This window comes from Callithrix jacchus, chromosome 4, assembly GCF_049354715.1.
Source record: "Callithrix jacchus isolate 240 chromosome 4, calJac240_pri, whole genome shotgun sequence".
Taxonomy (NCBI): domain Eukaryota; kingdom Metazoa; phylum Chordata; class Mammalia; order Primates; family Cebidae; genus Callithrix; species Callithrix jacchus.
In genome coordinates, this window is record NC_133505.1 from 166,428,914 (window position 1) to 166,713,015 (window position 284,102).

General features: G+C 43.8%; 6 protein-coding genes, 3 long non-coding RNA genes, 3 other non-coding genes and 3 pseudogenes across 21 annotated transcripts; 6 read left to right on the plus strand and 9 right to left on the minus strand.

Annotated features, from left to right (window-relative positions):
- Positions 1-29,850: 29,850 nt before the first annotated feature.
- Positions 29,851-33,279, plus strand: LOC100388437 (uncharacterized; annotated as a pseudogene).
- Positions 33,280-53,020: 19,741 nt separating this feature from the next.
- On the minus strand, positions 53,021-64,100 carry SOD2 (superoxide dismutase 2; the record flags this gene model as incomplete). Its single annotated transcript, NM_001267746.1, is given in 4 exon segments — positions 53,021-53,166; positions 56,066-56,245; positions 59,016-59,132; positions 63,946-64,100. Coding segments are annotated over 4 exon segments (598 nt in total), but the record flags the coding sequence as incomplete, so codon positions are not given.
- Positions 64,101-64,894: 794 nt separating this feature from the next.
- On the plus strand, positions 64,895-74,586 carry LOC144582233 (uncharacterized). 2 transcript variants are annotated; one of them, XR_013534658.1, is made up of 3 exons: positions 64,895-65,285; positions 71,271-71,505; positions 73,094-74,586. It is a non-coding gene; the product is annotated as an uncharacterized LOC144582233 (long non-coding RNA). The 2 variants fall into 2 exon arrangements; XR_013534659.1 differs by having other exon boundaries at positions 64,895-65,081.
- On the minus strand, positions 70,674-95,996 carry LOC144582232 (uncharacterized). Its single transcript, XR_013534657.1, has 3 exons — positions 95,436-95,996; positions 75,334-75,456; positions 70,674-74,129 (listed from the first exon to the last, which is right to left on the minus strand). It is a non-coding gene; the product is annotated as an uncharacterized LOC144582232 (long non-coding RNA).
- On the minus strand, positions 79,299-80,859 carry LOC100411870 (heterogeneous nuclear ribonucleoprotein H2-like; annotated as a pseudogene).
- On the minus strand, positions 89,073-89,198 carry LOC118153379 (U4atac minor spliceosomal RNA). Its single transcript, XR_004742618.1, has one exon. It is a non-coding gene; the product is annotated as a U4atac minor spliceosomal RNA (small nuclear RNA).
- On the plus strand, positions 95,728-126,962 carry WTAP (WT1 associated protein). 5 transcript variants are annotated; one of them, XM_008995328.4, is made up of 9 exons: positions 95,728-95,932; positions 98,341-98,454; positions 104,313-104,350; positions 107,838-107,893; positions 111,314-111,372; positions 112,856-112,983; positions 118,190-118,368; positions 123,475-123,629; positions 125,685-126,962. In XM_008995328.4, exons 3-9 carry the CDS (start codon positions 104,321-104,323, stop codon positions 126,263-126,265), a joined length of 1,188 nt encoding a protein of 395 aa, XP_008993576.1. In that variant the 5' UTR covers positions 95,728-95,932; positions 98,341-98,454; positions 104,313-104,320; the 3' UTR covers positions 126,266-126,962. The 5 variants fall into 5 exon arrangements, with proteins under 5 accessions (XP_008993576.1, XP_035152984.1, XP_035152986.1 ...); XM_035297093.3 differs by lacking the exon at positions 98,341-98,454; XM_008995327.4 differs by lacking the exons at positions 95,728-95,932; positions 98,341-98,454 and adding an exon at positions 96,110-96,263.
- Positions 126,963-130,122: 3,160 nt separating this feature from the next.
- On the minus strand, positions 130,123-131,852 carry LOC144582234 (uncharacterized). The gene is made up of 2 exons (XR_013534660.1): positions 131,529-131,852; positions 130,123-130,453 (listed from the first exon to the last, which is right to left on the minus strand). It is a non-coding gene; the product is annotated as an uncharacterized LOC144582234 (long non-coding RNA).
- A 382-nt stretch (positions 131,853-132,234) lies between these two features.
- On the plus strand, positions 132,235-151,821 carry ACAT2 (acetyl-CoA acetyltransferase 2). The gene is made up of 9 exons (XM_002747162.7): positions 132,235-132,341; positions 133,069-133,203; positions 139,969-140,150; positions 141,465-141,582; positions 147,522-147,665; positions 148,795-148,917; positions 150,070-150,224; positions 150,977-151,087; positions 151,440-151,821. The coding sequence occupies exons 1-9, from the start codon at positions 132,287-132,289 to the stop codon at positions 151,608-151,610; spliced, it is 1,194 nt and encodes a 397-aa protein (XP_002747208.1). The 5' UTR covers positions 132,235-132,286; the 3' UTR covers positions 151,611-151,821.
- Positions 135,630-137,141, minus strand: LOC100411162 (centrosomal protein of 55 kDa pseudogene; annotated as a pseudogene).
- On the minus strand, positions 151,733-161,818 carry TCP1 (t-complex 1). 2 transcript variants are annotated; one of them, XM_002747158.6, is made up of 12 exons: positions 161,554-161,818; positions 160,376-160,461; positions 160,077-160,205; positions 158,270-158,367; positions 157,773-157,883; positions 157,090-157,271; positions 156,686-156,812; positions 154,005-154,180; positions 153,509-153,632; positions 152,958-153,150; positions 152,692-152,855; positions 151,733-152,031 (listed from the first exon to the last, which is right to left on the minus strand). In XM_002747158.6, exons 1-12 carry the CDS (start codon positions 161,615-161,617, stop codon positions 151,815-151,817), a joined length of 1,671 nt encoding a protein of 556 aa, XP_002747204.1. In that variant the 5' UTR covers positions 161,618-161,818; the 3' UTR covers positions 151,733-151,814. The 2 variants fall into 2 exon arrangements, with proteins under 2 accessions (XP_002747204.1, XP_035152987.1); XM_035297096.3 differs by lacking the exon at positions 161,554-161,818 and adding an exon at positions 161,066-161,169.
- On the minus strand, positions 153,316-153,447 carry LOC118153366 (small nucleolar RNA SNORA20). Its single transcript, XR_004742605.1, has one exon. It is a non-coding gene; the product is annotated as a small nucleolar RNA SNORA20 (small nucleolar RNA).
- On the minus strand, positions 157,972-158,111 carry LOC118153371 (small nucleolar RNA SNORA29). Its single transcript, XR_004742610.1, has one exon. It is a non-coding gene; the product is annotated as a small nucleolar RNA SNORA29 (small nucleolar RNA).
- Positions 161,387-169,543, plus strand: MRPL18 (mitochondrial ribosomal protein L18). 3 transcript variants are annotated; one of them, XM_035297098.3, is made up of 4 exons: positions 161,387-161,754; positions 163,352-163,538; positions 168,408-168,639; positions 169,175-169,543. In XM_035297098.3, the coding sequence occupies exons 1-4, from the start codon at positions 161,736-161,738 to the stop codon at positions 169,244-169,246; spliced, it is 510 nt and encodes a 169-aa protein (XP_035152989.1). In that variant the 5' UTR covers positions 161,387-161,735; the 3' UTR covers positions 169,247-169,543. The 3 variants fall into 3 exon arrangements, with proteins under 3 accessions (XP_035152989.1, XP_002747209.1, XP_017827015.1); XM_002747163.6 differs by lacking the exon at positions 161,387-161,754 and adding an exon at positions 162,914-163,042; XM_017971526.3 differs by lacking the exon at positions 161,387-161,754 and adding an exon at positions 162,914-163,042 and having other exon boundaries at positions 168,408-168,490; positions 169,175-169,537.
- Positions 169,544-171,362: 1,819 nt separating this feature from the next.
- Positions 171,363-193,021, plus strand: PNLDC1 (PARN like ribonuclease domain containing exonuclease 1). 2 transcript variants are annotated; one of them, XM_035297099.3, is made up of 19 exons: positions 171,363-171,475; positions 171,899-171,953; positions 172,228-172,301; positions 174,640-174,679; positions 175,350-175,473; positions 175,970-176,058; positions 177,338-177,438; positions 180,334-180,410; positions 180,601-180,744; positions 181,573-181,642; positions 183,246-183,331; positions 185,006-185,061; positions 188,079-188,143; positions 188,563-188,616; positions 189,093-189,135; positions 190,864-190,963; positions 191,250-191,425; positions 191,555-191,653; positions 192,772-193,021. In XM_035297099.3, exons 1-19 carry the CDS (start codon positions 171,400-171,402, stop codon positions 192,833-192,835), a joined length of 1,593 nt encoding a protein of 530 aa, XP_035152990.2. In that variant the 5' UTR covers positions 171,363-171,399; the 3' UTR covers positions 192,836-193,021. The 2 variants fall into 2 exon arrangements, with proteins under 2 accessions (XP_035152990.2, XP_035152992.2); XM_035297101.3 differs by lacking the exon at positions 171,899-171,953.
- Positions 193,022-284,102: the final 91,081 nt, after the last annotated feature.

Below are 284,102 nucleotides of genomic sequence, written 5' to 3' on the forward strand. Positions count from 1 at the left end.
GTGGTCACATGGACATAGAGTGTGGAATAATTTACATTGGAAACTCAGAAGGGTAGAAGGAGGTGAAGGATGAGAAATTTCTTAATGCATAAAATGTATATAATTCAGGTGATGATTTTACTAAAAGCCCAGACTTCACCTCTACACAATATAACCATGAAACAAAGTTGTACTTACACCTGTTAATTTTTTTTTTTAAGATAGAGTCTTGCTTTTGTCCCTAGGCTGGTGTGAAATGGCAAGATTTCGGCTCACTGCAACCTCTGCCTCCTGGGTTCAAGCAATTCTCCTGTCTCAGTCTCCCAAGCAGCTGGGATTACAGCTGCCTGCCACCAGGTCCAGCTAATATTTGTATTTTAGTAGAGATGGGGATTCACCTTGTTGGCCAGGCTGGTCTCGAACTCCTGACCGCAGGTGATCCACTTGCCTGGGCCTCCCAAACTTCCTTAAATTTATACAAATAAAAAAAATGTTCATTATGTCTCTATAAATATTAGCATGTTTATACTTTATTGTTTATAAATTCATGTTATAATTAATATCACATTTATTGATCAATAAATGTGATATAATTATAATTATTCAGGACATCTTTATAAATATTGGTATATAAATTTTAAAATAAGAAGGGTAGAGAAATAAAAAATATGACTGAGGGTACATCAGAGGCTTCCCCTATTTCCAGAGGGGAAAAAAATTGGGGAAACAGAAATGAGGAAGAAAGAGAGTGGGTAGCTGGGTGGATAGGAGCAAGCTCCAGGTCGTTTTGCTCTTCTGGCTTCATCTCAGCTGGTGGCAGCAGCCAACTTCTTATTCAATGTCATTCTCTATCTGGTCTAAGCAGGGCCAAGTGCGTTTCCCTTAGAGGAGCATCTTCTCTTGGGAATAGTTCATATTTTAATGCAACAAAAAAAGTGATTGTTTATCCTCTCAAAATATGAACAAAGAAAAACTAAGGGTGGGAACAGATATTTGCAAATGAAAGCCAGATTGCAGCCTCTTAAGAGTTTTCAAAAGATGATATCATCACCGTTCTATGTACTAACGAGCTCTTGACTATCAGTACTATTTCCATTCTTATACTTACAGCAATCTCTTCAAGCTATCAGAGCTGTGAGCCTCTGATCCCAGTGGGGCTGGGAGTTACTTCCTTCCAGCAGAAAATCCCCATGTCTATAGACAAAACAAGTAAATAAAGTGCTATATGTACTAGTTTCAAATGTATGTAAATACTTTGTAAATCATAAAATATAAGGTTATGTAAGGCATTACTAAATCTAATCCATTTTTATCTTTACATTTTTTCTGAGTGATCTGACATAAAAAGTATAACTACTACAAAGCAGATGCACTGAAAATGTCATATTTACTCTCTTTAACTCAGCTTAATTCCAATTCTGAGTTCCCATCCCTCTGGACAGGCAGGAAATTCAAATGGTTTTTCCCTGAGTTCCCGTCTCCCAGATGTGAGGCTAGTGTTCCCTCATCAGTTCTCATGCAATCTCCCCAGAGGCTTCATCAGATTCGGAAATCTTCAGCGAGTCTAGGTAGCAGATGCCTGGGGTCCAGCCCCACTGGGTGCAGCTGATAGCTTCTAAGGGCATGTACCCATTAGGGCCAGCACCACAGAGCTCCGACCTCCTGTCAGTCTCTTGACTTCTCCTTACTCTAGGCTTCACATAAGAAGGAAATAAATCATATATGGGAACACACTCAACATGTCTATCAATTACATACTATTATCTTGAATCTGTAGGGGTCTAATAAGGAGACAAAAGAAACCACACAGGAGTTTTAACCGGGAAAGTTTAATATAAAGAATTTTTGCCGGGCGCAGTGGCTCACGCCTATAATCCCAGCACTTTGGGAGGCCGAGGCGGGTGGATCACGAGGTCAAAAGATCGAGACCATCCTGGTCAACATGGTGAAACCTGTCTTTACTAAAAATACAAAAAAATTAGTTGGGCATGGTGGTGCATGCCTGTAATCCCAGCTACTCAGGAGGCTGAGGCAGGAGAATTGCCTGAACCCAGGAGGCGGAGGTTGCAGTGAGCCGAGATCGTGCCATTGCACTCCAGCCTGGGTAACAAGAGGGAAACTCCATCTCAAAAAAAAAAAAAAAAGAAAAGAATTTTTAATTGTAACAGAGGATTAACTACATCCCAGAGATAAATAGAACATAGGGACAAAAAGGGGGTTTAATAAATATTTCACTGAAAATTTGATTGTCATATATGAATTTTGTAGTTACAGGGGTAAGGAGAACTCTAAAGAATCCCCAAGGGATGAAGGAGAGTACTCAATGAAAAAAACAAAGGTAAAAAGGAGAGGACCCACCTTTCCAAGTCTGGGATTCAGATCTCACGGGAAGAGGTGTGCTTGCAGCTCACAGGCTGGTGGAGAAACTCTCTGGGTATTCCTGAGCCAGAGCCAGTCCACCTGGGCGAGGCAGAGGGTGGCAGGCAGAGTAACATGAGCTGGGACTGGAAGGCTAGAAGCCTCTCACTGGTTGCGGGTAGTCCAAGCTATGGGCAAAGAGCTGCAGCTGCGACTGGCAATCAGGAAACACCCTGCTAAGGTGAAGGAGGCTCAAGGCTGAGCAGCTGACCACTAAGGTGCCTGCTAGACTCACTGAGAATCCGCCTGTGGGAGGGCCCTGAAGCTTAATGGAGGTGAGCACCGCTGGACATCCTCCACTCATGCCACTTACTGCCATAGTAGGATTTAAAAGAAACAGACAAAAGCAGAACACTGGAACCTGGAAGTGATGATGCCCATTCTTCTTTACTGCCCATCTAGCGCCCTCTGTTGACAGAGCTTAACAACATGCCAGCTGCAAAGGGGAGATACTCACAAGGCCCAGCTTATCATAGAGCAGTCAATGAAGGATGGGGTTAGGGCTGAGAGGCCATAAATAGGTAACTGACACATCTATAAAGAGATCTAAAAATGTCTTGTGTTACAAACAAGTCTTCATGTTCAAAGCCTTCATTATAGACTTTCCATCCTGTTGTCTATGTCTGAGCCCAGGGCCCCAGCTCAGGTGGACATCATCTCTATGAACCACCATCTCTTCCCAGAAAGACCTACACCACAGACTCCTATTTTCTTTTCCAGGACCTAGTACTTGTCCCACCCTTCTCCCAGGGACCAGCCTGTTACATGGACCAGATGCCCAAGAATCCAACATATTTAACAAATATGCAACTTGAGGATTAAAAGGCAAAGATTACAAAAGCTCATATATGACACTTAATCAAATTTTCAGTGAAATATTTATTAAATCTGTTCTCTGGTACAGTTGCTCTATAAATATAACTTCCAAGAGTAACTTACATGCTGGAATATATGCCTCTCTGGCAAGAAATAAAATTGAATTACGTTAAACTGCTGCAGCCATCCACAAAGAACATACTTCATCATTACATATTATGCACCCACATAACCAAATGTATCATATTAGTTCTAATGGAAATAAAGTAAATTTTTGGCACTTCTTATAATTTGAATTAAAAGTCTCCACTGGGTTACAAAATGCTTAGAAATTTTATTCAGAGATATAAATATTGCACATAAACAGAAAAATTTGCAAATGATACAGTCCTATGCCACAAAGGGCAGATATGTAGATTTTAAAGTTAGAATTAACAGAAATTTTCAATAAGTGACAAGTAAGAAAAACATTTAAACCACTTTCCCATATACCAGCAAAAATAAAAAAACAATTAAGATCTAATGAAAAAATACATTATTTTATGAAAGTATCAGTAATGGTAAATACTTAAAAAGAACTCTATAACTTTTGCAAGCGTAACTAGTGCCCAAAGGGCATTGGTAAGACGATAATGCTTGAGCCAGTGCCTGATACACAGCAGATCCCCAGAACATTTACTGCAGTTGACTGAAATTGAAAACTTAAGACATTTTGGCAAACTGACTTTGATTTATCCAACCATATTTAAAGATAAGCAGAGCTAACCTTTAGTAAATATGACATCTGCAAAGTTTTGTCCACGAGGATCTATGCTTGACAGTGTTGTTAGGGTCTGGCTCCCTTTGATAAAGGAGAACTGCCTGTGGCGTGTGACTGAAATAGCACGCGTGCCATGTTGGGTGGAATGCCACCTCACCGCCCAAAAAGGCCAGCGCAATTGCCTCGGCGGAATATGTGAGCTGGGATGCAGCGGAGGGCATGCAAGAATCTTTATTAAGCTAGGAAGAAAACCAGACTTGGGGGGCATTGTGAAAGCTGATGGAGAAACCATCGAATCAGAAGCTGTGCGCCTGTGCCTGCAGCAGCGTAAGAGGCAGGGCTACTCACCTGTCAGGACTGTGAAGTGCATCTAGACGCATGGACACGGTGTGCAGTGGGCAGGCTTGTCTAGAGTATGGGTCAAACTCCAGGCTCCTCCAAACTTCGCTCGTCTATGGATGCAAACAAGATCACATTGATTATAAGAATTCCAAGCCGCACTGGGGCTGGCCTACACTTCCCAGCAAGACCCACCCCATTCCCCACCTCCGAATCCCACCAAACCCCCAACTTCGGCCCCCAGCCCTGCCCACCCGCGCAGACTTCCCCCTCACTCCCAGGCTTCCTATTTTCTGGGGTCCCCTAGGGGTCTCTCACATGTGCCATAAAAAGCCCACCACTCCCCTGCACACTGGTTGATGCCCGGAAGCACCTCTCCCCTCCAGTGATGGAGACACGCACGGAATCTTCCCCTCCTGCGGAAGGTGAGCATTCTCCCAGACTCAGCAAACATGCCAGCCTCGCATCTCCCATCATCAGTTCGCCAACATTCCCAGGCTACAGTGGGTCAAGGTTCAGATTCTATCTCAGGGGGTACCTCTTGGGTGGGGACTTCACAAAGGGACTGAAAGGATTGGCTTCCTTCCCCACCGCACCCACAGCCATCAGCAGCTGCCCTCTTCTGCATTCTCTGATCAATAAAAGAAGTTTCATCTGAATCTTGTAGGAAGCCCTACACACACGCAACTGTCGGACATACCTGCCTCCCCACTAAGCCCTTCTAGTTTGGAGGCCATCTTAGCATCCTCCGACTTAAAATTCTGGCATCTCTGCCTCCCAGGATCCCCATCCCAACCCCACCATAAAGGCTTCTATAGGGCCCATCCTATTTGGTGATAGATTTGTAGGGACACATCTCTGCCATAGATTCCAACCAGGACCTTCCAACACCTACAGCATAATGTCCTGCCAGCCACTGCTAGATACTTTCTGAAAGAACAGATAGGCAGGAAAGCAACCACCTCCCAAACTCTTGCTCCTTCCCTAATGGCATTTCTAAGGTGGATCCTATAAGAAAAAGAATGTTATAATAATAACAAGCTGGAAAAGAGACTGAATATTTAAAGGGTAAGAATTTCTCAAGAATTGCTCATACATAAATTTTCATTTGGCATTTCCAGAGACGTGCCCTCTATTTACAGCAGGAAGAATTAGGCAAAAGGGTCGTCTGGATTTGATCCAAAGTCAGGACCTGAGTTATCTGGGCAGGTTTTTTGTTAAATTCAAGTTTTTCGTGTCATTTTTTCATTTTGGGGGATGAGTTGGCTGGTTGGGTGGTTGGCTGATATTTTAAATCGTGGAGACGTTTAGTTTTGACAGTGCAACCATGCTTATGGGTGCTAGCCTTACAAAACGAACAAAAACCTCAGAGACTCAGGACTCAGGGCTCAGAAATACATTTACCCACCCCTCAAACTTCCAGCACAGACATTAAAGAATTATATTCCCTTGAAACATCCTAGAAAACAAAGAAGAAAAGAAAGAAGGGGTGGCTGGAGGGAGAGAGGGAGACAAGGAGAGAAACAGAAAAAAGAGAGAAAGGGAAATAAAAGAAAGACAGAGAGAGTGAGAGTACTGGTTTGTGAGGATTTTTTTTTAGATAGGAGTGGGGAGACTTCTTTTAAAAATCATTAAATATGTATCTATTCCAAAAGCATATACAGATGTTGAAATAGAATTAAGAATTTAACCATTTGCTCTCTTAGAACTTTAGCCCTGTCTATACAAGGCTTCTGGGAGTGGGGAGGGAGGCAGGGAGAGAGAGAGAGAGAATTGGACCTAAATTCAGAATAGGCAGCTGGGTGCCACGGTCAGAACATTAAAATAAAAGTAGGATTTGTTCTAAACACAAGAGAATTATACTCAGCAAAGAAATAAGAGCACAGCTGTTACATATTCATATTTGAAACACATTACCGCTTTGGGACTTACTTTTTACTGGGCTTTAGAAATTGTGAAACCCGGGATTACTTGCCATTCTACCTGACAATGATTTTCTTCTTTTGTTAAGACCCAGGCAGCTTTTGCTCCTAGAGGAGTTCTCAGCAGAGCAGTCAGCTCATGGAAGTTGATCATGGCCTCATCAGCTACAGTACAACACGGTGTATCAAGCATTTAACTAGAGTTTCGTTTCTTTGTCCATAACCCTTCTATGAAGTTAAGTAAAGTGGAGAAATAATAGTACCTACCTCTTAAGGCTGTTGTGAGGACAAAATGGGTTAACAGCTGTGCAGCACATGGCTCTGTGCCTGACACGTAACAGGCACCCAATAAATACTAGTTCTAACCTTACTCCTCCTGTCTGGCTACTCTATTTCAAAATTCTTCAAGATCATTCACAGCATTTTCCAACACTTCCTACAAAAGTGGAAAATCTCAGCAATCAGAAGCCACAAAATCTTTTTAAATTTTTTTAACTTTTTTGAGACAGGATCTTGCTTTGTCACCCAGGCTAGAATGCAGTGGCATGATCTGAACTCACTCCAGCCTCAACTTCCAGGGCTCCAGCCATCCTCTCACCTCACCCTCCTAAGTAGCTGGGACTACAGGTACGTGCCACCATGCCAGGCTTTTGTTTATTTTCAGTAAAAATGAGGTCTCACTACTTTGCCCAGGCTGGTGTCAAACTCCTGACCCCAAATGATTCTCCTACCTTGGCCTCCCAAGGTGCTGGGATTATAGGCATGAGCCACTGCATCTGGCCATCATCCTAAAATGTCACATATCCCATAAGTGAAAAGTCTATTATAAAGGAGAGTTTTAAGCAATGTAGATGCACAAGTATCTGGAAGCAATCATCCAGAAGAAAATATCAAGCAACTGTCAAGTAAGCTGTTTCTAAACCCCGCCATATCCCGTTGGCCACATCAATCGCCAGTTTGGGAAATCAATCATCTCACCACTGTGGCATAACCGGTGATGTACATTCCTGTTAAAATCACTCCAAATGACTTTCTCCATTCATTTAAAAACAGGCACTAGGATCACTTGAGGCCTAAAGGGACAGGAGTTCAAGACCAGCTGGGCCAACATGGTGAAACCCCATCTCTACTAAAAAAAAAAAAAATACAAAATTAACTAGGCATGGTGACACATTCTTGTAATCTCAGCTACAAAGGAGGGTGAGGCACGAGAATTGCTTGAACTAGGGAGGCAGATGTTGCAGTGAGTCAATATGGAGGCATTGCACTCCAGCCTGGGTGACAGAATGAGACTCTGTCAGAAAAAAAGAAAAAAAAAAACAGACATTAATTGGCCACTGTAAAGGGATCAGATTCATTAATACATTGGATGGTTTCCTGTGTATATCAGATCAGATTCATTAATACATTGGATGGTTTCCTGTGTATATCAGACTTTATGGGGCTGTCTGTTGACCCAAGGATTCTGACATATCTCAGTATGGCTTCAGCGCTCCTGGAGAAAGACTTATCCTTAAGGAAAAGGGAATCAGTGTTCAAAACTTGGCCAAAGGAAAACCCCTCAGCCTTAAAGGAAGGTGCAGTTATGAATACAGCCCCTCTCTCTAACTGTTCTCCAAAGAGCTCTCAAGAACAGACTTTCCTGAGACCTAAAGAGAGCAGGATCTTGAATAAAACTGACATCTTTATGAAAATCTGGGAAGATACTGAGACACAGCTGTCTTCAGATCATATAATTGGGCAGGTCCATTGCCCCTCTGAAACAGTGGCTCCAGACGTCCTTGGGTAACGAACAAGAGGAATCACAGAGGCCACTTGGCTGGCGGAAACTTAGGAGAAACATATTATGAGAGTCAAGAAATATTTGAGGGTTTCTTACGTCTTGTGAACTCCAAAATTACTGTAACATCTTCCACCATCTTATAAGTATTTCATCGTCATCTCAGCAAACACTGTGACTGTGACAAGGGACCAAAAGGCAGGGAACAGATCCTTATAGATATCATGAACATATAATTTACCATCCATCCCAGGAAACTTCTGAAGCTGTAAAGGGACACTACAAAGAATGGTACCAGGACAACAGGTATAAGCCAGGACTGACGAAGGGAAGCTGGTACACGTGATCACCCCATGAATCTACAGGCTGTAGAGGGAAAGCTCGAATCTCTAACTTCAGCCTTTTGTTCTCATCAATTTGTTTTTTTCCTGTCTCAGCTCTTGCTCTTGTATGCACATCTTTAGTCAAATAAAATATGCAGGCTGGTCAGGTGTGGTGGCTCACGTCTGGAATCCCAGCACTTTGGGAGGCAGAGGTGGGTGGATCATGAGGTCTGGAGATCGAGACCAGCCTGGCCAACATGGTGAAACTCTGTCTCTACTAAAAATACAAAACTTAGCTGGGCGTGGTGGCACGTGCCTGTAATGCCAGCTACTTGGGTGGCTGAGGCAGGAGAATTGCTTAAACCAGGGAATCAGAGGTTGCAGTGAGCCAAGATCATGCCATTGCACTCCAGCCTGGTGATAGAGCAAGACTCAGTCTCAAAAAAAGAAAAAGAAAATATGTAGGCTTTCCTAGACATCTTAACCTGCCCAAGCTAGAAAATCCCTAAATAATAGTCCTACATACATACATTATTTTTATTTTTTGAGACAGGGTCTTGCTCTGTCACTTAGTTTGGAGTGCAGCGACTCAATCTTGGCTCACTACTGACCTCCCAGGCTCAAGCCATCCTCCTGCTGCAGAACCCCCAAGTAGCTGAGACTACAGGTGCACACCACCATGCCTGGCTACTTGTAGAGATGAGGTTTTGCTATGTTGCCCAGGCTGGTCTCGAACTCAACTCCTGGATTCAAGCAGTCCACCTGCCTCAGCCTCCCAAAGTGCTAGGTTTACAGGTGTGAGCCACCAGGCCCAGTCGGAAGAGCCTACTTTAAAAAGGAAGGTCAGGAAAGACATTTCTGAGAAGGTGATATTTGACAATGGGACATTTGACCTGACTGCAGGACAGCACTAACAAAACCCTTCCACAGTGGCTGCATCAGTGTTGTTTCCAGCCCTACGCCACTTTTTCCTGTTTCTTCCATTGGCTTAGATCTCATGTAGTAAGGGTAGTAAAAGTGACCCCTCAGTGGTTTCCTCATGAGATGGAGTGAATACAGACAAAAACAAAAGAGGTTCCATTGTGGCCTTAGGAAAAACCATGGGGAGCAGCATTGTCACCATCAATGAGCACCGAGCAGCCATGAAGGTGGCTGGAATGAGATGCGCCTGGGTGTGTTTTTAATCATCTACAAAATTATCATGATCATCTAGCAGTCCTTGGCTTCGAGATCAGTAAAGGAAATTTATACTCAGGGAAAGAGGGAGGACAGACTGTCCTGAGCTGAACTTGAGTGATCACAGTATTCTCTCAACTTTGAGTTCATGTTTATGTCTCTGACCCACAAGATTCCCAGCACTATTTCTAGCCTCCATTGGCAGCAAGTCCCACTGATAGATCCGTTCTTGTGTAAGATATTCCTAACAGTCAGTACAATTCCTCCTGCAGGCATATTCCACTGCTGTTTCTTATCCCACTGTTCGTGGCTAATTAGAATAATCGATGTCTCTCTCTTCCAAACATTAGCCACAAGGGGTCAAGTCAGCATCAAGCTAGTTTTGGTGCTTATCATAAACTTTCCATATTCCTCTTTTCTTCCACACACCAGGTCAAGATTGCTACACTCCTCTCAACTTTTTCCAGTATGCGAAATTTGGAAATGTAACAAAAAGAGACTGAATAGACTTTTCAACTGGGGCCCAGCCAGAGCCAAAGAAGTGGAATAAGGAGGCACATTCTGCTATTGAGCGCGGGTCTGTGACCGCGTCCAAAGGAGGCTTTTGCTTTTTATAGGATGCAGATCATATCATTCACTCATGCTCCATAAGACCATAAGATTTATCCATAATATTTGCTTCATAAGATTTATCCATAATGGCCTATTCTACTCCCCGCCTTCTCGCTCACTCTTTCCCCCTTTCTCTCTGTGAAACTTCTGCTCAAAGCCAGGTTTTAAACGGCACATTTATGAGGCTATTGTTCACAGATAATTTACCCAATTGCTCTGTATTAGTTCTCCTTTGATTGTTTTCAGATGTTGTCTCCTGTTTGTTCAGATAGGTAATATGTTTCCAATCCTCATCTACACAGAAAAATATTGTTATTTGCCCTATTATTTGGATCCTCAGTAGATTTTTTCCAGGTATATTTACTACTTGACATCTAGGCGCATCCAGTAGTAATAGTAAACTTTTAAATAGGATTTACTTTCTTCCAGGCACTGTTTTGAGCACTTTGCGTTTACCTGCTCATCAGATCCCCCCCAACAACCTTGTGAAGTAGGCAGTGTTGTAAGAATTTACAGATGAAAAAACTGAAACACGGAGAAATCAAGTTGCCCAATGTAAATCCCATACAGGTCTATTGTATTTGTTCCCTGGCACTCAAGCTTAGTAAAATGGCATAGCATTTTTGTCCATGTTAATGTATCAAATTCCTATTTATCTCTTTTCTGAGACAGGAGAAATAAATCAGTTCAAAATAATTAACGGGAGCCGCGGTGGCTCCGGCCAGTTGTCCTGGCGCTTGAGGAGGCGAGGCTATGAGTTCAAGGCCAACCTGAGTAATATAACAAGCTCTCTTGATTAACAAAATAATCATTAACACGGTCAAAATGGAACCAGACATCTTTTTCTGATTGACTGATTAAACTGGATTTGTTGTAGCTCTGCTCTTCCAGGCGAATGGGTAGCTAGCTCCCTTGTAGGGAAATGACTGATTAGGTTTTCCTGGCCACTGGGCTAACTCATTCACATTTAGAATATTTTTTTCTGTCCAAATTCTACAGCTTGGCAAAGTGAGCCTTTCATGGCCTGCCTCTAGCTTTCTTTTTTCCTTTATTTCTACAAAAATAATTTCAACTTTTATTTTAGATTCAGGGGGTACATGTGCAGGTTTGTTACCTGGGTATATTACATGATGCTGAGGTTTGGGGTACCCTGTTAACCAAGTAGTGAGCATGGTACTTGATAGTTAGTTTTTCAGCTCTTGCCCTCCTCTCCATCTCCCCACTCTAGTAGTTCCAGTGTCTATTGTCTCCATCTTTATGTCCATGAGTATCCAAGGTTTAGGTCCTACTTATAAGTCAGAACATGCTATGTTTGGTTTTCTGTTCCTGCATTAATTCACTTAGGATAATGGCCTCCAGCTGTATCCATGTTGCTGCAAATAACATGATTTCATTCTTTTTATGGCTGCATGATATTCCATGGTGTATCTGTGCCAAATTTTCTTTATCCAATCCACCGTTGATGGGCACCTAAGTTGATTTCCTGTCTTTCTATGGTAAATAGTGCTGTGATGAGCATACTAGTGCATGTGACTTTTTAGTAAAACAATGTATTTTTTTTGCATACATACACTGTATTGGGATTGCTGGGTTGAATGATTGTTTTGATTCCTTTGAGAAATCTCCAAACAGCTTTCCACAGTGGCTGAACTAATTTCCATTCCCACCAACAGCGTGTAAGTGTTTCCTTTCTCCATAGCCTTGACAGAACCTATTGTTTTTTGACTTTTTGACAATCAGCTTCCTTCTTTCTAATCTCATCTCCTGCTCCTCCTACCTCCTCGCCAACCTCCTGTGACCTCCTACTCCAAATTCTCACATCTGTGCTCATGTCACTAGTGCAGAATGTCCTACCCTCTCTCATTTTTCTTTCTTTTTAAACAAATTTTTATTTTTCTCAAAGTTATACAACTCTATAATCACCTGAGGTCAGGATTTCGAGGCCAGCCTGGCCAAACCCCATCTCTACTAAAAAATACAAAAATTAGCCAGGCATGGTGGCACATACCTGTAATCCCAGCTACTCAGGAGGCAGAGGTTGCAGTAAGTGGAGATTGCCCCACCGCACTCCAGCCTGGGAGACAGAGCGAGACTCTGTCTAAAAAAAAAAAAACACAGCAGGCTGGGCATGGTGGCTCATGCCTATAATCCCAGCATTTCTGGAGGCTGAGGTGGGCAGATTGCTTAAGGTCAGGAGTTCAAGACCAGCCTAGCCAACATGGTGAAATCCTGTTTCTACTAAAAAAAAAAAAAAAAAAAAAAATTAGCTGGGCGTGGTGGTAGGCGCCTGTAATCCCAGCTACTCAGGAGGCTGAGACACAAGAATTGCTTGAACCCAGGAGGCAGAGGTTGCTGTGAGCTGAGATCACACCAGTATATTCCAGCCTGGCAACAGAGTAAGACTCTGCCAAAATAAAGAAAGAAACAAAGAAAAGAAAAAGAAAAACAGTAGTCCCCTGTCCCATTTTCCTGTCCCCCAAGTCTTAGCCACTTTCAGCTCTTAACTGTGTCTTCTCCATATTTCTAAACAATATGTTTGTTAAATGAATTAGGATTATGTTCATTTCCAAGTAACAGAAACCCTTCTACAGTGACGTAAACAAGTAAAGAGTATATTTGTCACACACAAAAAGAACCCCAGGCATAAATCTCAACAGGGCCTTCAGAAGTCAAGCTCCTTTCACCTTTCTGTGATGCCGTCCTTGGCTTGTGACATTAATTCGCATGGTCACAAGATGACTGCTGTATCTCCAGGCATTGTGTCCACGTCCCAGGAAAAACAGAATGGGGAAGGACAAGGGCATCTTTTCTAGAAAAGCTCTTTTTTTTGAAAGGAATACCCACTGCAAAAACTTCTGCCTGTGCCCTCCTTAGTCTTTTCAAGATTACAAGTAGGGACTTGCGGGGGAGCTCAGGAGGAGGAGTCTTCCGCTCTTTTGTATAGTGTCTCTATTTCCTCCAAATTCTTTTTTTCTATTCGTTCATGTCTTTGCCATTTGTTTCTTACTGATCTGTCTTTAATGTTCAAAACTTTCCCCAAAGTCATGTGATATTTGCCTCCTCGTTCTTATTTAAGAGTAAATCTCAAAGTGGTTGGAATTCGTACTTGGACAGAACGTGTGGACAGGGATTTTCATTGCAGGGAGAATGAGTGACATACACTGTCGTCAGTATCTGTAGGTATTTCACTTGGGCTGCTCAGTTTCCCAGTGAGAACTCTTCCAGTATCCCGCTGGTGAGCTAGGAGCCTGGTTGCCATCGTCCTAAACAATGAGTGGGGAAGGCTCTAGGGGATCTCGCCATCAGCAGATCTCTCACCTTAACTGTTCCTGGCATCCCTGAGTCCAGAGTTCTTGTGGTCCAGGGTCTTCACAGAGAAGCACACAGTCTTCTGCCAGTAGAAGGAAGGGGTAACAACCTGACCATGCTGGACGAAGGGACCCACTTACTTCTCCTGCAGACTTTCAACCAGTCCCCCCAGCATCAGCCCCACCTGTGTCTTCAGAGGATCTGAGCCTCTGGGTCCTGCTGCACAGGCAGCTTTAGCCTGGGCTTCCCTCCCCTCCTGCTGCTCTGCTCTGCTAGGTCACTGCCCACTCATCCAGAAGTTTTCTGGCTTCCAGAATATCTCAGTGTCCTCTCTATTCCTGTTTTATCATTTGCTATTTAAAACTTTCAAAATCAGTATACGGTTGTTTAAATGGGAATTCCAGAGAAAGGAGAGGTACATCCACTAAGTTTATCCGGAAGTCACTTTTTCCATATCATTAATGCAGTCATCCCTCAAGGACAAGTGCAATGTGTGCTCCTCTGTGAAGCTGCCACCAACTTTCTTTCCATCCTTCTCCACGCTAAAATTAACCCCTTCCTCTCTTACACTTCCACAGCACTCTCATCCTCCCTCTGATCACACCACATCAGGATTGGGGATGCTGGCCCCCAGCCTGAGGACAACCGTGTAAAGGCAAACACATTTTAACAGTCGTCTCTGTATCCCTACCTCTTGCCTGCGTGCTTGACCCAAGCAACTTCTTAACTTTTTGTTTTTTATAAATTAATAAAGGCTGATATAAAAATAAGAGGCTAAGAGGCAAGACCTTCAGGATTTCAATCCCAGCGGCCGTGCTGAGAGTTATCACTTTGCGTGCATTCTCCTGGTTCAAAGCCAGTGCTCAGTAAATGACGTTATTCTATCATCAGTCTCTCTAAATGGTGCAAATGTTCATATCTCACAGTGAGTATAAGAAGACAGACAACGCACTTACCAGGAAGGGGAACTCCAAGATTAGGAAGATATATCAGATCGCTTTGAGCCAATGTCTCAAGAATAGAATAGGAAAAATTCTGGCATCAGCACTGGCTTGAGCACTAAGATGGCCAGTTATTTTTATTTTTCAACAGCTTTCTGTGTTGTAAATTAAAAGCAATGTTCACTTTTAGTCAGTAGTGCTTTTTTAGCCTAAATTACAGTCTTTCAATTAAAAGTATTAGCATGCCTTCCTTAAAATTCTTACTAGCTAGTGACTTCAGTTATAAGAAATTTCATGTAATTATTTCTATGACACCCTAGTCTTGTGGTTGGCCTCATTTTACAAAAGAAATACAAAAGGCAAAAGCAGTGCTTCCGTGGTGAGGATGTACAGAAACAAGAGATGCCAGGCCTCTCGATGCAAATTATTTCCTCTAGGTGGCACTGGGGTACAATTGTGTCCTAGGATCTACATCTCGTATTTTTAGTAGTGGTGTTCATAAGCACTTGCTATTGAACTGAACAATCACACTTCATTTACGAGTGATAAGGACCAGAACTGATATCTGATTAATATTACTCCTAAAAAACATTTCAGGAAAAGGATATGAAGTGACTTGAGACTCACTGGTTCCAGTTTTATATGCCATAATACTCTCAATTCACTTCCACTGTAATTGAGCTCACATATTCAAATAAAGAAGATAGAATCACTGGGCGTGGTGGCTAATGCCTGTAATCCTAGCATTTTGGGAGGATGAGGTGGGCGGATCACCTGAAGTCAGGAGTTTGAGACCAGCCTGGCCAACATGGTGAAACCCTGTCTCTGCTAAAATTACAAAAATTAGCTGGGTGTGGTGGTATGTGCCTGTAATCACAGCTATGCGGGAGGCTGAGGCAGAAGAATCACCTGGACCCAGGAGGTGGAGGTTGCAGTCAGCTGTCACAAAAAAAAAGACACAGAAAGCGCCCTTTCACTGAAGTTTCACTGGATATTACAATGCCACCTGATGCCCTATAGCTTAGCCCAAACTCTCTGAGGATATGTTTGGACTTCAGTGGAGATATCTCATCTACATTCTTCCTTCTTCAAACGCATGGAAATCTGAGTAAAATTAGTTATTCAGCAGTACATACCCAAGCTCAAAAGCAAGAAAGAGAAAGTGCTAGGAGAAAGAGAGAAGGAACCTTGCCTAGTGGGCAGGTAGGAGGAAATCTCCAGCTGGTCTGTAAGGAAGGGAGCAGAGGCACATGGAGAAATGCCCTGGGGCAAGCCACCCAGAGGCAGAGACTAAGGATGAAAGAGCCAAGGAGGGCAAGCTCCTGCAGGGGGCCTGGCCCAGGGTGGGGAATTACTGCTATTACTTCAACAAGAAGAAAATTTAGCCCAGAAGGGAGAAGAGTGCATGAAGCAATGAGCTTAAAACAAACAACAGAAAACTTGGAAACTCTAAATAAACAGCTATCTCAAAAGTAAAAATAACAACTCTTTTTGAGATTACAAACAAATGTGGAGCTAAAATAATAGATAACAGTAACACGGAAGATGATAAGTGGATTCAAAGGGAAGTTACCACATTCTAAGCTCGATGTTCATGAGTAGGATAAAGATATTTATTAACCTTAGACTTTGTTAGAAAAATTAAAATTATACATATATATGTGTGTGTGTGAATAGAAACAGAACTTATATTAATCATCTCAATCCACAGAACAAGAGAAACTTTTTTATAAAAAGAAGGAAAAGAGAAAAAAGTAAAAGAAAAGGCTGTTTTAGTTCAATAGAATGCAGTAAAGAAAAAATAAGAACTTGACTGGCTTGATGGCTCATGAATCTCAGTACTTTGGGAGGCTAAGAGAGGAGGATTGCTTGAACCCAGGAGTTCAAGACCAGCCTGGGCAACATGGAGAAACTCTGTCTCTACAAAAGTTTTTTTTAAAAAGTTAGCTGGGTGTGGTGGTAGTTGCCTGTGGTCCCAGCTACTCAGGAAGCTGAGGCTAGAGGATCACTTGAGCCAGGAGGTTTAGGCTGCAGCGAGCCATGTTTGCACCACCTTTCATCATGAGTAACAAAGCAAAATGCAATCTCAAAAAAAAAAAAAAAAGAAAGAATAAGCATCAAAGAAAAACATAGGCAACACAAAATAAAATGATAGAAAGAAGTCCAAATGCATAGTAATTATAATAAATGTAAATATATTTTGACTCACTAGTTAAAAGACAGAAACTCTCAGATGTTTTCTAGGCTTTTTATTCAAAAAATGGGCATAAAAATTTGAAAATAAGGCCAATTTAATCCTATTAGTTAAACAGAATTAAGGCCAACAATACTAATAAAGAGGGGGTAATAATCAAAGGAAAAGATAACTAATAAGATATAGAAATCATAAATTGGCTTCACCTAATATTTGCTTCACAAAATATCCTTGAAATACATATGCCAAAAATTACCAGAATGTAAAAGTAGAAATTGACAAATTCATAATCATAGTGTTTTTTTTAACACATCTCCATCAGAAACTGTTCCATTAAGCATAAGAGCACAAGTGAGTCAAGCAATACAGTCAATAGCCTGATGTACATCCCAATAAATACAATATGCAATATTCTGTGAAACCTATTCTCAACACAGCCCAAAAATTATATCACATAAACCAGACTATTGTTTGCAATAAAATTACAGACAATAGCAGCTTTGTAACTGAAAACATAAAAATACCTTTAGAAATTAAAAGGCAGATTTCTGAAATAATTTGAAGGTCAAGGAAAAGCTTACATGAAAGTTACAAAATATTTAGTACTAACAACAAAAACATAATATATCAACATTTATTGGATGCCACTAAACCAGGAAGCATATTTTAGGAAAAAGCTAGAGAAGTCACAAACTGAAAAAAGATTGAAAATCACATATATGATCAAGTATTTACATTTAGAAAATATAAAGGACACAACACTCAAAAATAAGAAAACAACCCAATAAAAACACTTAGACAAAGTTTTGAACAGACCCCTTCCAAAGAAGATACACAGATAGAAAATCATCATGTGAAAAGATGTTCAGGCCGGGCGCGGTGGCTCAAGCCTGTAATCCCAGCACTTTGGGAGATCGAGACCATCTTGGTCAACATGGTGAAACCCCGTCTCTACTAAAAATACAAAAAATTAGCTGGGCATGGTGGTGCGTGCCTGTAATCCCAGCTACTCAGGAGGCTGAGGCAGGAGAATTGCCTGAACCCAGGAGGCGGAGGTTGCAGTGAGCCGAGATCGCGCCATTGCACTCCAGCCTGGGTAACAAGAGCGAAACTCCATCTCAGAAAAAAAAAAAAAGATGTTCAACATGAGAGTCTGGGCAAATGGCAAAACCTCATCTCTACAAAAAAATACAAAAAGGAGTTGGGCATGGTGACATATGCTGTCATCCCAGCTACTCAGGAGTCTGAGGTAGGAGGATTGTTTGAGCCTCAGAGGTCAAGGCTGCAGTGAGCAGAGATTGTGCCACTGCACTCTGGCCTTGGGGACAGAGTGAGACCCCATCTCAAAAAGAAAGAGAAAAACCTATAATGAAATGTCACTACATACTAAAAAGAATTGATCCCTGGGGTACAGTGGCTCACGCCTGTAATCCCAGCACTTTGGGAGGCCGAGGTAGGTGGATCAAGATGTCAGGAGTTCGAGACCAGCCTGGCCAATATGGTGAAACCCTGGCTCTACTAAAAAATACAAAAATTAGCCAGGCATGGTGGCAATTCCCCTGAGGCAGGGGAATTGCGGGAACTCGGGAGGCGGAGGTTGCAGTGAGCCGAGATGGTGCCACTGCACTCCAGCCTGGGCAACAGAGCAAGACTCTGACTCAAAAAAAAAAAAAAAAAAAAAGAATTGATCATACCAAGTGTTGGTGATATGTGGACAAGTGTTGGCAGAAAGTTTCTTTGGGAATCATTCCATAACTATTTATTTATTTATCCAAGAGAAATTAAAATATATGTCCAAACAAAACTTGTACACAAATGTTCATATCACCTTCTTTATAATAACTAAAAATGTAGTGAATGAGAAAAAAATATTTTCAGCCCACAAAAGTTTGTTGTTAGTCCGGGCACAGTGGCTCATGCTTATAATCCCCACACTTGGGAGGCCAAGGCAGGCAGAACACTTGAGACCAGGAGTTCAAGACCAGCCAGGCCAACATGGTAAAATCTCATTTCCATTAAAAATACAAAAATTAGCCAGATGTGGTGGCGCATGCCTGTAATCCCAGCTACTCAGGAGGCTAAGGCACAAGAATTGCTTGGATCCAGGAGGCAAGATCATGCCACTGCACTGAAGCCTGGGCCACAGAGCAAGATTCTGTCTCAAAAAAAAAAAAAAAAAAGTTTGCAGTTTAGAGAGACAGATTAACTAACAGAGAGAAACAAATCAATTTACTAATGTATGCAGTGCCTCAATGGAAAGTGACTCAGGTAGTAGTTTAGGAATGTGGTTTATATAATATATCTAACAACAACAACAAAAAATAAAACAATACATTTTACAGAAGCGACAAGACGTAATAAAACAGCCCCAGGCTTCCAAAGATAGGAAACTGTGGGGAGGTAAACATAGAAGACAATCATGGAGTAAAGTCTGTTCACAGGTTTCTCTAGTGCCATCTCTGAGCTAAGAAGAGTTTCTCTAATAGAGGAGAAAGTACACCCTATCTTTTTTATTATTGTTATTATTGTACTTTAGATTCTGGGGTACATGTACAGATCATGCAAGATTGTTGCATAGGTACATTCATGGCAAAGTGGTTTGTTGCTACCATCCCCCCATCACCTATACCTAACATTTCTCCCCATGTTATCCCTCCCCCACCCTCCCTCCCACGATCCCTCCTGTAGTACCCCCCAACGGACCCCAGTGTGTGCTGCTCCCCTCTTTGTGTTCAAGCGTTCTCATTGTTCAACACCCACCTGTGAGTGAGAACATGTGGTGTTTGATTTTCTGGTCTTGTGTCAGTTTGCTGAGAAGGTTCACCCATGTTCCTACAAAGGACACAAACTCATTGTTTTTTATGGCTGCATAGTATTCCCTGGTGTATATGTGCCACATTTTCCCGGTCCAGTCTATCATTGATGGGCATTTGGGTTGGTTCCAGGTCTTTGCTATTGTAAACAGTGCCACAATGAACATGCGTGTGCATGTGTCTTTATGATAGAATGATTTATAATCCTTTGGGTATATACCCAGTAATGGGATTGCTGGGTCAAATGGAATTTCTATATCTAGATCCTTGAGGAATCACCACACTGTCTTCCACAATGGTTGAACTAATTTACACTCCCACCAACAGTGTAAAAGTGATCCTATTTCTCCACATCCTTTCCAGCATCTGCTGTCTCCAGATTTTTTAATGATCGCCATTCTAACTGGCATGAGATGGTATCTCAATGTGGTTTTGATTTGCATTTATCTAATGACCCGTGATGATGAGCATTTTTTCATATGTTTGTTGGCTTCATATATGTTTCCTTTTGAAAAGTGTCCATTCATATCCTTTGCCCACTTTTGGATGGGTTTGCTTTTTTCTTGTAAATCTGTTTCAGTTCTTTGTAGATTCTGGATATTAGCCCTTTGTCAGATGTCAAAAAAGAAGTGCCTACTGTATGATTCCATTGACATGAGTTCTACAAAGTACAACCTGCACAGTGATGGAAAATGCTGGGGCTCAGAGAATGAAATCCAAAGTATGGCATGTAGACATGCTGAGTGCTTTGAACTAAAGAAGCAGCCTCAGAACCAAGGTCTCTCTGACCTTTCTCCACCCCCGCTGTCTCTCTATCCTCTTTCTCTCTCAAAGCATGGGAAGCAACTTTCTCTGGTTTTATTTATCTGGCTAAGGGAAGTTCCTCCAGAAAGAATGCCATTGTCATGAACCCCTTTCCTGAAATCTACATTAACCAGAGAAGTTGAACTTGCATTGCAGGAGAGGAGGCAAAAACTCCATCCAGGTCACCAGGCCCAGAGAGACTCTCACCTATTCTTCCAAAGGCAGCTACCTGAGAGATTGCCTGCATAACAAGACAGCCTTTGTTCGCAGTGCAATTTCTCCCCCAACTCTCCCGCAGCTTGTCACCATCACTCTTCAGGAGCCTCCAAGCCCCATTTCCTTCTCCCATTTCTTTCTGTAGCTCAGAACTCTATTTAAGCTTCTACCATCTGGCCCATTTTTTAGTCTAGTATTTTGTGTGATTCCTGTGCGCATGTGCACATAAGAAACTTGTATGCCTTTTCTCCTGTTTGTCTACTGTCAGTTGATTCCAGAGACTTAAATTATTGATCCATTAGAGGATGGAAAGAAAGGTCCCTCCATCCCTATGAAAGGAAGTCATCAGTTGCCAGGGATCTGGAGTTGGAGAGGCAAAAGAAAAGGATTGCCAAGGGCACGAGGAAACTTTCAAGGGTGTTGACACGGCTGTGACTGTAGGGCTGGCTTCATGGGTATAAAAGTCAAAACTTATAAAACTACAACTATGTGCAACATATTGTCCAATTAACAATTATACAATATGTGCAATGCATAATTAACAAATTATACCTTGATGAAACTTGTTTGAAAAAACAGTTTGGTGTCTGTGCAAGTCTTGATTAAAAAAAAGGTAAGTGAATCAGAACAGTGAGCCCACAATTTGACCTGTATGTGTATAAACATAAGCATATAAAGTATAAATATTAATATGTAATGAATATGTTATATATAAGTAGACATATATGTATATTTGGAAACTTGATATAGGATAAAGATGGTATTACCAACCAGTGGAGAACTGATGATCATTCAATTAGTGGTTTTGGGCAGCTGACTTCTTATTGAAAAGTTAAAGTAGATACACACTTCTGAAATAAATACCAGGTTGATCAAACGCTCAAATGTGGAAAGAAGAAACAAGGTTAAAATTATCAGTAAAGACAAGGAGCAATGACTCATGCCTGTAATCCCAGCGTTTGGGGAGGCCAAGGCAGGAGTATCACTCGAGGCCATGAGTTCAACACCAGCCTGGGAATCAGCAAGATTCTGTCTCTACAAAAAACAAACTAACAAAATTAGCTGGGTGTGATGGTTCATGCCTATAGTCCCAAGCTACTCAGGAGGCTGAGCAGGAAGGATCCCTTGATCCCAGGAGTTCAAGACTGCAGGTAACTATGATCACACCACTGCACTCCAGCCTGGGTAATAGGGCAAGACCCTGTCTTTAAAAGTAAAAATATTCAAACGCATCTCAGCACAAGAAATAAATAAATAATACATGTTCATGACTAATCCTTTTCCCCAGGCCAATACACAGTGAATGTTTTGGGGAAAAACAAGTTGGCAAGTTTCTCACTTTTCTGCAGTTTTTGTTCTCTCTTTAGTTTTCCTTTGGGACTTTCAGGATTAGGTGATCCAGAAGGCAAACGAAAGGATATCCATTGAAGATGCCATAACTGATTCCCAGGAAATAGGACAGAGACATGCATCTGAGTTTCAACTGGCCTTGACTTTCAGCTGAGAGCCTCTTGAGCACCTGCGGTGACAAAAGCACAGGGACCAGCTGGTGCCTCCTCGCTCCCACAGCACTTCCTTCTTTCCTGCAGAAGCATTTTTCTGCACCTGCAGGAGCAGAACCACTAAGTCTCCAGTGATAGAAGGACTCACATGTCCTGAGGTCACATTTCTGATTTATTGCAGTGCCCTCTATGAATCAGATTCCTGCTGGGCTGGCCTGCCCATAATCCAACTCTTATTTTAAAAACTTTAAACTTTTAAAAAACTTACAAATAATAATACAAGGAAAAATGCCCAATAAAAATATGCCAGGCAACGAATAGACCAACTTTTTGATCTTCTTTTAGCCAGAACCTCCCAATACAGCCAAGTGCAAGCAGCGGGGCAGCCAGACCAAGGTGACCAGAAGCACTTCAGTTGCCACGTGCAAACTAAAGGAGGGGTCTTCTCTGGGTGGATAAGACTCAGGGCCGTACTCCACAGCAGCTGCGCTCAGCCCCACTCACCCTCAGTGCCAGGTGCCTTTTGGCCATGCAGAAACTTTATCATTTTCCATTGTATCCCTAGTCAGAATTCCTCTTCCTTGGCTTACAGACCACTCATTAGCCCAGTTTTTCTCAACCTTCTTATCATTGCCACCCTTTTCTCAAGAAGCCTTTTAGACATTTATTTCCTAATTACTCCCTGCCATAAAGTGGTAATGATACAAGAGATAGAAAGAAATTATTTAGGCAGATAGTGAGGGCAAAACAGTCCTCAGAAGAACTTCCCTTCTAACAAAAAGTAGCCTAATAAACCATTTTCTTCTTACAAAAAGCAGCCGGAAAGATTGAGCTGCAAGCACAGCGAAGGAAGCTGAAAGCTTGCACTGGGAATGCCAGCAGCTGCACCAGTAGAAAAAGGCTGCCTGGGGCCAGGCATGTCCACGGTGGAAGCCCCACCTTCCCTTTTTCGTTAGCATGTATACAGTAAGAAATGGGCAACACAGAGAAGCTCAGGCAGAGAACCCACCTGCATAATAAAAGATTGGGGTGGGGGCTGCCAGAGATTCATGCCCTATGCAGATGGCACACCTGGTTCTAACTGGTTTTTCATGTCCTATGTAGATCAGACACCACCTCCCCACTAGCTCATTTATAAAAACCCCCACATCTCACTGTGGATAGGCAATGACCCCTCTCTGTAGCAGAACAATAGTCTTGTTCTTTTACCGATTAAATTTCTACTCTTAACCTCACCCTTTGTATGTCCACATCCTTGATCTCCATGGTCATGAGAAACAAACCTCAGGTGTCACCCCAGACAGTGAGCTGCTTCAGTAATACACAGATCTACTGCATATTGGTCATGGTCTGAAGGACTTTAGAGAACCATAAATCACTGGCATTTCCAAGATTTTTTGCCCCAACTTTTGAATAAACTGTTGCCCCAGGGGTGATGTCACCCTGTTGAGAGTACATGCATTAGCTGTTAGCTGTGGAGCCTGTCCTCCATCACAAGAGGAATCCACCCACTTGCAGTGAAGTCAAACACAGCCTTCAGACTGATGACACTACGACAACCAGCAGATCCGCTCTGAGACCAGGCACCCAGTGACAGTACTACAGTACCACCTGCAGGCAGCAAGAACCTGGCACAAACCCTGCCACCTGCAGTGCCTACTCCCCATGCTCCCTCCACCTCACCGACCTCCACTCTCACCCAGTTTTCTTCTATTCCCACAGGCTGCTTCCTGATTTGCAGGAGAGAGAGATTCCTCTAACAAGGGAATCTCATGATCTTTGAATGCTTGATGAACAAAACCTCATAGTCTCTAAACTGGCCAGCTGATAAAGTAACAAATTCATTTATGTTCTAATTGGATCATTCAATCAATGACAGCAGAAGGAGAGGATCCTGTGCTGGGCTCGAGGCTATGTGTAAGGGAACAGGAAGTTGTCCCGAAGCACAGGACATTGAGGTGTGAGAGATGCAGCATCCATTCCAGAAAAAGCTGATGCTTGAGCACAGTCTTGAGGAACAGACACGACCTGGTTTCCTGGATAATTAGTGACCTTTGCTCACAGACCAGAGAGCAGATGGGCTTGGGAAACTGCATCAGAATGCAGCGACCATGGTGTGGAGTAAGGGTGCGGAAACCGAGGGACTGAGGATGGCGGACAAGGGGCTGGGAGCCACAGGCCATGCCAAGTCGGTTTGTGATGTTAAATGGATAAGAAAAGATGACAAGTGGCACTTGACAAGTGGCGCCTCAGGCTGTGCTCACAGAGAGGGGTAGACTGCAAGAGTCCTGTCCTGGGGCTGTAAGAGTTAAGGAGGACTCTGCTGGAGACTGCAGAGAAAGAGAGATGGCCTGTCAGGCTCAGATGGGACAGGACAGAATAACAGAGAAAGAACTAGACCAGAATCCATCGAGACCCATGGGATGGATGAAGCCTGAGGGTCTAAGCCCAAGGTACTGTCTGATTTTAATAATTTCAGGAAGTCAAATTGAAAGCAGGTTTGAGCTCATCATGATTTAGGAAGAAAAGACACAGATCCCACTGGCCAAAGGCCTAAGCTGATTTTAATATGTCTGGTATTTAAGCAGTGACTGTGCAGGAAATCATGAGTTCAAATGGACAATCCATCTTCAGACCAGAATGGGGCAGCAGTGGGAATAACCAGCAGCCAGAACGAGCTCGTGGGCTTCCAAACAGCAGCTCCTGCAGCCTACTCAAGAGGGAAAGACAATGAATGGAAAGAAATGAAGTGAAAAAGAAAGTCTGGGTCTTCAGTTGGATTTGTGCCTTTTGCTGAAGAGTGGTATTCTATTATCTTCCCTTCTTTCCCTCCCCATGCTGCAGTAAATACAGGGATAGAGGGTTGACCTCCCCGCCCCCACCCACTGTGTTGCAATAGCGTGGTTTGAGGGATTGGTACCAGCTCCACGGACAGACTCTAACTGGTCCACACTAAGCAATTGTAATTTGGTCCTCTAAGTAGAGCTTGGTTCAGGAACCTAGACCTAAGCCCGTTCAGGAATGAATCGGTTCAGAAATGGGCATGTGGCTCACTTCAAACCAAAGCAATGCAAGAAGTTTGGGTTTCTGGGTTTCTCCTCTTCAGAGAACCACAAGACATAAAATTCTTTCCCGCTGGATGTGAACAGAGAAGCACAAAGCCCTGAATCAGCAGCAGCCAAACCACAACTACTCAGAAAACTAGTCTGTGGGTGAAACTGATACCACAGTTGTCAGAACAGACAGACAGAAGCTACCCGGATGCTCGAAGACCAACCACTCTGAGCCGCTGGATCAAACAGCCCCAACGTGCACCAGAGCCCTGGATTTCTGTATGTGAGTCATTCCACTTTCTCTTCAAAGCTGGCTTGAGTGGCATTTCTTTTCCTTTGCAATTAAAACACCCTAGTGGTCCCCCTTGAATTTGGACCAACCCTCAGTCTCATGGGTCAGCATGCTTCTCACTCAGCGTTCACCTGAGTGTGGGTGCTTATCTATTAGCACCCTGAAAAATGCAAAATGTGAATGAAATTTCTAACATGATTTTTTTTAAGTTTGTGCTTATATACTCTACAGTGTTTCAACAAATTACTGTTGTACACAATAAAAATTGTGTAATTGCAAGTACACACACATACACACACTCACATCCATTATTCCCTCCAAAAGGTTGACGTCTTTTCCCCTTGTTAAGCTTATGCTAAGTAGACAGTAGGGCTCTAGTAAAAACAGTGAGCAAAAACTATGGTAGCAGGCATGACACCAAGGATATCACACTGGCCCACATTCTACGTGAGTCAATACGTCTATTTGCTATGCTACTCTGTGGCCAGGTCTATGTAATGCTAAACATCTAATTGAAAACTAAAAATAATCAAGTAATAGTGAGGGTCTCCAAATAGTCATGGCTTTTATAAAATAGAAAATAGAATTTTACATGTTAAAGTTTTCATCCCATGATCTACCTATAATATAGCTTGTTGGAATTAAGTTAAAAACTGAATTTTAGCATTTGTGTACTTTGCTAATTAAGAGCTAATATACTGTATTCCTAAACTACTCCATAGACCAGAACTAGAAAATAAAACATAAAATTGAATTTGAATTCCCTGTATTTTTCCTTAATATGGTCATCTAACTTGAGACTCCTATACATTTCCAGACTTAGATTCCACATTAATTTCAAAATTTAATTTTGAAATATAAATGTATTTCAAATGTTCACAGATGTTAGAGTTAAAATACTCAAATTTAAGACACATATATTCTCTGGCGGTAGTAAATAGATACTGTGTTTTCGAAGAATTCACATAACATTTCAAAAACATTTGTGTAAAGCTGAGGAAAAAAAGGAATGACATTTTAACTGAAGTGTGCCTCATGACAATTATGAAAGAACAAAAACAGATAATTTGCTTGTTTATTGCAATATAAACATCAGTAAGTTTCAAATAAACTATCTAATGAATGGTCTAGAATACAGCAATATGGTAAACACCATCTCAAACAAATTTTTAAATATTTTATTTAAGTGGAAAAAAATAAGCAATAGTACTGGCACTTGCCCAAGACACTCACTTGCAAGTTGTTGTATTTATTTACTAGACCTACGGAGTATCTTTCATCTCAAGAATTCCAATTTAATGTTAAAAATCTTGAAAATAACCAGAGGCTAACACACTGCCTAACTCTCTTCCAAAGACTCCCTACGAGATTATATATCCATCAAAATGTAAGAATCAGCTTAAACAATTATATTTAAAGAATAACTCATGGAGGCCAGGCGCCGTGGGTCATGCTGAGACATGTGGACTGCTTGAACTCAGGAGATTGAGACCAGCCTGGGCAACATGGCGAAACTCTGTCTCTACAAAATATTAACCAGGTGTGGTGGCAGGTGTCATAGTCCTACCTACTCAGGAGGCTGAGATGGGAGGACCACCTGAGCCCGGGAGGTCAAGGCTGCAATGAGCCATGTTCATGTCACTGCAACCCAGCCTGGGTGACATAGTGAGACCCTGTCTCAAAAATAAATAAATAACTTCTCTCGCTCCCTCCTTCTCCTTCTCTTTCTCTCTCTCTTTCTCTCTCTCTCTCTCTCTCTCTCTCCCCCTACATACATGAGTACTTATGTAAAGAAAAAAATACCAAATTTATTATTTGGATCAGAATATACAGGTAGTACTATTTAGCCTAATGTATCTAAGCTACAGCTCTCTGATATATTTTTGGAGACTCTCAAGTTTTCTGCCTAGATTATTAAATTTGTACTTCTTCATTTCAGTGCTAATCTAACATTGTGAATGCAGGCGCGCTCTGGGTGATTTGGGTGTCTGATTTCATTTGTGGTTGTGCTGCTTGATTACATGGTCATCAGGTAATATCACTAATACCACTTGAGGTTTGGTGGGCTATGCAGAAATAGACTTAATAGATCAAGGATTTTTTGTGGGGAGAGTGGGGACAGAGTCTTGCTCTGTCGCTCAGACTGCAGTGGCGCCATCTCAGCTCACTGCAACCTCCGCCACTCAGGTCAAGTGATTCTCCCACCACGGCGTCCCAAGTAGCTGAGACTACAGACGTATGCCACCATACCTGGTTAATTTTATTGTACTTTCAGTACAGACAAGGTTTCACTATGTGGGCCAGGCTGGTCTTGAACTCCTGACCTCAAGTGATCCACCTGCCTCAGCCTCCCAAAGTGCTGGGATTACCCAACTAAGCCACCATGCCCAGCCCAAGGATTTTTTTTTTTTTTTTTTTTTTGAGACAGAGTCCTGCTCTGTCACCTAGGCTGCAGTGCAGTAGAGCGATCTCAGCTCACTGCAACCTCTGCCTCCCAGATTCAAGCGATTCTCCTGCCTCAGCCTCCCGAGTAGCTGGGACTACAGGCACGTGCCACCACACCTGGCTAATTCTTTGTATTTTTAGTAGAGACAGGGTTTCACTGTGTCAGCCAGGATGGTCTCCATCTCTAACCTTGTGATCCGCCCACCTCGGCCTGGGATTACAAGCTTGAGCCACCACACCCAGCCAGATTATTTTTAACCTAGTGAAGGCAAATTTCCTTGCAGACCACAGAAGAAATACGTATTTTGCAATATTCTGAATAAAGAAAAGCATTAGCAGAATTGCATCAACTCCAGAACAGAGGCTGCCAAAGACAACAGAGGAGGGGAGGGGCAGGCAGAAAGATCGTCAAGGTTAGGTGCAGATCTGTTTCACTGACACTGTTAATTTGAATTAGATTGGTTTCACAAATTTGTTTGGATTAAAAGATACATTAATCTTATTTTACAATTGAACAAGATCTATATAAAGAGAGAGTATAGGCTTGTATTTTTACATATTCATATTAAATATAACAAAAAATAATTTAAGGTTAAAAAATAAACAGCTAATTGAATCTCCTGAACTCTTTCATTTACACGCACACACACACACACAAAATGGGTTTCTTATTAAAATTTCCCATTCCTCTGAAATTTCACGTCACATTAGCAGGGTAGGAAATTTCAGACAACTGCTAAATCATGACATCAGCCAGGCTCCATGGTCCGTATCTTGCTAGCATAAAATGTAGTCTTACAACATATTCTTAAACACACAGATTTTCATTCAATAATATATCTGCTTGTGGCTTTCCAAACAGAGGTTTCATAACATAGGTTCTGGCATTGAGGGAATAAAAAAATAAAAATAGTCACTCTGATTCAATTCATTCAACCAATATTTATTAGGTATACAGTACACTGTAGCAGATTCTGGTGATACAATGCTAATTTCCCTCACTTCCCCTCCCCTCCCTTTCCCTTCCCTTTTTTTCCCCCCCCAGAGTCTCGCTCTGTCACCAGGCTGGAGTGCAGTGGCACAATCTTGGCTCACTGCAACCTCCCTCTGCCTCCCCAGGTTCAAGTGATTTTCCTGCCTCAGCCTCCCAAGTAGCTGGGACTACAGGTGTGTACAACCACACCCAGCTAATTTTTTGTATTTTTAGTAGAGACGGGATTTCACCGTGTTAGCCAGGATGGTCTCGATCTCCTGACTTCGTGATCCGCCTGTCTCAGCCTCCCAAAGGGCTGAGATTACAGGTGTGATCTCAGCACCATGCCGGGACTTATTTTCTTTTAGTTTTTTTTCCACTCTGTTTCCCAGGCTAGAGTACAGTGGCACAATCACAGCTCACTTCAGCCCCGAACTCCTGGACTCAAACGTTTTTCCTACCTCAGCCTCCCCAGTAGCTAGGATTACAGGTGAGGCACCACACCCAGTTAACTTTTGTTTTTAGAGACAATGTCTCACTGTCTTGGTTAGGCTGGTCTCAAACTCCTGGCCTCAGGCAGTTCTCTCACTTTGGCCTTCAAAGTGCTGAGATTACAGGCATGAGTTCCCGCACTCAGCCGCAATGCTGATTTTCAAAACAACAGCAAGGCTTGTGCCTTCCTGGATCTTATGACCCAGTGGAGGAAATAGCTATTAACCCACAATCATGTAATCAGAGGGTAATAACTAACTGTGGCAAGTGCTCCAAGGTCAGCTAGCGCTTTGAGAGAGTTATACAGACACCCAAGTCAGGCTTCGTCAACCCAACAGTCTAGACTAGCATTCTGGCTGACAACGCAGTGAACACAGCTTTCGAAATCACACCAGTCACACTTTAAATGATCTTTCCTAATCTTCTCTCTCAGGAACACAGCTGCCCCTTACACTGCAATATGAGGAAAACATTTCCTATTGATCCATTAAAAGGAGAAGGAGAAAGAAAGGAAGAGGAAAATGAAGGGGAAGAGGAAGGAAAAAAGAGAGAGATGAAACGTGGCCAGCATAACCAAACACCATCTCAAACTAAAAATACAAAAAATGAGCTGGGCTGTGGGGGCACACACCTGTCATCCCAGCTACCCCAAAAGCTGAGGCATGAGGTTCGCTGGAATCTGGGAGGCAGAGGCTGCAGAGAGCCGAGATTGTCCTACTACACTCCAGCCTGGGGACAGAGTAAGATCCTGTCTCAAAAAAAAAAGAGAGATGAAAGAAAAGAAAGGATTCCGGACGTCACAGAATGGAGTGGCCAATGGCCTACAGAGCAGCATGCCCAAGTTTTGTCGTGACCACCGCGATCCATACCTCACCCACGACTCTCCATCTGTGGGAAAGACGCACTGCAGTGGCAGGAAACAGGAAGAGAATGTGAAAGACAACTGTCAGAAATGGATGGAAGAGCCAGCTCGGAGCCTGATTGACAAAACAACAGCTGCATTTCAACAAGGAAAGACACCTCCATTCTCTGCTCCTCCTCCTGCACGGGCGATGACACCATCTCTCCCGTCTTCTGGGACCTCCTCGCCCTGGTATGATGCCAGCACCCCCTATGGGGGGCCTTCCCATGATGCCAATGATTGGCCCTCCTCCTCCCAGGATGCCAGTGGGACCTGCTCCTGGAACGAGGCCACCCATGGGAGGCCACATGCCAGTGATGCCTGCGCGCCCAATTGACGAGACCTCCTGCCCGTCCCATGATGGTGCCCACTCAGCTTGGAATGACTGGACCAGACAGGATAGAGGGGAGGTCTCATTATATCAGTTTTATGTTACCTGTTCTGCTTCACAGGAGATCATGCTGCTGTGATGTGGGTTTTCTAAACAGCCTAAGGAAGACTTGCTCCCCGGTCCTATCAGAGAGTAGTTTTGGAGGGGAGAAGTGGACAACAAAGTTTTCATTTGTACTGGGAAGTGTGATAATAAAATCGTCGACTCTTTTAATTAAAAGTATATTCCCTTTTTCCTCCCCTCTGTATTCTCTGTGTATTATAAAAGTAATGGAACATTCCAAACAAAAAAAAAGAAAGAAAGGAATGGAAGAAGGTTAAAAGGAAGGAAAGAAGGAAGGGAGAGAGGTGAGTAAGAGGAGAGAAAGGGAGAGAGGGAAGAAGGATGGAGGAAAGCAAGGACGGTGGGGAAGGAAGACAGCTCTGAGATGCAAGTTGAGTAACTACTCTCAGCTCACACCCTCCAATGGCTCCCATCTCACTCAGAGCAAAAGCCAGGGGCCCTCCAGAGGCCAACAAGGCCTAAGAGAACCACTTCCCTGGACAATCACACCTCAAGGCCTGAGAGGGGATGTTCTTCCCTAGATATCTGCATGTCTCACCCCAGCTTCCTTCAAGCATTCACTCAAATGACACCTTCAGGGAGGCCTACCTTGCACCCTTCTGACAATGCCCCTCCTCTCACTGCCTAGCTCAGCTCTGCTCCGTAGCACCCTCCCCCTCTCCGGTATTCAGTCATTTTCTCATTTATTATGCTTCCTGCCTGCTCACCCAATGTCAACTAGAATGCAAGCTTCTTGAGGGCAGGCGTTATTTAATGTTTTGCTCATTGCTCTATCACCAGCAAGTTAAATTATGCCTGGCATGTTATAGTCGATCAACAAATACTTATTGAATAAATGAATGAATGAACATTTTGGCAACAGCCTTATGATAATACCACAAGGGACCTCTATCTTATGATGTTACCTCCATGCCGGCCAAGGACAGTACACAAATGTGCAGTTAATAACTATGTTAAAATAGTTTTTTTAAATACATTAAATATCTCTCAGCTGGGCGAGATGGCACCTGCCTGTAATTCCAACACTTTGGGAGGCCAAGGCAGGAAGATTGCTTGAGCCCAGGAGTTTGAGAGTAGCCTGGGCAACGTGGCGAGACCCCATCTCACCATACATATATATGTGTGTGGAGAGAGAGGAGAGTACTTACTTAGTGAGTAGGGCCAGGCATTGTGTTAAGTGCGGTCCATGAATTATTTGTTTAATTATTGCCACAAGCCTGTCAAGGGCATCTTTATCCCAAGAACACAGCTTTAGAAATCACACAAGTCACACTTGAAATAATCTTCCTAATCTTATCTCTCAACTCTCAGAACATAGCTGACCCTTTCACTGCAATTTAAGGAAAACATTTCCTGTTGATTCACCAGAAGGGGAAGGAGAAAGCAAGGGAGAGGAAAATGAAGGGGAAGAAGAAGAAAAAAAGGGAGCGAGATGAAGCCTGGCCAACATAGTGAAACCCCATCTTTACTATAAATACGAAAAATTAGCTGGGCTGTGGTGGCACACACCTGTAGTCCCAGCTACCCCAGAGGCTGAGGCATGAGAATCACTGGAACATGTTACAGATGAGGAAACTGAGGCAGAGAGGTCAGGCAATCTGCCAGCGGTTACATGGCTGGCAAGAGGAAGAGCCAGGGTCGGAGCTGGGTTCAAATCAGGCCCGCCGCCCAAGCTCTCAGCTACGTTCTTCTCCCCAGCTTTTCAGTGAACGGAGGTCTGCAAAAGGCCCGCAATGACTCAGTGCTCATGCGAAGCAGTCCAATGGTCTGCCCCATTCAAGAATAATTTCTAGAGCATCTAACAAAATCCAGAGAACAGACAGAATTTATCATCATCCTAACAAAGAGGAGGAAGCCCATGTTGAAGGTGGGAAGAGAGCAAACTCACGGATTACCGTGTGGGGTACTAGGCAGCCATGCTTCAGACAAACTCCTATCACCGTTATCTCCTAATTTACATCAGTATTAGTCAGCGGAGCTTGGGGTTTTACTCTGACAATTATCCAAAGTAAAATTACAGCATATGTTGCAAATTACGGACAGGTCCCCCCTTCTTGTGGATGAACTGGGTTGAGGCAGGGTCTGTAGAACAAATTACAATGTGGCATTCATTCCACAGGAGGTGGCCCGGGATGGCAGCCAGAGGCAGGGCCATCGTTCCCCAGGGCATGGTTCCTCAACACACAAATGGACACTTGAAGTCCAAGCTGTAGGCCACTAGGATACCCACGATGATTCTTAGCAGGCAAGTGTTTTTAAATGAATTTTATGAAATGCTATTTGTAGTTGTTTTTTAATCTTAGTAAAGAGCCAGAAATGTCTTTAAACATTTTAACTTTTCAGAAGCTTAAATACATTGACCCAATCATGCAGCGTGCTTAGCAACGAGTCTGTAGAGTGACAGTTGGGCTTTGGAAGGGGCTACCTTATGTTACACTCCCTGATGATCGTGAGATGTCTGTTTAGACAACGCCTTGTTATTCATAATAAAGCCATCAGCGTATGGGGTAATGCTTTCTAGTCTGTTTTCTTCAACTAAAAATATATGTCACCTTAACTGAGGAAAACAGTGGCTAAAATAAAATGTGAGAAGGAAACACTCAAGGAAAGAGCCATTAGTGTCTAAGTATTCCCCGTCTTAAATAGACATGTGCTGGGTGTCGAGCCTCGCAATGAGCTTTCAGGACACAAAAGTGAAGAAGGGCCCCATTCCCATCCTGAGACACGTGATGCGTGTGGAGAAAGCAGTCCTAGAAGCAGATTAAACCAGTAAGTACCAGAAAAGGGGGGGAGCAGAGGGAGCGATCAATTTGGCCTTGGACTTGAAAAAGAGGCACCGCTACACTGAATCTTGGAGAATAAGGGGATTTTCCCAGACAGAAGGCACAAGTGAGAATTATAACCTACACAAATCGGATTATCTTCTTGTGGGAAGAAACTCCTCGGCAGGAAGTGGAGGAAATAAAACAAATACGCACCATGATGACGGTATTTGCACGGCCAGCACCCTACTGCTCCTTCACATGTCTGAAAACTGACTGTGGCATCCTGGTAACCTAAGTCAGAACAAAGGATTCAGAAACAGAACTTGAAGCGTGAGTTCTTGCCTTAGGAGATGTTTTCTAGGTGGGTCAGAGAAAGGAGAACTATAGCAGTGCATTCAAATTGGCATATGATAACTCAACCCGGGCAGATTGCGGCAGCATGTGCAGGACTGTGTATGTAAGTTACATACTCTACTTAAACGTATCAGGCAAGACACATGGAAAGACTGTTTTTCCATGGTCTCCACTTGCAAAAGGTCATAGCAGCATCTAAGGCAGGTTTCAAGTGGGTTTTAGTCTGGGTTGTTGGAGGCCAGAGCCAAGGCCAGCTTCCTGGATGGTGGAACCTGTGCAGATGCATGGGGACCGTGCCCTGAAGATCCTCGCTTTATCACAAATACTTATTGAATAAATGAACGAATGAACACTTGGCACCATCTGGGAAGCCTTAATAATGTTATCTTTGAACTTGTGTTTTGGACATGAAGTCCAACAGGACACAGAACAAATGAATAAGCAGAGGAGACAGTCACAATGCCCATGTCTGCAGTACTCACATTCGTGGCATTGGCGATGCCCAGGAGCACAGAATTCCCGTGGCCCATGAGGAGTGGCATTCAGTGACACCCAAACCAAGTACACAGGCAAGCAGGTCGCATCTGTGACAGAGTGACAGGGCACTGGCAGCTCCAAGAGCCACACTCTGCTTTTGATCTAGAACCTGTTTCCAAAGTAACGAAAGGAACGCAAAAGACCAAGGAACCCTATCATGTTCGCTATGACTCATGTTATTTTGTATTAACCAACCAGCTATGCAGAAAGTAGTGATGCAGAAGGAAAAGGAAACAGAGGGCTCCACATCATTCCTTGTCCTTTCCGTCCTCCCTTACTCATCAGTAAGCCAAGGTGGAGTGTCATAGAATGTGCATATATCAGGGAGGAATAAAAACAGGTGAATTAGTGCTGTGTGGTGTTTCCACCCTTCTGGTAGAAACAAAATACACCTGTGCAATCTACAAATTATGCATTGTGTCATTATGGGTGAGTCCCATATGAGTTAAATGCTCTTATATTTGCCTTGAAAACTAGCACTGGGGCCAGATGTGGTGGCTCACACCTGTAATCCCAACACTTTGGGAGGCTGAAGCGGATGGATCACCTGAAGTCAGGAGTTCGAGACCAGCCTGGCCAACATGGTGAAATCCCATCTCCACTAAAAATACAAAAGTTAGCTGGGTGTGGTGGCACATGCCTGTAGTCCTAGCTACTCAGGAGGCTGAGGCAAGAGAATTATTTGAACCCAGGAGGCAGAGGTTGCAATGAGACGAGGTTGCGCCACTGCATTCCAACCTGGGTGACAGAGTGAGGCTCCATCTCAAAAAAATAAAAGAAAACTAGCACTGCCCAACATGAAGATGAACGTTAAAATTAATGCCAGCAATTTAAAATTTAAATGATCTTTCCTTAGAATGCCATTAAATAGCAACCAAAAATACTGCGAAAAGCTAAAAGAGGCTGCGAAAATAGGATAAAGGTCTATTTTCGTTACCTTTAATAGCAGTTTTTTCTGCTTTTTGAACAAGGGACAACACATTTTAATTTTGCACTGTGCCTTGCAAATTATGTTCACAGCTCTGGTGTGAATCCATGGTTTTCAATATATATAAACATAGAAATACATATAGCTACATTTGTCTGATATATGTATATCTAGATCTATACATATGTATATCCATATATATATGTTTATATTTTCCTATATGTATACTACACATGCAAATATCTGTAGGTATGGGTATATGTATAATGTATATCTATACACATACATTATATCTATATATCTATATAGAGATTTAGCTCTGCCCATCAAAAAGGCCCGGGAGCAATGATTCTCCAATAGCCATGAGCTCACCCGAAACCACTCCACACTACATAGACCCAGGCTCTGAGGAGAAATGGCTGATTTGGGAACAGGGAAAATACAATCTGAAATTCTAACATGTCGTGCCAGAAATTATTGATGGGCATATCAAAAGGCCGTAAAAGACATCTTGAAGTAGTTCCCACTGACCGAATCTGAAACAATTTGAGGATCAAAATAACCTATTAAAAGAAATAGAAATTCGTCAGTCCATACTTATATAAATAAATTGAAAGTTTGAGAATAAACATAACACATAGTCTCAAAGTACCGCCTCACTAAAGTCCTATTAGTTAGAAAGAGAAAGAGAATATGTTTCCAGTGGGGAAATCTGGCAGATACCAGGAGAATCAAGTGATCGAAGCTAACATCACTGATCATGGACAATTCAACATGGTGTGCCATCTGATCATGGACAATTCAACACGGTGTGCCATCTGATCATGGACAATTCAACACGGTGTGCCATCTGATAGCATGCAATGATATTTCTTCCAAATATGCGTAACTTGAATCTAATATTACAAAATTCAGACAATCACAAATTGAGGGACATGCTACAAAATAAAATAATGCGTGCAGTCTCAAAAGTATCCAGGTAACAGAAGACAAGGAAAGTCTGTGGAGCCAGTCCAGTTTGAAGGGTGGTAGGAGAGATGATAAGTAAATGCACTGCGTGGTTTTGGACTGGGTTTTGCTGTAAAGAGCACTATTGGAACAATTGGTGAAACCTGAATGGTATCTGAGGATTACAAGATGGTAACGTATCAACGGAAATTACCTGATTTTATGGCCATATGGTGGCTATGTAGGAGCATGGCCTTGTTTGCTGGAAATGCACATAAAATATTCAACGGTGAAGAGGCATCACATCAGCAACTTACACCCAAATGACTCTGGAAACACTAAGGTTCTTGTACTATAATTGCAACTTTTATGTAAATTTGAGATTGTCCCAGAATAAAAAGAATTGAAAAGTTTCATAATGAAAATAAAGTAAAAGACAGTTCTCAGTGAGCAAAAAAAAAAGTTCTGGGTAGAGCCCTACTTGGTGGTTCACACCTGTAATCCCAGCTCCTCAGGAAGTTAAAGCAGGGGGATCTCTTGAGCCCAAGAGTTCAAGACCAGCCTGGGCAACATAGTGAGACTCCGCTTTATTTTTTAAAAAGTTCTGGGTAATATGCACCTTAGGAGAACTCCTTTAACACCGTTCCAACACCCTGAACCCACTCTGCTTTTAGGTAAATCCTGCTACATGAAAGGGAGAAAAGTGTAGAAATACTACCACCTACTGGTTATGGAACGAACATATTTAAGTTAACAGAAAAAAGGAATTCCGAGATTTACTTGAACAATGGAACATAGAGCTTTTTAGGGACACTGGCCTTGTGAATTGTTGGAGAGCAAAGGAAACCGAGGTCTTTTAATATTGAGGCGTGCCTAAGAATTAGATCTGAAACTCAGAGCAGATGACAGATGGCTTTTCGATTTTCAGATGAGTCCCAGGGCACACTTTAGAATGGGGAGGTTAAGAGAAGGGGTTCTTCTAGAGGGTATAAGAACAAAACAATTTTTCATTCCCCACCCCAACCTTGGCAGCCCTGGAGAAGATGAATTCCCCAGAAAGAGAAGGAATGGGAGTAGGTACTGGGCCAGGACTCAAGGAGGGAGAATACTGCTGGCAAGGCCTAAGCTAATTCATGGGGCAACTCAGTAAGACCCAGAAGAGGAAGAACATCCTCTTTCTCTGAGCAGGCGCAGCTCTATGGGTGAAGTTTCCAACCTTACCTGGAGCTGAGTTCAGTTAGAGAGCAGAGTGAAATGCAGGGGTAGAAGAAGCAGTGGAAAGGTTCTGGAAGTTCACTGGGTCCCCAAGCAGGCCATTCCTGCCTGGCACTGTAGCAACCGAGAGGGTGGCCAGAGGTGCGGGGTTCAGAGGGAGTGGGCAATGCCGCAGGGAGAAGGAAGTCTCCAGCTGAAATTTGTAAAAATTTGAACTGAGTGAGAAGTCTCCTGGCCAGAACCTGGGGGAGGATGAGAATCTGGTGTGCAGACTCCACAGGCGGGGAAAGAACCAAAGCCCTTTTCTTTACAGCTAGGGGATGGGTACACTGGGGCAAGTTCTGAAGCCCTGCTTGGGCTGTTGGCAGGGGCGTGGTGGGAGTGAAACCGGCCCTTCAGATTGCATGGGAGCTGAGTGAGGCCTGCGACTGCCAGCTTTCCTCGACTTCCTTGACAACCTGCATGGCTCAGTAGAGGCAGTCATAATCCTCCTAGGTACACAGCTCACCTGGGAACCTCACCCCCAACCCCCACAGCAGCTGCAGCAGGACCCACCCAAGGAGAGTCTGAGCCCAGACAGGCCTAGCCCTGCCCCGACCTGATGGGCCTTGCCTACCCACCCTGGTAGCTAAACACAAATGGCGTATACTCTTGGGAGTTCTAGGGTCCCACCCCCTGCCAGTTCCTCTCCGTATACCATAGCTGATGCTCTCCAGAAAGCACCACCTCCCAGCGACCAACCAGCACAAAAATAGAATATTAAACCACCAATGCTAAGAACCCATTTCACCCGCCTGCCACCTCCACCAGAGCAGGTGCTGGTATCCACAGCTGAGAGACCCATAAACGGTTCACATCACAGGAGTCTGTGCAGACAACCTCCAGTACCAGCCAGACCAGGTGGACCTGCTGAGTGGCTAGACCCAGAAGAGAGATAACAATTACTGTAGCTCAGCTCACAGGAAGCCGCATCTATAGATAAAGAGGGAGAGTACTACATTAAGGGAATGCCCCATGGAACAAAAGAATCTGAACAACAGCCTTCAGCCCTAGACCTTCCCTCTGACAGAACCTACCCAAATGAGAAGGAACCATAAAACCAACTCTGGTAATATGACAAAACAAGGCTCTTTAACACCTCCAAAAAATCACACCAGCTCAGCAGCAATGGATCCAAACCAAGAAGAAATCCATGATTTACCTGAAAAATAATTCAGGGGGTTGGTTAGGGACCAGAGAAAGGTGAAGCCTAATGCAAGGAAACCCAAAAAACAATACAAGAAGTGAAGGGAGAAATAGCCAAAGAAATAGACAGAATAAAGAAGAACAATCAAAACTTCCAGAAACATTGGACACACTTACAGAAATGCAAAATGCTCTGGAAAGTCTCAGCGACAGAATTGAACAAGTAGAAGAAAGAAATTCAGAGCTTAAAGACAAGGTCGTTGAATTAACCTAATTCAATAAAGACGAAGCAAAAACAATAAGAAGATATGAACAAATCTTCCACAAAGACTGGGATTATCTTAAATGACCAAACCTAAGAATAGTCGGTGTTCCTGAAGAAGAAGACGATTCTAAACACTTGGAAAACATATTTGTGGGAATAATCAAGGAAAACGTCCCCAGCCTTGCTAGAGACCCAGCCATCCAAAGAACACCTGGGAAATTTACCATAAAAAGATCATCACCTAGGCATTTTGTCAACGGGTTATCTAAAGTTAAGTTGAAGGAAAGAAAAGAGCTGTGAGACAAGAGCACCAGGTAACCTATTAGGGAAAATGTATCAGATTAACAGCAGATTTCTCAGCAGAAATCCTACAAGCTAGAAGGGATTGGGGCCCTATCTTCAGCCTTCTCAAACAAAACAGTTATCAGACAAGAATTTTGAATCCAGTGAAACTAAGCATCATTTTATGAAGGAAAGATACAGTCTTTTGTAGACAAAAGCTGAGAGAATCGCCACTACCAAACCACCACTACAAGAACTGCTTAAAGGCACTCTAAATCTTGAAACAAATTCAGGAAACACATCAAAAGAGAACATCTTTAAAGCATAAATCACACAGAACCTATAAAACAAAAATGCAAGTTAAAAAGCGAAAACAAAAACCAAAAAAATACAAGGTATACAGGCAACAGATAGCATGATGAATGGAATGGCACCTCACGCCTCACTACTAACATTGTAAATGGCCTAAATGCTCCACTTAGAAGATACAGAACTGCAGAATAGACGAATAACTTACCAACCAACTCTCTGCTGCCTTCAGGAGACTCACCTAACACATCAAGATTCACATAAAGTAAAGGGATGGAAAAAAGCGTTTTATGCAAATGGACATCGAAAGTGAGCAAGGGTAGCTATTCTTACATCAGACAAAACAAACTTTAAAGCAACAGCAGTTTTAAAAAAAGTCAAAGAGGGACATTATATAATGGTAAAAGGCCTTGTCCAACAGGAAAATATTACAATTCTAAACATATGTGCATCTAACAGTGGAGCTCTCAAATGTATAAAACAATTACTACTAGACCTAAGAAATGAGATAGACAATATGAACAGACACTTTACAAAAGAAGACATACATGAGGCCAAGAAACATATGAAAAAATGCTCATCATCACTGGTCATTAGAGAAATGCAAATCAAAACCACATTGAGATACCATCTCACGCCAGTTAGAATGGCGATCATTAAAAAGTCTGGAGATAACAGATGCTGGAGGGGATGTGGAGAAATAGGAACACTTTTACATTGTTGGTGGGAGTGTAAATTAGTTCAACAATTGTGGAAGACAGTGTGGCAATTCCTCAAGGACCTAGAAATAGAAATTCCATTTGACCCAGCAATCCCATTACTGGGTATATATCTAAAAGATTATAAATCGTTCTACTATAAGGACACATGCACACGAATGTTCATTGCAGCACTGTTTACAATAGTGAAAACCTGGAAACAACCCAAATGCCCATCGATGATAGACTGGACAAGGAAAATGTGGCACATATACACCATGGAATATTATGCAGCCATCAAAAACGATGAGTTCGTGTCCTTTGTAGGGACATGGATGAACCTGGAGACCATTATTCTCAGCAAACTGACACAAGAACAGAAAATGAAATACCGCATGTTCTCACTCATAGGCAGGGGTTGAACAACGAGAACACATGGACACAGGGAGGGGAGCATCACACACTAGGGTCTGTTGTTGGGAGCCAAGGGAGGGATGACAGGGTGGGGTGGGGAGGTCAGGGAGAGATAACGTGGGGAGAAATGCCAGATAGAGGTGAAGGGGAGGAAGGCAGCAAATCACACTGCCACATGTGTACCAATGCAACTATTTTGCATGTTCTTCACATGTACCCCAAAACCTAAAATGCAATTTAAAAAAAAGAAATGAGATAGACAGCAACACAATAATATTGGGAGACTTGAATACTCCACTGACAGCACTAGACAGGTCGTCAAGACAGAAAGTCAACGAAGAAGCAATGGATTTAAACTATACCTTGGAATAAATGGACTTAACAAATCTATATCAAACATTTCATCCAACAACTGCAGAATATACATTCTATTCAACTGTGCATGGAACTTCCTCCAAGATAGACAATATGATGGGCCATAAAATGAGCCTCAATAAATTTAAGAAAATTGAAATTATATTAAGCACCCTCTCAGACCACAGTGGAATAAAACTGGAAATCAACTCCAAAAAGAACCTTTGAAACCATGCAAATACATGGAAATTAAATAACCTGCTCCTGAATGAGCATTGAGTCAAAAACAAAATCAAGATGAAAATTTAAAAATTCTTTGAACTAAACAACAATCATGACACAACCTATCAAAATCTCCGGGGTACAGCTAAGTGGTGCTGAGAGAAAATTTCCTATCTCTAAATGCCTACATCAAAACACTGAAAGAACACTAACTGACACTAAAGTTACACCTCAAGGAACTAGGGAAACAAGAACCAACCAAACCCAAACCCAGCAGAAGAAAGAAAACGAAATCAGAGCAGAACTAAATGAAATTGAAACAAAAAAAACCCACAAAAGATAAATAAAACCAAAAGCTGGTTCTTTGAAAAGATAAATAAAATTGATAGACCATTAGCAAGATTAACCAGGAAAAGAAGGGAGAAAATCCAAATAACCTCATTAAGAAACAAAATGGGAGATATTACAACTGACACCCCTGAAATACAAAAGATCATTCAAGGCTACTATGAACACCTTTACACACATAACTTAGAAAACTTGAAAGAGATGAATAAATTTCTGAAAAAATACAACCCTTCTAGCTTAAACTAGGAATAATTAGATACCCTGAACAATAGCAAGCAGTAAGATTGAAATAATAAAAACTTACCAACAGCAAAAAAAAAGTCCAGGACCAGACAGATTCACAGCAGAAATCTACCATTCAAAGAAGAAGTGGTACCAATCCTTTTGACACTATTTCACAAGATAGAGAAAGAGGGAACCCTTCCTAATTCATTCTATGAAGCCAGCATCACCCTAATACCAAAACCAGAAAAGGACATAACCAAAAAAAGAAAACTACAGACCAATATTCCTGATGAACACAGATGCTAAAATCCTTAACAAAATATGAGCTGAATCTAACAACATATCAAAAAGATAATCATCCATGATCAAGTGGGTTTTATACCAGGGATGCAGGGGTGGTTTAACACATGCAAGTCAATAAATGCAATACACCACATAAACAGAATTAAAAACAAAAATCACACAATCATCTCAATTAATGCAGAAAAAGCATCTAACAAAATGCAGAATCTTTTTTTTCTTTCTATTTTCTGAGACAGTCTCGCACTGTCGCCCGGGCTGGAGTGCAATGGTGCAATCTCGTCTCACTGAAACCTCTGCCTCCCAAGTTCAAGCTCTATTTTAAGAGCAAAAGAATGACCCTGGACAGTTTCAAGCAGAAGAATGCATAACTGTATGATTCGCTGGGTTGCTATATAAGGAATGAGTTAAAGGGAGGCAGGATTGGGAGCTGGAAGACCATTTAGGGGGCTTTCGGAGAAGTGCAGGTGAGAGAGTATAGGGAGGAGAAGGTTATATTTTGGACATAGACTTGCTGCTAAATTGGATAAAGGAAGGGAGAGAAAGAGATGACTTAAGAGTAACCTAACTTCTGAGTTCAAGCAATTAGGTGCTACCGTTCACTGAGGGGAAAGACGTGGAGATGAGCAGATTTGGGAACTGGCAGAATCCAGAGTTCTTCTGAAGCAACAGAGTTTTGAATAGTGGTTTTTGTTTTGTTTTGTTTTGTTTTTTTGAGATGGAGTCTCGCTCTGTCACCCAGGCTGGAGTGCAGTGGCACGATCTCTGCACTGCAACCTCTGCCTCCCTGGTTCAAGCGATTCTCCTGCCTCAGCCTCCTGAGTAGCTGGGATTACAGGTGTGCACCATCATGCCTGGCTAATTTTTGTATTTTTAGTAGAGACAGGGTCTCACCATGTTGGCCAGGCTGGTCTCAAACTCCTGACCTCATGATCCACCCGCCTCAGCCTCCCAAAGTGCTGGGATTACAGGCGTGAGCTGCACCCAGCTTGAATGCTTCTTAACCACGCCAGTGGAGCAGTCAGATAGGGTGTATGCACTGCTAAGTCCAGAGAGTGGAGGCTGGAGCTGGAATTGTAATGAGGAAGTATTAGGTACTCTTTTGACTGCAAGAAACAAAAAGTCAACTCAAGTAGCTTAAGCAAAATAAGTAACTTAACAAACATCAAATACAATAATATTAGTGAAATTTCCGCTCACATAACCGGTAAACCCAAAGATGGGCTTCAGGTCGGCTAGACCCAGAGACTCATATGATGCCATGGACTGTGGCTCTCTCAGTTGCTTGGCTCCTCCCTCCTTTATGCACTGGATGAGGTGGCACCATCTCATAGGTCCTCTACACAGGAGTCTGGAGAAAGGGGAAAACTCTTTTCTACTGATCATGTGCTGAGGCTTCAGGACAATTCTCATTGGCACAATTTGAGTCATGAGCCCATCTCTGAACTTACCATGCATCCAAAAAATAAAAGAACATGACTAGTCTGGGTTGTGAGCCAACACAATGGGTCAAACTGGGGAGAGGAAGCTGCAGAGCACAGAGATAACCAACCTTACCAAACCCTGATGAAGGGAAAAGAATTTGCTCCCCCAAAGAATAAGCAGAGGACTTTATCAGATGGCAGAATGGCTGCTAGATGATGAGTAATGTTCGTCATTGCAACAAGCAAATCCCAACATTTCTATGTCTGAACACACTAACATGTGACTTCCTGCTCACATAATTTTTCTTTTTTGAGTCAGGGTCTTGCTTTGTCACCCAGGCTGGAGGACAGTGGCATGATCGCAACTCACTGCAGCTTGGATCTTCCAGGCTCAAGACAACCTCCCCCGTCTGCCTCCCAGGAGTTGGAACCACAGGCATGAGCCACCATACCCAACCCCTCACACAATCTGTGTGTTCTTAATCAGGCAGCTTTCTCTGAAGCAGTGATTTGAGGAAACAGGTTTCTTCTCTTCTGTATCTGTGCCAGCTTCAGCAAGTGGCTACTGAATTAGTAACACTAAGCCAGGCATGGTGGCTTATGCCTGTAATCCTAGCACTTTGGGAGGCTAAGGAAGGCAGATTGTTTGAGCTCAGGAGTTCGAGACCAGCCTGGGAAACTTGATAAAAATCCCATCTCTAAGTAAAAAACAAAATAAAAAATAACAATAATAATAATAAAATAAAATAGTAGCACTCATTCCTCTCAAGCCAGCAGAAGTGGGTGAAGAAGGTTAAGAAGACACACCCATTTCTCCACCATCTCTGGTCACATACAGAACTAGCCATAGGGCCCTACCGTACATAGGGAAGTCTTGCAAAAGTCATACCTGGCTGAGCCACCATTCCCAGCAGCCACTCTGAACAATGGGAGGGTAACCCAAGCTGTTGGTGGACAGCAGCCATGTCTCCCACAGGTGTTGAGCAGACAAGGAGCAGATGTCCATCTCCAGCATCCATCCAGCAGTCCCGCGCAGGAGAGAGAGTGATCAACGTGGGCTTACTCCATGCTTTTCTGGGCTGGTCTCTCTCACAATGAAGCTCCATGTTTATGATTCTTGGCCCTAGGTGTGTATTAGAATCACCTGTTGCCAGGCATAATGGCTTATGCCTGTAATCCCAAGATTTTGGAGGCCGAGGCAGGAGGATCGCTTGAGCTGAGTTCAAGACCAGTCTGGGCAACATAGAGAAACCTCGTCTCTACTAACATTTAAAAAAAAAAAAAAAAAATCAGCCAGGTGTGGTGGCACAGCCCTGTAGTCCCAGCAATTCTGGAAGGGCAGGCTGAGATGGGAGGATAACTTGAGGCCAGGGTGTTGAGGCTGCAGTGAGCCCTGATTGTGCCACTGCACTCCAGCCTGGGTGACAGAGCAAGGCCCCATCCTCATGTCCAGATTGACTGAATCAGTCTTTCATGGGTAGAGCTTGGCATCATTATTTGGGCCAAACTCCTTTGACGTGGCTCTAATGTGTACCCAGGAATGAGAACCATTTGGCTTAAATAAAAGAAAGACATTTGACAGTTCTCAGTAATAAAGAGAGGAACCGACTGTCTTTCAAAATTGTAGTCTTAAAAATTAGGGGGAAGAAACTCAGTGAATCCCATCTTGGGACAAATGGCCATCACTAGACAGGGGACCATTGCTGGAGGGATGACTCATGAAAAACGTGTCAGACAAAACTACAAATGTTCAGCATGGTGTTCCAACACACACTGGGCATGGCGTGGGGCAGAACCTGTAACAGTAAGATCAGCGGATGGGAGGTGAGGAAGAAGCAGACTGAGGGCCACACGTTCAAGGAATTTGTCTCAGAAGGAAACTGTAACATAAAGACCCTCCCTGACATGTTAACATTGATGCTGAAAGGGATAGAGAAAGCCCTGAAGGACTGACACTTGGGACAGAAGGTTTGACACATTCAAAGCGAGAAAATCTATCACTCAGTATACACCATGCACAGGCCCGAACCTGGCACAAAATATCTCATTTTGTCTGAAAAAATGAAAATCTCACTTTCAACACCTCACCCCCAACCAAAATCTCAATTTGTTTACAAGAACCACATAAGGATACTTACTCCTTAACCATTTGATGGTTGAGTCCCCCCAGAAAGAAATTAAAGCCACACACCATCTTCCACCTGCCCTCTTTGCAGGGGTACATTCACTCTGGGCTCATCTCAGACATTCTTACCAAAAAGTGTAATCAAATAAAAGTAAGCTTTTTAGGGGGTAAGAAAACTGTTTTGTAAAAATCGATATACTTTGGGACTAAGGAGGAAATGAAAGGATCCATTTAAAACATGTGTACCAAGAAGTAAATAAAAACATCAGTGGAATTACTTTATTAAATCAGAAAATTACAGCAGTTTTATACATGAAAAGCTTGCCCCCCGCCCCCCACCCCCCGACAACTTATTAGTACAAATAAGAGGCATTCTGTCTGAATTATCATGCCCTGTTGTGGAAAGAACAGTAAGGCAGGAAGTGGGTTCCAGAAGGGGCCTGGTGAGTGTTCCACATGCTGATGAAAAGACCGTGTGTTCGGCAGCTATTAGAATGTTCTGTAAATATCTCTCTGTCAAAGTCTATTTGGTGTAAAAGTGCAATTTAAATTCAATGTTTATGTCTAGATAATCTGTCCAATGCTCAGAACAGAGTTAAGTCCTCAACTACTATCGTATTAGAGTCTATTTCCCCTTTTAGATCTAATAACGTTTGCTTTTGTATCTAGCTGCTCCAGTGTAGGGTACACACATATTGACAATTATTATATCCTCTGGCCTGGTACAGCGGCTCATGCCTATAATCCCAGCACTTTGGGAGGCCAAAGCAGAACGACTGCTTTCAGATCCAGAGTTTGAGACTAGCCAGGCAACACAGCATAACCCCATCTCCACAAAAAAAATTTGTTGCCAGGCGTGGTGGCATGCACCCGTAATCCCAGCTACTCGGGAGCCTGAGGAGAAGAATCATTTGAACCTGGAAGATGGAGGTTACAGTGAGCCGAGATCACGCCACTGCACTCCAGCCTGGGTGACAGAGCGAGACCCCATCTCAAAAAAAAAAAAAAAAAACTCTTAATTAAAAAAAACAATTATATCTTGCATGAATTGGTCCTTGTATCATTATATAATAATCCTCTTCCTCTTTTTACAGTTTTCGACTTAAAGTCTCTTTTGTCTGATGTAAGCATAATTATTCCTATTCTTGTTTGGCTTCCGTTTGTATGCAATATCTTTCTCCATCCCTTCACTTTTGGTCTGTCTTTACAGGTGAAGTTTCTTATAGGAAGCATATAGTTAGGTTATGGTTGTGGTTGTTTTTTAATCCAGTCAGTCAATCCATATCTTTTAAGTGGGAGAATTTAATCCATTTACATTATTCAATATTATCATCAATAGAGATGTGGACCTTAAAAAAAAAAATCTCTTCCAGGAAAATCATTTCTGCTTTTTTGAGACAAGGTCTCTTTCATCCAGACTGGAGTGCAGTGTCATCACAGCTCACTGTGGACTCCAACTCATGGCCTCAAGGATGCTCCCGCCTCAGCCTCTCAAATAGCTGGGACTATAGAAGTGTGTCATCATGCCCAGCTAAATTTTAACTTTTTGCAGATGGGGTCTTGCTTTGTTGCCCAGGCTGGTCTCAAACTCCTGGACTCAAGAGATCCTCCTGCCTTGGCATCCCAAAGTGCTGAGATTACAAGCATAGGCTACCATACTCAGCCTTGACAGGTGAAGACTTACATGTGTCAATTTGTTAATTGTTTTCTGGTAAAATGCTAACAGTAACTAGGAGCTAAAAGACTCATTTTGTTTTCTTCCCGGCATCCACTCTGAGCCCCAGTGAAGAATGGTGCCAGCTGTGAGCACTACCTGCAAGTGTACACCACTGGCTGGAGAACTTTGTTTAAAGAATTTAAGTTACATGCCTTCTGTAAATGACATGACTATTAATAATACCGATATCCATTTATCCACTCTAATCATAGTCAATACACAGAGAAACCCATAAAATGCCAGAGTTGGCACTTTAAGATCCTCTTTCATAGGAAAGGAGCAGGACTAAAACCAGGCATCTTGACCAATATCCCACTGGTGCTTTGGTAAAATCACCAAGACCGGGACCTGGGCCTTCCAGTACCTAATTCAATGCTCTTTCCATGCCCCTACAAAGGCAAGCAGCAGAAGGAGGAGCATGCATAAGGCCTTCCCAGTCACCACAGCCATGTGGTCGAACCTCTCTGTGGATATGCTGTATTAACTTCTGAGCCTTGAGGATATTTATCATACAATAAATACAGTAAATCACATTAATATTTGGATGTGAGCCCAGACACACAAATGAACAAGAACCTCATGTCCTGGGACTTCATGGAGCACGTTATTGTGGGCAGAGACAAACATGGAATCACCATGACACCGTGCATTGAGACTACTGGGTGCAACAATGGGACACACTGCAAGATGATAAGCACGTCACAGGAACTTGACAGCATCCGTGCTCCTTCCCTTTCACAGACTGAGACATCTTAATTTTTTTAACGTGTCCCAGAAGCATCTTGACAACAGCAGCACTTTTATTACTGCAAAGCCCACACTGAATCGCCAACTGCAAGACTTCACACTAAACAGGTCATGCCAACTTCACATACCTTTCTAAACAGCATGCCACTCTAGGAAGAGTGGCACCAGGTGGTAAACTCCTATATTCCAGTGACCGGAGTAAAACATCGCCAGAACTTTATGTAAAATACATCTTCTAAAAGTCTGATTATTTTATTTTCCAGAGTTAAGGCAATATTCTGTCTTTGGTTAACATTCTAAGATGTTACAAGAACTTTCACGCTGTCACGCTGTCACCCGGGCCAGAGTGCAGTGGCACAATCATAGCTCACTGCAGCCTCAAACTCCTGGGCCTAAGTGATCCTCCTGCCTTAGCCTCTTGGTAGCTGGGATGACAGGTGTGAGCCACCGCACCTAGCTATTATGAGAAATATATAAAATGCTATTTGTGATATTGTTATTTATAAGAAATAAATATATTGTCTTAATCCTTGGCTTGGTTTCTTGGCTCCTAAACCACTTGAAGTGTCTTTTTGTTTGCTAATGAAATGCTTGGTGGCTGGGACCCCCTAGTAGCTTCAGGATGGGGACTGCTCATGAGAAAGACCAAGGTAAGATTACAGGGTTTGAATTCCCAGCCTCAGCCCCCAACCTCCAGAGAGGGGAGAAGGGCTGAAGGTTGAGTTAATCAATGGCCAATGGTAATCATGCCAACATAATGAAGCTTCCATAAAAACCCAAAGGGTCAGGGTCCAGATGGGCTTCTGGATAGCTGATGGTATAGAGAGGGCATGAAAGTTCCATGCCCCTTTCCATATGCCTTGCCCTGTGCATCTCTTCCATCTGGCTGTTCATCTGTCTCCTTTGAAATATCCTTTACAGGCCAAAGGCAGTGGTTCATGCCTGTAATCCCAGCACTTTGGAAGGCTGAAGTGGGTGGATCACTTGAGGTCAAGAGTTTGAGACCAGCCTGGCTGATACAGTGAAGTCCTGTCTCTAATAAAAACTAAAAAATTAGCCAGGCGTAGTGGTGCACACTTGGGAGGATGAGGCACAAGAATCGCTTGAACTCAGGAGGCAGAGATTGCAGTGAGCTGAGATCAAGCCATTGCACTCCAGCCTCGGTGACAGAGCGAGACTCTGTCTATAAATAAATAAATGAAATAGCCTTTACAATAAAAGGGTATTGTACCCAATATGTAGTTTTAATAAAGTAATGAAATTAAAAATGGGTAAACAGAAGTAGAGTGTTTCCCTGTATTCTGTGAGCTGCTCCAGCAAATAAATCAAACCCATGGAAGGGGTCATGGGATCCCCAATTTATAGCCAGTCGGTCAGAAGTACAGGCCACTACCTGGGACTTGTGGTTGGTATCTGAAGTGGGGCAGACTTGTGGTCTGAGCCCTCCACCTGTGGGATCTGACTCCAATTCCAGGCAGATAGTGTCAGAATTGAATTAAAGGACATCCAGCTGGTGTCCACTGGACATGGTGTACAAGTATTGAGTAGTGTGTGACAACAGCAAAAACACTTTGGTTTTGTCCTATATCCCTAATACTATGATTTTATGTTATTAGATGATGTTATTAGAGGTATGACTGAGATAGAGTTCTTGGTCCTAAGAGTAATAGTTCAACTACCTATCATTTACTATTCCTTTCCCACGGAAACTCCATAAAAACGATAGAACAGACAGGATTTTGAACGTTTTTGATATGCAAGCATAATGCAGACCTCTTTGGTGGTTGATAGATTCGTTTATTAACAATCAAAAACTTCACACAATTGAAAATAAATGTTTCTTCAATGAATAATCAAACGAAAAGTATACAGGACCTTATAGGATTTTGAGTATGTACCAGGCTTGATGCACACCTTAGAAGACAGGACATTATCTTGCTGGGATCATTAGGGCATGACTGAAAATGAGAAATAGTAATTTATCAAACATTTACCTCCTAATAGCCTTCCCAACAGGAAATAACATTTATATTTATATCTGGTTTTAGATATGACTCAATATACATCAATTTTAACTTTAGGGTTTGGTATTACTTTTTAAAAGGCACCCTATAGAAATTCAAATCTCACTTTAAGACCATGAATTTCAAGTTGCAATAAAGTATACAATAAAGTTGTAATTTCTCAACATCAAAGTTTAATTATTTCAAAATAGTTCAAGCAACAGACAGAATTTCAAAAGCAGGACTTGCTTTGCCTTCTTGTTTTGCTCCAACACTAATCATGCTGAAGTATAACTATGACTAGGGCAGGCCCTGCTGAATCAGTCACAAAAACCCTTCTTGGATGAACAACACTTGTTCTTTTCGGAAGAAAAGGCAATTTTACTTTTTCTATTTCTATTATGAAAAACAGGGTTAAAGAATCCGTGTGTGTGTGTGTGTGTGTGTGTGTGTGTGTAGTAGAGACAAGGTTTCACCATGTTGACCAGGCTGATCTTGAACTCCTTCAAGTGATCTGCCCACCTGAGCCTCCCAAAGTGCTGGGATTACAGACATGAGCCACCACGTCCGGCCCTAAACAATCTTAAAGTCTCCTTTTCCACCAGATGATTAAAATCTTAAGTTTGCAAATTCTCTTAGACTCTTAAAGTCAATCTATCTAGAAGGGAAGAAAGACAAACTTAGTGAAGGAAAAGAGTGCTTCCTCATTCTCTCTCCAGAAAGCCAAAGCAAAAATAGAGCTCCATAGAAATTTCAACATTGAATTTTTTTTAATCTTAAAGCTTAGTAGGAATCAAAAAGCTTTATATAAGTCAGTAGATCTGCAAATCTTGTTAGTTCAATACCAATCATGATCTAGCAGATAACTTATATTCAAAAGCTCATTTTTCAAACGGTTCCACTTGCCCATCTATTTAAAGAGTCATGACCTTGTTTAGAGAGGCAAGCAGTAATCACATGACACATGAAAGCCATTTCACTGTGATACATATAAAATGAAAAGCAATCAGTCTCCAAAGTTTCTCCAATCCACAAGCACACACACGCACACACACAGTTCCAATACTCTTGTCTCTAACAATTTTTAAAGGCTACTTTTCCAATTGAATTCTAAAAGTGCCTCGAATTCAAATTATTTTAAAACTTCAGTCTTCAATATTGAAACTGCTAAGTTACCCCATTTTTCCATGAAAAAAAAATAGAAAAATAAAGTTTGGGGAAAAAATAAAAAATAAACTTGGGAAAACATTACTAAAATGGTTTAAGAAAAAAGCCTATATAGGCCAGGTGGAATGGCTCACGCCTATAATTCCACTACTTTGGGAGGCCGAGGCAGACGGATCACTTGAGGTCAGGAGTTCGAGACAAGCCTCGCCAACATGGTAAAACCCTGTCTCTACTAAAAATAAAAAAATTAGTTGGGTGTGGTAGTGCACACCTGTATCCCAGCTACTCGGGAGGCTGAGGTGGGAGAATCGCCTGAACCTGGGAAGTGGAGGTTGCAGTAAACTGAGATCTTACCACTGCACTCCAGCCTGGGCAACACAGCAAGACTCTGTCTCCAAAAACAACTTTCCTCTATAAAGAAAATATTCCAATAGGAGATAAAACCTATGTGCACAGAGTTACTCACCCCAGCATTATCTGTAATGACAATTAAAACTAAATTAGAAATGCCCAACTGGTAAATTATATAGCCACTAAAGATAATTAGGAAGATGATGTAACAACATGGGAGATGCCTGATGATGTTAAGCCAAATACAAAAAAAAGATCCCTGTGAGATGGAACAGGGACACCTCTTTGGGGTGTGCCGGGGGATTCACACAAGCACAGAAATAAAGGAAAATCTTGAGTTCCTTCACAGAAAATTGCAGGCACCTAGCTAGCCCTGAGAAGCAACCGAGCAACCTGCTAAACAAGAAGGTAATAACAGTTTCAAACAATAGCCAGGGAAGTTACAGTCACATAGAGACTTCTTAACATATGTCCCTGAGCTGCTTTTTAGAGACTCAGATCCCCACCAAATGGATTTGCACAGATGTCAGATAAGGGGGAACCAGGGACTATACTCTGACCTCAATTCTTTGTTCTAAGTTTCTTCCTAAGGGGCCTGGCCAGATCTTAATGTTCCTTTCTGCAGACCCCAAGTTTTTAGACAAAGCTTTGCTTCCTTAACCAATCACACATCAGGGTAGGCCTTTGCTTCCTTAACCAATCACACACGCAGTAGGCCCGCCTCCTGCCTAAACCACTTAACCTCTCAGGCCAAACCAATATATAAGCTTCACGTATTGATTTACAGTTTTGGTGTACAGCCATACCACCCTGAATGCACCGATCTCATCTGATTTACAATTTTGCCTTTAGCTTCTGCTTTCCTGAAATGTACCACTGCCCTTAAAAACTCTAGCTTATAAGCCATCAAGGAGATGGGTCATGAGCATAAGCTGCCCAATTCTCCTTACTTGGTGCCCTGCAAATAAACATCCTCCCTTCTCCTGCTACAAAACCCATCTTTTTGCAGTTCTGGTGTTGAAGTTTGGTTTTACTGCGGCAGGTGACACTTGTTCAGTTCAGTAACACCTGCTACACTTAAACAGTGCACAGCTCGATTTGCAAAAACTATACAGGAACATTTGACCATAAACAAAAACCACTGGGTGACATCCACTAGAAGTATCACTGCAGAGGATTATTACTCAACAAAAAGTGCAATTTTCTATAGAAAGCTGAGTGTTTCCCTTGGGAACTGTTACTATTCTATTAAGTAACTGGAGCAAAAGACTAGATTTTCTATAACTAGATTAGAAAGGCATCCCTACAAGCCGCCGAAGTATAGGGATGGAATCTTTTTGATGGTTTTGTAATGGCAATTATAATCTGCTAGCTCTTTCCTCTCTGAAGAAAATGTCCAATCAAGTGATTCAATCACACAAAGCATTTACTATTTTCAATCACTTGCCCAATAACAAAATGTTTAGTAAGAAATTATTCAGAACATTAAGTTGTTTATCAAATATGTGAATAAGCAACATCAAGAAATGCTACAATAGAGCAGCTTACTGTATTCTGCAGTATTTTATACCACTACAAAAAGAGTCATAAAGAGTTTAACATACTCAGTATAATGATCCTGGTTTACTTTTTGCAAGCCATGTATCTTTCAGTTACATTCTCCCAGTTGATTACATTCCAAATAGCTTTTAGGTAATCAGGTCTGACATTTTTATACTGGAGGTAATAAGCATGCTCCCACACATCGATCCCCAGCAGTGGAATAAGGCCTGTTAGAAAGGAGAAAAGAGAACAAACCATCAATTGCAGTCTAAAACACGGCATTTTCTTAACTTCTTTTATTATTCTATACACACAAAATTACCCTTTGTAACAATCTCATTCGTTTTTTATATAAATAGGATATCTAGGTAACAATGAATATTCCTATAAAACATTTTTAATTTACTATTTGCAAAGAAAATGTGACAAATACTAAAAACAAAATAGACTTGGGAAAATTCATTACAGTATTTTAATAGCTATTCTTAAAAATATCAATAAATTCATTCTAGAGCCAATTCCCAGTCTTCCTCATGGTGGTCTTAGGAGCAGCAGGAAGTGTGTGTTACATCTGTGGGAGTGAGGCTCACCGAGAATCTCTTCCAAAGGGTCTGGGCACTCACAGGGTAATTTATGAGAAACCAGCTCTGCTCCCCAAGGCTAATTTTAATCTTTGGGAATACAGAGCAGTTGGGGGACACTAATAGAGTACGTTAACAAGGAAAACCAACAGGGCTAAAGAAAAGACAGTGCTTTCAGAAATTAAGTGAGGCAAATGAAGAATTTATTTCTATCTATAAGACATTCATTTAAAAAAAACTCTCAGACTGGGCATGGTGGCTCACACCTGTAATCCTAGCACTTTGGGAGGCCGAGGCAGGCGGATCACGAGGTCAGGAGTTCAAGATCATCCTGGCCAACATGGTGAAACCCTATCTCTACTAAAAATACAAAAAAATAACAGGGCGAGGTGGCAGGTACCTGTAATCCCAGCTACTCAGGAGGCCGAGGCAGGAGAACTGCTTGAACCCGGGAGGCAAAAGTTGCAGTGAGCCGAGACTGTGCCACTGCACTCCAGCCTGGGCAACAGAGACTCCACCTCAAAAAAAAAAAAAAAACAGCCGGGCGCGGTGGCTCACGCCTGTAATCCCAGCACTTTGGGAGGCCGAGGCGGGTGGATCATGAGGTCAAGGGATCGAGACCATCCTGGTCAACAAGGTGAAACCCCGTCTCTACTAAAAACATACAAATTAGCTGGGCATGGTGGCACGCGCCTGTAGTCCCAGCTACTCGGGAGGCTGAGGCAGGAGAATTGCCTGAACCCAGGAGGCGGAGGTTGCAGTGAGCTGAGATCACGCCATTGCACTCCAGCCTGGGTAACAAGAGCAAAACTCATCTCAAAAACAAAAAAAAAACCTCTCAAACAATTCTTAATATATATATATATAATTTTTCTTTTTTTTTTTTAATTTCTTCTCAAACAATTCTTTTTTTTTTTTTTGAGACGGAGTTTCGCTCATTACCCAGGCTGGAGTGCAATGACCCGATCTCGGCTCACGGCAACCTCCACCTCCTGGGTTCAGGCAATTCTCCTGCCTCAGCCTCCCGAGTAGCTGGGATTACAGGCACGCGCCACCATGCCCAGCTAATTTTTTTTGTATTTTTAGTAGAGACGGGGTTTCACCTTGTTGACCAGGATGGTCTCGATCCCTTGACCTCATGATCCACCCGCCTCGGCCTCCCAAAGTGCTGGGATTACAGGCGTGAGCCACCATGCCCAGCCTTCTCAAACAATTCTTAACCATTGTGTCTTGAATCAGTTGTGAGGGAGATGACTAATAATTTATTAATAATTTCAAGTAGCAAAATTTATGAATGACTTTTGTAAACAAAGAGCCATGATATTCCCTGATTTTCCTTCTAATGGGCTTTCCACAGGGAGAGAAGAGGAAGGAGTGTATCTGGAATTCACTTATAAACACCAGCCTTTCCGATCAGGTGGCTCTATAAATAACCCGACTCTATAGATCAGTGCTCACAAATTTTTTGTGGCTTTTACAAATTGTCATGCCATTTCACTGTCCCAAAAGAGCTGTTCATATTCTGCCAAAATCTGAGTCTATCCTGGGAAGTGAGCCGCACAGCAAGAGTATCCCGACGTCAGGGGTAAAAGAAAGGGCAGAGAATGACTGTTGTTAATATGAAGGTTTCACTTTAAGTTCGGAGTCCCAGCCCACTGCCAGACAACTCATGACTCTATTTCCCATACACTTCAGTGACATGTTTTAAATCCAATTAGCCTCAACAGTAGAAAAGTATTTGTTGAGGCCAGCCTGGCACTTCTAAGCCAAATATTTTCATACACTCTACCAAAGAGCCCTAGAAAGGCAGAAGTCTGGAAACCTGAGTTCAAGTCTCAGTTTAACCTCAAATGCTCAGCAGAGGAGGTAACAGTACAAGCTCTGAAATCAATGTCAGCTTATATTTATTTTCCTCACTCTTGTTCTATAGCTAATTTTTTTTTATTCTAATACATATAATTATCTAAGCTGATACTATTTCTCTGTAGAATGAAGCAGGATTAATAAGTAAAACATTTGGCTGGGTGTGGTGGCTCATGCCTGTAATGCCAGCATTTGGGAGGCCAAGGCAGGCGGATCACCTGAGATTAGGAATTTGATACCTGCCTGGCCAATATGATGAAACCCCATCTCTACTAAAAATACAAAAATTAGCCGGGTGTGGTGGTATGAGCCTGTAATCCCAGCTATTTGGGAGGCTGAGGCAAGATAATTGCTTGAACCTGGGAGGCAGAGGTTACAGTGAGCTGAGAACGTGCCACTGCACTGCAGCCTGGGCAACAGAGTGAGAGATCGGTCTCAAAAAAATAAATAAATAAAACTAAAACATTTTTGTTAACGTACCTATAAAATTACGTATATTTTATGAAATATGGGGACTTCGAAAATGTTTTTACTTACATAAGACTCTCGGTGTTATCTGCTAAGATCTGTACAGATTATTACATGTTTGTAAGGTAAAACACTGCGAGCCTTCCTTACTTCTAGTTAAATGCTTTACAGCAGAGCAACCCTCCCAAATGAAATAACAGTTCTTAAATCTAACCTGTTGTTCCTTGCAGTGGATCCTGATTCGGACAAGCAGCAATTTGTAAGTGTCCCCGTTCCTTATTGAAACCAAGCCAACCCCAACCTGAGCCTTGGACACCAACAGACGCAGCCGTCAGCTTCTCCTTAAACTTGTCAAAGGAACCAAAGTCACGTTTGATGGCTTCCAGCAACTCCCCTATTTAAAAAAAATCCAAAAACACCCACAAATGAACAGATTTCAACAATTACAAGAAAATGTTGTATTACATGTATTCAAATATTTTCGTCATAGGACCCAAGAAACTAAGACACCATCAGAACACGACACCTGGATCTAAGTTTCACAATTTTAATTCACGTGTTTTAGTTTTTTGTATAAATTCAACTTTTATTTTAAATTCACAGGGTACATGTGCAGGTTTGTCATGTGGGTTTTCATGTGATAGTGAGGTCTTTGGTGCAAATGATCCCGTCATCCAGGTAGCGAGCTTAGTACACAACAGTTTCTCACCCTCCCCTCTTCCTCCCTCCCTCCCTGCTCTGTCCCCAGTGTCTGTTGTTACTATCTTTATATCCATAAGTACCCCATGTTTAGATTCTACCTGTAAGTGAGACATGTGGCATCTGGTTTTCTGTTCCTGTGTTAATTCACTTAGGATAACTGCCTCCAGCTGCATAGTTCATATTTTCTAACGAAGCGTGTTAGCAGGACTTCCTCACTCACTGTGCTATTTTCGTTAGGAAAGAAATACTACTTTCTGTCTTTTTCTTTTCCCTGAATAGAAAATTTTCCTTTGACTTCTACCCCTACTCCTTCTATGTCTCCATTTGGGAATAAAGTTATTGTTCTCCAAGCAACTCAGATCCTCCTGTCTTGATTATATTGTTTTAAAATGGGTGGTTTTCTCTATGACTGAACTAAGGGTATATTTTAAGAGCTACAACCCTTTTATTCTGTAGCAATACAGAATATAATTCTAGATTAATCACATCAACTAAATCAACTGGGTCAAAAATCTCACTTCTCTTATTCTACAGGTTTGAAAGTAATCATCTTCATAAGCACAAATGATGGAATGAAGTGGTACAGATAAAAAACAAAATGGCAATGTACCAAAACCATTGGTTGCATATGAATGCATCTGATATTCTGGTAACTGACAAAACTTCAGAAGTATTAAGTGATAGTCTAGAAGACTTAACTCAGAAAAAAATAAGTTGGCTGGGCACGGTGGCTCACACCTGTAATCCTAGCACTTTGGGAGGCCGAGACAGGTGGATTACCTGAGGGTCAGGAGTTCAAGACCAGCCTGGCCAACATGGAGAAACCCCATCTCTACTAAAAATACAAAAAAAAAAAAAAAAAAAAAAAGCTGGATGTGGTGGTGGGCGCCTATAATCCCAGCTACTTGGGAGGCTGAGGCAGAAGCATTGCTTGAACCCAGTGGAGTGGAAGTTGCAATGAGCCAAGATCAAGCCACTTCACTCCAGCCTGGGTGAAAGAGCAAAACTCCATCTCAAAAAATAGCAATGATAAATAAAAATAAAAATAGGCCGGGCACACTGGCTCACGCCTCTAATCCCTGCATTTTGGGAGGCCGAGGTGGGCAGATCACGAGGTCAGGATTTTAAGACCAGCCTTGCCAACAAAGTGAAACCCCGTCTCTACTAAAAAAATACAAAAATAAGCCGGGCCTGGTGGTGGGCGCCTGTAATCCAAGCTACTTGGGAGGCTGAGGCAGAATTGCTTGAACCCAGAAGGCAGAGGTTGCAGTTGAGTCGAGATCAGGCCACTGCACTCCAGGCTAAGCGACAGTGTGAGACTCCATCTCAAAAAAATAAATAAAGAAAAATAAGTTGCCCAGTTTCCCATGCTTACCCCTTTCACTCATCATTACCTTAAAATGAAATTGCTTATTTCAAGTGTGTAAGGCTGCCTTCCATAACACTGATTAAAAATGAACAATAAAACCACAGAAACTTAGGGTGCATATATGGAGCCCAGAAACAAGGGAGAAGAACTATATTTATGTATCATGCCTTCCCTGGGGTGAGGAAGATAATTAAAGTCATCTGGGCCTCCACAAGCTACACAGGAAGTCAAGGAAACAGTGATAGCGAACAAGACCAGCTAGCCCTGTACTCTTCTCATTCCCTGAAGATTTTTAAAAAACACCCAGAAAACCCAATTTTCTGGAACAACTAGCTTTTTACCAGTTAGGAACAGTGAAAAATAGCAAATGACACTATAACTTAATTCTCAAAACACCATTGCTATCCCTGTATCACATAGATAAAAAAAGGTACCGATGGTTAACCATCTAACCCAGGCCCTAGAACTGGTAAATAGAAAGTTCATCTTTCCTAGGCTGGGCTTGATGACTCACACCCATACTCAGCACTTTGGGAGGCCAAGGTGAACAAATCACTTGAGGCCAGGAGTTCGAGACCATCCTGGACAACATGGCGAAACCCTGTTTCTACTAAAAGTACAAAAATTAGCTGGGAGTGGTGGCACATGCGTGTAATCCCAGCTACTCGGGTGGCTGAGGCATGAGAATCGCATGAACCTGAAAGGTGGAGGTTGCAGTGAGCCAAGATAGCATCACTGCACTCCAGCCTGGGTGACAGAGTGAGACTCCACTTCAAAAAAAAGAAAGTTCATATTTTCTAAAAACAAAGTTTCTCTGTCTTTCTCTAATATGAAGTACAGTCCAATGAAAGCAGAAGGTGGAGTTGATGTGCTAGTCTATGTGTGGGGGAACATAAAATCTTATGGCATAACTCCCTGAATGCATTCTCCATTCCTACTGTGCCCTTTTGAAAGCTACAACTTTATTGTACTCTTTGCCATGAAAAATACGCCACTATGATACCTCTGGTAAGAAAAAGGTAACTTAAGTAAATCAACAATCGATTCCTACTGTGCACAAAACGCAGATAAGGGTGCACCAGTTTATACCAACCTTTGGGTTCTCCACCACCGTCAGGGCTGAGGTTTGTCCAGAAAATGCTATGATTGATATGACCACCACCATTGAACTTCAGCGCAGGCTGAAGAGCTATCTGGGCTGTAACATCTCCTGAAAAGTTAAAATGCAAACATATTTTTTATAACTCTTAGTTTTTCAACCATGGTATACACTGTTTTTTTCCCCCTTGTAAGTTATTAGATAATGGGACCAGCTTATCTATAACACCCTTGTTGGTCCTAAAATTCAGCAATTTCAGATTCTACAAAAAACAACCAGCCCCCAACTGAGAAAAAATTATTTGTCCCAGACATACTGAACAACTGATGGAGGGTCCAGCAAAGGTAGAAAAGCTAGAATATTCACTCCTGGCTGCTAGGCTCAGGGTTCTCTTAGAAAAGATTTCAGGAAATTAAACACCAAAAAGGACAATCAAATAAAGTAACAGAATGCTAAAATGTATGGCTCAACATAGACTACACAGAAAACTTTCAACTCTCATTTTCAAGACAGACCACCATTCATTGGGCAATATCTCCAAGTCACATTAACAAGAAATTCAACATACTCCAAATTGAACTCCTGATGCTCAGCCCCAAACTTACTTCCCTATTGTCCTCCCCATCTCAGCAAATGCCAGCTGCATCCCTAAGGACATCCTTGGGAACATTATGTCATTTCTGACTCCTTTCCCCTCACCCTACATCCAATCCACCAGCATATACATCAGCAAAGCCAGCTCTACCTTTAACATACATCCAATCTACATGAAAGCACATAGGAAAAAAAGAAAAAAAAAGCAGAACCCAATCCCTTCTTCCTAACTCTACTGTCACTTCATTGCTGCCAAGGACCAGAATCTCCCACTGCACTGGTGCCACTGTCCCCTCAGTTGTTGGGGTGCACTTTGCCCCCTCCAAAGGCTCCCCTTCTCACTGGAGTGAACTCTAGGTGCTTACACTTGGCTACTCTCACTACCAAGAGGTGCTGCACCTGACCCCATCACTGAGCACGTGCTCACCAGCCACCCTGGCCTTTTTGCATTCACATGACCAACTCGCATCTCTCCTCAAGGCCAGCTGAGCACTCTGCCTCTCCTGAACACTCTTCCCCAAGACAGTGTCATGTTGCATTCCCATTCCTCTTTCAAGGAATGGGAATCAACCTCATCAGTAAAGCCTTCTCTAGCCACCATACCTGAATTAGCAATTCCCTGCTAGACCCTTTACTCTTTCTCAATAGGCCCTGTAACTCCTGACATACTGCATGGGTAACAAACAAGTAGGCAAAATAAAATATTCTTTTCTATGCCTTCAAGAAGCTACAGATTAACTTAATGATTAATATTAGAAAGAAACGGAAATTCCCTTGTTTAATAAGTATTGTGTGTGTATTATCCACAAGATACCAAGAGAAGCAAAGTAAAGGACACAAAGATTCACTGAGAGCTCTGCTCTGAAGGAGCTTACATTTGGAAGAAGTTCTCAACTGCTGTTCTGAAAGTGCACATTAAGAACATCTGTCTGGGCTGGGTGCAGTGGCTCACTCCTGTAATCCCAGCACTTTGGGAGGCCAAGGCAGGCGGATCTCTTGAAGTCAGGATTTTAAAATCAGCCTGGCCAACATGATGAAACCCCTTCTCCACTAAAAATACAGAAATTAGCTGGGCATGGTGGTGCATGCCTGTAACCCCAGCTACTCAGGAACCTAAAGCAAGAGAATCGCTTGAACCCAGGAGGCAGAGGTTGCAGAGAGCCGAGATTGCGCCACTGCACTCCAGCCTGGGCGACAGAGCAACACTCCATCTCAAACCAAAAAAAAAAAAAAAGTACTCACACCTGAAATCCCAGCACTTTGGGAGGCCAAGGTGGGCAGATCACTTGAGATCAGGAGTTCAGGACCAGACTGGCCAACATGGTGAAACTCCATTTCTACTGAAAAAAATACAAAAAGTAGCCAAGTATGGTGGCATGCGCCTGAAATCCCAGCTACTCAGGAGGCTGAGGCAGAATTGCTTGAACCCAGGAAGTAGAGGTTGCAGTAAGCCAAGATCACATCACTGCACTCCAACCCAGGGGACAGAGCAAAATGCTGTTTAAAAAAAAAAAAAGGACGTCTGGCTAGGCACAGTGGCTCATGCCTGTAATCCCAGCACTTTGGAAACCCAAGGTGGGTAGATGGGGGAGCCCAGGAATTTAAGAGCAGCCGTGGCAACATAGTGTGACATTGTCTATTTTTTGGATAAAATGTATAAAATTTTTTTAAAAAGGAACATATGTGGGCACTGCTGCTTTCTGAAACAAGCTCCAGTTGTTTAGCAATTCAGAAAGGAGGAGAGGACCAAGTGATATCTGAATACGCAGCTAATATCTAAGGGTTTTTTAAAAGACATCAACTTTTTTTTCCTTTGCTAGTTTTACAAATAATTTTCTTATAGATCTTTGTTTCCCTTATTATTTTTTCTTGAGTCACCCTAAAAATAAATGTAAGTTTTTCTATTGTTTTTTAATAAATCGATAGTAACTAAATTTTTCAAGTGGGAAAGATACATTCTTAATGAGAGATAATTTAATAATCTTAACATCTGGCTAGGCACGGTGCCTCATGCCTGTAATCCCAGCAGTTTGGGAGGCCGAAGAGGGACGATCATCTGAGGCCAGGAGTTCGAGACCAGCCTGGTCAACATAGCAAAAGCCTGTCTTTACTAAAAATACAAAAATTAGCCAGGTGTGGTGGCACATGCCTGTGGTCCCAGCTACTCAGGAGGCTGAGGCAGGAGAATTACTTGAACCTGGGAGGGAGAGGTTGCAGTGAGCCCAGATCATGCCACTGCACTCCAGCCTGGGTGACAGAGCTGTTTCAAAAAAAAAAAAACAATAATCTTAACATCTTAGAGTTTGCTTACTCATTTTAAAATGAATAAAAAATGAAGGCTTAATAGCTACTTTTAAGAATACTTTTCTGAAATTCAACATTTTCTTTGGTTTCAGTTTAGTTTTTACCTCAAATACAATAAAAATCAAATACTTTTAGTTGAAAGTATTTATATTAGTTATATGTGATGAGATTGACATTGTTTTACTTTTTTCCCAAGTTTTCAAACATGAAAATCTAACTTTTAAAATAATTTTCATATCTACCTTTGCTATTTGAGGCTGATGAAAATTAAAAAAAAAAAAAAGAAAAAGAGTAAAAGAAAATGAAAATAAAACGAAAATAAATAAGTAATGTTTAAAATACCGTGTTTAAGTAAAAGAAAGCCCTGCAGGTATTCAATCACTTATAAATAATATGGTACAATATAATACAAAGCTTTTCCCAGCAGGTTGCATTACATAAGAAAAGCTCTGATTCCATAAGTAAAGGACTGAAATTGTTTTGAAAATACTGAGGAGAAAGGTTCCCGGGTGTCAGATGTTGCCTCACAGGAAGTACTTTCACAACTGGGGTATTCCCCAGTCTCTCCCTATGACATCTTTCCCGAATTTGTTATTTTCTAAATCACGGGGCCTTTTCCCGTATTCAAAGTTCATCTGTCTCAAGTAAATCTTCCAGAATGTGGTAACTTCCTCCTCTTTTAAGTTGAGTCACGTACTTCAATCAGGCTGAAATACCACGTTTTCCCACTAGATGCCCCCAGTCAACAAGATGTCACTGTCTAAAAATTACTCAACAAATTTCATAACCCCGAAAATCAAAACATTTAAGGAAAAGTATTTTTTACTATGTAGCTTACCAAGCAATATAGAGAGTCTGAAAGCAGGACTATCGATTATCTTCCGTGTGCAAACCACTAACTAATAGATTAAAAGGACAATGCCATTTTGTAAAAAACGTTAAAACATAACATTCCTATCCACACCCCAAAGGCACAGACTCAAAAAGTCCACATACCCTCGGTTTTATCAACTAAGCTCTAGAAAGAAAAAAAAGAAAAAGGTAATGCCATATCTCTGAATTGCATTACAAATATAAGTAAATAGTAAATAAACACAAGCCTGTTTCAGTTTCCCACCAAAGGACTAGTTTCTTTGTGAACTTTGACCCCTAAGTTAAATCAAGAAAAGTATCAAGTCTAAAGGTCCTGAACTATTCCACTGTTAGGTTACTGCTTTTTGGTAACTCACACCGTAGCGCTAACTCCTGCCTCCCCTCCTCCCACGTGAAGTAAACAACTCTCAGTGAAGTTTCTTTCACACGCAGGGCAGCTGGGGATGCAGGGAATCATCAAACCCTAGGCTGGACTCCCGACCCGTTTGCTCTCAAAAAAGTGACAAGGATCACGGTTCCTAGCACGGAGCAGTGTCCTCCCGTCTCCCACCGTCAGTGTGACCTGGCAGCAAGGCGTCACACCCACGTCCATCAGGAGGTGACCCTGACACTCAGAGACATCTGCGGACCCGATGGTGTCTGGGACACCCGTGGACAGGCGTTATCAACCCTCATGCAAACGGCTGGCACACCTATCTGAAACCAAACATTTCCCCAAAGCTGTATACCAGCACCCAGCTTAGACTCCAGCCTAAAGAAGGTGCTCAATGAGTTGTTGTTATACAAGAACAATTATAATTTGCTAATTTGCAAAAAAAAAAAAAAAAAATTAAAACCCGAGTGACATAGTATAGCTTTCTTTTCAAGGCCTACAATTCATCAATGCTGGCAATGCGGGTAACCGGACAGACAAGCTCCTCCGCGGGACCCCAAGTTCCCCGAGATAACAGAAGTGTGTTCAAACCCATCGAGGACTCCTTCTACAATGAAGTAAACCATGCGTTTAAGAGAAACTGTCATGCCTGAAAAACTCCGAACCGGTACAAACACGAAGCGGGTTCTCCTCGACAGAAAGGCTCGTCCGTGTGGGGCCCGGCTCCCCTGGGGTCGCGTCAGCAGGGGACTGCCTCCCGCCGCTCGGCCTGGAACCTACCCTTGGCCAGCGCCTCCTTGTACTTCTCTTCGGTGTCGTTCAGGTTGTTCACGTAGGCCGCGTGGTGCTTGCTGTGGTGCAGCTGCATGATCTGCGCGTTGATGTGAGGCTCTAGGGCGCCGTAGTCGTAGGGCAGGTCGGGGAGGCTGTGCTTCTGCCGGGAGCCCAGATACCCCAAAGCCGGAGCCAGCTGCCTGCCGGTGCTGAAGACGCGAAAGCACAGCCCGGTCAGTCCGCGCGGCGGGACCGTTTACGCAGACTGGGCTGCCGAGAACCGCAGCACGCGGCGTCCCCCGAGTCCTCGCGTCCCCTCCCCGCGGATCCCTGCTCCCGCCGCCGCACCTGGCACTCCCGGGAGAACCGCCCGCACGTGGCCCGACCCCACCAAGCCCGCGGCGGTCACTGTCGCCATCGCCGCGGAGGCCCTGCCCGCCGCGCGCCCCTTCGTCCTTGGGGCCGTGACCGGATCCCCTATCGTCTCACCCGCACAGCGCCCGGCTCAACATGATGCTGGTGCTGGTGCTACCGCTGACGCCTCGGAGCTGCTGCTGCTGCTGCTGCTGCCGCTGCCGACACTACCACAGCCAGAAGTCCCACTCCTGCGCGGCCCGCCGGCCTTATGAGAGCGCCGAGAGCCGCGCAGCGACCCTAGCGGCGCAGGAAGGGCACCGCCGCCCCACCCCCGCGTGGGCTCCGCCCTGCACCCGCCGCGCCAAACCCGGGGGGTACACAAGGCGCCCCCGGGCCTGTCCGCCCACCCGCGCTGGCCGCTCACCCCGCGCCCAGGGCCCAGGAGAAAGAGGGCGGTGGCTAACTTCAGCTTCGGAAAACTCGCTGCCTGTTTGCCGTACTTAGGTGGCGCGGAGCCGAGGGAAGGCGACCTCTGCCCCCGTGAAGTTGGTACGGCCCAAAGGCCCCGCCTCCGGCTCCGCTCCCTCCGGGTGCCGGTGGGGATCGTGCTGCACGACGCGGCTGCAGCGCCTACCCTGGGCATTGGCTGAGTTGTGGCGGCCGCGGGGTCCAGAGGCCTCACTTCAAAAAGACGTTCGTATCCTCCCAGGGGCCTCGGGGCCGTTCCTGACGAAGACGGGGCCCAGCTGCTGGTCAGCGACGCCCAGCCGGCCTGTGAGCGGAGGGTAGGGCCAGGGCCCTTAAAACCAAAATTCAGCCCTCTTGCTCCCTGCCCTTGCTTTGCTAGTAAGCCGACCTTGAGACCTTCTCTAGGACAGAGGCTCACAGACTGTCCCCACCGGCTGCCTAAGAACAGTTCTTGGACACCCGCGACGTCCCCGAGACTTCAGGCAGGATTTGCACACATTTATCTTTAGTTTACCCCTAAGGTTGGTATTGTTGATTCCAGGTGACAATGAAATCCTCTCACTGAGGTTAAGCGGCTTCGTTTGGGCACAGTTAATGAGTCAGCACTAGTTCCTAATTTCCTGACTGCTAAGCACTAGCAGTCAAGTTTTGTGTGTTTACAGTAACTCTATGAACCAACTGTTCAGGAAAACATAAAAAGGACAACAGAGGATTCTTTCCTGCGCTGTCTTGTACCCTAGTAAGCTGTTAAATATCAAGTACTCTCTTAACATTAAACAATCCTGAATGCTGTGAGTCCTCCATGTGTGGAGGTTAGGAAATCTACACTGCCATTGGTGGGAGTTGCCCCTTTATTGAAGAGAATATGATGGAAGGTAGCAGGTGCTGAATGGTTTCCGTTGCTTCTTGCAACCCCGGTACAGCCCCTCCCGAAGGCTTCGGGTAAGTGGAATGGGAAAACATTCCGGCAAAGAGGAACCACCAGAACTTGGCTTCACAACAGGAAGGGCTGGGGTTGTTTACAGACGTCAGGGGAATGTGACTAGCGCTGTGTGTTGGGGTGAAGAAGGAAATTCAGGCTGGAACCAGGTTATATGTACTTTTATTTTTTTATTTATTTTTATTTTTTGAGACACAGCCTCACTCTGTCGCCCAGGCTGGAGTGCAGTGTCATGATCTCAGCTCACTGCAACTTCTGCCTCCTAGGTTCAAGTGATTCTCCAGCCTCAGCCTTCCAAGAAGCTGGGATTACAGGCATGCACCACCATGCCAGGCTTTTTTTTTTTTTTTTTTTTTTTAGTAGAGATGGTGTTTCACCATGTTGGCCAGGCTAGTCTTGAACTCCTGACCTCAAGTGATCCGCCCACCTTGGCCTCCCAAAGTACTGGGATTACAGGCCGGAGCCACCACACCCAGCCTATAGATACCCTTAAAACAGAGACAAGAGCAGGGGTGTGATGTGGTTGTTAATTGGAACCTGGAACCTGAGAAACATTTCTGCTGAGGTGAGACACACTGAAAGTGGGTTTTCAGGCAAGGTGGTCTGGCTCTGACTTTTGAGAATGAAGGGAGTCCAGGCTAGTTAGGAAGCTGGTGCATTCATCTCAGCAGGGGGTACTGCAGGTCACTTTTAGGGCACTAGCTATGAGGACTGGAAGAAAAGGGCATTTTGAAAGATGAACCAACAGGATTCAGAGACAGGTCATTGTAATGGAAAGACATGATCTAGTGATAATAAAATAACCCTATAGCGAGACTGAGCTCAGGCCACTTCCTTGCACTTCTTGTTTGTACAGAGTGATACTTTAAGAGTTTGAAGTGACTCCTAAGACATGCCCTTTAGAACAAGCACCAAATGTTGGGGGCTGGTAGGACTGACAGCAGCAGTCAGAATTTCCAACATCACATCTATCATCAGCTACATCATTATGAAAGACTGCCCTGACTCTGGGCACATCCAAGGTTGTGGGGTATAGGAGGGAATGAAAAGTTTGTCACCTGTCTACCACACCCAGTGAACAGGTTCTGTTTTCTTCTTCTTTTTGTTGCCCAGGCTGGAGTGCAGTGGCATGATCATGGCTCATTGCAGCCTTGACTTCCTGGGCTCAGGTTATTCTCCTACATGAGCCTCCCAAGAAGCTGGAACTACAGGTGCATACCACCACACCTGGCTAATTTGTTGTATTTTTTGTAGAAACAGTTTTGCCATGTTCCCCAGGCTGGTCTCAAACTCCTGGGCTCAAGAGATCCTCCCACCTTGGCCTCCCAAAGTGCTGGGATCTATATAGGCTTGAGCCACCGCACCTGGCCGCCTTTGTTTTTAGGTGTCCACTGTAGGGGTCCTGAATGGGCTCAGAAGTTACATTACAGTCGCCTGGGTTGTGTCTCAGGTTTCTCCAGCCAGCTCAGGATGTCCTCTGCAACATCAGGACACCATGAATATTTCCCATGGATAAACTTGAGGCTACATCACAGCCATCCTGAGAACCACCACAGAGCAGACCTATATACTGTTTGGAAGAGGCAGCCAATGTGGGTTGAGATGAGTCATTTTGAGCCAGTTATTAACTGCATGCATATTCCAGTAACAGATCCAGGCACGGTTTCTTAAACACACAAGAGTGTATGCCCTCATGTAACAAAGATCTGGGGCAGTCAGTCCTGGGTTGGGGTGAAGTTCCAAGGAGTCATCAAGGATGCAGACTGTCTGTCTTCAAACTGCCTCATGGTCCATAATAGCTTCCATAGCACCAGCAACCTCATCTCCTTTCTAGAAAAGGGAAAAGACAAAAGTCTGGGCTCCCATCATCTCCCCTCCACCTGGAAGAGGCAACCAATGCGGCTTTTTCTTTTTGAAGCAGAGTCTTGCTTTGTTGCTGGGCTGGAGTGCAGTGGCGAGATCTCAGCTCACTGCAACCCCCGCCTCCCGAGTTCACGTGATTCTCCTGCCTTAGCCTCCCAAGCAGTTGATATTACAGACATGTGCCACCATACACAGCTAATTTTTATTTTTTTAGTGGAGATGGGGTTTTGCCACGTTGGCCAGGCTGGTCTCAAACTCCTAACTTGATCTGTCTGCCTTGACCTCCCAAAGTGCTGGGATTACAGGCAAGAGCCACCACACCTGGCCCCACTATGTCCCTTTTAAGATCCTTTGTAGTAGATTCACCCAACAAATTCCACTTACAGCTCAATGGCAAAATTTAGGTACAAGGCTACCTAGCACAGCCTAGCCACAAAGGAAGCTGAGAAATGTAGTCAGGCATGGGGCCAGGTACAGTGGCTCATGCTTGTAATCCCAGTTCTTTGAGAGGCTGAAGTGGGAAGACTGCTTGAGGCCAGGAATTTGAGACCAGCCTGGGCAACATAGCAAGGCTGTCTCTACAAATAAAAAAAAAAAAAAAAAAAGAAAGAAAGACCAGGCATGGTGGCTCATGCCTGTAATCCCAGCATTTGGGAGGCCAAAGCGGGCAGATTACAAGGTCAGGAGTTTGAGGCCAGCCTGTCCGATATGGTGAAACCCCGTCTCTACTAAAAATACAAAAATTAGCCAGGTGTGGTGATGGGCACCTGTAGTCCCACCTACTCAGGAGGCTGAGGCAGAAGAATCGCTCGAACCCAGAACGCGGAGGTTGCAGTGAGCCTAGATCGTGCCACTGCATGCCAGCCTGGATGACAGAGTGAGACTCTGTCTCAAAAAAAAAAAAAAAAAAAAAGTAGCTGGGTGTGGTAGCACAAACCTACAGTCCTAGCTATGAAGGAGGCTGAGGGCAGGAGACTACTTGAGCCCAGGAGTTCGAGGCTGCAATGAGCTAAGATTGTACCACCTTACTCCAGTCTGGGCAAGAGAAGGAGACCCTGTCTCTGTCTCTGTCTCTCTCTCTCTCTCACACACACACACACACACACGTAGTCAGCTGTGCACATCTGAAGTCTGAAAAAACTTATAATTCTTTACCAACAGGGGAAAATGAGTTTTAAAAAAACAGCAGTCTTTGCTACATATCCTCCTATAAGGCATTATTTCCACATGCTTGAACATAAACTGATCATTAATGGAATTATTTTAGCTACATTCTCGTTGTTCTTTCTTCCTGCCCGTGATTTGTTGGGGTTTTCTGCTTTTTTTAAATTAGGATCTTACCCAGGCAGGAATCTGAAAATTGCTTGTGTCAACCTGCCCTTTGCATGACTGTATTGTTAATAAGACCAAAAGTAGTACTTAAATGGCTAAAATGAAATGATCTAGGCTAAAAGAGAAAATGATAACACAGATATGTTAATAAAGGTTTCAACATTAGCTTAATTTTTTCCCCCACTTTAGGCAAAATTACAATTAGATTGCATCCTCAAAGAACATATTAACTACTGGAAAGCAAAGGAGGGGCTTGGTTCAAAACAAGTGTTCTGTTAAACGAAGGGATCAAATGGGCACGTGTGGCAGATAATCATGAGTTGATTGTATCCATAAAGGGAAGAGGGAATCCGCATCACTGAGCAGATCCTCCATGTTGCTAGCTACTAAGTCAAATGCTTTATTCCTACTGTAAACAAAGACAGGGACATGACCAAGGTCACACACAGAGCTAGTGGGTAATAGGGGGGATTTTGAGTCTACAGTTGACCCCTGAACAATGTAGGTGTCAGGGGTGCTGGCCCCTTCAGTCAGACATGTGAGTATAGGCTGGGTGCTGTGGCTCACGCCTGTAATCCCAGCACTTTGGGAGGCCAAAGTGAACAGATCACCCGAAGTCAGGAGTTCAAGACCAACCTGGCCAACATGGTGAAGCCCCATCTCTACTAAAGATAAAAAAAAATTGGCCAGGCGCAGTGGCTCACACTTGTAATCCCAGCACTTTGGGAGGCCAAGGCAGGCAGATTACAAGGTCAGGAGTTCGAGACCAGCCTAGCCAATATGGTGAAACCCCATCTCTACTAAAAATGTAAAAATTAGCTGGGCGTGATGGCACATGCCTGTAGTCCCAGCTACTCGGGAGGCCGAGGCAGGAGAATCACTTGAATCCAGGAGACAGAGGTTGCAGTGAGCTGAGATCATACCACTGCGCTCCAGCCTGGGCAACAAAAGCAAAACTGTCTCAAAAATAAAAATAAAAATAAAGGGACAGGCACAGTGGCTCACACCTGTAATCCCAGCACTTTGGGAGGCCAGGGTGGGTGGATCATGAGGTCAAGAGATTTAGACCATCCCGGTCAACATGGTGAAACCCCGTCTCTACTAAAAAGAAAAAAAAAAAATTAGCTGGGCATGGTGGCACGTGCCTGTAATCCCAGCTACTCAGGAGGCTGAGGCAGAATTGCCTGAACCCAGGAGGTGGAGGTTGCAGTGAGCCGAGATCGCGCCATTGCACTGCAGCCTGGGTAACAAGAGCAAAACTCTGTCTCAAAAATAAATAAATTAAAAAAAATAAAGATAAATACAAAAATTAGCCAGGCATGGTGGCATGGGCCTGTAATCCTAGCTAGTCAGAAGGCTAAGTTGGGAGAATCACTTAAACCCAGGAGGTAGAGGTTGCAGTGAGCCAAGATCTGCCACTGCACTCCACACTCCAGTCTGGGCAACAGAGCGAGACTCTGTCTCAAAAACCAAAGAAACAAAATTAGCTGGGCCTGGTGGCAAGCACCTGTAGTCCCAGCTACTCAAGAGACTGAGGCAGGAGAATCGCCTGATCCTGGGAGGGAAAGATTGTAGTGAGCTGAGATGGCACCACTGCACTCCCACCTGGGCAAAAGAATGAAAATTTGTCTTGAAAAAAAAAAATAATAAAAAGAATCCAATAAAAAAATTTAGGGAAAAAAACCAAAAAAATCTGAGTATAATTTTTGACTCCCCAAAACTTAACCCCTAATAGCCTGCTGTTGACCGGCAATAACAAAGTTTGTACACCACAGAGAGGACAATAACAAAGTTTATTAGCATATATTTTGCATGTTATACATATTATATACTGTGTTCTTACAATAAAGTAAGCTAGAGGAAGAAAATCAAGGAACAGAAAATATATTTACTGTTCATTAAGTGGAAGTGGATCATCATAAAGGTCTTCATCCTCATCTTTGATGAGGAATAGGTTGAGGAAGAGAAGAGGTTGATCTTGCTCTCTCAGGGCAGGCAGAGGCAGAAGAAAATCTACATGTAAGTGGGCCCATGCAGTTCAAACCCATATTGTTCGAGGGTCAAGTGTATTGCTGTCTCTTTTAAACCTGTGTATCTCTGTGCCTTTAAACAGCTGCCACTCCCTCTCCCACGCTCCTCACCCCCAAAATAATTGACCCCAGCCTTATCTAATTAGGGCCCAAGGTTTCAAACTTTTTTCCTCCTTCTGTCCCTATGCAACTTCCCAACTTATCCCTGTCTCCTCAACTTCTCATTGGCCTGCTGCCCCATCTCTTACACATGACTCTGGTCATCAGGTCATCACTCTTGGACCTGAAGCTCTCTGCCCTGACCTTGGTCCATTTTCCCCTTAATTACATTTGTTTTGCAGCCTCAGTGAAGACCCAGCTTCTTGGAGTTTCCCTTGACAATGGCCCAGCTGACTCTTCCCAAACTGGTCTACTGAAAGACTCAAATTTGCTGGAGACCCAGGAAACCAAAAGAGAAGGGTTGTCCCACAATGAGAGCCTGGAAGAGCCCTCCGCAAGATCCCTTCATGAGGACTTCCTGCAACATCCTGCCTCCTTTATGGACATGAACACCACCTCTTCCCATTACTACTCCGGGTAAAAGCAAACAAAACCAAACCAAACATGGTCACTACCTTCTATGTAAGGGGTGGGATCTGCCATTAAACTGCCAACTTCTAGTTCATATCCCAGGATTTGTCATGGAGTAAGACTGATTTCATGTGCACAGCTCCAAGAATGACTCTCAAGAGCTATTCAAGCTACTTAAGAGTGGCCCAGGATCACTGAGGGCCATGACCAAGCATAAGGATCTTGGCTGGCCCGATATCCAGGCCAGCACAACCCAGGGGCTGTGCCCCACACTGTATGTCTACTTGGAGGAGCCAAAATAGGTACACAGGAGGATTAGCCTCACACAACACCCAGGTTCATGCCAGCACGTGGTCCACTGGGAACAGTATTGACATCAGAGTATTTCTGGGAACTTATGTCCCATCTCAGGTGACTCCCAGGACTCTATCCATCCTGGTCTGCATCACCCTCCTCTAGGGCCAGCTTACCTCTGCATTTACCCTTTGGCGAGAAATTAGATTAAATCACATAAAATAAGACTTCTCTTTCAGGCTAAAGATACTTAGTTTGAAAAACTAGTCAGCTATCTGTTGGTACAATAGAGGTGAGCCACTAAAAACAATCACTGTTCAATTAGATGTGGACAAAACAAATATATGAGTGGAACAATTATTAAACATTTAAGGGATCAGATTGGTTTGCAGGTATCTTTAAGTTCTACTCCACTTCAGAGAATTGATGGAAATTAGAGACAACACATTACTAGTATGGTGATGTGGTAGTTCCAATACTTTTCTGGTTCTTCATATGAATTCATGTCCATGTTTTAAGTCAAAATGCACTATTAATATGTGTGACATGTTAACATGTCCCACTCCTACCTTTTGATGGCATGGATAAGACGTGGTCTCTACGTACTAAATAAAGAACAATTATCTCTATGAGTGCACTTTGAAAGTAATGTTTAAATGTCTGGTCTCTGGGATATAATATCTCTGTTAAACTCTGACTTTTCATTGACCTGATTTTCATCAGGTCAATCTAAGGTTCAGTCTAAGCTTTCCAAATCAAGCAGAGACTTAATTTTCTTTCTTTTTTTTTTTTGAGACGGAGTCTTGCTCTGTCACCAGGCTGGAGTGCAGTGGCACAATCTCGGCTCACTACAACCTCTGCCTCCTGGGTTCAAGCGATTCTTCCACCTCAGCCTCCCAAGTAGCTGGGACCCCAGGCTCGTGCTACCACGCCCGGCTAATTTTTTTGTATTTTTAGTAGAGACGGGGTTTCACCGTGTTGGCCAGGATGGTCTCGATCTCTTGACCTCGTGATCCACCCACCTTGGCCTCCCAAAGTGCTGGGATTACAGGTGTAAGCCACTGCGCCTGGCTGAGACTTAATTTTCTTAAGCTTCCCTGGAACACCATGTAGGTTCTCAGCTTTTAGACTGAAATCTAGGAGACAAATTCTCAGTGATGGGGTGGTCTCCAAAATCATGAGAAAAAGTCCACTTAAAGCAACTGTCAGGTAAAACAACAGGTAAGATTTCCCTGTTTTCTACTCACATGCCACCACTGTGCGCAACATAAACATAACCCTACACTTGCTTCCTCTCCAGGCCTATCGCTGGAGATGAAAGAAACCATGGTGAGCATGCTCAAAGAGGAGGAGCAGCAGCAGAATGCAAGACACTAGAGAAGACACCTGCCAGCTGCGAACGTCTTTCTCCCACTGTAGCCTGCTGCCCTGCTAGCGGCCTGTGCTGAAGTCTTGACTTTAAATCACTTTCAGAGTCTTGATTTTCACATGGGAATGAGCATTTTGGATAGTGGATTGAGCCTGTGTTCTGACTTAAAGTGATTTTAAGACTTTTTATTACTAAAGAACACATATTTCCTAAAAGGTCATGGGACCACACTGGGCATGATAGCACATGCCTATAGTTCCAGCTACTTGGGAGGCTGAGGCAGGAGGATCACCTGAGCCCAGGAGTTTGAGGCTGCAGTGAGCCATAGTCATGGCACTGCACTCCAGCCTGGTGACAGAGTGAGACTCTGTCTCAAAAAAAAGTCATGGCACCAGCATTTGATCCAGGGACGAAGAAAAAACAAGCCCATGAAGCAAACTGAATGACTTCCTGGGCAATAAAGGAATATCACTTCATGGTCTCATTCCATGAGTCACTGTTATTCATTGTGTAATAGGCACACATCAGTGCTATGGGGCAATCTCAAAATCTCCCACATTTTTGGTATTTGAATAGTACCCAAGATTTCTGGCTCAAATGTGGACTTTTCCCCCCCAATTTGCATATCATATGAGTCATTCCAGTGGGGAATTTAGGAGAAAACCTGTGCTCTTCCCCCTCGTCAGAGGATCACCCACCCCCAGTCAGCCCAAGTGTAAACTTTATAGCTAGAAAGTGCTATGCGCAACTGCAGTTTCGGATCATAAAGACTTTTTATGGTTTCCTGAGTTGGCTTCAGACATTTCTTGACGTTCCTTTAGAAGTATTAAGAGTAACACTAGTGGCTTTAAAGATAGATTCCTGCTTCTTTACCGTCTGCATTCCCATCACAGTCTAGTGCAGGGTTCCTTGGCTTCCACTTCATGGCTTCATTCTCCTCTAGGTCCTTGGCTTCCTCTCCATCCAGCTGGCAGAAGGCAAAGAGAGTGAGAAAGGTTGTTGTGGGGTGGAAGCAGCATACATCCCCTCTGCCCACACATCCCTCTGCCCACATTATCTGGAGCTCAGCTACATGGCCACATTCTGGCCATACCTCTGTGACCAGGCAGAAGAGGAAATGGATTTGGTGACTATTTAACAAGTACCTGTCACAAAAAGTTTATTAAGGTTTCTTTAAATAGTAATTATTAAATGTTAAGATATCAATTAATATTCACAGACTATCAAGAAATGTTATGCCACAATTCTACTAGTCACTTTCTAAAGAATTTAGACATGTAAGAAATGCATGCTTTAGCTGAATGCCTAATGACCAGTTGTTAGGATTAATAGTTGTTTAAATCCAAATATTACCATCAGAGAATGAACTTCTGAAATTCAAGAATGCATCTGAAGTTTTATTCAAAATAAATTATTAAAACATTTAATAGTAGTTTTAAATTAATTAATTTTAAATACCTGACGTAATTTCTCAGCATGTCAGCTGCTAGACTACTGCTAAGGTCACTGTAGAACTATTAGTGAGATGAAGCATAAGTGTTGTATCTATTATTGCAAGGGCAAAATCCCATAATATTAAATACTGACTGTGAAAGTTAATTTTAGTTTTTCTATTTTTAAAAATTAACCATTACACAATCATGGCTAAAAGTTAATTTTAATATTTAGTTTTATATACGAAGATAATTATTAAGAACTTTTAAAAACCTAAATAAGGCCAGATGTAGTGGCTCATGCCTGTGATCCCAGCACTTTGGGAGGCCGAGGCAGGTGGATCACTTGAGGTATGGAGTTTAAGACCAGCCTGGCCAACATGGTGAAACCCCATCTCTATTAAACATACAAAAACATTAGCCAGGAGTGGTGGTGCACACCTGCAGTCCCAGCTACTCGGGAGGCTGAGGCAGGAGAATCACTTGAGCCTGGGAGGCAGAGGTTGCAGTGAGCCAAGATCACACTACTGCACTCCAGATTGGGCAACAGAGCAAGACTCAATCTCAAAAACAAAGAAACCTAAATGGACTGGGCATGACGGTTCATGCCTGTAATTCAAGTGCTTTCAGTGGCTGAGGTAGAAGGATCACTTGAGACCAGGAGTTACCAGCCTGGGCAACACAGCAAGACTCCATCTCTACAAAAAATAAAAATTAGTCAGACAGGGTGGCACTCACCTGTATTCCTAACTACTCAGGAGGCTGGGGTGGAAGGATCCCTTCAGTCCAGGAGCTAGAGGCTACAGTGAGCTATGTATTCTACTGCCCTCTGGCCTGGGTGATGGAGTGAGACTCTGCTGTCTTTTAAAAAAAAGAAAAAAAAAAAAGCTATTAGCTAGACTCTCTTTAAAAAAAAAAAAAAAGCTATTAAAAAGACCATTATGTTCTTTTGAATCAACAAATGTGTATACAAATTTAAATAATGATATTAATCAGAATGAGAGGTTTAGCTCATTTAAAGTTATTGTATAATATATACATTTATATTTCAACTGATGGAATTTCAGTAAATACAGAACTTAAGAATATTTTCACTCCATACCCTATCTATTGACTAGCTACTGAAAATAATATAAATGGCATGGCATGTTTATGACTGATGATATTACCCTGTTGAATATGATAGCAACCTAGGCTGTACCTAGGCTGTACTCATCTAGCACAAGGTCAGGGACAGTCCAAATGACATTAAAATGGTCACGACTCCAGCTCTCTGAAAGTCAAGGCTGGAGTCACATAGATTTTAGGAAATTACCTATGTCAAAGCTTTGCCATGGTTTATCCTTAAAACACTTATTAAATATATATTATCTTTTCTGTGCCTTCTAGTAAGATTCCTGTATAGAGTAGACATACCTATCTGCTGACATTTATCCTGTGTATCTTGCTCATTCCCTAATTTCAGTATTTGAAGCCCCTGAACACTTCCCGGCTCTTGCCAGTCCCTCTTTTAGGGCCAGATTCGTGTCTGTCCTGGCTTGCACTTGCAGTCCTAGATGGAATATAACCAGCTGGTGCACACACAGCTCCACTGCCTGCACTCTCTCACTGCTCAGCCCTGCTCAGAGAATGCACCTCTGAAAACATTTGTTTGCCCGAAATGTGCCTAAGTTTTCCCTGCCTTCTGGCCATGGCCTTAGACAGACAGCCCAGTCTTCCTTATTAATGAAGCCTCTGGGGCCCTGATGATGTCCACAGCAGTCCCTTTTAGCCACCTCCTACCCAAATCTGCCATCATTACCATCTACTCATTCCCCTGTCAGGGGCACTGGCACTACTCAAACTTACTGGATCATTTGGCTAATTAAGCATTTTCTTCTCTCACTTTTTCCTAGAGAAAAGAACAAAATTTTCTTGCCCTGTATCTAAGGTTTTTCCAACCAAGAGGGAGACTTGTTTTTCACTTCCATCGTTTATGGGCATAAAATAAGGATGCCCAAATAAGGGACCTTATTTTTATCGTATCAGTCTGATGAGCTTAAACATACTTTATATTACATTCTCTGAAGTTAGTTGTGCCTTCATGCTGCTAAGCGTTTGTAGTAGCTAACACATGTAATTCCAGTGCTTCGGGAGGCTGAGGCGGGAGGATTGCTTGAAGCCAGGAGTTCAAGACCAGCCTGGGGAGCAAAGTGAGACCCTGTCTGTATCAACAATTTTTTTTTCTTTTTTTAGAGACTGAGTCTCACTCTGTCACCCAGGCTGGAGTGCAGTGGTGCAATCTTGGCTCACTGCAACCTCCACCTTCCAGGTTCAAGGTGCCTTCCTCGTACCTCACCCTCCAAAGGAGCTGGGACTACAGGAGTCTACCACCACACCCAGCTAATTTTTGTATTTTAAGTAGAGATGAGGTTTCACCATGTTGGCCAGGCTGGTCTCAAATTCCCAACCTCAGATGATTCCAACTTCTTCGGCCTCCCAAAGTGCTGGGATTACAACCATGAGCCACCCTGCCTGGCCTATAAACAATTTTTTTTAAAAATCAGCCAGTAGCAATATAGGGAGACCTTGTCTCTACAAAAAAAAAAAAAAGGAAAAGAAAAGAAAGAGCCAGGCATGGTGGTGTGTGCCTATAGTCCCAGTGACTGAGAGGCTGAGGTGGGAGAATCACTTGAGCCCAGGAGGCAGAGGCTGCAGTGGGTTGTGATGACACCACTGCACTCCAAACTGGGCAACAGAGCAAGACCCTGTCTCAAAAAAAAAAAAAAAAAAAAAGCTGGATGTTGTGGTATGTGCCTATAGTCCCAGCTACTCAGGAGCCTAAGGTAGGCCTGGTTAAGCCCAGGGGTTCGAGACTGCAGTGAACTCTGATTGCACCACTGCACTCCAGTCTGGCCAACAGTGAGACCTTGTCTTTAAAAAAAAAAAGGGGCTCTGGCTAGGCATGGGGCTGATGCCTATAATCCCAGCACTTTGGGAGGTGGGGCAGGTGGACCACCTGAGGTTGGGAGTTCGAGACTAGCCTGACCAACATGGAAAAACCCAGTCTCTACTAAAAATACAAAATTAGCCAGGTGCGGTGGCATATGCCTGTAATCCCAGCTACTTGGGAAGCTGAGGCAGGAGAATCACTTGAACGTGGGAGGCAAAGAGCCAAGATCGTGCCATCGCACTCCAGCCTGGGCAACAAGAGCAAAACTCCATCTCAAAAAAAAAAAGGGCTTCTGTTTTTGCATTATGTATGGAAATTCTGTTGTGTGTGTTCAGGAGTGGAAAAAGAAATTGGCTTACTTAATGTAAATTGAGGCTTTACCTCTTTTTTTTTTTAAAGGAAGATTTAACAAGTTTCACTTAGTACAATATTTCTAAATGGAAATCACAAGGAAAGATTTAAACCAAAGCCTCAGAATTCCATACAATGATATGAAAAAACTCCTAAAGTATTAGTATTACATCTTAAAATTGTCCCACATCTTAAAAAAAAAAAAAAAAAAAAAAAAAGTAGGCTCAGGGTGGTAGCTCATGCCTGTAATCCCAGCACTTTGGGAGGCTGAGGCAGGCAGATCACAAGGTCAGGAATTTGAGAACAGCCTGACCGACATGGTGAAACCCCATCTATACTAAAAATACAAAAATTAACCGGGCGTGGTGGCACGTGCCTGTAATCCCAGCTACTCCAGAGGCTGAACGAGGGGGCAGAGGTTGCAGTGAGTGAGCTGAGATTGCGCCACTGCACTCCAGCCTGGCAACAGAGCAAGACTCCATCTCAAAAAAAAGTAAAAGTGTATACACTCACATGCCTTAGAGAATATTAAACCAAAAAGCTAGAATTAACAAACATGCCAAATGTTTTCACTTTGAATCACAAACACAGCCCCTATATTTGAGTTTTAAGAAAAGCATATTTTTCAACATGCATCCAAAGTTTTCAATTTGTGGTATAAGAGCAACATTTAACATAAATGAAACTGCATCAACTTAAATATGCTTACTGTTTAGGTACACTCCTACAACGTAACTAATTTGAGGAAAGCTGAAAATTATTTTAACAGTTATGGTCAACACTGAATTTTGTTATTATGTCCTAGATGAATATTTCACTTTTCAAAATTACTGAGCTCAAAGTTTTAAAATAACTTGACTTTCACTTTTACAGTAAGCATGAATCACAAGCCTGTAATGCAAAACTGTTAAACTTTTGTTTTCTTTAAAAAGGAGAGGCCAGGCCTGGTGGCTCACGCCTGTAATCCCAGCACTTTGGGAGGCCAAGACGGGTGGATCACGAGGTCAAGAGATTCAGATCATCCTGGCCAAAATGGTGAAACCCCGTCTCTACTAAAAATACAAAAATTAGCTGGGTATGGTCCCAAGTCCCAGCTACTTGGGAGGCTGAGGAGGCAGGAGAACTGCTTGAACCCAGGAGGCTGGGGTTGCAGTTAGCCGAGATTGTGCTACTACACTCCAGCCTGGCGACAAAGTGAGACTCCGTCTCAAAAAAAAAGAGAGAAAGAAGACAAAGAAAGAGAAGCTGACCAAGAGTGATCCAAACAAATATTTCCCATTTACCCATCATACCAGATACACTAAACATTCCTCCCACTCTATTCAAGTCCTATAAATGCACAGCTTTTGTATCTGGAGTAGCTCTTTGGTGCCCCTTCTCTACCTAAGCAAGGTTTGACTGACAGTCACTGGAGTTTTCCTCTAGAGTGTGGTCATATCCACTCATACTGCTCTGACCATAACCATCTCCATAACCACCACTCAGCTGCTCTGACCATGGTAACTACCTCCATAACCACCACTCACACGGCTCTGAGCACCATAACCACCTCCATAATCACCACTCACACTGCTCTGACCACATAACCACCACTCACACTGCTCTGACCACCACAAACACCTCCATAACCACCACTCACACTGCTCTGACCACCACAAACACCTCCATAACCACCACTCACACTGCTCTGACCACCACAACCACCTCCATAACCACCACTCACACTGCTCTGACCACCACAAACACCTCCATAACCACCACTCACACGGCTCTGAGCACCATAACCACCTCCATAACCACCACTCACACTGCTCTGACCACTATAACCACCTCCATAACCACCCCACTGGCACTGCTCTGACCACCATAACCACCACTCAGCTGTATAACTAGACTGGCTGGATAAGCCTATGCCTCTCATCATCTGGCTACCATAAGCAACACCACTTGCCTCTGCTGTAGAATTCAAAAAAATTTCTACATAGCTGTGATCATAACCCCCCACACACACTTGTTCCTGCAGCATTTAAAAAGATCTCCACATATCTGTGCTACATATTAGCTTTGTCTTTTGCCAGAGCTGCCATAGCATCTTGGTGAGTAGCAAACTCAACATCTCCCTTACCAGTAAACTCTGTCATCGGGTCCAACTCCAATATGTACTCTCATAGGGTTAAGAGGTGAATAGAAATTACATCATTCTCAGTGGCTCTGTAAGGTAACACCCTCATGTGTACACAGTGCCCTGTGGTGCTCTGGAAACTAGACCCACCAACTCCCTATCTATGATCAAACATTCCTGAAAAACAGTAATTGTGGTCTTTTCCAAATCTATCAAACCCAAAACCATATCCATCATAATAGCCACGACAGTCATCATAGCCTCTATGTCCTCCACCACACGGACCCTCCCTCATCCTTTCACACCCAGCTCCTCTGCCAATGCTACTACACCCTTGGCCAGCCCCTGGACTATCACTGGGAACTGGCCACTGCACAGCCATGAGCTTTTCAGGGGGATCATAGTAGGTTTGAGCTTTAGCTTGGCTATTCTTGAAGATTTCAATGTACGTGGGCCCTATTCTTTCCTTGTGTTTCTTCAGTGTCTTCTAAGCTACCTCCTGCAAAGCAAACTGCACACAGGCTTCCCCTGTGCTTCCTGCCCTGAAAGTCCACTCACAGTGTCATCCCATTTGGCACAATTTCCAACCCTGAAAAGAAATAACAATCTCTTCCTTGCTACAGCCAAATGGGAGTTCTCTAGCCCAGACAAAGCCATCACTGGCAGTATCAGGGCTATTCAAAACTGTATACTTCAATACCCAATCCATTTCAACACTGTTAGACTTGAATACTTCAGCGTTATCTGTGTCTCATGGTGTCTCTGTCTTCAGAGCCAGTTTCACTTCATCTGTGGATTCAAGTTGAACAAATGCTTCACCACTTGGTCTGCCTTCTATCTATAGATGAAACAAATGTGCCACTTGTATTTTGCAATCAGAGAAGTGCATCACTTCACTGGCTGAGCAGGACCAGGGTAAGCCCCTGACCTTCGCCACAAACCCCTCCCTGCCTTCCGTTCTGTGTCATGGCGATTGTTGGGCTCTTGGTAGCAAGTTTGGCTCAGTGCAATTTTGGTATAGCAGGCAATTTTCCTCCTTCTGCCCTTAAAGGGCTCTAGCGAGACAACAACCAGAACTACTTCTGCTCACATAAGTATGTGATCACATGAGCACACCGGCTTTACCTCTTATCTGTGCTGTCATCTAACTTTGTGCCTCTGCTATCCCATCTGTCAAATGAGACTAATACAGGCCCTTACTTCCCTAGATGTCGGGTTGTGAGGACCAAAGAAACATCATTCCGCATCTCTTTCTCAGCCTATACCTTTTCCTCCATTCTTTTTCCTCTCCAGAAACCAAGTGACCTTGGACTTCCTTCAGTCCCACACTGGATGATGCATTACATGCTGACTCTTCCCTCCTAGGGAAGATGAGCCTGGCTTCCATCAGGAACAGACTAGCACATTTCATCAGTCCCTTCTCCTGACTGTACACCCCCTACATCCCTCCCCAGGCTGGGCCTGGGTAGTGACCTTTTAAGAACCAACATTGATTGACTTGACTTCTACAGCAGGCTCAGCGGCACAGCCTTTAGATGTTTTGCTCTCCTTTCATCACCAGGTGGTGCTCTTTCCCACAGCACTACAAAGCAATTCCTGTTTCTCACTTTGTTGAAAAGGTGTGCCAGTGACTGCAATTGTGTGCCCAGATTATGATAAGCCTGGTGTCCCGTCTAATTAATCACATCACAGCCCACTGATGTTTTCATCAGAAGCCTTTGTTGGAGTGGATGGGGGTGGGCTACAGATTCTTCTCTGGTGTCCAGCTAGCACAGGGCAGTTACTGTCTAAAGGTTTTCTGTCTTGGTAGACTGCCTCCTTTCCTGGACCTTTGGTTATAGAGAACAGGCTTTTGCTGGGGGCTGTTTTTTGTCTGTGCTTGTTGGTGTTAACAGATTGCTGGCTTCTGGGATATATGAGGCAAAAACAAAACAAAGGGAGTCACTCCAATGTCAGTCCTTGGGTCCTGAAGTCTGTAGCCAGTTTGCCTTTCAGCCTTTTTCTGCTTATTTTATAAACTCAGGATTTTTAGCTGTACTTGGTGAGAGAAACATGGAAAAGTATGTCTAGTCCATTTTCCCAGGAGTGGAAATCTCCCAGAAATAGAAAGGGTTTGTTGTGTAGGAGACAGTTTTGATAAACCAAAGATGGGTGGCAGAGGACCAATTAGGAAGCCACTGTTAGTCCACAAGAAAAGCTGAAGACAGGCTGGGCACAGTGGCTCACACCTGTAATCCCAGCACTTTGGGAGGGCGAGGCAGGCAGATCATGAGGTCAAGAGATCAAGACCATCCTGGCCAAGAGGGTGAAACCTCATATCTACTAAAAATATAAAAAAAAATTAGCTGGGCATGGTGGTGTGCGCCTGTAGTCTCAGCTACTCAGGGCGCTGAGGCAGGAGAATCACTTGAACCCAAGAGGTGGAGACTGCAGTGAGTCGAGATCAGAATACTGCACTCCAGCCTGGCAACTGAGCAAGACTCCATCTCAAAAAAAAAAAAGAAAGAAAAGCTGAAGACCTCAATTGGCCAGTGGCACTGGCACTGAGTGAGATAGAGAAAACTATTTTAGAGGTTAAGAAAGGACAAGGAAGAGCAACAAAAACAAGTCTAGCAGGCAGTCACTGTGGTCCACAGAACTACTGCCTAAAGCCCAGTACTCTCCTCTGGCAGAAATACAGATTTGCAGTTTATCACAGGCATGTACTTTCTGAATGGACTGTCTCCTGAACTAGTGGGTCTTTAATTGTGGGGAACAAAAAAACTGTCCTTTTTAAAAATTGAAGAGATCTGACTGAGTGTTCAACCAAACAGGATCTTACTGTTGCATCCATAAGGTTAAACACAATTAGCAAGCATCAGAGGCAAAAAGAATAGTATTTTGAAAAGTTGTGAAAATAGGCCAAGCATGGTGGCTCATGCCTATAAACCCAACACTCTGGGAGGCTGAGGTAGGAGAATCACTTGAGCCCAGGAGTTTTGAGACCAGCCTGGGCAACATGGCGAGACTGTCTCCACAAAAAATGCAAAAGTTAGCTGGATGTGATGGTTCATGACTGTAGTCCCAGCTACTTGGGAGGGCAGAGGTGGGAGTATCACTTGAGCCCAGGAGGTAGAGGCTACAGTGAACCGAGATCATACCACTGCACTCCAGCCTGGGCAACAACAGAGCTAGACTCTGTCTCAAGGAAAAAAAGAAAAAAAGTTCTGAAAATAAAATCCTTCAAGACACTTATTTTTATTGTAGCTAGCTTTTTGTCTCATAAAAGTTTGGTTTTCTGGAAATGAATAATGGCTTTTAAGTTTTTGCTTTATTAAATTGTGAAACAAGGACTATGGATATCATAATATAATGTAAAAATAACAATAAGTAAAGAGAATTAACATAAAGAAGAATTTACATCAACGAATGGATAAAATAGCCAGTTAACATCAAATGGCAGTAACCCTAAATTTAAATCGACTAAATCCCCCAATCAAAAGATATAGCCAAAACCTAACGGTATATCCAAAGATACACAAAGACTCAAAAAACAAAGGTTTGGAGAAAAATTTACCAACCAAATGGAGAGCAAAAATAAATAAATAAACAAAAAGTAGGAGTTGCAATTCTCACATTTGATAAAATAGATTTCAGAGCAACAAAGATACAGTGGTAAAAGGATCAATGCAACAATAAGAGATCTTAATACCCAGATACATAAGACCCATAACGAGATTTAGACTCAACGAGACAGAAAATTAATAAGGATATCCAGGACTTCAACTCAGATCCGGAACAAGTAAACTCAATAAATATTTATAGAGTTCTCCATTTTAAATACACAAAATATTGATTGGCCATTATTAATACCCATTTTTAGAATGAAGCAATATTCCTGTTCTCTTTCCCTCTTTTTCTTCCTCTTTCTTCCTCTCCTTCTCTCCTCTTTTTACTTTTCAACATCCTAGTTCCTCACCTCTACTCAATACATTCCTCTGAACACCTGATTCCCTGTGATTCTCCCATCCCACTGAAACCTCCAATCCATTAAAAAAAAAAAAACAATAAAGCGAAGTGTCACAAAAAAACCTAGTTTTGCTGGCACCTCTCCACTGTATTTCATTTGTTGATCATGTAAATGCCCGTCCTTTCTAAGTTAGAATGTGTTTGGCTATAGGTAACAGGAATCCTGATGAACGGCGGTTTTAAATATAAGGACATATCCATTTTACCTAATAAAAAGCCCAACTGGCAGTCCCTTGGTGAGTCTGGAAGATTAACAAGGTCATCCAGGATCCAGGGACTTTCCATTCTTTTTTTGAGACGGAGTTTCGCTCATTACCCAGGCTGGAGTGCAATGGTGCGATGTCGGCTCACCGCAACCTCTGCCTCCTGGGTTCAGGCAATTCTCCTGCCTCAGCCTCCTGAGTAGCTGGGATTACAGGCACGCGCCACCGTGCCCAGCTAATTTTTTGTATTTTTAGTAGAGACGGGGTTTCACCATGTTGACCAGGATGGTCTCGATCTCTTGACCTCGTGATCCACCCACTCGGCCTCCCAAAGTGCTAGGATTACAGGCTTGAGCCACCGCGCCCGGCCCTCTAAGGGACTTTCCATTCTTAACTCTGAATTCCCAGCAGCCTGCTTTCATTTTCCAACTTGTTGTCTCATCATCACAAGATGGTTTCTATAGGTGCAAACATCACAGCCTCTCACAGCCTAGGAAGAGACAAGAAGGAAGTGATGGGAAAAACGTTTCACCTTGTGTGCTTCTCTCTTTTCGGGAAGGAAAACTTTTCTCAGAAGCCCTGAGAGACTTCCTCTGATTTCAGCCAGAACTGCTCAACTGGCCAACTCTGCCTGCAAGAAGACTAAGCACCATCACTGTCTGGTAAAGACCATGATAGCCATGCTTGCCTTAGACCAGGGGTTCTCATCAAGGGCATGAGGGGAGGGGGCAGTATTGAAAACACATGAAGGAACACTTTCAGTTGTCACATAAACAGAGAGGTGCTATTGGCATCTAGTGGGTTGGTGTACGGATGCCAAATGTCCTGAAATGCACAAAATATTTTTGCATAAACACACATACTGTCCTGTCCAAAATTCCAATAGCACACTTGTTGAGAAACATTGGCTTACGCCAGCCATAATTCATCTCCTGGCCTGAAGATACTATGACTCAAACACAATCTAGAAGTTCCTAGATTGTGCAAGAGGAGGAACATGGCTCCCAACAGTGTGTGCCATGATACCCCAGCAAATGTTGGAAGGAGTACAGCAATGTCCAGTCATTCTGGCATGCTAAGTCCTTTTAAGAAAGCTGCTGTTATTTGTACTGAATGGGCAACCAGGAAAAAAAATTACAGGGATCTGGATAGGGAAATTACATGCAAAGTGTGCCTTTATTTTTCCTAATGAAGGGATTTTTTTCCAGCAGCTGGACAAGTCTGTTTCCAAGAATAACTGACTGAGTTACCCATACGTCTGTTAACCTCTGTTGACTAACGAATGCGCCTCACTCCCACCAAGGAGTTCCGAACGTTTAAAACCTAACTCTATTTTTTTTTTTACCATTATTATTTTTGAATGAGAGACAGGGTCTTGCTATGTTACCCAGGCTGGTTTTGAATTCCTGGGTTCAAGCACTTCTCCCACCTCAGTCACCCAAAGTTCTAGGTTTACAGGCATGAGCCACTGCACCTAGCCATAAAATTATTATTTTTAATTGACACATAACTGTACATGTTTTGGGGTAGACTGTTATTTACATACATGTATACAATGTGTAGTGATCAAATCAGGGTAATTAGCACATCTATCACTACAAACATCTACTATTTCTTTTGTTGAAAATATCCAAAATCTGCTCTTCTATTTGAAAATATACAGTAAGTTATTATAGTTACCCTACAGAGCTGTAGAACACTAGCACTTATTCCTCCCATCTAGCTGTACTTTTGTATCTGTTAACAACCTCCGGCTGTCCCCTCCCTGCCCCCACCCTTTCCAGCCTCTAGTAACCACTATTTTACTCTCTACTTCTATGACATCAACTTTTTTAGCTTTCACATATGAGTGAGAACATGCAGTATTTATCTTTCTGTACTTGGCTTATTTCACTTAATGTCCTCCTATGGCTAATAGTATTATTCTTTCTTTTTCTTTCTCTCTTTATCTGGAATAGGGTCTCTCCCCTCTGTCACCCAGGCTGCACTGCAGAGGTGCATTCATAGCTCACTGCAGCCTTGAACTCCCGGGCTCATGCAATCTTCTCACCTCAGCCTACAAGTAACTGGGACTATGGGCACACACCACCATGCCTGGCTAATTTTTATTTTTTTGTAGAGATAGGGTCTCACTTTGTTGCCCAGGCTGGTCTCAAACCCCTGCCTTGAACAATTCTCCCACCTCAGCCTCCTAAAGTGCTGGGATTACAGACATGAGCCACCATGCCTGGCCACATATGCCACATTTTTCTTATGCAGTCATCTGATGGACACATAGGCTGAGTCTGCATGTATCTTCGCTATTGTGAATGGTGCTGCAATATACACAGGAATGCAGACATTTCATCAACATTTGGATTTCCGAAATAATATTTTAATAATAGTCTAGTTATGACAGCAATCTAATTATTATTATTTTATTTATTTTTTTTAGAGACAGAGTTTCACCATGTTGGCCAGACTGGTTTAGAACTCCTGGCCTCAAGTGATCCACCTGTCTTGGCCTCCCAAAGTGCTGGGATTACAGGTGTGAGCCATTGCACCCGGCCCTATTTAATTACTATTATTATTATTATTATTATTATTTCAACTTAGAATCTTAGTAGAAGTCTTTGTGATCTGCAGAGATTAGATACATTGGGTTGATGTGGTGCATTGCTGCTCACAGTAAAATCATGTAAGTCAGTGTAAAATCCACTAGATTAGAAAAAGTAGGCTAGAAAGTTTGGTTTGGCTTCCCTCTCTATAAAACGATGATCTCTATGCTTGACACAAACTAAGGTAAATAAGTAATGTTTCTTAGGCTAATTACTAAAGGTGACTAGGAGATAACCTGGCACAGAGGAGTAGAAAGGGCATTCCAGACAGAAAGAATGGACCAGGCAGGGATATTAACATGACATGGTCATAGTCACACCAGATGTGAGCTCTTGTGAGCATCATGGATTAGTATTAACTTTTTTAACCAACAACTCTGATCATCTCTCCAGGATCCCTGGACTTCTGGGTGCCAATAACAAAAACTAGCGTTACTACAAATAATTTTCTTTTTCGCTCGGTAATTCTGCAATAGATTGAATGTTTGTGTTCACCCAAAATTCATGTTGAAATCTTAACCCTCTCAATGTGAAGGTAGGTGGTGAGGCCCTTGGGAGATGATCCGGTCATGAAGGTAGAGCCCTCATGAATGAGATCAGTGCCCTTAGAAAAGGGATCCCATAGAGTTCTCTTTTCCTCTTTCCACCACACAAGAGATAAGAGAAGTTAGCTAGGTGCAGTGGCCCACGCCTGTAATCCCAGCACTTTGGGAGGCTGAGGCAGGTGATCATGAGGTTAGGAGTTCAAGACCAGCCCGGCCAACATGGTGAAACCCCAGCTCTACTAAGAATACAAAAATTATCAGGGCATGGTGGCACGTGCCTGTAATCCCAGCTACTGAGGAGGCTGAGGTGGGAAAATCACTTGAACCCAGGAGGTGGAGGTTGCAGTGAGCTGAGATCACACCACTGCACTCTAGCCTGCACGACAGAGCAAGACTCCATGGGGGGGGAGGCGGGGGAGCGGGAAGAGAGATAAGAGAAGTCGGCATTCTGCAACTCAGAAAAGGGCCCTCACCAGAAATGTTGACACCTTCATCTCAGACTCCCAGCCTTCAAAACTGTGAGAAATATACTTCTGTTGTTTATAAGTCACCTTGTCTATGGTACTTCATTATGGTCTGAATGGACTCAGACACCGCTCAATTAATATTTTATTAGGTGATTCCTAAATCAAATTAGTAGGGTTAAAAGTTATAGGCTATGGGTCAGGTGCAGTGGCTCATGCATGTAATCCCAGCACTTTGGGAGACAGAGGCAGGCAGATTGCTTGAGCCCAGGAGTTTGAGACCAGCTTTGGCAACATGGCAAAACCCTGTTTCTACAAAAAATACAAAAATTAGCCAGACGAGGTGGCTTGCGCCTGTGGTCCCAGCTCCTGGGGAGATTGAGGCAGGAGGATCACCTGAGCCCAGGAGGCGGAGTCCGCAGTGAGCCAAGGTCATGCTACCTCACTCCAGCCTGGGCGACAGAGCAAGACCTTTTCTCAAAAAAAATAAAAATAAAAAAGTTATACTCTAAGTATTAGGTTGATGGCAAAGTAGGAGGCAATTCATGTAATCTTGACCTGACTAAATAGTATGGCTTTTTTTGTTTTGTTTTTGAGACAGAGTGTTTTGCTCTGTCTCCCAGGTTGGAGGGCAGGGATGCAATCTCGGTTCACTGCAAACTCCGCCTCCTGGGTTCAAGCAATTCTCTTGTCTCAGCCTCCCGAGTAGCTGGGATCACAGACATGCACCACCACCCTGGCTAATTTTTGTATTTTTTTAGTAGAGACACGGTTTCACCATATGGCCAGGTTGGTCTCGAACTACTGACCTCAAGTGATCCATCCCCCTTGGCCTCCCAAAGTGCTGGGATTACAGGCGTTAGACACCGTGCCCAGCCCTGTACGTAATTTTTTTTTTTGAGACAGAGTCTTGCTCCATCACCCAGGCTGAAGTGCAGTGGCACAATTTTGGCCCACTGCAACGTCTGCCTCCTGAGTTCAAGCGATTCTCCTGCCTAGCCTCTGAAGTAGCTGGGATTACAGGTGCCTGTCACCACACCCGGCTAATTTTTATATTTTTTTTTTTTTTTCAAGTAGAGATGAGGTTTCACTATGTTGGCCAGCCTGGTCACGAACTCTGAACCTCAAGTGATCCGCCTAACTCGGCCTCCCAAAGTGCTGGGATTATCAGCATGAGCCACCATGCCTGGCCTGTATGTATTTTTTAATATAGTAATATGTAAACAACTTTGTGTGTGGAAAAGCCATTTTTCATTTTTCCAAAAACCGCACCAAGGTAAAGCAAAGCTCCAGTTAATTTTGGTGTGTTGTGCAGGAGTTAGCAGTACTGCTCTCACCAGGCACTCATTGGACAGTAGCGCAACCCCAAGAAAAGGATGGTTGTAACTTTCATCATGTGCTGATATTTTATTTGAAATGGTGACTTAAAACTGGTTAGATACTGATAGAGACTACCGTATGCCTAACTCAGCCATTCACTAAGTATTTATTGCTTACAGTCTCTTGACATTTTTTTTATAATTATCTTTGTCAGCATAATTAGATTTGCACAACAACCCTTCTCTTGTATTCTCTGTAAACTGGAGGTTGTTCCACTATTACTGATACTAAATTTGATGGTTTGGTTCAAATGGTGACCACCAGATGGCTCTGCTACAGAGGTGTATTTTTTTCTTTCTTTTTTTTTTTAAGAAGGAGTCTTGCTCTATCGCCAGGCTGGAATGCAGTGGCGCAATCTTGGCTCACTGCAACCTCTGCCTCCTGGATTCAAGCTGGGACCACAGGCACATGCCACCATGCCCGGCTATTTTTTGTATTTTTAGTAGAGACGGGGTTTCACCATGTTGGCCGGGATGGTCTCGATCTCTTGACCTTGTGATCCGCCTGCCTTGGCCTCCCAAAGTGCTGGGATTACAGGTGTTAGCCACCGCACCTGGCTTTTTTTTTTTTTTTTTTTAAAGAGATAGAGTCTCACTGTGTTGCCTAGGCTGGAGTGCAGTGGCACGATCTCGGTTCCCTGAAACCAGCCTCTACCTCCCAGGTTCAAGTGATTCTCCTGCCTTGGCCTCTGCACTCCCAGCTACTTGGACTATAGGTGCACTACTACACTTGGCTACTTTTTTTTTTTTTTTGTATTTTGAGTAGAGACAGGGTTTCACTATGTTGGCCAGGCTGGTCTTGAACCCCTGATCTCATGATCTGCTCGCCTCGGCCTCCCAAAGTGCTGGGATTACAGATGTAAGCCACTAAGCCTGGCCTGTGTTTTCTTGTAAGTAGACTGTAGAGTGACACTTTGGTGGCATTTCCCAGTAATCTTTCATTTAAAGATTTTAAAGTCCATTGATAGTCCTTCTTTGAGTCAATTATTTCATTAAGGTTTATATCATGTGTGTTTTTTTTTTGTTTTGTGTCGTTTTTTTGAGATGGAGTCTCGCTCCACTGCCCAGGCTGGAGTGCAGTGGCATGATCTTGGCTCACTGCAGCCTCCACCGCCCGGGTTCAAGCAATTCTTGTGCCTCAGCCTCCTGAATAGCTGGGACTAGAGGCATGCACCACCACAACTGGTTAATTTTTATATTTTGTGTTTGAGATGGGGGTTTCACCATGTTGGCCAGGCTGGTCTCAAACTCCTGACCTAAAGTGATCCTCCTGCCTTGGCCTCCCAAAGTGCTGGGATTACAGACATGAGCCACTGCACCTGGCCAGTTATTTTCTAACTCTATATTTTATTTTACACTTATTAGCTGGCATCCTAGACTAAAGAGTTTTTCCTCATCAACTGGGGATAAACCACATTCTTTTTTTTTTGAGACGGAGTTTCGCTGTTGTTACCCAGACTGGAGTGCAATGGCACAATCTCGGCTCACCGCAACCTCCGCCTTCTGGGTTCAAGCAATTCTCCTGCCTCAGCTTCCTGAGTAGCTGGGACTACAGGCACGCACCACCATGCCCAGCTAATTTTTGTATTTTTAGTAGAGACGGTGTTTCACCTTGTCGACCAGGATGGTCTCGATCTCCTGACCTCGTGATCCACCCGCCTTGGCCTCCCAAAGTGCTGGGATTATAGGCATGAGCCACCACGCCCGGCCACATTCTTTATTTAAAAAAAAAGGCAAAGTAGGCTGGGAGCCGTGGCGTATGCCTATACTCTGAGCGCTTTGGGAGGTTGAGGTGGGAGCATCACTTGAGCCCAGGAGTTCAAGACCAGCCTGGGTAACATAGCAAGACCCCATCTCTAAAAAAACAAAAAAACAAGCCAAAAAACTTAGCCAGGTATGGTGGCAAGCACTTGTAGTCCCAGCTTCTGAGGAGGCAGGAGGATCACTTGAGCCCAGGAGATCAAGGCTGCAGTGAGTCATGTTTGTGCCACTGGACTCCAGCCTGGATGGGAGAGCAAGACTCTATTTTTAAAACAAAAACAAACAAAACAAACAACAAACAATATAAATGCTATCTGCCTTTAATAACTAATTTTCAGAGTAACAAACTGGTATAATAGTCACTACCAATGATGGAAAAATAGTTTCCCTCTTCTCATTCTCTCTTCTCTATACTAGAGAGTACATTTTTATTTATTCAGTATTGCAATCAATAGTATTCATTTTCTTTTTGATGTTAAAACTGCCCTAAAGTTGGCCCGTGGGAGATCCTTCAAGCTGACTCCCATGTCTCTAAAATTTATTTTTGAGAGACTGAAAATACAAATGAACAATGGCCACAATATACATAAAAACAGAATTCTGGCCCATTACCTGCAACAACTAGCCCAGTAAACCAATCATTTATCTACCATAAGTGCTGTACACCCAGCCTAAAAGCCAAACCTGCTATCAACCAGACTCGTAGTAAGGCAAACTGCTATCTCTGGTAGCCATCCAGGAAGCTAAATAGTAACTTCTACGACATCAGCTCAAAATTACCAGGACTTGATTAAAAATTAACAGCTTCCCTAATTTTTGTCCCCACTCCTAGTTTATGACCATCCAGAGAAAGTCACATATGCTCCTTTAACCAACCCCATGGGATGCCAACTTCTAGTTAGCTTCCAGCTTCCCCATGCAACAGCTTCCCCTCAGGCATTCCTGTGAAACTTTCCCTTGTCCACTGTAAAGCTTTCCCACTCCTCTGCATGCCTTTGAACCTCTGCCAAAACGTAAGTGATGGTGCTGACTCCTTTGCTACAGCAAGTTCACAACAGACTTTGCTTTTCTCATTTGGATTGCCTTGGCTTATTTCCACATTTTATTGAGGTATAATTTACATGCAATAAAATGCATCCCTTATAGTGCCACAATTTAATGAATTTTGAAAAATGTATATCTCTCTGTTAACCAGGACACAGAACATGTCCATCACCCCCAAAAGTTCTCCCATTTTCCTTTCCAGTCAATTCCTTCTCTCTTCTCCTCCTAGCCAACTACTGATCTACTGTTTATCACTATGGATTAGTTTTGTTAGTGCTTCTAAATACTGTTGGCATAGCCTCATCGGTCTAAGCACTTCCTTTGCATTCAGGCACAATGAAATACCTGGCTCAACTCGTTTTTTTCCCAGCCCAGAGCTGGAATCAGCCAATTCTTCCAGGAGCTCTGGATCTCTTCTTTAGTGGAAATGGAATTCAGAAACCAAGATCTGCGTGTCAGATGTGCTCATTGTTACTGTAGGGTGACCTTGCCTGTACATCCTAGTTCACCTGGGACTGTTCCAGTTTTAACCTGAAAGTCCAGCATCCACAGAAAACCCCTCAGTCCATGGCAAACTTGACCAATTGGTCACCCTTGGGCTTCTAGGCCCTTTCAGTGCACAGAACCAGGAAATTTTATTTTGCAGTTTAAATTTTTTTCTTCTTTCTCTTTGATAGGGTCTACAGCCCAGGCTGGAGTGCAATGGTAAGATCACAGCTCACTGTAACTTTAAACTCCTAGGCTCAACTGGTCCTCCAATCTCAGCCTCCCAAGTAGCTAGGACTATATAGGCACAGGCTACCACCCCTGGCTATTTTATCTGGACTTTGTAGAGCCAGGGTCTCACTGTGTTGACCAGGCTGGTCTTGAACTCCTAGGCCACTTTGGCTTCCTAAAGCACTGGGCTTACAGGTGTGTGCTTCTGCACCCAGCCCTGCAGTTTAAACTCAGTATTACAGACTATTTTTTTCTGAACTTCTTAAAATTTTTTATATTAGTTTTTTTCAGGATCAGTGAACTTTTTTTTTTTTCACAAAGTTCTCATATTGTATTCTTCAGTTCCATTAGAACATCTTAAAAATTGTTTTAAATTAAAAAAAAAATGGAGACAGAGGTCTCACTATGTTGCCCAGGCTGGTCTCAAACTCCTGGACTCTAGTGATGCTCCTGCCTTGGCCTACCAAAGTGCTGGGACTGCAAGCATCAGCCACCCAGCAGTTCAAACCAGTGTTGTTCAAGGATCAACTGTGTATCCTAATGAGGAAAAAAATGCAAAGGAGCTTTCAGCTTCACTAACTGCTTTATGATTGACTAATATTGTTGCTGTTGTTTTCAAACTATGTACTGTATGTGATATGATGGGATAACATAAGTACTTTAATGTTACTGTGTACAAAGACTTCTAGTGTATGAGAGAATGATATAAATGGAAGATCCAAGAAGTTCAGAAAGAGGCCGGCTGGCTGAGGCCTGCAGTCCCAGCACTTTGGTAGGCCAAGGCAGGTATGCAGATTTCTGTATATGCCTGCAGAAGGTCCTACATCCAATCTCCTGCATATAAGGAGGAAAGACTACACTATCTCAACACAGATACATTACTAGAGGACTGTGTTCAAAAGCCCCAAGGGGCCGACTGTGGTGGCTCACGTCTGTAATCCCAGCACTTTGGGAGGTCTAGGCAGGCGGATCACCTGATGTCAGGAGTGAGTCTGGTCAACATGGTGAAACCCCATCTCTACTAAAAATACAAAAATTAGCCAGGGGTGGTGGTACATGCCTGTAATCCCAGCTACTCTGGAGTCTGAGGTGGGAGAACTGCTTGAACCCAGGATGGGGAGGTTGCAATAAGCTGAGATTGTACCACTGCACTCTAGCCTGGGCAACACAGCAAGACTGTCTTAAAAAAAAAAAAAAAAAAAGCCATACTTAAGAATTTTCATTTGTTTCAATTTGCTTTCAACTCTGAGGTTTACTTTTTTATTTACTTGTCGGCTATATAAAACTAAAAGTTCAAAGACAGAGAATTCTTGTTTCTATCTCCCCTCCACTCTTGCCCACCTCTCTTTATAGGTAACTATTTTAAGTTTCCGGGATATCCTTCCAATCCCTCCTCCCAAAATAAGCATATATACATAAATATGCATGTTAAATATAAATATTTTTATATATTAAGATATATAAAATAAGCAACACATGGTTTTCTGAATCTTTTTTTTTTTTTTTTGAGACGGAGTTTCGCTCTTGTTACCCAGGCTGGAGTGCAATGGCACAATCTCGGCTCACTGCAACCTCTGCCTCCTGGGTTCAGGCAATTCTCCTGCCTCAGCCTCCTGAGTAGCTGGGATTACAGGCACGCACCACCGTGCCCAGCTAATTTTTTGTATTTTTAGTGGAGACGGGGTTTCACCATGTTGACCAGGTTGGTCTCGATCTCTCGTGATCCACCCGCCTCGGCCTCCCAAAGTGCTGGGATTACAGGCTTGAGCCACGGCGCCCGGCCCCTTCTGAATCTTTTTAAGGGCTGCATTGTATTCTATTGGATGGATGCACCATTGCCTATCCCTTCCCTATTAATGGATATTTAGGTTATCCCTAACTTTTGCTATGACAAATAGCACTGCAATAACCTTGTATACATATTGTTTCCATGTGTAGAGCTGTACCTTCAGAATAAGGTTAGGGTTAGAACTGCAAGGAGTAAGAATAAACAAACGTAATTTTGTACTCCACAGATTTTGAACCATTTTTCCACTCCCACCAGAAAGGTAATTTCAATGTGTATTTCCATTGTAAGTAAGGTGGAGCATCTTCCCACGTTTAAGGACCATTACTGTATTTTTTCTGAGAATGATTTGTTCATGTCCTTCCCCATTTTCTCCTTTGAATTTTGGACTTTTTGTTTTCAATTTTTGAGAGTTCTTGTGATACAAGTTGCAAAGACTTCTCCAGACTGATCTGATTCACGGGGAATGTAATACGACCATCTGGAGTGTACTTTAATCTTATCCTTAGAAATCACCTTACTACAAGACACTTCATTGGGGATAAACAGGTTTGATAAAGCCGGCTAAGGGCAGACCAATCGAAAGAATTACGTGATCCTCTAGTGTTTCGAGATTGTTCCACGTTCTTCAGGTAACACCGCCCTTACTCGGCAATCCAGATGGCGCAGTCTTGCTTCAGGGAGTCTGCTCGACTTGCAGGACCCCTTTAACTGGATTCACTAAGCCCATCGGGGCCGGCCGCCTTTCCCTCCTCAGAGTTAGCAAGGCGCCCTCAGAGCCGCGGTCGCCGCGCAACCTCCGGCACCAGAGAACAATAGCTCCTCGATACGTCCCCAGAGACGTCAAGGAGGAGCAAACCCGGCGTCCAGGAGGATACGCCTTACGACAGAAGAAAGGGAGGGCATCGGTTTCTAAGTTCTCAAAACTTACAGGTGAGCTTCTGCTAAGCGTAAACGCCCCCAGCTCGCCGCCCACAGCCTCTCTCGAGGTGGCACCTGGTCCTCCGACGCGCGGAAGCATCAAGGATGGGAGTCGCGACCACAGAGCGGCCAATGACGCGCCGCCTTCGCCCAGATCCCTCCGCACGAGGCCGTCCCGCAGACGCAGGTGGCCGCGGCGAGTGCGTCCACCAGGCGGCCACCTTCCCTTCCCGTGATGCCCCGCGGCTGACCTCCGACCTCGCCGTCCCGCCCCTCCAGCCGCTTCCCTTCCCGCCCCCACCGCCTTCGCTGAGCTCCGGCGGCCGCGGGGGCTCGCGCCAGGCTCCTGGGAAAAGACAGGGTGTGTTACCGGGGAGCAGCTGCTCCACTGCGCTTCGAGGCCCCGATCGGGCTAGGCCGGCGGCCGCCCTCCCCTCACTTTTCCTCTACTGGCGGGGCCCGGCGGCGGGCAGGTGACCGCGGCCACCCCTGAAAGGCGACTCTTCGGTGAGTGGGCCAGAACGCGAACATGGCGGAGCGATGAGGCTGGCGGGAGGCGGCAGGCAGTGGCGCTGGCAGGCGGCGCGTTCGGGCCGGGCTGTGGGGCGGGGCGGGGCGGAGCGGGGCCGGGCGACGGGGCGGGGCCGGGCGGCGGGGCCTGGTTTCCTCCCTCAGCGCCATTTTGTGGCAGCGAGACCCGCAAATAAAGGGGAGCGCCGGGGTTGTGGCGGGACTGGGAGCGCGGCGGAACCGGCGGCAGAGCGGTCCGGTTGCGCGGCGCCCGCGGGGCCCGGGCGGCGGGGCGAGCAGCGCGGCCTCGGCCTCCGCGACAGGAGAGGTAGGTGCGGGTCGGCTGGCGGGAGCGGCCGCGGGGGATCTCCGGGGCCTGAGGGCTGGGGCGCAGCGGCCACGGGCCGGTAAGGGGCGGGCAGGGCCGGAAGGATCACTCATGCCCCGGGCGGCACCGGTCTCTCGTAATCCGCTCTATCTTCCCGCCTGCGGAAACACTTCCGCCACCCCGATGCCATTTTATCTCCGTCCTCCGTCCCCGGGGTCCGGGGTGAGACGGGTGCTCCGGCGGTCGGAGAGACCGGCCATTCACGGAGGCCGAAGGTTGCCCTCCCCGGGCTGAACGGCGGCGCTCGTCCTTTCCTCTCCTCTCCTAGGTGTCGCCCCCTCCACCTCCCTCGGGCCTCTCCCGAGAACCTGGCGGCACTAACGAGTTCAGCAAGAAAAAAAAATCGTTCGTTCCCAGTATTTCGTGTCACGCAGTAGGTTGTTACTGCAGATAGGTTATCTTGTAGATTTCCATTTTCAAATGAGTGCGTGCATTCTGAGGAAAGAAACTGAATTATTTGCAGATTTTTGTGAAATCCAAGTCTCACCTTGGATCCCTGTGACAGTTATTCGATGATTTTTTTAACCGTTTTTCATAAGTCAGTGTACACATAGTAGAAAAGCCTAAGTTCTTGTTTTGATAAAGAAGAAAGTCGCTTGGTGGTTTGATCCCAAAGGACTATCTTAATATCCTGTGATTATGTAAAAAAAAAAAAAAAAATCTACCATTTAGTAGAAAAATTCGCCGAAAGTATTTTCGGTAATTATGTTACAGTTGCAAGTTGTATTTGTGTCCATTTTATCTAGTTTTTAATTTAGTTAATTCCATTGCTTCGGAAGATAAATGGACATCATAGATGCATCACAAGCTCTCTTTTTTTGTATTTTAAAATTTTGGCTGTTAACTTTTTTACGATAGATAAACATACTACGGACATTTAAAACCATAATTTAAAACCGTGAACGAAAAATATTTTCAAGGTGGGTACATTTTAATTCATTCAAGTAGCACTGATTAGGCAAAGGAAGTGGGGAAAGATTGCAGTCCACAAGTAGGCTTTTAATAAGGTTGAGGTTACGTTTTAACGGTTTGCGTAGGTGTGTTTCTAACAGTGCTTTTAGATCTTAAGGTATCTTAAGCACACACATAGTTTAAAACGTAAGTATTTTTATGTACTTTTTCAGTGGCAGAATTTGGACGAGCTACCGAAATTTCTAGCTCCCAGAGGATGAAAGTAATAATAGTATGTCCCAGGCACTGCTGATTTTTACATGGCTCCTTTATGTCTAGCTTTTCCAATTGAACGTTGAGTCATGTTTGTTCAAAATATTGTTGTGTATTGTCTGTCAGAAATAAGCTGGTAGAGATGAAACAGAAAATGTGTAATAGCTCTATGATGTGGAGATGAGCACTGTCGCTATTTGTACAGTACGTTAAAGCATCCAAGATCTCTTACGGTCTTGTATGTAGTATTGAATCCCCTCGAATATATTGTTTAGCAGTTTTGATCATTATATATTTCTTGTTCTTCAAAATTGTATGTTAGTAGGTCCTTCAGCAAAACAAGACTGAAGATAATATTTTGGTTTTTTCTTGTTTTTACTTTTTAAATTATTTCCAGTGCACTTTTCTGCCTCTAAATGTTGTTTCTTGTAGTTACTAAGCTTACCACCGAAAAACTTTTCAGTATCTTTACAATAGTATGCTTCATTGTGTATAACAAGGCGTTTCATCTGACTAGAACATAGTGCTATAAATATTTTCTGCCTTTGAAGATATAGTTAGTAGAATTTAATTTTTTCCAAGTGCACATGAAAGTTGCCTTTTATGTTCATATTTTATTTGAAAAATTTTATTTATATAGCATGTTGTGCTGAAAGCATCACTATTTGCAGCACTTTGAGACAGGCAAAATTATGTTTTGGTGACTTGGAAACTGCAAGGGTTAAATGACTTACTCAAAATCACACATGACGGAGGGTAAGGAAAAGGTGGCCTTTCAGTTCTGATCAGTACCGTGCTACTATAGTGTCTGAAGATTGGTTTCTTACATTCAGCTATGATTTGTTTCACCAAGGTACCGTGCTTTCTTACTGAAGTTGTGTTGGCTGGCCCTTGCCTCTGTTCAGAGGGAACTGAGTTGCCTAACTTTATGATGCGGAGAGCCAGGAAGCTACTGGGATCTGGGATGGTAGGCACCTAGCCAGTCTAAACCGAACTCCCTACTAAGCTGTTTTTCTCTGTTATGGAATCAAGAGTAGATGGTGGTCCTGATAGTCTAAGTTTGAGATATATTATCTCTAAATTATCTACATAAATAACTGAAACCTTTACGTAATTTAAAAAGTAATTATCATGTTACCACCTTTTTGAGGGGCAAATTTGAGGTCCTTATCCCCAATGTATTAATTAATAACTGTTTTAATCACCTAATGACTCACAGTCATTTTCATCCTGGAAAATGGGAACTAACTTTGACTTTGAAAAGTGCTGTTGTTAAATGTGTGACTCATAAGTATTGAGTATATTTTCTTTATTATTTTTCCTTAGGATTCAATTTTAATTGACTCCAAATGATGATATGATCATTCTGTTTTTTGTGATACGAGAATAGATTGTTCGGAGAACCTGGAATATTCATTGTCTTTATGAATCTAGAAATGACTTTAAATGGTTGTTGTTCTTGTCATTTGCACTAAAAAAAAGTTGACCTGGGGAATACCAAAGTTCTCAGTACATTTGTGCAGTGTGAATGTCAGAATTACGAATTAGCTTCTATTTTGACCAAATAGTTGAATGTTGCAGATAGTTGTAAATTTTGAACCTGTTCTAATTTGCCTTTTCCCAGATGATTCAAAGTCAATTTGACTTTGTGGCATATCATGGACTTTTAAGGAAAGATTGATTTTTCATCAGATTAAAGTTGAAGAAGGACTCTCTTTGTAAATGTTGAGGCTCTGAATTTCCCAAGTTGGATACCCCAAACAACTAGAGTGATCTTAAAAGTGACTCTAAAAGTTGACTTAGGAAGTGTAGACATTTATCTAAAACCTGTATTTACCCCTGACTTACAAATAAAGAATTTTATTTTTAAACAAAATGTTAGTAAAAAGCACCATTTATTTAAAATCTGCTCAACATCAAACTTGTTAAAAAATAAAAGGACATAAGCCAGGTTTAGAAATTTCAATAACTGCAGGCTGGGCCTGGTGACTCACAGCTGTAATCTCAGCCTTTTGGATGCGCAGGCAGGAGGATCACTCGAGCCCAGGAGCCCAAGACCAGCCTGGGCAACATAGCAAGACCTCATCTCTACTAAGAAGGAAAAAAAAAATGTAGCTGGGCACGCCTCTGATCCCAGCTGCACAAGAGGCTGAGAGGCAGGAGGATCACTTGAGCCCAATAGATGGAGGCTGCAGTGAGCCATGATCAAGTCACTGCACTCCAGCCTGGGCGACACAGTGAGACCCTGTCTCAAAAAAATTCAAGTAACTTCTGTTTAGAATTCTAAATATTGGAGATGCCAAGAATTCTGCAGTAAAAGTTAGAAACAGTCATGAGGGCAGTATGATTATTATCCTCAACCTGTGAATTATCTTTTCATGTTTTTTATAGGAAAAGGGAAACTAATAATTAAATGCCCATTTTCTGCCAGTTACCACTGCTGAAGATTAATGTCTATCTTCAGAAATAGCACAGTATTTGGACCCTGTTTCTGGTAATTCTTTTTGAGATAGAGCCCGGGTTGTGGTAATTCTTGAGATGGGGTGCAGAGATTCTGCTACTTTTATATTTGCAAAGTTGATACCCTGTTTTAGAATACCAAGGTTATCAGAACTTTCTTCATGTGTTTCCCAGACCTTTTAATGCTCTTTAAAAGCAGATTATGATCTCATTTGTTGCTTACTAAGCTTGCAGTTAATTTTATTTTAATGGAATAAAAATATGGATACCTGTCTTTAAGAAGAGAATAAACAAGTAAACCTAGGGGAAGTATCCCATTGTAGAAACATATGCAAACGATCCTTGCCAAAATCCTGGCATGGGAATGTGAACCCTCTTGTATGAAAAGTCTGCCCTTTGCAGACTCAGGTTCTGTATCCCATGAATGCTGTATTTTTGATCCCAGTACTTTATTTTTATCTGAGTTTGATTGAAAACAATCCATGTATAAGTGGACCCATGCAGCTAAAACCTGGGTTCTTCAAGGGCCAACTGTAATAATTTATAAACTGGAATTTATATTGAATAGCATCCATGATACTTTAGTATTACAACTAAAATTATACATACTGAGTAGGTAGGATGCCCAATAACTAGATAACAGGTATATCAGCTAGCCTTAGTGATAAATTTAGCTGTTTCAAACTGTCATTCACAGATCTCTACCACAGTACTTGTTATGTGAAGTTCCTGGTTTGTTCTCAAAATTTTATGTTTACATATGCATAGATATAGGCACTTCTATGCTGGTTAAATATGTACAATTAAAAATATTATTGGCTGGCTCTGGTGGCTAATGCCTGTAATCCCCAGCACTTTGGGGGGCTGAGGTGTGTGGATCACCCAAGGTCAGCAGTTCCAGACCAGCCTGGCCAACATGGCCCCATTTCTACTAAAAATGCAAAAAGTAGGCCAGGCATAGTGGCTCACATCTGTAATCCCAGCACTTTGGGGGTTGAGGCAGGTGGATCGCAAAGTCAAGAGATCGAGACTATCCTGGCCAACATGGTGAAACCCTGCTTCTACTGAAAATACAAAAATTAGTTGGGCATGGTGGCTCATGCCTATAGTCCCAGCTATTTAGGAGTCTGAGGCAGGAGAATTGCTTTAACCTGGGAGGTGGAGGTTGCAGTGAGCTGAGATCATGCTGTTGCACTCCAGCCTGGTGATAGCAAGACTCCATCTCAAAAAATAAAAAAGGCCGGGCATGGTGGAAGGAGGGTGGATCACGAGGTCAGGAGTTCAAGACCAGCCTAACCAGTATGGCGAAACCCCATCTCTACCAAAAATATGAAATTAGCCGGACGAGAGAGAGAGAGAGAGAATATGAATGAATTACATGGAAATGCCAGGTTTGATATCTTCGCTCTAAGACTTTGCAGTTTAATGGAGTGGATGCATGTGTCATGCTAAAATAGAAACAGACCTGTGGAGATAAATATGATGATTTCTCAGATGATTAAAATTACTGCTACCAGATTAAGGTAGTCCCAAAGAACCCTTCTATAATGGCAGCAGAGATTACAAACTAGGCAACAAGGGTCATAAAGTAAGCAGGGACCAATTTAAAGAAAAAAATACATACATTTTATATCATATAAATATGGTTTATGTCTTCATAGGACAGAGTGACTTGCTCAGTGAAACAAACTGTATACACTTAACTCAGAAACAAGTGATATACTCAGGTTTTTATCTGTTTGCTGTATCCCATGAGAAAGATTCAAGAGGGGAAGGCAGAGTGTGATGGCTCACACCTGTAATCCCAGCACTTTTGAGAGGCCAAGGCAGTTGGATTGCTTGAGCCCAGGAGTTTAAGACCCACTTGGGCAGCATGGTGAAACCTTGTCTCTACCAAAAAAAAAAATTTAAAAAGTACAGAATTAGCCAGGTGTGGTGGCACATGCCTGTAGTCCCAGGTACTCAGGAGGCTGAGCAGGAGGTCAAGATTGCAGTGAGCCATGATCGCACTATTGCGCTCTGGTCTGGGTGACAAAGGGAGACTGTCTTTTTTAAAAAAAAGGATTAAAAAGGGAAAGAAGCCAATAATCTAAGATCAATTTAGATTATTCCCCTAAATTCTGCCTTCAACACAATTTGAAGGCACTTAATCTGAAAACCAGGGTTTAATAGTATGATTAAAATATCTTATTTATAAAGCAGAGTTGATTGGTCATAGTAAAAAATGCTGTTGGAAGATTATCTTTTGAGGAATCTCAAAATCAAGTGGGACAAATCAAGTAGTTTTGGTGTGTGTGTGTGTGTGTGTGTTTTCATTAGAGACAAGGTCTTAAACACATTTCCCAGGCTGGTTTCAAACTGCTAGGCTTAAGCAATTCTCCTGTCTCAGCCTCCCAAACGTGCTGGGATTACAAGTGTGAGCCACCACACCTCAAGTAGCTTTTAAAAACTCAGTTGAACATACCAGTTTTTTGGTCAAATTTCTAGTAGTTTAGAATTTATAATAAGTATGGGTAAGTAAAATAAACCATAAATACTTTAAGGGAACATTTATGAGTATGCTATTAGAAATAATACCTAGGGCTGGGCATGATCCTTATATGTATAGTCCTAGCTACTTCAGAGGCTAAGGTGAGAGGATCTGTTGAGCCCAAGAGTTCAAGACGAGCCTGGGTACTATGGTGGGTCCCCATCTCTTAAAAAAGAAAGAATAAGAATAACTAAATCAGTGTAAGAATTAATTTCTCAGTTTGTGTAAATTATTAATATGCCGAATACAATTTACATGCTTTTTCAAAAGAGCACTGGTACTTAAAACCTTGATTCAATTTTTTAATCCTCATAGAATTTTTTTTCTTTTTTTGAGACGGAGTTTCGCTGTTGTAACCCAGGCTGGAGTGCAATGGTGCGATCTTGGCTCACCGCAAGCTCCGCCTCCTGGGTTCAGGCAATTCTCCTGCCTCAGCCTCCTGAGTAGCTGTGATTACAGGCATGTGCCACCGTGCCTGGCTAATTTTTTGCATTTTTAGTAGAGACGGAGTTTCACCATTTTGAACCAGGATGGTCTTGATCTCTTGACCTCATTCATGATCCACCCACCTCGGCCTCCCAAAGTGCTGGGATTACAGGCTTGAGCCACCGCGCCCGGCAAGAATTTTTATATAAAGATTTTATGTTTGTCAGGTTAGCTCTTCGTGTCGTATAGGGTTTTTTTTTCAACCTTGTATTTTCATGTGGTGTTTAAAGTATGTTTATTACATATTTTTTCTTTTTCTTTTTTTGTGTATGTGTGGATTTGTAGTTTAATGGATAATAGCTGCTATTAGCATTCATTCTAAAAGACAGCATAATAAAGTGTTCTCTACTTGAATTCATTAACCTGTCTTTTGAAACAGTTAAGTGAATTTTGTATAAACAAGCTAATTTTGAGATACAAAATATTTGCCATAAAATTAAATACTGTAGGAATATTTTTATTAAGGTGTAACATATATATGTGGGTTTGTTTGTTTTTGGTTTTGAGATGAATCTCACTCTGTTGCCCATGCTGGTGCGCAGCAATCCCAGCTCACTGCAACCTCCACCTCCTGGGTTCAGGTGATTCTCCTGCCTCAGTCTCCCTAGCAGCTGGGATTACAGGCGCTTGCCACTACGCCCAGCTAATTTTTTATATCTAGTAGAGACCAGGTTTCAACATGTTGGCCAGGCTGGTCTTGAACTCCTGACCTCAAGTGATCCACTGCCTTGGCCTCACAAAGTGCTAGAATTATAGGCGTGAGCCATCACCCCCAGCCGGTATAACATACATTTTAAAATATATAACATCTAAAAAGCTATTGAACAGTAATAAATTATAAATGTGGTAGGTGCTAACTTACTTTAACAATGTAATGCTATAAAAGGAAAGACTTAGAGACTGGTATTACCCTTTGATAGCCCTTTAGCAACGTGCCTAGATACTGCTTGAGGTTAGTATCACTTCTGCAACAAGATTTTCATAGGGGAGTTGTAAGAGTGTGATGAAAAATTATATTTCTCTTGACCCTTTATAGCAACATCAAATGATTCGAATGGCTGCTTTTTACAAGGGAATTTGTAAAAGTTACCTAATAACTATAATAATGGGAAGATGTTAACAAAGGAGGATCTGAGTGTAGAGTATATAGGAACGCTGTAATATCTTTGCCACTTTTTTGTTAATCTAAAACTATTCTAAAATTGTTTAAATTTAAAAATCCTAATTATTTTACAATAATTTAGTTCTCTAATAAATTGATTTGAAAGAGTTAGTATTTTTTATTCCTGCCTTCACTGGAAGACTGGAAGAAAATCAATTGAACTTGTTTTCCCCAATTCTTTTTTTAGGATTCAAGATGACCAACGAAGAACCTCTTCCCAAAAAGGTATGGTTTTTGGTTTTGGGTGTTTTTTTTTGTTGTTGTTTTTTTTAGCAGTTTTAAGCACTTTAAACAAAAAAATAATAGAGTTGTTTGCTTATTTTTCATGTTTTTGCCTTTATAACAATAATAGCATTAGAGTTGTATAATATGCTAGATACTGTATATTATATTCAGTATATTTTAAAAATATTTTCAGATCTTGGAAAACTTTAGTTATAATAATATTTCTCTGGTCTACTCTTAACCTTCATTATGTGAATATTCCAGCTACATATCTACAAATAACGTCAAAAATGGAGATCATGAGTTTCTATATTGTTTTCTCCTTTTTTTTTTTTTTGAGACCGAGTTTCACTCTGGTGGCCCTGGCTAGAGTGCAATGGCACAATCTCAGCTCATCACAACCTCTCCCTCCCGAGTTCAAGTGATTCTCCTGCCTCAGTCTCCCAAGTAGCTGGGATTACAGGCATGTGCCACCATGCCCGGCTAATTTTTGTATTTTTAGTAGAGACAGGGATTCTCCACGTTGGTCAGGCTGGTCTCTAGCTCCTGACCTCATGATCCACCTGCCTTGGCCTCCTAAAGTGCTGAGAACATACCAGGCCATTCCTATATTATTCATTCTTCTTGTCCTAGTTTAAATCACTTTGCTTGTAATTTAAAACTACTTTATTTTTCAAAAATAAAACAATGATTATAGCTGCTTTTCAGATTCTGCCTTTTTCTCTGAAGCTTTGTTGTTTAGTCTCAGTGCTCCCCTGTTGTACATTCCTACCTAGAGTTTAGTTACTTGTACACACACACACACACACACACACACACACACTGGGTATTATAAAAGAGGTAACAGTTTCTAGGAGGAATTTGTAGTTTAGTTGGGAAAGCAGGGCTTATACTTACTAAACTTATGAATATTTATGTGAATAATTTAGATATTACAGAATATCCTGCTTTGGAGTCAGATTATTCATAAAATGAATAAAGGATTATACTGTGCTTTTATAATCTGAGAATTACTGTGTGCTCCCTCTGGTACCATTTTTTTTTTTCCTCTCTTGGATAGGGTCTTGCTCTGTCACCCAGGCTGGAGTGCAGTGCTGAATATCGGCTCACTGTAGCCTCCACTTCCTGGGATCAAGTATTCATCCCACTTCAGCCTCCTGAGTATCTAGGGGCTACAAGTACATGCCACCATGCCCAGCTAATTTTTGTTTTTTTTGTAGAGATGGGGTTTTGCCATGTTGCCAAGACTGGTCTGGAATTACTATATTCTGTATATTATATCCAGTATATTTTTAGAATATCCTGGGCTCAAGAGATAGCCAACTGCCTCTGCCTTCCAAAGTGCTGGGATTATAGGCATGAGCCATGGTACCTGGCCTATGGCAGCCTTTTAATATATTGCAGTATAATAGTTCCCCCATTCTGTTTTATAGTAATACTATTTACTGGTTAGTATTATAATTTGAAACAGTAAAAAAAAAAAAAAAAAATTAAGTGTCTTATAAGGAAATACTAATAAAGCCTTTATTTTTATTTTTTATTTTCTGAGGCAGGGTCTTACTCTGTTGCCCAGGCTGGAGTACAGTGGTATAATCTTGGCTCATTTGCAGCCTCATATTCCCTAGCTTATGCAATTCTTCCACCCCTCAAATAGGTCAGACTACAGATGTGCCACTATGACTGGCTAATTTTTGTATTTTTTGGTAGAGATGGGGTTTTGCCACGTTACCCAGGCTGATCTTGAACTGAGCTCAAGAGATCCTCCCACTTCAGTCGCCCAAAGTGCTGGAGGCATGAGCCACAGTGCCCAGCCAAAGCCTTAATTTTATGCTGAAGTAGGAGAGGTATCTCACTACTTGTTTGGTGTAGTGAAAATACTATTTCTCAATTTATGAAGCATTTCAGCTTATGCCCTTTTAACTTTTTATTTTGAAATAATTACAGATTCAAGGGCAGTTGCAAATAAATGTACAGAGAGGTTCTGTGCAACTTTCACTGAGCCTCCTTCATTGTTAACATCTTGAGTGACTAGCAAACATCTCTAAAAACTATGAAAATCAGGGAATTGACATTGGCACAGTCCACAGAGCTTATTCACATTTCATGTCATACTTGTACTGTTTTTGGTGGGAGTGGGGAGGAGCTATATTCAATTTTATCATGTCTAGCTTTGTATAACCATCATTTATCAAAATACACATCTGAGCCATCACCACAAAGCCTCATTGAGTTATTTTATTGCCACGTCTATCCCCTTTTTCTCCCTGCCTGATGCCTGGCAACTGCTAATTTATTTTCCATTTCTATAATTGTTATTTCAGCATGTTATATAAATGAAATCATGTAGTATGTATCTTTTTGAGACTTTTTTTTCCCTTCCACTTAGCATAGTTTCCTTAGGACTTATACAAGTTGTTTCATGTATCAGTAGTACTGTTTTTTTTTTTTAATTGCTTAAAGTGTTCCATGATGTGGCTGTATCATAGTTTCATCATTTACCTATTAAAAGACATTTGCGTAGTTTTCAGTTTTTTGACTCTTACATGTAAAACTGCTTGGATATTAGTTTTCATTTCTTTGAGATACATGTTTAAGAGTGCAACTGCTGGGTTCTGTGACACATACACTTTTAGTTGTGTTAATAAAAGGAACTGCCAAACTTTTTCAGATACTCAGATACCATTTTACATTCTCACCTGCAGTGTAGGAAACTTCAATTTCTCTGAATCCTTAGCAGCGTTTGTGTTGCCACTAATTTTGTTTTAGTCATTCTAATCAGTGTGTGGCGATACCTGGGATACCTGGGATACCTGGGGGTTTTCCTCCTCCTCCCCCTCCTCCCTTTTTTTTTTTTTTTTTTAAGAGAGACGGGGTTTCACTGTGTTAGCCAGGATTGTCTCGATCTCCTGACCTCATGATCTGCCTGCCACAGCCTCCCAAAGTGCTGGGATTATGAGCGTGAGCTACCACACCTGGCCAATACCTGGGGTTTTAATGTGCATTTTTCTAATGATGATGCCTATTGTCAAGATACCAAATAATTTACCTTTTAAAAAATAAAGACAAAACTGTAATCCCAGCACTTTGGGAGGCCGAGGCAGGTAGATCATGAGGTCAGGAGTTCAGCCTGGCCACTATGGTAAAACCCTGTCTCTACTAAAAATACAAAAATTAGCTGGGTGTGGTGGTATATGCCTGTAGTCCCAGCTACTTGGGAGGTTGAGGCAGAAGGACCTCAACCTGGAGGTGGAGGTTGTAGTGAGCCGAGATGTTGCCGCTGCGCTCCATCCTAGGCAACAGACCAAGGCTCTGTCTCAAAAAAAAAAAAAAACCAAAAAGCTTGCAATAAAATCTTTTTTTTTTTTTTTCTTTAAATAATATGTACTGAGCCATTTCAATCTCTCACTCGAGATGTTTCATAGGTCTCAGTATAGAGCTTTGTGTCTTCAGGAAGAGTACTCAATTCATTTCATAATTCTCTTTTTAGGTTCGACTGAGTGAAACAGACTTCAAAGTTATGGCAAGAGATGAGTTAATTCTAAGGTAAAATGTTCTTTTTATCAAAAATCTTTCTATAGAACCTTGTATTGTGACTCCATACTGTAATATTTGTCTTTATGCCAAATATTGTTTTTAATGTTGTTACGTCCTCAAATAATTTAAGTACTTTTTGAACGTATTTCCTGTGACCTCTTTCTTCATTATGTTAACACTGAGGAAAAGGTAGCACTTTAAAGAACTGCTAAGAAGCTATAAGTTTGACAAATCCATGGCTTGTTTTTTGTAGTTTTTCCTTTTGTGTTTAACATTTGAAAAAGAAAGTCCTAAAAGATGCACTTATGTTTTTGGAAGAAATACATAATTTACTAATGAAATGAGTTTACTTTTTCTTATTAGTGTGACCTTGACTAACTCATTTAACTTCATACACTTTATTTTCTCATCTGTAAGTTGAAGGGGTTGAGTTACTTTTATTTTTATTTATTTATTTTTTGAGACGAAGCTTCGCTCTTGTTACCCAGGCTGGAGTGTAATGACGTGATCCCAGCTCACTGCAACCTCCGCCTCCTGGGTTCAGGCAATTCTCCTGCCTCAGCCTCCTCAGTAGCTGGGATTACAGGCAAGCGCCACCATGCCCAGCTAATTTTTTGTATATTTAGTAGAGACGGGGTTTCACCATGTATTTTTAGTAGAGATGGGGTTTCACCATATATTTTTAGTAGAGACGGGGTTTCACCATTTTGACCAGGATTGTCTCGATCTCTTGACCTCGTGATCCACCCACCTCGACCTCCCAAAGTGCTGGGATTACAGGCTTGAGCCACCGCGCCCAGCAGGGTTGAGTTACTTTTAAAGGTAACTTCCAGTTCTGAATTTCCGTTATTATATTATAAATGTCTTACAAAAGCAGATTGTCAGGTACAGCATATAATCTTTTTAGAGTGTGTAAGAAATCAGGAAGTAGGATGTTCAGTGTTTTATAATTTACATATATTCTTTTGGTATATTATTGCTATAGTTAGTAAGTTTCTGGATGACTTTTAGATGAAAATAAAATGAGTTTTTTTATTTAATAAGCTGAAAGCAGGGGAGAGAAAAGATGTTTTGTTAGATAGGGTAACAAAGAGTTTGTTGTTTCCTAGAGAGTGACAGTTTCCTGCTTTCACCTTTTCAAAGCTACTGTATTATAAACACACTCTTACCTTTTTTTGCCATAATTTCATACATGGGACAGTTTCCATTGTATACCTTTATCTTCCTGCACATAAAGTTTAAATCCTTGGTATTCTAAAACACTCCTATCTTCTGCTGAAGTAGATTCTCGCTTGTGATATATGACTACTCCTCGATGCTCGTTTGTTTTTTTTGATGTACATATGAATTATAATAGAGGTGAGATCTTGCTATGTTGCTCAGGCTGGTCTTAAATGCTTGGCCTTCCAAAGTTCCGGGATTCAGGCATGAGCCACCATACCCAGCCCTGATATTTTCTTTCCCCTACATGTAGTATTCTACACTTCTTTTTATGCCTTCTTACATAATTGCTCTAGTTAGTCTGTGCAGTCATTTTTTTGATTTAACTGTAGGAGGGGAAAAATCAGTAATCCTAATAAAGAATCATAGAAATGTTTTATTTTAAGATACCTTTAAGGTTTCTAAATCATGCAGTGTATATCCTTGCAGTCAGTTTAACATCTTTCCTTAGGGAATTCTCAGTAAGACTTTTAGGTGAGTTCTTTTCTGTTTAATTCCCTTGATGATTTCAGACCAGCTGCTACTTATTTAACTAGTCTATGTTTCTATCCTTGTGATATACATGTTCTTGCTTCAGTTTTTGTATTTTTCTGTTCTTCTAAAATAAATCGTTCTTTTATAGCCTCCACAGAAGACCTTTCTCAATACATCCCCAAATATTTGGTGAATTGTATGTGTCCTAGGTTGTAAGTGCCATAAAAATAAGCATGGCCGTGGCTGAACAGTAGTGTTTATATAGAAAATGGATTAGTTTGGTATTAGGAAGTACTTTTTGTTCATTATGCTGTAATGTTAATAACTTACGGCAAGCCTGTTTTTAAGATTATTAAATGGTTTTTTGTTGTTGTTTCTTTGTTTTGTTTTGTTTTTGAGACGGAGTTTTTCGCTCTTGTTACCCAGGCTGGAGTGCAATGGTGCGATCTCAGCTCACCGCAACCTCCGCCTCCTGGGTTCAGGCAATTCTCCTGCCTCAGCCTCCTGAGTAGCTGGGATTACAGGCACGTGCCACCATGCCCAGCTAATTTTTTGTATTTTTAGTAGAGACGGGGTTTCACCATGTTGACCAGGATGGTCTCAATCTCTTGACCTCATGATTCACCAGCCTCGGCCTCCCAAAGTGCTGGGATTACAGGCTTGAGCCACTGCGCCCGGCCTTATTAAATGGTTTTTTAAAAGCAAATTTTAATTATCTACCTGAAGAGCAGTTTGAAAACGTGGCTCTTAAAATATCCAGGATAGCAGACATTCAGGGCAGGGTACTTTCCATTAGGAGCTGTCTAATAAGACTGTGGAAAATCTTTATTGCTAAGAGGAGCTAGTAGTGTATATTCAGGGTAGAGATGTATAATGAAGAAAAACAGTTCCCTTGTACTCTGATAACATATGGCATTTATGCAGGTAGTTTCTGCCAGTTAGATGTGACAGTTAAATTACAGTCTTGAAAAATGTTATATTTCCCCCTTTGTTTAGAGGCAGAAATTTATACTACCTTGAGAAGAGTCACAGGTTATTTTCACAAAAGAGCCAAGATAAAGAACCTTCAGTTCTGCATAATTAGGCACATTTCTAATATGCCTTTTGTTCTTAGTGGACAACATAGGAAAGTATCAGCAGGATTTTTTTTTTCGGCTTCTGTAATCCAGGATTATCCTGAACATCAGTGATACCAAAGTGAATCTGGGGTTTAATCTTAGAGCATGCTTGGCATGTTCTTAGCAGAAAGCACCTTCTCTTTATATCTCCTTTAACCTTTGTCTCATAAAAGGGAAGGAATAATGAGGGACTACTTTATTATCAGTTAAACTAGATTTAGGCCGGGTGTGGTGACTCAGGCTTATAATTTCAGCCGTTTGGGAGGCCAAGGTGGGAGGATCATTTGAGCCCAGGAGTTCAAGATCAGCCTGGGCAATGCAGTGAGACCCCATCTTTAAAAAAAATTAGCCATGCGCCTTTTGTCCCAGCCATACAGGAAGCTGAGCTGGGGGATCGTTTGAGCCCAGATCCTGTTTGCAACACTGTACTCCAGCCAGAGGGACAGAGCAAGACTCTAAAAAAACTGGATTTAAAATTAAAAATCATCCAGCAGAATGCTCAGTATTACTTAAATCTGCAAATTTATACATGTGATCTTCTAGTTTTTTTGTTTGTTTTAAGTAAAAGCTATCTCACTGTAACTAATGTACGGTTTTGTTTTGTTTTTTTCACTAGATGGAAACAATATGAAGCATATGTACAAGCTTTGGAGGGCAAGTACACAGATCTTAACTGTAAGTTTGAGTTTTAGCTTCCTAAAAGACTGAATAATCTTCTTTTGATTGTTGTTCGAATCAAAAGGATAACTGGCTTTATTAAAGCAACTGTAATTTTTCTCAAGTGTTTTATTATAAGAACTATACATAGGCACTGTGTTTGGTACAAGAAAATATAAAGATGAATAGAAAAGTCAGACATGTAATACTCATATAATGGCATGACTTAGCAAAATTATATGCAAGGTTCTGAGGATAGATACGGCAACTCAGAACTACTTGAAACTTTTCTTAATTGTCCCCAACCCCTTCTGCATAGGACTATGACTTGAAGCATGAGTTATTAGTCTAGAAGGGAAATAAATAGAAGCAACCAGTAAGAGATTTATGACAGCTTAAATTAGTGTATATAACTTAATTTTGTGTAATATCTATTTACATATTTTTTCAAATCTGAAAATATCAGAATTTATCATTTTAAAGCATTTTAGTCTCACATTTACTGTTTGAATCACATACTATTTGTTGAGTATGAAAACCAATATATATTGTTGTCTAACATCAGAGAGTTTATACCCTGAAATTCTGATTTTACATGACTATGTTATAATCATAGAAGTCACGAACATTATGAAAGTTTAAGGCTGGGCACAGTGGCTCACACCTATAATCCCAGCACTTTGGGAGGCCAAGGTGGGAGGATCACTTGAACCCAGGAGTTGAGAACATGGGCAACATAGGAAGACCTTGTCTCTACAAAATAAATAAATAAATAAAACTAAATTTAAAAATGGGTCAGGAGGATTACTTGAGCCCGGGAGGTCAAGGCTGTAGTGAACTGTGATTGTGCCACTGCACTCCTGCTGGATAACACAATAAGATCCTGCCTTAAGTTTAAAATACTAATTGTCCAGCAGTTATTACCATTTTTATTTTTATTTATTTATTTTTTTGAGACAGAGTCTCACGCTGTTGCCCAGGCTGGAGTGCAGTGGTGCAATCTAGGCTCACTGCAACCTCTGCCTCCCAGGTTCAAGTGATTTGTCTGCCTCAACCTCCCGAGTAGTAGCTGGGATTACAGGCATGTGCCACCATGCCTGGCTAATCTGTAGAGATGGTATTTCACCATATTGGTTAGGCTGGTCTCAAACTCCTGACTACAGGTGTGAGCCACTGTGCTCAGCTGGCATTTTTATATTAAATAGGTTAAAACATACTAATCAGGATTTTTATGAATACTGTATAACACAAACAGATGTTTTATGTCTTCTGTTGCAAACAGATCAAACTATGAAAACATAATTCAGTTAGTAGTCCTGGAACGCTGTGACACCATTACCTTTGAAAGAAGCTCTCATGACCAGGAAAAATTTCCCTTTTATAAAGGGAGTTAGGATTGAAAGTAAAGAGGAAATTTTTGACTCTAGTTTTTATTGTTCTTGACAGAGGTATTTAGAACTTGATCTTAAAATCATATTTATGTATATTTTTAAATCATCAGCTAATGATGTAACTGGCCTAAGAGAGTCTGAAGAAAAACTAAAGCAACAACAGCAGGAGTCTGCACGCAGGGAAAACATCCTTGTAATGCGACTAGCAACCAAGGAACAAGAGATGCAAGAGTGTACTGTAAGTATGTCAAGTTGTATAAGTCTTTAGTTGAGGAATTGGTTTTTAGTTCGCATTATTTATTACATGTTGATTTTAAATACTTAATGGAATATGAGACCGTGTTTTTTTATAGGTATATACACTTGGAGCTTTAAGCTTACTAGATGAAAATTTTGATAATGTCTCTTCATTTAGACTAAAAATTTTTTTGTGGCCAATAAGGCAAAAGTTTTAAGTTGTTTTTGTTTGTTTAAATTTTCATGCTTTATGAATGCTGGTTTATCACTTCCAGACATTTTTCAGATCCTTGGTGTCTGAGGGTATAATCAATAAAAGAGCATTTGCTCCTTACTGCTTTACGTTTCACTGGCTAGGAAAACCATCTGATTACTTTACCTCCGCTCTCTTGTCCCCTCTGAACTGTTTTTCCTAGTGTCAGCAACTTCTTCAGTGTCTCCTTTTTAAATGTTAGAACTTTGATGTGTATTCTGTAGTATTTACTATTTCTGCATAGATCTGAAATCTAGTAATCTGATCATCCAGTTCTGATTAAGTTCGATCTTACGATGTAATTATACAAAATAATTAGATGCAGCTATATCCTTGTTTCTGATTTTAAAATCTCAATGTTTCTTCAATTCTTTGCATATTCCATTCATTTGATACATATAGAAGTCTTCTAATATGTTGTTATAATCTTCTAAGGTAGTATTCTGGTCACTGGAGACATACCAAAAATCTATGGGCACAGTCCTGTTCCTTTTACCTATAGAATGTTCCTTAAACAGAGATTGTTTAAATTTCCACAGAAGTACTCATTTACTCATCTCTCCCTTTTTTCTAATTGACTTTTTCATATTTTGCTTTGCTAAATGCTGGCTTTTATCATTTTCTTTCTTTTTCCTTTCTTTTCTTGAGACAGTGTCTCTCTCTCTCATCCAGGCCGGAGTGCAGTGGTGTAATCACAGCTCACTTCAGCTTCTTGAGTAACTGGGACTACAGGCATGTGCCACCAAGCCCAGCTGATTTTCTAATTTTTTGTAGAGACGTGGTTTTCCCTATATTGCCCAGGCTGGTCTTGAACTCCTGGCCTCAGTCAGTCCTCCCTCCTTGGCCTCTTCACACTGTTGGGATTATAGTTGTGAGCCATCGCACCTAGCCCATTACCATTTTCTGTACCTTATTACCACATTTTGTCCTTTTGTTTCTGTCAGTTTATTGTAATTCTCACTACCTCTGATACTTTTTTCTCCATACTTACTAATGAATGTTTTAACAAATTTCCCTTTTCACAAAAAAATGAATCTTACCTTTAGACTGCTAACACTTGGGAAATACAGTTGAATAGATGATGTTGATGTTACTGTCTCCATAGGACCAGAATGTCTTGAATTCCTTTCTCTTACGGATTCCTACTCTTGACATCTTAGTTGAGGTACTAAGTACTTGCCTATACAATGGGTGCTATTCATGCACCTCTGATTCTCCAGCTGTCCTATATACAATGGCAGTTTTGATCATATCATGCCTGGTGAAGGCCTTTGGTGATACCTCATCATTCTTGTCTCTTTGACGTGGATTTTAAGGTTATTTCAACTATAATGGAACCTAACTTTTTACAGTCTTTTTTTTTTTTTTAACAGCTGTCACCTGCACAGGCCAGCTGAACAACTTCCTGTTCTTTCAATTATAACACAAGTGAGGCTTTGCAGGCAGGGCAAGGGCAGCAGGAGCAAAATCACAAGAAAAGGCAAGATTATATATGGCAGATGAGGATAAAGTTTCAGGTGACAGTGAAGAGATGAGGTCAGAATCTTGGGTATTCTAGGAGAGAGAGGTAGCCACTGAAGAATTTTTGAGCAAGAGATGTATGTGATGGATCAGATTTAGATTTACATTTTAAGTAGATCACTCTGGCTTGAGTATGAAAGATGGATGTGAGTGGAACAGGACTTTAAGCAAGAAAACCAATTGTGAGGCTATTAAAATAGTCCAGATGAGATAAATGAAGCCACTGGCAACAGGGAGCAGGCAGGACAGAATAGGTGTTTTGGAGGCACAAATCAATAGGACTTCATTAGTTTGGATGCTGTTGTGGAAGGAATGAAAACATTTAGGGAAGAATCACAGATAGCTCTCAGGTTTGTCTTGTTTGACTGGTTGAGTAGTGATGCTACTAGGATAGAGCCTATAAAGATCAAATTTAAAAGAAGAGCAGAGTGTGGTATTAGGAAAATTGAGGAAATCCAACAATCCTTACTCCCCCCAAAAAATAAAGTGATTAAAACAAAGGCATACATAAAGGTCTATATAATAGGAATTTAAAATTGTTCGTTAGATTTGGCAGTTAAGAGGCTGTTGGCCAAGAAAGCCAAAAGATTGGACACCCCTGCTCTAGATAAACTGTCAAGTGGGAATCGTGAGAAACCAAATTTAAAGGGTAGAAAGAATGGGAGTTACATACTAGAGGAGGTAGGAGGGAATAGGTTAAGCATTGGTTGAAAAGCTTGGCCCTGAGAAGGAGGGCCCCCTTGAGAATGAAAAACCGTGGAAAGGTTTGTATCAGGTGCCTGTCCTTTATTTATTTACTTTTCGTTCATTTATTTTGAGAAAGTCTTATTCTGTCTCCCAGGCTGGAGTGTAGTGGCTCGGTCTCAGCTCGCTGCAACCTCCACCTCCCAGGTTCGAGCAGTTCTCTGCCTCAGTGTCCCAAGTAGCTAGGATTCCAGGTGCCCGCCATCATGCCCAGCTAATTTTTTGTATTTTTAGTAGAGATGGGGTTGCACCATCTTGGCCAGGCTGGTCTTGAGCTCCTGACCTCATGAGCCATCATGCCCGGCCAGTATCTATCCTTTAAAACAGCACTGCTGCTTTTACCCTTGGTATTTCAGGAGTCTGTTTGTTTCTGTAGATCTTTTGTTTGCCCAGCATACTAACTTATCTGTTTGATTTTTTAATAATAATGCTGTATTTGTTTGTCTACATGCAGTCTTTGCCAAGTACATCAGTAGTCAGTTTAGTCAGTTGTGAGTGTAAGGCATAAGTTAGCCACATAGATAATTACTATATTCTTAACTCTGTATTTTGTTGGTAAGTAAAATCTATCATTTTTGTTCACCTCAGTGGTTTTTCTATTTTTCATTTAGTCTTTTGCCAATCAAAATAGATTTAGGAATAAAGCTAACTTTGAAAACACTTTACCCAGTGTTCTCATCTCTAGAACATGGAATTTATTCTAGTCAGAGTCCACCTCTCTTTTCATGATTGAAAATGTTGACTGTTGGGTCTTTGTAAACCTGAATAGTGACTGCGTCTCAGTGTTGTAGACTTTTATCAGTACATGGAGTCCACTGTAAGACATGGTGTATTCTTGCTTTGTTAAGTTATCTTAGCAGCTGGCTTCACATTGACTATGCAGTTGTACTTTTTTATTCAAAAAATAGTATTTTTGTTTGCTCAGTGAAGCCAATTAAATACAGTCCCAATTTACCTAGTATATTTGTTCCTTTTACTAAGTTTATATTAGGAAATTTTAACTGTAATCCTGTTTAAGCCTTAGTATGGAGCTAGAACTTGGGCCAGATCTACTTTGAGGTATGACTAAAATGGTGAATTTAACACTAATAACTATTTCATAGTTTAGGAATATATTTTTAGTGTGCTAGTAAATAGTACAACTGAAGTCAAAATTGAAGGTTTCATATGTAAGTAGAAGGGTTCTGGTATGATGGAAAAAGCTCTAGACTGGGAATCAGAAGGCCAGAGAACTAGAATTCTAGTCCCAGCTATGGCACCGAACTAAACAGTTGGGTTATTTAATCTCAAGCAGTTTGGATTAGGTTAGTTACTTTCCAGCTTCATAATTCTATAATTCAAATCTACTCAGAAAGGAAAAAAAGTATGAATTATACTTTATTTTGGCTTAAGGCCCTATAGAATTTCACTTTTATAATCTGTAATGGCGATTCATGTAGATGTAAGTACTGTATATTTTTTCTTTAAGAACTGCAAATGTGTATTTTAAGTTATAGTCTTGTACTCGATGTATTTTTAGGGGACTTTACATAGAATAATTTCACAGGTAAAATTTAAAATAAGCAAACCAAAAGACGTCATTAACTGTTAGGTAATTAATATTTTAAACTTTCCTTTTTTTCCAGTGGGTTGTCAGTAGTTTTAGTAACTATAACATTGAGTTTTGTCTGTTTTGGGTAATGTTTGGATTATAAAGTAAAATGTATGTAGCCATTTTAAAGGTAACATTTGGAGATGTTACCAAATGGCCTCAATTCCTACATGAATAACCTTAAATAAATTTTTTTAATTGACAGATAATAATTGTACATATTAAAGACTACTACATAGTAATGTTTCAATACATACAATGTATAGCAATCAGGTCAGGATAATTAGCATGTTCATCAAATAGTTTTTTTTTTTTTTTGAGATGGAGTTTCGCTTGTCACCCAGGCTGGAGTGCAATGGTGCGATCTCGGCTCACCGCAATCTCTGCCTCCTGGGTTCAGGCAATTCTCCTGCCTCAGCCTCCTGAGTAGCTGGGATTACAGGCATGCGCTACCATGCCCAGCTAATTTTTTGATTTTTAGTAGAGACGGGGTTTCACCATGTTGACCATGATGGTCTCGATCTCTTGACCTCGTGATCCACCCGTCTCAGCCTCCCAAAGTGCTGGGATTACAGGCTTGAGCCACCGCTCCCGGCCATCAAATAGTTTTTAATTTTTACTTTTTCTTAAAAGTTTAAATATTTTTCTTTTTTTTTTTTTTTTGAGATAGAGTTTTGCTCTTGTTACCCAGGCTGGAGTGCAATGGTGCGATCTCGACTCACTGCAACCTCCGCCTCCTGAGTTCAAGCAATTCTCCTACCTCAGCCTCCTGAGTAGCTGGGACTACAGGTGCGCGCCACTATGCCCAGCTAATTTTTTGTATTTTTAGTAGAGACAGGTTTCACCTTGTTGACCAGGATGGTCACAATCTCTTGACGTTGTGATCCACTCGCCTCGGCCTCCCAAAGTGCTGGGATTACAGGTGTGAGCCACCGCGCCTGGCCAGAAGTTTAAAGATTTTTCTAGAGAATTTCAGGATCAAAGAGGGAAGGAGCTTAATGAGGGAGTTAGTAAATCAAGTGAAGGAGGGCATTTTCCCCACCTTCTTATGTATTTTTCCTTTGATTTGGTCGTAATTGTTTCTTTTGTTTTGTACAGACTCAAATCCAGTACCTCAAGCAAGTCCAGCAGCCGAGCGTTGCCCAACTGAGATCAACAATGGTAGACCCAGCGATCAACTTGTTTTTCCTAAAAATGAAAGGTGAACTGGAACAGACTAAAGACAAACTGGAACAAGCCCAAAATGAACTGAGTGCCTGGAAGTTTACGCCTGATAGGTAAACAAATCATACTCCCCAGTCAAGACTTCCCTGACAGTCCCACTACGAGAAAGCTGTGGTGGGACAGCCAAGTACTCGTTTCCACACCAAGACTCAGACTTTTTGAGCCAAAAAAAAAAAAAAAAAGCCACATTCTTACACTGTCCAGCTTGTAATGGTTAATGTAAAACTTACCAGATGAACCTTGTGTTTCAGCTTTTTCTCTTCCCCTTCCCCTTGCTTCAGAGGCCTGATGGCGTCGGACTATTCCGAAGAAGTGGCCACCTCCGAAAAATTCCCCTTCTAGAACATGTAGACACTTGAGAAATGTTTCTGTTTGAAGAAAATAGAGGGAGAAACAGAAGTCTTAAGTCTGTGGCACACTGTGTCTTCAGACAGTTTGAAGGAATGAAAACCTAGAGATTTTAAGTCATGAATTGAACATGTAAAATTCCAGTAAAATGTAAAAATGGAATATGCATCGCTCTTAACCTTGAGCACAGTGACTTAGAGACACTGTATATCAGTTTTGCCAATAAGACTGTGGACTTCATGATTGTTGTTGAACTTCTGGGTCAAAACTCAAATGAGGTGAATTTTGCCTTTAAAGGGTTTATTTGCTGAGAACCAACTTATAATAGTCATGAGAGAATCAATAGATGTCCGTACAAGTAGCGCATATATTTAACCATTTAGTTTGGGGCTCTGTAGTACTTGCTTGAGCCTTAAATCAATGTGGTTTTATTCAATGGTTTGTTCTTTGAATGGTTGCAAAAACTGTAGATAATCTTACTGAGGACTGTACAAACATGAAGGTGTGGTATTAAACTTCAGGTTTAAACTGTTTGAAGCATTATAAACATTCATTTCACAACTAGATTGTATAAGGATATTAGCTGTGATGAGACTCACTGCATTATTTTTTTAGTGAATTTTATGAAATCCCCATTCCATTCAACAGGCACATGTTTAAAAGAGCATTGTCGTTGGTGTTAATGGGGGAATGTGTTCCTTCATTGTATTTGGGCCTTTTGTATTGCACTCTTGATATTAAATTAAATGTGCCTTGAAATAGTTGTTTTTTTTTTTTTAAGTTCAAAGACTATTATGATGATTTTGTTGTACTCTTTAACAGTTTAATTTGGAGGGGGGCTGTGGAGAGCAGATTGATTTTGGAAATACTGTTGCTGTGCTCTTCAAAGTGAAGGAAAAGGCGCTGCGCCTCATTTTTAAAATACCTACTTTATTCCATTTGATATCATAAAAGACAAGGAGACTTGACACTTGTTACTTTTATGACGCTTTGTCCCAAGGTATTGCAGTAGAAAGTAACGTGGGACAGCTTCACAGGGTGCCTGCCAGAAGATAATGTGTTGGAACTGTGGGCTGGCCTAAGTAAGACATTTTGTGAATTGAAAAAAGGTATAGTGGTCATTTCTAGCAAATTCATTTAATCATTTAGATAAATGAGGCATTATTTTCTTCATGCTTCCATCCAATCCTGGAGGTGAATTTTTTCCGTCAGATCATTCTATAAGTCACCAATTCAAATTTTCGCTTGGTGATAATGGAGTCTAAGATGAGTGGAAGATAAATGTTCCAGCTTGTCCCAACGTTTAAGTGCAGTTTTAACAAGGGTGACTTAAGTTCTCTCTTTATCATTCAAATCAATTGTAAGTATCTTGTATGTTTGTGCTTTAGGGAACTGATTGTGGGGCCGAGGGTGGGTTGAAGAAGTGGTTTGTGTGACATTTTCAGCAAGAAATCTGCTTCTAAAATTCTCACTATTTGTGAGGGTTGGAGGGTAAGTAACCAGATCTGTTTGAAATTAGCTTATGTGCTTGCATTAAGGCTTTTGAATGTATTACATGCCATTTAAGATCATAGTAGAAATGGCCTAAGTATCTTTTTAGTAGATCAAGAATTAATTCATAAAATGTATAACATGTACTCAAATTTAGTGGGCATCGTTCTTTGCCACTTAGATAACAGTCATGAGTTCTGTGGTTTTTTTCTTGTCATTGTTAAAATTTTCTCCTAATTAATAAGATGATACATGCTTGTGTGTAAAATTGAAATAATGTAGAGAAAGTTGGAGATGAAAAGTGTCACTCCTGATGTGACCTTGACATCCCATTCTGTTCTCCAGGAGCAGTAGCTGCTGTTACTTTTCTTGGGTATCATCAAGATTATTTCTATGCATATACAGTCATTTTATGTATATTGTTTTAAACAAATGTGATCATACCATAAACACAGATGACTTGCACCTTGTTTTTTTCACTTAGTCTCTTCGGCATTTTTCCATTTTTTAGTATATCTAGACTACTACATTTTTAATGGTTACGTAGTGTATTTCCATTATATTAAGGTATCATAATTTATTCGAATCACTTCTAAATGTATTTTTTTCTGTAAAATCGGCTGTAAGCCAGAGTACATCAGGTACTATAAATACATCACTAATTTGAAACAAATAATGGCTCAGGCAATCCCCTGTCTGGAATATTTCCAGTAGTGGAATGGATTTTGCTTTGAGGTGTGTGCGTCTTCACTTTACTGTTTTTATGTTTTAATTTTGAGGAAGAAAGATTCCCTAAATTAACCTGTCCACTTAAGTTAAAATGTTTCATTTACGTGAGGATGCACACATTTTAAAGAGTGTTTAGAGGTACATCTTTTAAAGTGCTTTCTGTTATGTTTGTGGGTTAATTGATTTTAGGAATGGGGTTTTTTGTAATTTTAAAAAATTATTTCAAAAAAATTACTTGTAATTATTTTTTCAAAACTTATTTTGTTAAAATTTATTTTAGTGATGACTAGTTTTAAACGTGATAGATGAGCTTAGCCATCATTTCCAAGATATGGCTTTCAAACGAAACCTTTTTGCATTAGAATTTGTGACATTTTTATATGGGGTTAAGTCAGATCACAAATTAATATGGTTAAGTCAGTTCATAAATTAATGTATCTTACAGTTACCTTTTTTTCTGCTCTTTAAAAATTACATAATAAGGATTTTCAGGTTAGTTGTAAACACCAGTGAAATATATATACTTGGCAGGACGACAGTTTTGAGAGCATAGGTGGTAAAGTGGAAGGAATTCCATTGTTTTTGACAATCCTGCATCTCTCTCATTTTCTCACTGTTTAATTTCTAAGTGGGTGTTCAGTGGAGGCTAAAGCCTGAGAGTGCTGATGGGAAATGATGGAAATCTGGAGCTACAGTAGCAATGAACAAGAACACCAGCTAATAACAGTTATCGTATCAAAGAATGAACCCCTTACCTCATGCTCACTGGTGGCTTTCACCTTGGGCTCCTCTGAACAGTAGTAACCCAGGTTTAACTGTTCACGGATTTTGTGTAAAGAAGCTTAATTACAAACTTTTCCTTGAATTACATTAGGTTAGAAAACACATGTGGCCAGGCACAGTGGCTGATGCCTGTAATCTGAACACTTTGGAAGGCTGAGGTGGGCAGATCACTCGAGCTTAGGAATTTGGGACCAGCCTGGGCAACATGGTAAAACCCCATCTCTACTAAAAATCCAAAAATTAGCTGGTGGTGGTGGTGTACACCTATAGTCCCAGCTATTCTGGAGGCTGAGGTGGAAGGATCACCTGAGCCCAGGGGGGTCAAGACTCCAGTGAGCTAAGGTCACACCATGGCACTCCAACTTGGGCAAGACAGTGAGACACCCCCCATCTCAAAAAAGAAATTATGTTGAAGGTAAAAGAACTGCAACACTTCTTCAAAGAATGGTAATTCTTTACGAGACGCTTCCATTTTTAAAGTTCTAAGGCATACTGAAGTAATGTATCAGGCAAGTGAAAGCCTCACCAGCAGGAAGAAAGACAAGAATTTAAAAAATATTTTAGCCAATAAGGTCATTCTGGGCTTACCCCCAAGGACAAGAATGTCACACTGTCTTTATCCAAGTCTCAAAGGTAAAGATAACAATTATTTACTTAGATTCTTTTAAAAGTGATCATTTCTTTTATCTTCTTTTTTGTCTTTATAAATGATTATAAGAAGAAACAATTTCTTTTATTGCTGCAGCTTAAAGAAAAGCAATAAAATTTTATTGAGAAACATTTGAGCTTTTCATTACATTTTTGTAATTGCTATGTATGTGCACACAGGTTCTGCAGTATGTTGCACTAGCATTTAGAAACTAATTTGTGGAAAGTGTGGCACTCCTATATTGGCAGATATTCACATGTTTGAATTGTGATACGTGACCACTGATCTTATTTTTGTGTCAAAAGGATGATCTTTTCTGTCAATAAAGTCTTAAGTCTTAAAAAATAATAATATAGTTGCTGAATATGCCTCAATTGATATAATAGGTATATTTATATATTACTGAGAGTTGTGGAAGATGGATGTACCAGAAAACTTCCCTCTCTCTTCTTTGTTTTTGAGACAGGATCTCTTTCCCAGGCTGGAATGCAGGCATGATCATAGTGTCAACCACTTGAGCTTAAGCAGTCCTCCCACCTCAGACTTTACAGAGGCTGGCTCTACAAGAATGTGTGCCTGGCCAGTTTTTTAAAAAAAAAAATTTGTAGCATTGGGGTCTCACTATGTTGCCCACACTGGAGGACTTCCTATTAAGGAAAATCTTTATTAAATGTTTTTCTAGCAAGAATAAATATACTCTCATTCATTTTTATTTGTGGATACTGATTTCCATAGATTAGATTATAGAGAAGCATTTGTGATTGATGTTGCATGTACCTTTTCAAGAACTTTTGATAAAGCACTAGATACTTCAGTATAATAATATTGGTGTAGCCAAGGCATATGTTAATTAACTGGCTCTGTTTCCATTTCAAGTGATAATTTGAGATGAAAATAGGTGGGTTTTAGAATTATTGATATAAGAGAAACAAGGTGTAGCTGTTTGGACCCTTTTTGTTTAGTGTTTATTTTTGCTGCTGTATTGGCAAAATACTGAAATGCAGAAGATGGATGTGTCCCAGAAAAGAAGATGGTAATTATGGGGAAGCATCTGCTGTGATACGTTATGTGTTACATCTATCACTGTAATAATTGTAAGCAAAGAAGGTTATAGAGAGTTTTGTCTTCATTTTGTGATAGATGGCTCTTTCCTTTGCAGCCAAACAGGGAAAAAGTTAATGGCGAAGTGTCGAATGCTTATCCAGGAGAATCAAGAGCTTGGAAGGCAGCTGTCCCAGGGACGTATTGCACAACTTGAAGCAGAGTTGGCTTTACAGAAGAAATATAGTGAGGAGCTTAAAAGCAGTCAGGATGGTAAGGGGTTTCTTTGAAAAGTTCTCTTAACCTTGCACTGGCTTTAAAACTGCCAGTCATGAACATTACAGGTTAGATTCTGTACATTGTTAACCTCTGCCTATGATTGTATATTATTGTGAATGAAACATTTTTAGTTGAGTCAGCAGACAAAGCCACATAATTTTAATGTGTTTTTCCCCAACCTCCTCATTCTTTATCGTTCAAAACTTTTTATGTTTTTGTTTTTAGTGGGGGTAGGATTTGGTAAGGTTGTTATATTACTTAACAAGATGGGCAAATTTGTATTTGGTGTTTGAAAGGGAAAAATATCTTTAACCATTTCTAGTTAAGTGTAAATCTTAGAAAAATTCGGCAAGTTTTCAGCAATCTGAAAGTAATATAGTTGATTGCACCTGTGATGGTTTTGTTAGTGAATAAGTGATTTACTCTTTAAATTTACTGAGATAAACAAAACTTGTCAGCCTCCATCCTTTTTAGTTCAAGTGTAGCGCATCTGTCCTGTTTCTCCTCTTTGTAAGGTGCATTATTAATAAGGAAAATATCTAAATCTTTGAAATTTTAAATTGAAAATTAGTGTCTCTGATGGTTAATTGCAAGGATGATTAGCAGTCAAGTAATTTCTTCTAAACTACTTATTATTTCAAAATCATCAGGAATTATTTCCTGTGACTTGTCCTTATATGTATAACAGTCCTTAGTTGAGAACATGGGCCTCTTTGGAGTATTAATAGCAGACCACACTGTCCTTAAGAGCCAGACCTGCTATGGAACTAAGACACTGGCTAGGAGGGTCAGCAATAAGGGGACTGGCCATAGTTGGCCCATAGGTAAATGTAAATCAAACTTTAGGGGCTATAATCAGGTGTATGGCAAAATGGATCAAAACCATTTTAACTTGGTTGCTTAATAAAGTCGTCCCTCGGTATCCATGGTGGATCGGTGTCAAGACCTCCAACAGATAAGCCCCTCATATAAAACCATGTCATATTTACATTTAAACCTATGTACATTGGGCTGGACGTGGTGGCTCATGCCTGTAATCCCAGCTAAGACGGGTAGATCACAAGGTTAGAAGTTTGAGACTTGCCTTCTCAAACCATGGCCAACATGGTGAAACCCCATCTCTACTAAAAATAACAAAAAAATTAGCCAGGTGTGGTGGCAAACATCTGTAGTCCCAGCTACTTCGGAGGCTGAGGCAGGAGAATCACTTGTACCTAGGAGGCGAAAGTTGCAGTGAGCCAAGACTGTGCCACTGCTCTCTAGCCTGAGTGACAGAGTGAGGCTCCCGTCTCAAAAAAAAAAAAAAATTAAAAACACGAGGGCCGGGCGCGGTGGCTCACGCCTGTAATCCCAGCACTTTGGGAAGCTGAGGCGGGTGGATCACCAGGTCAAAAGATTGAGACCATCCTGGTTAACCTCAATGGTGAAACCTCATCTCTACTAAAAATACAAAAAATTAGCTGGGCATGGTGGCGCATGCCTGTAATCCCAGCTACTCGGGAGACTGAGGCAGGAGAATTGCCTGAACCTAGGAGGCGGAGGTTGCAGTGAGCCGAGAATGCGCCATTGCACTCCAGCCTGGGTAACAAAAGCGAAACTCCATCTCAAGAAAGAAAAACACGAAAAGAAACCTGTTTAAGCCATTTAAGCCATCTCTAGATTACTTAACAGTACCTAATACAGTGTCACTGCTATGTAAGTAGTTATTCTACTATATTGTTTGGGTGATAATGACAAGAAAAAAAAGCTGTACATGTTCAGTACAGACCCAGTTTTTTCCTCAAATATTTTCCTTCTACAGTTGGTTGATTTCACAGATGCAGGACCTGTGAATGTGGATGGCCAACTGTATATTAAGTATCTGACTTCCCCCAAAGTAAACATACTTTAAGATTCCAAGCAAAATTTATAAATGTAGTGTGCTTTTAGTATTGTGTTTGTTTACTTAGCAAGCATTTTATTGACTGCCTTGCTTTGTGGCAGGCACTGAAGAAACATTTTTCAGTGTTATAAGAGATATTAAAGTTGATTTGACTCTCCTTTGCACAGAACTGAATGATTTCATCATCCAGCTTGATGAAGAAGTAGAGGGTATGCAGAGTACCATTCTAGTTCTACAGCAGCAACTGAAGGAGACACGCCAGCAGTTGGCTCAGTACCAGCAGCAGTCTCAGGCCTCTGCCCCAAGTACCAGCAGGACTACAGCTTCTGAACCTGTAGAACAGTCAGAGGCCACAAGTAAAGACTGCAGTCGTCTGACAAACGGACCAAGTAATGGTAGCTCCTCCCGCCAGAGGACGTCTGGGTCTGGATTTCACAGGGAGGGGAACACAACTGAAGATGACTTTCCTTCTTCTCCAGGGAATGGTAATAAGGCCTCCAACAGCTCAGAGGAAAGAACTGGCAGAGGAGGTAGTGGTTACGTAAATCAACTCAGTGCGGGGTATGAAAGTGTAGACTCTCCCACGGGCAGTGAAAACTCTCTCACACACCAATCAAATGACACAGACTCCAATCATGACCCTCAAGAGGAGAAAGCAGTGAGTGGGAAAGGTAACCGAACTGTGGGTTCCCGCCACGTTCAGAATGGCTTGGACTCAAGTGTAAATGTCCAGGGTTCAGTTTTGTAATATTTTTTCAGCAAATTTTTATACAGTGTCATTTAATTTGGGAGAGGATACTGTCCAGAAAATTAATGCATATACTTTTGTCACAATTTGCCTTTTCTTGGGTGTACGTTTTGGTTCTTTTTGTTTGGTTTCTCTTTGGGTTTTTTTTGTTTGTTTGTTTTGCTTCAATACCTCTGCCACTTTGGAAATTGTAACAGTTAATTACTTTGAATGTTGCTAAAAGGACATTTTGTGTAGGGTCAAGTTATTTTTATATGAGTTAATGTGAAATTGTAAATGGCAATTTTTCCTTAAACTATAACACAATGACGTCTGTATAAATCTGTGTCTGTTTAGAATCTGTGCTGTGTAAGGGCATTCTTACTCATGCTGTTACTGTACTTAATGCACCATTCAGACTTGTTAGAATAGATGTGGGTTTATGACTGCCAAGTTTGCCCAGTACAGTAGTTTTTTATCACTAAAAGTTGGACTCATTGATGGAGTCCTGTAGTAGTTTCAGTGTTAGATACAGTTTTTTCCACCATACATCTGTGCATTTTCTCTTTAGCTGACTGAATGTTTAAGAAATTTGTGTGCATAGTTACTCAGTTTTTATGAACTGTTGTATCCTGTTAATGCATATTGCTCTGTGACTCCAATATATCTTACCTGTACTGACCAAACCTAAATAAAGATTTTTATTGTAACTCCTTAATTAGCTTTTTTGTTTTGTTTTGTGTGTATGTTTAGCATTTGTCATTTATTTGCATTGAGTCACTGAATTTCTACTCAGTTTCGTCCAAGTACCACAACAGTCAAACTTAAGGCCAAGCATCGATTTTGAATTTGTACATAATGTTTAATTTATGCCAAATGGATCTGGAGTTTAGGGCTACACTTAAAATTTTTTTTTCTTGACTTGTTTCAAAATATTTGAAAATACAGAAGAGTATAAAGAAAATAGTCACCTAAATATTTCTTAGGGTGTGTGTGCGTGTCTTGCTTTGTCTCCCAGGCTTAAGTGCAGTGGTGCAGTCATGGCTCACTGCAGCCTCAAAGTCCTAGGCTTAAGTGATCCTCCCACCTCAACCTTCTGAGTACCTGGGACTACAGGCATTTACCACACCCAGTTATATTTATTTTATTTTTAGTGGAGACAAGGCCTTGCTATGTTCCCTAGGCTGGCCTCAAACTCCTGGCCCCAAGGGATGCTTCTGCCTTGACTTCCCAATGTGTTAGGATTGCAGGAATGAGCCACAGCTCTCAGCCCTTTCTGAGGTTTCATTGCAAAGCAGGGTTTGTTTTTTGTAATCTAATTTCAGGTAGAATATCTGTGTAGTGAGTGATGTTTGTTTTAAAACACTGGCCAGTACTACTGACTTTTACTAACAACATATTTGAAAATATTACATGAGTAAGGGATGTTAGAATGTAGGCAGGAGACGTGTTTAAGGTGGAAGGATGTCAAAAGTTTGCTCCATTTTCTCAGATGGAATTAAAAATTAAATATAAAAGTATGATATTGAATGGCCTTAAAATGAATAGCTTTCATATATGGTTGAAATGAAATTCCATTTCTGCTAAAAGCAAAGTAGTTGTTTTAGACATAACTTGTAACATAATCAAGGAACCTTGGAAGTGGAATTACAATACTTGGAGGTACAACTTACTTGAAAGTAATTGCTTGTTTAGCTGACAACAGGTATATCCGGTTTTCAGTAGTAAATGAAATACTGCACTGTGTCTTGATTAACCTTTTCTGCAGTCTGCTCAAGAGAGCAAAAAAATTCTACACAATTTTAATTTGCATATGATTAAACATTTTGGTGTGAACTAAAATCATAATCCTTTGGCATGTCAAATACTGTGTTTGGCTTTTGTGTACATCCTTCAACTTGACAATTTAAACAAAAATGGAATTTCTCTGTCCTGTGGGGGTAATTTAATCATGAGTTTGTGGTAGGAAATTAATTTTTCAGCCAGTTATATAATTTTGACTGAATTTAATATTAACCTATTAGTGTGACTTTTTTTTTTAAAGATGGTGTTTCACCATGTTGGTCAGGCAGGTCTTGAACTCCCACCCTCAGGTGATCCACCTGCCTTGGCCTCCAAAGTGCTTGGATTACAGGCGTGAGCCACTACAACCAGCCTAATGTGACATTTTCATGTTTCTGTTGGGTCTGCCTTGATGAATAACTCAGAACACTTATGCTGTACAGAGTATTTCTCATTTCTGGAATTGGGTGCTTTATTTTCTGGTTTGACTATGATAAGAGAGGTGATAGACCATAGCCAAGAAGAGAGTGGCTTCTGCATCTAATTGGTTTGAATCCTGGCATTACACTTAACTGACTTGGGCAAATGTATCCTCTCTATGGCTTGATTTTTTTTTTTCTCTCTCCCCTGTAACAGCACTCACTTAAGTCAATACATGTAGAGTGCTTTTAACAGTAGCATTAGCTCAGTCTGCTATTTAAAAAATACCACAGACTGGGTGGCTTTACACACTTACTCCTTACTGTTTTGGGAGCCTGGGGTTTTGGAATCCTGGGAAGTCTAAGATCACAGTGTCCCCTGATTGGTTTTCCAATTTGGTTCCTGGTAGGAGTCCTCATCATACATGGAGTGCAGTAGACTTAAGTTTCTTTGGCTCCTCAGCTCTATTTGATACACTACTCCAGTTTTTGGGACACTTGGAAAACAATGGCAAAGCCATTCCTTCTGACAATTTTCTTTCTCACACTCCCTTTCATGAGTAGTTAGACCCTGTACTCAGTCACTGCCTGCTGCTCTACGACACTGTCTTGGAAGCTCACCTATCCCTGTGGTTATAGTGAATACTTTCAAAGCCCCAGGTAATGGCATTAATTCTGATCTGGACCCATCGTGGGTGGCTGTGGTGAGGCACTGTTGAGCCACCCCTAAGTGGTGAGGACCATGCTGCTGACCCCTATCCTATGGCAAATCCACTTCGGTGATTTACTGCTCCCCTCATGGAAACCAAGGAGGAATTTGCTCCACGGTAGGTTGGTGAATCCGGCCTTCTGGCTAAGACCTGGCCTGGACTTCTGCAACTCTTTATTAAACTTAACCAAGAATGATTACATCTTACAAGGGGGGAAATGCTGAGAAGGCCTTTTAAGATAAACTGGCTCTGAAGCACTGCTATAATGGTGACCCCTCCTGAGTAAGCACTTGACTTGGTGATTTTGGTAGCTTTCCTGCCCACTCACCCTGCTCACCAGTCCAGGTAGTTTATGATCCGAGATCTAGACGTAATTTTTAAAATTATCTTCCTCTTCTTCCATTCATTATTAGTCCTCATCTAGCCCATATATACCTTTGAGTAGGTAATGATATGAGTAGCTATAATAAGGACTCCTCAGGGGACAGATGCTGTGTTGGCCACTCAACAGAAGCATGCAATCACTTTCTCAAGATTTGCTCCTAAACTTACTCTGGATAGAGCCTTCAGGCAGGAAACAATACATTCCCTGTCTCCAGAAGACTATATTCATACTTATTCAAATGTGCTAGGGACTGGCCCTAAAGAATGTATTGATGTTCATTCATAATTAATGCCTATAATGTGCTAGGAGCTGTGTTTAAAGCGGTGTAAGGATGATCTTGCAAAGCTTGTATAGTCTAGCAAAGGAGACAGACAAACTAGGAATTATATGGTAAGTTGAAAGAAAGCGGTAAGATGCTTGCACCAAACGCAGGAGATTGGAAGGTTTTTCTGGAAGAAGTGATGTTTAAGAGGAGTTTCAGAGGTAAATTTCTAGCTTAGTTAACAGAAGAGTTACATTGCTCACTGAGATTAAACAGAGAAGAAACAGGCTGGAAGAGTTTGGTTTCAATATGTCAAATTTGATGTGCTTATAGGAAATTTTATTTATTTATTTGAGACAGGGTTTCTCTGTCGCCTAGGCTAGAGATTGGGTAATGCAGTGGTGCAATCTTGGCTCACCGAAATCTCTCCCTCCCGGGTTCAAGCGATTCTCCCATCTCAGCCTCCCCAGTAGCTGGGATTACAGGTGCGTGCCACTATGCCCAACTAATTTTGGTATTTTATGGTAGAAGCAGGATTTCACCATGTTGGCCAAGGCTGGTCTCAAACTCCTGACCTCAAGTGATCCGCCCTCCTTGGCCTCCCAAACTGCTGGGATTACAGGTGTAATTACAGTGCCAGACATGATGTGCCTATTGGAATTTAAATGGAGAGAGCCAGTTAGTTTAGGAGACAACTAGGTTAGATGTAAGGATTTCAGACTTGTCAGTATACAGGTGGTGACTGATGTCATGGGAATGCCACAGAAATGACTGGTATTACCCAGCGAGCTGGTGCACAGTAGGAGCCTTGGGCACATGTTAAGGGGATGTCAGAATAAGCCCACAAAGACTCAGAAGTGGCCAGAGAGTAAGGGGAAAATGGAATCGAATAGAGCAAAAGCCACAGGAAATATTCCTTGAATTCCTTGGACTCAGGTATGTTAGGGGACAGGAAAGATATTCAAGACAACTGAAGAGAGTGTGCTGCTGAGTTCCTAGCAGGGGGACAGCTGATTTTATCACTATTCCAGACCCTAAAGATTTCTCCTGAAATTGCACTTTTTTTTTTTGAGACAGAGTTTTGCTCTTGTTACCCAGGCTGGAGTGCAATGGCGCAATCTCGGCTCACCGCAACCTCCGCCTCCTGGGTTCAAGCAATTCTCCTCCCTCAGCCTCCCGAGTAGCTGGGACTACAGGTGCGCGCCACCATGCCCAGCTAATTTTTGTATTTTTAGTAGAGACGGGGTTTCACCATGTTGACCAGGATGGTCTCGATCTCTTGACCTCATGATCCACCCGCCTCGGCCTCCCAAAGTGCTGGGATTATAGGCGTGAGCCACCGCGCCCGGCCTCTGAAATTGCACTCTTATGCAAATCGTTTCCTTCTCTATTGCCCCACCTCTGGAGCCTACACTCTAGTTTGTCTTCTCTGATTTGACCCGTCCACATATCTCTGCAAAGTCTCAATGCAGGTTTCCAGGACCTAATGATTTTTTTCAGTCTACTTTAAAGTTCTTCAGGAAGATTTTCCAGGTTCGTCGACACTTTTGCCCTACATGACTTTGTGACAAAGTTTTCTTGCTCCATATCCAGGTGTTCCCAACGAGTTGCTGTAATGATGGGCCTCATAAGTAAGCTTGCCTAGAAACCCTAGAAAGCTCAGAAAAATTCTGAACTTTGCCCAGTATAGGCTGGGAAGTCAGAAAGGGTTTTAAACAATACTGACCCAAACTTGTTACATGCTCCTTTCACTGTCGGAACGTCGACCAAAGGAACTTTTCACTGTGGTATGTTAAGACACTCCCGGCGTCCTCACCCGTTCACCACCAAAGCTGATCTTCGAAGGCGGCCAGGGGCGCCAGCCCCACGGGGCCTCGCACGGAGACGCTCCCAGCGAGCCCCGTACGCGAGCGAATGACGGGTTCCAGGCGAAACGCAGAGGACTGCCCGAAGCCGCCAAGACTAAAGGGACCCATTAGAGCTGTGCTCAGTAACCGCGGCGGCCAGAGCTGGCGGCCGAGATTCTCGCCCGTGAGATTCCAGTCCTAAACTGAACCAGAGATAGTTTTTTGTCAATCCCCACTCTACCGTTTCGAAAAACCCTAACATTTAAAAAATAAGGCCAAAAACGTCAGGTCGGGGGACTTCAACACTGGAGTGTCCCGAAACTGGGGTCTTCGAGCGCTGTAGGCGTGCGTCCGACGTCCGCGGTTCTGCCAGCAGCCGCGGACCGCATAACTCCCAACTCCGCCCCGCGCCCCCGCGCCCCCGCGCCCCCGCGCCCCCGCGCCCCCGCGCCCCCGCGCCCCCGCGCCCCCGCCCTCCCCAGCTCTAGCTTCGCGCCTGCGCACAGGGCGTTGCGCGGAGGGCGGGGCCATCTCAGGTCCCGCCCCGCGGCGCGGCCTGTGGGCTGCGAGGAGGAGTTTTGCCTCACTCGAAGGCAGCGAAGGGCAGACGGCGGCGGGAGCAACGGTAGTGGGCAGAATGAATGTAGGCTCGGATCCCGTGGTCATCGTCTCGGCGGCTCGGACCATCATAGGTGAGTGGCCTGCAGGCCCGGCGCAGAGTCCGAGACGCCTGCCGCTTCGGCAGGAGCGCCGAGGGCCGGACGCGTGTTGTGTGGGAGAGGGGTCGTGTGTGGAGGTCGGTCCTGCCAAGTTGCGAGGACCCGCGGGGGCCCTGGAACCAGCACCTAGAGCGTTCCCTGACCGGAGGCGACAGCCCCACCCTCTCCTCGCCCGATGGGCTCACTCCGCCTCTCATGCTCGGATTGGCTCCTGGGGGTAGAGCCATCGCGCCGCCTGGCTCCCGCATTGGCTGGCGTAAGGAGGCGTTCTCTCGCGGGGTCCCTGATTGGCCGGCTCCGGAAGGCGCCATCGGTCAGGCCTGCGGCCGCAGGGGCAAAACTACTCGGTGGTCTGAGCTTGGCACTGGGCTGGGGTCGGCCTGTGGCTAGAGGTCGTGACTTCCGTCTCCTTTGTGCCGCATGGTTTTCAACCCCTTGACCCGCCGCTTCCTTTTGTTTGGGAAGCATGGGGGTCACATCCTGTCCTTCGGATTTGGAGAATTAGATGGGGTCCAGCGGTATCCATAGGCCACTCCAATGGTCGCTTACCCTGCCCTGACCTTTGCTTGGACCAGCAGGTGTGGGAATGTGTGGGAGGAGAGGGCACTGCTTCCTCGCGGTGTTCTTGCCAGCCTGGGTCCTGGGGCGTGAGTAGTTTCTGCACTGCCCTCAGGCTTGCGATGCTGCCTTTCTGTTGCAGGCTCCTTCAATGGTGCTTTAGCCTCTGTTCCAGTCCAGGACCTGGGCTCCACTGTCATCAAAGAGGTCTTGAAGAGGGCCACTGTGGCTCCGGATGATGTGTCTGAGGTCATCTTTGGACACGTTTTGGCAGCAGGTAACTCTCAGTGATTCCAGGAGAGGTCAGGCTTATTAGAAACAGCCCATAAACATACACTCACACACTCTCTCGTTCAATTTCTTAGGTTCCTGCCTCCATACTTTTGCTCATAGTTCCTGCTGTTAGAATTCCTCCTGCGGCCCCTTCTTCCAGCCCTGTCAATAGCTTCTATCCAGCTTGAGACCCAGCTTCTTAGCCAGGCAGTGTGGCTCCTGGCTAAGAATCCCAGCTCTTTGGGAGGCCAAGGAAGAAGGATCACTTGAGACCAGAAGTTTGAGACCAGCATGGACAACAAAGCAAGATCACGTCTCTACAAAACATAAAATTAATAGCCAGGCATTATGGCCTCAGCTACTGAGAGGCTGAAGTGGGAGTATCACTTGAGCCCAGGAGTGTGAGGCACATTACTTTAAGTGATTGTGCCACTGCACTCTGGCCTAGGTGACAATGAGATCCTTTCTCTAAACAAACAAAAAGACTCAGCTTCATTAATACGCTTTTTGTGAATGAACCTAGACCACTGACCTACACTGCCTTTTCATTCTTAAGAAGCAGGGATAGCCTGATGCATAGGAGAGTATGCATGCTCCTCCTTATTACCCCAAAGTGTCACACATTCAACAAAAATGTATTCAGTTCCTCCTATGTGCCCCATACTGTGCTTAGTGCTGGGAGTATGGCTCCAACAATACAAGTCAGTTCCCTGCCCTCTTAGGGCTCAGTTCTGAGCTTGGAAAATAGGTGGCACATTTGCCTCTTGCAAATGGGGCATATCACTCCCTAGGGGAATATAGCTGAGTTCTGCGAGTGCTCCCATCTTCTGATTCTTTGGGTTTGAACACTCCTAATTAATTAATTATTATTACTTTAAGAGACAGGATCTTACTCTGTCATTCAGGCTGGTGTGCAGTGGTGTAATTAGTCATAGCTCACTATAACCTCAAACTCCTGGGCTCACGCGTTCCTCCCACTTCAGCCTCTGGAGTAGCTGGGATTACAGGAGCAGGCCACCATACCTGGCTAATTAAAAAAAATGTTTTGTAGAAGCGGAGTCTCTCTCTGTTGTCTAGGCTGGAGTGCAGTGGCTGTTCACAGGCACATCATGGTGCACCACAGACTTGAACTTCTGAGCTAGCTGGAACTATCCTCCCAAGTAGCTGGGACTACAGGTGCATATCTGCTAAGTTGAAGGCCATTAAAGCGCTGTGCAAAGTGCTTTCCTTTCATTACCTCATTTAGTCTTCCCCACAGGTCTGTTATATCCTATTATCTTCATTTTACAAATGTGTAAATCAGAGTTTGAGAGCTTAAATGACTTACCAGGGTCACAGTTTGAAGTGGAACTAGCACTTGAGCTTAGATCTGTTCTTTTCCTTAAGCCAGATAGACTCTACAATCAGGTAACAAATGTTTATTGAGCACCTACGCTGTGCCAGGCACTATTTTAGCAGCTGGAGATAAGCAATGTTCTTATCAGATAGAAATTCTCATTTTTATGAAGCTCATAGTATGCAAAGTGTTAGCATTATTAATTATGTTAGCACCTCATTTTTTTTTAAACATTAAATAATTTTATTCTTTTTCTCATTTACAGTGGCCCAGTGGTAAGCATGTTAGGAAACCTGAAGAGATTAAAAAATTTTACACAAAGCATGTATAAAATATCTATTTAGATAAACAAAGATCTGATAATTACATTGCCAAGCTTTAAGAATGCCAAAAATAAAATACTGTAAATCAAATGTGAGGGCTAGATGGGTTTATTAGAATTTATTTTAACAATTTTAGCTAACCAGCATGTACTAATGTAATTCAAGTTACAGTTAGAGCCAGCTAATATAAAACACTGTGTGTGGCTACTTAAGAGTATGCCTCAGACAGATCCTGTTTCGTGCGGAGAACACAGTTGGGGAACATGGCTGGGTTTAGTTTCAATGATAAGCAGCAATAAAGATCAAGAAAATTCCCAACTTTTCTAATAACTGCTCTACAATTAAAAAAAAAAAAGGAAATAGTATCTATTATTATAGTCCTTTAATGATGGACATCAAAATTGGGATTGTAGGTTTTCTAAGTGCTTGGATAAAAAATTGCTAACACAGTTAAACAAGATCCTTGGTTAATTATCTTTGATTTTTTTTAAACCCCCAAAACATAGAATATTTGCTTGCTGGTACATTAACCCATTAGCAATAACCTGAACTATCTTTTCCTCACCAAGTATTTTAATAGTGCAAAATGTTAGTAGTCTCAGTAGACGCTGTTCCCCGCATTCTGCCCTTGCTGCCTGATGATGAATCATGTCAGGGAGTTATCACCGCCAAGAAAAATGCACAGCAGCCTAAAAGATACCATGATAAGATACAAAGATACCATTGGCAGCCTAAAAGACGCATGCCAATGTCAAAGGTAGACAGGCAAAATGTGAAATAAGTAATTCAAAATACCCACAAGCTAATGGAAAATACAGTATTGATTCTTTTGATACAAAAACAAATACTTATTCTGCTACTTTGAACAGTATTCAACGTGAACAAGCAGATCATGATGTTTGGTGGCTGGATACTGTATACTGCACTTGGGACATTCCACCAGGCTTTCATTGAGGACAGCAGTGGGACTTTTTAGCGAGGCAACTTTTTCTGTTTTCAGTTTCTCCTTGGAAAGTGACTAGTGGCTCTGTGATGGCAAACTCATGCAGTTCTTTCAAGGATTCCAACTGTGTTAATTGATTTCTTGCTTTTTGGAGCTCCTTAAGAATGATATGCAATTGATGCTGCATATGTTGATGGTCAAGTTTTTCATTTTCAAAGTCTAAAGTACATGCCTGCATCTGTTGTTCCAACAGAGCCACCCTTGTTTGTTCTTCTTGCTGCTTTAGCAGAGACGTGTAAAGAAAGTGGACCTGGGATAAGAGCTCTTCGGATCTCTTTTTTCAAGTTTTCGCCTAGCAATATCATTCTCTTCCCTGAGTCTTTGTATCTTCTCTGTTTTATGCCTATCATCTTCCAGGTGTTGCACATCTGCCTTTCTTTGTGAATATAACAGCTGATTTAAATCTTGAACTTCTTTTTGGGTTTCTTCGTATTTTCTTCGAAATTCACTCAGTTCAAAACTCAGCTGAGTTACGGTTTATCGTTCCACCTCAAGATCTTTTTTTGCACTCACCAAGAGATCGTTGTAATGTTTTGCTTCTCTTCTTGAAGATAACCTTCTGATTCAGGCTTTTTTGTCTGCTGTGGGAGTGAATGAGCAGCTGTTTCCGCTTTATTTTCCAGCTCTAAGATCTTTGCTAAAAGTTCTCTTACATAGACTTCTCGCTGCTGATCATACACAAGCCACTGCTGATTTTTCTCCAGAGTATCTTTCAGCTGTATTTCCATTTCATGAATATTACATATTGATGAGTTGAAGCTGTTTGCAGGCACAGTCTGTGATAAATGAAGCGTACTGGTTTTGCTTTCAAGTTCAGCAGTTCATGAGACTGCAGCAGACAACTGTTTCAATACATCTTTCTCTTCAGATAAGGCTTTCAACAGCTGCTCCCTTTTTTCACCTTCCTTTGTTTTCTTTTCCAGTAGGCAATGCGGTGGTACTGTATGTGGCCTTCAGCTGGTCTCTGAGTAGCTGTATTTCTTTGTCCTTCTCTGTGAGTTGATAAGCATTCTTCTTCTTAGCTTCAAGGACTCGAATTTTCTCCAAAAGTCTTGTGTCTCTCTTTCTCAGTCAGCTTTCCGTTCCCACTTGTGATTTCAACCACCAACGTCTTTAATTCTGCAATTTCTCCCTTACATTTTTCTAATGCAGTTTCAGATTTGGAATTACTAGGCTTCGATCCCCACTTACTTTTAATTAAATATTTGGTACTTCTGGAAGACATCTCTGAAATGGTCTGCCCTTCCTAGTGGGCCAGCCAGCAGCTGAAGCGAAGCATGGCACTCACATCTTGTGAGTCACACCATCAGGCGTGGATGCCGCTTCCGGGAGTTTGAATATCCTTTTTTTTTTTGAGATGGAGTCTCACTCTGTTGCCCAGGCTGGAGTACAGTGGCACTATCTTGGCTTACTGCAACCTCTGCCTCCTGGGTTCAAGTGATTGTCCTGCCTCAGCCTCCCAAGTAACTGGGATTACAAGTGCCTGCCTCCGTGCCTGGCTAATTTTTGTATTTTTAGTAGAGATGGGGTTTCACCATGTTGGCCAGGCTGGTCTCAAACTTTTGACCTCAAGTGATCCACCCACTTCGGCCTCCCAAAGTGCTGGGATTACAGATGTGAGCCATCATGCCCAGCCCTGCACCTCATTTCTTCTTCTTCTTTTTTTTTTAATTTGAGATGGAGTCTTGCTCTGTCACCCAGGCTGGAGTGCAGCCGTGTGATCTTGGCTTACTGCAACCTCCATCTCTCAGGTTCAAGCCATTCTCCTGCCTCAGCCTCCCAAGTAACCAGGTATCAGGGTCACCACCTGTAGGGGTCTGTCCTGCCCTGACTCAACAACAGATGAATAAAGTACACTTACATGCAGAATACAGTGAATGAGCGGGCTGGGTGTCCATGGCCATTTACAGACTCCTTGGACAGTGCTATAAACAGTTGTGACCACCTGCCCCCACATGCTTGCCTCTCTGGCCTTTATTCAGCACATATTAAATGACAAAATTTTTTGAGTCAGCACCTCTAGAGGTTAAAGATCAAAGGACAGGTTCTGAGGCCTAAAACAAACCCATTAATGGGTAATATCCCATCTTGGCCTCCCAAAGTGCTGGGATTACAGGTGTGAGCCACCTCTCCCAGCCAGAGCCACCACGCCTGGCTTTTTTTTTTTTATGATACAGAGTTACCCAGGCTAGAGTATAGTGGTGCAATCTCAGCTCACTGCAATCTCTGCCTCCTAAATTCAAGCGATTCTTCTGCCTCAGCCTCCCGAGTAGCTGGGACTACAGGCACACGCCACCATGCCCAGCTAATTTTTGTATTTTTAGTAGAGACAGGGTCCACCATATTGGCCAGGCTGGTCTCAAACTTCTGACCCTGTGATCTGCCTGCCTCAGCCTCCCAAAGTGCTGGGATTCCAGGCGTGAGCCACTGTGCCCAGCCTGGCCTGTCTATTAATATGCATATGCTCCTGCATATATTTTCAGTCTCAAGTAACCTTATCTGTTTTGATTTTTTTTTTTTTGAGACAGAGTTTCACTGTTGTTACCCAGACTGGAGTGCAATGGCATGATCTTGGCTCACCGTAACCTCCGCCTTCTGGGTTCAAGCAATTCTCCTGCCTCAGCCTCCCGAGTAGCTGGGACTACAGGCATGCACCACCATGCCCAACTAATTTTTTGCATTTTTAGTAGAGACGGGGTTTCACCATGTAGACCAGGATGGTCTCCATCTCTTGACCTCATGATCCACCCGCCTCTGCCTCCCAAAGTGCTGGGATTATAGGCGTGAGCCACCGTGCCTGGCCCGTAGCCTTATCTGTTTTTAGTTTCCAGCCTAATCGCAGATTGATAACATTGTGATGAATATAATCTCTAATTTTTTTCAGTGACTCATTTGTTAGTTCTTTCCAACAAATTCACCAAGGAAGGGTGGTAGGTATCTGAAACTTGGAATAGAGTAACCACTGTATAAACACTTACTCTTGACTCTTTGATAACAGACAATGGGGATTAAGAATATTTGAAACTCAGCTGGGGCGTGGTGGCTCACGTCTATAATCCCAGCACTTTGGGAGGCCGAGGTGGGTGGATCAGGAGGTCAAGAGATTGAGACCATCCTGGTCAACAAGGTGAAACACCGTCTCTATTAAAAATACAAAAATGAGCTGGGCATGGTGGCGCGTGCCTGTAGTCCCAGCTACTCGGGAGGCTGAGGCAGGAGAATTGCTTGAACCCAGGAGGCGGAAGTTGCGGTGAGCCGAGATCGCACCATTGCACGAGATCGCGCCATTGCACTCCAGACTGGGAACAAGAGCGAGACTCCGACTCAAAAAAAAAAAAAAAGAATATTTGAAACTTTTGGCCAGGCGCGGTGGCTCACGCCTGTAATCCCAGCACTTTGGGAGGCTGAGGCGGGTGGATCACGAGGTCAAGAGATCGAGACAATCTTGGCCAACACGATGAAACCCCGTCTCTATTGAAAAAAAGAAAAAGAATATTTAAAACTTTTAACTCCATTCTGTTCTGTGCTGCTTTAAGTAAATGATGTATTTCTTTTCAACTAAAGGAAGTCCCCATGGTTGAATTATGAAAATAATTTGTGAATTCTGATTTTGTATATATCTTGTTTTATATAACCATTTAAGCATCCTGTGATGAATAATAAGCAAGAACAGAATTGCTTATTATCAAAGGTTTTCCTTTTTCAGTAACTCCTCTTTTCTCAAGTGTCTTAAGCCATGATCTTGGGAGGAAATGGCCCTAGTTAGAAATGTTGGTAATGCCTAGGTTATATCCTCTGTTGATAATGCTTATTTAAGCTCTGTCCAAACATGAGGATGCCAGTTCTTTCTTAAGGTATTAATAACTTCTATATGGAGGAGAAAGCTCATATCTGTGAAATACCTACAGAGCAGCACAAGGCAGTATATATTCAAGGGCTAGACTATGACAGGTGTAGATAGGCTTTTTTGCCTCCAGTGAGAATTTACCTGACCTGTAGTTTTTAGGAAGTGGCAGGTAAACCAGCTGGCAATTTTGCACACACTTTCACTGTGACATTCTGTCTTTCTCCTTGATCACAAAGAGTCTTCTGTGTTCCTCCTTCCAGGTTGTGGGCAGAATCCTGTTAGACAGGCCAGTGTGGGTGCAGGAATTCCTTACTCTGTTCCAGCGTGGAGCTGCCAGATGATCTGTGGGTCAGGCCTAAAAGCTGTGTGCCTTGCGGCCCAGTCAATAGGGATAGGAGACTCCAGCATTGTGATTGCAGGAGGCATGGAAAATATGAGCAAGGTAAGAACTCTCCAATGAGGTGGCTTTTACTGACCTCACACTGAGAAAGTCATGTATGCGCCAGAGCAGAGCAAATTGATGCATATCAGAGCTGGAGCCAAACAATGAACCAATGAACAAAAAGGACAACCTTGATCCCTACTTGAATGTGAACTATTCTTCAGTTTGGGTGGGAAATCCAGTTTGATGAAAAAGTTTATCAATCAGTGTGATTGGAACCAAATATGCTTTTTCTAAACTTTTAATGAAGTATGTAATATTTTCTGATTTAAATTTATATTTGTTGCTTGATGTCCTTGGTTTTAAATTTCTTTCCCATTGTGCGTAAAAGGCAAAGAAAAAGGTGTTACCACTTACCTTCCTGCACATGGCAAGGAAATCCTGGGGACCAGACTTTTTTGACCTTTTTAGGGTATAGAATATGGAAAAGAGGAGCACCAAGTGGTGCTTTTCTCCAGTAGGTTTGCCAGGCACAGTTTGTTTCACCAAGTTCCATACCTCAAATTGGCATAGCGGTTGAAAGATAAAGTATATCCCCTGTTTCCTACTGAGGCAGCTTAGGGGCTGAGGTGCAGATTCCCTAGTTAGACGCTGATTCGGCCCAGCCATTGCTGAGGTTCAGGAGGAGGCAGGCTAAAGGTAGCAAAAATAATCAGAGTGATTTTGATGGGATCACACTGACATCTGTGTCGTACTTTACCAGGTGCTTTTGTACATGTGTTCACAGCAGCCCCACATAGGGTAGATGATATCATTCCCAGTTTACAGGTAAGGAAATTGATGCCCAGAGCCAGCATTCAAATACAGCTCTTCTGACTCCAAGTCCAATCAATAACTCTCTCCATTCTAATATGCCTGCTATTGAGTTGGTGAGTTAAGACTGGCCACTGGTCAGAAATCCCTCCTCATCAGTTAGTTAGGCAGCCTGATTATTCTCACTCCAGGCAGTATGTCATCCATTAAAATAGGTAGCACATTGATAGCTTTACTTAAAATTCATTTAACAGGTAATTAACTGCCTCTATGGAAAGAATAAATGAGATTCTTAAAGAAACAGGACACAAAATGGGTAGGTTTGAGGGAGAATTGGAAATGGGTAGGTAGGAGAGTAATGGTTCCCAATATAGGAAAGATGAAGTCTGCTAATTCCAGGGGTCTTCAGGCCCTGGCCTGGCTGAGGACCTGGAACGGGGCAGAAGGGCTGCAAAGGGGCCTAAATGAAGACTTAGGAAATATTACATGACTTTGGGTTGGATTCTGGGGAGAAGGCTAGTGACAACTAAGCCTAAATCCATTTTTATTTCTTATTTCTAGGCTCCTCACTTGACTCACTTGAGAACAGGAGTAAAGATAGGTGAGATGGTACTAGCTGACAGTATACTCTCTGATGGTCTTACCGATGCATTTCACAACTGTCATATGGGTATTACAGGTAAGGCAGACATAGCTGAAACTATAATAACTTTAAAAAGGTTAAAAAGATCATATAATAATCTGTTTCTTAGGTGCTTTCCTCCTTATGCCCAGAGACTGTCTTAAGGATTTTTGTATCTCTTCTTTGATTAACTGAGGTGAAGTGAGTATTCTCTTAGTGAATCCTTGATTATCAGAGAATGTTAGAAGTAGGAAGTACCTCAGAGTTCTTCTGGATCAGTCCTCTCATTTTACCAAATGAAGAAACAGGGCCCGCAAATAGTGCTTGTGCGGCAGAGGCAGTAACAGAGATAAACCAGTTTCTTTGGGGACCTAACTGTGTTTTTTGTACTACACAATTGGTTTATTGGTCATTCATGTTGAAGGGTCCTGTGGTCTAGGTTTAATGGCAAAGCAACTGGGAAATCAAAAGAACTCATGTCTTCAGTATTCATATAACACTTAGGAAAGAGTAGACATTTTAAAGAAACAAACCCTGAGAAGTTAAATACCTTACTTAAATACATGCAGCAATGGTTCTGGTTCTATGTAACATATACATTACGGGAAAAAGGTAATAGGGAAAAGTACAAGATTCCATTAAGAGGGAACTGTGTGCCCGGATGCAAGGAAGGAAGGAAAGAAGGGCTTAGAGATACAGGAAGCAATGAGAAGCTCAAGGCATCTTGACCACTTCTCAGCTGAGAGCCATAACAGAGAAGTCTAAAGAAGACAGGCAAACCATGGAAGACTCTGTGATCAACTGCCTAAACCATAACTAGAGGTAGTCGTTAAAAATTCAGATCCTGAGCTCTTTCCAGTGTGTACTGTGGATTGAATTTACTTCCAGCCTCCAGAACTGTGAGAAAATAAATTTCTCTTCTTTAAGAAAAAAAAAGGCTCAGGTCATGATGGAGTAATTGACAAAGATTAGACTTCCTATTATAAACAAGCATACAACTTGTGAAAATATATAAAGCCACTGTACTGAGATCCTTGAGAAAAGGGAAAGCCCATTGTCACTGTCTCTACCTGAGGCACTTCCCAAACTGTGTTATGGAGAGGCAGAACCCAAACTGGGAACAGTGGTCTCAATGATCAGAAGAGGCAGAGAATTCAGGGCTTCTGAGATGGTTGGAGTTTGTGGGGAAGAATAAGGAGTAGAAGAAAAAAGAGCTCCAGAAATCTGCAAAGGGTCCCCTTAAGTCTTTGATCAAATACTAAGCTTGTAGATAACAGTCTACCAGGCCTAGTAGAAAACAGCTGCAAGGGAGAGGTGAGCTGAATGGAGATTTTATAGATTACTAGGAGATAAAAGAGTTCTGGAAAAGCAGAGAGGAAACCTTACTGAATCCCTTGGGTACTCCATTGACAGAAAGACCACAGTTTAGGGGTAGGGCCAAAGCCATAGATTAAAAGCTACTCTAGACCCAAACTAATAAGCTTAAACATAAGCCTCAAAAGGATCAAGGTGATTTGCCAGTATATTGACTGCTTGTGCAAACAAAACTCAATATATTCTCTAAAGAGAATAAAATCCACATATCCAAGTATATACCAACTATAGTGTTCAGCATGCAATAAGAACTTTCTTTTTTTTTTTTTTTTTTGAGACAGAGTTTTGCTCTTGTTTCCCAGGCTGGAGTGCAATGGCGTGATCTTGGCTGACCGCAACCTCCGCCTCCTGGGTTCAGGCAATTCTCCGGCCTCAGCCTCCTGAGTAGCTGGGATTACAGGCATGCGCCACCATGCCCAGCTAATTTTTTGTATTTTTAGTAGAGACAGGGTTTCACCATGTTGACCAGGATGGTCTCGATCTCTTGACCTCGTGATCCACCTGCCTCGGCCTCCCAAAGTGCTGGGATTACAGGCGTGAGCCACCGTGCCCGGCGGAGCTGTACTTTCATATGGTCTTTAAATTTTTGTGTGAAATGGGACAGAATTAACTCTTAAGTAGACAGTTATAAGTTAAGGATCCATATTGTAACCCATAGGTGGTCACTTAAAAATATGCAAAGAATTATTATCCCATTGTAATCCCATTATAATTGCAGCAGGCTTTTTCCTAGAAATTAAGAAACTGATTTTAAAATGTATAAGGGCAGGTGCCATGGGTCATGCCTGTAATTCCAGCACTTTGGGAGCCAAGACAGGCAGATCACTTGAGGTTGGGAGTTTGAAACCAGCCTGGCCAACATGGTGAAACCCTGTCTCTGCTAAAATACAAAATTAGCCAGGCATGGTGATAGGCACCTGTAATCCCAGCTACTCTGGAGGCTGAGGCAGGAGACTTGCTTGAACCTGGGAGGCGGAAGTTGCAGTGAGCTGAGATCTTGCGCTACTGCACTCCAGCCTGGTCAACAAAAGTGAAACTCTGTCTCTAAATAAATAAATAGTGTATAAAATGCAAAGGACTCAGAATAGTCAAAACAATTTTGAGGTCAGAAAATAGCACTTACACTCTCTGATTTTAACATTAACTATAAAGCTGTGGTAAACAAGATAGTGTGGTTTTGGCATAAGGACAAAGAAAGAGAACAGAGTTCAGAAATAGACCCAGACTTATGCTCATTTTCAATAGTCATCTGTGGAATGAAACGGAAAAATTAAAGTCTTTTCTACTAATGGTGCTGGAACAACAGATTACTTACATGGGAAAGATGAACCTGGACCCCTACCTCACACCATATATAAAAGTTAGTTTGAGATAAATCATGGATTTAAAAATAAAAGCAAAAGCTATAAAGCTGCTAGATGTATATAGTATATAGCTTCCACAGGGTACAGTGGCAGGTGCCTATAGTCCCAGCTACTAGGGAAGCTGTGGTGGGAGGACCACTTGAGGCCAGCGGTTTGAGGTTGTATACTATACTATGATTGTGCCTGTTAGTAGCTTCTGCACTCCAAGCCTGGGCCACATAGTGAGACCTCATCCAAAATAAAATTTAAAAAAAACAGCTTGGTAAGTAAAGGCAAGACAGAATAGAAAGCAAAGCAATAACTTTTTTTTTTTTTTGAGACAGGGGTCTCTGTCACTCAGATTGGAGTGCAGTGGCTCAATCCTGGCTCACTGCAGCCCCCACCTCAGCCTCCTGAGTAGCTGGGACCACAGGTGTGCACCACCATGCCTGGCTAATTTTTTATATTTTTGGTAGAAATGGGGATTCACCATACTGCCCAGGCTGGCCTCAAACTCCTGAGCTGAAGGGATCCTCCCGCCTAGGCCTTCTAACATGCTGAGATTACAGGCGCGACCCACCATACCTGGCCGATTCTCACATTTGTCGAAGAAAATTATAAATATGGAAAGCGAGAAGAATGTAGCTTGCTGTGCTAGGTTGCATTTTGGAGATAGCAGTATGAACTCCAAGTGTTACCATGAGTGTGTGTATACATAAAATTGTAAATTATATATATATGGAAGTTTCTCCTGAACTGACCTAGAAACAATGACAAACCAGCAACAACAAGCAGTCCTGGCACTCAGATCTTTGTTTCCAAATACATTTCGCCACTAAAAGGAACTAATGTTCTTTGGAGAAATGGCACTTTCCAAGGCTGGGGAAAAAGTGCTAAAAAAATAAGGACATGCTTAGGGATATGTCACAAGTACACAGGAGGCAGCCTACAGGGTTCCACTTTCCTGTAGTGGAATTTTGAAGAATTTGAGCATCAAGGTCAGTAATGATAGTAATGGGTTATAACTCTCCAAGTTTTGAACAATTTCAGCATCAAAGTAAGTGATGATAGTAATGGGTTATAACTTATTCAATAAAATGAAAAGATATGAGTCCATCCTGATATAAATAACTGAATAAATGGAGAGAAAAGGAAAAGCTTTTCTTTACAGTAAATTGACAATTAATACCAATAGAGGGAATGTTGGAGTTAGAAAGTCAGGAATGAATGAATGCTAAAACTAGTGGGTGAAATATGATGGGGAAAAAGATATTTTGACAATCTCAAAATAACCTCCCATACATTATTGATTACTTTTTTTTTTTTTTGAGACGGAGTTTCGCTCTTGTTTCCCAGGCTGGAGTGCAATGGCACGATCTCGGCTCACCGCAACCTCCGCCTCCCAGGTTCAGGCAATTCTCCTGCCTCAGCCTCCTGAATAGCTGGGATTACAGGCACGAGCCACCATGCCTAGCTAATTTGTTTATTTCTTTTTTAGTAGAGACGGGTTTTCACCATGTTGACCAGGATGCTCTCGATCTCTTGACCTTGTGATCCACCTGCCTCGGCCTCCCAAAGTGCTGGGATTACAGGCTTGAGCCACCACGCCCGGCCTATTGATTACTTTTAAATGAAAAAATGGTGCCTTTAAAAGCTAGAAACCTGGTGAATACCAACCCATTTTAACCTAATGATCAAAGATAACATCGCCTGGGATAAACTGATTGTCATTTGTGTCTTTTTTTTTTTTTTTTTTTGAGACGGAGTTTCGCTCTTCTTACCCAGGCTGGAGTGCAATGGTGCGATCTTGGCTCACCGCAACCTCCGCCTTCTGGGTTCGAGCAATTCTCCTGCTTCAGCCTCCCGAGTAGCTGGGATTACAGGCACACGCCACCATGCCCAGCTAATTTTTTTTGTATTTTTAGTAGAGACGAGGTTTCACCATGTTGACCAGGATGGTCTCGATCTTTTGACCTCATGATCCACCCACCTCGGCCTCCCAAAGTGCTGGGATTACAGGTGTGAGCTGCCACGCCCGGCCCCATTTGTGTCTTAATAAGATTCACTACCCCGTCTCTACTAAAAAAACAAAAAATTAGCTGGACACGGTGGCACATGCCTGTAATCCCAGCTACTCAGGAGGCTGAGGCAGGAGAATTGCCTGAACCCAGGAGGCGGAGGTTGCGGTGAGCCGAGATCACGCCATTGCACTCCAGCCTGGGTAACAAGAGCGAAACTCCGTCTCAAAAAAAAGAGAAGATTCACTGAGAGAAATCATACCATCATTCAGTGGTACACCTGCCTTTTGGCAGAATCTTAATCCAATCCTGAGGTCAGACAAATCAAAGTGATGACCCCTAACAAAAGAACTGGCCCATGTTCTTCAGAAATACCAAGTTTAAGAAACATAGTCTGAAGAACTGTTCCAGATAAAAGCAACCGAGAGAGATTGATAGTTGAGTACAATGCATGCTTCTTGATTGGCCCTGGACTGAAGAGATAAAGGAGCTAGAAGGGTCTGAAATTTGAATGTGGACCAAGGATTAGATAATAGCGTTTGATTCATGTTAAATTTCCTGATGTTTGTTTTGTTTTGTGATCCAGGGTCACCCAGGCTGGAGTGCAGAGGCATGATCACAGCTCACTGCAGCCTTGAACTCCTAGGCTTAAGTGATCCTCCTGCCTCAGCCTCCTGAGCAGCTAGGACTACTAGCTACGTGCCACACACACCATGCCGGGCTAAATTTATTTTGAGTGAAGACAGGGTCTCGCCTTGTTGCTCAGGCTGGTCTCAAAGTTCTCGGCTCAAGTGATCCTCCTGCCTCAGCCTCCCAAAGTACTGGGATTACAGGTGTGAGCTGCCACACTTGGCCAAATTTCCTGAGTTTTATAACTGTGCTTACTTAAGAAAGTCACCTTGTTTTGGGGAAGTATACACTGAAATTAAAATTTAAGGGTAAAAAGGCATCATATCTCCAACTTGCTCTCAAATGGTTCAGAATAAAAGCATTAAAGCAAATGGAGGGAAAATATAAATGGTGACTCTGGGTGAAGGAAATTTCTGAAAGTTTACAATTATGTAGGAAGGGTAGGAGAGTCATTGCAACATTTGCAAACCTACTGCCAGTGGCAGGCAGGGCCACCCCACACAGAGCACTGCACAGGACACCCTGACCCTGCTAGCATGTGTGGTCAGTGCGTGGTCAAATGTGGACAACTTGAGCTATCAAATGCCAGTTCATGAAAATGTTAGGTTTTGCTATTTTTCTTCTTTTCCAGCTGAAAATGTAGCTAAAAAGTGGCAAGTGAGTAGAGAAGATCAGGACAAGGTTGCAGTTCTATCCCAGAACAGGACAGAGAATGCACAGAAAGCTGGCCATTTTGACAAAGAGATTGTGCCAGTTTTTGTGTCATCTAGAAAAGGTGAGTATATCATAATGGTTTAATTAAACATCAACCTATTTATATGAACGAGTAACATCTAAAAGAGTAATACATATGAATCTTTAAAAATTATATCTTAGTTATATTTTTTAGGGTGTAAAGATATGTCCTGGAATCATGAATGTGGGGAGGAGGTGATGGGTTTACAGTACATGGCAACATGGGAACTATGTCAGCATTCAAGCACTCTTGGTTCCAGAGTGCCCATGACTGCTGTGCACATACAGCGGGTTTTATGAGAAACTGGAGCATTGGCTTATGGTTGTTAGGAGGCACCAGCTGACCTGTTTCCTGTATAGGCTCAACCTCCTCAGAAGTGGACACCCATTACTTCTTGCTGCTTGTGTGTGTATCTCCCCTTCACATTTCTAAAGGGTGGATCTTTTGGGGTCACTCACTATTTTTTTTTTCTGAGATGGAGTTTCACTCTTGTTGCCCATGCTGGAGTGCAGTGGCACAATCTCGGCGCACTGCACCCTCTACCTCCTGGGTTCAAGTGATTCTCCTGCCTCAGCCTCCCAAGTAGCTGGGATTACAGGTGCATTGCACCACAGCCAGCTAATTTTTGTATTTTTAGCAGAGATGGGGTTTCTCCATGCTGGCCAGGCTGGTCTCAAACTCCTGCCTTTGTCATCTGCCCACCTCGGCCTCCCAAAGTGCTGGGACTACAGGCTTGAGCCACCGCGCCCGGGCACTCGCTATTTTCTAATACAGAATGCTACCATCAAGCTCCCTTTTTGATAACTGACATCTCTTATGTCCAGCCAGCAGTGTAGGATTGGCTTTGAGACTCCCTGATCCTCTCACTTGTATCCAGCCAAGTACTGTGACCATAGCAGAACTTTACACAAACAGGTTCCTGGTAAACTACTTTCCTCAGGAAGGGATATGGATTTGTAAAACATAGGTGTCTCATAAGGATACATTGTTTTCATGTACAATAATTCTTGTGTGTACTTTCCTCCTATTGTAATCAAAATGGTTACATATTAAAACCTTTCTGCCAAGTATGAATCCTCATGTTCCATGTCTGAGAAACCCACTATTCCCAGCACACGTTACTTCCGTCTCTGGAGTAATCTTGAGTAATTGGTTTTCCTTCTTTTAGGTCTTATTGAAGTTAAAACAGATGAGTTTCCTCGCCATGGGAGCAACATAGAGGCTATGTCCAAGCTAAAACCTTACTTTCTTACAGATGGAACAGGAACAGTCACCCCAGCTAATGCTTCAGGTTAGATTTTCTGTAGGATATCTGGGGGAATACTATGTTCTGTAAGGTCTACCAAGTGATTATTTTTCTATTTATATACAAAAGTACTTTTTTTTTTTTTTTTTTGAGACGGAGTTTCGCTCGTTACCCAGGCTGGAGTGCAATGGCCCCATCTCGGCTCACCGCAACCTCTGCCTCCTGGGTTCAGGCAATTCTCCTGCCTCAGCCTCCTGAGTAGCTGGGATTACAGGCACGTGCCACCATGCCCAGCTAATTTTTTGTATTTTTAGTAGAGACGGGGTTTCACCATGTTAACCAGGATAGTCTCGATCTCTTGACCTCGTGATCCACCGGCCTCTGCCTCCCAAAGTGCTGGGATTACAGGCTTGAGCCACAGTGCCCAGCCACAAAATTATTCTTAAAAGTTTAAGGAAACATGTCATTTCTATCTGATCATTGACTTAACCTATACTGAAAGAATTATTTTGGTTTCTTGACATCCCAACTAGACATCTAAATGAAAAGTAAATTAGGGAACTTCAGTTTATCTACATTTATATTTTCCCAGTACAAGAAACTCCTAATACCTCCTTGTGAGGCCCAGGCTTATTATTCTTCCATTTCCTTTCAGAGATCTCCCCTCCCTGACTGCTGTAATCTTTTTTTTCTTGAGATGGAGTCTCACTCTGTCACCCAGGCTGGAGTGCAGTGGTACAATCTCAGCTCACTGTAATGTCTCCCTCCTGGGTTCAAGCAGTTCTCCTGTCTCAGCCTCCCAAGTAGCTGGGACTACAGGTGCACACCACCACACTTGGCTAATTTTTCTATTTTTAGTAGAGACAGGGGTTTCACCATATTGGTCAGGCTGGTCTCGAACTCCTGACTGCAGGTGATCCACCCACCTCTGCCTCCTACAGTGCTGGGATTACAGGTGTGAACTACCACACCCAGCCCTGACTGCTATTATCCTACCACATTCTCTAGTTGGAAAGTTTTATGGTCAATATATTGTCAAAAATAATTTCTATGTATACTGTAAAGCCTGTTGAATTATAGTAAATGCCTTAGTCAACATGTAAAAATCATTTAACTCATGTCTTCAGGTGGTAAAGAAGCCAGTAGGTAACTGAAGTTAATAAGCATTGTAGAAATCAAGCCACTCATATTTTACAGGAATGAATGATGGTGCTGCCGCTGTGGTTCTTATGAAGAAGTCAGAAGCTGATAAACGTGGGCTTACACCTTTAGCACAGATAGTTTCCTGGTCGCAAGTGGGTGTGGAGCCTTCCATTATGGGAATAGGACCAATTCCAGCCATAAAGCAAGCTGTGAGTATAACTCGATTCCCTTTTATGAAATTTGTCTTCCTGTTAGCCTTAAATGAGCTTATTCATTTAGTTGTTCTGTAGTCTTTCCCTACCGTAAGAGTAACCAAGAACAATTTTTTCTATTTTTGAGATAAGGTCTTGGTCTGTTGTCCAGGCTGGAGTGCAGTGGCATTATCATAGTTCACTGAAGCCTCAGAACACCTGGGCTCAGATATTCCTCCGGCTTCAGCCTCCTGAGTTAGCTTAACTACAGGTGCAACCACCGTGCCTAACTTCTTAATATTTTGTACAGACAAGGTCTCGTGTTGCCCAGGCTGGTTTTGAACTCCGGAGCTCGTGATCCTCTTGCCTTAGGCTCTGAAAGCATTAAGATTACAGGTGTGAGCCACTACCCCCAGCCACTGAGAGCATTTAGATCACCTGCTTTTTAGGGGAACTGATTCTGTTTCATTACCCTTCAGTACACATAACAGATGCTACTGGTTCAAAATTTAAGACAATTTAGAATTTCTAAGGCATCTTTTAGATCACATCCTTAACCTTTTGGATGGAATGGATATCACTAAGGCAAAAATGTATGACAATGTCACTGTATTAAAAAAAAAAAAAAAAAACTAAGAAAAAACCAAAGTAGCAGTAAAGAGACCATTCAGTATTATGCAGCATATTTCATATTTATGTCAGCAAAGAATGGTTTAATTTTAGCCTTTCCACCCAAGTTTAGACATCTTTTCTATGAATCTTTCCTTTAGGTTGCAAAAGCAGGTTGGTCACTTGAGGATGTTGATATATTTGAAATCAATGAAGCCTTTGCAGCTGTCTCTGTTGCAATTGTTAAAGAACTTGGACTAAACCCAGAGAAGGTAAAGGTGCACAAGTAATCCTGAGAGCTCTCCAATGAATTTCACAATGCAATTTTGTCTTCCACGCCTTGGCCATGTGGGTAAATACCAGTTACTAAGATGGAGTTCACTTATTTTGTTACTTCCCATGGTAAACAAAAAAGCCCATTAGCTTACTTGGCATAAGGAAGGAGGTAAGATAGTCAGGGATGAATTTTTGCAAAGGTGTGAATTTATTCCTAAGCAGTTAAAATGAAAATCTGACTTTGAAAGGGTAGCATGCTAATACAACATTAGGAGGAAAATGGTAAGTTTAGGATTTTAAACTATGTCAACAGAAGAATAAACAATCTAAGTCTCTTCTCCCCCTTAGGTCAACATTCAAGGAGGTGCTATAGCCTTGGGCCACCCTCTTGGGGCATCTGGCTGTCGAATTCTTGTGACCCTGTTACACGCACTGGAGAGAACGGGTGGAAATCGTGGAGTTGCGGCCCTGTGCATTGGGGGTGGGATGGGAATAGCAATGTGTGTTCAGAGAGCATGAACTGCTTAAACTTTGAACCATCTCAATTTCTTTTTAAACTAATAAAGTACTACGTTATAATATGTGAAATCAGAGGACCAAAGCACAGATGGAAACCATTTCCTACATCACAAAAACCCAAGTTTACAGCTCATTGTATTTTAATGTATACTCAAGCTACAAGACGATTGCATTTAACATTGTTATAAATAAAGAGACAGCAGATCAATCATTAAGGGCTCCAGAGTGAACAGCATCTTCATAACTTCCATGTTTATCATCTTTACTTTCTGGATGTAATTTAATAAGATCATCAATTCGAAGAATGGTAATTGCAGCTTCTGTTGCAAATTTCAAACTCTTAACTTTAACTATGGTTGGTTCAAACACCCCTGCTTGTTTGTTGTCTCGAGGTTTACCATTGCTCAAATCAAGACCAATCCTGCAATTAAGAAAGAACTATTAAATGGCTGCTTACAACTTAATTAGGTGGCCTATTAATTCCAGCTATTTCATTCAGGCATTAAGCTTGATTTTTAAGTTGAACTAGAGATCTGTTTTGTTGTTTTGAGACAGTGTCTCGCTCTGTCGCCAGGCTGGAGTGCCGTAGTGCAATCTCGGCTCACTGTAACCTCTGCCTCCTGGGTTCAAGTGATTCTCCTACCTCAGCCTCCCGAGTAGCTGGGTACAGCACCTGCCATCACACCTGGCTAATTTTCTGTATTTTAGCATAGATGGGGTTTGGCCATGTTGGTCACTATGGTCTGGATCTTACTTCGTTATTCTGGCTGCCTCAGCCTCCCAGTGTGCTGGGATTATAGGCAACAGACACCTGGCCCAGCCCCATAGCTTGTAGGTAGTCTTTCTACCCAAAGAACAGGAAAGATGAGTAGTCAGAGTTAACTAGGGCACCCCAGTGCTAAGAGAGTCATTTATCCCTTGAATTATAGTGACCAGACAACAAATGCTTGCTGTGAAGGTTTCCATGTTAAGCAGCATTTGGTACGCGTGTTATTTATGTTTGCTTCCCCTGTGGTTGACTACTATCCCATTTTCCAAAGGTCAACAAAGGGCTAAAAAGACAGGGAAATTGTATACTTACCATTTGAGATTTTTACGTTCTGGGTTAACCTGAGCCTCATTGTGAAAAGCTCTTAATTTTGCAACCAGATCTGTGGAGTCCTGGGCAGCATTAACTGCCAGTGTATTAGGAATAACAAGAAGTGATCTTGCAAACTCTGCAATAGCAAGCTGTTCCCGAGACCCCTAGGAGAAAAACATAATTAGGTGACTTCACAAAAGGGTAAACAAATAAAAGCCCACAGCTACTGCTCTCAGGCCGCCGAGACAAGGAATAACTCTTCTTACCATGCTGGTTGCATAGTTTTCAAGATATATGGACAGGGCTGCTTCTACAGCACCCCCACCTGGAACCACAGATTTTGACTCCAAAACTCTCTTTACTACACAAAGGGCATCGTGTAAAGAGCGCTCCATCTCATCACACATGAAATCATTTGCCCCACGTAAGATAATCGATGCCGATGTACGAGCCTTAGTGCTGTTAAAAACAAAAAATGAGATTCTTGTAACAGCTCTTTTTTTTTTTTGCCAAGAGCATCAATTTCTCAAAAAAACTGGCATTTTAATAAAATAAGGATATATAGTCAAAGTGCCCTTGATTAAATTCTGCCTACACAGGATTTTTAGATATACTATACAGAAACAATGTCTAGTCCATATAGAAGAGATGAAAATGGTTACTTCATCTCAACTTACAGTGGTCCAATGTTATTTTATCCCACGCGTATAACTGCTCATATCACTGTGAGACTACAAGCAGCAAATAAATGGGAAGAAAGCCTACTTTTACTTAACAAAACCTGTGTAACTTTACGATTTTAGAAGGTAGCTCTTACTTTTTGATTAAGATCAGCTCATCATCACAAATTCTCTCTTGGACCACTTCTTCTGCCTGTCCCAACATTGCAGCTTCAAAAGTTTCTTCACCTTCCAGATTCGCCAGGGTCGACAGAATAGATGCTATTAAGAGAGTTACAAAGTACCTGTAAATGTTGCTCTTTCATGATTTTAACATCCTTAGACTCAGCAGCATTTGTGATAAAAGTAATACAAATTTAGAATTTAGTTAGGCAACCCACACCTTTTATCCTAAGATGGAACTATGTTATTTTTGAAGTGATCAAATTCAGTTCATGAATTTCCAACAAACTCAGTTAATGAGTTTGTTCAGTTACATGAAAAATGGCTCTATAAATGTATTGACAGCACAAAGCATTAAGAGAATATAAACGTTTTTGAAGCTGCTTCCTGTCAATATTCCAATGTAAAAAGACCTCTGATGTGGTCAGGTATAATGAAAGGATTTTACATGAGAGCCAGCATAAGACATACCTCCAGAAGCTTTAGCAATGCGTTTAAGGTCCCTTTTTAAAACTCTTCTAACTGCCATAGCACCAGCCTCCACAAAATACTTCAGACACATATCATCAATTCCACCAGTGGTTAGAATAACGTTGGCACCAGTTGCCAGGATCTTCTGAATTCTCTCCTTGGTGATATCTGATTCTCTGCAAAGTATTTTTATAACCTGGAGTTACCTTCTGTGATTTTAAAAAAATAATTTAGCTTTGACTTCCATTAAGTATTTATCACAAGATAACCCTAGATTAATCTTTCTTATCTCTGACCAGAATTTAAATTAGTCCAATTCATGGAAAATTTGAAGGAATTTAAAAAATTACCACTTAGCTCTCCCAACCCAAATTTGAATTACTAATCAAGAACTATGGTAACATAGGGAACATGAGTCCTGCTTTCAAGGATCTAGTGGGGAGAGGGATTACCAGTCACACTCCAAGGCAATTGTCACTCAAGTGGTATGCAGAGATTACAAGCACATAAGAGACATAAAATCTAACCTAGGAGGCAGGATGATGAAGTGAAGAGAGGAGTCCAGGCTGGATGCAATGGCTCATACCTGTAATCTCAGCACTTTGGAAGACCGAGGCAGGTGGATCATCTGAGGTCAGGAGTTCAAGATCAGCCTGGCCAACACGATGAAACCCTGTCTCTACTAAAAATACAAAACATTAGACAGGCATGGTGGTGCATACCTGTAATCCCAGGTACTTGGGAGATGGAGGCAAGAGAATTGCTTAAACAGAAAAGTCAAATTTTATGGCTTGGGTGACTCCTGGAGTAAAATAAATAGCAACAGTTTGGGGGGCAGGATGGGAAATCAGAGTTGAGTATGGGACAAGATTAAGTTTGAAGTCTCTGCTGTTACTCGGGTGAATCTGCCAGGAGGTAGTAGTCACTTACAGCATGGAAACCACAAACTATGAGAGATATAGATTTGAGGAGTCACTCTGAGTTAAGCCATGTGAATACATCATATAATTTTTATTATTTATTTATTTATTTTTAAAGATAGGGTTTCACCATGTTGGTCAGGCTGGTCTTTAACTCCCGACCTCAGGTGATCCGCCCGCCTTGGCCTCCAAAGTGCTTGGATTACAGGCGTGAGCCACCACGCCCGGCCGAGATCAAAGAATTTTTTAAGTAAAATGAATTACTGATCAACTTCAAAAGCAGCCTGTCTCCTGAACAAGTACTGTGTGCTACACACTGTACTAAGTATGGGGCTACAATGCCAAAGGAATCATTCTGTCTCTACCATTAGAACTTATAATTCATGAGCTGTACAAACAAAAAACAGAAGTTAAGGATATTTCCTAGTTTTCTGCCTGTGGGGAGGAGTCCTCATCATTAAAATGGTCAAGAGCAGATTTGCAGTATTATCACAAGTTCAGTTTTAGACATGTTAACTTTGAGATGCTTGAAAAGCATTCTATTAGATACATGTGTGTGTTTGCAGCTCAGAGAAACAGCTTGAGTCTCTGGAATAGAAAGCTAATACACGAAGTCATGGGAACAAATGACTTGGGAGTATTAGAAGATGGTGGTCCAGGCCAAGGGATAGACAATGCAGCATCACAAGGCCTCCCATCCCCGAAAGCATTTCAAGAAGGACATGTCAAAGGGTTGCTAAAGGTCGTAAGAAGGCTGAAAATGCCTTCTGAATTTCACACTAGAGACCTTAACATGCAGTCCCGCAAATGGAGAAGAGGGCTGAAAAGGGAAGAGATGAAAAGCACCAGAAAAGTTTTATGTAGTAAATCACTCATGATATCTGGCATAAAGATGTAGGACAGGGAGTACCTACAGCACGAAGATGTATTAAGAGGCTTGAAAGGCAGAAGAGCCACAAGAAGAATCCAGGAAAGAGCAGAATTAGTGGAAGATGCAGGTGTGAAAGAAGAATCAATGAATGCAAGGCTCCAAAGCAGAAGGAAACAGACTCTGGCGCACTTACTGTAGAGGGATTGGCTTTGATGGAAGAAAGGACACTTTGTTTTATCAGGAAGGAAGGAAAAAAGAATACCCAGGCAGACTGATGTTGATGAAAGCACATTTCTTACCCTTGGCAAAGCTTTCTTGATGGTTTGGTTAACTACTGTTTATTCATTGTTTTGTTTTTGAGACCGGGCCTCACTCTGTCACCCAGGTTGGAGTGCAGTGGTACAATCAAAGCTCACTGCAGCCCCGACTTCCTGGGCTTGAGATTCTTCCCACCTCAGCCTCTCAAAGTGGTGGGATTATAGGCATGAGCCACTATGCCCAGCCTAAACTATTTATTGTTTCAAGTGACGGTTAGGCAGTCAAATTTACAGCAGGGTCACACTACCTTCACCATTAGCTCTTCTAAGTTGCCAACCACTAGTAACACTTGTCCCTCCAGTATCTAGCAAACAGCAGCAAACTTGCTGAGTTCTGTACTGCTCTGAGGAAATTAGATTCTTGTCTTTCATATCTTTAATGTCAATAGACTGATAAAACCAAAATTCCAGAAAAAGGCCGATTTTTGTACAGGCTGTATAACCCCAAATCCCTCTTAAAATACCAGACTAATTTTTCTGGAAGTTTACATAAAACAGTTTGACTTGGCCAAAAATCTTAAAGTCCTCCAAGACACTCACACTTCAAAGGTCAAAAGTAATTTCTTGACATACCTCTGTCTAATTTGGTCCAGTTTTTCAGGGTCTGTAATGACCACCTGTACACCAAGCTTCATTTTTGTTTTTTGCAGGCTAAAGTCAAGGCAAGCAATTTTTGCATTTACAATTCTCTTGGGCATGCCTATAATTGAATGTAAGATTAAGTTACTACATCTATCCTTAAAAGCATAATAAAGAGTATTATAATCAGTTGTATGTAAACATACAAATTAACTACATTTCATTACATTTTAACTTAGAAAATTTTTACAGCACTAAAAGCACATTTTTTTTAAAATTTACATTCCTTCTAAGACGTATGTGCTTTAAATTACAAAAAGATGTATTGCACATAACCCTCTAAAAGCTAGTTTTAATCTGTAGCAATCTCATTCTATAAATCAAATCCTGAACCTTACCCTGGGATCCTACCACACAGTTGAGTGCATAGCCACTGATCAGCATACTCTCCGTTTGACTTCTCCCATGGGCTTTCAAAATATTAACAGAGTTGACTGGATAGCGCGGCTGGCCTCTTATATCTGTGTATTTAATAGCAAGTACAGCATCTACTACCATGTTAGCAAAGAAATCACCATTTCTAAGCCAAAAGTTAAGGACGGTAACAGACTTGGAATGGACAAAGGTACACATGGAAAAAATCAAGGTTAATTTGAAGGAACTTCCTTTTAGTAATCTAATCCATTAAAGAAGCAGGGATTATTTATGTCATCAAAATGGTAAATTATTCATCACTATCCGCAATTCATATCACTTTTAGACATGCTTTCTATTACCTTTTCACCCTAAAAAAGCAAGGAAGGCAACAGACAATTTAAACACAGCATTACTCCTAATGATATCAATTTGCATAACAAGTATTTAAAATTTTATGGCACAAAATTGATATTGCTGATATTGCATAAACACACATACACGATCCTGCTATGTTGCCCACATTGGACTGGAACTCCTAGGACTAATTAATCCTCCTGCCTCACCCTTTTTAACATCTGGAACTACAGGCATACACTACCATGCCCATCTCAAAGTCTTATGTTTTAAAAAGCCTATTTTGTTTTTCTGACATCGACAAGGATACATTCCAATGATTTTGGAAGACATGGATGTCTTAGCAGCATTGATCAGGCAATCTCTTCCTAGTTCATCTGTGTTAACAATTAGGTTTTCATTGATATAACGCACTGCTTCCCTGTTTAAAAGTGTAGAGTAGACAAAGGTTTGTAAAGTCACTACTCAAATTCTTTGTGTTCATCATGCTTAACAGAGCCAAAATGTCCTAAGATCTGTTCAGCCATTTCATATAGGAGGAGGACATGAAAAAACCCTCCCTCTTCAGATCATGGCAAATTTAATCTATCCCATAAGCATAGCCACTAAAATCTATTATTAAGAGAAAATGTGGTAGTCAAATGGGAAAAAAGATACTGATCCAAGTTTCTAATGACAAATATTACTACTTAAATACTCTAACACTGCTTTTCCAAATTAAAAATCAGTTATTAATCAAAACATTAAGACAACAAACTGTTACAACTATTACATAAAAACTTTTTCTCTGAATGCAAACAATCTTACTTGCAAGCAAGTCGATAGCCACTAATAACTGATGTGGGATGAATTTTCTGTTTGACTAATTCATCTGCATTTTTTAGGAGTTCTGCTGCAATAATAACCTGTTGAGAAAACATTCATTGATCTGAGTATGGCTGATACTCAACATGTGCACTACATATGAAATGACACTAAAAATTGCCATATATTATTAACCAGGATGGTGGTGGTGAAATGAATTAACTGGTTAGTAGAAACCTGGGAGGTGGGAGGAGAAGAACTCTACAAAACACTCTAAGTTCTCAATGTTTTTCAGAAATTCTTGGAAACTGCCACTTTAGACAAAACAATGGACAGCAATTTCTCAAATACCAAATACAGCTATTTACTGTAACACTGATGGGAGAGGAAAACTGTTATTTTTTACAAATCATCTTTTCTCTTAAAGTCAGTTTCCATGACTCCATTGTGGATGTTCAGTGAGGGCTTATTGTATGACATATAAATGCAAATGGCCAAAACTGGATAGAAGCCACAAAAAGGTTCTAAGAAACTTGTTCAGCAGCACAACACATCCATGATCTTTTAGAGACTGAGTGCTCAACAGAAGCTAAACTGAGTTTGACTATTCAGATGATCTATATTAGGCTCTTATTTGGCTTATTTAAAAAAAATAGTTCTTGTAAGTTGATACGAAACACTAATAAATATTTTTAAACTAAAAAGACTTAAAATCTTTCAGCTTCTCATGGGGGGAAAACTACAGTATTTGTTAAGTCACATTATCATAAGTTAGACAAAGATCATATTCATATTTTAGGAATAGATTCCATTCTTTCACGGCTGAAGTTTAATCTAGAAATACAATTTCTCCACAAACTATCTCTTGTTTCTCCAGAATTAATATCTTTCTCACCAAACGACAGTGTTTCTACTATACCAAAGTGTTGGATGATCTATGAAGAGTTCATACTGTATATCATGTGTACCGACTCGGTAAGATCACACTGTCAGATCATGATGTATTAATTTCTCACACTCCCATTATGAATTCCTGAGATTACCTGTCAGGATTTAAAAAATAAAACAGGCTGGGTGCAGCAGCTCATGCTCATAATCCCAGCACTGTAAGAGGCCGAGAAGGGAGGATCACTTGAGGCCAGGAGTTCAAGACCAGCCTGGGAAACATAGCAAGACCCTGTCTCTACCAAAACAAAAAGTTTTTTATTGAAACTAATAGGCTGGTTGAGGTGGCATATGCCTGCAAGCCAAAGGCAGGCTAAGGCAGAAGGATTGCTTGAGCCCAGGAGTTCCAGGCTGCAGTGAGATATGTCAACACTGCAGGACTTCAGCCTGTGCTACAGATGGTCTCTTTAAAAAATAATATAAAAACATTGCTCCCCCAACCCACCCTGCCAAATTGGTAACATTTTGTCCTCCAGATAATTAGAAAAGTTCAGAGCTTTCCAAGTCTCAAGGCCTGATGGAGGAGGAAACAAGACTTTTGAGAGACCATAAAAAATACGTGTGTTATCTGAATACCAACATTTAAAACAACAGGGCTATGTTAAATGAACTCAAATTCTTTCCTACTTAAATTGTACTGACTAGCTATAACTATCAACTTACAAATTTTGTTTTTGAATCTGCACCTGAGAAACTTATTTTCCCTCTTAAATGTGTAACTTCTTTTGTTTTTTCTTTTTGCTCAGTCTTCTGGGCATTTAAAATATATAACTTATTTCTGACACAGCACAAATGACCCACTCATGGCTTCAACTCTGAAAGTCGTTTTTAGAAAAATGATCATTTTTTTAGCCAGTCTACCTACCACTGAGGTAGTTCCATCTCCAACTTCTTTGTCTTGCAGATCAGCCAGCTCACAAAGAACTTTAGCTGCAGGATGTTCTACCTCCAGTAACTTCAGGATGGTGGCACCATCGTTAGTAATGGTTACATCCTAAGAAATCAGCAGGAAAAAATATGAACCACTTACAGAAACCAACACAGCCCCATTTTAATAATACATTCATCTTTCCTGGATTCTGATAAAATCAAAGAATAAACGTAACAAAACACTGAAGATAGTTTTACTTGAAGGCAACCAACACAACAGTTACATCTACTTACACCAATATCATCCACCAACATTTTATCCAAGCCAACTGGACCAAGAGAACTTTTTACAATATTGGCAATCGAAGCTGCAGCCATAACTGTAGACAATCAAAAAAAAAAAAAGAAATGAGAACAATCCATAACTCTGAAAGAATAATTTCAGCCTAAAGAAGGTAAATGACATCCAACAGTCCCTGTACTTCCCCAGTCTACACATCTGTGTTAACTGTTTAAAAACCACCTACTAAGAGTCTAAATGGGGCCGGACATTGTGGTTCACACACCTGTAATCCCAACACTATATCAAGCAGGAAGATTGCCTGACACCAGGAGTTTGAGCCCCCCGCCAATATAACGAAACTCATTTCTACAAAAAATAAAAATAAAAAAACTGGATGTGGCGGCGCGGGCCTGTACTGGGAGACTGCAGTGAGCTACGATGCCACTCCTGCCTGGGCGACAGTGGGACCCCATCTCTAAACAGAGCGAGGCTGTTTCGTAAAGCTTTGATTTGGCGGGTGCGGATCTGATGGGGGGAGAACTAAAAAAGTAATAACCACAATTTTCATGCTCTGCCACTTCGTACACCTATACCAGCCTTTTTCTTCAGATCCTGCAAGTTTCTACTCAATTGTGAGGAAAATAAATCGGTAGCTCAAAAGGGAAGCTCGTTGGCGCTGCCGTCTCCTGGGGTCAACGCACCCGAGTAGCGCTTCCCAGGCTAACTACACTGTACGAAGCTGTCAACCCGGACAGAGCTGGATGCCGAGCGCCCGACCTCGACGGCAGTTGCGGGTGGACAGGGCACCGGGCTCATCCGAGGGCACGCGGGTCAACCTACTGTTTCCTGGGAAACCTAGCGTCTAACACGGACACTCAGGGGGTTGCCCTATTACAAAAGGGGGTGCGAGGCGTGGCGTGCACGTGCGAGCCCGGGAGGCCCCGCTTTCCCGCGGACAGGCACGTTTCCAACGCCGCCCCTGACACCACATCCACGCGGTGCCGGTCTCAAAACCCTGCCGCGCGCTCCTGGGCTCCTCCCCGCTGAGAACGGGTCCGGCCGCTGTGCCCCGGGGCCCTTTCTGCTGAGGTAAAGAAGGAAAGGCCCAAAGAGGGCAGCAGCGGGCTGGTAGAAGTGGGACTCCGCCCGCCGCACCAGCGAACCCGACCCAGGCCCGGCCTGCCCTTACCGTTCTGGGATCGGATCGCCTCCCCAGTGCTGCGGTCCCCGAACACGGACAAAGGCCCCTCCATTTTCACGACAGCAGTACACGTCGAATTCTGCTCACACCCTGGGGGAACCAATATCGCGGCCCCTCGGCCGACGGACGACCACAGCAGGGACAACGACGGCCTGGGACGGAACCGAGCGATGCCGCGAGAGCTGCTGGGTAACACCGCCCCACCCGATTCACTGCTGCCCCGGCCCAGCCGCGGGGCACGGCGGGAAAGAAGAAGACGTGGGGGCAACAGGCAGAGAAACGGGACTGTGACGGAAGTTAGGAGCCCGGAAGGGGCGGGCTCATCATTTTTGTCCAATTAGACAGCCGATGGGAAGGGCGCGAAATCGGAGAACGGAAGTCGGATCCTGCCCAGCTAGGGCGAGGCTAAACTTTCGCCTCAAGCAGGCTTGCGCTGACGCAGTGGGGCATTCTAGTGCCTTCTAGAAAAGATTGTAGGAAGGGTGGAGCTTGGAGTTGGGGCGTAACGGGAGGGGCGGGCCCTTCTCCAAGCCAAAGCTGGGGTTCTGAGCGAGTCTTCCGTTTTAGCTTTAGTGTTTTTTTTTTTTTGAGACAGAGTTTTGCTCTTGTTATCCAGGCTGCAGTGTAATGGCGTGATCTCGGTTTACCGCAACCTCCACCTCCTGGCTTCAGGCAATTCTCCTGCCTCAGCCTCCTGAGTAGCTGGGATTACAGGCATGCGCCACCGTGCTCAGCTGATTTTTGATCTGTTGACCTGGTGATCCACCCGCCTCGGCCTCCCAAAGTGCTGGGATTACAGGCGTGAGCCACCGCGACCGGCCAGCTTTAGTGTCTTTTTCTTGTCCCTATCCGGGGAGCGTGAGGCAGATCGGCAGGCTTTGCTCCAGCCCTCAGGAGCATAAGTTTAGCGGCACAAACCTGGGTGAGAGGAGGCAGTTCTTCCAGCCGGCCAAAAGGGAAAATTTTTGTTTCGAGGAAGACAACCACCCTTTTTTAAGGAGAGAACTGCATCTTGCCCTGCCGGAGTTCTAAGCGGTGCCCTGTTGGGGTGTGTGTGGGCCAGGCAATGACTGCCCAAACTCCACGAGAAACTCAAGTATGGTGACGTGAAGTTGTGAGTGCCTTTGATCCTGAACTTAAGCAAAACGCGTGGTCGTGGGCGTTGCTACGAGGTGGTTAGTGGGCTCCAGGGCCTGCGTGCCCCTCGACGTGAGCGGTGATTGGCGGTGCGGGATAACGGATCGCACTCTTGGCCACTCAGTGGCCGGGGACTGGCTGCTTCCGGGTCGAGAGCGTCTGGCGTGGAGAGTTCGGGGACCTACAGGGGCCAAAGGCTTTTCCCTCACTTGATATGGCTGCGGCCGGCGAGCGACCGAGTCATCCGTGAGGAAAGGGAGGCCAGGCTTTTCCGAGATCGTCTCAGCGATGGCGCTTCGGTCGCGGTTCTGGGGGTTGTCCTCGGTTTGCAGGAACCCTGGTAATTGGTCTCGTCCCCCTTCTCCCAGCTCAGTCGCCAGGGCCTGCACAGTACATTGGAACGTGCGGGTTCTATTGTGCGTTCGACGTGCCGGATCGAAAGGTGTTGGAGCTCACGGCAGTAGGAGGACCACAGTAGGAAGTTAAGGACCGGGCCAGTGCTGACTCCACCCCGTGGGCATACTTGTTTTTCGTCCTCCTTCCCGGGCCTGAAGATTCGGGATGTGAATGGGGATAGACATTAGAGCAGGTTCGTGCGCTGTCTGTATCCATCATTTTTAAGCCCCTTGCGGTTGTTTCCGTTGCCCAGGGTGCGGGTTCGCAGCTCTCTCAACCAGCTCCGAGCCAGCGGCGAAACCGGAAGTGGACCCTGTGGAAAAGGAGGCTGTTGCCCCAGAGTTCACCAACCGGAACCCCCGGAACCTGGAGCTCTTATCTGTAGCCAGGAAAGAGCGGGGCTGGCGGACGGTGTGGCCCTCCCGTGAGTTCTGGCACAGGTAATTAAGTCTGCTTGTGATTGACAGAGCAGGACACTGCACTCTACAGACTGTTTGCATTCATTCATTCATTCATTCATTCAACGCCAGGCACTCTCCCAGGAAGCTGCCTTGCTGCGAGTAGAGGCGGGGTTAGCGGAGGGGCTGGAACTAACAATACCTAAGTGTGATGGGGGACGTTTAAAGAAGAAGTTACAACAGAGGACGGGGTACCTACTAAGGCCTGTCTGAGGAGGTGACATTTAAAAAGCTGAAATCTTAGAGCAAGAAGCCGAGTCATCTATCAGAAAGAGCACTCCAAGCCGAGGAAACTGCTGGGGTGGGAATGACCTGGGGTGTTTGAGGAACTGAAGGGCTTGTGGTTCTGAAGTTAAGTGAGCAGAGGGTAAATGGCCTAAGATGAACGTGGAGGGGTAAGGAGGAGACAGATGATTGGCTTTGTAAATCAAGATAAGCATTTTAGAGTTTATTTTCATTGTGTGGGACACTACGAGAGGATTTAAAGCTTGAGCCAGAACTGGTTTTTAAAGATCATTCTGGCCGGGGCAGAATCTCATGTCTGTAATCCCATCACTTTGGGAGGCCGAGGCAGGCAGAGCATCTGAGGTCAGGAGTTTGAGACCAGCCTGGCCAACATAGTGAAGAAACCCTGTCTTTACTAAAAATAGAAAAATTCAATTTTTTTTTTTTTTGAGACGGAGTTTTGCTCTTGTTACCCAGGCTGCAGTGCAATGGCGCGATCTTGGCTCACCGCAACCTCCGCCTCCTGGGTTCAGGCAATTCTCCTGCCTCAGCCTCCCGAGTAGCTGGGACTACAGGCGTGCACCACCATGCCCAGCTAATTTTTGTGAGACGGGGTTTCACCATGTTGACCAGGATGGTCTCGATCTCTTGACCTCTTGATCCACCTGCCTCGGCCTCCCAAAGTGCTGGGATTATAGGCGTGAGCCACTGTGCTTGGCCCTCAATTTTTAAATAATCTGAATCTGAAGGCTAAAAATCTTTTGAAACACCCAACCTATTACTTTCTTTTTTCTTTGTTTTTGAGACGGGATCTGGCTCTGTTGCCCAGGCTAGAATGCAGTGGCATGATCTCTGCTCATTGTAGCCTTGACCTCCCCAGCCTCAAGCAATCCTCCCACCTCAGCTTCCTGAGTGGTTGGGACTATAGGCGCATGCCACTACACCTGCCTAATTTGTTTTGTTTTGTTTGCGACAACATCTGGCTCTGTCACCCAGGCTGGAGTGCAGTGGTGTGATCTTGACTCACTGCAACCTCCACCTCCCAGGCTCAAAACAATTCTCCCAGCTCAGCCTCCTGCGTGTCTGGGATTGCAGGCACATACCACTATGCCTAGCTAATTTGTTTTTTTCGGTATTTTTTTTTTTTGTAAAGATGGGGTTTTGCCATTGAAAAGGTTGGTCTCAAACTGGTGAGCTCAAGAGATCTGCCTGGCTTAGCCCCCCAAAGTGTTGGGATTGTAGACGTGAGCTACTGCGCCTGGCCCCAACATATTCCTTTCACTTCATATTTGGATCATTTAAACAACTAGAGATGTGTCTTCTCATTTTTTCTCTGTCTGCCCTACTCACAATATTTTAGAATATTTTGGTAGAAAATGACCTTGACATAATGAATCAGGCCCTTCTTTGAAATAGTTCAAGACAGGGGTCAGGAAACTATGGCCTGTGGGCTAAAGGTAGCTTGTGAGCTAAAAAATTGTTTTCACTTTTTTAAGTTAAAAAATATTAAAAGAGCCAGCCAGGCGCGGTGGTTCAAGCCTGTAATCCCAGCACTTTGGGAGGCCGAGGCAGGTGGATCACGAGGTCAAGAGATCGAGACCATCCTGGTCAACATGGTGAAACCCCATCTCTACTAAAAGTACAAAAAATTAGCTGGGCATGGGGGCATGTGCCTGTAATCCCAGCTACTCAGGAGGCTGAGGCAGGAGAATTGCCTGAACCCAGGAGGTGGAGGTTGTGGTGAGCCAAGATCACGTCATTGTACTCTAGCCTGGGTAGTGAGAGCAAAACTCCGTCTCAAAAAAAAAAGAAAGAAAAAAATTAAAAGAATCATTTGTGACTTGTGAAAATTAAATGAAAATCAAACTTAATTGTCCACAAAGAAAGTTTTCTTAGAACATAGCTGTACCCATTCTCATTTGTTTACAGATCAACTGGCTGTTCTAGTACTACATTGGCTGAGTCGAACAGTTTCACCAGAAACTGTATGGCCTACAAAACGTAAAATATTTACTATCTGGCACTTTGTAAAAAAAGATTGTTGACTCCTGGTTTAAGAGACTATGATTTTTACTAGAGCCACCAGGAAAACCAGGAGTAGAATCCATATTTCTAAATCTAATGGGTTTTCTATTTCACATAAGAATCCTAGTGAGACTCTTCTGATTTGGGTGTGTTTTCTTAAACTTAACTTTCTAAAGTATAATATGTATATATGTTATAAAATCCAAAGGGAGTACAGTTTCTTGTGTGTCCTTCTCGAGATAGTCTATGCAAATAAGCAAAAACTTTTAAAAATCATAAATCTTAGCATACCATAAACACGTTGGCAACTTTCTTCACAACCACCTCAAGCACGCACTTAAAAATACATCTTGGAGATTGTTCAGGGCAGTTAAGAGCATTGACTCCGGAGCCACACACTGGGACTTAAACCAATGGCTCCATTACTTACTAGTTCTAATCATTTTCAAGTTACTTAACCCTTCTGTGTTAGTTTCTGCAGCTTTAGAAAAAATAATAGAATTGAGACATAAGCTATATTTACAAACCTAACAGTTTAAGACCGGCCTGGCGTATAGTAAGTGCTCAGTAAATGTTAACTATTGTCATCATCATTATAAAGCATTACTTCCTTCATTTCATTAACTATATGGAATACTATTGCATGGATTTTACTTAACTGGCCCCCAGTGGATGATTATCTTTTATGATTACAGTGTTGCAATGAAGTGTCTTGCCCATGCATTTTGTTAGTGAGATTGGGCATATTTTTATGAGTGTGAGTCATTAATATTTTTTTCTGTGAACAGTCTGTTCAGATAATGCTTTGCCTTCGAAGTTTTGTCTTAATATTTTTGTGACAGGGTTCTACTCTGTCTCCCAGGCTGGAGTACACGGCATGATCACGGCTCACTGCAGCTACAACCTCCCAGGCTCAAGCAGTTTTCCCACCTCAGCCTCCCAAATAGCTGGGACTACAGGTGCATGCCACCATGCCTGGCTGATTTTTTCTATTTTTCTGTAGAGACATGGTGTCACTATGTTTTCTGGGCTGGTCTTGAACTCCTGGGCTCCAGCAGTCCTCCAGCCTCAGCCTCCCAAAGTGCTGGGGTTATAAGCATGAGTCACATACCCAGCCTAAAATATTTTTTGTTTCATTGCTTTTCTTTTGACTTCATTTTACTTTTTTCTTAACCATGCAGGAAATTTTGTCTGTCATTTCTTTTTTATGCCATATGAAGAGCTGGGCATGCTGGCTCAGCCTGTAACCCCAGCACTTGGGATGCTGAGGTGGGCAGACTGCTTAAGCTTAGGAGTTGGAGTCCAGCCTGTCTCTACAAAAAATATAAAAAGTAGCTGGGTGTGGTGGCATGCACCTGTAGTCATAGCTACTTGAGAGGTTGAGGTGGAAGAATGGCTTGAACCCAGGAGGCAAGAGGCTCCAGTAAGTCAAGTTTGTGCCTCTGTACTACACCCTGCGTGACAGAGGCAGATCTTGTCTTAAAAAAAAAAAATCGGCCATATGAAGCTGGGCCCAGTGGCTCATGCCCATAATCCTGGTGCTTTAGGAGGTTGAGAAGGGAGGGTCAGGGTCACTTGAGGCCAGGAGTTTGATACCAGCCAGGGCAACATAGTGAGACCCTGTCTCTACAGAATAAAATTAAAATTAGCTTGGTGCAGTGGCATGTACCTGTAATGCCAACAACTTGGGAAACTAAGGCTGGAGGGTTGCTTGAGCCTAGGAGTTTGAGGCTACAGTGAGCTGTGGTTACACTACTGTACTCCAACCTGGGTGACAGAGTGAGACCCTGTCTCTAAAAAAATAATGAAAGCCAGGCCGGGTGCAGTGGCTCACGCCTGTAATCCCAACACTTTGGGAGGCTGAGGCAGGTGGAACTTCTGAGGTTGGGAGTTCGCAGCCAGCCTGACCAACATGGAGAAACCCTGTCTCTACTAAAAATACTACAAAATTAGCTGGCATGGTGGCGCATGCCTGTAATCCCAGCTTCTTGGGAGGCTGAGGCAGGAGAATCACTCGAACCCGGGAGGTGGAGGGTGCAGTGAGCCAAGATCGCTTGCCATTGCACTCCAGCCTGGACAACAATCGAAACTCCATCTCAAATAATAATAATAATAATAAAAGCCATATGAAATGGTTTGATGTCATATTTAAATATGCTTACCCTGAGATTATAAAAACAATTCCCATGTTTTCTTCTAGTACTGTTATTTCAGTTTTTACATTTAAATTTTTGCTCCATTTTACATTTATTTTGGTGCTAGCTATAAAATAAAAGCAAAGAGTAAGTATATCCACATCCTGTGTATGTTTAGTAAGTTAGTTCTACCTCTTCAAATCCCTTTTTGAAGTAGATACGTAAATAAAACAGCTCTTCAGAAACAAATGTCTTCATGATACTTGAGGTTAAGTGGAACTATTCAGTTTGTTATTAAGGATATTCTCATAAAGGTGGAGGAAAAACTTTTCCCAAGCAAAATCCAAGTTAAATATCTTGAAGTAAATTAACCAAACACTGGATTGTTAAAAAATATTTAGTCATTTATTCACCTGAAAGTAACGTTAAGATACAGATTATGATTTTATCTTCTCACCCCATTTAGGTTGCGAGTTATAAGGACTCAGCATCATGTAGAAGCATTTGTGGAGCATCAAAATGGCAAGGTTGTGGTTTCAGCATCCACTCGAGAATGGGCTATTAAAAAGTACCTTTATAGTACGAGAAATGTGGTGGCTTGTGAGAGCGTAGGCCGAGTGCTGGCACAGAGATGCTTAGAGGCGGGAATCAACTTCATGGTCTACCAACCAACGCCATGGGAGGCAGCTTCAGACTCGGTAATTTTGTTTTCATATATTTATTTAAAAGGTATTATGTTAATTCTTGTCATTAGGTAACTTATATAAGAATAACAGTTTTTATTTACCAAGTACTTTTCCATGTGTCAGACCCTTTGGTGAGTACCTCAGCAGTGTTACTTCATTTAATCCTCACATCAGTCCATACGGTAGGGACTGGTATTCCCAATCTGTACAGAATAAACTGAGGCTTACTTGCCCCGAGACAGCGTATGGTGGATTTCAAACCCAGGGTGAATGATTCTGTGGCCCATGATGTCAGCCGCTGTGTTTCCTGTTCATATGCTGACATCTTGTCCGTATAATATTTTGAAATGCTGCTGAACCTTGACATCTCTACATTTCCTTTGTCCTTACCTATGTAATTATTAAGATCACTTTCTGAGAAACCATTGTAGGCTGGGAAGGTAGGAAGAACAAATCAATTTTTTTGTTTTTTGGAAAGTGAAAGTATGTTCAGCCTACTTGTGGTGCAGACTTAATCTTTTCCTTTTTTACTGATCCTCAAACCCAGATGAAACGACTACAAAGTGCCATGACAGAAGGTGGTGTGGTTCTACAGGAACCTCGGAGAATCTATGAATAAATGGAAGCATTAATTGTTTTGAACATGTAAAACCGTCAACTACTACAGCCATCAAAAGAGAACATCTGAAAGAACAGCCAGCATGGAAGTTTTACAGCAGTAATGTCACAGTGGAGTATTATTTGTAGTTAAGGTCATCCTCCTCCTTTCTGTTTTTTAAATCAATAACTGCAATCTGCCCCTCTCTTGGACTTGAAACAGATCTAAGAAAAGCAGTCATCAATTATAATTAACTTTCAAAGGACAAGTCAGAAGTTGTTTATAAATTACAAAATAAAGGCATATTATGAACTCTTATTTTCAGTTTATATGACATTTTCTGTCTTTGAGCTTACTGTGGCAGCGGAGCACATATGAGATTTCTGTGAACCACTTATTACCACGTCTGGCTCATGACGAGTGATCTCAGTGAATGATAGTTTGCTGCTCAGAGTGTGGGGTGTTTTCTAAAATAGGAAATGTCAGTATCAGTTTAAGTTTATTATAGAACAGTCAGTATGTGAAGATCAAAGGACCAAATGTCAACCTCACTTGGACTCTTTGTTCTCAACAGTAAGAGAAACAAATTTGAAAGAGGAAGGAGGTGCTTTGAGGAGCTAAAAGCAGAGATGGAAATGGATGGAGCTAATGGGTGCTCAATCGGTCATGAAGCAAACATTTTACTACGTAGGAGATGAAGCTTGAAATGCATGCAAGTTAATCTAAAATTTGAGCTTGGGTAGATGGCAATTATGGCAGTTCTCTGAAAGGAGCTGATTAAGGTGTTAATTTTTGGCTATTTGATAAATGTGAGAAAAAAACCTGTAGGCAGTTAAGGTAGCTTCTAGGGCATTGTTTCTAAGTTTTTAAATGTATACCCCAATTACGTATTTGTTTAGAAGTGAAATGTTACTTCTCCCAATTTGAGTATTAAGTGTGTTGTTTTAAATAGAAGAGAGAACTGTATGCACCATTTTTTAAAAGTGTGATTGGTTGAGAGGCCTTCAGAATTGAATGGCTTAATAGTCCCCTTCTGCTTAATTAATGTCCCAGGGGAGGCATTTAAAAGTTTAATTGAAGACTGGATGCAGTGCCTCACACCTGTAATCCTAGCACTCTGGGAGGCAGAGGCAGGAGCCAGCCTGGCCAACATGGTGAAAGCCTGTCTACTAAAAACGAGCTGGGTGTGGTGGTGCATGCCTGTAATCCCAGCTGCTCCAGAGGCTGAGGCAGGAGAATCCCTTGAACTCAGGAAGTGGAGGTTGCTGTGATCCAAGATGTCACCACTGCACTCCAGCCTGGGTGACAGAGCGAGACTCTGTCTCAAAAAAGGTAAAAGATTTAAAAAATGTAATGTTTTCTCCCCTAACCTTAAAGGTGGATTGGAGCACCTCACTTTGAGAACCACAGCTCCAAAACAATGTTCAAATAGCCTAGGATTCAAGGGAGGACACTGTAAGGAAGACCATGGACTAGTGGCACTGGAAACAGTAACAAGTAAACAGTGGGCTCACCTGTAAGTGATGTTGTAGGTAGGGTTTGGGCAAGGAGTGAGTGCACAAGATAATCCGCGGGGACCAAGGATTCCTTCCATGTAGTGGGCAGTTCTTGAGGCTTTGCAAAGTTTGATTGCTGGTGTCAAGACAGTAGTAAGGTGGACAGCAGAATGAGGAAAAAGATGTCCAGGGCCGTGGGAAAGGGCATAAGGGCAGACCAATATTGGCAGAGTTGGAGAAGTTGGGAAGAAGTGATTTAGAAGACCGTGAGCCAAAGCGAAGGATTTGTTTGTTGCAGTTCCGACGGAGTTGTTCCTGTTTCTCTTTTCTGCTTTCACTCTTCCGGGGGACTGTCTTTTCCTCCTGCCACACCTCTTAAACGTTCGTCTATGTAAATGACCTTCTCACGTTAAGGGCTGCAAATAAATTGCTGAGGCTGCAAATAAATTACTAAGGAGCCAGGTAAACAGTTTTTGATTGCAAGCAACCTTCACCTTTGTAGCAAATTGTACAATCAAAAAACTCGCAGGCAGGTGTGGGCGACGCCAGCCCCACAGGGAGGAACCGGGCACGTGGGGCGTAGGCGGCTGCCTGTTTTCTACGCGTGCGCCTTTTAAGACCAGGCGGTGCAGCGGAAGCGCGTGACAACGCTGGGTGCCTCAGTGCGGCTGCGTGGCCATGGACGTGGGTGCCAAGGAGTTCGAGGAGAGCCTCCCTCTGCTGCAAGAGCTTCTCCATGAGTCGGACTTCGTGGGTGAGGCACCTGGGGTTCCCAGCTGTGCGTGACAGAGCCCCTTGCCCCGGGCGAGCTTGGGGAGTGGGTGGTGGACGGTTACCAGGCTGCAGGGGCTCAGAAAGGGCCTCGGGAAGGACAGGGGGCTTACTTCTCCGGCCCCAGGGGCGGTGGGACGTTGAGCAGCAAGTACACTCCGAGCCCCTCGTGGCTCGTTGGTCAGAGCCCGGTGCGCCCAGGTGCAACCCCGGGGTTGGGGGAGGGGAGGGGGCAGTGGCAGTGGCGGCTGGCGGCTCCTTGCCTCGGTTCCTCCTCACCTGGCTTCTTGAGCGGGGAGGTGAGCCCGGGTGCGTTGGCTGCCTGCAGATTTACAATGTGAAGAGTGCTAGCGATGGTCTGCACCCGAGGACTGGTATTTTTTTTTTTTTTTTTGCCTTCTGGCAGGTCTGGACATAGAATTCACGGGCCTTCGTTCTAACCTGTCTGGACCCCAGATCAGGTAAAACTAAAGCTGTGTCCCTTCTGTGTGAGATCCTGGCCAGACCAGCATCGTTTTGGTCAGCGGCCTGTTGGCATTTGGGGGGCAGGACGTTTTGTGTGGCTTGCTCCCGCGTATTGGGGGACCTCGCTTTTGGCCACAACATGCTGGTGGTGTTCCCTAGTTGTAAAAAGGAAAAAATGTTTCCCGGTTGTGAGTGGTGATCAGCCGCAGAGGCCATAGTGCGGGGCTGGTATGTCACTGCCCGTAGAATGAGATGCCTGTTTGTTCACAGTCTTTTTGATTTGCCGTCGGAGTGGTATCTAAAGACCCGCCAGAGCGTTCAGCAATTTACAATCTGTCAGATCGGTGAGTTTAGTATCTAGATGTTTGAATTTTTCAAGAAGGCATTTTTATTGTCTTTGGGTTTTGTGTAAAAACAGCTGAGATTTTTCAAGGATATTGAGTATCGTTTTGTATGCTTGTTTTGGGCCATTTTATGCATATGGAATCAACATTTTGGAGCAAACAAAATTTAGCAGCATTGTTTCCATGCTTAAATAAGGGAGTGTTAAGGAACAATCAGTTACTCTCAAGTAAAAATGTGTGTGTGTGATTTTTATTTTTTGAGACAGGGTCTTGCTCTGTCGCCAAGACTGAAGTGCAGTGGCGTGGTCTCAGCTCACTGCAGCCTAGACCTCCTGAGTAAACAAGGATTACAGGCTCGCCACCACACCTAGCTAATTTTTAAATTTTTTGTTTAGATGGGTTTTCATCATAGTGCCCAGGCTGGTCTTGACTTTCTGGGCTGAAGCAATCCTGTCTCTGCCTCTCAAAGTGGTGGAATTGGAAGCATGAGCCACCACACCTGGCCTGTGATTTTTTTAATTTTTTTTTTAAAGATACACAAATTTGTTTAAGGTCATCTCAGCTTCAGAAACTTTTATTTTTTCCTTGATGAGGTTTGGAGATCTTTGTCAGCTCATACAGATCTGTTTGTTGATTTTATTTTTTGAGACGGAGTCTCGCTCTGTTGCCCAGGCTTGAGGGCAGTGGTGTATCTTGACTCACTGCAACCTCTTCCTCCCAGGTTCAGGCAATTTTCCTGTCTTAGCCTGCCATGCGGCTGGGATTACAGGCATCCACCATTAGGTCTGGCTAAGTTTTGTATTTTTAGTAGTGACCGGGTTTTACCGTGTTAGCCAGGCTGGTCAAAACAGATCTGTTCATTTTAACAGTTGCATAATGCAGTTTCTTTTACGGCTACTCAGTGCTGCTTTTGTAATGTGAAATTAGGTGTAGATAATACATGAGCAAATGAGCATGGCTCCATTCCAGTAAAATGTTATGTTTACAGAAAAGCCCTGGACCAGATTTTACTTTTCTGGGTTTGTCAATGCCTCCCCCCCACCCAGATGGGATTTTGCTGTGTTGCCCAAGCTGGGCCCAAACTTTTGGGCTCTGGAGATCCTCTAGTCTCAGCCTCTCAAGTAGAGGCTGAGATCCGGCTGCCATGTCCAACCCCTCCTTTTACTACGAATCATGCTGTATGTCTTTCCTCTCTAGCCTGATCCTTTGCTACTTTTCTGTTATGATTTTTTTTGTTTGTTTATTTTTAATGATAAGACCTCTTTGAGAAGTATGGAAAACAGTTGTAGTTATGTTTCCATTATTGTACCAAATTTGAAGTCCCTTGTTTTTTTTGGGCGGGGTGGGGGGGGTGGTGTTTGAGACGGAGTCCTGCTCTGTCTCCCAGGCTGGAGTGCAGTGGTGTGATCTTGGCTCACTGCAACCCACTTGCCTCCCAGGCTCAAGTGATTCTCCTGCCTCCACCTCCTGAGTAGCTGGGACTACAGACATGCACCACCACACCTAGCTAATTCTTGTATTTTTAGTAGAGATAGGGTTTCACCATGTTGGTCAGGCTGGTCTCGAACTCCTGACCTCAAGTGATCCATCTGCCTAGGTCTCCCACAGTGCTGGGATTACAGGCATGAGCCATCGCACCCAGCCTGAAGTCTCTTTTTTACTTTGTGTATGATTTTATTTGAGAGAGGAAGAACAGACATTTTAAACGAGTTAAATACATAAATCTTAATGGTTTTTGATATTTTCTCTGGTTAATTTTAAAACTATGAGAATGTCCCTTTAATATTTACTTCTATAAGGCCGGGCGCGGTGGCTCAAGCCTTTAATCCCAGCACTTTGGGAGGCCGAGGCAGGTGGATCACGAGGTCAAGAGATCGAGACCATCCTGGTCAACATGGTGAAACCCCATCTCTACTAAAAATACAAAAAAAAAATTAGCTGGGCACGGTGTCGCGTGCCTGTAATCCCAGCTACTCAGGAGGCAGAGGCAGAAGAATTGCCTGATCCCAGGAGGCGGAGGTTGTGGTGAGCCAAGATCACGCGATTCTACTCCAGTCTGGGTAACAAGAGCGAAACTTCGTCTCAAAAAAAAAAAAAAAAAATTTCTATGATTGAAGAACAGGCCACAAATTACATTTTAGCAAATTCAGTGTGAGTTACAATTTGACATTTCTCATGCTTCCAGTCTGTTCTTTTTTGTTGGTGATTAAAGATGTCATCCTGTTGGACAGCTCACATAGTATCAGGGCACAAGGTACTGTTTGAATTGTTTTGTCTGTGTAGTGAATTTGAGGTTGCTTTTCTTTGGCATTCATTCCCTCTATGGTCATTCTTCCAGGATTGTCTATGTTCTCCGCTCTTGAAGGAGAAGAAAACAAGTATGTATCAAGAGTTTCTGCAAAGGATGTTGCTTGTCCACCCATGTTCCACAGCTGCCCCCTTCAGATTCTGCCTCAAGTGCCCCAACCACTTTAGCCCTGAATGTTCCATATTCTCTCCTTGTCTTTTCCTCTGCTCGCTCTGCCCTCTGCGGATTCTGGCTTGTCTTTGACATCTCTCTGGAAGCAGTACCTTTCCCGTGGGGCCTTTTCCACCAGTTTCACTCTGTACCTTAGGTGTTCCTTTCCCCATTTCCATCATCTCCTGTGTGCACCTATATTAATAAAAACACCTGACACATCATGGTATGATGACAGTGATGTTTAAACTACCTGGTGCAATAGGCAGAAAGGATGTCCCAGCTCTCAGGATGCCTCCCCACCCCCCATGAGCAGCTGAGGGTGCCAGCCTGTATGCTGACCCGGCATCCCTGGGGGGCCTGTGGAGGGCTGTCTCTGTGGTAGACCCTAGCCCTGAGGGCAGGATCTCTGCCTTTTTCCTTTAGCTGACCCCCCTACCAGTGCCAATCATAGCTCCTGAAACAGCAGACACTCAGGCACACTCAGATTCTTCTCACCTAAAAGAAAGAGCCCCCCGAGAAGCCTGCCCTGGGAGCCAGTTTTTTTTAAGTGGTTGTGGCCTTTTCTCTGTATGTTTCTTTTATTATAGGTACGTAGCCCATTCGTGTAACTTCTTTCTCTTCCCTACAACATTTGGGATTTTGGACTCAGAATTCTCTTTCCAGGCTTCCAGTGTTCAGTTTTTGAATCAGTATGGCTTCAACTATAACAAGGTATGGCATTGGAAGAGGGGAACAGGAATTCCTTTTGCTTGTTTTTGAGATGGGGTGTCGCTCTGTCACCCAGGCTGGAGTGCGTGATTTCGGTTCACTGCAACCTCCACCTCCTGGATTCAAGTGATTCTTCTGCGTCAGCCTCCCAAGTAGCTGGGATTGCAGGCACCCACCACCATGCCTGGCTAGTTCTTTTTGTGTTTTTAGTAGAGATGGTGCTTCACCATGTTGGTCAGGCTGGTTTTGAACTCCTGACCTCAAGCAATCCACCTGCCTCGGCCTCCCAAAGTACTGGGGTTACAGGCGTGAGCCACCCACCTGGCATGGGAATGTCTTAAAAGTGATCTAGACTAACTGGCCTATACAGCCTGTTTTTTCCTTTCCCCCTTCTACCTGTCCTCAAGGGATCAGGCACAGAGGCTACCTCTTTACTCAGCACAGAGGGTACCGCTGACTTGTCTCCTTATTGTGTTTCTTGCTCTGTTTCTGTCTTAAGTTTCTCAAAAACGGAATCCCATATATGAATGAAGAACAGGAGAAGAAGATTAGACATGATATCCTGAGTGGGAACTGGAAAGTTCGCAGGTATGGCCTGTTTCTCCGGGTGCCTTTTGGTTTCCTTGTTGCTGTCGTCTGCATTTCCTGTGGGCGGGCATGCTGTTTCCAGGGCTGTGGTGACCTCCATCCATGCATGGCGGGGATGGCCTCAGCTGCCTCTACCTGAGCTGAGAATGGCTTTCACCTGTCTCCATCGTATTCTGCTCCCTCATGAACCTCTCACTGCATCAAGTGTGAGTTTCAGTGTCTAAAAAGAAAGAAAAACTGACTCCTAATTTGGAACTCAAACAAGAATTCCATTCCAGTGCTAGAGGGGAAGAAATGGCTCTGTTGGACTTGCTATGAGATGTTATGTTGATCTTCTATCTGATCTTCTGAAGGATTTTTCAAGCATATCTCACGGGCAGCCTTGACTGTGGCAGTCATCCTGGGCACTGGCATCAGATGTGCACCTTGGTTAGGCTGTGTCTGCCCTGCTGTGACTAACTCTGCTCCCCATGGGCAGGGCCTCTGCCTTTTTACTTTGGTTCTCTGTGCCAGCCCGAGTCTCCAAAACCTCATATTCTTGTAGAGCTGGGGTCAGGAGTGACCACAGTGAGAGCAACAGCACTGTGGGGAGACGGGCGGGGGCACCTCAGTTGTGCATTTGAGCAAGTCATGGAAGCTCTCTGCCTTTATCAGAAAGGAGGAGATTACATGAACATCTGAAATACGATGAGTGATGATCTCTTCCAGATAATTCTGTTATGTTGGAGGAATTTTTGTCTCTTTGTGTTTTTATTGCTGGTTTTCATATAAAAATGTAGAGTTTTGTAAGGGAAAAACAAGTTGAATTTTTAACCTTCTTTTATTTTCAAGAATTGGAGAAAGGCCTTTCCTTATCTCATTGATACTATGTTCTTCTGTTTCTGACGCAAGAGACAATGTGTTTACCAAAGTCCTTATCTTTTCCTTATTTTTCCACATAGGACTTTATCAACCCCCAAAGCTGAATAAAGAAGACTGTCCTGATAGCAGTGCTTGGCATTGCTTAGTTACTGATAGCTTTTCCTCCATACATCTAGTGAAGCAGGTGGGGGTGGAATGTATCCCTGGAACCTGTGGAAGATTGTGGGCTATTCTTCCTACCATTTGGCTTCCTATTGCATAAGAGCCTCAGAGAAGAAACAGTCTTCTTTTGGTCCATTTTCTTTATACGTTGCAGTATGAGCACCAGAGGGCTGAGAAAGTGCTCTCGTGTTGACTTAGTCTTGCAGTTCTGGTGTGTTTTTCTCTGACATTTTCACTTTGATGCACCCATTTTCAGCTCTCTGGATAAAGACCAAATCAAGGTGGTGATTGATGAAGTGACTCGATGGCTAGACCTGGCCAAGGAAGGCGACTGGATGACTCTTCCTGGGATTGTTGGTAGGCAGGGGCTGTGCCTCCCAGTGCAGGAGCATTGGGACAGGTCACTGTTATCTGCTGGAATTTGGAGGAAACACACCCTCTCTTGGAATCCTGATCCCAAATGCATCATGACTGAGTCTGATGCAGATTTGTAGTCTTTGTGGTTAGATAAAGCTTTGACCTGCATTCAAAGGTTAAAGGCTTTTCAACATACTTTGAGTTTCAAGGCTGAGAAAGTCAAGTTCCATTCATGAGCCACCCCTTTTATCTCAGTCCTGGGTGCCCTTTGTTCTTATTTTGACTTTTGTTAATCTGAGTTTTTCCCCCACTGTGGTGTGAAGCCACAGTGAACTCAGTCGTAGCTTAGCAGCAATCGGAGGTTGCTCTGGACCCTAGAGTCTCTGGGACCCTTTCCAATGGGTCTGTGAGGTCAAAACAATTTTCCACATATCCCTCTGCGGTCCCTTGCTGTTGTTATTGTGCCATTTGCATTGGTGCCCAAGCAATATTAGACAGGCCTGCTCGTACCTCAGCACACGTTGAGGCAGGAGCATCAGACCGTGCTCTTCGCTACCACTTAGTCTCAGTTAAAAACAGAAAAGCTAATCCTACTAGCAGCCTCCTTGGTGAAAAAGTAATATTCTTGGTTGTATTAAATCTCAATCTTTTGCTTACTCATTTAAAAAAAATGTCAATATATAATAAATATGCATAAAACATTGGCTGTGTGCCAAAATACAGCAGTTGTGTCAAGGAAAAGTGAATATGCAGCTTTTTTGAGTTGAGAGATGAATTAGCTGCTTTTTTTTTGTTTTCATGAAATGTTATTTTTGTGTTTTTTTAGCTGGAGTTTCACTTTTGTTTCTCAGGCTGGAGTGCAATGGCATGATCTCAGTTCACCGCAACTACTGCCTCCCGGGTTCAGGCGATTCTCCTGCCTCAGCTTCCTGAGTAGCTGGGATTACAGGCATCCGCCACCACACCCAGCTAATTTTTGCATTTTTAGTAGAGATGGGATTTCACCATGTTGGCCAGGTTGGTCTCGAACTCCTGACCTCAGATGATCCTCCCGCCTTGGACTCCCAAAGTGCTGGGATTACAGGCACCTGCCACCACGCCCAGCTAATTTTTGCATTTTTAGTAGAGATGGGATTTCACCATGTTGGCCAGGTTGGTCTCGAACTCCTGACCTCAGATGATCCTCCCGCCTTGGACTCCCAAAGTGCTGGGATTACAGGCATGAGCCACTGCACCTGGCCACACGAAATGTCATTTTTACTGGAAAGAACTGATTGGTTACTTAGACTTGAAGGTTTCACAACAATTTTATCAATTAAAAAAAGCCTGTTGGCCAGGTATAGGTACTCATGTTTGTAATCCCAGCATTTTGGGAGGCCAAGGCAGATGATCACTTGAGGTCAGGAGTTCAAGACCAGCCTGGCCAACATGGTGAGAATCCCATACTAAAAAATGCAAAAATTAGCCAGGCATGGTGGCGGGCACCTGTAATCTTAAGCTACTCCGGAGGCTGAGGCAGGAGAATCATTTGAACCTGGGAGGCGGAGGTTGCAGTGAGCCAAGGTGGCACCACTGGGCTCTAGCCTGAGTGACATACCAAGACACTTTCAAAAAAAAAGCTTGTCACTTCAAGGAAGATAACTTGCAGTATTTCCTAGTGATAAAATTATAGCTTTCAATCAAAAACTGGAATTTTGAAGAACTCACCATAAGCTTGGCAGCTTCCCAGTACCATGACCTTTCTGTTGAGATGAGTGATCCTATTTTTCACTGTCTTCTGTTGATATTGTGTAAGAAAATGTGTGAACATTTGGGAGACCTGCATAACCCTGCCAACCAGTGTTTTCCAAATTACTAGCACATGATACTACTATTGTGCACTATCTTATCTCACAGATAAGGGATCTATTCAAGGTATGAGATAGGTCAGTGAGAAACTAATGATGGTTTCAGATTCCACATTACAACTAATCTTTAAGAAACTACCGCTTGTTAAGAAACTACCGCTTGTTGAATTTGGTGCAATTCTAAAGAATATTCAGAGTCATTGGATAAGGCTAGTAATTCTGTTCCCTTTTCCACCTACTTATCTGTTTGAGGCTGGATTTTATTTTTTTGAGATGGAGTCTTTATTGCCCAGGCTGGATCTCGGCTCACTGCAACCTCCGCCTCCCAGGTTCAAGCAAATCTCCTGCCTTGGACTCCCAAGTAGCTGGGATTACAGTCCCCCGCCCCCCGCCCCCACCATGCCTGGCTCATTTCTGTATTTTTGGTAGAGTCAGAGTTTCACCGTGTTGCCCAGGTTGGTCTTGAACTCCTGACCTCAGGGCCCTTCTCAGCCTCCCAAAGTGCTGGGATTACAGGTGTGAGCTGCCGCGCCCGGCCTTGAGGCTGAATTTTCTTTTGTTTCAAGGATCACAACAGATTTGAGTGCAGATTCTGATAGAACGTTCCAGCCAAATGTTAGAGATTTGCAGAAATGTAAAATGGTGTCACTCCTCTTGCTCAAATATTTGTTTTGGAAAATAGTTAGGTTTTGTAAGTGTTACTTTTGTTCATATATAATGAGTTTTTGTTATTTAAAAAACATTTTTTAAATGTTAAGAGTTTTAATGTCTAACATGGTTAATGTCAATAGCTGTAATTCACATCAATGCAAAACTCTTTGGCATCCCCAGTTCAAGAGTGGCCCTAAGATCAGAAACTCTTAGAATGCTGCCCTAGATCCCATCGTGGCAGGCCAGGCCCTGCCACATGGCTCGTGGGCTTGGGCATCCTTCATCTGCCATTCTACCTGACCCCTCCATCTCTCAGCTTCCGCTCCTCCAGGCTTCTCTTGAGGGGAACATGCCACATGTTCCACTTACTGTGTGCCCCTTTGTTTCCCTGCTGCAGGCTTCCAGGCCTATGAGGTGCAGCTGGTGCTGCGGCAGGCCCTCCACAACATCTGGACGGTGCTGAAAGATGACGGGGTGAGTTCTCCTGTGAGAACGGGCATCAGTGGCTGTATCGTTTTTCTCTCATTTGGCTAAATCTGGCCTCTGAAAAGCTTTTCTCTCGAACTCTTGTAGTTTTTCCCCTTTCCTTTTTAGATACAGAACCATTTCTTGAGGCTTCATGCCCTGTGACCCAGGATTCAGGGAATTTGTCCTTGCTTTTCAGGTCGTAGTGAAGAAAGTGAGTAAGCAACATCGTTGGTATCTTCAGAGCACCTCTTGTGACCGAGAGAGCTGTTGGAAGGAAAATATTCTTCTCTCTGCAAAGGGTTTTTCTGTCTTTTTCCATATGCTGGTGAAAGCCCAGAAGGTAGGAAAAAAAAGTCTCTCTTCTTGGCCTAAAGGCAGTCTTTTGTATTTCTGGTCATACATACTAAAGGCTCCTTCAATAATAAAATCAGATTCCTTAAGATAAGTGGTTCCTTCTCATTAATTTTTTTGTGTTCTACTTTCGAATAAGGTCTCACTTTGTCACCCAGGCAGGAGTGCAGTGGCATGAAACCGGCTCACTGCAGCCTTGACCTACTCAGCTTCCTGAGTAGCTGGGACTACAGGCACATGCCACCATACCTAATTTTTTTTTTTTTTTTTTTTGTAGAGACAGGAGCTCACAGTGTTGCCCAGGGTGGTCTCGAACTCCTGGGTTTAAGTGATCTGCCTGCCTTAGCCTTCCAAAATGGTGGGATTACAGGCATGAGCCACTGCACCTGGCCCTGTCATTTATAACTAGCTTCCTGGATGTAACCTTGCTTTCACAAATCATAATAGGTTAGTTTGGGGCAAGATTATCCATAAGAAACAGTATGAATTCTTCGCCCCTTTTGTAACACAGGAATTTCAATTTTAATTGACCTAAAACTACTTGGGGAAACTATAGGAGCCTGCTTCACGGTACATATTTCTAGCACCGACCTGCCTTACGTGCCTCCTACTGTTGAATTGTTTTCTTTTTTTCTTTTTGTTAGCATTTAAATGTTTGAACTACCTTTCATGGAGGCAAAGGGGGGTTAGGATGGAATTGTCAAGTGATCAGAATTGCTGTGGGTCCTAAAGCTACATCTTTAGCAAGAAACTGTTAGTCTGTACTGTCTGTATGACATTTTTTATTTTCTCTCACCTGTTAATTTATTCCAAATAGCCCTTAGTGGGACATAATATGATGATGGACCTGCTGTACCTGCATGAGAAGTTCTTCAGACCCCTGCCAGGTAGGGGCACACCTGTCATTCCCCTTCCTTCATCCTAGTTTTCCATCTACAGAGGGATTCATCCAGAATCATATCCCCTAACATGCACATTCCTCCCCAGCATCTGCAGGTTTCTGGAGAGTTCAGGCAGAGGCCTGTACTCTGATCTGTTACTGTCTCCCCAGAGTGGAAAACCAGGAGACTTTGTCAGGGGGGCAATAACTTAAATTTGAATTGATACCCTCGCCCCATTACTGAAGCTGTTCAGAATTATTGTATAAAACTTGGCAAAATCAGAAATGTCTCAAGTCAGAAGTCACCTTTGATCAGCTATAATCCTAAGTTTTTACATATTTGATTTTGTTTGGCTTTTTTTCACTTACCCAAAGTGTTATTTTGTGTTATTAAAAACCAATAAATGCCGCTTTAATATCGTATGAGAGTCTAACGGCTGTCCCCTGCTTTTTCTTGGTTGATTCCATTATTGGACATGCAGCAGTGCAGCCTAGTGGGGAAAGGTCGGGACTCGAGCCTCGGTGATCTCACCCATCTGGCACTCACTATGTGTGTAGTCTCCAGCAAGCTGACATTACCTTAATTGTAAGATTGGGATAATAGTGCCAATATCAGAGTTGTTTTGAGATTAAATGAATTAATGTGCAAAGAACACTAGTCTAGGTTAAAAGGGGTAAGAAAGTTTTATGAGCGATTTCCCCAAGAAACGATAAAACACCTGAGTTTGAGCATATTGAGAGAGTTGGAGGAGAATCAGGAGTGAAATTAATAATATGCATTCACCAAAAAACTTAAGTACAATAAAATAATCGCTGGGAGAACAAAATCTGCGCAAGAAAGGAAAAGTCATCATAGCCACCACAGACCCTTCTGTGAATGACGTGCATGTGGCAGTAGAGCTGGGCATGTGTGTGGAGGTGGAATGAGGGGTCATTATCCTCTCAGCTGGCAGGAGGGCAGGAGTGCAGTGTCTTGACACTGCAGCCTGTGTGTGCTAGAGAGGTGGGATAAGTACCGGAAGGAAAAGAATTGCAGCTGGTTGCCTTTGGGGAGTAAGAAATGGAATGGTAGCAGGAAGAGGATTACGGGGTTTTGTTTTTGTTTTTGGTATGTGTGTTTTGCAGTAAACCTCTTGATAGGCAGGTATAACTTTGATAACTACCAACTGAGTTCTTTCTTACGTAATCATCTTTTATCAGGACACTTTACTAATTAGAATTTTTAGTTGTTTTTTTTTTTTTTCTTAGATTTTTCTCTGAGCAGTTATTTACAAATGACCTTATGTCTGCCTGTATTGAAAAATAGTACACTATTTTTAAAAGTCTTATCCCATCAGCTAGAACTTGACAAACTACATTAACTAAAGTTTGCAATAGAACGCATCCTAAATTTAACAAAACCATTTGGCCCTTACTATTAAAAGTGGTGATGGCAGGCTGATCAGAGTTTAGAACTCCTTAGTGGCTAGGATGAAAGATGCTTTCAGTTCCTGTTTTGTTTCAGTTTGTGTTACTAATCGGTGCTGGTGGCAAGCTAGGTTCAAGAATGTTCCTTCCCATTTTTACCAACAAACAAATTCACTCTTGACTCCCTGGGTTTTTCCCCTCAGAAAGCTATGATCAATTTAAGCAGAATATCCACAGCCTGTTTCCTGTTCTCATTGATACCAAGAATGTAACAAAGGATATCTGGAAGGTAATGAAGAGAATTGCTTTGGGTTAAGGACTGCTTTGTCTGCACCAGTAATGCTTAGCTTCCTCTTGCGTTTTTTAAAGTTGTTCTTTGAATGCTTTTCTCTCATAAAACCAGCGTGTTTCCTTTTGTATGCTGGCACCTGTGAGTCATCGTATTAGCTTATGTATGACTTTTATTCCCTTTCAAGTTCCCACATTTTGACTTACTTGTATAGAGTTTTTGTGCTTATTGATTGACTGATTTGAGTTGGAGTCTTTCTCTGTCACCCAGGCTGGAGTGCAGTGGCGCTATCTTGGCTCACTGTAACCTCCGCCTCCCGGGTTCAAGTGATTGTTCTGCCTCAGCCTCCCGAGTATCTGGGACTACAGGCACACACCACTATGCCTGGCTAATTTTTGTATTTTTAGTAGAGATGAAGTTTCACTATACTGGCCAGGCTGGTCTGGAACTCCTGACCTTGTTATCTACCCGCCTTGGCCTCCCAAAGTGCTGTGATTATAGGCATGAGCCACCATGCTGGTCCTTTGTGCTTATTTAGGTCAGACAACAGAACAACTTATTTTAGAACTTGATGCATGCCTTGAGAATATTTGCAGCATGCATAAAGAGCACCGGGGTAGAGGGGGTTTCCTCCTGAAAAATCTTGAGAAAAAACGTCTTCTTGAGCCCTACAGTCATGGGTTCTCAGCCCTGACAGCACGTTAGAATCACGTGGGAAGTTGAAAATGCTGATAGCCAGACCACAATGGTAGCTTCTTGTCTGATCTAGAGTGGGGCCAGGTGGCATTTCTAAAGCTCCCCAGGTGATTCTGTTGTGTGGTCAGGGCCATGCACTATATGTAGAGAAGAGAGACCTATTTGGTTTAAATGCTGCTTAGAAATTAGCATAGCCAGGCACAGTGACTCACACCTGTAATTCCAGCATTTTGGGAGGCTAAGGTGGGTGAATGGTTTGAGCCCAGGAGTTCGAGACCAGCCTGAACAATGTGGATGAGACTCCATCTCTACAAAAAATACAAAAATTAGCTGTGTATGTTGGTGCACATCTTTAGTCCCAGCTACTTAGCAGGCTGAGGTGGGAGGATCGCTTAAGCCCAGGAGGCGGAGGTTGCAATAAGCCAAGATTGCACCACTGCACTCCAGCCTGGGCAACAGAGCAAGACCCTGTTCTGAAGAACAGAGAAAGGGGCATCAGATCAATGTTGTGAAGCCTTAGGGTGATCCTTTGGAGTGAATCATCCCAGAAGGAAGCCACAGATGGGAGTGGGGTGTGGTCTGTCTGCCCAGAGGCTGTTATCATTTGTACTTTGGGTACTTCCAGCTACTATGAACTCTTAGGGTCTAGTAACTAGGCGTTGCCCCAATGCCTTTTAGGCCTTAGAATGCCTGTATTCTACATGTATGTCCTTGCCTGTGTTTATAGATAATCTCTTAAATACATCATCTAAGGGAGATGCTGTGTGTAGAGTTTTTTTTCTAGTCTGGGTTTTTGGGAGCACTTGTAGGAAACCCAGGGATACTGGGCATCGACATCCTAACTAAGGAATAAGGATAAGAGGAAGAGGAGGTTGCAGGAGTTAGCACTTGCCGGGCTGTTGTAATGACTATTTGGTACTGCCTAAAACAGAATAAACAAAAGCACAAATGCTTTTCTCTGGTTTTCCATAATTGTAGGAGATGAATTTCCCGAGGGTGTCAAGTCTTTCCGAAGTCTATGAAGTCCTGAACAGGTGAGGGTGGCGATTCCCGGAGCTGCTGCTGGAGCAGGGTCTGCGGCCACCACGGCCTCGCTGTGTCCCGCAGGGCCTTGGGTTCCCTAGGCACGCCCACCACTCACAGTGATGCCTGCTGTGGACTCGGTCTCTCCCAGCTGCTCCTGCTTCATGGTCCCCTTCCTCCAGTGACCCCTTGCCTCTGTTTCCAAAGAGAGAGAAGCCAGAGACAGGAAATCTCTCAACCCCTGCCCTGCAAACAGTTATATGGTTGCTGACTGTCCCCTTTTTCATTGTCTCGCCCTGTCACCAGCAAATGCAGCACCTTCCCTGTGTGAGGCCAGGCAGGAGGAGCTGTCCCCTACTCATCACCTTTACCCCTGCTCAGCAGTTCCCCACCCCTGCCTGCCCCTTCCCAGGTGTCTCCACCTCTTTCTGTCTTCCTCTCATTTCCTTCCACATCAACATGTGTTCTCCTAACTTAACAAAGCCTCTGTAACTCTTCCCCTCTCCTCTTTTCTTCCCCTCTGCCTGTGGCCTTGTCTCCTTCACTTCCGCTCTCCAGAGGGGCACACGGCACCTCTGGTCTGGCCCCATTCAGCAGGACAAGGCACAAGAGGTGTTTGGAACGGGGTGGCACCTGTTGTGGATGTGTGCATGAGGTTTTTTTTTTTTGCATTTTTTTTTTAAATGAGGTCTCACTCTTGTCCCCCAAGCTGGAGTTTAGTGGCACAATCTTGGCTCTCTACAACCTCCACCTCCTGGGTTGAAGTGATTCTTCTGCCTCAGCCTCCCAAGTAGCTGGGATTACAGGCACACATGGCTGATTTTTGTATTTTTAGTACAGATGGGCTTTCACCATGTTGGCCAGGATGGTCTCGAACTCCTGACCTCAGGTGATCTACCCACCTCAGCCTCCCAAAGTGCTGGAATTACAGGCGTGAGCCACCACACCTGGCCCTGTGTGTGTGAATTCTTTAAACCCATTCCTTGTGGTTCATTCTCTCTACCGTTCTCCTAAGTTTTCTCTCAGGGGCGCTCAGCCCTTTTCCTGCTCATTCCCAGGTTTCCGTGTGGCCTTGTCCACCCCCTGGGCTTCAACTTCCAGCACCTGCGTGCGGCTGCAGTCCAGACCTCAGCATTTAGGACACTGCGTTTACCAGCTGTGTTCTTGATGTCCCCACACTACATGACCTACAGGCACCTCCAACTTGATACTCCTCTCTGTCCCTCAAGCACACTCCAGTGCCTGGAAACTCTGAAGTCTTGATGGTACCAGGTGTATACTGGGGGCTGTGTGTGCATAAGAGGGTGAAGGGGAGAGAGAATACTGTTGTAAATGCACAGGCTCTGATTCTAGGCTTCCTAGGTTTCAATCCCAGCTTTCCCACTCACTGTGAATAACTTTGAAAGAATTAATCTCTCTGTGCCTCAATTTAGCCATCTGTGAGATGAGAAAATAATGTGTAACTCCCAAGGATTAAGTGAGTTTGTAGCTCTGGAAGGGCTCGGAACAGCCCCTTGCGTGTAGTCCAGGTCTGTTGAATCTTAGCTGCCATTGTTGACAGCTGTCCCAATCCTAATGGACAGCTCATGGCACACCCACGATGATGATGCCTGTTTACAGAGCGGGAGGTTAGGGGTCAGGGAGGTATAAGCACATGAGGTTCCAAAACATCTTACTGAAAACCAGTGATGCAAAGGTGTCCTTGTCATATGCCGTCTCCATTCACCTTGGTCCCAGAGCCAAGACCTGGAAGGGGTCACACAGCTGAGTTGCTCACATCTATTGAGTCGAGTTTTATGGACTTGACCCTGTAAATCTCTAAAACCTCTCCTTTCTCTGCATTCTCAGGATCACTGTCTTTTCATTTCAACCATGGAACTGTGGAAGCAGCCCCTGAGTGGCATCGCAGCCCTGTGGTCTGCCCTCTTCATCCCCCACACCCCTCTTGAGTGATGATCTAGAATGTAAATTTGAATGGGCTGCTTTTTCTGATCAGTCTTTCCGTGGCTTCTGAAGCCCCTGCCTGTCATAGGGGCTCCTTCCCACTCTCTGGCCCTCCCTTCACACAGGACTTAAGCTCCGCTTCTCACCTCACAGCTCCTGGTGTCAGATGTCCTTTTTTTTTCTTGAGATGGAGTCTCTCACTGTGATACCCAGGCAGGAGTACAATGACACAGTCTCGGCTCACTGCAACATCCACCTCCCAGGTTCAAGTGATTCTCCTGCCCTAGCCTCCTGAATAGCTGGGACTACAGGTGCCTGCCACCACACCCGGCTAATTTGTGTGCTTTTAATAGAGACGGTTTCACCATATTGGCCAGGCTGCTCTCAAACTCCTGAACTCAAATGATCTGTCCACCTCAACCTCCTCCCAAAGTGCTGGGATTACGGGCATGAGCCACCATTCTCAGCCTTCCCTGCTGTCTTTGCCTGTTCGAAATGCCTGCCATCTCCCCATTCCTTGAACCCCGTTGGTTCCTGTGGTTTGGGACTCTCCAAGAGTCCTGCCTGCTTCCAGAAGGCTGCAGGGTCCTGGTGTGACTGTCTTGCCCCAGGCCTTGCATTTACAGGACGCAGACATAATTGTCTCTGTATTTGTCACTAGACAGGCCACTAGAGAGTGAGCTCTGGAGGACAGAGACTGTCTTGCCTACGTTTGTGCCTGGGCTCAAAGCATTTGATAAATGCCTGGAGGAACCCCACAGGGGCCTCCTGCTCCATTGTTCTTTCCCCTTTCCGGTTGCTCAGTTAGTGAGACCTTACCTGTCCATGCCTAGATTTGCACCTTAAGGGTATGTCCTCAGTACATTTAAACAGTTTTATATTGGGCTGGGCGCAGTCACGTCTGTAATCCCAGCACTTTGGGAGGCCGAGGCGGGTAGATCACCTGAGGTCAGAAGTTTGAGACTAACCAGCCTGACCAACATGGTGAAACACTGTCTCTAAAAAAAAAAAAAAATTATGTTAAGGGACTGAGGGGAAACAAGAAGGGATTACCTTCAGCATATTACTTATTTTTTTCTAATAGTGACTTGAATCCAACCAAGAATTCTGGACCAGAGATTGTTCATGCAATCAGCTGTGAGAAATATGGTACGTTCCCATGAGCCCACACTGTTTTTGCACGGTCAGCAGAGCACTGAGGTGCTCAGCTGAGCATGTTCTTGACCCTGGTCCCCACCCCTGGACAGTGGGTGGCAGGGGGGAGGGTTGTGGGGGTTTCCCTTCACTCTACTTATTCCATGTAATTCCTGCCCCAAACAAGTGAGCCCAGAATGCATCCGAGGGCCCTGGGAGATGTCAGTTTCCTCCTTAACGTGGTCCTTAGTCTAAAAGGCAGCCCTGAGCTTGGGGCTTTCTCCATCGTGGGGAGGACCAAGGTGAAGTTGGTGTATGGGCCGGACCTTGGGGAGGATGGTTGTATGAGCTGTAGCTGCTGTGCATGGTGAGTTAGGAGGGGGCGTGTTTCTAATGACTGCTCAATTCTCTCCTAATGGTGGAAAATGCCTCAGTTGAGACAAAGTGCCCCCATGAAGCTGCATATGATGCCTTCCTTTGTGGGTCAGGTAAGGATTGCTGTTCCTTTAAAAGGAAACTCACTCTTTTTTTTCCTTTTTTTTTTGAGATAGGATCTCACTGTTGCACAGGCTGGAGTGCAGTGGTGAGGATTTTGGCTCACTGCAGCCTCTATCTCCTGGGCTCGAGTGATCCTCCCACCTCAGCCTCCTGAGTAGCTAGGACTACAGATGCAGCTACCATGCCTGGCTAATTTTTGTATTTTTTGTAGAGATGGGTTTTCATCATGCTGCCCAGGCTAGTCTCAAGCTGCTGGGTTCAAGCAGTCCGCCTGCCTCGGCCTCCCAAAGTGCTGGGATTACGGTCACGAGCCACCACACCCAGCTGGAAACTCACTTTTTGTTGGCATTGTGCCCCTGCCATCTCTAGGTTCTCCATTTATTTCAGATTGGCTTGCACATAATGAGAAGAAGCATGAGTACACGTATTTTGATAAGGTCTGTTACATTTCTTTTTTCCTTCCTAGTTCTTTTGAAAGTGGCACACTTACTCCTACAGAAAGTGCACGGGTAAGTGTTCTTCCTTTTCATACTGCTGTTCAATCAGTGATGAGGATTTCTTGAGCCCTTGCTGGAAGCCAAGACCTCCCCAGTCCTAGGGTTCTACCAGAGAAGGGTGAATGTGGAGTATCACTGTCATAGAAATCTTGTCCCTGACTGGGCAGTAGCACATACAGCAGTGGCAGACGAATGGCCCCGTGCCACAGGAGCAGCCCTTCCTACCACCCCTGCCTGCCTGTGTGGGTCCCGGCCCCCATCCCCACAGATGTCAGGAGGCCAAGGCAGTGGGGTTAGGCGTAGGTCCTGACACCTGTCTCAGCCCTTCCCAGCCTGGTGTGTGTGCCTGGTCTGCTTTTCACTTGTGTTCTTACAGCCATGTAAGCAATGATGAGGTAAGAGGAGAAAGCGTTCAACTCAATGAATGACACATCCATCATTGGGGGGCACACAGGCTGGGGAGACATGGATGGAACCCCACATTGGAATCGTCAGTGCATTTCCCCAAGGTGACACCATCCTTGATACCTGCAGCCCTGGGCACATAAGCAGCAGAAACACATTTTCTGTGTGCACTCTACAGTGCCATCCTTGGCTTGCACGTTTGTGAAGTATGCCTTAGCCAGGTCAAGGAGCCAATCAGAATTCTGGTGTGCTTTGGGACTGCTGTAGAAATAGCTTTTCAGACTATAACCTGTTAACTTGGGTACTGCCTGTATTTGTCCATTTTCAGCAGTGGATGTTATAAATACAAAATTTTATGACACATACATGTATGGTAAGCTTATTTCTTAAATAAGAATTGTGCCAGCCTGGTTCCTTTCTTGTGGTTTGACTGCTTAAGGCCCTCCCTGGTAACTATGTGTGTGCTGGACAGTGAAGGGGCTAGCAGTACTGGAGCACCTCTTTGCCCTGGGTCACGCATCTTTCATTCCTTTTAATCCTCATGGCCTAAAAGCTCTCCCTGCCTGTCTGCCTGGCCCATGGATTTGCTGGGGCCTGCACTCAGGTGTGTGCGCTCCCTGGACAGAGGGTGCGCTGGCAGTGGGTGGAGGCTGTCGGATGAGGGACGCCCTTTTGGAATCAAGGGTGATGTCATGCCAAGGGGGGTCAGCATGGGGCTTTCTCTGAATAGTGGCCTTGCCCTGATTCTCTGAGCCTATTGCTGTTTGTCATCAGAGGGACCCTCACCAAACTGTCACCAGCAGATGGTGACATCTGGAAGCTCTGCTTCTGTGGAGGCCACTGAGAATGCTTTAAGATTGGCCAGCTGGGCCGGGCGGGGTGGCTCACGCCTGTAATCCCAGCACTTTGGGAGGCGAGGCGGGTGGATCATGAGGTCAGGAGTTCAAGACCAGCCGGGCCAACATGGTGAAACCCTGTCTCTACTAAAAATACAAAAATTAGCTTGGCATGGTGGTGCATGCCCATAATCCCAGCTACTCAGAAGGCTGAGGCAGGAGAATCGCTTGAACCTGGGAGGCACAGGTTGTAGTGAGCTGATACCATGCCACTGTACTCCAGCCTGGGCAACAGAATGAGACTCCTCCCTCTCAAAAAAGAAGATAGGTCAGCTGGGGAAGCACCTAACCGAAGCCCTAAGGCTTGTGAGGGCGGGAGGGAGGTGGAGCCGTCCCAGGCGTTGTCCTTCCCCTGTCCTGTCACTGGGCCCTTGGCTGTGGCTGAGGAAGTGGGTGAACCTCATGTGCCCCACAGCTTTGGGGTTTTCTGTCCTTGCAGCATTGACCCCATTCCCGAGTCGACCTTTCCTCAGTACCTCGATGTGCTGGCTCCTTACGTGAACCAAGTGAACCTCATCCGAGCGGGGGTCCCGAAGATTGTGAGTGGATCTCGTTTAGCCCCCTTGCCCCGTTCCCGCTTCTCTGGGATGCGGCCATTGTTCTCTGGGACTTGTGAGAGGGATTGCAGTGGTCACTGAGATAAGAGCTGGCTTTTTCTTTCCTCTGGTGTTTCTCCACCAAAGCCAACATGGACTCATCCCCTACTCTCTTCTCTTCCCCTTCCTGCCCCAGGCAGAGCCTTTCCTAGTTCTTTTGAGATTTTCGGAATGGGCAAGAAGTCAGGAAACACTGTGGAAAATCTCTTGTGTTCTGCATGTTTTTTAGAATTTTTCTGGTCCAGATTATCCAAGTATCCGACCTCCCATCCTCATCCTCAGCGTCAAAAGGTGGCCTGGGGTCAGCGAGCAGCAAGTCTACCATAAGTTTCAGAATCTCTGCAAGTTTGATGTCAGGCGACTCACACGAAGCCAGTTCTTACTCCTGACCAATAAGTTTAAGGAGTAGGTGCCTCTCGGTCCACGTCCCCCGCCCCTCCCGAGTTTATCCCTGTATGTCTGTCTCCACTGCCCGATCACAGCAGGCGGCGTGATTGTGCTGCTTGGCTGACCGCAGCAAACTTGTTTTGGCAGCGCTCGGAACATCCTGAAGGAGTACCGGGGCCACCCAACCCTGCACATCTCCCTGTACCGCTACTGGAGGCACTCCCCAGACGTCAACTGCCTGCTGCAGTGAGTACCGGGGAGGCTGCCTGCTGGTCCTGGGGTCCTGGGGTCCCGGCATCCCAGCATGGTCTGACTCGAGCACAGCTTGCTCGCTGGTGTGTGACTCATGGGGGGTGTTGACGGGTGTGGTGACCTGAACGTCATTCAGTGATGCTCATCACGTGTCTGTTGAGCACCTGCTGTGCGGGCCCCGTCGTAGTTCCGGGGTGTCGTCAGTGAAGCAGAAAATCCCAGCTCTCATGGAGCTCACGGGCTAGAGGAGAGAAACATGATAAACAAGTGGACCCTGTAATGTGTTGGGTGACAAGTGTTTATTAAAAATGAGAGAAGGGTCAAGGGTGGGTGGCAGGCTGCAGTTGGAAGGAGCTGATGGAGGTCCTCATTAGAGACTTGGAGTGAGCCAGGCAGTGACCTGGGAACAGCGTTCAGGCAGAGAGGATAGCAGGGCAGAGCCCTCCTGTCGGGAGGCGCCAGAAGAGTCACGGGGAGGATACTGTGAGCAGAACAGCAAGGAGGGGACACTGGAAAAGGAAGCGGTGCGCACCCTACTCCACCGTGGGGACCACCCAGTGAGGACCGTGGGCTTCTCAGGAGAGGGGATCACGGAGGTTTCAGTGAGAAAGATCCATGACTCGACTCAGGCTGTCCTCCATGTTGGGGTAGACTGCAGAGGTGACACCGGGAGAACAGTCAGGAAGGAGATGCTTCAGCTGGTCACAACTGGGTGCAGCCAGGGGCAGCAGGGTGGGGTCAGTGACAGACCAGAGAAGGGTTGAGTGCAAATCCAGGGTTTGGGCCTGAACAGCTGGAAAGATGGAGTTGCTGTCGGTTGAGCTCCGTGACGTCCTGGCTTGCTGGTTAGGGGCCATGTCAGTTAGAAAACAGCATTGCTGAAGAAGCACACTGAGCTCCGAGGCAAACCTTTTTCCTTCTGTCAGCCTGCGGTTTGCATCTCAGAGCCAGCCTGCCCTTGAGAGGCAGAAGCTTAGTGTGGGCACGGGGGGAGTGACGGACAGAAATGACATCCGAGAGTGCAGCGCTGGGAAGGAGGAGGGACGAGCCTGTGTTGGTGCCTCTGGGCCTGCTGGGCACCCCGGCCACAGATGTGTGTCATTGTCTTGCAGAGTCTGTGGCATCATGACGGCCTGGGCTGTTCTCGCCTTCATCCTCGGAAGATCTGGTCCCTGAGCACAGTGAGGTCTCCTAAGGCCACGCTCGGTCCCCATGCTCTCTGGGAGGCGTGCTGGATGTGTTTGTATAAATCAGGTTCTATTTGCAGATGGATCTGTTGGGTCTTTTCTGGAAATTCTGTTACGTCCTGAACATGAACTTCTGTCAACACTATCAATGATAAATCAATCCTTGGGCATCGTACCTGTGTGTGTGGCCAGAACTTTCCTTTCTATAAATGCAGGTGGATAAGTCAGCGTCTCAGGATTTAAGCTAATGTCTCACAAGCAGGTCATTGTGCTACTAGCTGGTCACCAGGTGAAGAAAAGGTGACGTTATTTCTGGGAGAAAAACTAATGGCTTATGATTGGCTCTTGTGACTTAGTTCTGAGAAATGGCCTTCCTAAGTTTAGTAAAGGAAGGATGTGAAGCTGGGAAGAGGGAAAGTCATGTGCACTGGGCACATTCTCGGTAAATGTTACAAACTGAAACGTTCACATGCATTTTAGAAACAATGACCCACAGCCCCAGTGTGCATCTTCACTGTGGGCGTGGTCGGGCGCTGTGTCTCCTCCACAGCGGCCTGCGCTCCACTCGGCTTTCTGGGCAGCTTTTCTCTGCGAGATCAGGACTCGGCCGGGCTCGTCACTCAGCCTGGAGCTTCACTTGAGGGCTCTGCAAAGCTGAGTGCAGTTCAGCCTGGCAGACACTTTTCCTCTCAAAAAACAAGCATTAGGGGTGGCAGCTGTCCACAGGAGGGTTTGGGAACTGCTTTTCCAGAAGTCGCACCCTTTCCTGAGGGGCGAGGGGCTCAGCAGCCCTACACGATCCTCTGAAGCCTGTGATCTGACCAGCCAGGCCACACTCAGGGACAGCAGGTGCTGCTTCATCTGCTCAAACCGCATCATTGGGGCAGTGGCAGGGTGGCGGCGGTGGTGGTGTTTTTTATTGAATGTAACTTGTTTTGAGACAGGGTCTCTCTGTTGCCCAGGTTGCAGTGCAGTGGTGCAATCATGGCTCACTGCAGCCTCTACCTCCTGGGCTCAAGCAGTCCTCCCACCTCAGCCTCCCGAGTCTGGAACCACAGGTACATGCCACTACAGATGGCTAATCTAAAACAATATTTTTTTTGTAGTGATGGGGTCTCCCTATGTTGTCCAAGCTGATCTTGAACTCCTGGCTTCAAGCCATCCTCTTAGCTCAGACTCCCAAAGTGCTGGTATTACAGGCGTGGGCCACCACACCAGGCTGATTGAACATAACTTTGCTGAGAATTCCACTTTTCTTTCAGGGGCTTTGGGCCTGACTGTGGTTGGGTAAGCCCTGCATTAAGGACTCTTGCAAAGGGAAAACGCCCCTATCATCTGCCTGTCTTGAGGGCCATTTGGCATCCCAGCAGCGGAGCAGGGCTCTGTCAGCTGTTCCGCAGAGCTCTGGAGTAGGGAGGCATTCGTAAGGCCTTTTCATTCACCTCTTCTCAGTTCAGTGTGTCTTCACTGGGCACCTGCTGCATGCCCTTCAGTGCACTGCACTGTGGGCAGGGTCCTGATGTCCACAGTGACCTGGCTGACTCCACAGCCCTCATCACATCTGCTCCATTGGACAGCCCTGAGCTGGAGGAGCTGGAAGCTGCACCACAACCAGACTTTGTTGATCAGCTTTACTTTCTGAGCAGAGGTGCTACTGACCTGGGCACGGCTCAGAAATGCTGAGTGGTTCGAGGCCTCCTGCCCATAGCAGCTTTTGCCCTGCCTGGGTGGCAGTGGTGAGGGACAAGGCAGGCTCTGAGTCTCTCCCTAGGTACTCTCCCCACTTCCCCAGCTCTCCAAGGCTGTGTTTTACCTGCAGGTCTCTCTCCTGTCATTAAATGAATAAAACAAAAACAAGGCAAAAAGCCGGCCATTCTTCTCTCCTTCCCTAACTCTCCCCTCTCCCTGTGGCCCAGCTGCTCTTCCCTCTCCATCCAGGCTTTCGAGCATGTGCTCTCCATATCTCCTGGGGCCCGTGCCAGTCATCAGGGCCTCCTGGCTTCCCCCTCTCTCCTGCACAGCCCTGGGTGGTGCAGCTCCTGCACCCTCTCCCCAAGTCTCTGGTCATTGTCTTTTCTGTTGCCCTCAGCTCTTCCCCTGGTCTTTTAGATATTGATGTTCAAAGACCTGGCATTGTCTGCCCTGACAGTGCTGGGTCCCAGTGTGACTCTGAAGTTTGTTCTCAGCTAACATCTCTCTCCTGGGTCCTCTGGATTTTCCCACAGACACGCCAAGCTCCACACAGGCAGGATGGATCACTTTTCCTCCAAGTTGTCTGCCTTGATGGAAGCTTAGCATCCCTGCAGCTGTAGCCTCCCGCTCCTAAACTCTCCCCACCTTACTGCCCTGCCTCTGAGCAGCCACCCACCTGCAGCTCCTAGAGTCTCCCTACCTCCCTGCCCTGCCTTGCCTCTGAGCAGCCACCCACTGGCAGCTTCTGTCTTCCTGCAGTTCTCCTGGCTGTCCAGACCCCCCTCACATTACCTAGACAGTTTGAGGGCCTCCTTTTCTCTCTTCCCTGCTGTGGCTCTCATGATTGTAAGCAGGCTCTGGAAGGAAATTTGGTTGTCTGTCCTGCCCAAGGTCCTTCTGTGGATTCTGCACCAAGTCCACGAGCCCTTTTCTCCACATTTGGGGTTCTTCTATTTCTCTGGTCCCCCACGGGTGTCTGTGGTTGGGCTCACTGTTTATCATTTTATTTTTTTGAGATGGAGTCTCACTCTTTTGCCAGGCTGGAGTGCAGTGCTGCAATCTCGGCTCACTGCAACCTCCACCTCCTGGGTTCAAGCGATTCTCCTGCCTCACCCTCCTGAGTAACTGGGACTACAGGTGCCCACCACCATGCCCAGCTAATTTTTGTATTGTTAGTAGAGATGAGATTTCACCATGTTGGCCAGGATGGTCTTGATCTCTTGACCTCACGATCCACCCACCTCAGCCTCCCAAAGTGCTGGGATGAGAGGCGTGAGCCACCGCACCTGGCCGGGCTCACTGTTTGTCTTCCTCTTCCTGGAGCCACTAATTGCTCAAGACCCAGCTCAGTGGACATCTCCTCTAGGTTCTAGGTCACTGTCGCCTGCTGTGCCTTATCAGGTGTCAGGCCTCATCCTGCCTCTGAGCACCTCTTGCCTGTCCCTGCTTGAGCACTTGGTGCTGCGTGGCAGTGTCCCCTGGCCTGGCCCTGCACAGGCGGGCACTGGAGCTCTGGAACCTGCAGGGGCAGTATCCTCACAAGCCAGTGTTCCCTGTGGCTGGAGCCTCTGCTGTGTTTTTAGACAGGGATTTGAGTTTGTTGTTGCTGCTCAGGTGAGATGCTTTGAAAATGACATTGAGTAACTGATGTTCCTCTGCTTCTGCAGCAGAGGGAAAAGACAGCCTCCAGATCTCCCCAGCCCAGGGTGTTCTCACTGACCCACACGGCCTGATCACTTAGAAGTGATGTGACTTCATGTCCTTGTTCTTATAATTTCAGTTCTTGTTTGTGGTTTAAACTATTTCCATGAGATTTTTGGTATGAGAAAGATGACTAGAAATAGCTGTAAATGAACTTATAATTTGCTAACTTTTCTCTTTACATCCTACGGCCTGTGCTAAGTTCAGGCTGCTATAACAAAAATAATGTAGACGGGGCTTAAACCACAGAATCTTATTTCTCACAGTTCTGGAGGCTGGGAACTCTGAGATGCAGGGCCAGCCTATCCCACTCCTGGAGGAAGGCTCTTTTCCCGGGCTTATAGAGGGGCGCCGCCTTGCTCTGTCCTGATGTGGCAGAGATGAAGAACATCTCTCACATCTCTTACATCTCTTATAAGGGCACTCACTATTCCAATTCATGAGGTCCCCACCCCCATTACTTCATCACCTTCCAAAGGCTGCACCCCCTAAGACTATCCCCTTAGGGGTTAGGATTTCACCCTAGGGATTTGGGGAAAACACAAACATTCAGTCCGTAACAAGAATCTTTCCTTTTCTACGAAAAATACAGAGGTTCATGTCATTTATTGTTACTACTGAAAGCTTTTCTCTTTCTCTGTAGTCTTTTTAGCCCATGAGACAGCAATACTAATTTTCTTGGCATGAAATGTATGGTAGAGGTTGTACATTTTGGGATACTTTCTAAGGGGAAGAAAAGACTGTTACTTTTTAACTACAAAACATCCTTGGTATAATTTTCTGTAAGTTTGTTTGAAAATTCAGTGTAATACTAACTAAAACCATTTTTTTGTATGGTAGTGACTTGCCAAATTAAAAATTATCTGGGGCCAGGCGTGGTGGCTCACACCTGTAATCCCAGCACTCAGGTAGGCCGAGGCAGATGGATCACTTGAGGTCAGGAGTTTGAGACCAGTGTGGGCAACGTGGTGAAATCCCATTTCTGCCAAAAAATGCAAAAATTAGCTGGAAGCCGGGTGCAGTGGCTCACACATGTAATCCCAGCACTTTGGGAGGCCGAGGCGGGTGGATCACCTGAGGTCAAGAGTTGGAGACTAGCCTGGCCAACATGGTGAAACCCTGTCTCTACTAAAAATACAAATAATTAGCCAGGCTTGGGGTTGGGCACTTATAATCCCAGCTACTTCGGAGGCCGAGACAGGAGAATCACTTGAATCCAAGAGGCAGAAGTTGCAGTGAGCCGAGGTCACATCATTGCACTGTAGCCTGGGCAACAAGAGCAAAACTCCATTTATAAATAAATAAATAGCTGGACGCGTGCCTGCCTATAGTTCCGGCTACTCTGGAGGTTGAGGCAGGAGAATCGCTTGAACCTGGGAGGCAAAAGTTGCAGTGAGCCAAGATCAAGCCACTGCATTCCAGCCTGGGCAACAGAGTGGGACTCCATCTCAAATAATTATTTGGGAAAATAAACATAACAATCAGGAAACTTCTAAATAAGAATAGTGACCAAGGTGGCTTGTCCCACCTGCTGCAACATGGGAGTGCACTGATCAGAACTGTGCGTTTTCTACCATTTTTGCATCATTGGAATTGTGATATTTCTTAGTCAATGGTGTGTGTTAATTGGTGTTTTCTTAATGTGCACAAAATGCTTCCTCGTGTAACTAACTGCATACTGATGAAACTGGCATCATACAGTTATAAGTAATACATTGTGAGACTGACATAGTAATAGAAGACAGGTAAGAAATAGGCTGAGTACATTTGGGAATTTTGCGGTGATAAAGGTGGCATATTAAATCTGAGACAGAGCTATTTAGAAAAGCCAATTCTTTAGTCCTTACACTAAAATAAATTGAAGACATGTCATATATTTAAGATTTAAAAAGGCAAATCATATAAAAGGAAATGAAAACGATGTAATCTTGGGACAAAGAAGGGCTTTGTAAGCACGAAAAAAAGCTGCTAGTTGATCTGGTGCAACCGTATCTCATGTTGTCTGAGACGTCCTTCAGTGTAGCGTGACCACTGTGTTGTGTTCCACGAAGGGAAGAATGCTGCCAGGGAGGTTTGTGCCCCTCATGTAAGATGCACCCTGACCTCAAAGATGTTGAAATGGAGGGAAAACGCATCTTGGAATGGGTGAAATACAGAAAAATAAGCTTATTTACAACCAAAAAACTAAAAACCACCCAAAACTACTTGAATGTGGGAAGCCAGCTTTGTCCCAGTGGGTCAGTGGCAGGCCAGTTTTGGCAAAGCTGGGGTGTCCTTGCTGCCACTGGAACCCCTACTCTAGTTTTGGACGGTTCCCCTGAGGAGGGGGTTACGAGGATGATGCTGGTGGTGGACGAGAAGCAGGAGCCGCACCGGGCTGGGCGGTCTGCAGACTCTCCTCTCCATGCCTCACGCTGGTTAGAACCGTCGGCTCTCCTCTGACCCTTGTACTTGAAAGTGCTTGTCATAACTTGGGTAGATTTGTGTCCCTGACTGCAGTGTGTATCTTCTCTACAGTGCAGCTCCTCTCCAGAGCGGGGCGCCTCCTGCTCACGTGGGCTGGCAGCACCTCAGTGCAGAGGGCTGGCCCAGTCCCTGCCTGCCGTCTAGTGGGGCGACAGTACCCAAGCAATGGCTGTAAATGTTAGCACGTCCTGGCTGGGGAGGGGCTGGGGCGTCCCCCACAAGGGCACCTAATCCAGACAATTCCTAAAGGTGAGTGACAGGGAGGGTGTTTTGTCGTTAGTACAGGAAAACAGTTGTATTAGTCTGCTCTTCCACTGCTATAAAGAAATTCCTGAGACTGGGTAATTTGTGGGAAAACAGGTTTGATTGGCCCACAATTCTGCAGGCTGTACAGGAAGCGTGGTGCCAGCATCTGCTTCTGGGAAGGCCTCAGGAAGCTTTTACTCATGATGGAAGGTGAAGCAGGGACAGGCACTTGACTTGGTGGAGAACGGGGATGGGGGGAAGGTGCGACACCTTCTAAACAACCAGATCTCCCATGAACTCAGAGCGAGAGCTCACTCATCACCCAGGGGATGGCCCAGGCCATTCATGAGAACTCTGCCCCCATAAGCCCGACACCTCCAGTAGACCCCACCTTCAGCACTGGGGATTACAATTCTTCGTGAAATTTGAGGGCAGACAAATATCCAAACTGTATCAACCATGTACAGTGTGATCATGGGTACACTGGAGAAACCCCCAACCAAAATGTTAGGGGTGACATCGCTGAGCAGTTACTGCACATCAGATGCTAAGTACTTTGCAGTTAGTAATTGATGTGCTCCTCACAGTAATCCTCCAAGTAAGTACTGTCACTGTGCCTGCATAGGACGGAGACTCCCAACACCCACCCACAGGGTGGGCGCTCACCAGGGCTTGACACACCCTGGCCAGCAGTGGGCAGCTTCTCTTAATGCCACATGCCTGCGGGGTCATGAGCAATTTCAATTTCCTTGTTTTTATTTGTTTTGTTTTTAGATTGGAGTTCTCTATTATGAATATATGATGTAATTTCAAACTGGTTTTAAAAAACAAGACAAGTCGGGCAGCATCTATATGACTGCAGCTTGCGCCTTGTTCTTGGGCTCAGGCTCAGCCCCAACAGCTCCTGGCGGAGGGTGGTCCTGGGGCTCTCCTGGGCTGCCCCTCTTTCGGCTGTGGCTTCTGTCCCAGCTGCAGCTATGTGGCTCTTGTGTCCCACCTGTCATCTTGAAATCACCCAGTTCTTGAAACCACAGTTGGTGCCAAGCTGCTCCAGCACTCACTCCAGGTTTGGAGGGAGAAGTGGATCTCAAAAGACTCTCTTCTCCATACAAACAGAGCTATAGAGTATTTGTTCATTCTTAATTCTGCTGTAAAGAAATACCTGCCAGGCATGGTGGCTTACGCCTGTAATCCCAGCACTTTGGGAGGCTGTGGCGTGCAGATCACTTGAGGTCGGGAGTTTGAGACCAGCCTGGCCAACATGATGAAACCCTGTCTCTACTAAAAATACAAAAATTAGCCAGGTGTGGTGGCATATGCCTATATTCCCAGCTAGTCGGGAATCTGAGGCAGGAGAATCACTTGAATCTGGGGGGTGGAGGTTACAGTGAACCAAGATCATGCTACTACACTCCAGCCTGGGCAACAGAGTAAGATCCTGTCTCAAAAAGAAAAGAAATACCTAAGACTGGGTAATTTATAAAGAAAAGGGGTTTAATTGACTCGGGTTCCACAGACCTTACAGGTAACATGGCTGGGGAGGCCTTGGGGAACAAAATCATGGCTGAAGGAGAAGAGGAAGCGGGCCCACCCTACACAGCTGGAGCAGGAGGAAGAGAGAAGGGGAAGGTGCTACACGCTTTTTTCTTTTTGAGACCAAGTCTCACTCTGTTACCCAGGCTGGAGTACAATGGCACGATCTCGGCTTACTGCAACCTCTGCCTCCCAGGTTCAAGTGATTCTCCTGCCTCAGCCTCCCAAGTAGCTGGGACCAGAGGCACGTGCCACCACGCCTGGCTAGTTTTTTGTATTTTTAGTAGAGATGGGGTTTCACCATGTTAGCCAAGATGGTCTCAATCTCCTGACCTCGTGATCCACCTGCCTCGGCCTCCCAAAATGCTGGGATTACAGGGGTGAGCCACCACGCCTGGTTGGTGCTACACATTTAACCAGAGAACTCGCTATCTCTAGAACAGCAAGGGGGACATTCACCCCCAGGAGTTCCCCAGGACCCAGTCACCTCCCATCAGGCCCCTCCTCCAACACTGGGGATTACAATTCCACATGAGATTTGGGCAGGCACAGAGCCAAACTGTATCAAGCATCATCTGCTGCCTCCTTTTATGGCCAAAGAACTTAGGTGATCTGGATCTTTGGATCTCTGACCTTTAAATGACTTGGACTGTTGTTTCGTGATGGAATCTGGGAGGACGGTGGTGGTTAGCTGGAAATGCTGATAACCTATAATCATATCTCTGTGCCCCCTTCTTCCCCCCCCCCCAGCTCTGTTGCCCAGGCTGGAGTGCAATGGCTCAGTCTTGGCTCACTGCAACCTCCACCTCCCAGGTTCAAGCAATTCCCCTGTCTCAGCCTCCCGAGTAGCTGGGATTACAGGCACACACCACCACACCTGGCTATTTTGTATTTTTAGTAGAGACAAGGTTTCACCATGTTGGCCAGACTGGTTTCAAACTCCTGACCTCAGGCAATCCGCCTGCCTCAGCCTCCCAAAGTACTGGGATTACAGGCATCAGCCGCTGCACCAGGCCTGTCTATGCCCTCATTCTAACACCTACGGTTATTCCTGTGCAGTAAGAAAATGTGTACTATGTAAACTAGTCTCAGTTGTCCTTTAAAAAGATGAGTAAAATACATTAAAATGTCCTCAAGGAGCTCCTGGTCATTTCTAATTTTCTTTGTCATGTATTTTTCTGTATTCTAAAAATTTTCATGAGTGTACATCCCTTCAAAACCAGAAATGTACTGTTTTAAGATTAGTACATATAACTTAGCATCTGAGTGACAACAGTTATATTTTAAAAGTGAACTTGGCTGGGCGCAGTGGCTCACGCCTGTAATCCGAGCATTTTGGGAGGCCAAGGCGGGCAGATCACCTGAGGTCGGGAGTTCTAGACCAGCTTGACCAACATGGTGAAACCCCTTCTTTACTTAAAAAAAAAAAAAAAAAATTAGCCGGATGTGGTGGTTTGCTTCTATAATCCCAGCTACTTGGGAGGCTGAGGCAGGAGAATCACTTGAACCTGGAAGGCAGAGGCTACAGTGAGCCAAGATTGTGCCACTGTACTCCATCCTGGGTGACGAGTGAAACTCCATCTCAAAAATATATATATATAAAATAAATGAAAGTGAACCTAAAGACTAGGCACAGTGGCTCACGCCCCTGTAATCCCAGCATTTAGGGAAGTCGAGGTGGATGGATTGCCTGAGCTCAGGAGTTCCACACCAAACTGGGCAACATGGCAAAACCCCTTCTTTACCAACAATACAAAAAATTAGCCGGGCATCGTGGTGCACACCTGTGGTCTCAGCTAGTCAGGAGGATGAGGTGGGAGGACCACTTGAGCCTGGGCGGTAGAGGTTGCAGTGAGCCAAGACTGCGTACTCCTGTACTCCAGCCTGACAGAGTGAGACCCTGTCTCAAAAAACCCCCTTGAAAATGCACAGAAGTCTTGGTGGGGGCTGCCCCAGAGTAGGTGGACCATATGGTTCTTTATTTTTTGTATTTTTAGAGTCCTTTTTATCTCTCTCTTTTTTTAAATAACATGTATTTCTATCACTTTAAACATGAAAATGCATTAAAAATACAGCTCTCTTGTCCTGCCTGCGGGGACAGCCCTGTGAAATATTTTTAGTTCTTATTTAATTGCGTTTTGCTGGACACAGTCATGCCTACTTCTTTACATTATTGTCCTGTTTCCTGCTGTAACAAATCATCACAAACCTAGTGGCCTAAAAAAGCACAAAATCACCATTTTACATTTCTGGAGGTCTCAGGACTAAAACAGGTCTCAGGGCTAAAATCAAGATGTCAGGGTGGGAGAGCTGTGTGTCTTTCCAGGGGCCTCAGGGAGAAGCTGCTTCCTCCCCTTTTCCAGCTACCAGAGGTCACCCACATTCCAGGGATCATGGCCCCATTCCTCCAGTTCAGCACCAGAGATGTGGAATCTCTCTGATCCATCTTCTGTAGCTGCGTCTCCTCTGACCACAGCCGGGAATGCTTCGCCATGCTTCAGGACCCATGTGACGAGGTGGGCCCTCCTACCCAGATGATGCTGGATAATCTCCCTGTTTCAAAGCCCTGAATTATGTCTGCAGAATCCCTCTTGCCACATCAGGTGCCATACTCACACGTTCCGGGGTTAGGCTGTGGGCTCTGGGCATCTTTGGGGAGTCATTATTCTGCCTGCCGGGTTCTCAGTGACACTCTGGGGAAACCCCTGCCCAGGTAAGTGCTCTTCCTACCTCATACTCCTCAGGGAGTGGGGTTATTCCTGCCCAGGAAGCAGGGTCTGACGCAGCTGAGGCGGTTGGAGGCCTTGCAGACTGCACGAACACCACAGTGGGCCCGCACCCACCATCGACAGTCTCATGTGACGCTGTTCTGGAAGCTCTGCCAAGGTGCCAGATGGCCTCAGCCCGATTTCGGCACTCGGATGCTCCCCCGGAGGCCCCCCGTTCTTCCCCATCCCTGCCCAGCTCTTGCTATTTGCCTTCATCCCTTTTTCCTACGAGAAGTACCAGATTCCAACATTTGCCTCCCAGCAATAGTGTTTCTGAGGAAGACACTGCAAGAGGAAACACGGGCTGAGCCTGCTGTGAGCGCAAGATCGCAGGAGAACTCTCTCCCACACAGCTGCACACTCTCCCTGCTCTCCCCTGGGAGAGAATCCCAGATGTAGACTTAGTCCCAGTCCTCAGAAGAGCTCCCCCAGCGTGTGCTGTGGCTCTGCCAAAGATCGTGAGAAAGTGGAGATCCGAAAATAAGTATTCTCCAGGCAGCGCAAGCACAGAGAAAGTGGTTCTCAAGTTAGCTCTGGCTGGTTTGTGAAGGGCACTGAGGCTTTGGCACGTGAGCTTGTAAAGATGCTTTCTGGCCGGGTGCAGTGGCTCACGCATTTAATCCCAGCACTTTGGGAGGCTGAGGCGGGCGGATCATCAGGTCAGGAGATGGAGATCATCCTGGCTAACATGGTGAAACCCCATCTCTACTAAAAATACAAAAATTAATGGGGCGTGGTGGTGCACACCTGTAGTCCCAGCTACTTGGGAGGCTGAGGCAGAAGAATCGCTTGAACCCAGGAGGCAGAGGTTGTAGTGAGCTGGAGGAGATCACATCACAGCACTTGAGCCTGGGAGGCAAAAGCAAGATTCTGTCTCAAAAAAATTCTTTCCCACCCCAGGGAGCTGGGCGACCCCTTCTGGCTGCCGAGACCCTGTCCTCAGCCTGGTGGAGCAGCAGCAGTGGCCACTGCCTGCATGACCCCGCTGAGACCTGTGCTCATGGTCAGATGGGATGCTCTGAACTCTTGGAAGCCAGAGGTTACAGTTTTTTAAATATTACAAAAGGAATATCATATTGTGGAAAACAGAAAAGGAATGTAAAAGCTCATTTTCCCATTCTCCTATTGATCACTTTGGGCTTGTTTCTGCATGTTTTACAGGCCATGGAGTGCAGCCTTCTTCATTCCATGCGAATGCACCTGCTCTGTACCAGGCACTGTTTCAGATGCCCAGGCTACAGTCATTAAAGCAAAAGATTCAGGGATTTGCCTTTGAGTGGAGTCATTAGACAAGGAAGAGATGAGAGTGCCTGTGAAGTGATCAAGTGCTGGTTATGGAGAAACTTGGGGGAGAGGCCAGGTGCTGCCTTCCAGTGCTCAGGCAGAGAAGGGGCTGTCTGAACAGAGACCTGGCAGAGATCAGGGCTGAGCTGCGTGTCCAGCTATGGATCGAGCTCCCGGGGCTGCCTGGACCAGGCCCCAGTGGGAGCACCTGGCCCTACAAAGAGGCTACAGATGCCAGGGTGGCTGAGAGAACTCGGGAGGGTGAGGCAGGGGCCGAGGCTAGGGAAGAAGGCTGGTCAGGCAGGGTACAGAAGGCACTGGTGGTGGCTTTGACTTCTCAGCAGAGGTGTGAGCCATTGGAGGGCTGCCAGCTCAGTGACAGGGTCTGGCTGACTAGGGAAGGAGGAAGGCAAAGAGGTGGCTGTGGCCTGGCTGGGAAGCATGGGGGGGTTCTGGACCTGGGCATATCTTGATAGTGGAGCCGCTATGATGTTCTGACAGAGTGAATGTGGAGTTAAGAGAAAGAGGGGTCAAGAATGATAAAGTTTTGGCTTGAGCCAAGGTGTGGAATTGAGGTAGGAGGCGGGACTTGACTCCAGAGGTGGGGCTCAGACACCAGGCCACACTGAAGACCAGCTAAAACAGGTGTGGGGGAAGCAGTTTTCCGGAAGACACACCCTGCAGTGTGCCCTGTAGGTTTACCATTGCCATGGTGACACTCAGAAGTTACTGCCCCTTTCCATGGCAATGACCCAGTGATCAGGAAGTTACCGCCTCATCCTAGAAATTTCTGCATAAACCACCTCTTAATTCACATAAAATTAAAAGTGGGTATAAATATGAGTGCATCCCTAAATCTGAGCTGCTCCTCTGGACACACTGCCTGGAGAGTACCTTGTACTGCAAGGAGCAGTGCCTCTGCTGGACACCACTGGGGAGACCTTGAATTCTTTCCTGGGGGAAGCCAAGAACCCTCCCGGGCTAAGTCCCAGTTTTGGGGCTCACCTGTCCTGCATGACAGCTGCCATCTGATTGTGTATGAATTGTTTTATCTCTGTGCCTGTGAGTGACACAATGCTGTTTTTGCTTTATTGGGGATTTGGGAAAGCAAAAAGGCAGAAGAAGGATATGAGAGCCTTGTCAGAGCCACAGGGCCAGGCCAAGGGCCAGGGTGTCTGGATTCCCTAACTGCACACCCCTCCCACCATGTATAGGTTACTCTGTGGTTAACATGTCATCCAAGAAATGGTGTAGCTTCCAGAGGGTTTCGGGGGGAGGAAAGTAAAAGGCTATTGTCCTCTGGGGAAGGAAATCCTCATGCCCTGCCTGTCTCTAGGAGACTCTGGATGGGCGTGACTGCAGCCTGCTGGCTGGGCCTCGTGTCTTTGGAGAGTGGTGTGAGCAGCAAAACCACACAGTGCTGAGGCCATTTCACATGAACAGTCTCTGCTTCTCTTCTGGCGCTCATGGGAATAGCTATTGGTCACAGCATCAACATCAACTTGGACTCTGGGCTTGGAAATAAAGCCAGCTTCCCTGGCAGCTTAGGCCCAGGTTCCTGAGGCCAGGCCCTTGGAGGAAAGGCTCTGCATATTGTGCTCTGGACAGCACTGCCTGGCGGGAAAGAGTGGGCCCAGAGTCCAGCCATGCACCATGGCGTGGAGCTGTATCATCTGGAGGAAGGGAAACCACCTCCTAATCCACACAGGGCTGTTTAGTTTGTGGGAGGCCATGACCGAGGCCTTCCCAGCAGAGGACAGCTTCGCACAGCTCGGCCAGGGCCCACGGGGAGGGGTCCTGGGCAAGGAGTGTCTGCGTGTTCCTGGGAGGCCTTCCCAGCAGAGGACAGCTCCACACAGCTCGGCCAGGGCCCACGGGGAGGGGTCCTGGGAGCCTCTGCTAAATACCGTCACAAGATCACCCTTTAATCACACCCTGAATTGTTTTTTAGTAGAATTTCAGACATTTGGGAAGTAAGTTGGGGAAAAATGGGGCTCTCTTCGTTCCTTCTAAATTTACCAAATTGGTGATGATTTACTAACCTGTGGATGAAGCTTGTGCTAAAAATCAAGACCGACAGCAGGATTTGGAAAGAAAATATGAGAACTGTATTCAATTTCCTATTTTGTGGGCACAATGGTTCACACCTGTAATCCCAACACTTTGGGAGGCTGAGGCAGGAGGATTGCTTGAGCCCAGGAGTTCAAGATCAGCCTGGGCAACATGAGGAGACTCCATCTCTAAAAATATAATAATAGTAATAAATTTCTTGTTTTGTGTATGTCATACAAAATATTAGTAGATGGAATACATGTGTAGACCTTATTAATAAATGTGCATGCCCAGGGCTGGTGCTCAGCTTTGTTTCCATGTTAAGGAAACAGGACTGAAATTGTTTGGAGACCGTTTGCTCTAGTTAATTCCCTGAGTTCAACGTCAACATGAGAAGTTTGACAGGGATTGATGAGAAGCCTTGGGAGGCTGGTCCCAAGTGTCTTTGGAGAGCAGTATGAGCAGCCACACCCAGCCTGTGGGCACAGTGTCTTCAACATCTGATGAAGTCTGATGCTGACTTCTGAAAGGGGTGCCCTCCATCCTGGCCCTCTTCCCTTCAGGTGTTTTGTGTGGAGCAGAAAAGAGGTTTCACTGGTGGGTGAAATTGCACAACTTCGCAGTGGGTGTCCTCTTTGGTTGGCCGTAAGGGAAGAAAGACCTTCTGCAGCATAAAACACACTGCCCACGCTCATCATGGCTAATCAGCGCAAGCAGGTGAGGAACAAGTGGAGCCTAGCAGAAGGCACAGCTGGACAGTTGTAGCATGAAAAAGCCATTTAAAGTATTTATTCACTTATTTTATTAGAGACAGGGTCTCACTCTGTTGTCCAGGCTGGAGTGCAGGGGCATGATCATAGCTCGCTGCAGTCTTCAGCTCTTGGGCTCAAGTGATCTCCCTGCCTCAGCCTCTGTAGTAGTTGGGGCTATTGGAGGCCACTATCACTCCCTATTAATTTTGAAAAAAATGTTAGAGATGGGATCTTGCTATGTTGCCCAGGCTAGTCTCAAACTCCTGGCCTCAAACAATCCTCCTGCCTCAGCCTGCCAAGGAGCTGGGATTATGGGCTCAAGTCATCATGCCCAGCAAAGTACTTATATTTAATATAAGATTTCAATCAGTTCTATCTGAGGACCTAATTGGAGAAGGCCCTGGGAGTTACAAAGTCTGGCTCTATAAAAACTGGAGCTGCAGGCCAGGTGTAGTGGCTCATGCCTGTAATCTCAGCACTTTGGGAGGCCAAGACAGGCAGATCATGAGGTCAGGAGTTCAAGACCAGCCTGACCAACATGGTGAAACCCCATCTCTACTAAAAATACAAAAATTAGCCAGATATGTCAGCAGGCACATGTAATCTCAGCTACTCAGGAGGCTGAGGCAGGAGAATCGCTTGACCCAGGAGGCAGAGGTTGCAGTGAGCTGAGATCATGCCACTGCACTCCAGCCTGGGTGATAGAGTAAGACTCTGTCTCACAAAAAACAAAACAAAACAAAAAGCAGCTGCAAAGCTCCAGCGGTTAGTCAGAATCCAAGCTTCCATGATCCTGCCCACCAAAGTTATACCATGGGAAGCATATTCTGAAATTTGCCTCACTGCTGGTTCTAGTGGTCAGTCCGAGAACCTCCACAAAGCTTCACTCTAGACATTTAAAGGGATATAAATATAGTCAAAATGAATTCACATGTAAGTTTCTTTAACTCAATTTAATTCCTTGCTGCAAGCTCCCATTCTGTCCAGTGTAAAACCCATATTTAGGCAATACCAGGTAAACTGTACATATTCAGGGCTGTTTCCCTTTGGTTTCCACTCTCCGCCTAACCCCAAGACAGAGGCTAAGCCCTGAGAGACAGGTGTAAAGGGCATGAGCTGAGGGGAGAGGGGTTGTCAGTTTGAACTTCTCTCTGTCCTGATTCTGAGCCAGCAGCCTTTTGGGTGTGACTTACCTGGGTGGCCTTCATACACTCCCACCTGTCTGTAGGCTGGGAGGCAGGGGCTTCCTCTGTGATCTCTGCTGGGATGGGCCACCCAGTCCCTGCTGCAGGATGCCCTTATCCCAGCTTAAAGGCCCCAAAGGTGCTTCAGGTCCCTCATATTCTCTCTCTCTCTCCCCCTCCTCCCCACTGTCCACCCCCCTCTCCACCATTTCCTGTGGCAGGTGGAAGGGCTGGCTGGCTTCCTGCATACCCCTACATCTCACTCTGGATACCTCTTGCATCCTCTCTGTGAATGTCACATGAGGGACCCCGGTGAGGCCGCCTTGTCAACTATCTGAGTTCTAGGAAGACCAGGTGACAGGTACATTCTCCATGAGCATCTATTAAGAAAATTATTCAAAATGTGATGTCAGGCAAAAACAAACCACAGGATTTTTTTTTTTGAGATAGATTCTTGCTCTGTTACCCAGGCTAAAATATAGTAGGGCACAGTTGTAGCTCACTGCAGCCTCAAACTCCTGAGCTCAAGCAATCCTCCCATCTCAGCCTCCCAAGTAGCTGAGACTAAGGCATACACTACCATGCCCATCTAATTTTTTAGGTTTTTAAAATATATATAGAGAGATGAGGTCTATGTTGCCCAGGCTGTCTTTGAACTCCTGAACTTAAACTTCTGGCCTCAAGCGAGCCTCGCACTTCAGCCTCCCAAAGTGCTAGGATTGCAGGTGTCAGCCACTGCGCCCAAGCCACCTGACTTTCATTGTCATACTGTATGATCGTTGTCTAACAAGCTCACCTGGAGTCGTTTTATTTTAAGCCAATGTGACTTTGATTGACTGGCTTATTAGTTTCTACTGATTAGAGGCCAAACATTTTACAAGTCTGTAAAGTTAGATGTTCACGTTTTGAAAACTGATAAGATGCAAATGATTGTTGTCCAATAACAATGAACATGGCTCTTGCTCAGCGGAGGGGATGACTGCACGGCCTGTGGTTTTGCTGTCCGGTAGGACATTAACCAGCCTGCATGCAGCTTTGCAGTTTCCCTCTAGCATTATCTTTGTTGTTTTGTTCACTTGCCAATCCACACTTCACTCTTTCGCTTCCCCCTTTAAACTGGTTCCCACCGTTATTCTGAGGGCTGAGGGTGCCTATCTTTAGCCTCACTCCTTCCCTGCCCAATGCCAGTGATCCAGCAACCAGACGAAAACCCACGTTTTCCTAATTCTTTCCTAGCTCCTTTTTCCTCCACGTGAAGTGGAGGTGCTGCAGGTGCTGCCCGGGAAGCCAAGAACCCAGGAGGGGAGGAGGAGAGAAAGCAGGTTCATCGAACGGGACAGGCTTGCAAATCTTTCCTGTGTTATGTTTACCTTTGGTGTCTGTGTTTCTCTAGTTCACCCATTGCTCACCATGTCCAAACCCATGGCTGCACCGATGGCGTAGGGCGAGTCTACAGTAAACAGCACACTAAAGAAGGGATGTATCAATGCGTACGCCCCTAACGCGGACACGTGAGGTTTGTATCTGAGAAGACCCCGGGCAGTGTATTTTCTTCTCAGTTTCATTGCCATTGGCCAGGAATTTTCTTTAATGCCCAACGATCTTTATCAAGACGGGAACTGGGATACAGTTTGCTCTAACATGAAAGCAAATTGATGTTGATTTGCCAGTACTCAGCTGGCAAGGGAAAAAAAAAACCTTTCTTCCATTTCCTTATTTGTAAAATGGCAATAGTAAGGTAACAGGATACATTTTGGAGATTGTGAAGCTGAGGTTCCTCCTGCTCCTATCACAGCTCTTCACCCACCATGATCAGGGATGGCAACTGTCCCCGGGGATGGCAACTGTCCCTGGGGATGGCAGGCTATAGCCGCCACCAAAAAAGTCAAATTGTTGGGTTCTGAGCTCAGCCTATGGAGGATTTTGGAAGACAGAGCAGAGGCGACTGTATGAAAGCCAAAATGGTTTTGATTTGCAAAGTTGGCTCTTGAGAGAGGTTCTGGTTTATGTTCTTCACAATTCTGAGAACTTGGCATGGCGTCTCCACAGCAGAGCCTCCTGGATGCGGCCCAGTTTGTGAGGGAAATCACGCGTAGAAAAATGCACGATGGTAAAGGAGTCATTTTCCATCCAAAAAGAGGTACGTGCTCAAGCAGCCGGGCTGGTGGGAGGCCAGGGCCAGAAGGCCGAGGGTCTCCAAGGGGCTGTAGAAAAGAAGCCTGGAGGGACTGGGGAGCAGAAGGGCTCCTGGGGCTTGCCAGGGAGCGAGTGGGACCCCACAACAAATAGGAACAGTGAGGCATGGTGGGGGGTGGGCCGAGGGTAGGGGCAGCCAAGTCCCTGTGACCTTCTATCAGGCGGCTTTGCATCAGGAAAACAGAACCCACACGAGGGAATTGGATGCACGGATTTGGTTCTGCAGATAACGGAAGAGCCAAAAGGCCACACAGAGAATGAGAGGGGCCCCAGAGCTTAGTAACACCCGAAATCCCCATGGCCCCTCCGGAGGGCTGGGAGGGAGGAGGGTGCTGCGGGGGCTGTGGAGGTCCTGCACGTGCTGCCTGAGAAGCCAAGAGACCCGGTGAGAATGGACATCAGCTGGCCCCCTCTCCCATTCCTCCTGCCCCACCTCCCCGCAGGGCCTCCCACTGACTGACCTCAGCTGAAGGTAGCTGACAAGTCACCTGGGGCAGGTGGCTTCGAGGCAGAGCATGGGAAGAGTGAGGTGTGGCTCTCAGGGTGAGTGAGTGCAGAACTAGCTCACCCCAAGGGGACCATATTAGCTCTGGGAGACCAGCAATGCAAGACGGGGGAGCCCAGTGAGCAGGAGCCCACGCCAGGATGTGGGATCTCAGCAAGGAGCCAATGCATGGCTGTGAGGACCAGCAGTATACAGATTTCAGCAGAGGTCAGAGGACCAGATGCCCCTTCCCCGTGGCAGGAGCAGAAACGATCCGCCCTCTCTGGGGGCTGCCATCACCTCCAGGGAGAAGGGGAAGCAACCATCTGCTTCAGCTCTGTGCACATAAGGAAGAAACTCCTGAGAAATTGAGTTCTGAATTGATAGGACTGAATGTTTTCTACCTCACTATCTGGAAAATGGGGTTATTTTCAATTCTGGAGACATTATGAAGGTACATTTCTTCACATTCAAGTCTGTGGTTGTAACAGTAGTGCCAGTAGTGTTATGGTCAACCTTGAAGTTTTCGTGTTTGGTGAGATGGTGTATGGAAGATGCTTATAGTGGCTGGGTGCAGTGGTTCACTTTGGGAGGCCAAGGCAGGAGAACTGCTTGAGCCAGGGAGTTTGAGACCAGTGTGGGCAACACAGTGAGGCCCTCATCTCCACAAAAAACTTAAAAAATTAGCTGGGTGTGGTGGTGCGAGCCTGTAGTCTTAGCTACTTGGGATGCTGAGGTAGGAGGATCTTGAGTCTAGGAGTTGGAGCAGGCTGTAGTGAACTATGGTTGTACCACTGCAGTTCAGCCTGGGCTGTGGAGGGGGATCCTGTCTAGAAAAAAGATGCTTGGCACAGTTGCATAGACTGGTAGTAATTATCCCTTTCTAATCATCTAAAAACATTTCATATGCGAGTTTGTTACTAAACACCAGTGATTCAGTCTAGGTCCCCTTGCTTACTGCACAGAAAGCTTATCCCTGAGACAAGAGTGTGGCCAGCAAAGAAGGCTCTAATATATTACGGATGGTACCAGCTGCAGAATCGGGAGCCAAACCTCAAATCCATCCCTCCCTCTCAACTAAGTTCAGGAGTTTATATAGCAGGAAGAAAAACAGGCTGGGCAAGGAGGAGGACCTGCTTAACAGGCAGCAGGTGACTGAACGAGGGGGGGTGGGGGAGGGTCTAGCTTCTCATTGTAACTGCTTGTAGGAAAACAGGAACTAGGGAAAAGGAAGAGGAGTTGGTCAACAGGCAGCAGGTGGGTCTTGCTCTGCAAATGTCAGTTTCTCAAGCTTCAGTTCTATGTGCATTCAGCTTGCTGGAAAATAGGGCCTGTTTCAATTTTAAATACAGCCTGTGAGGCTTCTGTCTCTAGGCAAAGCCCCATTCACCCTCCAGGTCTCAGCGAAAGTGTCGTCTCCGTGGAAGGGCTCGCCTTCCTTCCAGGTCTGCATTCCTCCCATCGCCCTCTCTGTGACAGCACCTGGTGCTTCTCTTTCACAGCGTTTGTCACGGTTGGAAATGACTTGTGTGTGAATTTGTTTGATGTTTGTCTCCCACCCTCCTGTCCTGCCACTGTAAGCCCCATGAGAGTGACAACCTGGCCGATTTTGTTCGTGTTATTCCCAGTGCTAGCCCAGGCCTGACACAGCATGGGTGCCTAATATTTGCCGAATGGAAGAAATGAGTGAGTGGAGGAATAGGGATACTGTGGAGATGAAGTGAAACAGTCCCGTAGAACACCACACAGCACACAGAAATACTAATCGTAGCCATGATTGTTAGACCTGCTGTGCGCTCAGATGAAAATTCAAAGGATCCTTGGGTAACATTAAAGCCCTTAAAAGAAGTTAGGAGATCCTCAAATTATCTTACTCTTCTGAATCACCCTATATCAGCAGTCCAGTTCATAGGCAGGGATGGCATAGTTAGGACTTCTGTGATAGGAGTTAAGGTGAGAAGACAACAGTCTCTTCTCTAAAGTCTGGAGCACCCATCTAAGGAAAGATCATAGAAAGGGTCTAAGTATATTACAGTCTAAACAAGGTCCCCCAAATTCCCATTTTGCCTTTTTTTTTTTTTTTGTAGATGGAATCTTACTCTGTTGCCCAGGCTGAGGTGCAGTGGTGTGACCTCAGCTCACTCCAACCACTGCCTCCCAGGTTCAAGCGATTCTCCTGCCTCAGCCTCCTGAGTAGCTGGGACTACAGGCATGTGCCACCCCACCTGGCTAATTTTTTGTATTTTTAGTAGAGACAGGGTTTTACCATGTTAGCCAAGATGGTCTCGACCTCCTGACTTTGTGATCTGCCCGCCTCGGCCTCCCAAAGTGCTGGGATTACAGACCTAAGCCATTGCGCCCACCCCCATTTTGCTTTTAATAGCTTTCTCAGATTTATTTTGACAGGTAATTTGCCCCAAATTAATTAGTCTATCTCCAGTAAGTAAACTAATGTAGTCATTCTAGGTTCATTTGCAACCTATTCACATTAATGGTTTGATTTGGAAGTTACATTCTCAAATTCCAGTTTTTCATGGGTGCATTAACATTTTTCTTTCTTTCTTTCTTTTCTTTCTCTTTCTTTTATTCTTTTTTTATCCCTCTCTCTTTCTCTTTCCTTCCTTTCCCTTTCTTCCTTCCTTCCTTTCTTTCTTTCTTTCCTTTCTTTCTTTAGAGATGGAGTACTCTTGTTGCCTAGGCTAGAGTGCAATGACATGATCTCAGCTCATGGCAACCTCTGCCTCCCGGGTTCAAGTGATTCTCCTGCCTCAGCCTCCAAGTAGCTGGGATTACAGGCATGTGCCACCACATCTGGATAATTTTGTAATTTTAATAGAGATGGGGCTTCTCCATGTTGGTCAGGCTGGTCTTGAACTCCCAACCTCAGGTGATCCGCCCACCTTGGCCTCCCAAAGTGCTGGGATTACAGGCGTGAGCCACCGTGCTCAGCAACATTAATGTTTTTCTGTGATAATGGTAGGCAGCTGCTGACTGGCCTCTGAAAGTCTTCAGGATCAAAGTCATCCGAGGTGGGCTTTATGCCGTGTAAGTTTATTTTTTGTTCACAAGGCACGAAAGACTCAGAATAGTTTTCTAAGTGAAACCCTGTCTCGACTTGCCAGGGCTCCCATGACCTACCTTCATGCACAGATGGAATGGTTGTCTAAGTAAAATTCTTCGTTAGGGTCCTTAATTTGCACAAAACGTTCTTTCTTCATCTTATCTGCTCAGTTAATTTTTGACGTTTGCAAGTCAGCCTTCAGTCTGGCTAAGCATGAGTCTTTCAGTCCAATCCTTAGTCAGTTTACACTCGGGCTGCTCTCCATTCAATTTTGATTAAATATTCACCTGCAAATGTTTATGAGTAGACATGGAAGAACTTGCTGTGCACCTCATCTCTTAGACATTCTGTTAACTCCATGATACCCAGCTGGATTACCAGAAGTCTTCCCACCCCACCACCCGAGAATTACATTCTCTGTGTAACTTTCAAAGAGACATAAGGTGAATCCATATGGTAGGATATTATTTGGCAATAAAAAGAAATGAAGTATACACATGCTAAAACATGGACTGAAAACACTGTGCTAAGAAAAAGCCAGTGACAAAAGACCATGTATCGTATGATTCCATTTCTATGAAATTCCCAGAATGAACAAATCTATAGAGACAGAAGTTTGTGGTGGTTATGGAGTAGGGAATGACTGCTAACAGGTTCCTGCTTTTTCCTGGGGGTGATGAAATGTTCTAAAGTTAGGTTGTGGTAATAGTCATACAATTCCGTGAATGTGCTAAAAGCCACTGAATCATACACTTTAAATGGGTGCATTTCATAGTATGTGAACTGTATTCCAATAAAGATGTTTAAAAGAGTCTTAAGAGGCTGGGTGCTGTGGCTCACGCCTGTAATCCCAGCACTTTAGGAGGCAGAGGTGGGCAGATTACCTAAGGTCAGGAGATCGAGACCAGCCTGGCCAACATAGTGGTCTGAAACTCTGTCTCTACTGAAAATACAAAAATTAGTCAGACATGGTGGCGCACACCTGTAATCCCAGCTACCTGGGAAGTTGAGGCAGGAGAATCACTTGAACCCAGGAGGCAGAGGTTGCAGTGAGCCGAGACCATGCCAGTGCATTCCAACTTGGGTGACAGAGTGAAACTCCGTCTCAAAAAAAAAAAAAAGGCCGGGCACAGTGGCTCACGCCTATAATCCCAAATCGCAGCACTTTGGGAGGCCAAGGCGAATGGATCAATTGAGGTCAGGAGTTTTAGACCAGCCTGGCTAACATGGTGAAACCCTGCCTCTGTTGAAAATATAAAATTAGCTGGGTGTGGTGGTGTGTGCCTCTAATTCCAGCTACTTGGGAGGCTGAGGCAGTAGAATCACTTGAACCTGGGAGATAGAGATTGCAGATTGCAGTGAGCTGGGATCACGCCACTGCACTCCAGCCTCAGCAACAGAGTGAAACTCCATCTCCCAAAAAAAAAAGGTCGTAAGAAACACCATCTGATGACTCCAGAGTTGCAGTTACTGTAAAGTTGATTTTGAAGCCTTAGTTCACGACATCTCTAGGAAGATCCATTGTAGAAACTGGATTCCGACTGCAGTTGTGTGTCTCCTCCCTATTCCTACAAGGTTCCTGGTCAGGAATGACTCAGCTCATAGAGAGATGCACATCACCAGCACTACCGTGTTTTTCCCTTTGCTTTGATTCTAGGAAGCTTGCAGCCCAGCGGCTGGTGCAACGGTCCGTGTATTTACTCCTATTCATCTCCCGTTCTACCTGTGCTTTTCTGATTTTCACTTCTATCTCTATCCACATTCTCATTTAATTTCTTTGTGTTAGCCACTTCACATCCTTTGCGAAATAAAGGCAAGTAAAAGAAACAAACACACACCTGTGGACATTCCTTAGAGATGCCTACAGACAAAGCCTCCTTGACCCTTCCCCCTCTTGGGCTGTACCTGGCAGGTGAGACGCTTACTCCTCTTCAGCAGTCACACAGAAAAGGACCACTCTCACCACGTGGTTTTGGAGCAACCACTAGGAGCTGTTTTAACTAGCCACTATTAGTGGCTATTTGCACTATTTGCAAATAGGTGACCTATTTGCATGAAGTTTCCAGAACCCTCTGGACACAAAGGAAGGGAGACTTTGATGACTCTCCACATTGAATGGTCGGGTAGGTCTGGCTTGGAATCATGCCCTCTGGCGTTTGCATGTTTGACTAAGAAATGATGAAATGGGATTTAAAAAATCTAGTGGTTGACAACTTTCTATAATGTCTACCAAATACTTTTGTTAAACATCTGACAACTCTACTCCTAAAATAAATATCTACCTCCTGGAAAGATTCTGTACTTTTAAGAAGATCAAAGTTCAGGAAGGCATAATTTCATTTACCTCCAGAAGGAGTAGAAAGGTAACAATAAATATAGTAATGAATATAATCGTTAGAACCATTTATTAAAAACAAGAAAGCCACATCATAGCACCAAAAATAAGGAACTAAAAGCAAGTATTCGCTGATCAATGTTGCAGTTGCATAAACACAAGTATTTTCTCTCTTGTGTATCTCTAGGACTCTTCTTTGTTTCTTTCTCTCTCTCTCTTTTTTTTTGTGGGGGGGATAGGGTCTTGCTCTGTTACCCAGGCTGGAGTGCAATTGCACGACCTCAGCTCACTGCAGCCTCCACCTCCCAGATTCAAGCAATTCTTGTGCCTCAGCCTCCCTAGTAGCTGGGATTACAGACGTGCACCACCACGCCTGGCTAATATTTGTTTGTTTTTGTTTGTTTTTTGAGATGGAGTCTCACTCTGTCACCAGGCTGGAGTGCAGTGTTGCAATCTCGGCTCACCGCAACCTTCTCCCAGGTTGAAGTGATTCTCCTGCCTCAGCCTCCCGAGTAGCTGGGACTGCAGGTACATGCCACTATGCCCAGCTAATTTTTGTATTTTTAATAGAGATGGGGTTTCACCATGTTGGCCAGGATGGTCTGAATCTCTTGATCTTGTGATCTGCCTGCCTCAGCCTCCCAAAGTGCTGGATTGCAGGCATGAGCCACTGCGCCCAGCCGAATTTTGTATTTTTAGTAGAGACAGGATTTTGCCATGTTGGCCAGCCAGGTTTCCAAGTTCTGACCTCAAGTGATCTGCCAGTCTTGGCCTCCAAAGGCGCTGGGATTACAAGCATGAGTCAAAACTCCCAGCCTCTAGAGACCTTGTCTGCAGCAGTATCCTCTTAAAAACATTCAGTGGGTATATTAATGTCACAAAGTCTCATTTTTCCTGTCTGGTTTCCTTCCAGATATCTTTACAAGAAAGATAACAGAACAGGATTAATTTTTTTCTCCTCATTTTCATTTGACTTTTCTTTGCATTTGATTTTCTTATTTTTATCTTCTTGAGACGGGGTCTTGCTCTGTCACACAGGCTAGAGTGCAGTGGTGCCACCAAAGCTCACTGTAGCCTCCATCTCCCCAGGCTCAAGTGACCCTCCTGCCTCAGTCCCTGCATAGCCGAGGCTACGGGTGTGTACCACCATGCCTGGCTAATTTTAATTTTTTTTTAATACACAGTCCTTGCTATGTTGCCCAGGCTGATCTCAGCCTCCTGAGCTCAAGCAATCCTCCCACCTCGGCCTCCCAAAGTGCTGGGATTATAGGTGTGAGCCACTGCACTTGGCACATTTGATTTCCATGAACACTGCCCCTTCCTTCGTTACCAGCCATGCTGAATGCTTCTGCTACTGCTGAAATGGTTTTGCTTTCTCTTGAGTATAAAGCCAAGGCCTAGAGTGGTGCTGGAGGGCACTGGGTGCAGTGAGCGGATGCTCTGGCACCATGGATACGTGGCGTTGGCACAATCCAGTTGCTCAAGTAGCATTTGCGGAAAACTTCCTAGGGTCATCCTGGAGCCTGTCAGAGCAAAGAAGGGATTTGCTTAGTGAGATGTTTCTCACTCTGAAACCCTGGGCCCGGGGCATGTGTTTTCACTCTGCCTTGGGTGTGTCCTTACCAGCCAAGACCAATGTGTTGACCCTCAGGTTCAAATGTTTGTAATATGAAAGCAAGGTTTTTGTTTTTTTTTTTAAACACCACGGGGCACAATGGCTCACACTTGTAATCCCAGCACTTTGGGAGGCTGAGGTGGGCGGATCACTTGAAGTCAGGAGTTCGAGACCAGTCTGGCCAACATGGCGAAAAACCATCTCTACTAAAAATACAAAAATTGGCCGGGCATGAAGTCGTGCAGCTGTAATCCCAGCCACATGGGAGTCTGGGCAGGAGAATCGCTTGAACCTGGGAGGTGGAGGTTGATGTGAGCCGAGATCTTACCACTGCACTCCAGCCTGGGTGACAGAGTGAGACTCCGTCTCAAAAAAACAAAACACAAAAAACCATCATCAAAACCACTGGTGATTCTTAGAAGGCTCTAAGATTAAAACTTTTAAAGTTGCCGACAACAGTGGCTCTCTGTTGACAGTGGCTGTGCTAAGTCCTTCCGGACACAGACATGTAAACCCCGTGCTGGAGTTGGGGGTAGGGGGAGGCAGGTGCTGTTGGTGTCCCCTTCTACCGAGGAGGCACTGCAATGTTGCATGCTTGGGTGAGTTGCTCGGGGCCACAGAGCCAGTGAGTGTGGAGCCAGGCAGGATCTGAACCAGGACCTGCTGCTCTGGTGCATGGGGACAGGGCATGATGGCATTTCCCCCTCTGGGTGGTGATCCTGAGGGGTCTTGGGTAGACTGAGGGCTTCCCAGGCTGAGAGGTGGGGTGGGGGCTGGGGATTGGGCTCAGCAGCAGGCAGTGTGTGGTGTCTCAGTTCACAGCTATATGTGACTGGATCATGTGGACAGCAAGCTTTCAGGCTGGATTTTAAGTGCAGCCATGTGTGACTAGGTCGCATGGACTGCAGGCTTCAGGGTTAGATTTGAGGTGTCATGGCATTCCCAGTTCAGCCCATGGTTGATCTGGAAAGGGCCACACAGCCATTTCCAGAGCCTGCCACCTCTTGAGTTTAGAACCACTGTCTGCCTGGCCTCACTTGCTCAGCCCTACCCAGGGTTGGCCATCAAAAGTTGCTCCCTGTCAGGTAGTCACTGACTCTGGTGGGTTTGCCTCTTCAGGGCCTTGGATGGGGGCAGACCGGTCCTCTATGTCACTGATTAAGGGAGGGGGATGGTTGGGCTCTTGGCTACTCCCTCCTGTGAGGCCATGGTATCCTTAGGAGTTCGCTTCACCCTCACCCCACCCCACCATCCCCTTGGGCCCTCTATCCTGTCCCCTAGACTTTTCTGGTGGCTTCCAAGGGGCAGAGATGCAGTGCGGGCTCTCCTGGGAGGCACGAGGCTTGCAATGGCGCCACTCTCAGCCCTGGGCTTATGGCCTGGCCCCGCCTGCAGCCTCCAGGCTTCAGTCCAGTTACCCTTGGAGGCGCCCCTCCACGCTGTGGTGGGAGGAAGGGAGGCATTCTTTACGGCAAGTGGGGGCACTGTGCCCAGCTTGGCTCAGTCCTCCTCCCCACTGGGTGCCCCTGCCTGGACTCCTTGGGAAAGAAATCGCCACCTGCATTCCCGGCAGATGCCCCCTCTTAGGAGTTGAATCATGTCCCCCAAAAATGTATTGAAGTCCTGATCCCCCCACCCCCCGTGAATGTGACCTTACTTGGAAATAGGGTGTTTGCATAGGTAACTCGTTCAGATGAGGTCACTAGGGTGGTTCCGGGCGGTGGGTTTGCAGGTTAGGTTTTAAGTGTTCCCAGCTCACACCACTTCCTTCTCACCCCGGAAGCTCGGGAGTGCTCCCGCCGCCCAGAGACTGCACCTCCGTCTCTGCACCCCCACCTCCATCTCTGCACCCCCACCTCCGTCTCTGCACCCCTACCCCCCTAATGCTCATCCTTGCTTTTTCTCTAGCTTTTCCCGCAGCCCAACACTGCCTATATTATCTAATTCTTTCTTTCTTTTTTTTTTTTTTTTTTGGTATATCTTCCTCCATAGATTTTTTTTTCGCCCAATTCAACAAAAATGTATTGAGCACCAACTGTGTCCACAGGAACTCCCTAGGCCTTCAGTGAGACATTACAGTGAATCAGGCGTGATGCCCCAGGTGTCCCCTGAAACATCACTTCATTTTTAATTGTTTTTTTTTTTGGTCTTTACACTAGAGTTTAATCTTTCTGCAAGCAGGGATTTCTGTTGTGTCCCAAGAGCTTAGGGCAGCATGTGTCCTCAGTTGGCCATCAGTGCATATCTGCAGTTGAGCAAGCAGATGAATAGCTGTGGAAGAGGCACTTATGGGGGCTTCCCGCTTCCTCTGGGCACTCTGGAGCCTGCCCGGCAGCTCAGTCCCGCACCTCCCTGATCTGGAGTCTCTGATCTCAGGGCCTTCGCCGGGAGAAGCAGCTCTCTCCCCGAACAGCCAGTGTCTCCTGACTCAGGATCAGGGACCTGAGGAGTACCCACACATGCCCAGGCCAGTTCTTTCCCTTCCTGTGCCTGATGGGGCAGGAGGGCACATCTGAAAAGTGCTGAACGTTCTCTAAACATTCAGTCAATAGTTCAACCTACTTCTCTGGCATATTCTCATAAATGGAAAAGCAAGGGGGTGGGGTTGGTCCCACATTTTCTGTCTAATCACCATGTATCCACTGGGGCATAGGCTTGTGGAAGTGAAGAAAAAGATGGGAGGAGGGGCAAGGACTGGATAGGCAGTGGGAATAAGTGAGTTTATCGAGAAAGATAGTGATTCAGGCTGGTACAAAAATCACAGTGCTGACTTAACATGCTGTGCCTTGTTTGCACTGTGGTAACTGACAGTATTTTTATCTCCTATGGTATTTTGTTAAACTTATGTATGTATTTATTCATTTTTAGAGACAGTCTCCTATGTTGCCCAAGCTGGCCTTGAACTCCTGGGCTCAAAGGATCCTCTTGCCTCAGCTTCCTGAGTAGCTGGGACTACAGGCATGTGCCACCACACACAGCTATGCAATGATTTTAATACTTATCTGTATGGGAGCTCTTACATGGCTATAGTTTCCAGAAGTTTGGGAATTGATCATGTGTATCCAATTTTTGGCCATCGATTCTGAGTGTAGCCCCTAACTGCAGTGTATGAACTTTGGCCTCTATGGAGCTCTGCAGATGGTGTGTGATTTGGGGTGCCGTAGCTGGGTATTTTTCAGACACCAGAAGCAAGACACACTGGGAGGGGAAAGGAAAGCTGAATGGTCCTGGCCCTCTGCAGCTACTATCTCAGACAAGCAATAATGACAGAGACTTCCAGAAAATAAAATGCAAAACATTAGTATTGCCTCATTATATGTGAGCCGAAGTATGACTGGCTAATGACCATTAGCAGGGACAAACTGGATCTAGAAATTAATTTATTCATGGAGTCTAATAAGTTTATTAATAATTCTGAGTTAGACATTTACAAAGCACTCAGTAACTTTTTGTGGTGCCCCTAGTAGTACAGTGATAGATATATTATAGGTAGGTAGATAGGTAGATAGATACTAGCACTTGGCAGATGGATAGAGCATAGATATCTAGGTAGATGTAATATGATTTCTGTCCTCAAATAGCTTAGTATCTACTCAGGAGGCTATGCTAACACACATAGAACAACAAGCAAACAATAAATAAATGTATAGCACTAACTCTGAATCAATCAGGAATGTAATGGGAGATGCCAGAAGGCATGTTATGGTTTGGCTCTGTGTCCCCACCCAAATCTCATCTTGAATTGTACTCCCATAATTCCCCTGTGTTGTGGAAGGGACCCCATGGGAGATAATTGAATAATGGGGGTGGTTCCTCCATACTGTTCTCATGGCAGTGAATAAGTCTGATAAGATCTGATGTTTTTAACAGGGGTTTCCACTTTATATCTTCCTCATTCTCTCTTTGCCTGCTGCCATCTCTGTAAGATGTAACTTGCTCCTCCTTGCCTTCGGCCATGATTGTGAGGCTTCCCCAGCCATGTGGAACTGTTAAGTCCAATTAAACCTCTTTCTTTGGTAAATTGCCCAGTCTCAGATATGTCTTTATCAGCAGCATGAAAATGGACCAATACAATAAATTGGTACCAGTAGAGTGGGGCATTGCTGAAAAGATATCTGTAAATATGGAAGCAACTTTGGAACTGGGTAACAGGCAGGGATTGGAACAGTTTGGAGGGCTCAGAAGAAGACAGGAAGTTGTAGAAAAGTTTGGAGCTTCCTAGAGACTTGTTGAATGTCTTTTATAGAAATGCTGATAGTGATATGAAAAGATCCAGGCTGAGATGGTCTCAGATGGAGATGAGGAACTTGTTGGGAACTGGAGTAAAGGTGACTCTGGTTATGTTTTAGTAAAGAGACTGGCAGCATTTTGCCCCTGCCCTAGAGATTTGTGGAATTTTGAACTTGAGAGAGATGATTTAGGGTATCTGGCAGAAAAAATTTCTAAGCAGCAAAGCATTAAACAGGTGACTTGGGTGCTGTTAAAGGCATTCATTTTTAAAAGGGGAATAGCATAAAAGTTTGGAAAATTTGCATCCTGACTGTGATAGAAAAGCAAATTCTATTTTCTGAGGTGAAATTCAAGCCAGCTGCAGAAATTTGCACAAGTAATGAGAAGCCTAACATTAATCTCCAAGACAATGGGGAAAATGTTTCTAGGGCATGTCAGAGGTCTTCATGGTAGCCCCTCTCATCACAGGCCCAGAGGCTTAGGAGGAAAAAGTGGTTTTGTGGGCTGGGCCCAGGGTCCCCATGCTGTCTGTGTGCAGCCTAGGGACTTTGTGCCCTGTGTCCCAGCCACTCCAGGTGTGGCTTTAAAAAGCCAGTGTAGAGCTCGGGCCATGGCGTCAGAGGGTGCAAGGCCCAAGCTGTGGCCACTTCCATGTGGTGTTGCACCTGCAAGTACACAGGAGTCAAGAACTGGGGGTTTGGGAACCTCTGCCTAAATTTCAGATGTATGGAAACACCTGGATGCCCAGGCGAAGTTTGCTGCAGGGGTGGGGCTCTCATGGAGAACCTCTGCTAGGGCAGTGTGGATGGGAAATGTGGGGTCAGAGCCCCCACACAGAGTCCCTACTGGGGCACTGCCTAGTGGAGCTATGAAAAGAGGGCCATTGTCCTCCAGACCCCAGAATGGTAGATCCACCAACAGATTGTACTGTGCACCTGGAAGAGCCTCAGACACTTAACGCCAGTCTTTGGAAGCAACTGGGAAGGAGGCTGTATCATGTAAAGCCACAGGGGCAGAGCTGCCCAAGACCATGGTAACCTACCTTTTGCATCAGCATGACCTAGATGTGAGACATGGAGTCAAAGGAGGTCATCTTGGAGCTTTAAGATTTGACGGCCCCACTGGATTTCGGACTTGCAAGGGGCCTCTAGTTCCTTCATTTTGGCCAATTTCTCCCATTTGGAACAGTTGTATTTACCCAATGTCTATACCCTCATTGTATCTAGGAAGTAATTAGCTTGCTTTCGATTTTACAGGCTAATAGGCAGAAGGGGCTTGTCTCAGATGAGACTTTGGACTGTGGACTTTTGTGTTAATGCTGAAATGAGTCAAGACTCTGGGGGACTGTTGGGAAGGCATGATTGGTTTTCAAATGTGAGAAGATGAGATTTGGCAGGGACCAGGGGTGAAATGATATGGTTTGGCTCTGTGTCCCCACTGAAATCTCATCTTTAATTGTACCCTCATAATCCCCACATGTTGTGGGAAGGACCTGATGGGAGATAACTGGACCATAGGGGTGGTTTCCCATGCTGTACTCGTGGTAGTGAATAAGTCTCATGAGATCTGATGGTTTTAGCAGGGGTTTTTGCTTTTGCATCTTCCTCATTCTCTTTGCCTGGTGCCATCCATGAAAGACAGAACTTGCTCCTCTTTGCCTTTTGCTGTGATTGTGAGGCTTCCCCAGCCACATGGAACTATAAGTCCAATTAAACCTCTTTTTTTTTTTTTTTTTTTTTGAAAATTGCCGAGTCTCAAGGATGTTTTATCAGCAGCATGAAAACAAACTAATACAAGGCAGGAATTACAAAATTCTTACATGTGGAATCTAATAATCCCAAACTTACAGAAGCTGAGAGTAGAATGGTAATTACCAGGGGTTGGGCAGGGGGTGAGGGGATAGGGAGACCCCCTGTCAAACAGTACAAAGTTTCAGTTAGACAGGAGACATAACTTTTCAGTCTATTACACAGCATGGTGACCAGTCAATAACAATGTATTCTGTATGCCAAAATTGTCAATAGATTTTAAACATTCTCAGTATAAAAAATTATAAGTAGGTAAGGTGATGGATATGTTAATTAGCTTGATATAATTTCACAGTATATACATGTACCAAAACATCACATCATACTCCACAGATGTATATGATTATTTATTTATTTATTTTTGAGACAGGGTTTCACTCTGCCACCCAGGCTGGAGTTCAGTGGCACCATCATGGCTCACTGCAGCCTCAACCTCCCAGACTCACTGAATCCTCTCACTTCAGCCTCCCGAGTAGCTGGGACTACAGGCTAGTGCTACCGTGCCCAGTTAATTTTTAGATTTTTAGTAGACACAGGCTAGTCACAAACTCCTGGGCTCAAGCAATGCAACTGCCTCAGCCTCTTAAATAAGTGGCATTACAGGTGTCAACACTGTACCCAGCCTACAATTATTATTTGTCAATTAAAAATAAAAATTTTTAAAAAGGCAAGAGTTATAAGATAACATTTATTGAATGCCTCTGAGGTGCCCAAAACTACTTGGTGCTGGAAATACAAAGATGAATAAGACATGGCCTTGGCCCTAGGGGACCTAGACTCCTGCAAAGCTATTAGGTATCTTCCCAGAGTCCTGAGCCATGCCTCTCACAGTAGGTACTTGACACATATTTGTTGAATAAGTAAAAATATAAATGTAACAATAATAATAGTGTTTGCCATCATTATTTTCTAGAAGGAATAAAGATATTTTATGGATGGAAGCTGCTATTTAAATAAGCAATTACTAATACAGAGATTAAAATATACATTTGGAGAGTCCCTAGTGTTTTATTATTATTATTATTATTGAGATGGAGTCTCACCTGTTACCCAGGCTGGAGTGCAGTGGTGTGATCTCAGCTCACTGCAGCCTCTGCCTTCCGGGTTCAAGATGTTCTCATGCCTCAGCCTCCCTAGTAGCTAGGATTACAGGTGCACACCACCACGTCCCACTAATTTTTAGGGGTTTTTTTGGATAATTTTAGTAGAGACAGGGTTTCACCATGTTGGCCAGGCTGGTCTTGAACTTCCGACCTCAGATGATCCACCTGCCTCAGCCTGCCAAAGTCCTGGTATTACAGTCATGAGCCACTGCATCCAGCCGAGTAGAATTAAATTGAAGAAGGATTTAGTGACAATCAGGTTGGATCATGAGATTATTCCTAGTAAAAAAAATGGAAGGGTGAGCAAAATCTATAAATATTCCTGGAAAGTGCCCTGGACTCAGGGCACTTAAAATAGTGAAGTCCATCAGTAGTGCCTTGGGACTGTGGCAGAATGTTTTCTTTGTGATTAAAAAAAAAAAAGAAATCAAGCACTCATTTCAAAAAAGAATTGGCAGCATTCAAAATCTGCTACTCAGTAATGGATTGAAGAATGATAGATGATGGGCTGGAGAGATTGTGTAATAGCTATTTGCCAGAATACTCTAGAAAAGTACATAATTTTTTTTTTTTTTTTTTTTTTTATATTATTATTATTTTTTTTGGGGGGGGGAGGAAGGCAGGAAGGAAGGGAAGAAGGATGGTAGGGAGGAAGGAAGGGATGAAGGAAGGAAGGAAGGGAGGAAGCGGGGAGGGAGGGAGGGAGGGAGGGAAGGGAAGAAAGGAAATCAAGCAATGAAAGAGACATTGCCGACCTGGATCTAGAGGTTTACAAGTTGATTTCTTTTTTTTTGAGAGAAGGAAAGAAAAAAAAAAATAAGTAAAGGAGAGGAAGAAAGAGGAAGAGAAAGAGGGAGAGTAAATGGAAATATTGCTTTATTTTGAAAAAAATTGGGTATTAATAATGGCCAATCAATGTTTCATTTAAACTAATGGGTAGGTGTGATGTGGTATTGACAGGAATGTATATTTTGTGTATTTGAAGTGGAGAGCTCTATAAATATTTATTAAGTTTACTTGTTCTGGATCTGAGTTCGAGTCCTTGATATCCTTATTAATTTTCTGTCTCATTGAATCTAAGTCTCCTATCTGGGTGTTAGGATCGTTAGCTCTTGTTGTTGCATTGATCCTTTTACCACTATATCTTTGTTGCTTTAAAATCTATTTTATCCGATACAAGAATTGCAACTCCTGCTTTTTATTTATTTATTATTTATTTTTGCTCTCCATTTGGTTGGTAAATCTTTCTCCATCCCTTTGTTTTGAGTCTTTGTGTATCCTTGCATGTGAAACAGGTCTGGATGTAACATGCCGTTGGGTTTTGGCTGTGTCTTTTGATTGGGAATTTAGTCAATTTAAATTTAGGGTTACTGCCATTTGATGTTGACTGGCTGTTTTATCCATGTGTTGGTGTAAATTCTTCTTTGTGTTGGTGCTCTTTAGTTTTTGGTGTATTTTTAGAAAGGCTAATACTGGTTGTTTCTTTCTGTGTGTAATGCTTCTTTCAGAAGCTCTTGTAAAGCAGGCCTGGTGGTAATAAAATCTCTGAGTTCTTGCTTGTTCATAAAAGATTTTATTTTTCCTTCAGTTGTGAAGCTTAGTTTGGCTGGATATGAAATTCTGGGCTGAAGGTTCTGTTCTTTGAGGATGTTGAATATTGGCCCCCACTCTCTTCTGGCCTGTAGAGTTTCTGCCGAGAGATCTGCTGTAAGTCTGATAGGCTTGCCTTTGTGGGTTATCCGACCTTTCTCTCTGGCTGCCCTTAGTATCCTCTCCTTCGTTTCAACCCTGGTGAATCTAACGATTATGTGCCTTGGGGTTGCTCTTCTTGAGGAATATCTTTGTGGTGTTCTCTGTATTACCTGGGGTCGAATGTTGACCTGCTTTGCTAGTTTAGGAAAATTTTCCTGAATAATATCCTGAAGGGTATTTTCCAGCTTGGATTCATTCTCTCCGTTGCATTCAGGTACACCTATCAAACGTAAATTTGGTCTTTTCACATAGTCCCACATTTCTTGGAGACTTTGCTCATTCCTTTTTATCCTTTTTTCTCTAATCTTTTCTTCACGTTTTATTTCATTAAGTTGGACTTTGACCTCTGATATCCCTTCTTCTGCTTGAACAATTCGAGTGTTTAAACCTGTGCATACTTCTCGGAGTTCCTGTATTGTATTCTTCAGTTCCATTAATTCACTCATACTCCTCTCTAAGTTGTCTATTCTCAATAGGATTTCATCAAGCCTTTTGTCAAAGTTCCTAGTTTCTTTACGTTGGGCTACAACATGTTCTTTTAACTCACCGAAATTTGTTATTATCCATTCCTTGAAGAGTGATTCTGTCATCAGGAGGCGCTCGTTCTCCATCAAGCCTTGTTCCATTGTTGATGTGGAACTGTGATCATCTTTAGAGGGAGAGGCGTTCTGACTTTGAGTATTCTCAGCTTTTTTACGCTGGTTTCTTCCCGTCATTGTAAATTTATCCTCCTCTCGTCTTTGAAATTACCAACTTTCAGATTAGGTCTCTTGAGTGGACGTCCAGGTTGTTAGTTCCCAGGGCCAGAGCAGCGGCGTTAAAACTGATGGTGCTTTTCTGCCCAGGATTCTCCTGTCGGGCTTCCTTCTTGTTTCCGTAGTAGGCGACTCTGCCTTCCCGGGGCTCCAAACCTCGCTCAGAAGGGGAACCGGTCCCGTTTACTCTGCTCCGAGAGCTGCCGCGCCGAGGTGCCGGCGGAACCGCTGCGCCGACCACGAGAGTCGCGCTGGCGACCCGTGTGTTTCCACCACTGGGGGATCTTCTGCTCCGTGAGCGACCAGACTTTGTCTGAAAGTGTGGCGTCCTCTAGTTCTCCGCGCCTTCCCTGAGAGCTGCAGTCCCGGGATGTTAGCGATCGGCCATCTTGGATCATTCTACCAATTTTGTTTTCTTATACATTTTGCAAAGAAAATGTTTATCAGTGCTTTATATTTTATGCATTGATGTATACATACTCCATATTAAGAAAACCAAACAGAAAGAAAAAAAGTGAAAATTTCCTTGTCTAAGCCAAGCTACAATAATTCTTCTTGAAGCTCCTTGTTGTTCTGATAGGATGACATTTTTGTTTTTAGACAGGGTCTCACTCTGTCACCTAAGCTGTAGTGTAGTGGCATGATCGTGGCTCAGGCAGCCTCGACCTCCCAGGCTGAAGTTATCCTCTAGCCTCAGAGGAAGACATTATTATTAATATTATTTTTCAAGACGGAGTTTTGCTCTTGTTGCCCAGGCTGGACTGCAATGGTGCGACCTTGGCTCACCGTAACCTCTGCCTCTCCTGTTCAAGTGATTCTCCTGCCTCGGCCTCCAGAGTAGCTAGGATTACAGGCGTGCACCACCATGCCCGAATAATTTTGTATTTTTTAGTAGAGACAGAGTTTCTCCATGTTGGTCAGGTTGTTCTTGAAGTCCAGACCTGCTTTGACCTCCCAAAGTGCTGGGATTACAGGTGTGAGCCACCACGCCTGGCCGAGGATGACATTCTTAAAGGATTTTTGGGACATGTCATCTATTTCCCAATCCATCCCAAAATGAGTTCTTAACAAGAATACAATAAGGACATCTCTGTAGGATATCCTATAGTCTTTCCATAAGTATTAATATGCTCTCTTATGCTCCAACAACAATTCCTATTTCTAAGGGGGAACAATGGTTTCCCTCTGATGAATAGTGCAAGATTTAAAAAGGAGACACAAGTGAAAGAAAAGTAGGGAGTAGTGTCAAAGGCAGCATGAGAAATAGTTTACAATGCTGCCTCTCAAGGGCTGTCCTTGGCATTATGGTTGCAAGCTTGGGCTCGGGCGTTAGACTCCTCAGGTGTCAGCTTGGCTCTGTCTAAGCCTTTCAAGCCTCGGTCCTTCATGTCATGGTACAACAACAATATTGGCTCATAAGGTTGTCAAAAGATTAAATTAGACAATGTGTGTAACACATAGCTCAGTGCCTGAAGTATAGTAAATGTTCAAAAATGTCAGGTCTCGAAAAAACCAGCAATGGCAGAGTAGATTACATGGACATTGTATGGTATTGTTAGTATTCTTAATTCCTAGGAGTAATTGAGGAATTTCTTTTTTAATCTTAGATGAACCTCCAGGAAGGAAAATAGAGAAGTGTTATTTTTTTCCCACACTGAGGTGACATAGATGGTCCTCTCCCAAGGACATCCTAGCTGAAGGCCAGTGAAGCTGAAGACAGTTGTGTAACGTCCTTACCCATGCCTGGCACTGGTCTTTCTTCCAGGACCTTTTGCAGTGCTTCTTTTAGGGACTTTCTACTTTTCTTTCTCCTGAGACTGTCTACCACAAAATAGACAATGGGATTGACACTGCAATTGACAGTGAACAAAATAGTCAAATAAGGCTATAATTCCCACACCAACTTGTTACTAGGATTAAAAAAGTCTATGATGCACAGGACCTTTATGGGCATGGCAGAGACAAGAAGCAAGACCACAGTCACTATGATGATTCTGTAGCGCTTGGGAGGTTGGCGTGACTTCAGGTTACAGTAGACTTGAATGAGGAGCCTCATTCAATGAGGAGAAGACTATGAGAGGAACAAAGATAGGGAATGTCAAGATACCCAAAAATGTCTACATGTATCAACATTTTTGGAATCTAGGCTCAGGTGAATGCAGGCAGAAGAAGTTTTCTAATCCAGACACAAGAAGAGAAAGAGGCTACAGCAGATTGGTGCTTTGGGCGTCGGCACTGGTACCAGATTGGGTAAAGCACAGAGAGATGCTGCTCCACGCTGATGGCAGTGAGGAGGTGCAGACCTGGGTTGTAGCCAAAAATTATCAGGAAGATGATATATGTCAATAAGGTGTTATTGTCAAAGTGATTAAGCAGGATCGTCAGCTGGAGGACAGATGTGCAGAGGAGGACTATGAAGTCAGCAATGGCGAGGTGTGGATGTAGACAGTGAATGGCTTCCTCTTGACATAGAAGATGAGAAACAGCATCAAAAGTCCGTTCCCAGTTACTCCCAGTATGCAAATGAGCAGGGAAATGTAGATATAACTGTCCCGTTCTTGTGATTCTACTGGGGGCTGAGTCGCTGGCTCCGATGACCAGGTTGTTTGATTCAGGGATTCATTTCTGGTACAGAGTGCAGATTCCAGAGGGTTCACGGTCGCTGCCAATAGTTTCATTCTTGGGGAATCACTGGTTTTCTCCTGTAGACCTGTTGCCAGAAATGGAAGGTGGAGTTTATGGGTGTCATTTGCTCTGCATCTCACAGTGAGCACAGTTTTATGAAAGACCCTCCTCCACACAGTGGTGTAGGAGGGAGGATGTGAGACCAGGGAGGCTCCTGCTGTGTTTCGTCACCTTCCCTCTGTTTTCTCCTTCCATTGTTTCCCCACATGGGCAGATTCCATTATGTTCTCCACGTTTCCTCCACTGAACCCGAGGGTTGGCTGCTAATTCCAGCCTCGGCCACTGCCTCAGACCAGGTCTTCTTTCTCCTGGCCCTGTGGGAAAGCCCACTCTGTCCCCAGCTTGTCCCCTACCTTTCTGAAAGAGATTTCTCAGGTTTCTTACTAGAACTAGGTAACACTTATTTAAAAGGCACTGATGAGCAAAAACCAATATACAAAAGAAGTCAAGAAAGTAAAGATAGCGCATTTAGAAATTCACCAATTACATCTGTCTCCTCTCTCTTCACTGTCTGGTTTTGCCTTTGTAACATCCACATGACCCCCGGGGAAGTTTATCCATCCTGGATGAAGGTCATTCCCTTGGGCTTAGTTGATGAGAGAATCCAGCCATTAATGGGCGGATGGAAAGGAACAGGAGAGGGGAAAACAAAGAGGGTCTCTTGGAGTTGGGGTTTGAAAAGAAAAGCCTACTCAGAGTTGGGGACAGGCACACTTGTAGTGTCCAGACCCAGGGCAGTGTGTGGTCCCCAGGTGTGACCCTAGTGTTGTGATTCCTTGATTGTCCCACGGCTTTTCCATCCTTACCCCATGTTCTCTGCCACCTTAGTGATGGCCTGACCTCAACCAACCGAGGTGGGTGGGAGCTGGGTTCTGGGAAGGGCTTCTAGAGCAAGACCTTCCTAGGTTTTCTTTGTGGGCCCTTGAACAGCAAAGGAAGGGCAGTCTCCTGTTTATAAATAAGCACTGTGTTAAAAGTTACTTGTCAGGCCCCCTTTGATCTCACAACACATGTTTTAGAGGCTTGGCTAGGTTTCCCAGGCTGGCTGATGAACTCTGACTTAACCTTAGTTGTCACTAGTGTGCACAGTGGAATCATTTCTGTGGCAGTGGCTGCTGGAGAAAGAAGAAAACAGCCTCAGCCAGGCCCTGTCCTTCATTCTCACCTCCTTCCTGTCCTGGGCTGACTCCACTCTTGCCCACTTCTTGTCCTCCTTACTTGGACTTAGGCCATGCCTGTCTGGTTTCCTTCTCCTTAGCCACCGGCCACAGACTAGTGGGAATGTCCCTTCACCCACAGTGCCTGTGGAGAGGGACAGCCATCCCTGGGCTCCTCTCCTCCCTGGAACAGGTGCAGGAGCCTTGAGGCAATTCCTTTAGTTTACATTGTAGGGTTTCATGTGCATGGGAACAAGCAAGAGACTCACTGTTCTGGATGCCTCAGGCTCCTGGGCACAGTACCAGGCACAGGCCCTTCTCTGTCATCCCTGCCCCTTCTCAGCATCAGTCTCATGGCCCAAGTTCTCTGTAGGACAGGGGCTTCTGCTCTGACTTCTTCAGCATTTTTGATAAAATATATGGCTTTTCTTGATGATGAAAGTAACATAAGTTAGTAATAATTTCACAAACTTTGGAAAATGCAGAAGGAAGAATATATCCACCTGTTTTCCTATATTATCATCCAGATAACTTCCATTAATGTGTTGATATATTTCTTAGAAACGAGAGTGTGTATTGTTTTACACCTGTCTTTTTTTTTTTGAGACAGTTTCACTCTGTCACCCAGGCTGGAGTGCAGTGTCACAGTCTTGGCTCACTGTAACCTCTGCCTCTCAGGTTTAAGTGATTCTCCTGCCTCAGCCTCCTGAGTACTTGGAATCACAGGCGTGCACCACCATGCCGTGCTAATTTTTATATTTTTAGTAGAGGCAGAGTTTCACCGTGTCAGCCAGGCTGGTCTCAAACTGCGGACCTCCTGTGATCCGCCGAACTTGGCCTCCCAAATTGCTGGGATTACAGATGTGAGCCACTGCGCCTGGCCAATACCTGCCCTTTAAGCTTAATATTATGCCATCAATATTTTACAGTCATTAAATTTTTTCAAAAATATGATTGATGACTACATAATATGATGTTTTATCTTTTGCTCATTTTTGTTTTTTTGAGACAGAGTTTCACTCTTATTGTCCTGGCTGGAGGGCAATGGCATGATCTCCACTCACTGCAACCTCCTTCTCCTGGGTTCAAGTGATTCTTCTGCCTCAGCCTCCCAAATAGCTGGGATTATAGGCATGCGCCACCATGCCCAGCTAATTTTGTATTTTTAGTAGAGACAGGGTTTCACCATGTTGGTCAGGCTGGTTTCGAACTCCTGACCTCAGGTGATTCACACACCTCAGCCTCCCAAAGTGCTGGGATTACAGGTATGAGCCACTGGGGCTGGCCTTGTTCATTCTTTATTTTACAATTTCTCTACCACTAAATACCTGGGGTATTAATAATTTTCCATAAGTGGCAATACAGAGGACATCCTTGTATATGTAACTTTGCTGTATCTCTGATTAGTTCCTTAGGATAGATTATTTCAAGAGCAAGTACAGGGATTTTAAGGCTTTTAGAAAGAAAACATAGTGGTCAAGAATATGGGCTTCAAGGTCAGAGATGTGGGTTTGAATTCTGGTTTTAGGATTATTATTACTAATTATCTGACCTTGAGCAAGTTATTTATCTTTTTTTTTTCTTTTGAGACAAGATCTCACTCTGTCACCCAGGCTGGAGTACAGTAGTGCAATTATAGCTCACTGCAGCCTCAACCTCCTGGGTTCAAGCAGTCTTCCTACCTCAACCTCCCAACTATCTAGGACTATAGGTAGACACCAGCACACCCAGATAATTTTTATTTTTTTTTATACAGACAGGGTCTTGCTCTGTTGCCCAGGCTGGTCTTGAGCTCCTGGCCTCAAGCCATCCTCCCACCTTGGCCTCCCAAAGCTCTGGGATTACAAGCATGAGACACTGTGTACAGCCCACATTACTTATCTTTAAACCTCAGTTTCTCTGTCTGTAAAATGGAGATGATGGTGGTGTACTTGTGTGATTATTAGAAATCAAAATGATTTCATCCTTTGAAGGACTTTAACCGTAAGTGTTGACACAGAGTGCATGTTTAATGAATGTCAAATGCTGGTGCAACTGTCTAGAACTGTCCGGAACTGCTTTTGCAGTTGAACCCATTTCAGTATCGAGCATGTGTGTGCCAGCTTGATAACTTTGCCTCCTTAATGATGAAATCATGGTATTTAAAAGTTTTACTTTGCATGTTTAATCATTAGTGAGGTTATATATTTTCCATGAGTCTATTAACATTTTATATTTCTTCTTGTGTAAATCTTTCTGTGTTATTTGCTCCTTTTATTCTAGTGGGCATCGACTTGCTTACTGACTTGTGAAAGACTTTGTTGGTCTTGTTTGCATTCTTCTTGCCTCTCCAAGGCAAGCCCCAGGCCCCTGGGTCACAGCCAGTTTGGCCTCAGAAGGGTTGGTCCAGCAAGGAGGCGAACGTAGATTCTTTTCTCACTCAAACTCCATTCTCTTTCCCTTTCTTGTCTTTTCTCTTCCCCTCCACTAAGTCACCTTCTACCACCCTTCCCGGGGATCTCGGGTAGGCTGAGAAGCAGCATGATGAGAAAGAACTCAGTGGGGTGTCTTTTTTTAGCCAGGCCAGGAGCCACGGAAGGCCTCCCTGCAGCAGCCTGAGCCAGGGTGGGTCTGGCGACAGCCTGTAGAAGGATGTGGAAAGCTAGCTCATGTCTACAGCTGCAGTTCCAAAGCAGTATGAACAAATAAGGGATCTGTGCTCTTTGCATAGTATGGCCCATACTGACCTTTCTGCAGAGTTCAAGTGTCAATTCTATGTCTTATTACTCTTGGCTGTGGGAAGCCTTGTTTTAAAAGAAACACAGGTCGGAGAGTATAAGTAAATGGGTAGGTAAAATGTGGCTCAACGTGTGCTAGGCATTTCATATAATTGCTAGAGGATCCCTGTGAGGTCAGGATCATCCCCGTCCCACTCAGGGCTTTGGGGCCTTGCCTTGGTCCCACAGCTTGTCATATCCTTTCTGGACTCAGGTGTTTTCCAACCTCATGTCGGCCTCCAGATGGTTCCTGTGTACCCCATTCTCCCATAAACACAGCCTTTTCCTGTCCATAGAGATTCTCCTTGCGAAGAGGCAGGAAGCTGCGGCGGGGACGGGTACTTCCAAGGAGAGGTGGGGTAGGGTTTACAAAACCTTTGATGAGGTTCTGGTATGTTCCTGTTGTTGGAGTTAGGTAGTCACCCTTTTTCCAAAGGCATCCTCTGTTTCTGCTTTATATCATGTTGTGTGAAACATGTTAATTATTGGCTTTTCCAAAATTTACTTTCAGCTTCTCATCATGGCTACAGATCCAAACACAGGAGCTCAGCAGGGGTTAAATGTGTTAATATTTTTATGACAGTACGATGTCAATAACGTTAAAAAAGTAAAGTCATACCATATTTTAGTACTGACGCTGTGCAGCTTCACTAAAGCACGCTGACACTGTGTGTGTGTAGCCCAGGTACCACGCACACACACATATGTGCACATACACGCATACATGAGAATAGAAGGGGACATACATGAAAGGAGACGTGCATCAAGGGGAACCTTCAGCTTTGAAAGATATTCTGGGGAGAGGCTCCATGCTCCCCACTGAAACAGAACGCCTCTGCTCTAGCACACACATGGCAGAAGGTGTAGATCTCCCAAGGTGGCTTCTGGTATTGGGGTCCCCTTAAAAGAGGCTGTTTCTTCCCACCCAACGCAGCCCCTTTGCAGAGGGGTGGGGAAGAAGAGAGTCTGCTGAGAACCCTGGTCACAGTGATCTTTCAGGAAGGAGTGTGTGGGAGTACTCACTGTCAAGGGATTTGGTCCTGGTTGAGTGGAGCCTTCTTGGCGATAGTGCTTCCCTTCAAGGGTGTTGTTTCTGCAGATCCTGACCTCTTATCTAGCAGACCAGAGGAGCGGGAGAAGATGCTTGCAAGCTGAAACAGCTTGTATCAGTCCGGCAGCAGTCTGTTCTCAGGGTCTTATTTTGGCCTCATCTGGCCAGTGAGGTCCGAGTCTTGTTGCAGCACTGTAGGCCAGAGGCTAGGGCTGGCTCCGAGCCTGTCAATCAAATGGATGAAGAATCACTCACCCCCCAGGCAGTCTGCTTCGTTTTAGCTCATCAGAAAACACCCTGTTCTGCCTCTAACAGGGAGCTTATGACATTTCATCGTTTGAGGTTGTTATTAGACTGAACTACATGTGGGTCATTCAGAGTACTTGGTGTTGATATCTGCTGCTTCCGGAAGACTTTGCATCCTAGCATCTACCTGCAGATGGATTTGCCATCCTTCGGGCCTGAGGCTCCTAGCTGTGGTTGGTGCCATGGGTTGGCCAGGCCCACTGCATTCCAGGCCCTTCCCTAGCCGCTTCCAAACAGATATTCACTTCCCCACCTCCCTATGACTGGCAACAGTCAAAGGGCTTGGTTGTGACAGGGAGCACGGGGAGGCAGGTTGTAGAATGGGAGATGGTGTTTCCGGAAAGATCTTTGCTGGAGACTGGGGAAAAGGAGCTCTGAGCACTGTCCTTTCCCATGTGTCCTCTTTGGGGCCACACTAGCTGTCTTGTGGTCCTGAGATGCCAATGAGGAGGACGAGAGGTGGCATTACAGAAAGACTGGTGGAGACTAGGTCCTGAAGGTGTTGGTGGACAGCTTGAGCAATGCTGGTACCTCTAACACTGTTGGTGCAATGCAATAAAACTCATTCAAGTCACTGTAGTCAGACAAACCATACATAGGCAGTTGATTTGGGAGGCTTATCTTTTAGAAACCAAAAAGCACATGTAGAAGACATCCCCTGCCTGCAAGAACTGCTGCCTTTGTAATTCCCTCCTCCCGAGGGGAGGGAGAACCTGTGACTTGCTTCTAATGAATAGCATGTGTCTGTTCTTGGTGATGGGACAAGTCCCTTAGTTTACATTATGGCAAAGCTGTTTTAAGGGTTGTTTTAGTCAGGTATGTAAGACACACAGACATGGACATGACTGTCATATGAGTATGAGCAAGAAGCTCATACTCACAGGCCTCTAGAAGCAGGAGTCAGGGCATGCCATGTGGGGCCACAAGGGTAAGCACCAGGGTGGGTTAGGAGGCAGGGTTGGGGGGATGGTGACAAGAACCTTGATATTGTGGTTTCTGTGGGAAGAAGTGGGCACAGCAGGGACAGCAGGCTGAAGACTGGCTAGTTGGAATAATTAGCAGGCTGTGGGCACAGGGGTTGTTCCAGGTTGTCTGGTACCTGGCTCCAGGATGACTTGGGCAGGTAGATAGTTGCCTAGGGTGCAAGAGCCTGGTAAAGAAGGTGGTTGCAGGTATTGGCTCTGGATGAGTTAGTTTACATCAGAAAGTTGCACTCTGGGGTGCATTTTTTTTTTGTTTTGTTTTTTGAGACGGAGTTTCGCTCTTGTTACCCAGGCTGGAGTGCAATGGCGCCATCTCGGCTCACCGCAACCTCCACCTCCTGGGTTCAGGCAATTCTCCTGCCTCAGCCTCCTGAGTAGCTGGGATTACAGGCACCACCATGCCCAGCTAATTTTTTTGTATTTTTAGTAGAGACTGGGTTTCACCATGTTGACCAGGATGGTCTCGATCTGTTGACCTCGTGATCCACCCACCTCAGCCTCCCAAAGTGCTGGGATTACAGGCGTGAGCCACCATGCCTGGCCCCTGGGGTGCATTTGTTTATTGTCTCTTGAATCTGGTCACTCTGGGAGGGGCAGTGACTCAGGTTGAGCAAAATCCCAGATGTCAAAGCATCAGAAGACAGAAAATAAAGGCATGGTTAATGCAGATGCCACTCACATGATTCCACTGTGCTATGTTAGACTGTCATGGCAGGTGGGAATGAAAGGCTCCTGCTGGCCTTGGAGAAGCAAGCTGCTCCCTGGGAGCTGTCCCTGAGGAGGGCTAGAGGATCTGCAAGGTGGCCTCTAGGACCAAGGGCCTCAGTCCTACAGTTGCCAGGAACGGAATTCTGGCAGCAGCCATATGAGCTCGCAAGAGGTCCCCCAGCCTCCAATGAGACCAACCTCAGGTGACATCTTGATGCCCCACCTTGTGACACCCTGAGCAGAGGACCCAGTTAGGCCGTGCTCAGATTCCTCACCCAAAGAAACTGTGAGATAAATAAATGCATGCTGCTTTAGGTGGCTGAATTTGTGGCAACTTATGATATAACAATAGAAAACTATTATGCTATGTGCATATAGTTAGAAGTTACATAGTGCTTATAATATTTCATAAAAGCCCTATCCCTGTCATTTTTCACTTCTTAATAACAGCTACTGTAAATTCTTCTAGAGATTTCTTCTGGATTCATTCCTCAATTTTAAAATAATTGGTAGATTTTCCTGTTCTTGACAATTTATATCCAACATTATTACTTCCAGTTTAGATGAGCATTTTGCCCTCTACATCACTGTGCCATCCAACTGCCGTCTTCTGCATACACGTGGATCTGGTTTTCAATTAGGTTCATTTTTCTTCATTTTTCCCTTTTATTTTTAGTTGACACACTATAATTGTACATATTTATGGGATACAGAATGATATTTTGGTACATGTATATGTGTGCAGTGATCAAAATAGGGTCATTAGAATATCATCTCAAACATTTATCATTTGTGTTGCAAACATTCAAAATATTCTCTTCTAACTTTTTAAAATTATTCAACAAATTATCTATCCATATTTACCCGATAGTGCTCCGGAACACCAGAACTCGTTCCTCCCATCTAGCTGAAATTTTGTATTCCTTAATCAGCCTCTCCCCATCCTCCTGGCCCCCTACTTTTCCTAGCTTCAATAGTACCCACAGTTCTACCCTCTGCTTTCATGAGCTCCCACATATGAGTGAGGACGTGTGATATTCTTGTGCCACAATAATTTTGCTTTAACACAATGTCTTTTTATTTTGCTTTAATTTAATGTCTTCTATGCTCTTCCATGTTTCTATGAATGACAAGATTTCATTCTTTTTTTTTTTATGGTTGAATAGTATCCCATCACACAGACACACACGGACACATACACACACACACACCTCTCTCTCTCTCTCTCTCTCTCTCTCTTTATTTATCTATCATCTTTCTTAACTCATTCATCTGTTGTTAGACATTTGTGTTGATTTCATATCTTAGCGATTGGGAATAGCGCTGCAGGAAATGTGGGAATGCAGGTATTCCTTTAATATACCGATGTTCTTTCTTTTGGCTAAGTACTCAGTAGTGGGATTGCTGGATCACATATTCTATTTTTGGTTTTCTGAAAAATTCCACACTGTTTTCTATAATGCCCACAATAATTTATCTTCCCACCAATATTCTGGTAAGCATTCTCTTTTCTCCACGTTCTTGTCAGCATTTATGTTTTGTCTTTTGGATGTAGCCATTCTAACTGGGGTAAGATGAGACCCCATTGTGGTGTTAGTTTGCAATCCCCTGATGATTAGTGATGGTGAACATTTTTTCATACACCTATTGGCCATTTGTATGTCTTTGTTTGAGAAATGTCTATTGAGCTCACTTGCCCATTTTTCATTGGATTATTTGGGTTTTTTTGTTTTGCTGTTGAGTTCCTTGTATATTCTAGATATTAATTAGTTGTTGGATGAACAGTTAGCATTCTGTCTTCACCCTGTTGGTTGTTCCTTTTGCTATACAGAAGCTTTTTAGTTTAATATACTCTCATTTGGCTGGGCATGGTGACTCACGCTTGTAATCCCAGCACTTTGGGAGGCAGAGGCAGATGGACCACCTGAAGACAGGAGTTTGGGACCAGCCTGACCAACATGGCAAAACCTCATCTCTACTAAAAGTAAAAAATTAGCCAGGAGTGGTGGCACATGCCTGTAATCCCAGCTACCGGGTGGCTGAGGCACAAGAATCCCATGAACCTGAAAGGCGGAGGTTGCAGTGAGCTGAAATCATGCCACTGCACTCCAGCCTGGGTGACAAGAGTGAGACTCCATCTCAAAAAAAAAAAAAAAAATTCCCATTTGTCTATTTGTGTTACCTGTGTTTTTGAAGTCTTTGTTATTATGTCCTTGCCTAGACTAATGTCCTGAAGCACTTCACCTGCTTTCTTCAAGTAGTTTTATAGTTTTAGGTTTATGTTTAAATCTTTAATCCATTTTGAGTTGATTTTTGTATATGCGGTGAGATAAGGGTCTAGTTTCATTCTTCGGTTTATAGATATCCAGTTTTTTTCACCGCCCTTTATGGAAGAGAGTGTCCTTTCCCCAGTGTCTGCTCTTGACGTTTTTGTCAAAAGTCAATTGGCTATAAATATGTGGATTTATTTCTGGGTTCTCTATTGTGTTCTATTTGTCTATGTGTTTGTTTTTATACCAATACCATACCTTTCTGATTACTATAACTGCCTTAGTCCTTTACATTGCTTATAACAGAGTGCCTGAAACTGAATAATTTATAAAGAAAAGGAGTTCATTTCTAACTGTTATGAAGGCTTGGAAGTCCAAGGCTGAGGGGACATGTCTGGTGAGAGCCTTCTTGCTGGTGGGGACTCTGAAGTGTCCATAGGTAGCATAGGTGTCACATGGAGAGAGGGCTGAATGTGTAAACATGCTAGCTTGGGTCTCTCTTCTTCCTATAAAGCTACCAGTTCCACTCTCATCATAACTCATTAATCCATAACCCTTGAATCTACTAACCCATGAATGGGTTAACTTATTCAAGAAGACAGAGCTCTCATGATTCAATCATTTCTTAAAGGCCCCATCTCTCAATATTGACACATTGAGGATTAAATTTCAACATGAGTTTTGGAGGGAACATACAGGCAATAACAATAGCTTTGTGATATATTTTGAAGTCGAGTAGCATAATGCCTCTAGCTTTGTTATTTTTGCTAAATGTTGCTTTGGCTATTCTGGGTCTTTTGTGATTCTATATGAATTTTAGAATTTTAAAAAATCTATGAAGAATGTTACTGTGTTTTAATATTAATTTTATTGAATCTTTAGATTGTTTATGATAGTATGGTCATTTTAACAAATTGATTCTTCTAATCTGTGAACATAGGATGTCTTTCCACTTATTTATGTCCCCTTAAATTTTTTCATCAGTGTTTTGTAGTTGTTTTGTTTTTTGAGATGGTGTCTTGCTTGTCACCTAGGCTGGAGTGCAGTGGCACGATCTTGGCTCACTGCAGCCTCCACCTCCTGGATTCGAGCAATTCTCCTGCCTCAGCCTCCCAAGTAGCTGAGACTACAGGTGCCCACCACTACACCCAGCTAATTTTCTTTGTATTTTTAGTAGAGACGGGGTTTTACTGTGTTAGCCAGGATGGTCTCAATCTCCTGACCTAGTGATCTGCCTGCCTCAGCCTCCAAATATGCTGGGATTACAGGCATGAGCCACCACACTGGCCAGTGTTTTGTAGTTTTTATCCTATAGGCCTTTAACCTCCTTGATAAAATGTATTCCTAGGGATTTTTGTTTTTGTTTTTAATAGAGATGGGGTTTCACCATGTTGACCAGACTCGCCTCGAACTCCTAGCTTCAAGTGATCTGCCCATCTTGGCTTCCTAAAGTGCTAAGATTACAGGTATAAGCCATCACCATGACCAGCCAGTTTTTCTTCCTCTTCCTTTTCCTTTCCCTTTCCCCTTTCCCCTTTCCTTCCCTTCCCTTTCCTTTCCTTTCCTTTCCTTTCCTTTCCTTTCCTTTCCTTTCCTTTCCTTTCTTTCTTTCCCTCCCTCTCTCCCTCCTTCCCTCCCTCCCTTCCTTCCTTCCCTCCCTCTCTCCCCTCTCTCTTTCTCCCCCTTCCTTCCTTCCTTCCTTCCTTCCTTCCTTCCTTCCTTCCTTCCTTCCTTCCTTCCTTCCTTCCTTCCTTCCTCTCTTTCCCTTTCTTCCTCTCTCTCCTTCCTTCCTATTTCCTTCATATTTATCTGCCTAGTTTCTCCAAAATTTGTTAACTATTTGTGAATATTCTTAATTCACGGCAATGTGTTTATTTTCATATAGTCAAGCAGGATTGCTAGGGCTGCTCAGAGAGAGAGAACACAGAAACCTGGCATGCTGGCGAAAGGCTGAGGATCAGTCTCTGGTCTCTTTCTCCCTGTGCAAACTGGTTAAATATAAAGTAAAAGCCACTGTTTATCTCTTCTGTAAAGTTTTAAATTGGTTTAATAATAATAAGAGCTGAAATCAAATATTTTGTCAGAAAAGTAGAAAGAATAATGCCTTTTAGTTTACATGACTTTAGCAGTCTCTGGGAAGTAAAGACGGTTTTCAAGATTATTGGTAAAATACAGTTGTCTTCAAAATGTAAACATGTGGTCTAAATTATGTTCAAATATCAGGTTTGCTAAATGCTTTAAGATCATAAGCTGTTTCTTGGGCTTTTGAAAATTGTTCAGCTTGCCTGCTTTCCAGCTAGATAAGGCCTAGGGCCATGTGGGGTTGGCCACGCCCCTGGCTGTGCTGGAAATAATCAAACCTTATCAGAGTATAACTTACCAGGTTTTACGTTAATATTTGCTGTTATAACATGCAATTAAGACTACTAGAAACAGTTTTACATGCAAGGTGTGTAAGAATAGTAGAATGTGGGTTTTTTTGTAAAAGGTTATAAAAATTTTTTTTTTTAATATCTGAGTCATTTTGGCAAAATAAATAATTTATGGTAATTTGGAATTCCAAAATTAAACTTCAGTTTCAAAATTGTCTTTCCTAATGCCTGGCTTTCTGAATAGATCAGAGGGCCCCTGAAAGTATCCAGAAAGAAGGTAAGCAGGATTATTTGACATGTTTAGGTAGATGGGACTGCCAAAATCATGTTCAATCTTCTTTAGGTTATATTGTAGTGAAATAATACTGATATATGTCCTAAAGTTGTATGAGATTTCTAAAATAGCATATGCTATCAATTATAATTATTGTTATTATTTTAAGTTATTGTAAACCACAGAAATAACATTTCCTTGCATAAGGCTACTAACCCAAGTAAAACAAAAATTAATTAAATACCAGGAAAATACTTTGTTAATACTTTCGTGTTAAACCAGCTGATACTGAAATTGTTTAAAATAGTTTATAACCAACGTTTGGTTTCATATTCCTGGGAAGACAAGTTTCAGGTACATTTGGTCACCTGGTGGGCCATTTACACATTTTATAAGGGGATTTCATTCAACTGTTATTTTCCATGCCAGTTTTCTGATTGTATAAAAGCTTTCCCATGCACGATGGCTAATGTAACAGTAGATTATTATGCTACAGTGTATTTTCACTAGGTAAAAAAAGCTTTTTATGAGAACATTGGAGAAAATCTGTCCTTGCCATCCGCACTATAACAAAACTTGGGACCTTGAGCTTTGAGTTCATGGTCTTGCAAGTGAGAATGGTCCCTCCACACTTTTGGAACTGTGCACTCAGTGGAAGCCTTGAGGTAAAGCTAACCGGGGAAATTTCTCCCAAGAAGAAGAAGGAACCTTGATATGAAGGTTCCTTGATATGAAGAAGGAAACTTTCCCAAGTTCACACCAGCCCTGGGCATCAAGAAGCTACCCCGTCTTCACTAGACAGAATAGTGTGAGAGTTCCATGATACGCAATGGGTAGGGACTATGGCTCAAGTGAGGATGAAGCATTTACGGAAAAAAAAAACCATCAGTCCCTCTAACTCCCATAAAGATTTATGGAGATCACATCTTCCAGCAGGGAGGTGAGGCAGGAAAATAGAGTCTGGAGGCAGGGAACATAAAGGCGATTCACACTGCAGCTATAACAAGAAATATCTTCTCCATAGGGTGTACACCTTAAATGACTGTAGCTCTACTTCATCCTCTTCATTTACATAGGGTGTACCCGAAGTAACCAGTGAAATCCTCTATGGCATATTTAAACTCCCCAAAACTCTGCAATGGGACTTCTGAGCCTCAATTCTCAGGCCTGCTCCCACACTGTGGAGTGTACTTTCATTTTCAATAAAATCCTTTCTTTCCTTTCTTTGTTTGTGCATTTTGTCCAGTTCTTTGTTCAGGATGCCAAGAGCCTGGACACCCTCCACTGTTAACAGCATGGTTAGGTTGTTTATTTAAAATCATACCACTTTTTTGATGTAGGCCTTTATTGCTATAAAATTTCCTCATTCTATAATTTATTGCTATGTCTGCTATTATTAATATTGCTTTTGCTGTCTCTCATAGGTTTTAGTATGTTGCGTTTTCACTTTCATTTATTTTTTTTTGGGGGGGGGAGGAAGGCAGGAAGGGAGGGAAGAAGGATGGTAGGGAGGAAGGAAGGGATGAAGGAAGGAAGGAAGGAAGGGAGGAAGCGGGGAGGGAGGGAAGAAGGACGGTAGGGAGGAAGGAAGGGATGAAGGAAGGAAGGAAGGAAGGGAGGAAGTGGGGAGGGAGGGAGGGAGGGAGGGAAGGGAAGGAAGGAAATCAAGCAATGAGAGAGACATTGCCGACCTGGATCTAGAGGTTTACAAGTTAATTTCTTTTTTTTTGAGAGAAGGAAAGAAAAAAAAACAAGTAAAGGAGAGGAAGAAAGAGGAAGAGAAAGAGGGAGAGTAAATGGAAATATTGCTTTATTTTGAAAAAAATTGAGTATTAATAATGGCCAATCAATGTTTCATTTAAACTTATGGGTAGGTGTGATGTGGTATTGACAAGAATGTATATTTTGTGTATTTGAAGTGGAGAGCTCTATAAATATTTATTAAGTTTACTTGTTCCGGATCTGAGTTTGAGTCCTTGATATCCTTATTAATTTTCTGTCTCATTGAATCTAAGTCTCGTATCTGGGTGTTAGGATCGTTAGCTCTTGTTGTTGCATTGATCCTTTTACCACTATATCTTTGTTGCTTTAAAATCTATTTTATCCAATACGAGAATTGCAACTCCTGCTTTTTATTTATTTATTATTTATTTTTGCTCTCCATTTGGTTGGTAAATCTTTCTCCATCCCTTTGTTTTGAGTCTTTGTGTATCCTTGCATATGAAACAGGTCTGGATGTAACATGCCATTGGGTTTTGGCTGTATCTTTTGATTGGGGGATTTAGTCAATTTAAATTTAGGGTTACTGTCATTTGATGTTGACTGGCTGTTTTATCCATTCATTCGTGTAAATTCTTCTTTATGTTGGTGCTCTTTACTTTTTGGTGTATTTTTAGAAAGGCTAATACTGGTTGTTTCTTTCTGTGTGTAATGCTTCTTTCAGAAGCTCTTGTAAAGCAGGCCTGGTGGTAATAAAATCTCTGAGTTCTTGCTTGTTCATAAAAGATTTTATTTTTCCTTCAGTTGTGAAGCTTAGTTTGGCTGGATATGAAATTCTGGGCTGAAGGTTCTGTTCTTTGAGGATGTTGAATATTGGCCCCCACTCTCTTTTGGCTTGTAGAGTTTCTGCTGAGAGATCTGCTGTAAGTCTGATAAGCTTGCCTTTGTGGGTAACATGACCTTTCTCTCTGGCTGCCCTTAGTATTTTCTCCTTCGTTTCAACCCTGGTGAATCTAACGATTATGTGCCTTACGGTTGCTCTTCTTGAGGAATATCTTTGTGGTGTTCTCTGTATTACCTGGGGTTGAATTTTGACCTGCTTTGCTAGTTTAGGAAAATTTTCCTGAATAATATCCTGAAGGGTATTTTCCAGCTTGGATTCATTCTCTCCGTCGCATTCAGGTACACCTATCAAACGTAAATTTGGTCTTTTCACATAGTCCCACATTTCTTGGAGACTTTGCTCATTCCTTTTTATCCTTTTTTCTCTAATCTTTTCTTCACGTTTTATTTCATTAAGTTGGACTTTGACCTCTGATATCCCTTCTTCTGCTTGAACAATTCGAGTGTTTAAACCTGTGCATACTTCTCGGAGTTCCTGTATTGTATTCTTCAGTTCCATTAATTCACTCATACTCCTCTCTAAGTTGTCTATTCTCAATAGGATTTCATCAAGCCTTTTGTCAAAGTTCCTAGTTTCTTTACGTTGGGCTACAACATGTTCTTTTAACTCACCGAAGTTTGTTATTATCCATTCCTTGAAGAGTGATTCTGTCATCAGGAGGCGCTCGTTCTCCATCAAGCCTTGTTCTATTGTTGATGTGGAACTGTGATCATCTTTAGAGGGAGAGGCGTTCTGACTTTGAGTATTCTCAGCTTTTTTACGCTGGTTTCTTCCCGTCATTGTAAATTTATCCTCCTGCCGTCTTTGAATTTACCAACTTTCAGATTAGGACTCTTGAGTGGACGTCCAGGTTGTTAGTTCCCAGGGCCAGAGCAGCGGCGTTAAAACTGATGGTGCTTTTCTGCCCAGGATTCTCCTGTCGGGCTTCCTTCTTGTGTCCGTAGTAGGCGACTCTGCCTTTCCGGGGCTCCAAACCTCGGTCAGAAGGGAAACCGGTCCTGTTTACTGTGCGCTGAGCGCTCCCACGCCGAGGTGCCGTCGCAGCGGCTGCGCCGGGCTCTGGTGTCCTGCTGGGGACCCGTGCGGGTCCTCCGAACCTGTTTACTTTTCTCCGAGAGCTGCCGCGCCAAGGTGCCGGCGGAACCGCTGCACCTGCCACGAGAGTCGCGCTGGCCACCCGTGTGTTTCCTCCACTGGGGGATCTCTTGCTCCGTGAGCGACCAGAATTTGTCTGAAAGTGTGGCGTCCTCTAGTTCTCTGCGCCTTCCCTGAGAGCTGCAATCCTGGGATGTTAGCAATCGGCCATCTTGGATCGTTTCTCCTCACTTTCATTTATATAAAGAATTTTTTTATTTGTCCTAATTTATTCATTGACCCATTGGTCATTTAGGAGCATGTGATTTAATTTCTATGTATTTTTATAATTTCTAATGTTCCTCTTGTTATTTATTTCTAGTTTTATTCCATTGTGGCCTGATAAGACATTTGATATGATTTCAATTTTTAAAAAATGTGTTGACTTGTTTGGTAGCCTAATATATGGTCTGTCTTGGAGAATGTACCATGTACTAATGAGAAGAATATATATTCTGCAGGTATTAGATGAACTGCTCTGTAAATGTCTGTTAGGCCCATTTGGCCTATAATTTAAATTAAGTCCAATGTTCTTTGTTTTCTAGATAATCTGTCCAATGCTGAGAGGGGGGTACTGGAGTCCCCAACAGCTATTGTGTTGGGATCTGTTTCTCTATTTGGATCTAATAATATTTGCTTTATCTATCCAGGTACTCTGGTGTTGGGTGCATATATATTTACAGTTGTTATATCTTGTTGCTGTATCAATCACTTTGTTATTAATGACCTTGATTGTCTCTTTTTATGTTTTTTTTTTTTTACTTAAAATCTATTTTGTCTGATATATAAGTATGCCTACCCTTGCATGCTTTTGGTTTCTGTTTGCATGGAATAATTTTTCCCATTTCTTCACTTTAAGTCTATCTGTACAGATGAAGTGAGTTTCTTATAGGTAGCATATGGCTGAGTTTTTAAAATCTATCCAGCCAGTCTATATCTTTATTTTTTATTAAAAAAATTTTTTTTGAGATAGGGTCTCACTCTGCCAACTGGGCTAGAATGCAGTGGTACAATCACAGCTCACTGCAGCCTTGACCTTCCAGGCTCAAGCAATTCTCTCACCTCAGCCTCCTGAATATCTGGGACTGCAAGTGTGTTTCCCCACGCCTGGTTAATTTTTGTATTTTTTGTAGAGACAACATTTCACAATGTTGCTCAGGCTGGTCTTGAACTCCTGGCCTCATGCAATCCACCTGCCTCAGCCTCCCAAAGTGCTGGGATTACAGGCTTGAGCCACTGCACCCAGCCCAATCTATATCTTTTAATTAGGGAATTTGAATGATTTACATTCAAGGTTGTTATTGATAGAAGAGGACTTACTCCTGTCATCTTGTTCATTGTTTTCTGATTGTTTTGTATATGCTTTATTCCTTCCTCTCTTTTTATTTTTATATTTTTTTGAGAAAGAGTCTCACTCTCTAACCCAGGCTGGAGTACAATGGTGTGGTCTTGGCTCACCCCGAGTTTCTCCTCCCAGACTCAAACAATCCTCCTGCCTCAGCCCTCTGAGTGCTGGGACTATAGATGTACACTACCACACCCAGCTAATTTTTAATTTTTTTGTAGAGATTAGGTCTCGCCGTGTTGCCCAGGCTGGCCTCGAAATCCTGGGCTTAAGTGATCCATCTTCCTCAGCCTCTCAAAGTGCTGGGATTGCAGGTGTGAGTCACTATGACTGGCCTCTTCCTTCCTCTATTATTGTTTGCTTTTACATTTGGTGGTTTTCTGTAGTGATAACATTTTATTCCTTTCTCGTTTATGTATCCTCACCAGTGAGTTCTATACTTTTGTGTATTTTCATTATGGTAGATATTGTCCTTGACCTTCTAGATGTTCTTCCATAAGCATTTTTTTTATAGGGCTGGTCTAGTGGTGATGAATTTCCTGTTTTTGTCTGTCTAAGAAAGACTATTTCTCCTTTATAGATCTAATGGATAGATTTACTGGGTGTGCTATTCTTGGCTAGAAGTTTTTCCTTTTTTTTTTTTCTTTTAGCACCTCGAATATATCTTTTATTTTATTTTTTCCTAACTGAAAAGAAAAGAAAAAAATAAAAGAATACCAGAACTGTGTGAAAATTACAAAAGGTGTAATATACACATAATGGAAATACCAGAAGGAGAAGACAGAAAGAGAGGAATGGAAAAAAGTATCTGAAATAATAATAGACGAGAATTTTCCAAAATTAGTGATTGACACCAAACCAAACAGATCCAGAAAACTCAGAGAAAACTAAGCAGAATAAATATCAAAAAGTTTACACCTAGAAATATCGTATCTGTGACAGCTCATTTTATATGTCAACTTTATTGGCTAAGGGGTGCTCAGATAGCTGGTAAAACATTATTTCTGGGTGTTCTTGGGAGGATATTTCTGGAAGAAATTAGTATTTGAATCTGTCCTCACCACATAGGCAGACATCACACAATCCACTAAGGGTCCAAATAGAACAAAAAGTTTTTATTGGGCTCGGTGTCCATCTTCTCTTGCCCTCAGACATTGAAGGTCCTGGGTTTTTTTTTTGGAAAAAAATAAAAAGAAAAAGAGAGAAAAAAAAAAAAAAGAAATGAAGGAGAGGAAGAGGAAGAGAGACAGAGAGCGGGAGTGTTGCCTTATTCTAAAAATGGGTATTGAAAACCTCTTTTATGCCAATAATTGTGCTTAATAATGGCCGATCAATATTTCATTTAAACCTGTGAGTAGGTGTGATGTGGTACTGTCTGTGTATTTACAGTGGTGAGTTCTATAAATATTTATTAAGTTTACTTGTTCTGGATCTGAGTTCAAGTCCTAGGTAATTTTCTGTCTCGATCCATCTAATATTGATGTTGAAGTCTCCCACTATTATTGTGTGGGAGTCTAATTCTCTTTATAGGTCTTATGTATCTGGGTGTTCCTGTATTGGGTGCGTATATATTTAGGATCGTTAGCTCTTCTTGCTGCATTGATCCTTTTACCATTATATCTTTGTTGCTTTAAAATCTATTTTATCAGAGGCAAGAATTGCAACTCCTGCTTTTTATTTATTTATTTATTTTTGCTCTCCATTTGGTTGGTAAATCTTTCTCCATCCCTTTGAGTCTTTGTGTATCCTTGCATGTGAATTGGGTCTGGATGCAGCATACCAATGGGTTTTGGCTGTATCTTTTGATTGGGGGATTTAGTTGTATATATCATTCCATTCTTTCCTGCAAGCTTTCTGTTAACCTGTAAGGTTTCTGTTAAGAAATCTGCTGGCAGTCTGATGGGGATTCCCTTACATATGTCTTGACATTTTTCTCTTGCTGTTTTCTTTGTCTTTTACTTTTGGCAGTTTGATTATAATGTGCCTACAAGAAACCTTTTTGAGTTAAATCTGTTTGGGAATCTTTGAGTTGCCTGTCTGGATATCTTCATCTCTTCCAAGATTTGTGAACTTTTTAGCAATTGTTTCCTTAAATAGATTTACTATGCTGTTTCCTATCCCTTTTCCTGTGGAAAAAATTTTATGAAAATGTGTTTGGTTTACAGTATCCTAAATGCCACGTGGGCTTTTTTATTCTTTTTTCTTTTGTTTGACTAAATTATTTCAAAAGACCTGTCTTTAAGTTCAAAATTTTTTTCTTCTGCTCAATTTGTTGTTAAAGCACTTCAGATCCAGGATTTCTGTTTGGTTCTTTTTTATATCTATCCCTTTGTTGAATTGCTCATTCATATTATGAATTATTTTTCTGATTTCCTTGTATTGTCTATCTGTGTTCTTTTGTAACAACTGGCCACTATTTTAAATTCCTTTTCAGGCATTTCATATATTTCCTTTCTTTCTTTTTTTTTTAACCACTCAACAACCAGGGATATATTTCCTTTCTTTTGGAATCTGTTACTGGAGAATTATTTTGTTCCTTTGTCAGTGTCATGTGTCCTTGCTTTTTTCTGTTTCCTTTGTCCTTATGTTAATATGTGTGCATCTGGTGCAATGCTTGCTTCTTCAAATTTTATGGATTGGCTTTCATAGGGAAATAATTTTTCCTGTAAATGTATCTATAGTGTTGGTTTAGTAGCATGCTTTGTCTTTGATTCTGAGTGGGTACAGTAGTATAGTCTCTATATGATTTATTCAGCTTTAATCAATGTCAGTGGGGTCTGTGATTTCCTCAGTGGCTTAGGCTGTGGTTGTTAGTGAAGGCTGTGGTTTAAGACTTTTCTGGGGACAAGGACATCAGCTAGGTTGATCCTTGGTCCCTGGGTGACATATGTAGCCATCAGTGGTAGTAGTAGGGCACCTGGGTATACTAATCCTTGGGCCACTAGGCAGTGCTTGCGGCACTGATGGTGGCAGTGCTGATGGCAAGCTGGCCCTCATGTCCCTGGGCAGTGCTTGTGGCATTAGCAATGGCAGTAGTGATGTCAGGCTGGCCCTCAGGCCCTAGGTGGCATACATTGGTGCTGGTGGTTAGTTAGGTTCTCATTTTTTAAAAAAATAATAATGTAAACATTTTCATGTAAGGGTCAAGTGGTTTTTTGTGATTATTTTATTTTTTCTTGGGCAAATTCTTGTTTTCCCTAGAGTTACATGTTGCTTTGTGTTTTTCACTTTCACAGTTTCCTAGGTATTTATTCTTATTTTTGCTTATACTATGCCATTTTTTTCATTTAGTATGTCATGCGCCTAGCAATACATATTTTAAAAATACTCAAACATATTGAGTAATCTGCCCTGATTTTTCCTCGGAATGCTTCCCCGGAGCACCTGGTCAGACTTCCTCACTCTCAGCTAGCCCTTTGTGGGCCCACGTCCCTTCCATTGCCTGGGCTATTCTTGGGTGCTTTTTTGTGTTGAGGATTCCATGGCTTCTTTCCTATAGCCAATCTAGGAAGGACTTTAAAGGAAGGGGTATGAGGGAGGTGACATTTTTTTTTTTCCCAAAGGTGTAAGGAATATTCTATTTTTTAAGCTGGATGATAAATACACAGGTATTTGTTTTATTATTTTGCTCCAGAACTTACATATACATTCCATATATATAAGTGTATATATATATATATATTTTTTTTTTTTTTTTAATTGCATTTTAGGTTTTGGGGTACATGTGCAGAACATGCAAGATAGTTGCGTAGGTACACACGTGGCAGTGTGATTTGCTGCCTTCCTCCCCTTCACCCACATCTGGCATTTCTCCCCATGCTATCCCTCCCCAACGCCCCCCCCAACTGCTGTCCCTCCCCTATTCCCCCCAATAGAACCCAGTGTGTAGTGCTCCCCTCCCTGTGTCCATGTGTTCTCATTGTTCATCACTTGCCTATGAGTGAGAACATGCGGTATTTCATTTTCTGTTCCTGTGTCAGTTTGCTGAGAATGACGTTCTCCAGATTCATCTATGTCCCCACAAAGGACACGATCTCATCATTTTTGATTTCTGTATAATATTCCATGATGTATATGTGCCACATTTTCCCAGTCCAGTCTATCATTGATGGGCATTTGGGTTGGTTCCAGGTCTTTGCTATTGTAAACAGTGCTGCAATGAACATTTGTGTGCATGTGTCCTTATAGTAGAATGATTTATAGTCCTTTGGATATATACCAAGTAATGGGATTGCTGGGTCAAATGGAATTTCTATTTCTAGGTCCTTGAAAAATCGCCACACTGTCTTCCACAATGGCTGAACTAACTTACACTCCCACCAGCAGTGTAAAAGTGTTCCTATTTCTCCACATCCTCTCCAGCATCTGCTGTCTCCAAATTTTTTAATGATCGCCATTCTAACTGGCGTGAGATGGTACCTCAAGGTAGTTTTGATTTGCATTTCTCTGATGACCAGTGACGATGAGCATTTTTTCATGTTTGTTGGCCTCATGTATGTCTTCTTTTGTAAAGTGTCTGTTCATATCCTTTGCCCACTTTTGAATGGGCTTGTTTGTTTTTTTTCTTATAAATCTGTTTTAGTTCTTTGTAAATTCTGGATATCAGCCCTTTGTCAGATGGGTAAACTGTAAAAATTTTTTCTCATTCTGTTGGTTACCAATTCACTCTAATGACTGTTTCTTTTGCTGTGCAGAAGCTGTGGAGTTTGATTAGATCCCATTTGTCTATTTTGGCTTTTGCTGCCAATGCTTTTGGTGTTTTATTCATGAAGTCCTTGCCTACTCCTATGTCCTGGATGGTTTTGCCTAGATTTTCTTCTAGGGTTTTTATGTTGCCAGGTCTTATGTTTAAGTCTTTAATCCATCTGGAGTTAATTTTAGTGTAAGGTGTCAGGAAGGGTCCAGTTTCTGCTTTCTGCACATGGCTAGCCAGTTTTCCCAACACCATTTATTAAACAGGGAATCCTTTGCCCATTGCTTGTCTTTGTCAGGTTTATTCAAGATTGTATGGTTGTAGATATGTTGTGTTGCCTCTAATGCCTCTGTTCTGTTTCATTGGTCTATATCTCTGTTTTGGTACCAGTACCATGCTGTTTTGATTACTGTAGCCTTGTAGTATAGTTTGAAGTCCAGTAGTGTGATACCTCCTGCTGTGTTCTTTTTGCTTAGAATTGACTTGGCTATGCGGGCTCTCTTTTGGTTCCATATGAAGTTCATGGTGGTTTTTTCCAGTTCTGTGAAGAAGGTCATTGGTATAGCTTGATGGGGATAGCATTGAATCTTTAAATTACTTTGGGCAGTATAGCCATTTTCATGATATTGATTCTTCCTAACCATGAACATGGAATGTTTCTCCATCTGTTTGTGTCCTCTCTTATTTCCTTGAGCAGTGGTTTGTAGTTATCCTTGAAGAGGTCCTTTACGTTACTTGTTAATTGTATTCCTAGGTATTTTATTTTTTTTGTAGCAATTGTGAATGGCTGTTGGTTCTTGATTTGGTTCTCTTTAAGTCTGTTATTGGTGTATAGGAATGCTTGTGATTTTTGCACATTGATTTTGTATCCTGAGACTTTGCTGAAGTTGCTTATCAGTTTCAGGAGATTTTGGGTTGAGACGATGGGGTCTTCTGGATATACTATCATGTCGTCTGCAAATAGAGACAATTTGGCTTCCTCCTTTCCTATTTGGATACCCTTTCTTTTTCTTGCCTGATTACTCTGGCTAGAACTTCCAGTACTATATTGAATAGGAGTGGTGAAAGAGGGCATCCTTGTCTAGTACCAGATTTCAAAGGGAATGCTTCCAGTTTTTGCCCATTCAGTATGATATTGGCTGTTGGTTTGTTGTAAATAGCTTTTATTATTTTGAGATACGTTCCATCAATACCGAGTTTATTGAGGGTTTTTTAGCATAAAGGGCTATTGAATTTTGTCAAAGGCCTTCTCTGCATCAATTGAGATATGTGGTTTTTGTCTTTGGTTCTGTTGATGTGGTGAATTACATTTATAGACTTGCGTATGTTGAACCAGCCTTGCATCCCCAGGATGAATCCTACTTGATCATGGTGGATAAGCTTTTTGATGTGCTGTTGCAATTGGCTTGCCAGTATTTTATTGAAGATTTTTGCATCTATGTTCATCATGGATATTGGCCTGAAGCTTTCTTTTCTTATTGAGTCTCTGCCGGGTTTTGGTATCAGAATGATGTTGGTCTTATAAAATGATTTTGGAAGGATTCCCTCTTTTTGGATTATTTGGAATAGCTTCAGAAGGAATAGTACCAGTTCCTCTTTGTGTGTCTGGTAGAATTCGGCTGTAAACCCATCTGGACCTGGGCATTTTTTGTGAGGTAGGCTCTTAATTGCTGCCTCAACTTCAGATCTTGTTATTGGTCTATTCATAGTTTCAGCTTCCTCCTGGTTTAGGCTTGGGAGGACACAAGTGTCCAGGAACTTATCCATTTCTTCCAGGTTTACTAGTTTATGTGCATAGAGTTGTTTGTAATATTCTCTGATAATGGTTTGAATTTCTGTGGAATCTGTGGTGATTTCCCCTTTATTGTTTTTTATTGCATCTATTTGGTTATTCTCTCTTTTTCTTAATCTGGCTAGTTGTCTGTCTATTTTGTTGATCTTTGCAAAAAACCAGCTCTTGGATTTATTGATTTTTTGAAGGTTTTTGGGTCTCTATCTCCTTCAGTTCAGCTCTGATCTTAGTTATTTCTTGTCTTCTGCTAGGTTTTGAGTTTTTTGATCTTGCTCCTCTAGCTCTTTCAATTTTGATGATAGGGTGTCAATTTTGGATCTCTCCACTCTTCTCATGTGGGCACTTATTGCTATATATTTTCCTATAGAGACTGCTTTAAATGTATCCCAGAGATTCTGGTATGTTGTGTTTTTGTTCTCGTTGGTTTCGAAGAACTTCTTTATTTCTGCCTTTATTTCATTGTTTATCCAGTCAACATTCAAGAGCCAGTTGTTCAGTTTCCATGAAGCTGTGCAGTTCTGAGTTAGTTTCTGAATTCTGAGTTCTAACTTGATTGCACTATGGTCTAAGAGACTGTTTGTTATTATGTCAGTTTTTTTGCATTTGCTGAGGAGTGCTTTACTTCTAATTATGTGGTCAATTTTAGAGTAGGTGTGATGTGGTGCTGAGAAGAATGTATATTCTGTGGATTTGGGGTGGAGAGTTCTGTAAATGTCTATCAGGTTTGCTTGTTCCAGGTCTGAGTTCAAGTCCTGGATATCCTTGTTAATTTTCTGTCTGGTTGATCTGTCTAATATTGACAGTGGAGTGTTAAAGTCTCCCACTATTATTGTGTGGGAGTCTAAGTCTTTTTGTAAGTCGTTAAGAACTTGCCTTTTATATCTGGGTGCTCCTGCATTGGGTCCATATATATTTAGGATCATTAGGTCTTCTTGTTGTATCGATCCTTTTACCATTATGTAATGGCCTTCTTTGTCTCTTTTGATCTTTGTTGTTTTAAAGTCTATTTTATCAGAGATGAGAATTGCAACTCCTGCTTTTTTTTTTCTTAACTCTCCATTTGCTTGGTAAATCTTCCTCCATCCCTTTATTTTGAGCCTTTGTGTATCCTTGCTTGTGAAATGGGTTTCCTGGATACAGCACAACTATGGGTTTTGGCTTCTTATCCAATTTACCAGTCTGTGTCTTTTGATTGGTGCATTTAGCCCATTTACATTTAGAGTTAATATTGTTATGTGTGAATTTGATACTGCCATTTTGATGCTAGCTGGCTGCTTTGCCCATTAGTTGATGCAGATTCTTCATTTTGTTGATGCTCTTTAGCATTTGGTCTGTTTTTGGAGTGGCTGGTACTGGTTGTTCCTTTCTATGTGTAGTGCCTCTTTCAGGAGCTCTTGTAATGCAGGCCTGGTGGTGACAAAATCTCTGAGTACTTGCTTGTTCACAAAGGATTTTATTTTTCCTTCACTTATGAAGCTTAGTTTGGCTGGATATAAAATTCTGGGTTGAAAGTTCTTTTCTTTAAGGATGTTGAATATTGGCCTCCACTCTCTTCTGGCTTGTAGGAATTCTGCTGAGAGAGCTGCTGTGAGTCTGATGGGCTTCCCTTTGTGGCTGACCCGACCTTTCTCTCTGGCTGCCCTTAGCATTTTCTCCTGCATTTCAACCCTGATGAATCTGACAATTATGTGCCTTGGGGTTGCTTTTCTTGCGGAATATCTTTGTGGTGTTCTCTGTATTTCCTGGACTTGAACATTGGCCTGCCTTGCTAGGTTGGGGAAATTTTCCTGGATAATATCCTGTAGAGTATTTTCCAGCTTGGATTCATTCTCTTCGTCACATTCAGGTATACCTATCAAACGTAGATTAGGTCTCTTCACAGAGTCCCACATTTCTTGGAGACTGTTCATTCCTTTTTGCACTTTTTTCTCTTATCTTGCCTTCTTGTTTTATTTCATTAAGTTGATCTTCGACTTCTGATATCCTTTCTTCTGCTTGGTCAATTCGGCTGTTGAAACTTGTGCATGCTTCACAAAGTTCTCATGTTGTGTTTTTCAGCTCCATTAATTCACTCATATTCCTCTCTAAGTTGTCCATTCTTGTTATCATTTCCTCAAAGCTTTTTTCAAGGTTCTTAGTTTCTTTGCATTGATTTAGAACATGTTCTTTTAGCTCATAGAAGTTTCTCATTACCCACCTTCTGAAGTCTGATTCTGTCATTTCATCATGCTCATTCTCCGTCCAGCTTTGTTCCCTTGCAGTGAGGAGTTGTGGTCCCTTGTAGGAGGTGAGGTGTTCTGGTTTCGGGTGTTTTCCTCCTTTTTGCACTGGTTTCTTCCCATCTTTGTGGATTTATCCACCTGCCGTCTGAGTAGTTCCTGATTTTCCAATTGGATCTCTGAGTGTATATCTGGATCGTTGATGATGAAGTATTTCTGTTTCTTAGTTTTCCTTCTAACAGTCTGGCCCCTCTGCTGTAGGACTGCTGAGGTCCACTCTAGGTCCTGCTTGCCTGGGGAACACCTATAGCAGCTGCAGAACAGTAAGGGTTGCTACCAGTTTCTTCTTCTGCTATCTTTGTCCCAGAATTATGCCCACCAAATGTCAGTCTGATCAGTCCTTTGTGAGGTGACTCTTTGGACATACGGGGGTCAGGGAGCTGCTTGAGGAGACAGTCTGTACTTTCTTTATAGGAGCTCAAGTGCTGAGCTGTGAGCTCCGTTGTTCATTCAGAGCTGCTAGGCTGGTACGTTTAAGTCTGCTGCAGCAGAACTCATAAAATCCCTTTTTTCCTCAGATGCTCTGTCCTGCGGAGTTAGGGCTTTATTTATGAGTATCCGTTGCACTGTCCTGCCCAGCACGGAGGCAGTCTATTCACTGCCTGCCTGCTGCAGCTATGCTGAGCTACTCTGGGGTCCGCCCTGCTGCCGTGGGCTCCACCCTGCTGCTGAGTGTAATTCCCTGCAGTCCTGTTTATATGGGTGTTGTTAGAACTGCCATGGTGATGGTGGCCTGCCTCTGTAATGGCGGACTCTCTCTGTTATGGCGGGTTGCCTTGGCAACAGCAGGCTGTGTCAGCAATGACAGAGTACCTCCGTAGGGGTGGAATGCCTCAGTAATGGTGGACGCCCCTCCCCCACTGAGCTACACCATCCTGGGTTCAGCTGTGCTTGCCATGAAACTCTCAACCCCAAGTGTTTCCAATTGCAGGTTTTTGTTTGTTTGCTTGTTTTTGTGGGAGTGGGACCCGCTGAGCCTGATCACCTGGCTCCCTGCCTCAGAGCCCTTTTTTCTTTTTAAGTTGAACGGTTGACTCTCTCCCAGGTGTTCCAGTCGCCTGCTGAAAGGGCGCCAGGAACTGTGTGATGTCCCATGCGGCGACCCACTGTTATGTCTTCTTCTTACCTGGTATCTAAGAAGAAGACTGCAATCTCGGTATCATGTGGCACCCAGTCCATATTCAAATTTACCTCAGTAAATTTGAACTACAAATTTACAAATCCCAAACTACAGCATGTTCCCTTTTTGTTTTATTTTTCAAAATTTGGATTCAAAATTTCCACACGTTGTATTTGGTGTTTCTGTCTTAAGAACTTTCTAATCTAAAGCAGTGGAGGTGTCTGTGTAAGCCCTTGTAAGTCTGCAATATTTTCATTCTACCCTCATATTTGACTCGTAGTTTTGTTGGTATAGTGTAGACTGCGGTTGCCTTCCTAGGATTCATTTAAACTTCCTCCTTCCTGATAAAATCCCAGTCTTCTCTGGATGTCCACTCCTCCTTCTTCAGCCACATGCCTCAGTAGAGGCTCATTCTAGAGGAGAACATGGGTAGTTTAAGCATATTCCACCCCTCTGGACAGATTGGTTCAACCATGAGCATGTGATTCTTGGCTCTAAAACCTGAGGGGATATATATAATTTTTTTTGAGATGGAGTCTTGCTCTGTTGCCTAGGTTTGAGTGCAGTGGTGTGATCTCAGCTCACTGCAACCTCTGCCTCCTGGGTTCAAGCGATTCTCCCTCGGCCTTTCAAGTAGCTAGGATTACGGGCATGTGCCAAAACATCTGACTCATTTTTGTATTTTTGGTAGAGTCAGGGTTTCATCATATTGGCCCAGCTGGTCTCAAACACTTGACCTCAAGTGATCTGCCTGCCTCAGCCTCCTAAAGTGCTGGGATTACAGGCATGAACCACTGTGCCTGGCTTGAAATGTCCTTTATTCTAAAAGAGAGCCACTCAGAGATGTTTCTCTTCTGGGCATCATCAGGTCTGGATGAGATATTGGAACTGCCCCTTTCACCACAGGACTCATCTCAGGGTTAGCCTGACACAGAAGATACCCAAGCAGAAAGGTGGAGAGAACTTGGCCCAGCCATTCCTAGTCCTGGTCTGTCTTTGTGCTTATTGATATAGCAAGAACATATATCTGTTATTGTAAAAAACCAGTTCAAGTGGTGGCTTCTGCTATATGCAGCTGGAACATGCTCATAGATAGAAGTAGGTACAGAATTTTAGGTTGAAAATATTTTTTTCCTTCGAATTCTGATACCATTGCCCCAATGCTTGCTTTAAAAAATACTTCTATTTTGAAATAGATTAACAGGAAGTTGTAAGATTAGTACAGAGCGGTTCCATGTACCCTCCCCAGTTTCCCCCAGTGGTTACATCCTACATAACTATAGTTAAATATCAAACCAGGAAGGTGACATGGGTTCTAATGATTTCTTATGCTCAGTATCGCTGTTGAAAAGTCAATGCCACGAGTCCTTTTCTCTTCTTAATGTAACCTGACTTTTCTCTGTGGAAGCATCCAGCATCATCTTCTTAGTCCTGATTTCTGGAATTTCATGATGGCATGCCTTGATGTGGTCTTTTGTCATTCATTGCTCTGAACATTCTGGGTCTGGAGGCTTGTGGCTTTGGGGTCCTGGAAAATTTGTGGTATTATTTATTCGACAATTTCCTGCCCTTCGTCTTCTCTGTTTCTTCTTTGAACCACGTTTTGGTGCTGGGCTTCCTGGACTGCCCCTCTGATGACTTTATCTTTCATTTTCTATTTCCCATCTCTGCCACTTTGTTCTTTTCTGTGTCTCACATCGTCTCCACCTCTGTTCTGTCCCTCCTGGTCCTGGTTCCTTGTTTTCTTCTCAGAGGGGTCTCAGGATGAATTGGCCCATGTAGTTTTCCGTTGTTTGCCTAATAAATCCCCCTAAAGTTAACAGCTGAAAACAGCACACATTTATTATCTCCGTTTCCACCGGCTGGAGTCCAGTTATGGGGCCGCTGGGCTGTCTACTCAGGTCTTCCCAGGCTGACATCAAGGCATTGGCTGGGGCCAGGGTCTCCTCTAAGTCCCAATGTCCTCTTCCAAGCTCATTCACGTTGTTGGCAGAATTTGGGTTCTTGCTGTTGTAGGGCTGATGTTCTCACCTCCCAGGGGTGCACCCCCATTTCCTGGCAGGTGACCCTCTCCACCTGGTCGGTTGTTTCTTCAAGACCAGCAGGAGAAGGAGAGTATCTGTTATGCTTCCCATGTCTTACCTCTAGACACACCAGGGCAACATCCCTGTTTATCAACTCCAAGTCAGCTGATGAGGGGCCACACTCCAGGGCGGGAATGCTATAAGGTGTGTACACCGGGGGGCAGGAATCTGAGGCTACCGTAGGATTCTACCGTCCACAGCACCCTCATGTCCTCGTGCATCTCTGATTATAGCCTCTTGTTCTCACTCCCCAGATTTTGTTCCTAGTTCTTGTCTGTCAACATCACCTCTCCTAACCCTTCTGTCTTTTTACTTCGTCTTAGTTTTTTTTCAGGGGGTTGGAGTGCATGAATGTTTGTGGTCCATTTACAATGTTTAACTCAAAGTCCTTGAACGGTTAAATTTTTGAAGGTGAGAGTGTTTTCTTAATGAGTAACGCAGAGTGCTTCAATGCAACACACTTTTGTCTGAGAATTTATTGCTGAACAGCCTGCTAAACAATTTTTAGATAAAAACCTACCTGAGGAAAAAAAATTCAAGTCACCACTTGATGGCACCAGAAAACAAGGAATTTAAAGAGGCTTCTCTGGCTGCTGGCGAGTCACATAGCTCTTTCTTTTCCTGAATGTAAGGGAAGGATGCGATTGACTGATTGATTGATTGATTGATTCAGACCAGATCTGGCTCTGCTGTCCTGGCTGGAGTGCAGTGACGTGATCACAGCTCACTGCAGCCTCGACTTCCCACCTCAACTTCCTGAGTAGCTGGGACTACAGGCATGCACAACCATGTCTAAGTTTTTCTATTTTTTATAGAGACAAAGTCTCACTGTAACGCTGGTCTCGAACTCCTGGGCTCAAGTGAACCTCCCATTTCAGCTTCCCAAAGTGTTGGGATTAAAGGCCTGAGCCGCCACGCCTGGCTGGGGATGCTATTTTTTGTGATACATGTTGATGCACGTATGTTAGAAGAGCTTGTCACTGTGCTCTCTACCCTGAGGCTGAGGCTCCCTCACCTGAGAAGCGGAGCTCACCACCTGGGACAGACATCATTGCCCGGCTGGAGCCTTCATAGAGGTTTTAAAAAGTTCACTGCAGAGATCACTGAAGGACAGTTCTGGGAACTTTGAGGCCAGGCAGTAAACATCAGAATGTCTGGCCTGAAGGACTAAAGCATGGAGTGTTAATTTTCAGACAGACTGTGGGGAGGCAGAGCTGAGGAGGGGACCGAGTCCTAGAAAGGGAAAACCAACGTGCTTCCTTCTACTGTCACACATTTCATGTCAGATGCCAAATGGGTAGCGTTTTCTGGCATTTTGGGGGATGCCAGCTGCATGTCCTGTGATTTAATCCAGTACCACCTTCCTGGAGCTAGCATCGGATCTCACAGGTGGAGGGCTCAGCCCCGCAAGGCTGCCCTGCTTCAGATGCCAATGGCAGGTCCAGGCCTCCCTTCTGACTGGCTGGCTCTGAACTGCGGATTCCACAGCCCCCTCCTTGAATTCAGTCGTCTGCTAGAACGGCTCACAGAACTCAGGGAAACACTTGACTTTTGTTTTCCCATTTATTATGGAGAACACAACTTATGAACAGCCAAATGGTTGCACCCGGCAAGGAGGGTCCAGCACCTCCATGTGTTCATCATCCCAGAAGCTCTGAGAACTATGTCCTTGTGGGTTTTCATGGGGCCTCATTACATAGACATGATTGATTCCATTGCCAGCCATTGATGATCGATTCAACCTCTGGGCCCTCTTGCCTCTCCAGAGGCTGGGGAGTAGGGCTGAAATTCCAGTCTCCTCATCGCCTACTTGGCTTCTCTTGTCATCAGCTCCAACCTTAGGTCTTTCCAAAAGTCACTTCACTCACATGAACTCATGAAGCAGGAATGAGGAATGGGCTCCTTAGAAGCAACAAGAGATGTTCCTTTTTCACCTCTGTAGCTCCAGAGCTGTTCCGGAACTGGAGACAAAACCCAAATATCATAACAAAAGCTGCTCCTGTCATTCTTATCACTTAGAAAAGTACAAGAGTTTTAGGTGCTGAGGCTGGGAGCCAGGGACAATACCACAGTGCATATGTATATATATATGCATTTTTTATTGAGATGAAGTCTCACTGTTACCCACTGGAGTGCAGTAGTGCCATCTCAGCTCACTGCAACCTCCACCTCCTGGTTCAAGTGATTCTTCTGCCTCAGTCTCCCAAGTAGCTGGGATTACAGGCATGTGCCACCACACCTGGCTAATTTTTGTACTTTTAGTAGAGATAGGGTTTCACCATGTTGGCCATGCTGGTCTCGAACTCCTGATCTCGTATTTCTTATAATCCCACAGTATCACCAGAGCCTACTAGTGTTGCCAATAGGGCCTGGAGAAAGGAGGCCTGGTGGAGGGGGCCTGGGTGCAGATGCTCCCCATACTCAGACCCCAGTGTGGTCGGTCCAGAAGCTTCCACAGCCTGGAGGAGAGGCAGCTGTGTTCTGCTTTCTGCCTGGAAGGCCAGTGGAGGGGCTGAGGAGCCTTGCATCCCTGGGGGGTTGCAGGATAAGGCTGGTGGAGTGTGTGTCGACAGGAGCCTGCAACAGCGTCCTGGGAGGCTGCATCTGCTACAACTCATAGAGAAGATGCACATGAGGTCCCCTGTGCAGGGGCTCAGGAGATGGCCAGGAACAAAGTATGTGACTGTTTTTGGAGAGATGTTGGGTGGGGTAGGGGTCATCTCAAAGCCAAAAGAGACAGCTGAGGGAGAGCAGGGCTTGGGAAGGAGGGGTGCCTTAGGCCTGCCTGTCACCCCAACTGCAGGGGCCACGCTGCCTAGGGCCTGGCTGTGCCTGAGGTCCACCTCTGCCTGGCTTCCTGGGTGCTCCCTCCAGGGTGCTACACAGGTGCAGGGCCAGCCTGGTTCCTGGGACCCCGCTGACAGCCAGCCTGGGCTCAGGGATGTCTTGTGGCCTCTTGAAGACTTTCCTGGGCCATAGGTAGACCAGGTCCCCTCACCAGCCCTAACTCTTCCAGCCCCTGCCCCCAGCTGGCCTCCCTGCCTGCATGTTTAGCTGTTCCCCGAGGACCAGGCACCCACTGCCCCTGATGCCACAGGCCCCCCAGCTGCCCAGCATGCAGCCCTATGCTCTGCAAAGGGGAAAGGAGAGGAAAGACTTCAGAGAGAATAGCCCTGCTTGGAGTCAGAGCCTTGAAATGACTGAATTTAGAATTGGAATTGCCTGCTTACTAGAAAGGAGCACTCAAACAAGAGACAGAGTGACATTGGGTGCCAAGATGAAGTATGTTTCCTGAACAAAGTGGTTACGGGAATTTCAGAGCAAGTAAGCTCCACTCTAGAAAAGTAAAGATGGGTGTATTTCCGCATATTGGGGTCCAAGTGAATGGCCCTCCACCGGCTTCACTGCACATTAGAGACCCACTGGGCTGCTCCTGCCTGATGAATCTGATGCTACCTGAACGACCTCTCACACTTCATCACTGCTCAGGTGGGCTCTGTGCTGCTGTGCAGTGGAGCAGGTGGGAAAAGCATCCGCTGTCCCTCCAAAATTCACATCCACCCAGAACCTCAGAATCTGAGTTTGTTTGGAAATAGGATCCTTGCAGATGTGATTAAGGCTCCAGCTCATGTTATACTGGATTGGGGCAGGCCCTAAATCCAAGAAGAGAGCCTCGTAAGAGACAGGAAAGGATATACAGAGACAAGAGGAAAGAGGCCAGGGAGATGGAGCAGAGATTGGAGTGATGCTGCCACAAGCCAAGGAATGCTGAAAGCCACCAGAAGTGGGAAGTGGTGTGGAAGGACCCTTCCTTAGAGACTTCAGCAGGACCATGGGACTGCTGATAGCTTAGTGTTGGGCTGCTGGCCTCGAGAACCATGAGAGTAAATTTCTGTTATTTTAAGCCCCCCAGTTTGAGGTAATTCTTACAGCAGCCCTACAGAGCAAATATGCTTCTCTGACACAATTATGGTAATAAGAACTGGCCCACCCCTAACAATGTGGGGTCTGGAATAAGAGTAGACACCCCCATGTCTAACTATTTAAAAGTTACAAAATAAGCTGTTCTTCACATTCATTAGGATGGCTGTTATTTAAAAGCACTCCCACAAAACACAAAATAACAAGTGTTGGTGAGAATGTGGAGGAATTAAAAATCTGATTTGCTGGCGGGATTGTAAAGTGGTACAACCACTGCACAAAGCAGTTCGGCAGCTCCCCGCATAGTTGCACATAGATCGCCATTTGATTCACTGGTTACACTTTGGTTATGTACCCAAAAGGACTGAAGGCAGGAAGTTGTTCAGGTTCGTTCCTGAACAGATACTTGTATAGCGGGGATCGTAGCAGCACTGATTCACACTGACTGAAAGGTGGAAACAACCCGATTGTCGGTGATGGAGGAATAGATACACAAAACGTGGTATGTAGCTACAATGGGACATTATTCAGCCTTAGGACGGAAATTCCGACCCACTGATACATGCTGCAATCTGGGTGAACCTTGAGACCATTATGCTGAGTGAAATAAGCCAGATAGGAAAGGAAAAAGGAATGTGATTGCACTTGCGTGAGGTACTAGAATAGGCAAATTCAGAGAGAGAGTAAATACAATGGTGGTTGCCAGGGGCTGGGGGGAGAAGAATGGGAGTTAGCGTTTAATGGGCAGTAAGTTTCTGTTTGGGATGATGGAAAGATCTGGAAATGGATAGTGGTGATGGTTGTACAACATTGTGCTTGTACTTAATGCCCTGAACATTTTCTATATATTTTACCGTAACAAAAAAGTTTAAAACAAGCTGCTAAGCTGTTAAATAAAATGTTCTATTCTTTACCTTGACAAATATACATTTTTAATTATTTTTATTTATTCACTTTGAGACAGAGTCTTGCTCTGTTGCCCAGGCTGGAGGTCAGTGGCACAATCTCTGCTCACTGCAACTTCCGAATCCCAGGTTTAAGCAATTCTTGTACCTCAGTCACCTGAGTAGCTGGGATTACAGGCATGTGCTACCACACCCCACTAATTTTTTTGTATTTTCAGTAGAGGTGGGGTTTTGTCATGTTGCCCAGGCTGGTCTCAAACTCCTGGCCTCTAGTGATCTGCCTGCTTTGGCCCCCAAAGTGATAGGATTATAGGCGTGAGCCACCACACCTGGCCCCCTTTATTATTTTTAATTTACACACAATCATTGTAGATATTTATGGGGTACACTGTGATCTTTCCATATACAAATACAATATGTAATAAATCAGGGCAGTTAGCATGTCTATCACCCCAAACATAATTTGTTTCTTTGTGTTGGGAATATTCAAAATTTCCTCTTCTAGCTATTTGAAAGTATACAATAAATTCAATAAATGATTAATTATAGTCACCCCATAGTCCTAGAGAACACGAGCACTTGCTCCTCCTGTCTAGCTGTGCGCTTGTGTCCCTTCACTAACCTCTGGCTGCTCTCCATCCTTCCCAGTGTCTAGTAACCGCTCTTCTACTCTCTACTTCTATGAGGTCACCTATTTTAGCTTTCGCATATGAGAACATGTGGTTTTTACCTTTCCGTGCCTGGCTTATTTCACTTAACATAATGTCCTCCAAACTCATTCATGTTGCTGCAAATGACACAGATTTTTGTTCTTTTTTATGGCCGAATAGTATTCCATTATGTATGTACACCACTCCTAGGAGTTCCTTGACAGAGCGTAGCCACCGAGTACGCCCCTGGCCTATAGCCCAGCCCTCTTATCTTCCTGAATTTGGCTCTGTTCCTCACTATGAGGGGTCTTACTTGCAAATGTGTGGCTACCCCTGGGAACAATTTGGATAGAATCCAAGTTCTATCACACCCTTTGAAAACAGCCCTAACTTGGCCACCCCTTGGGCCAGGAGTATGCCCACCGGTAGCATGTATTGCCTTCAGGAAGACTGACCCAGGGACAAGGACTGTGCAGGCCCTGGAAGCAGGTGCAAAGAGCTGTTTGGCCCAAAATACCAGGGTCCTGGATATCTAGAGTGCAACCAAAAGGGGAGGGCAATAGGCTGCAGGCCTGGGTCCCACAGACTTGACCCTGTGATGGAACATGATGAAGGAGGCCACTGTGGGCCTGTAAAGTGTGGGCTCAGGTAGGGGCCCCACTCCATCAAGCCTAAGGCAGTGTTAAGTAGTTCGGGATGCTTACCACCTGGGATGAGGACTGAAATGGGGCTGGAGGGGTTAGTAACACCTGAAGCGGATCTTTGTCTCTCCTTTTGGCCACCCAGAGTCTGACACCCTTTCTATGTTGGGGGAATTCTCCACCTCATGGAATCTCACTTTCCCAGCTCCCCTTCCTGTGGGCCATGGCTTTGACCTTGGCGCAGCCAATCAGATGTTTCTGGTCCCGACTTTGCCTCATCTACTGCTGCCAAGAAGAAGCAGGTCACAGAGAATGCTCTCCCTGGTGGGGGTGGTGATGGCAGGAAGACAGGTCACCGGGTAGCAGACGCAGTGCTAGCGGCATGTCGGTGCAGGGTGTCAGTGGTAACGGGAGGTGCATCTGAGTCATTGCGGCTTGGGGGACGTAGCAGCAGTGTCTTGATGGAGCTAATTCTGCTGCATGATTTTAGCTCATGCAGTTGTTTTTGAAATTCTAACTTAGCCTGGATTTTATTTGTCTTCCTAGAGATTCTGTGAGCTAGACAATATCCTTTTAGTAAATCCTCCTTCTGCTTAGCTTAGTTGGTATCTGTTTCTGTTTCTTGCACTCAGAAGCCCTGACTCATTCAGGTTCCTTGTCACATGTGTAGTTTGGGGTCAGCCGTACCTGCAAAGTACCTTCTATTTAGTTTCAGATAAAACATACCAGCCTATTGATTGCAAGAGGGCTCCAGAGAGCTAGATAGAATGAAGGGTATTTGGGAGGCGATCTGTAAGCATGTCCTCCAGTGGAGCACTCTTTAAAAGGATGCCCTCCAGGAACCCAAGTGACCAGCTTGGGCACGAATGGATCCAAAATCTAGCCCACATGAATGGATAACAAAATGTGGTTTAAGAATGCAGCAGAACATTATTCAGTTTTGAAAAGGAGGGAAATTCTGACACATGCTATAAAATGTATAAACATTGATGTCATGGGTAAACCATGATAAATCATGCTAAGTACCATAAGCCAGACCCAAAAGGATAAATACCGTATGATTTCACTTATATGAGGTCCCTAGAGTGTCAGATTCTTAAAGAGAATGTAGGATGGTGGGTGCCAGGGGCTGGGTGGAAGGAGGAATAGGGAGATATTGTTTGATGGGTCCAGAGTTTCAGTTTGGGAGGATGAGAAGTTGCGGAGGTGGATGGTGGTAACGGCTGCACAGGATACTTAATGCCACTGACTGGACATTGAAATGTGCATGAACTGGTAAACTTTATGTATCTTTTACCACAGTAAAACCAATTACAGGCTGGGCATGGTGGCCCACACCTGTAGTCCTAGCAGTTTTGAGAGGCCAAGGTGGGTGGATTGCTTGAGCCTAGGAGTTTGAGACCAGCCTGAGCGACATGGTGAAATACTGTCTCTATAAAAAGTACAAAAATTAGCCTGGCATGGTGTTGTGCACCTGTAGTGCCAGCCACTTGGAAGGATGAGGTGGGAGGTCACTTGAGCCTGGGAGGTCAAGCCTGTGTGAGTGGAGATGGTGCCACTGTACTCCAGCCTGGGCAACAGAATGAGACCTGTCTCAAAAAATTAAACAAAAATCAATTATGAGAGAGAGAAATAGAAATCCTCCACAGAAAAAGTTTTATGTGTCAGAGTCTGAAAGTGAGGCTTGAGGCCCACATCAAATTAGATTTCCTAGTCCTCAGATCGACCCTTATAATCTGGCTTCAGGCATGGAGTCACCTTTGTGGTAAGGTCTGACAATATTCTCTTCAGGTAACCCCTCACTGGAGCCATCACAGGTGCTGAGGTCCCAGGTGGGTGTCCATAACTGTGATCTCAGGGTTCATCATGGACCACGCTGCAGAGCAAAGATGTGGACACTCATTCCTGCAGGTCCCATGCACGGGTCATGGAAAGTCTTCCCCAGGAAGGGCTTGAGAAGGTTTGGACTCAAGGAGGTCAGGAGATATTCCTGGGGAAGGTCTGGCTAGATTTCCGGCCCCCACTCTCCAAAGTGGCAGACTGTGGCACCAGGAAGGCAGCTCTATGCCATTTCAGTTGAGGGAGGGAATGGAGAAAGGGGCAGTAGGGTGGCCCTGAGCTGAGTGAATTATGAACAGAAAGAACAAATCTTTCGTTCCCAAGGGCCTCATACTTTCACTGTGGAAATAGAATAAAATTAGGTGTTGTCCTGAGTATTTCAAAGTCATCTCCCAGACTAGTGGCAAATGGACCTTTCCTCTTGAGACATATTCACTAGTGCTAAAGGGATTAAACAATGATTCCATTGAGCAATGGACTTTTGGGGAGGGCACATTTGGGGTCCCAGTTTGCAGAATATGGCAATTCTATTTGACAGCCTTGGGCCTACTGTATCCAGATGAAGGTGCTTGATCTCAGGGACAGCTTAGCTATAGGCTCTTCAAAAGCAGCAAGTCATGGGTGTTAATGTCCCTCGATGGCATGTCCTTGGACCTTAAGAGCGTGAGCCTTGGGAGCACACTGGTGTGCCTGCCAGACCACCCTCAGCGCACAGGTGGAGTCTACCCTGAAACAGAAGGCACAGCCCTCCTCTGGAATTCCAACACTTCAGCGTGTGGCTCCCTGCCAGACTGTACCATGTCAGGTAATATACACAGGATGTACCTCAGCTCAGGGAAGGACAGAAATCCAGTACAGTCTACCAGTCACTCCCTCAACTGGAGGCCTCAGCAGGAGAGATGTAACTGGACTGTCTAAAGATGCTGAGTATTAGGATGTCCATAATGTCTCTAGAAGTGAGGCCAGAAGACTTCCGTCTAATGCTGGGGAACTTGAGAGCAAACCTAGGCTGCCCTTCTGCCTCTGGAAGGAGTCAAGACACTGGAGACCTAAATCAGTGTGCAACTAATTTCAGGATTAAAACACAGGAACTGTAACAAGCAGCCACCAACACATCTTGTAACAACTCAGACTGGATCAAGCAGTGGCCAGCTGCCAGGGTGAGGGTGTAGGAGCTTTTGGCAGATAGAGTGTTGCTGGGAGCCAGGGACTGCAGGACAGGAGCAAATGGTCACCTGCTGAAGCCTCTCTGTGTCTTGCGCTATGACTGTTTAGGACCTTCCCCACTGTTATGGCTAAGTAGTGTCTGACTGCACCCCAGTTCCTATGCCGAAGCCCAAACACCTGGTACCTCCAAATGTGACTGTATTTGGAGATAGGGCCTTTAAAGAGGCGATTAAGTGAAAATGAGGTAATTAGGGTGGGCCCTAGTTCAGTATGGCTGAGGGCCCTTATGAGAAAGGAAATTAGGACAGAGTCATACACAAAGGATCAGGCGATGATACAGGGAGAAAATGGCCACCTACAAGCCAAGGAGGAGGCCGCTCTGAAAGCACCTCAATCTTGGACTTCCAGCCTCTGGGATTGTCAGAAAATACATTTCTGCTATTTCAGCCTCCCAGTCTGTGGCACTTTGTTCTGACGACCCCAGCACATGAACACACCCAGGCATAAAGTAAGGGAGGAGGATGAAAGAAAACAAATAGCATAACCCACAGGACACATCTGCCCCCTGTTGAGCCGTCCCTGTGTACACACACAAGGTTGGCCAGACAGGAAGGTCAGGGTCACCACCCCTCTGCTGTGGATTGGATGTGGTTGGTTTGTTTCCACCAAAACTCATGTTGAAATTGGATCTCTAATGTGGCAGTGTTGGGTGGTGGGGCCTCGTGAGAGGTGTTTGGGTTTTCCATGCGGATCCTTCATGCATAGGTTGGTGCTATTCTCAAGGAAATCAGTGAATACTTGCCCTGGGGAGACTAGATGAGTTCTCTTGGGAATAGATGAGTTCCTTTGAGAGAGGGTTGTTCAGAGAGCCAGGATTCCCCTGGGACTGTCTCCTCTTCAAATGCATCCACTTCCCCTTTGATATTCTCCACCACGTTATGATGCAGTGTGAAAGCTCTTCTAGAAGCCAGGGCCATGCCCTTGAACTTCTCACCCTGCAAAATCATGAGCTAAACTTTATAGCAACACAAAATGGACTAAAACACCCCCTTGGAAGGTCTAAGTTGGGGATGGAGCAGTGGCCTGTCTTGGAGGAGAAAGCTCGGCTAGGTGGGTCCAACCTTGCATCGGAGGATGTGCGACGGAGTGGCAGGGCTGAGGCCTTCCGCACAGGGGCAGGCATGGGGCCAGGAGAAGCAACTCCATGTTGGGCAAAGCAAGAAATCCATTCTGCTCTGTGGCTTGGCTGTGTGTCACTGGGGAGACAAGTGGATGGTGTCTCACTCACACGGCCCATTGCTGACTGTTAAGGGGGTTGGGGAACAAACCATTCTGGAGGAACAGATTGAGGACAGAGTCCCAGTGCCTCTCTAGTCGAGGGAAACTGGAAAGAAGAAAGTCTTTGTGAGAACACAAAGATTTTCCAAGTGATTTCATCTTCTCACTGACGGACCCCGAAGGCTCCCCCACTGCCCCAGCCGCATTGCTCAATATAATCATCCACTGCAGTCACAGGGGAAAATGAGGCTGCAATTCACCCAGAATGGAAAGATCAGGTGCATATTTTCAGAGTAATTTTTTCGACTGACAGTGACTCGATAAATAACCATAGGCTAGGAGAAGAAGACTGTGTGGATGGGAGCTGGGTGGGGCATGTGCTCCAGTTGGCCTTCCACCCTTCAAAGAATCAGAGGCTGCCCAGCAAGACTCAGCCTCAAGCCGTCTCTCATGCTACTGATTGTCCCTAAGATCAGCTTGTTGTCCACGGTGCACTGAGGCGCTCCTCTGTGCCGCAGACTCCGCCCAGCTCTACCACCCACCTTGTGGAGTGAACAGCCCTCTACTGCACGATCCTCTAGAACACAGCAGGAAATTTGCATTTTTTGAACTAATGAGGTATGCAGGGAAAACCCTGATCTCTGCTGGAGGGGCACGAAACAGAGCAGCTCTGTGATTATTCAATGTATATGCTTTTAAAATTATTAATTAAAAAAATTTTAGATTCAAGGGATACACGTGCAGGTTGGTTACATAGATATATTGCATAATGGTGAGGTTTGGGCTTGTAATAAACCTATCACCCAGTCAGTGAACCTTGTACCCAATAGGTGATTTTTCAACACTCACCCCCTCCCACCCTCAATTTATATACCCATTTCATGGTTTTGGTCCAGCAAAGTCATCCACTAAAAACACCCAGTGACTAACAATGTTAGGCCTAAGTTTTCCACTCTCTTACTCTTTTCTGGACTTTTAAAAAAAATTCATTTTATGGATATAAAATTTTTATACAGAAATATTAACAAATTTTAGGTGTACAGGTCAATGACTGCCGATATAAATGTATATCTGTATAACCATGACCTTACTCAAGATAACAGAAACAGACATTTTTAAAAGGATGACAGCAGAGGACTGTTTCTTTTCATCCTTTACAAATCATTTCTTCCCCCTCATCAACATCCCTCAACATACATGAGAGATTTTCAATAATGTTAGGATGCTCCTGATTGCCCTGGGCACAAGCCAGCAGAGGGCTGCTTTGGGGTCTGGAAGGGTACTGGTGGTCAGGGAGACCACTCAGGGCTCATGGGACACCCCCTATTTCCTGCGGCTCACTCCCCAGAGCTGCCTGAGCAGGGTCTCGAGAACATGTTCCGATGCCATCCCGGTGTGCAGCAGGACAATGCAATTCCACTTTATAAAGCACATGCTACAGGCTGAACTGTGTCTCCCCAAAAGATACACTGAAGTCCCAACCCCACTACCTCAGAATGTGACTTTATTTAGAAGTCGCTGCAGGTGTAATTAGTTAAGATAAGGTCATGTTGGAGTAGAATGAACTCATATTGAATGCATCCAATACGATTGATGTCATAAGCAGACAGTCATGTGATGACAAAGATGTGGCCACAGAGGTGGAGACTGTGCAAGCCATAGAGTGCCAAGGATGGACAGCCGCCCCAGAAGCTGAGAAGAGGCAAGGAAGGGTTCCACCTAGTCTCAGAATGACCAAGGCCTTGGTGACACCTGGATTTGGGACTTCCAGCCTCCAGAGCAGTGAGAGAATACACTTCTGCCACTTGAGCCACGTGGGGAATGGGGCTCTGTTGCTGCAGCCCTAGGTGGTCTGGGAGAACAGCGTGCTGCATGCTGAGCCCACACCACTACAATGTCTCACCCTCCACTTTCTCCATCCCATGCCACCAAGGTGACTTTACTGAGTCCTACTCTTTAAAGTTTGTATTATGAAAACAACTAACTGACTTATCAAAGATTTAGATAGAATTTCAAATTACTTATCTTATGGGCCACACGGTTATGTCCCATGATAGCTATAGAAACAACAACACGAAGATGGCTAAGCTGTATCAGCACTTAGTAGGAGTCTTTCTTGCATCATCCCATTTAATGATCCCAACAGCCTTTATTAGGTGGATATGTCATTGTCACCATTTTACAGACAAAGAAGCTGAGGCTTTGGGAAGTTAAGTAACTTGCTCAAGGTCAACAGCAGTGAAGTGGATTGCAGTCTGGACACACAATGCCACATGTGGTGTTTGGTGGGCTGATCTCCCCCCAGCTCCACCAAGAATCACTGTGCAAGTGTGGATGAGCTCCTGCCTCCTCCAACAGCAACTCAAGGTGTGAAGGTCCTGTTGGACACGGACGTGGGGAACGTACCACCTTGCTGCAGCTTGGGATATGACCAGAATGAGCAAGTCCATTTCCTGAGTGTGGTGTTTAAAGCCCCACCTCCTGGTAAAGGCAGGCAGTGCTCCTTCTGGCTCCAAGGCTCTTTGTTGTGCTAATGAGAAAACCTCAAGTTTGGCCTCTGGTAAAGCACCTCCCAGGGAGGGCCTACCTACCCAGGGAAGCAGTGAGTGTGCTGGCATGGTATCCTGTCATAACTGCAGGCCCAGGGCAGGAGCACACAGTATTGAGGGATTTATGCCTGTGGAATTGCTTGGGAAAGGCTTCCAATCTTAGAACTTTCCTATTCTAGAGCGTTCTAGAATGTTCAACTCAGCTTATGCCTTTTACAGTCCCAGGGTATCAGAACTATTTAAGGGATTTGAATGTGACTTTGATGAATTGTGCTATGAACCTGGGTTCGCGTGACTTCACCTATATCCACAGGTCCGTGCCCTCTGACCCTGACCTCTCCCCAGGGATTCCAGGGATTCCCTGATGGGAGAGGTGTACTTCCCAGGGGTCACTGGTTTTTTGCCCTGTGCATGGGAGTCTTCTGCTTTCCCTGTTATCCCCATTATCCACTTCTTTCCTGTCAGCGCTTAGGAACCCAACCCTCACTTCCACTTCACTGTGGAAGAGAGGCCATGTATCAGTTTGTCCTCACACTGCTATAAAGAAACGTCTGAGAATGGGTAATTTGCAGGAAAAGAGCTTTAATTGGCTTCTGCAGGCTGTAGAGGAAGCATGGCAGCATTAGCTTCTGGGGAGGCCTCAGGAAACCTACAGTCATGGTGGAAGGCAAAGGGCAGAATAGAAGGAAGAGAGTGGTGGGGGAGGGGCCACACACCTTTAAACAACAGGGATCTCACAAGCACTCACTGTTGTGACGACAGCACCAAGGGGGAGGGTATTAAACTATGAGAACCGCCCCCCCCCCCATGATCCAATCACCTCCCACCAGGCCCCACTTCAGACATTGGGGATTACAATTTGCCAGGAGATTAGGACAGGGACACGGATTCAGACCATATCAGGCCATATGAGGGCTGGTATCTTCTGGCTCAGGGTTAGTGGCCTGAAGTGGCTACCAGATGCCCATAGTCAACCGTTAATTTTCCTTGTCAGCAGAGTACAGTGGAGAAACTGAAAATCCCTTCATCTCATTTTGGCCAATGGTACAGGCTTCTTCTCCAGCACATTCTCACAAGAACACGTGAGAATGTGCTGGAGAAGGAGCCTGTACCATTGGCCAAACAGCGTGAGCTTGCCCCATGCTGGTCCTCTTGTTCCCTTGCCCGGCGGTAGGTTTGTGGAAATGAAGAAAGAGGAGCATGGAAGGAACAGGTCTTCTGTGCGGAGAGCCACGCACTGTGTGGGTGAGACTGAGCCGTGGGAAGGTGACTGTTTTTCCTCTTTCCTCTGAACGATGCTTAAAGCTGGGACAAAATTAAGCAGACCTATTTTATTTATTTGGCTGCGTTGTGTGAGCTGGGCACATTTTTGTTTCTGTCTACTATGATTTTATTTTTTCGTTTGAGAGACGGCATCTCTCTGTCGCTCAGGTTGGAGTGCAGTGGTACGATCGCGGCTCGCTGCAACCTTGACCTCCTGGGCTCAAGTCATCCTCCCGCCTCAGCCTCCTGAGTCCTTGGACTACAGGCATAAGCCCCTGCACCCAGCTCGTATAATTTTTATTATTAAGCATTGGGTATGGGGAGGGATAACATGGGGAGAAATGCCGTATGCACCTAAAGTAAAATTTTAAAATAATCAGGTAGCTGAATAGCTACTGTTAAGTAGCCAACAGTTGCCAGAAATCATTAAGCTATGATTTTCCTCGTTGCAGATGCTGAGTGCACCTCATTAGAGCAGTGTATGGGCACTGACTTACCAATAATGAACCCAGCAGATGGTGTGGAATTTGGGTGATATGCAGGCTGTTTTCAGATAAGTGAGGCAAGGCTGGTTAGATACATTTTTATGTATATGTATATTAGCCAGACATGGTGGCATGCTTGTAGTCCCAGCTACTCAGGAGGCTGAGGTGGGAGGATCACTTGAGCCCAGGAAGTCAAGGATGTGGTGAGCTGTGTTCATGCCACTGTCCTCCAGCATAAGAATAACAGATGACAGAGTAAGACCCTGTCTTCAAACAACAAGGCAAAACCGTGTTCAGCCCTTACTGTGTTCTTGGGCACACGAGGAAGAACTGATTTAGTTCATTTTCCAAATGACTTACATGCAGTCTAACTAAGGAATTAGGTTAACATTCTAGAGATAATGATAAACCAGTATTTAAAATTGTGGTATTCTAAACATAATTTATTTATTCGAGTTATTGTTAGGCTCAGCCAGTACTAAATGAGTTAGGCATGACTCTTGCCACGAAGAGCCAATTTTAATGAGGAAAACAGATATGTAATAAAGTAACTCTAATAGAATTTAGCAAGTGCTAATGAAAATTTAGAGGGCTCCCTCCTTTCTTCAGGGATTCAAAGTCACTTCTATTTTGTTAGCTATTTGTAGTATTCCCAATATACAACTTACTATCATTTGGAAGTGACTTTTTTGTCAGTATCCTTAAGGATATTATAGGTGGAAAAACATTGCCAAAATTTATAGTTACTGGAAGAAAAAGGATAATACAAATTTATGATGCCCAGATTTTACCTCTGACTAATTTCAAATATTTTTCTTTTAGGTGGCCATAAGACAGGTCAAATATATATCTTCAGGCTTCTTAGCAGGAAAAGAGAAACAAACATTTCATGTACCCAATTTACAGTTTTCTATCAATACAAACAGATTGGCTGCTGTTCAGAGGAAACTCAGCTACTCCAGATGTAGAAATCTCAAAAAGGAAACTTTGTAGGTGTGTTGGGAAGAGTGTTAGCCAACCTTTATAAACACAGTGTTGATCTTCCTGTGTGTCTGTTTTGTAGAGCCCTGAAATGCTAGCTGATGAGTATCTCCAAAGGATAATTGAGTCAGTACAGTTCCGTGAAGGGCCAAGTATGCAGGGCTGAACCCGGGGTAATATTTAGAACAGCTAGAGGAATGGGCAGATTCCATGACCCAAGGCAATACTCCAAAAATATTCTTTCTCACAACTCGATTTTTTTCAAGATGTTTGGGTAAGAAAGAGCATATGATTATATTCTAGGTAAGGAATCTAGAAGGCAAAGTATCTGTGTAGCAGATTAGGTGCCGATTCAGAGGGCAAGAAAACGTTTCACTTATTTTGAAAATCACATCACCCTCCCAGAGCTCATGTCTGTATAAATGGCTACCTGACTACAGTCCAGGAAGGCCCCGGGAATTCTGCCACCTTGCTTATCAGCTAGTGTTAGTAGCACATGTAGTAGCGACATGTATGGCTGCCCGCCTCTTAGCACCCTTACCAGCACTGAGTATTTTAATTTTTAAGTGTTTGTCAACCCAGTGGGTGAAAAAGGAATATAGATATTTTAAATGTGCATTTCTTTGGCTAATAATGAGGTTGGATATTTTCCATATGCTTTGTTTGCCCATTTTCCTATCTGGAGGCTTACTGTTTTTTTCTTAACAATTTGCATGGGCTTTCTATATATTAAGCGTGTTCATCCCTATTGACCTGGATCTTGAGCCACTCCTTACTGGTAATAAATATAAAACAGCCAGCAGAATCTAGGATGAGTTTTGGAAAGCACGGTGAGTCTAGTTGGTTTAAAGTACTGTAATGTGGCTGGGTGCGGTGGCTCACGCCTGTAATCCCAGCACTTTGGAAGGCTGAGGTGGGCAGATCACCTGAAGCCAGGAGTTTGAGACCAGCCTGGCCGATATGGTGAAACCTTGTCTCTCTGAAAAATACAAGAATTAGTCGGGTATGCTGGTGTACGCCTGTAGTCCCAGCTACTTAGGAGGCTGAGGATCATGCAGGAGAATTGCTTGAAGCTGGGAGGCGGAGGTTGCAATGAGCTGAGGTCATGCCACTGCTCTCTAGTCTGGACAACAGAGCAAGACTCCATATAAAACAAAATGAAAAAATACCATATTGCTCTGATGCTTTAGGCCGGTATCAAAACCCTTTATTTGTAATTCATTTTTAAACCTATCCTTACTTCCCAAAAGGCTCGCAGCAGACAATGCTTTAGTAATAATTTTGGTGTGAGGCTGTCGCAGAGAAGAAATGGGGGTCACAAAACAACATGTAACTTTAGCATGCAATTTGAAATTATTGAAAAAATTAATTCAGAATTCTTATAGTTTGCAAAGAAGGCATTTCAGTTTGGCATTATGTAAGTGTATGCTCCTGTATGAGTGTGTTCATGCATGTTCTGTAGTTTTGTAACAAATCACTTTCCTTAGCCACTAAGGGAAAAAAGTGTGAAGATTTCAATGACTAAGCTCAGCTACAGTACTTTTTAAAATTAGGAAATACTTTTATTGAGGTATAAAATTTACATATAGTGAAATGCACAAATCTTAGTTATTGAGTTTGGTGAGTTTTATTTTTTATTTTTTGGTGAGTTTTGATAAATGCATATGTCTACCTTGGCCATACCTTCAAGATATAGAATGTTATCTTCACCTCAGAAATTTCCATGCTGCCTCTTCTTGGTCAGTCTGCCGCTTAGGGTAAAAAATGATCAGATTTCCATCACTATAGACAAGTTTGCCTCTTCCAGAACTTCATATACACATATGGATTCAGATAGTATATACGTAGTGTTTCGTGTCCAGCTCCTGTCACTCAGCCTCATGCTTCTGAGACTTACCCATGTTGTTGTAAGCATTTGTATCTGTGGGTTGCTCCCTTCTGTTGGCAAATAATATTCCATTGTTCTATGTATGAATGATCTTCAATTTGTTGATCCAGCTTCTAGTTGATGAACTTCTGGGCTGTGTCTAATTTTTATTTTTATTTATTTATTTTGAATTTAATTTTATTATTATCATTTTTTATATGGAGTCTTGCTCTGTCGCCCAGGCTGGAGTGCAGTGGTGCGGTCTCGGCTCACTGCAACCTCTCCCTCCCCGGTTCAAGCAATTCTCATGTCTTAACCTCCCAAGTAGCTGGATGACAGGCCCATACCACCATGACTGGCTAATTTTTGTATTTTTAGTAGAGATGGGGTTTTGCCATTTTGGCCAGGCTAGTCTCCAACTCCTGACTTCAGGTGATCCACCCACTTTGACCACTAACAATGCTGAAAATGGGTGTGAGCCACTGTGCCCAGCCCTAATTTTTATTTTTGTAAATAAAATGGCCATAAGCATTCTTTTTTTGTTTTTTGGGTTTTTTTTTTTTGAGATGGAGTTTTGCTCTTGTTGCCTATGCTGGAGTGCAATGGCGCAATCTTGGCTCACCGCAACCTCTGCCTTCCAGGTTCAAGCCATTATCCTGCCTCAGCCTTCTGAGTAACTGGGATTACAGGCATGCACCACCATGCCCAGCAAATTTTGTATTTTTAGTAGAGACAAGGTTTCTCCGTGTTGGTCAGGCTGATCTCTAACTCCCGACCTCAGGTGATCCGCCCACCTTGGCCTCCTAAAATGCTAAGATTACAGGCGTGAGCCACCGCGCCTAGTGGCCATGAGAATTCTTACACAAGGCTTTTTGTGGCTATAGGCTTTAATTTCTGATGGATAAATGCCTAAGAGTGAAATTTCTGGGTCATTTAATATCTAGGAAACTAACACAATCCCCCCAAGCGGCTGTGCGATTGATACTCCCACCGGAGCTATATTAGAGTTCTAATCATTCTACATCTTCACAGACATTTGGTGTGAACAACCTTTGTACTCACATTTTAGTGGGTATGAAATGGTATCTCCTTACAGTTTTAATTTACCTTCCTCTGATGATTAATGATACTGAATACTTTTTCATGAGCTTCTTGGCCATTTGTGTATCTTCACTTATGAAGTATTTGTTTAAGAATTTTGTCCATTTCAGATAAAACTATACTGTCTTTTTCAAGTTGTAGGAGGTTTTTACATATTCTGGATGCAATCCTTTGTCTGATATGTTTTACAAGAATTTTCTTGGATTGTGGCTCACCTAGAAATTTTGTATCTTTGATGAACAGGCATTTTAAATTTCAATAAAGCCCATTTTATCATTTGTCTATAGTGAGCGCTTTTTGTGTCCTAAGAAATCTTTGTCTGTCTCAGTACCAGGAAGATGTTCTCTTGCTCACTCTAGAAGCTTTGTGATTTAGCTTTTATACTGAAATCTGAGACCCTCTCAATGTCACTTCTGTGTGCAGTGCAAGGTAGCAGCTGAAGTTCACTTGTGTCGCTGTGAATATTCATCTGCCCTATAAAGACTTGGCTTTCCTCACCGAATTGTTTTGTCACCCTTTTGGAAAGTCATCTTGTCATATGTGTGTGTCATGACTACTCATTATTCTATTTCATTAATCTCTTTGCCTATTCTTTTGCCAACACAAGCCTGCCTCAGCCTCCCAAAATGCTGGGATTATAGGCATGAGCCACCACACCCTGCCTACGCTGTCTTGATTACTGTAGCTTTTTTTTTTTTTTTTTTTTTTTTTTTTTATGAGATGGAGTTTCGCTCTTGTTACCCAGGCTGGAGTGCAATGGCGCGATCTCGGCTCACCGCAACCTCCGTCCTCTGGGTTCAGGCAATTCTCCTGCCTCAGCCTCCTGAGTAGCTGGGATTACAGGCACGCGCCACCATGCCCAGCTAATTTTTTGTAATTTTTAGTAGAGACGGGGTTTCACCATGTTGACCAGGATGGTCTCGATCTGCTGACCTCATGATCCACCAGCCTCGGCCTCCCAAAGTGCTGGGATTATAGGCTTGAGCCACTGCGCCCGGCTGATTACTGTAGCTTTGTAATAAATCTTGAAGTCAAGTGGAGTCTAATACTTTAACTTGAAATCCTCCTTTAATAAGCTATAAGGCTTCAGACTTCTAGCCTACATCCCAAATCAGAGATACCGTAAAATACCTATAAGTGTGCATTATCCGTCGTTTATTCTCATATTGAGCTGGGAGCACTGTGACTGCCATGCAGTGACTTGCTATGAATTTACTAAGTATGAGCACACGCTTCTGAACGTCTCCCACTCCGCAATCATTTCCAAACTTGTTTCAAGAAAAAACTTTCTGGTATGGTGTTCTGGATTTAGCAAATAAAGAGGAAAATGAGATTTAAAAAAGAAGAGGAGAATGGAGATGAGTTTATAGTTTACAGGCTTTACGTCCTCGGCATCGGTGAGGGTTGTGCACTCTGTAGTCACTCTCTCCTTGCTCTGACAAGGGCGTTAGGGCAAGTTACTTAAACCCTGCAAGCTTCACTTTCCTCATCTGTAAAATGGGGATAACATTAAGCACTTAAGAAAATGTCCTTGTGACTCCCAGGAGTAAAGAACCGAAGGAATTCTGAGGACTTCCTCTGTAGCTCTGAGTCCAGATGGTGCTCAACTAGAGCAGAGACAGACGGGAATACACACACCTGAAGCGCAGGTGAGCTCTCGGATCGGACAGAGCGAGTCATCGTGAAGTGCTCTGTATTTTCACCCATGACTTAATGCGAGCTTTCTCTAAGGATGTCCCTGTGAGCAAGATCGTCTGTCCTGGGCAAAGGGCTCTGCCACTGGTTTTCCTCAGGGACCCTTTTTTCAAAGATTCCCAGAGAAAGAGGGGAGAAGAAGAGAGGAAAATTAGTCAGGGTAAGGGTATTTTCCCAAGCCATCAGAGCATGTGACTCTCTTCAGGCAGACCCTGATCTTCCCGCCGGGGGAGTGCGCCCTTCTCCTTTTCTCTCCATCCTCACCCTGCCCTGTCACCCGGTGCCACCCCCATCCCCATCCCCTCCCCATCTTCATTCACTGTGTTGGCCCAGGCTGCCTCATACCATGCTTGGTTTATATTCTAATTATTCTCTCCCACTGCAAACTTTAGCCAGCCCTGTAGACATGATATTGGGTGATTCTGGAGAACTCAGAAGGGTATTTATTTATTTTCTTATTCCTATGAGCTATATTAGTTGGGAGTTCTCCTTTTGGAGCTAGTGAGGTCTAGTTTGTCCTCTGTGATGGTCTCTGGGGCGGCAGCAGCAGCCCAGGCTCTCCTGCAGGAGGGAGCAGCTTGCTGAGCCTCCCCCGGCTCCTCAGTGGAAGGACTGTCCTGGATTAGGGATGCTTGTCTCCTTCTGAGTCACTCCACATCCTCCTTACTGCTCCACAAGGAACTTGTGCCAGATGAGAAGTCTCCTTCTGGGCAGATTCGTATGATTGAGGAGAGGTTGGGGGGCTCTGGGAGCTGAAAGCAAAGCATCCCACATGATGAGTTCTCATCTGCAGCCGTGCTCTGTTTGGGCCCTTCCTTTTGGAAGGCTACTTGCACTGCATCCAGTGGGTTTGCTTCCCTGTTTTCATGCCTATATAGTTTCTGCCCTTTGTAGCATTCTCACTGTGCCCCCACGTGGACCTGACTAGTTAGAAGAAACCAAGCACATGGTGGGGAAGTTGTCATTTCTCTTTCAGATCTGATGTTTAAGAAATGTATGCTGAGTCTAAAGATTGTTACTGGGGACTGTCCAAACCAATTCCATGGGGGAGTTGGCTAGCAGAAGCCTGGAGAAGATTCCCTGAGGCTGACAGGGATCCGATCAGCCTGGGAGGGTTCTGTTCTCAGGGTTTTATCTTGGGCTTTTATCTGGTCAGTGAGATCCAAAGCCTCTTTTGCAGCTCCAGAGGGCAGAGGGCAGACCAGTCCCGCTCTGAGACTCTGTCAATCAAATGGATGGGATAAAGAATCACTCATCACTCTGGTCAAGTTTGCAAGTCTAAATTTCTAGCATACCTGAAGTTGTTCTGCTTCTGAATGGTGAACCAAGACCATTTGTCCTAAGCCAGTTGCCTGCCATTCTGTGGTCTTTCTGTTTGTTTCCACTTCTTACTCTGAGGCCGTCTTCTGTGAAAATGAGTACTCAAGCAACTGACCATTCCCTCCATTCCTGCAGCCCAGCCCCCTGCCCCCCTGACTTTTCATCTTTCTAACATAGAGGGGAGTGCTGGGGAGTGAGGCATTTAATGGTCATCCCCCCAGAATACAGGCTTGGCATGGAGGACATGGAAGAGTTCCTTCCAGATAAGGAACATATCTTAGGATGTGACGTGAATTCTTTAGACTTCCCTCGGTTTAGTGCTGAGTGAAGGCACCATGGCACTTTGGGGCTTTGGGGACCTACCACTGTGCCTACTGCCACTTTTATGGGTCCACTGCGTGGCTGTGGGTAAATATGTTTCCTTCTTCCCTGCTCCCATAAGGCCCTTCTCCAGGCCCTCTTCATTATGGTTCTCTGCTGTTTGATGGGAGAAAGAGGGATGTTGTTTCTCTAGGGAACTTTGGAAGGTTTGACTTGGAGGTGGATGCTAGAACTTCCGCCGGAAGTTGGAGCTCCAGACCCTCCTCTTTCCCAGATTCGGTTGCTTTGTTACCCGCTGTTAGTACACCTCCTTCCCCGCAACTCTGCCCACCTCTCAAGAGGAGAATGATTACTCACAAAGACAAACCAAGCACAGAAATAGCCAACCTATTTGTGGCTTAAATGCAAGCAGTTTTATTTTTACTGTGAGCTGCTGTATTTTCTCTAAGGATAAATCATTATCTGCCACAAATGCGACTCCCTCTCCATCTGTGATAGTTCCTGCTTTGTTAGTGGTGCCAATTAGTCACAAAACAACTGGGGCCTTCTGCCACCCACTCAAGCCGGGGACGAAGAGAGCCACCTCTTTCAGGCTCCCCTAGCCGGCCACCAGCCCCTTTGGAGACTTTCTCCCTACCTAGAAGCCATCAGGCCATTCCAGCTTCACGGTGGCTTGCCCTTCATTCACTTCGTGACCATTATCAACTTCCACGTTGGGCAGCTTGTTGTCCTCTGCCTGTCGGGACAGACTTCTGTTCTGTTAGATGCTGGAAAAAGCAACTCGGTGAGGCCCTCAGTTCTGTTGACTTACATAATGACGTCGGCATCCTCCTTCTAGTTGGTCACTGTGCAGGGTTTCACAGCACCCATAAGGACAGGGTGAAATGTTCATAACATCTGGACAGCCCCTGCTCTGAGAAGCAGTGAATGTGGAGCAGAGAGGATCGCTCTGTCCCATCCCATCTCCATCCCGCATTTCCTTCAGGGTCTCTTGCTCCCCTGCTGGGATTGGAACCTTCCTGGGCAGCCTGTTCTTTCTCTCCTAATTGTGTTTTCTGCCGTGGTTCTGATCCTTTCCCACCAGGCACTCTTTCTTTTCTGCCTTGCCGTTTGCTTTAGCTGGTGCCTGTTTCCTTTTAGTTTCTGACCATCCTCTGGGAAACTAAAGTTCTCCAGGAGGCTGACCTTCTCCTTCCTTGGAACATCAGAACCAGGTAATGAGAATACCTTTCCAACTTCAGGATCTTCTGGTCTATTGATTTGCTGAAATCAATAGACCAGCAAATCACCTGTTCTATTGATTTGGTGCTCAGCACTGCCTACCCAGTAGATGCCTGCTGGCTCCAGGGGAAGCTTTCTCCTCTCCCCTTTCTTCTTCCCTCTAGGAGGACTCGAACTGCTGGTCAGGCTTCCCACAAGAGTAGTTTGGCTCTGCCCTGGGACTATGGTCTTATTGCTTACGAAATCAGTCAGAGGGAAACTGCATCTATCGGTGCCTATGGCTGCTTTCCCACAGAGTCTGAAATTGCCTTCTCACCCATTTTGATATAATCAGTCCCCAGGGTCCCTTAATAATTTGGCACAGTATCTATGAAGGAATCCCTTTACATAAGAAAAATGCTACCATGAGTGAGGGCTGGGTCTTCAGGCTTGGGTTCTCAGGCTTGGCTACCTGAGATCCAAGAGATCCAGAATACTCCTGCTCAGCCTTTGGTGCTTCACATTGGGTTCTTTGAAAAATGGGTAACATATTGACCATTTTTGGTTTAAAAAAAAGAGAGAGGAAAAAAAAACAAACAAAAAAAAAAAAAAAAAGGAAAAGTGCAGAACAGGGATCAGGGAAAAAGGAATTTGCTCTTATGTTCCTGACTGCACGGGTGAGAGTCTGCATCTAAGAGAAACAGCTGCTCCCAGGAGGAGTCCCCAGACCAGGCTGGGAAGCAGTCTGGGCAAGGCCAATGGTGCAGACCCTGCCTCCACCCCTGGAACCCGCTCCTTGGCTTGTTTGCTTTTCACTGCATCCTATGGGTCTTTTTTTTTTTTTTTTTGAGATGGAGTTTCGCTCTTGTTACCCAGGCTGGAGTGCAATGGCGCGATCTCGGCTCACCGCAACCTCCGCCTCCTGGGTTCAGGCAATTCTCCTGCCTCAGCCTCCTGAGTAGCTGGGATTACAGGCATGTGTCACCATGCCCAGCTAATTTTTTGTATTTTTAGTAGAGATGGGGTTTCACCATGTTGACCAGGATGGTCTCGATCTCTTGACCTCGTGATCCACCCGCCTCGGCCTCCCAAAGTGCTGGGATTACAGGCTTGAGCCACCACGCCCGGCCCCCACCATGGGTCTTATATACATTGAGCGTGATTGTCTCTGAAACTGGGTTGTAGGAAGGGAGCAAATTCTTAACTGTCTAGCCACATATCTCCCACGTGTCTCTCTGGGTCTATACATAGTCTTATCCCATCATTACAACATGTCAAGGTCATATTATTAGCTCCATTTTACAGGTGAGAAAACCAAGTCTTAGAGAGCTTGGCAGAGGTCACATGAGTAATTAGAAGCCGAACTGAGAATTTGAGCTGGTTCTGTCTTTCCACTACACATGTGGTTTTGCCCTTCCATGTGG

What these genes read in the sequence shown, in the direction of transcription:
- MRPL18 (XM_002747163.6), top strand. Translation starts at nt 162,991, where the DNA reads ATGGCGCTTCGGTCGCGGTTCTGGGGGTTGTCCTCGGTTTGCAGGAAC. An exon ending in CTCGGTTTGCAGGAACCCTG is followed by an intron (nt 163,043 to 163,351) that starts GTAATTGGTCTC and finishes TCCGTTGCCCAG; the next exon opens with GGTGCGGGTTCGCAGCTCTC. An exon ending in TCCCGTGAGTTCTGGCACAG is followed by an intron (nt 163,539 to 168,407) that starts GTAATTAAGTCT and finishes CACCCCATTTAG; the next exon opens with GTTGCGAGTTATAAGGACTC.
- WTAP (XM_008995328.4), top strand. Translation starts at nt 104,321, where the DNA reads ATGACCAACGAAGAACCTCTTCCCAAAAAG. An exon ending in CAAGTACACAGATCTTAACT is followed by an intron (nt 111,373 to 112,855) that starts GTAAGTTTGAGT and finishes TTAAATCATCAG; the next exon opens with CTAATGATGTAACTGGCCTA. An exon ending in AAGAGATGCAAGAGTGTACT is followed by an intron (nt 112,984 to 118,189) that starts GTAAGTATGTCA and finishes TGTTTTGTACAG; the next exon opens with ACTCAAATCCAGTACCTCAA.
- TCP1 (XM_002747158.6), bottom strand. Translation starts at nt 161,617, where the DNA reads ATGGAGGGGCCTTTGTCCGTGTTCGGGGACCGCAGCACTGGGGAGGCG. An exon ending in CTGGACCAAATTAGACAGAG is followed by an intron (nt 154,181 to 156,685) that starts GTATGTCAAGAA and finishes AATACTTTGCAG; the next exon opens with AGAATCAGATATCACCAAGG. An exon ending in AAAACTATGCAACCAGCATG is followed by an intron (nt 152,856 to 152,957) that starts GTAAGAAGAGTT and finishes TTTTTCTCCTAG; the next exon opens with GGGTCTCGGGAACAGCTTGC.
- ACAT2 (XM_002747162.7), top strand. Translation starts at nt 132,287, where the DNA reads ATGAATGTAGGCTCGGATCCCGTGGTCATCGTCTCGGCGGCTCGGACC. An exon ending in TTTTGTGTCATCTAGAAAAG is followed by an intron (nt 147,666 to 148,794) that starts GTGAGTATATCA and finishes TCCTTCTTTTAG; the next exon opens with GTCTTATTGAAGTTAAAACA. An exon ending in CACCCCAGCTAATGCTTCAG is followed by an intron (nt 148,918 to 150,069) that starts GTTAGATTTTCT and finishes CATATTTTACAG; the next exon opens with GAATGAATGATGGTGCTGCC.
- PNLDC1 (XM_035297099.3), top strand. Translation starts at nt 171,400, where the DNA reads ATGGACGTGGGTGCCAAGGAGTTCGAGGAGAGCCTCCCTCTGCTGCAA. An exon ending in TGCTGGTGAAAGCCCAGAAG is followed by an intron (nt 180,745 to 181,572) that starts GTAGGAAAAAAA and finishes TATTCCAAATAG; the next exon opens with CCCTTAGTGGGACATAATAT. An exon ending in GTCTATGAAGTCCTGAACAG is followed by an intron (nt 185,062 to 188,078) that starts GTGAGGGTGGCG and finishes TTTTTCTAATAG; the next exon opens with TGACTTGAATCCAACCAAGA.